The 288,358-nt window shown below is 38.6% G+C and overlaps 3 protein-coding genes and 1 long non-coding RNA gene across 12 annotated transcripts; 1 reads left to right on the top strand and 3 right to left on the bottom strand.

The window, feature by feature from the left end:
* The first annotated feature begins 60,715 nt into the window (after positions 1–60,715).
* On the top strand, positions 60,716–82,462 carry PALS2 (protein associated with LIN7 2, MAGUK p55 family member). Of its 3 annotated transcripts, XM_081345375.1 has the most exons (13): positions 60,716–61,671; positions 62,610–62,731; positions 64,401–64,454; positions 65,098–65,250; positions 65,761–65,913; positions 66,515–66,742; positions 68,124–68,255; positions 70,922–71,021; positions 71,367–71,435; positions 72,785–72,946; positions 73,844–74,046; positions 76,223–76,351; positions 78,836–82,462. In XM_081345375.1, the coding sequence occupies exons 2-13, from the start codon at positions 62,615–62,617 to the stop codon at positions 79,010–79,012; spliced, it is 1,677 nt and encodes a 558-aa protein (XP_081201501.1). In that variant the 5' UTR covers positions 60,716–61,671; positions 62,610–62,614; the 3' UTR covers positions 79,013–82,462. The 3 variants fall into 3 exon arrangements, with proteins under 3 accessions (XP_081201501.1, XP_081201500.1, XP_081201502.1); XM_081345374.1 differs by lacking the exon at positions 60,716–61,671 and having other exon boundaries at positions 62,460–62,731; XM_081345376.1 differs by lacking the exons at positions 60,716–61,671; positions 64,401–64,454 and having other exon boundaries at positions 62,460–62,731.
* Positions 82,463–88,552: 6,090 nt separating this feature from the next.
* GSDME (gasdermin E) lies at positions 88,553–119,269 on the bottom strand. Its single transcript, XM_081345674.1, has 9 exons — positions 119,030–119,269; positions 112,428–112,620; positions 110,427–110,598; positions 108,243–108,363; positions 101,090–101,275; positions 97,199–97,326; positions 96,349–96,526; positions 93,325–93,398; positions 88,553–89,131 (listed from the first exon to the last, which is right to left on the bottom strand). Exons 1-9 carry the CDS (start codon positions 119,244–119,246, stop codon positions 88,892–88,894), a joined length of 1,509 nt encoding a protein of 502 aa, XP_081201800.1. The 5' UTR covers positions 119,247–119,269; the 3' UTR covers positions 88,553–88,891.
* A 4,618-nt stretch (positions 119,270–123,887) lies between these two features.
* Positions 123,888–125,480, bottom strand: LOC308678304. Its single transcript, XR_014028637.1, has 3 exons — positions 125,410–125,480; positions 124,599–124,623; positions 123,888–124,014 (listed from the first exon to the last, which is right to left on the bottom strand). It is a non-coding gene; the product is annotated as an uncharacterized lncRNA (long non-coding RNA).
* A 28,148-nt stretch (positions 125,481–153,628) lies between these two features.
* OSBPL3 (oxysterol binding protein like 3) lies at positions 153,629–269,904 on the bottom strand. Of its 7 annotated transcripts, XM_081344857.1 has the most exons (24): positions 269,790–269,904; positions 232,542–232,667; positions 207,237–207,353; positions 207,015–207,068; positions 206,714–206,827; positions 203,305–203,478; positions 201,096–201,219; positions 198,796–198,899; positions 198,585–198,677; positions 192,366–192,522; positions 191,590–191,720; positions 186,931–187,038; positions 179,006–179,140; positions 178,304–178,397; positions 176,729–176,979; positions 175,859–175,996; positions 172,838–172,901; positions 171,883–171,961; positions 171,021–171,165; positions 170,802–170,946; positions 163,054–163,180; positions 162,586–162,708; positions 161,607–161,628; positions 153,629–155,105 (listed from the first exon to the last, which is right to left on the bottom strand). In XM_081344857.1, exons 2-24 carry the CDS (start codon positions 232,632–232,634, stop codon positions 155,103–155,105), a joined length of 2,595 nt encoding a protein of 864 aa, XP_081200983.1. In that variant the 5' UTR covers positions 232,635–232,667; positions 269,790–269,904; the 3' UTR covers positions 153,629–155,102. The 7 variants fall into 7 exon arrangements, with proteins under 7 accessions (XP_081200983.1, XP_081200980.1, XP_081200982.1 ...); XM_081344854.1 differs by having other exon boundaries at positions 153,629–161,628; XM_081344856.1 differs by lacking the exon at positions 269,790–269,904 and adding an exon at positions 268,858–268,997 and having other exon boundaries at positions 153,629–161,628.
* Between the last annotated feature and the right edge of the window lie 18,454 nt (positions 269,905–288,358).

The following is a 288,358-nucleotide window of genomic DNA, read 5'->3' as shown; positions in this document are numbered from 1 at the left end:
TATAGGGCCTTCTCAGTGGGTGCGCCTGCCCTTTGGAACCAGCTGCCAGTGGAGCTTAGGACTGCCCCCGACCTCCGTTCGTTCCGCCGGGACCTGAAGACCTGGCTCTTCGAGCTCTCTGGCCCAGGCTGAGAATTTTAATTTTAATTTTAATTTTAACTGGGGTTTTATTTGTTCAGGGATGGATATAATTTTTTTAATCTGTTTTTAACTTTTGTATTTTTTGTTTTAACCACCCTGTAAACCGCCCTGAGTCCTTCGGGAAAGGGCGGTATATAAATATAATAAAATAAATAAATAAATAAATAAATAAATAAATAAATAAATAAATAAATAAATAAATAAATAAATAAATAAATAATGAGTTTAGCAGGCAATAAAAAGGGTAGGATGCGTCGACTCACCATCGGATCATTCTCCCCTTCATCGTCACTGTTGAAAGAGGGTAGAACGGAGGTGGATCCAGTCTGAGTTCCGGTGTCCTCCCGTGTGGCGGATGTGACCTGGACAACAGGTTCCTGTGACATCCGGTTGGATTTCTCTCCCTTTAGCCACTGTGCAGGTCTCTTTCTCACTGCTGGTTCTGGTCTGTTCTGCTGTTGGGGGAAGGGGAATGGGCATTTCACTGCTCGATGTCCCTGCTGTCCGCATTGGAAACACTTACTTGCTGGGTCTACAGGTGGTTTGGGTCTTTCAGCCATCACAGTAGTTGGAGATCTTTGTGGGGGTGATTGCCATTCAGGTTGTTCTGACCTTGGCTCGGGTTCAGGTAGGAGAGGCTTCTTATAGCGGGCAAGCTGAACATCTAATTTCACTGCTGCCTGGTACCATTCATGCAGTTGGTCAGGTACAGCTTGATAGATACATGCCAGAGAAAGGTAGTCATCTAACCCTTTTCTAAAAAGATGAATTATGGATTGCTCAGGCCATCTCTCTATCCGATCAGCCAGCTTTCAAATCACCTGCACATACTCCAGGGCAGGCCTTTGCTTTATCTTATGGATTTGCTCTTCCACTCTGAGGGTGACGGATGGGTCCTCAAATCTTTCCCTTAGTCCCAGGAGGAAAAGGTAGGGGTCCTCCAATTCAGGGGCCTGCTCATTATATAAATTGTTCAACCATTCGGATGCTTCTCCGTCTAGGCTGGACGCAATCACATCAACCATAGCACTGGGTCCAGGTAGAGATGGGCCCAGCTATTCAAATGAGAGTGTACGTGGTTGAGGAAGAAAATCAGTTTCTCTGGGTTCCCATCAAAGGTTGCTCTGAAGGGTGGGCTCATTATTGGTTGCTGGGGCCCCCACTGCTGTTGTTGTGCCTCCAGTTGCTGCTGGCCCCACTCCGGTTGCAGATTTAATGGCTGCCAGGGCCCCCACTGCTGCTGGCCCCACTGGTCCTGCTGTACAGAGGTTACATGTTTGGGTCCTGCTGCTGCCACCCTTGCTGTTGTCCTCCCTCCAGCTCCTGATCTCCAGGCTTCTGAACCACCCCCAGCTGTTGCAAGGCTTCTATTAGCTGGGGCAAACTCAGAGGTTGTTGGTCTTTCACTTGTAGGGGCTTCCCAACCTCCCATTGCTGCAGAGGCCCCAGGCTGGGGTCCTCTGTCTCTATGGGTCTGCAGGGCTTGGCAGGGAACTCCTGGGTCTGGCAGACAGTCTGATCTGCAGACAGGATTTTCCACTCACCCAGATTCTCAGTGGATGAAGATGTGACATCTCTTCCCCATTCTGCTTCTGGGGCCTCTTGCCTCACAGTCTGGCCTCCATATTCTCTACTGGAGTGGTTCCAGCTTGATGATCAGATAAGCTCAGTTATCTGCTGAGGTTTGGAGATCGGCCCAAATTCATCTTCCCACAGAAAACTATTTATTAATTCCTCTTCAGAAGTTTTGCCAGCAATCAGGCTTTCACATTCCATCTTGAGGATTCTTCCCTGAATCTTTGCCAGCTGATCTCTCTTACCAGAGACAGTGGCAGGGGTTCAGGACCCCCCCTTTGAAAGAAAAAAGATTCTGGCATGATGTCATGGTTCTGATGAATGAGACAATTCAAACAAGTTGCAGGCATATTATTCATCTAAAAATCTTTGTAATGAAACGAAACATCGGCACTCATGGAGGGATGCCAGAATCTGAAATCTCCTCCCCCCAAACCCATTGCAACATACAGACAATCCCCGCCCTTATCTACACGTCATAAATGACATTATCCAATTAGTTTTACATATGAGCTCTCTCCTCCCATTCTGTACACGGGCTTTCTAATCTTCTCAAAATAATCGTTAGAAAATTCCCTCCCTTCAAGATTCAAAGTGAAGCAGTTTAAACAAAAGGCTGTGCAAAAACATGCCAATGTTTGCAGCATTGACAGAATGGCTGTGAAAGTTAGACCATAAGAAAAAGGCTGAGCGCCAAAGAAGTGAAGCCTTTGAACTATGGTGCTGGAGAAGACTCCTGCGAGTCCCTTGGACTGTAAGGTGATCAAACCGGTCAGTTCTAGAGGAGATCAACCCTGACTGCTCTTTAGAAGGCCAGATCCTGAAGTTTGAACTCAAATCCTTTCGCCACCTAATGAGAAGGAAGGACTCACTGGAGAAGAGCCTAATGCTGGGAAAGGTTGAGGGCAAAAGAAGAAGGGGACGACAGAGAATGAGGTGGCTGGATGGAGTCACTGAAGCAGTAGGCGTGAGTTTAAATGGACTCCAGAAGATGGCAGAGGACAGGAAGGGCCTGGAGGAACGTTGTCCATGGGGTCACGATGGGTCAGACACAACTTCACAACTAACAACAACAACAACAATGAAGGTGTTGATGTATCTAGTTATCCTGGAAGCAAAAGAAAGTACACATGTGACAGACCTGTCCATACAGGAACCAGTCAATAAGATTTGGGAAGGGTGAGAAACAAAAGAAACACATATCAGAGCCTGTAATGTTTATTGTCTGAATTGAAAATCAATCCATTCCTATTGCAAAGCTAGATTTTTAAAAATTGGCTTAGAGAGAGTTGTGATGGATTGGGAAACAGGCAGTTTCGATTGTAATACAGAACTGCTTTTTTTCTCTGAACACATAAGCTTTCATAATGCAGTAAATAATGCAGCTGTAGTCTGTTAGGAAACAATTTAGTTCAAAATTGTCTGATAAAGAATTAAATTGTTATATCTATATTACACTTTTCTAGCCGGAGCTAAAGGTCATATATTTATCACCCTCTTTTCCATTTCATCCACTCTGGGGAAAGGAAAGGGAAGAGAATTAGGTTTCCATTTCAAAGGCTGGCCTTGAACAGGGGGGTCTCCCTGGCCTTATTTCAATGCCTTAACTTTTTAAAGCACCTTCTTGTGACTTCTGCTGATCTTAAAAATTGCATTTTTAAAATCAAATTGGCCTAATAAAGACTTGAAAATGTTTTGTCTAGTATTGAATTCGACAAAAAAAAATCCTGATTTCATAAATTGTGCTAACTATAATGTATTTTATTCGGTTCGGGTTTAACCTGTTCTATGACTCCAATCCCATGAGATATGTCTTAGTGCATTGTATAAACTCAGTTAAATCTAGTATATTCAACAAATTACATTTAAGCAAGTCATCTTAATATCATATATGCACCCAATCAATGTCTCTAGATATAGGTTTTGAGCAGCCTTATTAGACATAGCCAGGGATATAGCTGAAGGAGAATAGAAGAAATGGGTTATTTTAAGTAGCATGAACATTAAAGTGGATTGCAATATTAGGCAGTTTTCCATGGTGTGCCAAATCTCATTGGAAAATGCTCAGTGTCTCAGAGAAGTCTGGCATTGAAAATGGTTTCCAAGGTGGAAGATTAATAAATTAATGAGTTTTTGGCTCTGATTTGGGAGTGGGACATAATTAGCAATACAATGTACTCCCAAACTATTGTCCATATTCAAATACTAAAATGCATTATGGAAAGTTTGGAAGTGGTTTCCCTTTATTTTTATCATAAGGTTATGCAGAATGTAATATTTAGTATACTAGATACATATAAACTATATTTATATGTATTATATTCTAGTACTATATTCTATAATATGGTTTGTTTCATTTTCTGCTAGGCTAAATTATGATAGTTTATTTAAAAGGAAACATTCCATAATCTATTTTCTTTCTTTCTTTCTTTCTTTCTTTCTTTCTTTCTTTCTTTCTTTCTTTCTTTCTTTCTTTCTTTCTTTCTTTCTTTCTTTCTTCTTTCTTTCGCTACCTAACTCACTCTCAAAGACTCTAGGTCAGAGGTCCCCAAACTGTGGGCTGTGGCCCACTACCAGGCAGTGGCCTATTGGCCACTGGGCCACGTGAATGGCTGGCCAGTGTGTGCATGTAAGTGCATGCTCACCACCTCGCACTTGCACTGCTGGGAGTGCCATGCAGGCGCTAGTGCTTCTACGAGCATTGTGCACATGTTCGGAGACCTGTTTGCAGAGCACGCATGCTTACAATCATGTTCATACACACATGCACACAGTCACATTTGCATCTCTGCACATGGTTGGGGACCCCTGTTCTAGGTGACTTACAAAGATAAAAAAACCAATATAAATCAATAAAAAGTAATAACCCTCATCCCCCTGGCAATAACAGTCAAATAATTAAGGCACTTGATGGTCTCCATCCTACTCTGGTTCCCTAGGCCCATTGGCAAAACCAGGTCTTCAAGGCCTTATAAAAGAATGCCATAGTGGAGGTCAATCCTATTACTGCGGGGATGATGGTCTGTAGAGGGAGCCACCACAGAGAGGGCCTTTCTTCTTGATCCCACTAGATGTAAAATATCTTTGCAAACATGGGGGAAAGGGGGCATGCAGTCTTTTGTTTTGAAAATAGCTGATTATGAGTCTAATCTACCAGTAATATTGAAGGAATACATTTCAGGCAAAAACAAGAATTTGTAGAACTCTCTTGGGTTCTCAGTGAGATGTTAGAAATAAAATAAGAGAGACATAATTTGAATATGAAAGATCTAGTTAGAACTTTGGAAGAGAACCAGCTGTAAATATAATGACTCATAAAACTTCATTTTGAGCACAAACAGCAGAAGATACAATAGATCTGTTAATAAATATCTGTATGACGCATAAGAGACTAGAGATTGGCAAGCATATTCAATCTCTATATTCAGTCCCTATACCAATTTTGAAATGTGCCTAATCCTAACCCTAGCCCTAACCTCACTATCCTCAATTCCCTAAATTATACTGCTGAAAAGAAGATAATATAGGGTAAGTAGTAGATTTGTGTATGGAAGAATGCTAAACTTCATTCAAATTGTTGCTCAAAAGCAATTTCTGGGTTCAGGAATTCTTAATAATAGTCAATCTTTAATGCATTAGACTCCTTTTGGTGAATCATCAGTTTACCTAAAAAAAGAAAAAGGATCCTGGCAAACTAAAAGCCTGCCTTGATAGAGAGAACAGAAAAATAAGGTTTTTCTTTTGTTTGTACGTACAACAAAAGTACCCGTAAGTATGTACCTGTAATCTATTTTATCAGCGAAACCTGAAAATATCATTACTGCAGGTTAGGTGCAGACACTTGAAGCATAAACAATTGCATTGAAGGAAGCCACTATCTTTTTAGCAGCTTGATTAGCTTTTTGCTTTGTTATTCTTACTTAATCTTGAATGCTGCCCTTTAAAACACACGCCTGTGTAGCATTATTTTTGTACCTGGATTTTACATAGTAACCTGGAAGAAATCCAGAAGCATGGCTGTTTACATTTGCATGCAGCTCATGTATTTGTATTTGTCCTTATTGTAATCAGTGGCCAGGATTAAAGTCATGAAAATATATAAACACATGTAAAAATATAAAAACAAATAGAAGTATATACAATGTAATAATTGGGGATGAGTATTTGATACATATTTAAATGTAGCAGCACAAAATGTAGCCACAATATTGCTTATACTAGCATGGGAATGAGAAAGTAGAAACTTTTTGCAGTAATAATCTCTGGATCCTGAGTATTGTCCAGAAGATATGAAATAAGAGAATTCTTCATATTTCTGTTGAAACTGCATTCCAAAAGTACATGGACAATGGTTTCAGTCTCCTCTGAACCACAAGTACAAATATATTCAGATAAAAGGAATTTGGAGTATCGGCCTAATAAAGAAGTAATGCTATGCTCCAGTGATGGGCTTCAAATATGTGAACAACCAGTTCTCTGTGTTGATGCCACTTCCAGAAGTCCATTCTGGGCCTGGGCAACAAAAAATTAGCTACCAGTTCTGCCAAAGTGGTGCGAACCAGCTGAATCCCACCACTGCTATGCTCCAATGAAATCCTTCCTTACCTTAAAAAAACAATAACTTGGACTTCAGTTTCTAATTACTGTATGTTATAAAAAGTCAAAGGGAAAATAAAAGAACTATCAATAATTGTAACAGCTTGTCTTTAAAGAACAAGCTGAAAGTTTCAAACATATCCCTAAATTGAATACAGTATCTGTTGTGTATTCAGTTATTATAGGCACTGAGTGAGACGGAAGGTTCAAACAGCAACAGTCTTTATTGAAGGCTAGAACATTACAGAAGCAACTAGGAGCTGCTGTGCAGTTATTTATACAGTTGGCCGGTAGGCGGCGACCAATAGGTTTAAAGCAGCAGTTTCCCACCCAAAAGCTTACTTAACTAGCTGGAGACAGCCAGTCTAGGCCGGCCCAGCAACCGTTACAAAACATACATGTGTATTTAGTCAATAGCACAAGAGTGCAACTTAAGCAAGTACTTACAGCATATAAGGCTACATTACAGTATCAACAGCTTTTTTAAAGGGAATACTAATGGACAATGGTAAAGGATATGGAAGTCTGATAGTGACAGCCCACTGAAGGCCTAGATTGTATTATATTAGCATGAGTTAATTGCAAAGAAAGGCAGTGCCAAAGAATGTTCAAACTATCGCACCATTGCACTCATTTCACATGCTAGTAAAGTTATGCTTAAAATCCTACAAGCTAGACTCCAGCAATATGTGGATCGAGAACTACCAGAAGTACAGGCAGGATTTCGAAGAGGCAGAGGAACTAGACATCAAATTGCCAACATACGCTGGATCATGGAGAAAGTTAGGGAGTTCCAGAAAAACATCTACTTCTGCTTCATTGACTATGCTAAAGCCTTTGATTGTGTGGATCACAACAAACTGTGGCAAGTTCTTAAAGAGATGGGTGTACCAGACCACTTATTTGTCTCTTGAGAAACCTATATGCAGGTCAAGAAGCAACAGTGAGAACTGGACACAGAACCACTGATTAGTTCAAAATTGGGAAAGGAGTCCGGCAAGGCTGTATACTGTCGCCCTGCCTATTTAACTTGTAAGCAGAGCACATCATGAGAAAGGCAGGGCTAGATGAATTAAAAGTTGGAATTAAGATTGCCGGGAGAAATATCAACAACCTAAGATATGCAGATGATACCACTCTAATGGCAGAAAGTGAAGAAGAACTAAGAGCCTCTTGTTGCGGGTGAAGAAGGAGACTGCAAATGTTGGGTTGAAACTTAACATTAAGAAAACGAAGATCATGGCATCCAGCCCTCTCAATTCCTGGCAAATAGATGGGGAAGAAATGAAGGTAGTGACAGATTTTATTTTCCTGGGCTCCAAGATCACTGCACATGGGGACTGTAGCCAAGAAATTAAAAGACGCTTGCTCCTGGGGAGGAAAGCCATGGGAAATCTAGACAGCACACTAAAAAGCAGAGACATCACCCTGCCAACAAAAGTTTGAATAGTGAAGGCTATGGTCTTCTGAGTTGCAATGTATGGCAGTGAAAGTTGGACCATAAGAAAGGCTGAGCACCAAAGAATTGAGGCCTTTGAACTATGGTGCTGGAGAAGACTCCTGCAAGTCCCTTGGACTGCAAGGCGATCAAACTGGTCAGTCCTAGAGGAGATCAACCCTGACTGCTCTTTAGAAGGCCAGATCCTGAAGTTGAAACTCAAATACTTTGGCCACCTAATGAGAAGGAAGGACTCACTGGAGAAGAGCCTAATGCTGGGAAAGATTGAGGGCAATAGAAGTAGGGGACGACAGAGAATGAGGTGGCTGGATGGAATCACCGTCGCAGTAGGCGTGAGCTTAAATGTACTCCAGAAGATAGTAGAGGACAGGAAGGCCTGGAGGAACATTGTCCATGGGGTCGTGATGGGTTGGCACGACTTCACAGCTAACAACAAAAGCATAAGTTAAGATTTGGATAGCTTTTCCCAACTTGAAATCTTTCCAGATGTGTAGATCTTTAATTCAGTTTTAACAATATAACAGATTTGGAAGGGTCCTTGAAACTCTTCCAGTCCTATACCATTCTGGCAAGTCATTGTCCAATCTTCTTAAAATTCTCCAGTGATGGAGCAACAACAATTTCTGATTAATTGTTATCACTGTCAGGAAATTTCTCCTTAATTCTAGGTTGGATCTCTCTTTCATATCTTTCCAATTATTTTTTGTGCTGGTTTCAGGTGTTTGGAGAATAGGTTGACTACTCCTCTCTGTGGCATCCCCTCAAATAATAGAAGACCACTATCAAGTCACGCTTAGACTTTCTCTTTATTATAGTAGACATACCTAGTTCTTGTAATAGTTCATCATATGTTTTATCCTCCAGTACCCTAATCATATTTGTTGTTCTTCTCTGCACTGTTTCTAGCATCTCAACATCTTTTTTGTATTCTAATAACTAGAATTGTAAGTAGTATTCCAAGTGTGGTCATACCAATGCAGTATAAAGTGGTTCTAACACTTTACATGATCTTGATACTATTCTTCTGTTAATGCAGCCTAAGATTGCATTGGCTTTTTTGGCAACTGCAGCATAATGCTGGTTCATACTTAAGTGTTTGTCTACTAGGACTCTAAGATCCCTCTCACAGTTACCGCTGTTAAGCCAGGTATCACCTATTCTATACCTGCGCATTTGGTTTCTCTTGCCCAAGTGTAAAATCTTACTTTTCTCACCACTTAATTGCATCAAATGGATAGGGCCCAGGGTTCAAAACTACTAAGATCCTTCCAGATCTCAAGTCTATCTTCTATAGGATTGGCTATTCATCCCAGCTTGATGTCATCTGCAAATTTGATGATTTCCCCTTTTATTCCCCTCATCCAAATTGTTTATAAAGATGTAATGATTAAAGATATAATGCAAAGATGTAAAGATATAATGCCTTAGTAAAATCACATTATAATACCTTGGTAAGACTACTGTCGGGCCTCGGGAGCCCGACACTCGAGGGGGGGTCCCTCCACCTCCCCGGCAACCCCCGCCTGCCGCCCGCTCGACCTGCCTGCCTCCCCGGCGGACTGCGAGGCTCCTGGGATCGTGCCGGTTGGGGCCGGCTCTGTAGCAGCCCGGGAGACTCCAAGGGCCGTGCCGCCGCTTCGACCGCCCTCGTCCGTCGCCGCACAACAGCTGACTGCGCCTGGCGGCGCGTCGGCGGCCCGGAAGGCTCGGGAGACCGCGCCGCCGCTTCAGCCGTTCTCCTCCCCCGCCGCACAACAGCTGACTTTGCCTGGCGGCGCGGTGGCGGCCCGGAAGGCTCGGGAGGCTGCGCCACCGCTTCAGCCGTCCTCCTTCCCCGCCGCACAACAGCTGGCTTTGCCTGGCGGCGCGTCGGCGGCCCGGAGAGCTCGGGAGGCCGCGCCGCCGCCCCGGTCGTCTTCTTCCGCACAGCTGACCGGCGGAGGTTCGGGCCCACTCACGGCGGACTGGGGGGGTTCAGGACCTACGGCGGGTTCGTTGGGAGACAAGCCCCTTCCCGCCGCGGTGCCTGGGTGGCTAGGAGCTGCGGGTGTGGATGACCACAGGGGGTTTCAGAGTTGGGCACGGCAGGGAGGTGGTGAGGGGGTGGAGCACGGTGACGGCAACGCACGGGAGGAGGCTTACCTGGTTGGGCGACGGGCAAAGGGACTTGTAGGGGTGGGGTGGGGAAGTTATAGGGAATGGGAGGGCGTGGGCGTGTTTGGGTGGAGTATGGGTGGGGGTTTCAGGTGTGTATATAATAGCGTTGGCTGCGGATAGCGGCCAACGCTGGCTTTGTTTCTTGTTGCGGCTGTTGCTCTGAAGAATAAAGTGCTTCTAGACTGCAGCAGAAGTCTCTCGTTCCTGTTTCGGCACCTGCCCTGCTTGTTGCAGGACGAGTTTTGACAACTACACTTGAAATACTGGATCCAGTTTTGGTCGCCACGATGTAAAAAAGATGTTGAGACTCTAAAGTCCAGAGAAGAGCAACAAAGATGATTAGGAGACTGGAGCCTAAAACATATAAAGAACAGTTGCTGGAATTGGGTATGTCTAGTTTAATGAAAAGAAGGACTATATTCCAATATCTCAGGGGCTGCCACAAGGATGAGGGAGTCAAGCTATTCTCCAAAGCACCTGAAAGCAGGACAAGAAACAAATGATGGAAACTAACCAAAGAGAGAAATATTATAGGGTTTCCTGCCTGAGCAGGGGGTTGGACTAGAAGATCTCCAAAGTCCCTTCCAACTCTGTCATTCTGTTATTCTGTGTTGGAAAGTGCTGGCCTAAGACAGAACCTTGGGATATCCCTTTGCATGCTTGCCTCCATCTAGATCAGACATGTCAAACTCACGACGTCACGTGGCATCACGCAACGTATCGGGACGGTTTTGCCACTGCCGGCAATGGGGTAGACATGGCTTCCACATGACACATCCGGCCCATGGGCTGGCAGTTTGATACCCCTGATCTAGATGTAGCTGCCAGCTGGCAAAACCATTTCTAAGAATTATTGGAGTTGAAGACTACACAACTGTAAGATAACAAGATTAGGGAAAACCAGTCCAATGTGTGGATGGTAACTTTCATCTGCAAATATTCCAAGGTTGATTAATTCCAGATTCAGCTCTCTAATTGTCTGGAAGTCTACAAGGTTACAAGAAATAGCTATGGAAGTGTTAATACTTGCACTGTAGACCTTCCACATCTTTGGGTGTTTTAACAGCTCTGAGCATAAATTATTTCACTGTTTAGCCAATTTTATTTATAAATGTCTGCCCTGCTTTTACCAGAAAAATAGCCAATTGACAGAAAGCACATAATGAAATATAATAATATAATGAATATAATCTCCAGAGATTGGACATGATGGATAGATAAATCTATCAAGTATTTATTAATAATAATAATAAGTTGGAAGGGACCTTGGAGGTCATCTAGTCCAACCTCCTGCTCAGGCAGAAAACCCTATACCATTTCAGGCAAATGGCTGTCCAGTCTCTTCTTAAAAACTTCCAGTGTTGGAGCATTCACCACTTCTGGAGGCGGGTTGTTCCACTGGTTATTTGTTCTAACTGTCAGGAAGTTTCTCCTTAGTTCTAGGTTGCTTCTCTCCTTGACTAGTTTCCATCTGTTGCTTTTGTTTCAGGTGCTTTTAAAAGCAGGTGAAGAGGAATTATTACATTACAAGTGTGTGATAACTTCTCTATCATAAAAAAATGTATATTGTCATACTGCGTATAATTAGCAGAGAAAATTGTCCAAAGAGCCAAATGTGGGCTGGTCAGTGAGGAATCTGTAGAAGCCACAATGACATCACACATTATAATATCATTACACAAATGACACGCATTAAGTAATTAGCATGAGCTGCAGGATGCAAATAATTGGCATGACTGTTGTATTATTATACAAATGACATGAATTAAGTAATTTCCATGAGTTGTGGAATGGAAATCATAGGCCTCATTTGGCAATGACAAGTGTGTTGTCAACTGCACCTTTATGCTCCATTGCAAAATCTATGGTTAAACATTTCTTTCTTTTTACTCTAGAACCCCTCCCTTCCCTTCTTTCCTCTTTTTCTTCATGCAGCAGTCTTTGAAAGGAGGAACAGAGGTCAGTTTTGCCAGAGTCTGGGCTGATTGCTTGCCAACAGATTTTGAAATTAAGTTGAGAACCTCGTAATTTAAGTCAAAGACTGGATTTTGCATCAGGAAAAATCTATCCCTGCATTAAGAGATTTCATTTACCGGTACTTTAAGTCTAAAGAAAAGATTTATCAATCTATTTAATATAAGTTAATTTCAGGTACAGGTAGTCCTTGACTTACGACCACAACAGAGCCCAAATTTTCATTGCTAAGCAAGGCAGTTGTTAAATGAGATTTGCCTCATTTTAGGACCATTTTTGATATAGTTTGCAAAGTGAATACACAGTTGTTAAGTGAATCATGTGGTCATTTAAGCAAATCTGGCTTCCCTCACTGACTTTGCTTGTTGGAAGCTGGTTGGGAAGGTTACAAATGGTGACCACATGATCCCAAGACAGTGCAACTGTCATAAATACATGGCAGTTGCCAAGCATCCAAATTTTAATCATGATCATAGAGATGCTACAGTGGTTGTAAGTGTGAAAACTGATCATAAGTCACTTTTTTGGTGCCATTGTAACTTTGTCATTAAATGAATGGTTCTATGTTGACAGCTATTTGCATATACTATAATGTGTGCATTCATTTTTAGAGCTTCTTTAAAGTAGTGGAGCAAAAATTTGAGTTCAAGGTTTCCCCTGTCGAGTTGCGTCCAACTCTTAGGGGTGGTACTCATCTGTTTCCTAGCTGAGGGAGCTACTGCTATCCAGAGATGCTCCATGTGGTCAGCCTGACTACATGTCAAGGCGCATGGAATGCTGTTACCTCCCTATGGAAGTGGGACCTATTTATTTGCATTTGCAGGCTTTCAAACTGCTACATGGGCAATAATAGGAGTTCATATCAACAAGTGATACGCCACTGGCATGAAGGAAACATACATGTGTACCCATAGAAGGATGGATTTGTCCTCCCAAAATATTATTTTGGAACTTATTTAATATTATTTTGATCATCCCCAATGCGGGGGAGATAATTATATACAATTAGCCAACAATAACTGATCTGAAGTCCCGTTAACCATTCTGTGGGGTTTTAGCCCCAATTAGCAATTGTAGGTTAAATTCAATATATCTGAGTTAATATTCCAATTTACAAATTGTACCTCCAGCTTCAAGGTAAGTATATACAATAGAATTTTCAGCTCTATTAATCTTATACTAAGATCACAACTTTGAGTCTGTTTGGTGTAGTTGTTTAAGGTACTAAGCTAGAAACAGGGAGACTGTGAGTTCTATTTCAGCCTTAAGCACAAAGCCACCTGGGTGACTTTGGGTAAGTCACTCTTACTAAGCCCTAAGAAGGAGGCAATGGCAAACCCCTTCTTACATCTTGCCAAGAAAACTGTAAGGACTTGTCCAGACAGTCTCCAGGAATTAGCAATGTTAATACTGAACAAAATAAATTAATCAAAGAAAAGAATAAACTCTATTGTTAGATTGCAAAACTCTACGATCTTTCTCTACTTCCATTGATTTAATTGTAGTGACAGCTTCTTGAAGAGAAACAAATAAATTGAAAGAAATAACCTAAACACATAACAACTGTAATAATCTTATGTTCTGATAAGAGACCGGGGTCATACAACTTATTTTTTAAAGAAACCCTTTAATACACAGCTTTCATGTATATAATGAATAAAATATACAATATTAAATTACTTGAATTGTTTAAGTCTAAAAGTCAGTTTATTAGACTTCTCTTATTTCCTAGTACTGTTACTTGATATCAGTATAATAAAAGATTCTCACTGGGCACCACACAATTGGTTAAATTTGCATCTAGGCCAAATATCACTCAGAAGAGATATGGAATGTCATTTGATATGTGGAACATATAAGCTATTCCTATGACACAAATAAAGCCAAAGTCCTCCTCTCAAAGAAATCTCAAAATCCTACTTTCTTCCAGCATTTGTATTATTTTCTGGTTCAAATAACTCTCAGCACATGACCAGGCAAAGCCACCTAAATTACCACTGCCTTCCTGAAGCTGATGAAATATAATCAGGGCTATCAATTGCTCTTTATGAGCTATTAGGAGGCCTGGCCTCGGGCCTGTTGCACTGAAAATTGTGCTCACAGAAATATTTAAAAGGTATTTAAAAAAAGGAAGAGATCCTTGAAATATTGTAGAGCCGAATCTTTTCGCAAATTACAATACAGGAGTTTGTCAAAACAAGTCAATTTTGTTCAAACCCATAGGAGAATTACCATATAATTTTACCCTAGTTATCAATAACTTTGAGCAATAACGTTGAGGTTCTTGATTATGTTTGATAGCTATACCTAAACTGAGAGCTTTAGCTCAAGTAAAACATGGCATAATGAAGAATTTCATGTCCCGTGGCTTGATTTTAAAATTGATTTTAAAAAAACCAAAACTATCGCCAAAATTGAACATTTTAACAACAGAATAATCAGAGAAGCCATTGAGATAGAAAAACGCCCCCACAGCATGAACAAACGAGATGATACCTCTCGCCTACCAGCCATTTGAAACCCGCCTCGATTGACAGACGGGTCCCAACCACCAAGAATGATACCAGACCCAAACTCATGATAACATCACATGACATCACCACCACACAACCATTCAAAAAGCAAATCTGAACCCACAATGATAACGACGCACAACCACAAAACAGAAACCTAACTACAGCTGCAACATCAGCCACTTTAAACCCCTCCAAACCACACAATAAGCAAACTGACACCCACTATAAAAACATGGCACCACCACAAACATGAAGCCGAACAAAAGCAGCACAACTCACCAGCTCAGGTCTAAGGCTGGCAGCTGAGACCAGCCCATCCACTCAAAACACACCCCCACCCAATCAGAACACACCCACCATTCAAAACACACTCCCACCCAATCAGAACACACCTAATCCCCCACCCAATCAGAGCACACCTCCACCCACAGAACACACCCCCTCTGGCAGTTTAAAAAAAGAGGAACAAACAGCCACTACCACATGCTTCTCCCAGAAGAAGGAAGCTGAAGCCACCAGCCTGAGGATGACGGATGGGATTCCATCGAAACTTTGCTCCTACACCTTCAATTCTACGCGGGGGAAAACCCGAATGACCAAAGATCCACATACAAACACCCGCGAAAAACCTCAGAAAACACACACACACACACACACACACACACACACACACACACATATATATATATATATATATATTGCTCAGGTGTCTCTGGATCTTGTTGTATCCATGCACAGTCTATTCAATGATTTCCATACTTCCCAGCTTTCATCAGACCCAAGTGTCAGCTCCTCCATAGGTTTCATCCAGTGTTGGTTCTTTGTTGTTTTCCATAGGTCCACTCTGCTTTCAAAGTTTTCAAATCTTCCATTAACCTAAGAAAGTTTTTCCCGGATTTTAATTTCTGATGAACTGGTTGTAGGCCATAGAGAGGGTGTTGTCTAACTAGAGATGATTTCAGTCTCTCTGTATGCTGCTTCTTCTCTGCGATATGGCAACTAGGTGTTAGATCTTATTTAGAGGGGTAGATTTAAGGCATCCGGTAATAATTTTGCCAGCTTCATTCACAGCAACATCTCCTTTCCCAGCATGTGCTGATTTATACCAGCCTGGGCAGGCCTATTCGCCTGCTGAGTAGCAAAGAGCTAGAGCTGTTGTCTTAAGGACTCTTGGTTTGGCACCCCAGGTAGAGCTCATTCATTTCCTGAAGATGATGTTTCATCCACTGACCTTCAATTTAGTGCTGGTACATTGCTGCACATGGTTGTGCTTTGGTATAGTGTCCTAATACCTGATCCTTCTAATGTAGATAGAGTATCAGCAACATATATAATTAAACTAATGATTGGTGAACAAATATGCAAGCTCATTATGATGTAGAGGGTTTTTATTGGCTTTTATGTGAAATTAGGTCTTGAAATGATCTAATGTCCATGGTTTCTCATTTCAAACCTCCCTCTTAGTTTTTCTTTTTTTCAGAAAGGTAGTTACTGTAGAAAAGCCATCTTTTCTGTGAATTCTAACTTACCTGCTAAAGGGCACAAGAAATGTGCTATTTATTTGCACAAATACGTAACTCCAAGCCTTAATCTGCAAATAAAGTAGAAAACAGATTTCACAGAGGAACAGCACTTCCATTTCTGTTGTGCTCTTAGTCTCGATAATAATTAGATATCTGACTTTCTTTTTTAAAAAAGAAAGTTTGAAATTAATTTTTTTCAAAGTTAAAATACTCTTTATTCCCAGTGTTTATACGTAGTGATGCTGGACATGGCAAATGGGGAGGTACATAGAAGTCAAGCTTGGCTCTTACCAGTTTAATTGTGACAGTGTACCAGTAGGAACTTATTTTACTAGCACAGGCTATATGAGCTCCAACGTTGTCAGCTGAGATGCTGAGGTAATGCATTCAACAAGCTCTAGCAGGTGGTTGGGGTGTTTGTAAGGTTTCACACTTGAATTGGAAATCTGTTTTGTGGCTGAGGTCATACAGCTCACTAAACTAGAAATATGGTTCAAATAAACCATTACATGGTACCAGTGCTTTTTTTGTATAAGAAAAAGGTGCCGGAACTCACACATGTCATACAACCCGCCTTGCCTATCCTACAAGGTTCCATCCAAAAAAGGTGCCGGAACTCCGTTCTGAGCGTTCTATGAGAAAAAAAGCCCTGCATGGTACAGTATACTAAGTCACTCAGTTATGCAGCTTAGCTGATTCTAAGACACTGGATTTTGTGATATATATTTACTTTCTTGGGATCCTTGAATCTGTACCGAATTATCATTTTGGGGCTGTCCTTGAGAAAGAAAAGCCTCAAGATTAAATGGGGTTCTATAGTTCAAAAATTATCATTTATCACTGCTAGCAAAACATCTTTTAAGGCAAATTAAAATTAAAAATCCCTGATGCGAATTAACATCTTTTCTAAAGTCAGTTTTGTCCTAGGAACAGAAAGATGGAGTCTCCTCTTACTTGTTCAGTAGTTTAAAGATAGATGTAAGGGGGAAAAGTAGGACTTCCTGATGCAGGAACGGCTGCAAATGGTAGACAGGATGTAAATGTGTAGAAGCCATTCTGGCCACATTTGTTCCTTGAGCTGAAGCTGGGAATCCATCAGACCTCCAAATTGTTGACAGCAGGGGAATAGAACTCCATTCAGAGCCAAAAATGTTGCTACTCTGGAATTATTTGGCCCACAAACCTAAATCAGAGTAGAGAGAGATTATTGGAGAAATTCAATTTCACTCTATTCTTCCTCACTCAGCACTTACAACTTTCAGGTGCCATGTTAACACTTTTATTGTTTGGCACAAAACTAATATATACAGCTAGACATCATCAGGATACTATTGGGAGCTGTTGTTTTATGTAGATGTTAAAAACAATTGAGTGGAGAGCATTAGGACATTCTACTGAATGGAAGTCTCTGGGCAGATATTTCATCCCTTACACTGATAGGAACCATCGTGCCCTTAGAAAGAGACCAAAGAACACTGTCCTCCTCAGAGCTGGTCCAAAAGCATGCTATGGCTGATGATAGCAAAAGCCACTGAGAAGTCAAGGATGGCCAAAAAAAGGTTGCATTTCAAGCTTCCAGTTTGCCACGCAGCTGCTATGGATGGTTGGGAGACTTGCTCTCTCTCCCCTGTCCAGTTTCGCATTGCTGGGGGGCCATGAAAAGGGCCGAAAGTTGCCCCGAAGAGGCGACCAGCAAGGTGGAGTGCTCGCTGGATCGCAGGAGAGCCGCAACTCTCCCGTTACACCTGGCGATCCCTCCAAACCAGCAGACGAAAGGACCGGCCATTATGGCTTGTCCCTAGGCTGTGAACAGCCGAAGTCACATTTTCCACCAGGCAACTCTTAAAGCAGCGCGGAAGAGGCTGGGTGAGATCTACCTCTTTTACACCCTAATTACTTTCTGTACCTCCTTAAGCTTGTAAGCATTTTCCCCCCTGCAGTGAGGGAAGGGGGACTTTTGCCTTCCCTCAAGAAACCGCGGAGACTAAATACCCAGGGGCATTTTAAACGTTGAAAAAGTAACTGAATCCCAATTGGAACTTTATTTCTCAAAGCACGTGGATTGAAAAAAAATTTATTTCCTATTTTTCACTGTCTACTTCTGTTGGAAATCTGGATTCTTTCTTATGAAAAAGATTTTTTAAAACTTTTCAATAAAATTATATTTCAAAAAATGATGTTGTACCACATCCATTTTCACTTACCATCCTTACCAGAAAAAAAAAGGAGAGTTAGAAACTAGTCTAAAGTTGTTCAAGTTGGATCATGTGATGGCCTCTTGAACAGGATTCTTTCAGAGCCAATGGAAACACCCCTTCACCAAAAGAAACAATGACTACTGCTCAGATATAACTTTCTGCCATCTTTGCAAATCCTAAGCTAGGCACAACATGCTGGGATGTAGCTGAGGAACAGAATACTGTAGGACACCATAGAAAGTACTATTCACTTCTTTGAGATTCACAGACTCAAACTCAACCCAGATGACTTCACATGATGTAGATGTCATTTGCACTGAGAATGAGCAGCTAGAATCTAAGTTGGCTCAGATCCGGATGGCTTTATTTGCCCAGTTGCTAGAAGAATTCTTTATAGTAGCCCTTCAAGTATTCTTGATTATTCTCCTTCTGTAGGATGGAATGGGACCCTTAGCTGGGTGATATTCCACAGATGTAATAAAAGCAGCAAAATAACTTACTATAACATCATTGTGTAAGTTCAAATGTGAGCATTTATCAAGGGCCAGTCAAATTTGAAATATGTTTTCCTACAATAGCACTTTAAGCATTTCTTGGCTACTGTTACACCTTCCTAAATACTTCAAAGAATGAAAAACTATACATATTTTGAAAGAGGCTGCTGCAGTGCCATTTGTTCCAAAGCCATGCTGTCCTCCTGTTTCAGCAAGAGGCCATTGTGTCACATGAGCTGACCTTGAATCCTTGAAAATCTCTCTGAATTCTCTCTGAAAGCCCATGAGATCCAATATGCACCTAGGACAAAATAACCTAATAGATTCTTCCTTACTGAAGAGGTATATATGCCTGATGGAACTCCACAGCTATCAAAATGTGATCTGTCCATAGCCAAGCCAAGATCAATGTACATAATTACTACATCACCCCACCACAGTCCTCTTGGTATCCTTTGGCTAGGCAGACCTCTGAAAGATGGCAAACCTCTGCATCATATTTCAGTGATGCAAGCCAGTTCTCCCCTCTAATCCATAATTAGATTAAGTCATGGATGAAAAAAAATTTCATTACAGACAGATTTTGCATTGAGTAGCAACTGGTTAAGAAATACAAATATACTTGAAGAAATAAATTCCAGAATGTACATAATAAAATATGCATGACATATAAAACAAATGTTTGTTCAGACTTTTGTAAAAATTGCAAATACATTATACTCTGACATTTTTGAGTCATTATAGAATATTAAGTTCTATGAACAATAGTTCTTATGATGGAGCAACGGTGGTTAATATGATGCTCCAACCCCATTTTGATGATCCACTAAATTACATCACATAAATTTTGCAGAAACTAGATTTTTGGTAGGGCAATTTTTTTGCACTGAGGAAGAGATGTAAGGCAATAAGATTTAACACACTTATTTTATGTTAAGGAACTTCCTTCTCTATCAAAAACTGAAAATCAAACTGAAATCTTCAGCTTTCTCCTTTTGGGATGACTTTCTATGATTGGTCATGCCCCATTGCCCTTGGAAGCTATAAAAATGCTCACTTCTAATAAAGCTTTTGATATCACTTGATTTACTCTGTAGGTGGTCCCAGCACAGCTCCTATTTCGCAGTATATTAGTTTAGCCAACAGGGTATACCTAAATGGCCTATTAACATGCATCTTTTCTGCATAAGATTCACCACTCCAGCCCTGCAAATAGCGTGCATTAATTATCTATTTCCATTAAGCCTAACTGTTCAGGTCCAATAAATTCAATATTTTCAGATATTGAGGGAATCCTTTAGGTATTATTCCAAGGGCTCCAATCACAATGGCATAACACCATATTTCTTTCACCATGTTCAACTTCAATCTCTAAATCCTGGTATTTTGGTGGGAGGGATTGCTTTTCCTGAATACTACCATCACCCAATATAGCAGCTTCAATGAACAGACTTTTTTCTTTTCAATAACTATTATATCAGGCATGATATGAACAAGGTGCCTGTCTGTCTGGATTTAAAGTCCCATAAAATTTTAACCCATTCATTTTCAAAACGTGATCTTAACTTTCTTAGTGGTTCTTAAGAGAACAGATAACAGAATAACAAGAGTTGGAAGGGACCTTGGAGGCCTTCTAGTCCAGGTCTTTTCAACCTTTCCAGAGATTGTACCACTTTTTGGATATGGCAATATTCAAGTACCACCAGTTGCCTAGCAGGTGGGCATGGCCTACTCAACGCCACTCACTGGACACAACTGACTCGAGACAGCTGGGTCAGAATGGAACAAGTTGCACTGGCTAACTAGATATGGGGACAACTTGGTGTCCAACAAACTCCTCACCTCCCCAAACTATTAGCAGCCAAGCACATGTGTGTGCACACACACATGCACACAAGCCACATTCCAGGTTTGGGGACCTTTATCCACAGAGGAAGGAGAGGGCCTTCTCCCAAGCCCAGGCATGAATGGCAATTTACTACCTCAGATGTGGATACAAGTCTCCAAGCTTGGAGTGTGTGTGTGTGTGTGTGTGTGTGTGTGTGTGTGTGTCTGTGTGTGTGTGTGTCTGTGTGTAGCACGTGGTGTTATTAAGGAACTCTTAAGAGGAAGGGAATTGAAGACCCCAAAAGATTTCATTCTTTCTAATCTGCTTTTCCTTTGAGCCTTTAGTTCTCATTATTTTATTATTATGTATTTAAGAAGATCAAAGGCCTCCATAGTTCAGGATACCCACTTTAAAATCAGAACCCAGAAAAATTTAATTAATCCACAATACTGCCCTATGAAGAATGAAGATAATCTTTGGGCCCTGAGAACATGCAGGTGTCCAGTCAAAATATTAGTGGCACACCTGTCAGCAACTAGAAGAGCAGAAATCCATGTACTTCCCTTCCCTGTCTCACAACTCAATCCATACATCCATTAATGTTCACTTTTTTTCTCATAAGCTCCTTTAAAAACCCACAAGGTATAGTGTAATTAGCAGGAAAAATAAATCTAGCACTCCTGAATTCTTTCCCCAAGGGGGAAAGGAAAGTTTGCAGCCTGCAGGTTGCTAGCAAAGTTGTCAAACAATGTAGTTATTGCTGCTAAAGGCAAGAATAAGTAACAAATCAATTTTGCAGCTCTCTCCTGTTACTACATCCTCTTACCTCCAGAATGTAGCCTGGGATTGCACAAGAGGCTAGGCTAAAATCTGGTTGAGTAGTTTGCAACCAGGTGTTCAGTACAGACCTTGCCAATGTGATTTTAATAGCCCAGGAAGGGATAGGAAAACCCGAGGAAAACTTTGCAATCAATAAACTATGATGGACTACACTTGTTTTGCCCTATTTTGATTCTCCTCTCCAGCAGCAGCCCATCGATTTCAGAACTGCATGGTTACAAAGATAGAAGCTTTCAACCTCCCAATCGCTGCTTAGAGAGGGATTTGCATTTCTGCCAAGGTCAGGCCATACACCCCCAATCAAAGGAAAACCCTGAACCCAGCCACCATGCCCCTGTTTCCTTCTCCTCGTCCCCTGGGCATAGACGCAATCACCGCTTGCCATAGCTGGGGCAGGACTTGCAAGTACCTCCATCCTGCAAATTGGCGCCCTCCTGGCACTCCCGCCTACCACCATGCCAGCAGCACCGACTAAAGGCTGTGCACTGCAGCCTTGCCCAGCCAAAGAAGGGGACGGCGGCTGAGACTACAGCAGATCTGCAGCTTGTCAGTGGCGCTCAAAGGCTCCCCAACTTTACTCTGGAATTTCAGGATTGGAAAGCGGAGGGGCAGCACCACGTTGCAGGTCTGGCAGCATCTGCTGGAAAACCTCCTGCTTCCCCCTCCCCTCCACAGCTACCTCCTTCGGAGCCGTCCTAATTCCAACAGGCCTGCCAGTACGGCGGTGGGCAAGAACACTGGGTGAGCCGCACTTTGCAGGATAAAGTTGGTGGATCTATGTCGGTAGGCCCATCAGCATCAGCTGCAGGCTGGCATGGATCCTGGGTGCTCAGCAGAGCCCCAGCAACACCGCGGCTCCAGCTGGCTCTCTCACAGGCCTGTGTTGTGTTGCTGCTGCTTCAGCACACTACACTTTTACACTTTTTTTTACATTTTTTTTACAGTGCTTTTCAACCCATTGTAAACGTACCACCTGCCAGGTGCCAATGTACCATCAACGTACCACCAGTTTAAAAACCCTGTTCTAGTCCAATCCCCTGTTCAAGCAGGAGATTCTATACTATCTCAGACAAATGGTTGTCCAATCTCTTCTTTAAAATCCCTAGTGATGGAGGCAAGCTGTTCCACTGGTGAATTGTTCTATCAGGAAATTTCTCCTTATTTCAAGCTTGACTTGATTAGTTTCCATCTGTTGTTCTGCCTTTGGGATTTTTGAAGAATAGGTTGTCCTCCTCTTCTTTGTGGCAGATATTGGAAGATTGCTATCATGTCCCATCTAGTCCTTTTCATTAAAAGGTAAAGGTTCCCCCACACATGCGTGCTAGTCATTTCCAACTCTAGGGGCTGGTGCTCATCTCCGTTTCAAAGCCAAAGAGCCAGCGCTTGTCCGAGGACGTCTCCGTGGTCATGTGGCCGGCATGACTAGACGCCAAAGGCGCATGGAACGCTGTTACCTTCCCACCATAGAGGTCCCTATTTTTCTACTTGCATTTTTACGTGCTTTCGAACTGCTAGGTTGGCAGGAGCTGGGACGAGTAACAGGTGCTCACTCTGCTACGCGGCACTCGGGATTTGACCTGCCAAACTGCCGACCTTCTGATAGACAAGCTCAGCGTCCTAACCCACTGAGCCAATTCCTGCAACCTTTCCTCATATGTATATTTAGCCTCCAGTCCCCTAATCATCTTTGTTGTTCTTTTCTGCACTCTTTCCAGAGTCTCAACATTTTTTTTTTAATAACATGGTGACCAAAATTGAATGCAATATTCCACGTTTCGTCTTACCAAGGCATCATAAAGTGGTGCTAATACTTCACGTGATCTTGATTCTATCTCACTGTTAATGCAGCTTAGCCTCTCACCTCATTTAAATCCAAACCTCTGACAGTTTCCAGTGAATAATTTTGGCAACTTGATCATGACACTGTTCATAGTCAGTTTGTGCAATTTTGCTGCAGCCACTGATCAAATCGTCTTATCCTTTTCACTACAAAGGCGATAATTACTATTCTTTGTTATGAGATGAATTTTTTACTTTCATGTAATTAGTCAGGAAAATTTATTCTTGAACCACTAAAATAAAGCCTCGTTTCTTTCTTTAATGCTCCTGATATTAATCAGATCCTTGTGGAGTTTTTGTAAGCTTTTCTTTCCATATCCTTCAATTATTGATTATGCACTGGCTTGTTCTTCCAATTAACAAATCAGTTTTCAATTGCAATTTTCCAATCCTTGCTCTTTCCCTTGTGATAATTAAGCAGAGTGTGGGCTGCCTCAGAGGTAGGAGAAATCCTGAGAGGCCTAGCACATGCCCAGGCCCACACTGCAGCACTTCCTTAGCTCACACATGGCCTGTTCCTGCGCCAATGGCTCCCCAGAAGTCTTGGGCCTGCTTCCCATTTCACTAAGTCTCATATCTTCCTTCCCATTCTCCATCATGGAGATCTACCTTTTTTTGTAGATCTCCTTTGGGAAGCAGCCACTCTGCCTTGCAGCCTTCCAAAATCACATTCATGAAGGAAAGTTGGCCGATCTTCACTTCTCTATAAGGTAAGGAGGCCATAAGCCACAATTCTGTAAGTAGACATCATTTTGGAGTAGCTACAATTCCCTGCCCCTGCAGTCAATCGTTAAGGGCTGCCAAAGTGCCCAACTTTGTTCCCATGACTGCGGGGGTGCTGCAGCAGTCATAACTTCCAGCAGGGGTTGTAGGTCCCTTCATTCAATGCCATTGTAATGTCAAACATTTATTTGTTTAATTAAATTCATTAGTAAATTAGTAATATTAGTAAAAGCATTAAAACAGTAAAAAAAAAAGAAAAAGAAAGTACTGCAAGCTGAATTGAAAGATGATGGAACAGTTGCTCAATGAACAATTTTTAAGTCGAAGTCTATCTGTATTATTATTGATCGGTTCAGGGAATTTTTCAGAGACAATGCAGAATATAGGCAATTTGAGATTAAATGACTACTTGTTTGCATTCAGTAACATGTACTGAGTCACATTAAGGCTTTTCTTTAGAGAAAGCTACACTAACTGTAGCAATATAATTACTGTTGTGATTATGTCAGAAGTTGCAAATATTAAAATATTGGATTGTCTCATGCCACAACATTATTAGTTTTTGAGGCAATCAGTACAAAATGGAACTTGGATAAGCCAATTCCCAAAATTAGAAAGAATAGTGATTTTTAAAAATCACACCCAGAAACTTCTGTAAAGAACATGCCATCCATGTGACATATATATTTTAGCCAAATTCTTTTAGGCACATGGTTGGGTCATCTAGAAAATGAAAATAAAAAACGTCTATAGTGGAACTATTCCATACTGACTTTGTTGACAATATACAAGGAATTTATTCTCTTACGAGTTAAAATGTGACAGGACTTATTTAATTTCTCTAAATCAGGGCCTTTCAACCAGTGGTACAGTTACCACATGTGGTACATTGGCACCTAGTAGGTGGTACGTCACCATCCTAGAAAAGTGGTAGCAGGGGAAGGGAACTGGTGGCAGCACTGCACAAGCCTGAGCGAGAGATGGCTGGAGCTGCAGGGCTGTCAGGGCTCAGCGGAAGTGCCAGGATCAGTGCCAGGCTCCAACTAGAGCTCGGCGCTGATCCTGGTGCTTCTGCTGAGCCCAGAAGAATCGCCGATCAGCTGGAATGTTGCAGCATCTCCAAGGTCTTGTGATTTACAGTCAGACGCTTGCCAACTGATTCATATTTATGACGGTCACAGTGTCCCAGGGTCATGTGAAGTGACCAAAATCTGCTGCAACCACCCAGCAGAGGGGGAGGAAATAAAAATCAAACACCCCCACCCCTGCTGCCAATCCTCAACAGAAATGCTCACAACAATGAAAAACCTGGACAGGAGGAAGAGTGCCGCCGGGCGGGCAGGCAGGTGTCTTGCTTGGCTGTGGCTTGGGGGGCACGTTTTTCAGTGCCACTGTAACTTTGAACAGTCACTAAGCTAACTGTTGTAAGTCGAGGACTACCTGTACTTCATCACTTTTTTTTTGGTCCTCAAATTTTTGACACCTTGCTAGGTGTCTGGTGGTACTCAGATGTTGCCATATCCTAAAAATGGTACAATGGGTGAAAAGGTTGAAAAGCCCTTCTCTAAATCAGGGCCTTTCAACCAGTGGTACAGTTACCACATGTGGTACATTGGCACCTAGTAGGTGGTACGTGACCATCCTAGAAAAGTGGTAGCAGGGGAAGGGAACTGGTGGCAGCACTGTGCTACTGTGCTTGTGCTACCACTTTTTTAGGATGGTCACGTACCACCTACTAGGTGCCAATGTACCACATGTGGTAACTGTACCACTGGTTGAAAGGCCCTGATTTAGAGAAGGGCTTTTCAACCTTTTCACCCATTGTACCACTTTGGTACAAGGACCATTATTAAGAGAATTCCATTTGATGGAAGTATGGAAAACATATTTGATTTCCAATTGCTTTTATATGTGTACTAACCAGGGCTTTTTTTTCTCATAGAATGCCCAGAACGGAGTTCCGGCACCTTTTTTGGATGGAACCTTGTAGGGTAGGCAAGGCAGGTTGTATGACATGTGTGAGTTCCGGCACCTTTTTCTTTTACAAAAAAAGCACTGGTACTAATCTTTTCAACTGGTATATACTTGTCTGCTTTACTGTAAACATTAAGCTCCTACCCTTTAGGATTCCCTGTTTATTTTAATAATGAGTTCAATCCTCTGAACAATAGAACTGAATAACTGAAGGGCAAAGCTTAAGGATGTTTTTCAAAAATAATAAAGAATAACTCATATATCTAATTTCTCTGTCTTCATTAATTATTAGATTTTAAAAATAACAATATGAACTCATAAATCAATTTGCATTTAAGGCAGGTTGTGTAAGTATGCTAAAATATGCACAGATTATAATTTTTGAAGGGTATTTTGTTAAATTTAAATTTTAAATTAAAAATACTAAGTGCTTTTTTCCTTAAAGGCATGCACATGCACATCTACACATTCTTGATATTAATGTATTCCTATAACTCCAAGAATAATTTGTTTTTCCTAAGGATATGTTTATTGTTAAGCACTGTGAAATAACTGAAGTAAGAAACTGTGAGTAATTATAAAGTAAACCCCAATTTAGCTTTTGGGTTGCTTTTATTGGGACAATTTTGTTAGCATCCAATTGCTCATTTATCAAAAATTTAAAAAGCATTTAATTCTTTAGATATGGAATCATTTCTGATGAGAATTTTAAAAATGCTTGACACAGGCATGGATGAATCCCACTGTTAAAATCCACTTTAATTATTTTCCTTTTTTAAAGGCCTTTTTCCTTCCCTTTAGAAGGCATTAGGGTAGCTGTGGTTTTCAAAAACATCCTTTCTAACCTATTTTGTGGCTTTTATCATTTAACTTTTATTATTTCTTTAAGAAAAAAATAAAACCTTTTCACAAATTACCTTTCATTTTTTTAACCCAAAGGTTTAAATGTGACTCTGAAGTTGTTAAAATGAACTGAAATTAAATCAAGAAACCATGCACTCACTTGGGGAAAGAACTCTTTTTTAAGATAGAGAAGTAGAAGAACATATGAATAACAGTTGACGAGAAGATAAACATTCTATGATTATCAACTGATTAAAAGGCCCTTACAGTACATATGAACTATAAATGGCATAACCATTGAAACCCTTTAAGCCAAAATATCACATTGGTTTAGAAATTATAATTGTGTAATGTCACTGAATCTTATGCAGTAAAGTTCCAGCTCGGTTTTGCCAGATGTGACCTAAATTGTTTGTCGTGATTGGCTGTGGGAATCTATGCAAGCTGCAGTTACAAAACACAGTTCAGAGAAGAGCAACTAAAATGATCAAAGGCCTGGAGACTAAAAGACATGAAAAATGGCTGCAAGCCTTGGGTTTGGCTAATCTAAAGAAAAGAAGAAATAGGGGCGACATTGTTAGATGTTTTGTGCCAGCCATGGCAGTTCCCCAAAAAGGTCATCAGATGGGAGCAAAGAGGCTTCTTTGCTTCCACTGATGAGTCAGGGGTCCCCGGCCCCTGCATCCCCATTGGCGAGATAGTTTTATGGTTAGGGAGGGGCTGAGACCCCCCATAAATACCTCTGCTCAAGGGGCTGCTCTTTGTTCTGCTTCTAGTTCTGCTCTCTTCTAGTCTACTTCTGTTCTTTTGTTCTCTCTCACATGCAGGCATGGATGCCTCCATGCCAAGTAATTCTTTCTCTCTAATCTATCGTTGAATAAAGATCATATGATTGCATCTCTGCGTGATGCCTTTTACTTGGAAGCACCTTAACGATCCATCGACCTCGTGAGACCATCTCACAGACATGATAGCAGTATTCCAGTATTTGAGGGGCTGCCACAAAGAAGAGGGGGTCGCGTTATTCTCCAAAGCACCAGAGGGCAGGACAAGAAACAATGGTTGGAAACTGACCAAAGAGAGAAGCAACCTGGAATTAAGGAGAAACTTCCTTACAGTGTGGACAATTAACCAGTGGAACAACTTGCCTCCAGAAATTGTGGGTGCTCCATCATTAGAGATTTTTAAGAAGAGGCTAGACAGTCACTTATCTGAGATGGTATAGGTTCTCCTGCTCTAGCAGGGGGGTGGACTAGAAGACCTCCAAGGTCCCTTCCAGCTCTATTCTATTCTAGTCTTCAATTTATGATCACTGAGATCAGAATTTCTGAGGCTACACAAAGTGGCTGTTAAGTAAGTGATGCTTGATGTTATGACCTTCCTTGCCACGGTTAAGTGAATACTGCAGTTGTTAAGTGAATCATGCGGTCGTTAAATGAATCTGGGTTTCCCCAATTGACTTGCCTTTTGGAAGCTGAATGAGAAGGTTGCAAATGGCAATCACAGAGCCCAGGATGCTGCAACTGTCATCAGTACATGCCAGTTGCCAAGTACCTGAACTTGGCTATGGGGAAGCTGCAAAGGTTTTAAGTGTGAGAACCAGCCCAAAGTCACTGGCTTTCAATGTCATTGTAACTTTGATCACTAAATGAATGGCTATAGGTCTAGGTCTATCTATATAGAGGTTGTTTAGCTATCTCATTGTTTACCTTATGCAACAGCAAGTATGGCATGCTTGCAATGGGCTAGACCTGAAACTGTTTTAAAACAAAGCAACATCCGATGATAGACAATGACATCAGTCCATGTAAAAAATTTGAAATACTTATTTTATTAGGTTCATATAGCTGGCCATCTCAAATATGTGATTGTGGGCAACAACCAAAGTTAAATGAATGGGCTAACTTTGAATGGTTGCTAAACAAATGGCAGTTGAGTACAACGTGTGGCAAATTAGAGAGCTGGAAGAATTATTTTGGATAATTAAATGCAACCTCCATTTTAAAGGTAAAGGTAAAGGTTCCCCCGCACATGCATGCTAGTCGTTTCTGACTCTAGGGGCCGGTGCTCATCTCCGTTTCAAAGCCGAAGAGCCAGCGCTTGTCCGAGGACGTCTCCATGGTCATGTGGCCGGCATGACTAGACGCCAAAGGCGCACGGAACGCTGTTACCTTCTCACCATAGTGGTCCCTATTTTTCTACTTGCATTTTTACATGCTTTCGAACTGCTAGGTTGGCAGAAGCTGGGACGAGTAACAGGCGCTCACTCTGCTACGCGGCACTGGGGATTCGACCCGCCAAACTGCCGACCTTCTGATCGACAAGCTCAGCATCCTAACCCACTGAGCCACCGCGTCCCTAACCTCCATTTTAGGGCCAGATTATAAATCGAAGTGTTCCAAGCAAAGGGCTCTCCTGTTTCTGCCTGAAGACATCCACTACCTGGGACTTTACTATCTTAGAGCCCACTCTGAAAATTGTCTTACTATTAGGAAATTTTAATGAAAATTACAAAAGGTCTATATTTTTAGTTATTTTCTTACTACTTAAAGTTATATTTTAGGGTGAAGGGTTTTTTTTAGACCCCTCACTAAGTGGTTTAAAATGGAGAGTAGGTAAATTAAGGTTTATGGAGTTATTTTTAATTTAATCAAACCATTATGGCATCCCAATCACATTTGCAACTCTAGATAATAAATAAGATGAGGATAACTGACAAATAAATAAACATAATAATAAATTTAGCAATGACACACGGGGAAACAACATGACTAACTATAAAACAGTATACTGTAAAACATCCATCTGGGAAGGGATCATAATCTTGCTGCTCCGGGGCCTGCTAATGCAGCTGGTTTTCAAGGTCTGAATAAAACACCACAGGGTTGGAGCCGTATGGATTTCTGTTGCTCCTGAGGGCTTGAGTGAACCATAAAGAAAGCATGTTTTGAGATCCTGCACGAAAGCATTCTTAACTGATAGGACTTCGTGTGATCTTATCAGATTTCATGTCTGATTGTCAAATCTCTGCATCATGCAAGACATGCAATTCTCAAAACAAATGCAGCATACAAATTAAATGATAACTTGTTATTGGAAAAAATAGTTAAATCATCATCATAACTATTTCATTACTAAAGACTGGAATGGTAGGGGACTAGGATAGGAGTTGCTTCCTAATAAAGTGGCAAACATAAATCAGAGCAAGAAAATTTTCACGGAAATTCTTTATCTTGCTTCTGTTGATTATATGATGTCATAAAAAGGTAAAGGTAAAGGTTCCCCTGCACATTCGTGCTAGTCGTTTCCGACTCTAGGGGCCGGTGCTCATCTCCGTTTCAAAGCCGAAGAGCCAGCGCTTGTCCAAGGACATCTCTGTGGTCATGTGGCCGGCATGACTGGATGCCAAAGGCGCACGGAACGCTGTTACCTTCCCACCGTAGTGGTCCCTATTTTTCTACTTGCATTTTTATGTGCTTTCGAACTGCTAGGTTGGCAGAAGCTGGGACGAGTAACGCGCTCACTCTGCTATGCGGCACCCGGGATTCGACCCGCCAAACTGCCGATCTTCTGATTGACAAGCTCAGCGTCCTAACCCACTGAGCCACCGCGTCCCTCTATGATGTCATAGCCGGGGTGAAATATTTGTTCTCTCCTTTTTTTCTTATCAAGAAGTTAATGGGTGGTTTAAAATACAAAATAGGTACAATACACTTTGTGGTGGCTTATATGCTTATTTGTATTATGCATTTGAGAGGGAAGAAGTAACATGAAAATCAGTACAATCAGCTGTTTGAAAGCAAGTGGTTTTGCTACCAAATGTGGGCAGCATAATCTGGAAGGTGCTTTGAGGTGGATTTTTCCCCCTTTTGCTTTGCAAAATGGAGATTAAGATTCACAAGTATGTTGTAGATCACCAATTCCTGCTATTAAAGGAAAGGAGATGCTAATCTTGATGATGACTTCATTGTCTCTGGGCCAAGATCAAAGGTATGAGACATTTAAGTCTCACAGTAAGTAATTAAAGGTGTTCAAGTAGTTCTGTAAGACCTTAATCAGCAAAAGCAGTATATTATTAACAAGTAGAGTAAATCTCTAAATAATGTCCATTAGATCACTGAAGGTTTCTGATTTTGCAGTAGTTTAAAATTGATATTAAAATATTTTAAATTATATTACTGAAATTATATCTGAGGGTAGAAGAATAGTATATATGCAAACACACAAAGTATGTGTATGCAAATACTGCTCAACGTATAACTTTAAGGAGCCTGGAATTTCCATTTTATGATGGTCATGATGGTCATAAGTCAAAGCACTCACATGACCGGCCCAATTTTATGACATTTTTGTGGCAATCATTAAGTGAACACCATGGTTTTTCAGCAAATGCCATGATTGTTAAGCAAACTCATTATCTGCAATGGGCATTTTTACCAGAAACCAGGAGTAAATGCTAGTTTCCAGCAAAAGAATCTTGTAAATTGTGATCATGTGACCTTGGAATGCTGTGGCGCAGTTGCCAAGCATCCAAAATGCAATCAAATAATAGTGGGGGGAAGGAGAGAGGGCTGTCAGAATTTTGAATCCAGATTTTAAGTACCTTTGGCGGGGGTGTCCTCTCACTGCTAAGCTGTGTAGTTTGAGGACCACATTGATAGTATTAGGAACACTTTTTCCCCCTGTAATTCTAGGCCAATATTCTTAATGCACTATTTTGCCTTTCTGTTGGGTTTTCAGTACTCTTTCAGGTTGATAGCTTACTTGCACAACAGATAATATCAAGGGAAAGATGAATTGTGGGCATTGTTTATATATATATGTGTGTGTGTGTGTGTGTGTGTGTGTGTGTGTGTGTGTATACATATACATATACATATACATACATATACATATATATATGTGTGTGTGTGTGTGTGTGTGTGTGTGTGTGTGTAAATTACTAACAAAGAATTAAAGGGAAACTGAGATGCATTTCTGACTCTTTAGTCTTCATCAGTCAGCTATACCCTTCTGAGATTCGAACCTGGGCTGATTGCATATTAGGCAGTGTTATTTGCCTCTAAGCCACAAGGTCTCTCTCGCTTTGTTAGCTTTCTGCAAGGGAAGATATGTTTCAAATGTTAACTATTTAGATTACCTTGCTAGGCCCCAAACATGGAGCAAATCTTTATTTCCTGTTTTCAGCCTATCTTGAAGGCCATCGAACAGGCTGTAGTCACACTGGACAGTTCATATATTTGTGTAAATTACTAACAAAGAATTAAAGGGAAACTGAGATGCATTTCTGACTCTTTGCATTTCTGACTCTTAGAGGCAAATAACACTGCCTAATATGCAATCAGCCCAGGTTCGAATCTCAGAAGGGTATAGCTGACTGATGAAGACTAAAGAGTCAGAAATGCATCTCAGTTTCCCTTTAATTCTTTGTTAGTAATTTACACAAATATATGAACTGTCCAGTGTGACTACAGCCTGTTCGATGGCCTTCAAGATAGGCTGAAAACAGGAAATAAAGATTTGCTCCATGTTTGGGGCCTAGCAAGGTAATCTAAATAGTTAACATTTGAAACATATCTTCCCTTGCAGAAAGCTAACAAAGCGAGAGAGACCTTGTGGCTTAGAGGCAAATAACACTGCCTAATATGCAATCAGCCCAGGTTCGAATCTCAGAAGGGTATAGCTGACTGATGAAGACTAAAGAGTCAGAAATGCATCTCAGTTTCTCTTTAATTCTTTGTTAGTAATTTACACAAATATATGAACTGTCCAGTGTGACTACAGCCTGTTCGATGGCCTTCAAGATAGGCTGAACACAGGAAATAAAGATTTGCTCCATGTTTGGGGCCTAGCAAGGTAATCTAAATAGTTAACATTTGAAACATACACACACACACACACACACACACACACATACATACATACAGTCATGGCCGAAATTGTTGGCACCCCAGAAATTTTTCCAGAAAATCAAGTATTTCTCACAGAAAAGTATTGCAGGAACACATGTTTTGCTATACACAGGTTTATTCCCTTTGTGTGTATTGGAACACAACAAAAAAGGGAGGGGAAAAAAGCAAATTGGAGATAATGTCAAACAAAACTCCAAAAATGGGCCGGACAAAATTATTGGCACCCTTAACTTAATATTTGGTTGCACACCCTTTGGAAAAAATAACTGAAATCAGTCGCTTCCTATAACCATCAATAAGCTTCTTACACCTCTCACCCGGAATTTTGGACCACTCTTTCTTTGCAAACTGCTCCAGGTCTCTCTTATAGGAAGGGCGCCTTTTCCCAACAGCAATTTTAAGATCTCTCCACAGGTGTTCAATGGGATTCAGATCTGGACTCATTGCTGGCCACTTCAGAACTCTCCAGCGCTTTCTTGCCATCCATTTCTGAGTGCTTTTTGACTTATGTTTGGGGTCATTGTCCTGCTGGAAGACCCAAGATCTCGGACGCAAACCCAGCTTTCTGACATTGGGCTCTACAGTGCGACCCAAAATCCTTTGGTAATCCTCAGATTTCATGATGCCTTGCACACATTCAAGGCACCCAGTGCCAGAGGCAGCAAAACAACCCCAAAACATCATTGAACTTCCACCATATTTCACTGTAGGTACTGTGTTCTTTTCTTTGTAGGCCTCATTTCATTTTCGGTAAACAGTAGAATGATGTGCTTTACCAAAAAGCTCTATCTCGGTCTCATCTGTCCACAAGACATTTTCCCAGAAGGATTTTGGCTTACTCAAGTACATTTTGGCAAACTGTAATCTTGCTTTTTTATGTCTCTGTGTCAGCAGTGGGGTCCTCCTGGGTCTCCTGCCATAGCGTTTCATTTCATTTAAATGTCAACGGATAGTTTGCGCTGACACTGATGCTTCCTGAGCCTGCAGGACAGCTTGCATTCCTTTGGAACTTGTTTGGGGCTGCTTATCCACCATCCAGACTATCCTGTGTTGCAACCTTTCATCAATTTTTCTCTTCTGTCCATGACCAGGGAGATTTGCTACAGTGCCATGGGTTGCAAACTTCTTGATAATGTTGCGCACTGTGGACAAAGGCAAATCTAGATCTCTGGAGATGGACTTGTAACCTTGAGATTGTTCATATTTGTCCACAATTTTGGTTCTCAAGTCCTCAGACAGTTCTCTTCTCCTCTTTCTGTTGTCCACACTTAGCGTGGCACACACAGACACACAATGCAAAGACTAAGTGAACTTCTCTCCTTTTTATCTGCTTTCAGGTGTGATTTTTATATTGCCCACACCTGTTACTTGCCCCAGGTGAGTTTAAAGGAGCATCACATGCTTGAAACAATCTTGTTTACCCACAATTTTGAAAGGGTGCCAATAATTTTGTCCGGCCCATTTTTGGAGTTTTGTTTGACATTATCTCCAATTTGCATTTTTTCCTCCCTTTTTTGTTGTGTTCCAATACACACAAAGGGAATAAACCTGTGTATAGCAAAACATGTGTTCCTGTAATACTTTTCTGTGAGAAATACTTGATTTTCTGGAAAAATTTCTGGGGTGCCAACAATTTCGGCCATGACTGTATACATATACATATACATATACATATACATATACATATACATATACATATACATATACATATACATATACATATATATATATATATATATATATATATATATATATATATACACACACATACATATATATACATATATATATATGCATATATATATATATACATATATATACGTACATATACATATACATAAGGGACGCGGTGGCTCAGTGGGCTAGGACACTGAGCTTGTCAATCAGAAGGTCGGCAGTTTGGCGGGTCAAATCCCGAGTGCCACGTAACAGAGTGAGCGCCTGTTACTCGTCCCAGCTTCTGCCAACCTAGCAGTTCGAAAGCACGTAAAAATGTAAGTAGAAAAATAGGGACCACTACGGTGGGAAGGTAACAGCGTTCTGTGCACCTTTGGCGTCTAGTCATGCCAGCCACATGACCACGGAGACGTCCTCGGACAAGCGCTGGCTCTTCGGCTTTGAAACGGAGATGAGCACCGGCCCCTAGAGTCGGAAACGACTAGCACGCATGTGCGGGGGAACCTTTACCTTTACCTTTATACATATACATATACATATACATATACATATACATATACATATACATATACATATATATATATATATATATATTCGTAGATTTTCACGGGTACAGGTATGTAGCTCGTGGCGTATTCGGGTCTTTTCCCATGTAACATTGAGAGTGTCTTGGCGATGTTTCAACGAGGTCCCACTCGTCATCTTCAGGCTGGTGTCTTTGGCTTTCCTGCTTCTCTGGGAGTTAGGTGCTGGAGGACATGTGTTGTAGGCTGTTTCTTTCCGCCCTAAACTTTTGGTTGTGTCTTTAAAATATTATGTAAATTTATCTCTTTGTGTTTACTGATGGCTTTCTTATAAAAAAGGCCATTATTTCTAATGGAGCAAAGACATTCATAAAATAGTTATACGTAGGTATGACTGCCTGAACCCAATTTTCTGCATATAATGTATAGTTACTATTAAAATGGGGAGAGGCTGGTGTCAGCAATAATAGATTTTGGGATTAGTTCTATTAGTTCCAGTTTGGTACCATCTTGCTACCATACCATCTAAAATTGGGGGAAACACTCTTGACAACAGCAGCCATCCTGTGTCTTACTGATAAATTGTATGTCCAAGAACATTTCCCCTCTGTATATACCCAATTCTGGCCTTCAAATATTTTCTTGGCTGTCTAATGTCAAAGAGAGTCTCTGTCTTAAGTGCATGGAGACTGTTTTCTTTTTTCAAGTATTTCTTAATGAACTAATCATAAGAGATATGTATTGCAGCTGCAGTCTACTATCCCCAAATATCACCATTAGCAATCAAAGACATCTTTCTAACATAGAAAACGTCACCACAAAAAGGGCTGATATCTGGGCTGGAAACATTGAAAAGGCCACTGGATGACCATAAAGAGAAAAGAGTGCTTATGATTTTTTATATGCTAACCCTATTGTAATAATAAGATATAAATGCACACTGAAGTACAATGAAGACAGAAGATTAGAAGTGACTACATCATGAGGATGAAGTCCAAACACAGTAGAGGAAATACCATCAAAGCAATTAACACCTGAGAAATTCCAGCTATTATAGACGTAGCTGGAAAAGTGGACTGGTCTCAAACAAAACTAAAAGCCCTGGATAGGAAGACCAGAAAAGTAACGACAATGAATCATGCCCTTCATCCACACAACAATGTTGATAGACTCTACTTACCAGGGAGTGTAGGTGGGGATAGAATGTTGCAAGTACACCAGACTGTGGACGAAGAAAAGTACGGCATTGGAAGAATATCTAAGGACAGTAAGGAAGACGTACTGAAGTTACTACACCATGAAACCTACCTAATACCAAATAGATTAAAGTGGCCTATAAAGAAGACCAAATGAAGAATAGAAAAGAGACAAGGCAAGGCAAAGTACAAGGCAAGCACAGAAAAAAAAAACAGGCAACACAGATAACAATAACTGGCAATGACTAAGAGCAGGAAAATTGATTAATCAGAAAGAGGGACTGATTCTGACTCTATAAACCCAAGCCTTAAGAACAAATATATTATCACCACTAGTTAATTGCAAAAGGCAGTTTGGAACAGGTGGCATCCTGTGACTTTTAATATTATTAGATATCTGCCTATTCCAGGTTCTTGGGAAAGATTCAATTGGTAGACAAAATTCCAAATCTGTTCTAAATATCTGGCTGATTCTGTGACTATATTTCCATCCCAGTCCAAATTCAGCCTAAACATCTGGCTGACTGTGCAATCAACTATAGCTAATACGTTAAATTTGTATGCCAGCCAATTTTCAGTGACTTCGGGCTTACTTAGAAGAAACAAAGGAATTACAATAAAATTTAAAAAATAAAGAAAAAAGATTTTGAATGAAGTGATGGGTTTTACTTTTGCTCATCAAAGGTCTGGATGAAAGGCTAACTAAAAGGCTGTATTATATGAAAGCCAGGGTGGTATGGTACTTAAGCTAGTGGATTAGGCCTGGAGAGACCTAGTTTCAAGTGTATCTTCAATCACGGAGATTCATTGGGTGATTACCTTACAAGGCTGCTAGTATGGGCATGAAATGAAGAGAGATTCCAACTTAAGCTTCCTTGAACTGGGAAAAAGTGAGATGTAAATCAATCAATCAATCAATCAATCAATCAAATAAATAAAACCAGAATCCTGGATAATGTTAAAGGAAATGAGGCTTAGCTCTTTTAAGGTAGCAATATAATTTATATATTGTTATATGACTTAATATGTCAAACTGATGATTGTTACAGCAGAATAACCACTTAGTCCTATAAATAACAACTCTAGGACACAATGCTAATAAGTTGTTTTAAGCAGGGTGCTGTTTTTAACCCTATCATTCTGCTCCTGAAGAGCCTTATCTTGTGTACACATGGTGGAAAAGCACCACTAGAACCATGTGCAATATACTGATTAAGTATAGATTTTAAAAAAGGGCAGCTGAGTCTTTAAACTGGGGTACTATAGAAAACATATGTGATGCCACAAAAAGTGTGTAGATTTTATTCAATATGCTAAACTACTTATCAAATTACATGAAGCAGCACCTGTTTTTATTAGGTTGCTCTTACTTTTAAGACTAATAAAAAAGGGTTTCATATTTTTGTTGGCTTTTTCCTCAGGTATATTATTATACTGGTTTTGAATTTGGTTTATGGGCATATACTGTAAGCAGGGCTATTTTTCTCATAGAACGCTCAGAACGGAGTTCCGGCACCTTTTTTGGATGGAACCTTGTAGGGTAGGCAAAGCGGGTTGTATGACATGTGTGAGTTCCGGCACCTTTTTCTTTTACAAAAAAAGCACTGACTGTAAGGGTATTGGGCCTGAATGCTTCACTGTCATGAGTGACATCTATTAACTATTAGCTGTTTAGAGATTAAAAAACAACAACCTGGAATTCTTTTTTTAAAACCTACAAAAAGGACCAGTACAATCTTTTTCATAACAAATAGCTAAATATAAGATTATCTTCTCTGTTTTAGTAGAAATCCCATTCAGAAAATGGCAATGAACAAGGGTGGGGGGAAGTGTTCAGTTCTGTGAGCAAGAGCATAGACCTCACTTAGTCAAAACATGTAAGAGCCAATCAATAAACAAGTAGTGAGAGTGTGTATAACTATATTAATTTTTTAAAAAGTGGGTTGCTATTTCCATGTTATAAAGCCTTACTCCACCTCAGTTTGGAATCAAAGCTCAAATGTGCAAATAAATCATGTCATCCTTTTTCCAGCTTAACTGTGTTTATAATACATTATCCGATTCCAAACAATTTTTTGGGAAACACTCCTGAAATTGTGGATTTCTGAAATAATCACCCAAGGCATTCTGAATGATAGGTAAACCGCTACAGGTAAATTTATGTGAATTTACTGTATGTGAGTCTGGTATGTAAAAAAAACCTTCAACCCCCCCTCCCCCAAGAGTTTTTAGTTCAGAAAGGGTGTGGGGGGGAGGGGAATTGAGCTGATTTTATTCGGATTTATTTCGAACTATTTTCAATCTGAGCCGTGCCCTGAATAATATCTACACTTAGAAGTAAAAACTCTAGTCTTCCAATAAGGGTTACTTCCTTATTTAGTTAACAATACGCCTAAGCACGCCTACCCAGAAGTAATCGTTCGTCAAATTAATCGGGTTTATTTCAGAATAAGTGCGAATAGTGTTGCATTCTTAATTTTGCATTCTGTTTGTCCAATATCGATACACATTCAAATACGGCCTTGACATCATCTGTTTTTCACCCCCGTTGCATTCCAGCCCGAAGAACGCAGGCGATTGAAAATCTCCGGCACAAAAGACAAATGAACACGTGAGTTCCCTTTTCTTCGCCTTTGAATGAATGGCGAAACTGGCGTCCTCAGGCTAGTAAGGTGGGACCGACCGCAAGCTCAGTCAGAAGACAGCGAAAGGGTTAAAGGGGGAGGGGCTTGCTTCGCGCGCTCCCGCCCGATCAACTAGACTAGAGAAGCTTTCGCGCGCTCTTTTGCCTCGGCAGAAGCAACAGTAGGACGCCTATTGCGCGCGCAAAAGAGCCCGACTGGCGGGTACCCGTTTCCAACGTGTGTGCGCTTCCCGACAGGCAGAGAGGGTGGCGGGCGCGCGCTGCCGGGAGTTTCAGGTCATTAGATGGGGCTGAGGCGGAGCGGCGTCCACTGAGGAGAAGGCGGCTGATTGTGCGAGAGCAAAAGGAGAGGCGAGGCCAATCCAGCGAGCCAACCCGCCGGTAACTGCCCAGCTTCGTAGCTCTGGAGAGAAGCTTTCGGGGGGGGGGGCAGGCGAGTGCGCCCCCCCTTTTTTTTCCTACGCGGGGTTGGGTAGGAAGAGAGGGGCAAAAGGTCCTGTTGTTCCGAGTGGCGCACCCTGTGCGAGTGCCGAGCCTCTGTGCATGGAAGAGGGCGGAGAAGAACCCGGGAGCCTCTTGTGGGACGGGGACTGGTTCCCGGCGAGGAGCCTTACCCCGTGACTCTCGCTTTAGCCTGCCTCGCGAGCGAAACTGGTGGCGGCCTCTTTGGGCGTCTTGTGGTAGGGGATTAAGGCTCATGCAGGTATTTTAGTTATGGTTCGTAATGGGGCATTTTGCCGCTTTCCCCACTCTTCCGCGCCCCTTCTCCTCCCAATTCTGAGCTGTCTTTTTTTCTTGTCCCGGATTACCTCCAATGGGAGATAATCTTTGTTTCCCGCTCGGGATTATTTCCTCGACCTCTGCGGGATTATTCTCTCTCCCCGCCTCTTTTCGCAAAATTTAGGGGCGGTGCGAGAACAGATCACCTCCCCCCCCGCTTTCCTCCAGAGATTATTGCGCGTTCTCTCTCCAAAATAGGTGTCCGTCTTTCCATTTCAGATTAAAAAAAACACATATTCTGCTTCTTATCTCCGCTCTCTTTTCCTGTTGCCTGTAGCTGCAATCTTCATTCAACTGAGTAAGAAGAAAAGGTGGCGGAGCTGACTGAAGAGCTGGGTGGGTTGTAATTGCCACGGTGGTGCTGTCACCTCGCTACATTTGGAGCTGGGAGGGCGGGAGGCAGGACAAGCGCAAGGATTGGCCGCGGGAAGGGCGATTTGCTGGGGGAGAAGATAGGTAAGTGTTGAAGTCTGCCAAATGCAGGAAAAACGTACCGTCGCGCTTCACCCACGGTAGTAACTGCTAGAAGCGAAACGAACAAGGAATCGCACGATGTCCTTCGGTATCACGATTTTTTAGGTGCATCCACGTTCACTGTTATGAAACTGACAAGCGTACCTCTTTATTTTTGGATTCAAACTCTAGAAACGTCGTAGCCCCTTTCTGCGTCAGAATAATTGAGAGAGTTTACTGAAACTCAACATGTGAATGAAAGACTGCATGAGTGTCATTTGTTGTTAATAGGGGTCAATCCTGAATAGAATGGGCTGTGCTTTAAGGCTTCCAGCCAAATGGTCATGGGTATTGCTGAAGGGGAGGGGGGTATGCTTTCAATTATTGTTGTGACAACAGAGTGTATGTAGGATAATCTTTAACTCATGATAGAGCAAGTGGTAGTAATCTGCTAGTGTCATCTGCACCTTTTTTTGCTTTCACCTATTAGAGGTAAGCACCAGAAATTTGCCTGCTGCTACTGCAGTTTGTAATCAGTTCTGCAGTACAGGATTACATCCATCAATTAAAGTTCATTTCATTTGACTTTGGGAAGAGGGGCCTTAGGCAACTATAAATAGACCTTTGGACTAGGCTCTAATCAGTAGAGGAAGACAAGTAAATTTTAGTAATACTATAATCTTGCAGGGATGACTGTCATAATGTTTCAATCTTGACTTCTGGCTTGGGTGCACATTATGAGATTTTAAAGGACAAGCTATTATTTAGCAATATCTCTGAAAATGTCTCAGTCAAAACCCGTTTTCAACCATTATAACTAGACTTGGGAATTACAGACAGGATCAAATTTTGAATTTGATACATTTGAAGTCTCGAACAAAGCATATAAATGAGAGAAACTAGAATATTCAGTACATACTGCAGCCATTTGTTCATTTTTCATCTTGTTTACAATTTATGGGCTTTTCAAAATTATCAATTTATGCGAACTCTTTACAGCAGAAAGATATTGTACCTTGAATTATAATGGAGATAACATTACACTTTATTATGTTTCTTTGCATTCATAATATAATGTTTCAGTACTTAATTGACTATCAAATTATCTGAAATTTTAGTGTTATCTGTGGATTTTCAACTAGAATTGTAGCTTCGAATATGAATGATTTTAGCAGTTACAGTACTTAATGATTGACAGAACTTTGAAGGAGTTGACTTGGTTGTGTAGATTCATTTACAGTTGTAAAAATTTTACATGCCAAAAAGTCTTATGTGTTTTGCAAAAATGAAGAGAAGTATTTTTTCCTGTATTGATAATGTGTTAGTTTTGTGTTTTCATTAATGTCCTCTTTCCTTTCACTAAGAGAAGACTATGTGGAAGAAATATCAATGTCTTGCTTGTTAGCCTAAATGTCTCTAAGAAAGTGTGTTGGAACATTTGCCAATGGACTGCAGTGTTAGAGGTGCAATTATGCAAGAGATTTAACACTATTTTAAGGTCTGAGTTTTTTGTAAATATTTTTTTTAATCTTTATGAAATAGAAAGTATCTGTTCTTAAGTACTGTGACCATGAAAGGACAAATAGAAAATGGGTCAGTTTCACTAAGAAGCTACTTATATATAGAAGGAAATAAGATTTCCCATCATGCAATTATATCTAATGTTCCAAAATCCATTGTTATATTTGGATAAGAATTAAATTATTGCACAAATGAATAGTTCCCAGCATATTATTAATATGCAGCTGTTGATTTCTACCAAGAGGATAAGCAAGGATTATAAGGGGAAGGAAAAATATTGTGTATGAATAGTTTTCTTGGGACTACTATATGGAAGTGACTTACCTGTCTTCCATATAGTCATAGCTGATTTTAAAAAAGTTAAATATCTGGGACCTAGTTAATATTTTGATGAGAGACCATCAGTAAATCCCAAGATATAGACTAGACTGTAAAGCTAAATATTTCTGCAAGGTAATGTTGTATGTTGTGCCAGAAAATTGCATGGATGCTTCCATGACATCACCAGTAATCAAACTGAACTCAAAGCACACTAATAAACACTAAACTTACAACCATTTGTTTAGCAACAATTCAAATTTACAACAGCACTGACAAAAATATTCAAGACTGGCCCTAGTACTTAGAACCATTACTGCCTCCCCATAGCCAAATCCAGGTGCTTGGCAACTGGCATGTATTTTTGATGGTTGCAGTGTACTGGTGTCATGTGATCATCATCTGCAACTTTCTCAGCCAGCTTCTGATAAACAAAGTCAATGAGGGAAGCTGGAATTGCTTAACAGCCATGTAATTCACTTGACAATGATGGTAATTTGCTTAACAACCATGGTAAATGGTTGTAAATTTGTAAATGGTTGTAAAATTGAGTGTGACTCACTTAATAAGTACCTTGCTTAGCAATGGAAATTGTGGTCCCAATTGTGTTTGTAAGTCAAGGACTACCTGTAGATACATCAATTCTAGTCCTCAGTTTCTGTGGCCTTGATTTGCCTTGTATGGGGACGTCTGAGGCAAGGGCCAGCAAAAATGGTGGTACAACTTGGTGATCAAATCTCCGCCCCTTTTAGACATCTATTGCACAGGCTAAAAGGGGCAGGGGGTTGATTGCCCTATCTCATCCACTGTTTTAGACTTTGGCTTTCCTCTCTCTATAGATACACTTGACTTCATGTCTGCTTTTAAGATGTAATTCTGTCCTATATATCAGGGCTTTTCAACCTTTTCAACCATTGTACCATTTTTAGGATATGGCAATATCCAAGTACCACCAGTTGCCTAGCAAGGTGTCAAAAACATGACACACACCCCGGAAAAAAGTGATAAAGTACAGGTAGTCCTCAACTTACAACAGTTCACTTAGTGACTGTTTGAAGTTACAGTGGCACTGGAAAAAATGACTTATGACCATTTTTCACACTTATGACCGTTTCAGCATTCCCAGGGTCATGTGATTTACATTTGGATGCTTGGCAGCTGATTCATATTTATGATGGCTGCAGTGTCTCAACATCATGTGATCCCCTTTTGCAACCTTTTGACAAGCAAAGTCAGTGGGGGAACCCAGATTCACTTAACAAGCTTATATATCAGGGGTATCAAACTCAATTTCATTGAGGGCTGCATTAGCATTGTGGTTACCGTTGGGGAGGTCCTTCCTTCCTTTTTCCTTCCTGCCCTGCCTCCTTCCTTCTCATTCCCATCTCTCTCCCTCCCTCCCTCCCTCCCTCCCTCCCTCCCTCCCTCCCTCCTTCCTTCGCTGATCCTGGCTCTTCTGCTGAGCCCTGACAGCTGATTTGCACTTCTGCAAGGGTGTCAGAGCTCAGCAGGAGCACCAGGATCAGTACCAGGCTCCAACTCATTGCCACTTCTTCGGAGCTCAGCAGAAGCACCAGGATCATCTGGAGCCCAGCACTGATCCTGGCGCTTCTCCTGAGCCCTGCAGCTCCAGCCATCTCTCGCTCAGGCTTGTGCGGTGCTGCCATTGCTTCAGCTCATTCCCCTCCCCCACTACCACTTCTCTAGGATGGTCACGTACCATCTGCAAGGTACCAATGTACCACCGGTGATACGTGTACCACCAGTTGAATAGCCCTGCTATATATGATGTCACGTATAAATAGAGGAATATGGTATTTCTTTTGAGACCCTTTCATGAATTGCTATCAGGAAGGAGCACTTCAGAAAAAGGAGTTGCTTCTCTGATCCCATTCTTAATGTCACCTGGCTCACCTACTGCCTATACATTACTAAGTGAGAATGACTGAGGAGAAAGCCAACTTCAATATGCTTTCCCCAGATTTTAGTACTAGTATTATTTTATCATCTCATGACATCTTTATTAGCAAAAGGTAGAGGCAAGTGGAACTATATTGGTGATAGGAACAAAAGCTCAGTCTCCCCAGCACTTTTCTATCTGCATTAGTCTTTACAGGAAGAAAGGGGTTTTGCATTTTGAAAATGGGGATGATGGAGTCTGGTACAAGAACAATTTTATTTATTATAACAAATAGGAGGTTGGTAATAGGAGTTTGGTATAGTGATTAAGGCACCAGGAGACTGAGCTTTAGTCCCACCTTAGGCACAAATCTATCTAGATGACTTTGGGCAAGTCACTTCTGGTCAGCCCTACAAAGGAAGCAATGGCAACCCACTGAAAAACTTTGCCAAGAAAATTTTGATGAAGGTTCTCAGTCATCCAGTTACAATTGTGTGGAAGTTAGGCAACTTCATGGCAACTGGACTTCTTCTTTTGCCAAAAAATCTGCAAGGACTAGCCCAAGCAGCCCTCAAGAGTGAAAACTGAGTTGAAGGGAATAATAACAACAAAAAGTATAAATACGTTATGCCATAGAAAGGGACATTTCAGGTAAAACTCATCTCTTTCCCAGGAATTACCGAATGCTCACATTTATATTTTAAGTTTAAAAACAAAAGAAATTGACTACAACTGAGAAGCAATGTAGTTCTTATAGAAATGAATGTAAGCAGAAGCTGGCACCTTTGTACAGGTAGTCCTTGGTTAACAATGGTAATTGGGACGATGAACTCTGTTGCTAAGCAACACAGTCATAAAGTGCAATGTCGCATGACTATTCTTACTTATAACACTTGCAGTCGTTAGGTTGAATCCCATGTGGTTATTAGGGGCAACATTAGATAATTGCCATTTATAATCTTCTGCCAGCTTCCCCATTGATTTTATTTGTTGGAAGCTAGTAGGGAAGATTATAAATAGCAACAAATAGCAAATAGTGACTGTGGAGTGCTGGAACTGTTGTAATGGTGAGCCAGTTGCTAAGCCCCAAATAGTGATCATGTGACTGTAGGGACAACTCTGACAGCCATAATTTCAAGGATAATCTCATTCAAGATTGTAGTAACTTCAAATAGTTGCTGCATGAATGATATTTAATAGAAGATTACCAGTATAGAAGAGATCTGCATATTGGCATTGTAAGTAACAAATAATGCCATGTGGTACTCTTATTAATGCTCTTCTTCTATAACCTATAGAAATATAGTATGGTGGTACCTTAGTACTCACCGTTAATTGGTTCCAGAAGGTGCAATGAGTACCAAATACATTTTTCCCATAAGGAATAATATAGTGAGTCACAAGGCAGCTGACACCGACAGGTTCTAGCTTACGCGTTGAGCACCAAACAAATGATGAGTATTGGAACAAAAATTTTGCATCAAAACATGTTGGGTATCACATTTAATGAGTTTCGAAGCAGTTGAATTTCAAGGTACAACCATTTATATTTGGTTCTCTGATTCAGGTTTACAACATTTTTTAAATATAATTATTTAGTCTGATTATTTCAGATTTGTAAATTTTGTGCAGATATACTAACATAGACAACTATATTAATAAGATCTATGGATCTTGAAGATATTGCAGTATGCTGCTAGTGTTTATAAAATAAATTGCTATGATAATTTTATAATTTGTTTAAAAATAGCCTCATTACAAATTTGCATCAATTCTAAATACATTTAACCGCAAACATTCATGATATGTTTCGATGTCAAATTGAGCATACTTAAGAGAAAATCCTTAGGTTAAGTATTGTTTGATATTTTTGTCTAATGACATCCATTTAAAGATAAAACAAAAGGATTATGATTTATAAATGAGTAATTTACATTGTGTCTTGTTCATGAATTTCCCAAATATCTAATTTTGGTTGGAAGAAATATTTGAAAGTATATGGAGAGTTATGTGGGGTCATGTGATTAATATTTGCAATCTTCTCAGCTGTTTCCAATAAGCAAAGGAAATGGAGGAAGCTGGATTCACTTAATAAACATGGGATTCAGTTAATAATTGCAACGATTCACTTAATTGTGATAAAAAAAAGGTTGTAAAACTGGGCACAACTCACTTAACTGCCTTGCTTAGCAGTGGAAATTCTTGTCACAACCGTAGACATAAGTCAAGGACTACCTCTACATATTTTCATTTGTCTGCCTATAAACCATCTATACAGGACTGACTAGGTTAGACTGCCTGCATTTAATTTAAAGCAATTGTATAGCTATCCTCGTCAAGATAAAGTAGATAACTTGCATTACTTAGTAGCTATGTTTATAAGAATATTGTCTAATAATTTTGCATGGCTGGCTTAGAAAAAATTACCGAACAATGATGTGCTCTGTAAAAAATGAAAACAATAAACAATTGCAGGGAACAATTTATCTCAGAGAAGTTTTTCTGTAAAGGATTGTAGCAAAGTTTGAGCAGCAAATTGGTTATTCAACTACTTTGCAGCTCAAAAAAATTGAGCAAAGCAAAGATTTCTTAAAGCTTGTTAAGAGAATAAAGTATATTTTATTGTTATATAGAAGATGTTGATGTAGAGGAAGAGCAGGCACAGCTATGGGAGTAGAGTTAAGTGCATGGACTCTGTGGGAATGTAGCATGGGGGAATTTCCATTGAACAATGTGTCTGTTGATTTAAGACAAACAATTGGAAATTGGGACATGGTGCTTGTGCCCAAGGCATGAATCCTTACAGAGACCCACTTTTTAGTTATGCTTGGCTGCTGTATATTTTAAATTTTGTAATGTGTATAACTCTTTTTTTTTCATTTTAAATGTTTGCTGCCCGAAGTAATTTTTGAGACAACTGACCATATAAATTGGATAAATAAGTAAATCTCTCCAAATTTGCTTGATCATAATGCATGTTTTCAGAACATAGTAATAGATGCGATCAGTGTATTATTTATCAATAATTAATCATATGGTGGAGTGGGAAATGAAATAGAAATAGAGGTTATGCTCTTCCTTCTGTTTTGCTGATTGAAATAACTTTACCAATTTTTAGGATTATGTACTTAGCAATCTGGCTGAATTTTCACACGTAGTGGTAAGAATGGGAGTATAAGTTTGTACAAATTCTCTCATTTTCTGTGTCTGCTACAGAGAGCAAACTAGCATTCATGAACTGCTTTGGTAAGTATTTGCAAAACAGACTAACAGTGATTGAAAAAGCTGCAAAGATACATAATATGGCTATTGTTCCATTTCTATTTTCATCCTCATTATTATTACCTTTGATATAACCTACATTTTTTTAACAAATTAGTTATTTCTACGAAGTAGGGAAAGAGTAAATGCATGTAGTTTCCAAAACATACAACATGATGACAAAAAAACAATAACCCTGTTGTGAAAGGCAAGTTTAGACTTTCTTATGTGTAATATAAGGATGTGTGGATCAGTAAACATTGTGGCTGTTTAATTATTCCCATTGATGGAAAATAGGTTAACCTGTTGATTCATTTTGTGTTCTTCACTTAAATAGTAGTGTATGTTTCCATTCTTCCACTTGTGGACTGTTTTTCTTTCTCGCATTTTTTGCATGCTACTGCCATCCTTCATATTGTCCCCATCTGTCTACCAACATGGAAAGGAAGTACTGTATTGCCATTCAGCTACACTCCCTATTTTAAACCACAGATAATGTCAGACCCAAGCACAAAGCAGCAAAATTCAATCAAGTCCAGTCCTTTATTTGCTTACACCTGATGGACAGAATCTTTGCAAAACTACATCTATAACCTACTGGGTACATACTGAGAGACTCTAAGGTGTGGCTACCCCGAACCTCTTTCCACTCAGGACTGCGTAGTCTCTTAATCTGGACCTCCCTGGAAAAGTTCCGTGTTGCCAAAACTCTCCCTCTCCTTCCCCCACCCCCCTGCCAACTGCTTATCCAGGTGCACATTCCATCATATCTAATTTCTCTAAGCTTGAATTGAGCAGCATCCAAATACTATTGCACAGGCATCATAACGTGGTTATACAGGAACTGGAACACAAAGAACTGGGTCCCCTGCCCCCAATCCCTTTCTTTTATCCCTTTCCATTGTATTTTATCAAAATAATATCTCAGTGACCCAACTTACTGCTTAGTTAGGGATATGATATGTCATTTAAAATGATGTATACTTAGTTGTGGTCTTGAGTTAGTTATTTAGTTAAGATCAAGGTTTTTCAGACTTAAAGAACCTGATAGGGGTTCCATGGGAGATTAAGGGCAAAAATGTACCCTCAAACGTAGCCAGTTTTCTATCATGAGAGCTCTGCTTGATGAGGAGTTCCGAAAAGGTATATAGATGCCCTGGCCTGATAAAGTTTAAAAATTCGTGGTCTAGAACCCTAAGTAAGAGTGAACAGGAAATTGGCAGATGATTAATCAAGCAAATGATTTAATCAAAAAGAAAACTTGAATAGAATTGGAAAGTAATCATTTGTTAATCTATTTTGTTTTAATAAACTATTTTGCATCCTAAACCTAAATGTTATTATGAAAAGTGAGTCTCAGAGCTTCTAGTAGAAGTGCAGGTGTGAGTAAAAGAAATCATGGTTGTAAATATTGTTGAATTTAGAGGAGAGAGAAGGGTGTGTTTTTTTTTGTTTCCTTTTTCAATTGACACAGTAGAGAGTGGTGTTAATTGACCTTCGATAATAGCTTTATTGTTACAGCCATAGGACATAGTAAGATATGGTTGAAGTGCAGCTTATATAGGTTGCACACTTAATCTGTATAATTAGACATTCAGCTGCTCCATTAAGTTCTGGAATTCTGAATGGCTAAAATCCCAATTTCAGCCCATACCTCTCCCCCAATAAATGCAGATATTTTTTTCCAGTTTAGAGAAAGTAAAGGATACAGTTCTGTGTGAGTTCAAAAAATAGTCCTGTTCACTTAAGTGAATTTGAACAGAATTAAGTGTGTAGATTGTATAAAATATATTTTTGAATTTCTAATAAGAGTTTACACATCATTGTATCTCTATACATTTGCTGTAGCTATTTCTACTAAAAGGAGGAAAACCAGAACTGCTATGATTTGTTTCAAGATTTGCAAAAGTAACTGATATAGCTAAGAGCAAGAAAATATTTGTCTTAGTATCTGTTTCTAAAAAATATTTGTCTTGGTATCTAACTCTTCATAATTATCTTAGAATCAGTTTTCATAATAGTCAGCAAAATCATTTATTTAAAAGAATTTGGATTTATAAACATAGTGAAGACATCTTATTTTTTTAAAAGTATTTCTATTTTTTTTTCATTAGTTGGTAATCTCTTGACATTTTAAGGAGTGTTATCTCCATTTTAAGCTGTGCTTTTTTGCATGTCTGAGCTTTTAAGAAAAACTTTTAAATTGGTTAGTTTTCTACATTCCTGTCTACAATAGTTGGAATGTGAGATATATCATTGTTTTCTGAACTAGTAGTTAAAAGCTTTTGGGGCCATTGATCTGAAAACTGCAGTTACATGATTTTTGAAACTCTTTTGCTATTTCAGAAGCCTTAAGCTATATAATTATGTGACATAAGTAGGAGCATTGATGAAGCTATTGATAGAAAGCAAGACCATTTCATTCTCTTAACATAAATGTAATTCCCTGTTTATATAGAATTTTTGATTAGCAGTAATAGTAAGTATAACTGGAAATTAAATAATGTACAGTTCGAATTATCCCAGATGATGAACACCTTTTTCAAAAATCTCACCCTGAATTATGCTGATTCTCAGAGATTCAATTACTATGAGTCTCAGGGCTTCTAGTAGAATTCCAGGTATGTATGTTTGAGAAATTATGCTTGTAAATACTATTGACTTGAGAACAGAGAGAAATATTTTCAATCAACACAAAAGAGGGTGCTGAAAATTATGACATATTAACTTACAGTTGAAGGGCAGCTTACATACATTCTACACCAGGGCTGTCAAACTACCCCATGGGCATTATGCGGAGGCTGTGCCCACCCCAGCTCCAGCAATGCAAAAAAAGTTGTGATAAGTCGCAATATGTCACGTGACGCAGTGAGTTTGACACCTGTGTTCTACACTAACCATATCAACACTTTAATGTATTCTTGGAGCCCAAATTAAAACAACGAACTCTGAACTAGAATGGAACGATAGCAGATATAAAATAATATAAGTTACATTGGGAAAATAACAATTTTGAATAGACAGCAAGTTTTTATTGGGTAACTAACTCTTCTTTAAAAAATGTTAATATAAGCTTGGATTTAAAATGTCTTTCAGCTTGTGAATTTGCCAAATAAGGCCTGCTTAAATATGCATTTTGAACAGCCCAAATTTAATATGCAAACCTCTTCCTAACGATGTTATGGAGAAAATATCATTTTACAACAGCTTGGTAAAGAACTTTTTATCTCCATATAGTTATGTAGGCTGGTAATTGCTGCCCTTGAGTGAATTCTAGCCCATAAAATCTTATGTCTCCACAGATAGATGTAAAATGATATGAGGTTTAGTTAGTAAAAGTTTCCTTAATTATGCTGGAAGTCTTCAGAAAACCTTGAGGATACATTTATAGGTAACTCTAAGCCATGATTTTTAAAAAATAATTTCCTGATTATTCTCTGGTGGATTGGTTTGCACATGCTGCCAGACCATGAAGAAACCAGTTACATTATGATTTACCATCACGTCAGAATTATTTGGAATATTTTCAAGATTTAAAAACTACAGGTTATATTTTCTAGAAGCTGATATGTTTATACAAAATTCTATATAATGTACTGCATAGCTTTGCAAAAGGTAGCAATATACCTCTTTCAGTCAAAAAGTCCTAGATTTGGTGCATGTTTTTCTGAAAAAATCTCTGAAAAAAGAAGTCATAAAACTCTGGAAAGTTGCTGCTATTCACTGTAAAAAAATTATAATCTGGATTGATAAAACATTTTTTGTAACTTGAATCATGAAGTCTATTTACCTCTCCATTAAAGGCATCTTCATATTGACTGCCTTGAGGCTGCAGTTTTTGAATGAAACGGGTGATCATAACATGTCCTAAAATAGTTTGAAGCCTAGAGGGAATTCTGACCTTGGGATAATTCTCAAGCTTCACATCTTGTGACAGAATAAAAACAAAATTGCCCATTTAGGGTGTACCTGGATGACTACACTTACATAATTAGAATCACAGTACAGGTGAGGTGGTCTGTGAGTAATAGTCCTACAAAAGATTACTTTTTCAGTGTCATATTTTCTAAAATAGAGTAACAATTTTTGTTATATTACAAGATTTCATCCCACTTTTCGCATCTGCTGAGTTTTCTGTAAAAGCTTATGGAGGTGAAAGATGTTATAATTGCAGTGGATTCTTAGCTATGATAACAAAGCCTTCTTTTCAAGAGGGTTATTTATATATGTGACCAAACACTAAGCATTTTTGAATCATTGTAGGATAATTATTTGGGATTGAATGTGGTGGAATTTTTAAATAAATGATTAGACAGCTATGGAATTATAACTAGATAACTTTGAAACCTTGGTGTAATCAACATTATTACTATTTTTTAATTGGAAGAGTTCAAGTGCTTATGTAGTGATACTTGTTAAACGATAATTTAAAATGACTACGGTTTTTGTACTTTTTGGTTATGAGTTGTACCTGTAGCAATGTTGCATTATTGAAGTATCTGTTCTGTTTGGATGTACCACAAAAGGTATCATTTCTGTAAAATTATAGAGCTACTAGTTTGAGGGAAAGCTTGGCAAAGTCAACTACAGGTAGTCCTTGCTTGCTGACTGTCTTTTGCAGCAACTGATCAAAGTGATAACAGTACTTAAAAAAACTTTGTGACCAATCCTCATAAGTTCAGCAGTTGCAGTGTCCTGCAATCAAAGGATCGCCATTGGTCTGCTTTGCAACTGACTTGTGACATTCAGATATTTATTTAGCATATGGCTGGTCACACACAGAATTAAATTTAATTCTGTGACATTCAGAGTTAATAGGGAAGGCAGAGGTAAAATCATAAGTCCTAATTGTGGGGGTTTTTGCTTACCAACTGTGGTGTTTCACTTAAGACCAAAGGGGAAGTAAGGTTATAAAGCCTATCACAGTCACATGATTTTCTACTTAGCAACTGAATAGTGCTTAGTGACTGAATTACTGATCCCATTTATGGTTGTTAATTGAAGACTATGCACCTGTATGCACTCTGTTATTGTCAACATATTGCATTGCATCTTCATCTAGATTGTTGATTGAAACATTTTTATACTTCCTTTGAGGGATCTATCTATAGCGCTCTCTTTTTGCCTTCTGTAAAGCATGCCCTGGATGGAATATCTGAGAGATTGACATTCTTCACAGCACTTTTATCAGGAGCGCATGTTTATTCTGTTCTCTAGGCCTGGTTCTTAACATCTGGGGAGAAATTTATTTTTGATGGGTAAGCTATCATCTGCCTTCTTCCATATTTGAAGGTTGTTACTGGGAATGACTAATTTGCCATTTGGAAAATTCTTATAGTGCTTGTTTATGTAATGCTTAACTGTGATACTGTATTGGATACAATCAGCATAAGATTTTATGCCAATAGAAAAGGAAGTCCTTCTGAAACCCTGTAATTTTCTTGCTTGTGGGTTATGAAAAATATATTCCATCTATGTCAACAATACTGCATTGATTTTTGCTGTGTTTCTAGACTCGGTTCAGGTTATTGTTAGCACTAGTAGAAAAATCAACAAAAGGAAATGTTTCAAATGATGGAGAAAGGTATATACATAATTGGTTTCTCTTTTTACTTGTGGTGAACAACAATCTTTTAATCCCAGTGAATAATGTCAGTGTCACTTAATCTTTTACACCCTTGACGAATTCAAATTTTAGTCCTTGTTTTACAGAAAGAAGCCAATCTATTTGTTGATCATTGCTGAGGTTGCAGCAGCCGATTTGCATTTTAAATCTCCTACAAATAACAAAAAGTTGCTGAAAGTTGAGTGGCCTACTTTCAGGATGCCAGAAGGGGTGGAAGATCTCACTGGCCCTGATTATGAGCTGTGGGCTCCTGTGCTACAAAATACAGGGCAAAATGTTTGATGGGCCTTTTGCAAAGCCAAATGAATGCATTGTATTCCTAGATAAACAGTACCTGCTATAAAACTGTTGTTATTATTATTTACTCCAATAATTAGTGAATCCTCCAAGCGGGTGGATTTCCACATGGCAAGGCCAAGACCAAAGATCTGGGTAGGGATTGTTGGTGTATGGAAATCCAATTATTTCTGGCTTTGCTATGTTAACATTATATCAACATAACTGGCCAGACCATTCCTCTCAGCCCAGGTTTAGAAGGAACTAAAGAATGGAAAGAAACAGTGGCTTTTATTCTTGAATATAATCCAGTGATAAATAAAATTATGGAATCTAAATTTGCTACATATTGAAAATGTCCAATTCTTTCAATTAATTTGTCATATAGTTCTAGATTTTTGACAATTCTACTAAATGGTCTTTGTGATAAATTACCAGGAAGCAAGAGATTACATTATTACATTATTTATCAATGTTTTTGCCAGATTTAACAAAATAAGCTCGCCCACCTGCACCCTGCATTTAAATGGGTATTGTTCCCATGTATATATGCATGTATGTATTTACTTATTTATTTATATCCTGTCTTTATTATTTTATCAATAACTCAAGATAACATATCCAACACTTACTTCCTTCTCTTATGTTCCCTTCAACAACAACCTTATGAGGTGAGTTGGGCTAAGAAAAAATGATTGGCCCAAAGACACCCAGTCAGATTTCATGCCTAAGACATGACTAGATGAAACTAGTATTGAATCCTACATTAACCTATTCATATCGCATTCATATCACAGTCTAAAGATGTATTTGACATTATTATTTATTAATTTGTTTATTAATCAAATTTATATGTCCACCCATCTCGTGAAAAGTGACTCTGGGCAGCATACAACAATCCAATAAAAAGTAGAAGACAATTATTATCTAAAGAAGAGCCTTGGTGGAGCAGTGGGCTAATGCCTCCTTAAGTAACACCAGCTGCCTGCAATCAGTGCAGGTTCGCATCCCACCAGGCTCAAGGTTGACTCAGCCTTCCATCCTTCCGAGGTAGGTAAAATGAGGACCCAGATTGTTGGGGGCAATAAGCTGACTTTGTAATAATGCCGCTTGGGGTGTGTGTGAAAGCCCTAACAAGCAGGCATATACATAGAATGAAGGCTACTGCTAAGCTTGTAAGCCGCCCTGAGTCTTCGGAGAAGGGCGGGATATAAATGGAATTAAAATAAATAAATAAATAAATAAATAAATAAAGCCATTATATAATAATTATTAAAAAAAGCATTAAACTTTATTAAATAAATTTATATCTATCCATCTCACGAAAAGCCATTCTGGGTGCATACAGCAATCCGATAAAAGAGGAGAAATATAAATCAGTCATTACTTAAAGCCTTATATAATAATTATTTAAAAAGAATTAAACACACAGAATTTATTAATCAAATGTATTTGGCTGCCCTTCTCATGGAAAGTGACTTTTTTCCAAAGATCCCAAACCAGGGTGATTATTTGGCTGTTGGTTTAATTTTTGGAATATGTTGTCAAGGTCAATAATCTGGCAGGATTAAAAAAAAAATAGACATATCTAGAGCAGATAATCTTACAGGTACACCTTCTTTAGTGACCACATTTGAAACTGGCAGCTTGGTTGTCAAGCAAAGCACTTAGTAAGTAAAACTGTGATTGTACAGTACTTATGAGCTTGCTTCAGATTTCCTTTGCTTTATAAACCTGCAAAGGTAATAAATGTGAGGACTGGTCACAAGTAACTTTTTCATCCCTATTGTAACTGCAAATGGTTGCTAAATGAGTCAGTTGCTAAATGAGGACTACCTGCATTAGTTGTTCACCAAGATGGAGAGAAAATACAAATATCCTGAAAATGTTTTTAAAATTATACATTTAAAAAGTTCTGCATATCAACTGCTTTTTATCAAAATTGTATGCTACAAATATCTTGGAATCTGATGATACTGATTATTACATAGAAGTACATTTGTCAAGTGTAGTGGATGTTAAATTAATAAGATTATTTATGTCCCATGAAATCTAGATAAATGTGGCTGATAACTGAAAAACACATGGGAGGCCACAGGAAATACCAGAGCAATAGGCTAGACTGGCAATAGAAAAAACATGGAAAAAAGCAGTGGTAAACAATTTCCATATTTTTGTTAAGAAAAAGGCATGGAATTTTGTTCCATTCAGAAAGAATTTGCTCAGTTCAACAGTATTTTGCTTAACTCGAAAAATTACTTTTTTAAAGAGTTCTTGTCTTTCTTTTTGAGAGAAATAGTTATCAATTGTTGTTAATATAGTATGTTCTAGTGCCTTAATGGTATCATACTGAAATTATTTTTATTTCCTAGTTGGAAATGTCTGGTATCTATATCGGAAATGTATACGCATATATGTAGATTTATAACAGGGCATTACTTAAAGAAAAAAGGAATGAGGGATGTGAACATAATGGTTTAGGATAGTACATAACTATAATGGTATGCAGGAAGGACCTTGGGAGATTGGGCAAAGAAACATTGCCAAGGAAAAGGTCAGATAACAGACAGCTTAGCCCACAATTGGATAGTGTGTGGGGCAAGAGGCTCAAAAGACACTCTCAGGAAAAAGGTTGGATTGTAAAGGAGATGGGCATGGGATGATTGTACTTTCAGATTTGAAAACTTCTGTCAGTGTAATTTTACAATAAAGTAGAATTAGCTCATCTGGTTGTCTTTCCTATCTAGTTAATCCTATGAGGATGACATCAACCTTGCAAATCAAACAAACACCCCCTCCCCCAAGCACCTATGCCATCTCTTATCTGACCATTCCCATGGTATTGTTTCTTTACCCAGTTTCCCAAGGTCCTTCCGCATACTATTACAATAAGTCTGCATTGCAAACAAAGGGGAGTGTGCCTTATTTCAACAAAGTTAGGACTATGGTCATAACATTGTTCTGTAACATAAAGTAAGTGACAAAGAATGAGTCCTCCAGAGCAAAAAGTCATAATGACTTTTGAACTGGACTCTTGGTTATACACAACAAAGGAAGTTGAAATAACCACAGGAATTCTAGCCTTCTTGACCTCTGCTATAACACTTGGCAAAAATAGAGTTTCAAACTCTTCCATAGAATTTAAAGAGACATGTGGATGTCATTTGGGTAGATCGAACCGTAGTGAAGAAACAATGGAATGGCTGAAGTTAAAACCTGGTATTTTACAAATTAGAATAAGAGAGGGGCAACTGGTAACCCCCTTCTCTAATGTTTTGAATTTCTTGTCCTAACATTCCCAAGTACCTAATGGCTAATAAGGGATTGTAAAAGATTCTTTGGATAGCTGAGGCCAGAATGAGGTTTTTATCAGGAGGGAATTGCAATATTTGTTCTGCTATTGATTATACTGCTCTACTGTTATTTGTTGAAATGCATCCTTTTAGTTGATTTTTATGGATTGCCTTCTCTTTATATGTCCTGTTGATGAATCTTTGAAAGCTAAAAAAAATGAAGTACATCATGTAAATGTCAAGTTTGCCTATGGATAATATGGACTGCCTTCTGCATAAAAAGAGCTTGATTCCAGTATAACATAAGGTTGTGAAATCTCAGTGTGAATAATAATAAGCATGACCAACTTATTTTAGTGGGAGCAAAGTGCAACTGGCATCATGGTTTCATCTCAGTGTATTTGGATTGGGGGGGGCGGGGTCAGACCAATAATAAAATCTGTTACAAGACAAAACATGAACTGATTTTAAAATCATCCCTGATTTATAGGTTCTGTACCTGCTAACTCCAGATAGAACAGGAGCAGAGCTGCTGCCTGGGTTGACTCTGCTAGATTAGATGGGCCAAAAATCTGATTGTAAGTCCTAATATAGATTCCCACTTACTGATGGTCGGTCACGTTTTATGAACTATTGTCATAATACAAATAATAGCTATAAAATACATACATAGTTCAGTCTTAAATCATTCCTCTCTTTTTATCAACTTTATTAAATTAAATATAAAATAACAGAAAAGGAAAAATTATGGGGAGGAAATAATAAAGGGGAATAAAGAAAAAGTGACAAGAAAAAGTAGGGAGTTGGCTTCTGACTTTCTTCAGTACAGACACAATATATAGTACCTCTTATTCTAAGTTAAAACATAAAAACATCATGTAAAATATACAAATTAAATGAATCAAAATAACATTAAAATATATAATTAAAAACCCTCTTACTCTAGGTTTAAACAAAAATTTAAATATAAGAATAAAAGTACACAATATTAATCGTAACAAATCTAATCATCAAGTCCTAAAATCAAATTTTCATTTTTATCTTTCTCAAGCAAGTAATCTAAAAATGGTCTCCAAATAGAAACAAAACTAGGTAGGCTTTTTTCCCTAGAATCCTTGTTCTTCCAACAGTTTTATTCATGAAGAGGTGAAGGGAATGGTTAATAGATTTACAAAGGATACAAAATGTATTAAGAAGAGTAATACTTTAAAAAAGAGAAATAAAATTCAAAATAGTTTTGATACTTTTAGAAAAATGGGCTAAAAGTAACAATGAAATTTAGTATGGGCAAATGAAAACTTTATTTAAGAAACTGAAATTAAATGCGAAGATGGGGTCCATGATATATGACTTTGTAGTGGGACATATGAAAAGGATCGTGGAATTGTAGTGGATCACAAACTAAATATGAGCAAATGAAGTATAATTTCAAAATTATGTAAATAATTCTGGTTCTACAGTGGCAGACTTGATATCAAACATTGTGTTTAGTTTAGCAAAAGGATTTAGATAAAGCTCACCACGTGCAGAAAGGAGCAAAAAGGATGATCAGGTATAAAGAAAAATTGAAGGCACTAGGAATATTTAGCCTTGAGAAGGGAGACAGTGAGAATAGTCAGTTTGGTCTAGTGGTTAAGGCACCAAACTAGAAATTGGATACTGTGAGTTCCAGTCCCATCTTAGCCATGAAAATCAGCTGGGATGTCTGGGCCAGTCCATCTCATCTCTCTCAACTCAGTTCAGGATTGAGGTGTGTTGGATATTTCCACTGCCTTGAACAAAATAATATAGGCAGGATTTAAATAGATAGATAGATAGATAGGTCCTTGGTGCTCTCCAAGCTTGGTTGTTTTCTTGCAGACATTTCATAAATTATTTTTAAATTTATTTAAATGTAAATTCATAAATAAATGCAGGCAGTCCTTGACTTCCAACCATTCATTTAATGATCATTCAAAGTTACTACAGCACTGGAAAACGTGGTTCATGACCATTTTTCACACTTACGACTGTGGCAGCAGCCCCATGGACATGTGACAACTGGCAACTGGTTTATATTTATGACAGTCGCAGAGTCCCAGGCTCATATGGTCATCTGTTGCAACCTTCTGACAAGCAAAGTCAGTGGGGAAGTCAGATTCACTTAACAACCTTAAGAAACAACCTGTCTCTAACTTAATAATTGCAGTGATTCACTTAACAATTATGGCAAGATTGTCGAGGTTCCGATAATGTTAAGTGAGTTTTGCTCCATTTTACTATCTGCCTTGCTTTAGCAACAGAAATTTTGAGCTCAATTACAGTCATAAGTCGAGGACTACTTGTAAATATCATAGTGCTCTTTAAGTAACTTGAAAGAATGATTATGCAGGTCAAGAATTATTTTCTTCTCTTGATGGAGGTCACAGAAAGCTGGTTTTAAATAATAAAAATATTATCAGCTACTGATATTATGAGAAATGTCCTTTAGTTAAACATACAGGGTGGATTTCTCATCAATGGATATGTTTAAGCAAAGGCTAGAGAAGATCAGTAGTTTAAATATTGTGGCTTGATTTTGTTTATTCTAAAAATAAGACTGTTGGCTATTCAGCTGAATTATGGAAATAAAAGTTTATTGCTTTAAGTGAACTTTGGAACAGTGAATTCTAGTTTACAGCTAATACAGTGCTATTAGAACATTGCTTATCAACTTTGGGAACTTAAAAGATGTGTGGACTTCAATTCCCAGAATTCCCCAACCAACATAAGTTGACAGAAATTCTGGGACTTGAATTCCACACATTTTAATGTTCCCAAAATTGAACACAATTTTATTGGAAATAATTGATTTCTTTCCCCAACCTTTTGTTTTCCCGAAGGGCTGAACTGCAGTTCCCAGAATTTCTTGACAGTGTAGCCATTCACATAATATGGATCATACTGTATTCAAATACATCTAGATAGAAGCAGATTATGAAAAAATGCTAGTTTGGGGATATATTTTCCACTGTGATCATCTATGTAATCGTGTTTTTAGCTTGTTCCAGCTTTTCTTTTTTTTTGCTTTTTACACTAATACATGCAGATAATATTTTGCCTGCTACAAATGAAAACTATTCTGAATATTAAACATTTTTTTTCCAAGTTTGCAGCATTTGACATGCAGGATAATAAGCTTTAGGAAACTGCTTTGTACATTATTCTGTTACCTTAGATTTGTTTACAAATATAGATATTGTACAAAGGAACGTGAGAAATATTTTGCATGCATCTTTTTGAAGTGAGTTTGCCCCAACTAAGTATTAAACAAATCTTAGAACAATTTATTAGCTTTAATCTAGATAATGAACTTGAATTTCTTGTTACTACCTACACAGCTGCTAGCTCTTTATTTTTTTTATTAATAAAAGTGCATTATGTTCCTGAAATTTTAGTATGGTTGACAACAATTTTGGCTTATCAACTAAAGAAAAAATGCTGTCAGAATTCCTGAAAGCATAATGTAGCTGTCATTAACCTCCTACACAAGCTTTTCAAAGAGAGCTTGTTTGCTAGAAGGAGATGGAGATGTATTGATTGTAAAATGTGGATATAGCAGTGTTTTTAAAAAACCTTTCATTTTATGATACGTGTTCATTTTAAGAATGGTATTGCATGGTTAAATTTTCTATTTAGTAATATTTTTCCAGAAAATATTTTTCTCCTTTTAAGCAAGGACATATTAAGAATGTAGGTGTTAGTGTTGTTTAATGAAAGCTATTGTGAGGATAATGTGTAGTGGTTCATGAGCTCTTGAAACTGTTTTTGAAGTAGTCCTTAATGGGCAATATTGAAGAATCTTTTATTTTTAACAATTCCGCTAGTTCCTATTTGATGTGCTTTGTCTTTTTAAAATGGTAATTAATTTTTCCTCTGATTGCCTCTGATCGCTACAGAAATCAAGCCTAGAGATGTCTGCTATACTCAATGACTGTGCTTTGTTTTCAGCGATGTCATCATTTTTAATCATTGTTAAAAAATTAATGCTAGCATTAGCGTACATTAATGCACATTAAATTAGTATTGAGGATCAGAAACTATCATTCTGGTCCAGTGCTTCTGGCTTGAGCTGTTTTTAGATGTGCTTTTTATATGTGAATTGCTTTACTGTACTTTTACATACATACAAAATTAAATACATTTGAAGGATAAAATTAGTGCTATAGGTAGTCCTCAACTCATGACTGCAGTTGGGACTGGAATTTCAACCATTAAATTGTGATGGTCGTAAATTGAGGAACCCACATGACCAGACCCAATTTTATGACTGTTTATATGGCAATCATTAAGAGAGTCAAGATGTTGTAAATCTAAATCACATGATTGTTAAGTGAACCACAAGGTTGTAAGTGCCAACATATTTTCCTAAAAGGATGTTTTTTGCCAGAAACCAGCAAAAAGCACTAGAAATGGCAACAAATATTGCAAATCACACTCATATGACTACAGAATCTGCAATCGATCATAAATGTCAGTTTCTAAGCCCATATGGCAGTCATGTGGCCATGGGAGGAGGATGCAGCATTTTGATATGGCTAGAATGATATGGCTGCTTTATGGGTTGTAAAGCACCTTTTTGGAGGCAATTGTCTCTCTCCAAATATTCATTAAATGACCAGTCTTAAGTTGAAAATGATCTGTAGTTACTATGTTTCCCTGAAAATAAGAGCCACCCCGAAAATAAGCCCTGTTTTTGGTGTGCGCCTAATATAAGTCCTACCCCCAAAATAAGCCCTAGTTAAGAGCCCGCTCACTCTATCCCACATATGGTTGCTCGCTGCCACAATCGGGCAAGAGAGTGTGTGTCACACCGGTGCTGCTGCCACAAGTTGAAGAGAGGCAGGTGGGGTGGAGCTACTCACGTGCCTCGCACCTGCTCATCTTGGCCTCCACAGCCAGGCCGTTCCCTGTTCGGCAACCTCTCTCCACCTGTTCAATGACCCAGCTGCCTGCCCGTCTCTTCCCTTTCACTCCCCGCTTGAGCCAGACTGCCATACTATGGATGATGGGCAGGGGAGGCTCAGTTGCCTTACCTGGTCGCCTTCTGCTGTTTCGGAGCCAGGGTGGAATGACAGAAAGAGGCTGTCCTGCCGCTGTACAATAGCTGCATCTGCCGCTGGAGGGGCTTTCTTTTGTCATGGCGCCACTTCACCCCACAGATCACCTGCCCAGTGGCAGTCATAGCCTCCTTTTCCTCCTATTCTCCCATGGCTTAGGCTGTGGCCAGATGGCGCAAGCCTCCCGTCGCCTCCCTCCACCTGCCAGACACCTGCTGAAACTGCCCGCTCCCTCGCACCATCTGCTTGCCTGTGGCCACAACTGCCTACAGGGCTTGGGAGGCAAGGGCAGTGCTGGTGGAACACAACTTCACGTAAGAAGGAGAGTGGCGTGGACTTGGGGCAGCTGAGGGACCAGGCAGCATAAGCCTCCCCTGTCACCTCCCTCCGCCTGCCAGACACCTGCCAAAGCTGCTTGACTGCTCCCTCCCACTGTCTCCTTGTCCACAGCTGCAACAGCTTACAGGGCTTCCTAGGGCAGAGGTTCAGGAGGCGAGGGCAGTGCCAGCGAAATGCGCCTTCAGGCGAGGAGGTAAGTGGTATCGACAGGCGGGGGCAGCCAAAGGATCGGGTAGAACAAGCCTCCGCCTGCCAGACAAGGGTCTTGTTTTTCGGGAAATGCTGTACTAGTCTTTCTCGCCCCTTATATTACAGTAGTACACATTTAAATCAGTACTGTTGAAATTAGAAACTGTGACTTGAGTATTGGGACTATGGTATCTTATCTTAGCATATAGATCTACACCTTAAGGTAGGTTATTTAATTTTATAATACTATTTCAATATCTTCTCTAGTTTTCAATAAATTGTGATTTATAAATGGACAGATGGGTTGTTATGCATTACCATAATTGGCACTTTTGAAGGATTATGTCCTTCCATATGCTTAAACAATTCATATCTAATGAGAATAGCTCTGTCTAATAGCAATGAATGGAAACTGTCAGGATTGACTCCTCATTTCTACAATCTTTCCCATCCTGTAAGGAAGCTACCACACTTTGATGTTTTTCTATCTCAAAAGTAAGTGAACAAATGGATGAAGAGCACTCACCCATTATTCCCACTTTTATGAATGCTCAAGTATTTATTTCATATAACAACTACAATTAGGACCAACAATTCCATTGCTAATGGGACCAACAATTCCATTGCTAAGTGATGTGGTCATTACGTATAAACATGACTGCTATGGTCATGAGAGGACTAGTTCTAAAGCTATTTTTTCAGAGGCATCATAAGTTTGTTTGCTAAACAGGACAATCATTAAGCCAAGAGTACTTGTAAATTTGTTAGCTTTCAGGTGCCAAAATGTTTCTCAAAACCAACATTAAAGTAGACAAATATTGGTGGTTGGCCTTTAAGTGACTAGTCATTTTTATTGACAATTATTTTAAAAGCAAAAGCAAATAGACAATATATTTGCTATAATAAGTCTGAAGTATTTTACCTGTATGTATTCCTTTTCAGTAGCAATGCAGCAAATTTTGGATAATCTTACTGATTTACCCTCATCATCAGGAGCTGAAGAAATAGACCTTATTTTCTTGAAAGGAATTATGGAGAATCCTATTGTAAAATCACTTGCTAAGGTATGAGATATTTATTTATGGAAGTTAATTTCCAGATGTTCAATGCCCCTTCTCATGTAGGCTAGCTCCTTGGAAATTCTTGGTACATCAAGTGAGAAGAATTGACCATGAAATAGTTTTCAAAGAGAGGGCAAACTCTAGGGCCGTGGTGGCAAACCTATGGCACGCGTGCCACAGGTGACACGCAGAGCTCTCTCTGTGGGCACGTGTGCCGTTGTCCCAGTCCTAGGCCTTCAGCAGGGTTTTGTAAAACCTTTTCGCTTTAGGCCTCCGCTGCCGTGTGCAAAAAGAAAAAGGTTCAATCAATAATTTCAACTTTTCACGGGGAAAAAAAAAGATCTCGCAAAGTTGGAATTGATTGATTGATCTTTTTAGTCCCACCCAGTCTGCTGTTATCACCGTAGCCACGCCCACCCAATTGGCCACATCCACCCAATGGGCATGCCCACCCAGCACCTGACGATACATAAGTGGGTTTTGGGTTGCGGTTTGGGCACTCGGTCTCTAAAAGGTTTGCCATCCCTGCTCTAGGGGATTCCAGAACACCCCCAAGAGTGCACTGCTATAATATAGCATAAAAATTGCTGAATTTTAACAAGATTTAATTTTAATTAATTTTTTTAATTTTAATTTTATTAAATTTATATACCGCCCTTTCCCGAAGGACTCAGGTAATTGTAATCTGTTCTGGGAGGGTCCTCAATGATTTTAGAATTAGGAAGAGATCCTACCTGGAAGATGTTTTTCCCATATCTACTGTAACCCCCACCCCACCCCAAAGTTTTGTTATTGACAGTAGCAGCTCTAACCCCTATGTGATAATGCCCCGTGTCAATAATGACTTCTTATGGCCCTTCAGAGAGTTGGGAGATTGAATTATGCGGACGAGTTGCATAAACATTGCTGGGATCTAGTGTATGAGATAATATAATCTGATATGCAAGAGGGTATGAAGGTTGGAATACATTCTGATCACATCGTTGATCAGATGTGGGGCCTCCAAACTTAATTATTTTAATTGCTGTGGTAATTCTCAAGTGACCATTAAATTTCCTTAACTTCATCTTCTATATTTCAATAAACATGCATTAATCTGATGTTTCAAAAATAGCTTGTGAAAAGATAAAAAGGATATCTGATAACTTTATATATAGAGCATAGGGAATTATAATCTGAAGTTTCAGTATTGTGTTTCTTCAGTATACAGTTAATAGATGAATGGCAATTTCTTCTCCAAAAGAGTAAATACTATTTAGGTAATCCTTGATTTATAACCATTCATTTAACAACTGTTCAAAGATATGATGGAGCCAAAAAAGGTGACTTATGAGCAGCTCTCACACTTACACCTGTCACAATGTCCCCATAGTCACATGATCAAAATTTGGGCGCTTGGCAACTGGCATGTATTTTCAACCTTTCCAGCTGGCTCTCAACAATCAAAGTCAAGGTGGAAAGCAGACTTAACAAGTTAATAATGCAGCATAAAACTGGGTGTGACTCAATGACTGCTATGCAGTGAATTTTGTTCCTAATTGTGGTTGTTAGTGAAGTACTGTCTAGTCTAACCTGATGAAAGGATGGTTTGAATTTAGGTTGCCCCCACTGTTCTAGGCATCAGATGAAAAAAGATAAATGTGGGTATTCCTTACTGTATTCTTTCTTCCAGCTGAAGACAAATTTATGGAGAAAAATTAGTTTTGCTTCTGCTAATCTGAATACAGTATGTGATTTATACTTTCTCAGTCTCATTTACCTTGCATTAAGTTTTCAGCCTTATTGAGTAATGCTTTAAGACTTAGGAACTGGTGCCTCTACATATTTTTAAAGCAAAAAATCAGGCTTCTATGGTAAAAGTAGATATCGTAAGGAAGCAGATGTAGAATAATAATGATTCTAGTTTGCTAATTTGATTATCCTAAGAACATCATCTTTCCGTATATACCCGTTTCATATTGGTACATATATTTTCATGTAACATTTTATTTTGTAAGATATTTAGTCTTTATAACATCACCATTACCTGTGGGGAGAATCTATACCAGAATCTGAAGCATAATTGTGCCTTACTATTTCCAAAAGGCTGTGTGTTAACCTTATTATATCACTTCAGTTACTAGGAGTAAAAACAAGTATTCAGAAAAGTATATTTGCACATTTTATTTAACAGAAGTGCTGTTTTTTCAAGGGTCCTGAAGCAAAGATAAAAATCCTATATTACCCTGCATGAAATAACAATTTGCAGAAAATACAATATAATTGGTCAACCTGAGCTGTTATCAAAATACCCAGTAAGTATTGTAAAATCAATGGTAAATCAAACACACTTTTTCTTGTTAGTATGGCTTGTTCTGTAATTTTCATAGGCTCATGAACGATTAGAAGATTCTAAACTTGAGGCTGTGAGTGATAACAATCTAGAGCTGGTCAATGACATTCTTGAAGACATCAGTCCATTAATAAATAAAGATGAAAATATTGCTGAATTGGTTGCTATACTAAAGGAACCACACTTTCTGGTAAATATATTTTCTAGTCTTAACAATTAAATATATTTTTGTTCAATTGCTGTAAAACATATGAAAATAGCTTTTGTTTTAAAGAAGACTTTATGGTTCAGATCTAAAAAATATTCTGTTAATGTTAGACTGAAGATATAACTTCAGATGTGTTTGATTTTGAACTATATAGTATTTTGATTGATTAATAACTTCAGTTATCATTTCTATTTAATTTACTTCAGATTAGACCATAATTTAATTTTTTGTCTGAGCTGGATCACTTCTGTTGTTTTGAGCTGAAAAAAACATGCTAAAATGAGCAATCTGTAGAAAAATTCTCTGTATGATTAATAGAATTTATCATATTTTGCAGTTGCTATTTGCAAAATTGAGTTGCCCTATTAATATTGTAGGACCATTCTGGATTGCCAAGGAATGGCCTTCAAATTATTCTGTGTAACTATTGGCCAGTTATAGCTGAAAAAAAGATGTATTAAATGTATCATCTCATCCATTCTCTATTTGCAGTCACTCTTAGAAGCTCATGATATTGTGGCATCAAAGTGTTATGAATCTCCTCCCTCTAGTCCAGAAATAAATAATGCTTCGGTGAACAATCAGATAATACCAGTAGATGCTATTCGTATACTTGGAATTCATAAAAGAGCAGGGGAGCCTCTGGTAAGTATGACTTCCCCCCTCTTAAATATGAAATATATTTGGCAGACTTGCATAATATTTCTCATTTCTTTAATTATTAAAGTTATATGATGGCAAAATGCTTCTTGAATAGAAACTAAAATATAAAAGTATAGTGGGAGAGGCATAGTTCTTTAAAAACCTGTTTTTATATATTGAGGCAGTCCAGTGCTTTTGTGGGACTGCAAGCTTTTAGTGTGTGAGTGTAAATGAAAGGAATAACAAATTTCATTGAAAACACTAATATGCTCCCAGGAGAAGAAATACTAAAGACTTGCTTTATCTATGCATGTTCTTCAACCAGTAAATAGAGTAGATTAAATAAATTTATGTTAATAAGTTAGATAAGGATTAAAATAATTGTGTTCAGTAAATTGAAAATGTGAGAAATCCATGTTTGTAAATCAATTCCTTATATGAAATACTCTTTTGCTTTTGGATTTCAGGATCATAACAGTGTATAAGTTTTAACAGCTCTTATGTGATGTCAACTAATAAGAAATCACGTTGTTAAGATTCTAGTTCTGAAATGGGGATAAATGTTTCAGAGATAAACTCTGATGCCCTTCAAATGTTCATTTAGGGTGTGACATTTAGGGTGGAGAATAATGACCTGGTGATTGCAAGAATCCTTCATGGAGGAATGATAGACCGACAAGGTCTCCTACATGTAGGTGATATCATTAAAGAGGTTAATGGTCATGAAGTTGGAAACAATCCAAAAGAATTGCAAGAACTCCTGAAGAGTATTAGTGGTAGTGTCACTCTGAAGATTCTTCCTAGCTACAGAGATAATATTGTTCCCCAACAGGTTAGTAGTACTGTCCTTGATTTGAAGCTATATAGTGAATGTTCCTAAGTCTGTGCTTAAAGTGAATTTATACTGTAGTTTAGTCAGGTACATATGGTTCTTACTTATCATCCTTTAGTCAAATTTGAATATATAAAATCGCGGAGATGTTCTGAAGCTGCACAGTGTTTTTATGAGCATTACAAAGTAGTGTAGGCATGTATTATGAAGTCTTGTATGTAACACAAAATTTTAATATTTTAATAGAGTATGGAAATTTATTAATAAGTGTGAATTATCTGTTTGTCGGGAGTTCTCAGCTCAGGGACCACCTGTATTTTTAAATATCTGGGAGTGGTTTTCTACTCTTTAAGAGAAATAGGATATCCCATCATGAATTACATTTCTCTAATAATTTGAAGATCTTTAACACCCATTGTATGATTTTTCTTCACTAAAGGAGGTGGTTTAGTTTGAGCTGTTTTGAAAATTTTCCAAGCTAAAATGCCCACCTGGGGCTTTATATTGAGAAAAATATCCTTGTAATAGCCCCTATACTCGCTACACCCAGATAAATAGTGTCTTCACTAAGTTAGAAGTTGTGGCCTAATCCAATCTCATTACATAAAAAGTAATTTTGTCTTTTCAGAACTATGGTTTTATGAATAAACCTAAAATGTTTTGATGCAATATTTGAAAACTATTACTTTGTAACTGAAATTGTGTTTTGGAGCTTTCTCTAGCACCCACACTTCCACTGCTTTTTAGTCATGCTTTGTTCGAAAGCCTTTGTTTATAAAAGACAGTGCAACACACTGCATGAAATAATAACAATTCTGAGAATTGACTTGTAAGATATGGAATAAAATAAATTAAGTTTGAACAAACTATGTAGAAAATCTTTAAAATTGTATTAAAAAATTGTTTCATTGTTTTAGTAATCATTGAGATGGTTATTTCATATAAAGGCAAGTCCCTTTTTATAACACTAATCAGTTGTAACCTTTCTGTCTATTGCTTTGGGACAAAGTTTTCTTCTGTGGTAGATGGCATAATTTTCTATGCAAGCGTGAATCCTAGAACTCTTAATTAAAATATTGGTTTCACTTCAGCTCACTTGACTGCTTTCTGAGAATATAAACATCTAAAAATAATTGGGATCACCAAAACACAAATTATAAGAACATAAATGGCCACATGATAACTGTAGTACCAGTAATTCATTTCAAGGGATTTTAACAGCTTGAACCTTTACCAGAAACTTAATTGTCTTTCAGAATTGTTCTTTGGACCCTTCATTTTGCTAAGTCAAAAAAATACTTAACTCTTAAGCATGCTTGCTAAGTATTTGTAAGTCTGTTAGAATTGTTGTTCTTAAGCTATTTTTAAAATTATGTTTCAGGTATTTGTGAAGTGTCACTTTGATTATAATCCATTCAATGATAATCTCATTCCATGCAAAGAAGCTGGTCTTAAATTTTCCAAGGGAGAAATTCTTCAGATTGTAAATCGAGAAGATTCAAACTGGTGGCAGGTTAGAGATTGTTAAATTTGATACAAATTTTCAGTGCATTAATCCAGTCTTCTGCTTAACTACATATTGCATTTATTTTTTAAAAATTCTATTTTGAATCCTATGAGGACATACTGTTAAATATAATTTCATACAAGAGAGCTAGTTTGGTGTAGTAGTTAAGAAATCAGTTCTAGTTCCAGCCTAAAAACAAAGTCGTCTGGGTGATCCTGGGCCAGTCACTTATTCTCGGCCCCCAAAAGAAAGCAATGGCAAACCTCTTCTGAAAACCTTTGCCAAGAAAATTTCAGGGACTTGGAGGAAGGAAGGGGGGAAAAAAGGAAAAAAGCAGACAAAAATTCAGAACAGTTTCAAGAAAGTGCTGTAGATCCTTAGGCTATTCCTTCTATATCATCAAATTATAATTCTGTCTTTAAAAATATGGAGAAATTATCAGGCTGGCCTTGGCGATCATGTGCAATTCTATGCTCAGAAAAACTAAATTATACAAATCAGCACACAGATGTACTGTAGTATACTTATTAAATTGTTACAGAAGTATAGCCTATAAGGATATTAGTAGCCTTTATGAAACTAAAAATGCCTCTGTGCTTTTGGGAGGGGCTTCTTTGTGCATGTGTGAATATATATACATAAAATGGAAAAAATATGGGTCTTAGGTGTGTTGGTGTGAGAGAGCAAAAGTAAATATTTACAGAAGGAAACATTCTCATTAACTTAGTTCTGTGACTAAGTTAATGTTTTTGAATTTGTTCTTGGCTGTCTTCTAGCATCTGTTATAAGAAAAGAATGGCTAGATTATTTATGTGGGCACATTCCTAAAATTTTGTCCAGTGCATTCCAACACAGCTAGCCTTGAGTTGTCGCTATGGGAGAGATTATTAGTCTTGATATTTCAGAAGGAATACAAATGGAAGAGAAAATTTGCATAGAATTCATCTAAACATTTGGAAAAAGGGGTACCATTTCTTTATTTCCGCTTACATCGTTATATATAAAAGGTAAATGTCTCCTCAGGATATATTTGGCTTTTACAAATTGAGTGGTCTATATTATTTAGGTGGTCTGCATTATGTAATCCTTATTTGTAGGCATAGATGGCCATGAGATGGGATCAAATGATAGAAGGTGTGTTGTGACGTCCATGAGGTGTATCCCTTTGATGTCATTGGTATCTAAAGACTGTGTACATGTCTTTGGAACATATAAGAAATCCTGAATTACAGTGCATATCCATTCATTCAACTGATTTAATGAACGTAATAGGCAAGAATGGGATTTTTTTTAAAAAAAATAATGCATGTTTAACATGTACTCTTTTAGGACTTCACTTAAAATATTTACTGAAAAATGAGGTTTGATTGTTGAAAGGTGGGTGAAATGTTTTTTAGAACATTCAACTGTTCTTATACTTGCACTTTATTTATTTATTTATTTATTTTATTTTATTTTATTGGATTTGTATACCGCCCTATTCCCGTAGGACTCAGGGCGGTTTACAGGGCAGTTAAAACCATGAATACAAAAAATTAAAAACAATTAAAACAATTAAATTAAATTCAAGCCCCAGGAGTAAATCTAAAACCCAGTTAAATTAACAACCCCACAGTCTGGATCAAACAGATCGAAGAGCCAAGTTTTCAGGTCCCAGCGAAATGAGCGAAGGTCGGGGGCAGTCCTAAGTTCTGTGGGTAGTTGGTTCCATAGGACAGGCGCACCCACAGAGAACGCCCTTCTGGGAATAACCCGCCAACATTCATTAACTGGCGGTACCCTGAGAAGGCCCTCCCTGTGGGGGCGCACAGGACGATGGGAAGATGATGCCGGCAGCAGGTGTTCCCTTAGATAGTCCAGACCCAAGCCATTTAGGGCTTTATAGGTCATTACCAGCACCTTGAATCTCACCCGGAGGGCAACCGGAAGCCAATGTAGCTCACGGAGAAGAGGTGTTACACGGGAGTATCGGGAAGCTCCCATCAAAACTCGCGCGGCTGAATTCTGCACCAGTTGAAGCCTTCGGGTGGTCCTCAAGGGCAGCCCCATGTAGAGGGCATTGCAGTAGTCTAACCGGGAGGTCACGAGCGCATGAGTGACTGTACGTAGAGCATCTCGGTCCAGATAGGGACGCAACTGGTGCACCAGGCGAATCTGGGCAAAACCCCCCTTGTCACGGCTCCTATATGATCTTCCAAACTGAGCCGTCTATCCAGGAGGACGCCCAAGTTGCGAGCCCTATCAACGGGGGTAATACCTCATCCTCTATTGTTAATGATGGAGAAGGCTGGTCAGCCCGAGATGCCGGTATGAACAGCCACTCAGTCTTGTCAGGATTGAGACGAAGCCTGTTTCTCCCCATCCAAACCCGGACCGCCTCCAGGCAACGGGACATCATGGTGAGGGCATCACTGGGTTGGGTCGGGGTGGAAAGAAAAAGTTGGGTATCATCAGCGTACTGGTGATACCCCACCCCGAAACCACGAATGAGCTCACCCAGCGGCTTCATGTAGATGTTGAACAGGTTCCAGATATCTCTCGTCTACTAATGTGTTACAGTGCTTTGCATCCAACTTGTTTATATGAACAAATCTGAACATTAAATAGCTTTTGGATACATTACAACTTATAATATAAAAATCAATTTTGTTACATGCTTAATTTTATTTCAGGCCAGCCATGTCAAAGAAGGAGGAAGTGCAGGACTTATTCCTAGCCAGTTCTTAGAAGAAAAGAGGAAAGCATTTGTTAGACGGGACTGGGACAATTCAAGTAAGGAACACAAAAATATAAATTTATTATGTTCTTTCTTCCAAGTTCCATGCACTGTGAATAATGGAGTGCATTAATGCTTTTAATAGCATTCATAATTACAAATTAAGAATCAAAATAATTTGCTTTCTTTCTAATTTCTGAATCTTTTCTGCCATCTGCTGGTTCTTAGACAAAATTAAATAGGGAGAATTATAACCATAAGTCTAATTTATTATAGCTATTTAAACAAATTTAGAAGTTACAAGCAGTTAGGGTGATACGGCTTTCAATGGAGTACATTAAGACTTTGTTTCAAACTAATATAACAAATCATAATTTCAGAAATATCTCATTTGTTTTTAGGTCCTTTCTGTGGGACAATAAATAGTAAAAAGAAGAAAAAAATGATGTATCTCACAACTAGAAATGCAGGTTTGTGAATTTCAGCATTACTAGAATACAGAAAAATAATTCAGCAAGAACATTTAGAAAGTTATTTATATTCATTTAGCTTAACAACTACTGCAAAAAAGATAGTAAAATTGGGGGGGGTGTTCACATGCTGACCACACAACCACTAATATGACATACAACCGTAATGGTCATATATCAAGGACTACTTATATCTTTTGCTCTAGTGGCTGTACATACAAATCCAGGTAGTGATTCCAAATGCAATTGATCTTTTCTGAGTTTTCCTATGTGTAGACAATTTGATATCCCTTGTCACTGAAAAAAAAATGTATATTTAACTATTTTGCTAATTTATTTTATAATTAAAATTATCTTTGCACTCATGGGTAATTTAGCTTGTTATATTTAGCAATTTAATACTAAAGTGAAATGGGGCACATTAATGATTTTTTTTTACTACCATATTAAAATAATTTAGGGGCCCTGTGTTCCTGGCTATATCTAACTTTCCCAGAAGTAATTGGGAACAAAGGACTTCTACACAGCACTATTTTTTAAAAAATAAAATAGCAATGCAGTAGTAGAAATCCTACTACAGGAAAGCATTTTTACTGCAGCTGTTGTATATTACATCATTCATATAATTAGCAATGTTACTCTGTTGATCCATCTATGTTCATAGTATATTCATCATTTGAAAACTACTGTATGAAATCAGAGACAGAATCTGAAGGTCCAGAGCATATGACTTTTCACCCAGTGCTTTCCCAAAATTATCAAATCATAATTTTTAATGTGTCTAACATTAATGTGCAATATGTAATTAATTTTAATTAAGCTTAAATTTTCATTAAATCAACTGTAATGGCCCAGTCCTATCAACCTTTTGGATTGGGCTTTCTACCACGACTTTCAGTGGCCACATTAGATACTGCCCCCTTTCTGAAAATACATACATAGATACATACATACATGTGTGTCTGTGTACAATATCTGCAAAGCTGGAAATAATAAAAATGGGTTTTAGCTTTAAACCTTACATGACACAGGCAAGGTTACCTGCAGCACTGTCTCTCCTTGAACTAATCTATCCTTCTGTACTAAATAGGTAAGTGCATTGCAGATCCTTTCCCTTAAATGTCACTTAATAGGGGCTTCAGAGGCGCGGATTCCTAGTGGCTGACCCAACCCTTTGGACAGCCTCCCACCTGAGATTCAAGAAATCGCAAATTGATTGGGTTGAGAAGAACTGTCCCAAAGTCACCCAATGAGCTGCATGGCTGATTGGTGGATTGTAATATGTAGAGTTGTGAAATTTATATAATGTTCACATTGGTTTTGATTTTAACATGTTTTTTTACATCTAGAATTTGATCGACATGAAATTCAGATATATGAGGAAGTAGCAAAAATGCCTCCATTTCAAAGAAAAACACTGGTCTTAATTGGAGCTCAAGGAGTTGGCCGAAGAAGTCTGAAAAACAGATTTATTGTACTGAATCCCACAAAATTTGGAACCACAGTACCGTGTAAGTTTTTATAATACTCTGTGTGTTTACTTATTTTACACAGATTCATTAAGCATATTTCTTTGATTCCTGATAATCTGACTCTCAGGTAGACATTATGAAATAAGGTAGTAAACTATAAGTTAAAATCATCCATCCACTGCGGGATGAAGGCCTCTTCTGCAGGTTTCCAGCCAGTATCTGATGGCATCAGCAAGTAGTGTGGGCCTAATTGGCAAAAGAAAGCTCAGGACCATGTTGGTTGGAAACTACAAGTTAAAATATTACGAATAAATGCATTTGAAATTGTGTAAGTAGTTTATATTTTCTAATATTGTTCTAATATTCAAATATTGTTTTACATATTTGGCAGTAAAAAATTATCAGCAAACATATGGGCAGTTGTGCCTGAAAGCATATTCACCTGGAAATAAGTACTTCTGAGCACACTTTGGTATGCATTATATAAGAAATTCTACAAATAGACATTTAAACTATCTGCATGCAAGTTTATTTAAACATTTTAATTATAGCTAGTTGGTAAAATACTTTTTTTTTTTCAAATACAGATGAGAGAGGGGCAGGAACTGCATGAACTCAAAATGAAAATAAAAATGCAAATTAAAAAAGTGCTGCAGACTAAAAGTCTGGTTTCTGGAGCTTTCATGTGACCTCTTGCAGCCCCTAATCTTTCTCTCAGGTTTATGCCTCAGGGTTGGAATGTTTCCTGAAACATAGGAATTATTTTATGAGCCATAACAGGAAACCCATTCTTGCACTGAAGGCCCTTTCTACTTGTACAGGATATCTACTGTATTCAGATCCTCTTGTCTTTTTCTAAGAAGTGCTTACATAAAAGCACACCTGTCTGTATCTTTTTGTGTATTGTTGTTTTGCTCATATGTCAATTTTATTTAGTTACATCACGGAAACCAAGGGATGATGAGAAAGATGGGCAAGCATACCGGTTTATGTCACGAAGTGAGATGGAGGCAGATATTAAAGCAGGAAGATATTTAGAACACGGGGAATATGAAGGAAATCTTTATGGTACCAAAATAGATTCTATCATTGAAGTGGTTCAGACTGGAAGAACATGTATCTTGGATGTGAATCCGCAGGTATGCTGGTGTAATATTTTGATATCCAAGTGTCAAATTGATATTGATATTTTGATATCCAAGTGTCAAATTGGAGAAAAACCTTCAAGAGTTGGATTTTCTTTAATTACATTAATTTGAGTAGTAAGCAGATTTCACAAGAGGGCTGGACTTTCCTTTTCAACAGGAAGTGGGGGGTACATCATGCCTTGATGCTGCCAGTGATGGCCAGAGAGAGCAGCAATGGTCCTTTCCCTATTTTAGCATGTTTTAAATGCTATTTTCACAAGGTTTAAGTGCCCATTATGACTCTTAATCCTCCCCAAGACAGTACAAGTGAAAAAAATAATCTAAAAAAAAATCAGTCCCGCCTACTTGAAGAAATTTGCAAGTTGTGGATTTCCCAGTTGTCTCTAGAGGGGAGCTAGAACCTTAACATATCTGAAAGAAATTCTCCCATGACTTCAATGTATATGTAGAATTTTTATTTTATTTTGAAATGCAAAGTGGCTTATAAAGTTGAGTCAAAGGCCATCTGGATTGGCATTTATAACTTAATGATAGTTCTTGATCCTATATTCCCTACCATTACTGCATTTTTCCCCACCTTCTTCTTTGGCCAATATTTGCTACTGCCTCCTATTGGTGGAGATTATAGTTGTAGAAGCAGTATGTAGATAAAAAATAAGCCTCTGGTTCTTTTAATTTTTGAGGCTGACTTCAGGTGACTACATGAAGTCTTTGTAATTTTCTTAGCAACATTGTCAGAAGGGATTCACCATTGTTTTCTACAGCTTAGGAAGGGTGACTTGCCCCAAGTCACCCAGTTGGCTTCCATGCCAGGACAAGAATATTTTTTTTTCTTAGTCTAGTGCCTTAATCACTAGACTAAACTAGTTCTCTTAATCTTTGGAAAATTAGAGATTTAAAGTCAATTCAGTGGGGAATGGGCAGAAAGCTTCTTTGCTTGGAAACTGTATACCTATAGTGGAAAATTGGCAAAGAACTCAATTATAATAATTAAAAGGTTGGAGAAGGGAAATTAGTATTAATTTAATACTGCCCTGCCTTCACTCAGTTTTGGGTGTGGTTCCCCCCAACCTGCCCTTAAATATCCTACAAAATTTGATAATGGCTCTGAACCCAAATTAGGATGTGCAGATTATTAGTTTAGTGGAAATCTGCTTTGACAATCCATTCCAGAATGAGGCTTTGTTGATGAGGGGAAGGGGTGCCTATTAATCAGTGTTGACTCCTGGTGACTGGACAGGTTCCTGCATTTTTTGACAAAATTTCAGAAATGGCTTGCCATTGTCTCCTTTACAGGGCTGAGAAAGAATGACTTGCTTTGTGCCTAAGATGGGACTAGAACTTGCCGTCTTTTGGTTTCTAGCCTGATATTTTAACCACTCAACTAAACTGACTATGTTGCTTTCTTTTTGATATAAAACTTTCTTTTTTTATCAAGGCTTTGCCTGGAATAATTCTTACCTATAGTCTTCCTCATATTGTATTTATTTGTTGCATTTTTAATTCTTCAGTATGTTGTGTGGCAAGTCACTTTTTATTTACATTTACTTATTTTGCTTTTTTAAAAATTAATACTAAAATATTTCTAATACTATTTTCACTACTGAAATGTGCACATAAATACTTGATATGTAACTAGAATATGGTAACTGTGACATCATACATAGTGTGTTGTTAGATTATAGAAGTATAATAAAGAAAATTCTCTTATCATTAGGTACTAATCATTTTGAGAAATATAAAACTGAATTGAAATTACTGAAATTAGATTTAGAAGTCACTTGTCTGTAATTTTTGAGCAGCTTACAGTTCAAGAAAACAGTACAGAGAAAATTTCTGCCAACCATATTCTGTATCTCACCACCTTTACTACTACTACTAATATCCTGGGAGAATTGCCATGTTTGTAAGACTTCCAGAACATCATCAGTGCACAGGGATCTCTTGGGGCATGTAATATAGGAGGCTGAATGCAATGACTCAGAAAGCACGCTTTCTGTGTCCTAATAGATGGCATTGTTTGATTGAAAGTACTGAAGCATGTTGCCTATAGTGAAAAATACATGTTATCCCCTGTGCTATCATGAAAATTTGCATAATGTTACTTACACTGATGCTGCCTACTATCCAAAAAATAGAGTGCATAACTTAATTCTTTTCTTTCCAGGCACTTAAAGTGTTGCGGACATCAGAGTTTATGCCCTATGTAGTTTTTATTGCTGCTCCAGAACTTGAAACCCTGCGTGCAATGCATAAAGCTGTGGTTGATGCAGGAATTACAACCAAGCTTCTAACAGTAAGGGAAATTATCTTTTTTATGACTAGTTTGTTTTATCAACATTATTAAAGCTACACCTAATATACGAGGGCAATTTGGAAATAAACCTCCGTTTAGTTATCAATAACAGACACTTGCAGATACGGAACTTTTATTATACACATTAGAAAACTACAACATTACATTACTTTTTGACATAATCGCCATTCAAGTTGAGGCACTTGTCATAACATCTTACAAGGCTTGAAATTCCTTAGTAGTAGTTGCTCGGCATCAAATCTGGGCTAAAGTGGGGGTGATCAAAAGTATCCCAACAGAACTGCTTCAAAAGTTCTTGGGTGCGTCTAGCGGTGTGCAGGCAAACATTGTCATGAACCAATACCACACCGGAAATCAGCATGCCCCAACGCTTGTTATGGATGGCTCGTCTGAGTTTTCATAACGTTTCACAGTGGTCGAACCACGCTCCACGAACTTCAGTAGCAGTACTCCTTTGGCATTTTCACATTTGGCGGGATTTTCTATGGCATCACTTCTGGTGTGATGTTAGTTCACGATAATGCTCGCCCGCACACCACTAGATGCGCCCAAGAACTTTTCAAGCAGTTCCACTGGGATGTTTTTGATCACACACCCCCCCCAATAGCCCAAATTTGGTGCCAAGCAACTACTACTAAGGAATTGCAAACCTTGTAAAACGTTATTACAAGTGCTTCAATCTGAATGGCGATTATGTCAGAAAGTAATGTAATGTTGTAGTTTTCTAATGTGTATAATAGACGTTCTGTATCTGCGAGTGTCTGTCATTGAAAACCAAATGGAGATTTATTTCCAAATTGCCCTCATAGTATGGGCCATCTTCAGATTCCTTTCCCTCTTTTGCTTGCTTGGCCATTTGTAGTTCTTGGAGTTTCACTAAACTTCTAGGCATGCTTGTTGCAGATTTTTATTTCATTGTGTTATAGCTGCTTCATCGGTTCCAGAAAACCTGGCAGATTAATAGTTTGTTGATAAGATAACCTTTATTGTATTTTTTTTTTACTGTGTGCACATTGGCACACATTAAAAATGAAATTCTGTTGTTTGCTCTCAAAAGTGTACACATACATAACACACCTATAAACATGCTATATACAACATATGTATATACCTACACCCTTACATGAGAGGCAAAGAATGTCCTTGATTTTAAAATGTATTATGGAGCAAGAAGCTCTTTTAATTCAAATAATATTCCTAATCCAGTTTCTTAACTGAAAAGTGGGACATACCTCTAGGTACTGTAAACTTGTATTGTTCTGTTGCTTACAACATGGCTCCTGCACTTAATATGACACTGTATTTATCCATTTAAAATTGCCAGAATGGTATGAATTAAAATAATAGTTTGGATTCAGATTGTGTTAGAATATGGAAATCAGTGGGATTGGTAAAAAGCTAATAAGGATAATTTCAAATATCAAATATAATTCTGAATATAATTAAATCTAAATTTAGCCTAAAAAGTGTGTGAAGCTCTACAGAGAGAATGTGGAAAATAATTTCATGAGTAAATTATTAGGCAAAATAGCCAGATAGGTCAGTGTCACAGAAGGGGGTCATTAAGTGTTTAAGACCCTACATGGCATGGGTCCGGAGTACCTTAGGGAGCACCTGCTGCCGGCATCAACTTCCCTCCGCCCTGTGCGCTCCCACAGAGGGCCTCCTCAGGGTGCCACCGATCAGAGAATGTCGATTGGTGGCCCCCAGGGGGAGGTCCTTCTCTGTGGGCGCCCCAGAGCTATGGAATCGGTTGCCGGTTGAGCTCCGGATGGCGCCCGATCTTCGCTCCTTCCATCGCGATCTGAAGACATTCTTATTTGAACAAGGCGGCCTGGCCTGATGGGGGATGGTTTGGGTTTTTTATTCTTATTTTATTATATGTATTTATTGTTTTTAGCTGGGCACAGGTTTAATTCTTTTTTTAACTTTTCTATTTTTGTATTTTTATCTATCTGCCCTGTTCACCGCCCTGAGTCCTTCGGGAGAAGGGCGGTATATAAATAAAATTATTATTATTATTATTATTATTATTATTATTATTATTATTATTATTATTATTATTATTATTATTATTATTATTATTATTTATTATTGCACCCTGGTCCTCAGCTGCTAGAGCTTTATAAATGTAATAAACTAATATTGAAATGTTTATTTCTAAAGATTTCAAAGTATGCAAATTATGTGCATGTTTAAAGTGTTGTACATAACTATAAAAATCCTAAGAGCTAGACTGCAACCTAATTAAAAACATCTGTACCTAAATAGCTGAAAACTTGCGTTTTCAGATTCCTGTATCATATTTTTAGGAATTAAATTTTACACACTTGTCTAAAAAAAAAAACTGGCCTTGCTGATCTTGAAGATTTTTTTTAATGCAGGCTCTCAATTTTAAATCTGACCCCAGTCACTTGCTTTTTATAATATTGTTTTATTTTTATTTTATCAATATTTTAATAGGATACTGATTTGAAGAAAACTGTTGATGAGAGTGCACGGATCCAGAGAGCTTATAGTCACTACTTTGATCTGACTATTGTGAATGACAACCTAGACAAAGCTTTTGAGAAGTTGCAAACTGCTACAGAGAAATTGAGGATGGAATCACAGTGGGTCCCGATTAGCTGGGTATACTGACAGTTCTTTTGAAGATGAAACAAGCATCATATTATGTTAGTTGAAACAAATACTAATAAGAAAATATTGTACAGTGGTGCCAGATACTTGGCAGGACCCAATATGTTTTTATTTTATGTATATTAAAATAACAGTATGTTAGTCAAATTTTTTATACAAAATGTTGAAGGGAAAGTGTACTTAATATGTAATTTATTTTAATTTTTCTAACTTTTTACAAATAACCTTTTTATTCATATCACATGAAGGAAATGCGTTGAAGCATTTTTATAAATGTTTTGATTTACTATTTTGCCTTTATTCATCTAAAGAATTTTCCAGTCATTCATTTATACATTTGATCTTACATTTTCACTGTGATAAGGAGACAAATACTTGAAAAGGTTTTTGTAAAACTCTGTTTTAAATCAAATGTTTCATCTGATTAGTTATTATTTAGATATAATCCTTGTCCTAATAAGCTTACATCCTTGACATAAGCAAAACTTTCAATAAAACAACCAGCACTGAGCCGTGTTAAATATTTGCTTAATGTTTATCCATCTTTTGCAGCTGTTTTGTCTTAGGCAGATGTAGACTTTTATGTAGATTCCCTTTTTACATAGATGTAAAAGCAATATCTTAAACTTTCCCAAGGAGTCCATTTTAAAAAGCTAACATTTCAACCCATTCAGTAAGTATTTTTCAAAGTATTTTCGTAACGTAAATTCATTGTGTTTGAGGTAATGGTGAAGTAGCCTTAAAGAACCTCATACTACAGAGTCTTAGTAAAGAGCTCAGCATGTAGAATGTATGTTCTTAGTTGTGGAAATCTCATGGCTTAGAGGAACAAAATCTGCTTTTTATTACGACCTCGCTCTGTACTTGTATATTGTTCTATGGCTGGCTTTTAGTTTATACCAGAGTATTTATGAGTGATTTTGTGTGTTATAAAATGTAATGTGACGGGGCTTTGAGCTGATATTTTGTGTTACATGGCTTTATTCACCAAATTGTGTGTGAAACTAAAATTACTGACAGATGCTAAAATTCAGTATTATTTATCAAAATTTATTTTTGTTTCACACTCATATTTTACAGTGTTAGTTAATAACTCTTCCTTTAGTCAGTTCATTATCTTAAGTTCATATTTACTGACTTACTGATAAATACATTTCCAATACATATTCTATTGAGGGGATGTAGATATGGATGATTACTAAGAGGGAATAATCCGATGATCATATTTGATATTATGCCTGCTATTATAAATAGAGCCATCCATTGCTAACATACAGAGGGCCTGAGCTGGTTATCATCTCCCCATTTCATTTATTTTGCATATGAGTTTGGGCACTAGGATTACAGAGCTTATTTTCAATACCAAAGTATCATACACAAGATGCCAACAATGGAAAAATATTGGAAAAGGCCAAGGCAGTATAAACTAGCATTTAATTATTTTGGCTTTTAAGATGCATAAGGAAACAGGGTTTCAATAGTTTTTAGTTTATATAGAGAAATGTTGACACCAAAAAGGTACTGTAGATTAAAAAACCTTTGTGGTATTTTTTTAAAGACTGAAGTATATTTTGTAAAAGTTATGCAAATAATTGCATATCTGTGTCTTAATTGCTATTGGTATTTAGAAGTTAGGTTCTAACAATATGAAATAGAGAAATTTATTTCTGTTGCATTAATTCTATAGATAGGCTGATGTTAAGTATTTGAAAAAAAATATGTATACCTGAGTCTGGGGAAAAAATTGCCAGTACCCCAAATAACATTTTATTCTGTAATTTCAATGTCATTACAAGGGTATGAAGTGGGTTACAATGTAAAAATGACGATACTTTTATTGAATATAACGTTGTTTGAATGGAGATTGAGTGGAAGACATTGCTGAATTCTCAAGTCAAATACTGCTACTCATTCCTTTGTTTTCTAATACTACATTAGATAGCATTCCAGTTTGTTTGTTGCTACTGCTCTTTCCTAGATGAGAATTTGGGCTGCATTTTAAATAGCCTTGATTAAAGTTCTGTTCAGATTCTACCTGAACTGTCTTAAAAAAATAAAATGTTCTCAAGCAGAATACTCAATCTACTCCCATCTTGTTTTGTTTCTAGCCATTGATTTATATTATCCACTCTGGTTGGAAAGCAGGTTTTTCAAATTGGCCTTAGTTCAAGGAAGGTTTAGCAAGTGATTAAAGGAGTTTAATTTTGGTTTTAAGGCTCAGAAGCTCACTGCTGTCAAACAGGAAGAAGAAAAACAGAACATCAGTATTTGCCTTAATGACTTTCTAAAGAAATTCTTAACAGTTGTGAACTGGTACAGAAATATTTTATATTTTCTCTGGGCATGCTGATACTCCTATATCATCTTGGGAGAACTGCTCATATCACAGAATTCACTCTTGGCATCAGTGTGGAAATTTAAATCACAGGTCCTGAATGCACACATAAGGATTGCTGCATTTGATATAAACTACAGTACACCTCTATTCTCAGTGGCAGAATATCACTGCACATGATATGGGCCATTCACTATTTTTGCTGCATGGGTGTAATCCCATCTATGAAGAAATTAAAACTTTGAATACAGAAACCCATGAATTTATCCTCCCACTGAATGGCAGCAATGGAGAAGTATGCAACAGGCAAAATGCTTCCAAGGACAGTACCATGATACTACGGTTGGTAAATGAGGTACAGAATGGATTAATTGGGAAGGTGTAAATCAGAGGCAAAGGGACGCGGTGGCTCAGTGGGTTAGGACGCTGAGCTTGTCGATCAGAAGGTCGGCAGTTTGGCGGGTCGAATCCCGAGTGCCACGTAACAGAGTGAGCGCCTGTTACTCGTCCCAGCTTCTGCCAACCTAGCAGTTCGAAAGCACGTAAAAAGGCAAGTAGAAAAATAGGGACCACTACGGTGGGAAGGTAACAGCGTTCCGTGCGCCTTTGGCGTCTAGTCATGCCGGCCACATGACCACGGAGATGTCCTCGGACAAGCGCTGGCTCTTCGGCTTTGAAACGGAGATGAGCACCGGCCCCTAGAGTCGGAAACGACTAGCATGCATGTGCGGGGGAACCTTTACCTTTACCTTTAAATCAGAGGCAAAACATTTCAAGTGTCCTAATTTCAGTTCTTGGCATCTTTGTCTGAAACTGAGTTACTGTCAATTCATTTCAACATAAAAGTGGAAAAAGTGTCTATGCTTACCATGAGTACATGAAATGGAAAGATAATATTGCTTGCTGACATTAGGGTACATAATTATCTGTACCACAGTAAATATATATTGAAATATGTTAAGTGTATAGGTATGCCTGTGTAATAATAGTAGAAAACAATGGTTTATGCAATTGCCTATGCTAGATGTTAACATGGATTAGTAAATACTGTTCATTATTCTGTTCTATAATTTTTACAAAAATTATAGAATGGAAAAAATAAATGTGCATGGCAGTTATTAAAACATTACTTATTAAGGCAGTCAATAATTGTATCTGTTGAAGCTTTTTAAAAAAATAATAATTTTCCATAAATTTATATAGTTTATACATTATGGTAACTTTTAAGATTATACCTAAGCTACAATAGATCATATTGAATTCATGGGCACTATTAAGTTCATGGAATATATAATTGTTATATATCTATTTAAACTTTTCATTTAATTTAAATTTATAATAAAATGCAGAATATTTGAATCATGCGAAGTCCGACCAAAACCAAAGCTAATTTTAGTTTTTAATATAAATGCCTATTTCTATTTAGCCAGTAACTTGATCTTCAAACAATGAAGCTGCTATTGTTTTAAACTATTTTTGGCCTTCAAAATTTGTAAATACAAATTTAACAACCAATTTAGTGTCAGAAACACAGTTGTCATAATAAAGGAAAACTGTAAAAAGAACTTCGAGCAAGAGCTGAAAAAAGAGAGATTTTAAATCAGGGCTCCAACCTCTGGGCCACGGTCCAATACCAGGTCACGCCCCATTCAGAACTGAGCTGCGGAAGTGGCAGGCGAGCGCATGTGCGTATTCAGCTCCACTTGTGCACGCAGCATGCAGGCAAGCACACATGCACAGCTCTATTTGTGCAAGTAGCAGGCACATGTGCCTACTGCTTGCACAAATGGAGCTGCTTGCTCGCCCGCTGCTCGCATGAAACCATCCTTTCTCCCCTCCCCGCCAGTCCATAAAACTGGCAAGATTAGAGACCATTGTTTTAAATAACAGTTCATGCTGGTGCCTCATAAAAAAATGTATCTTTCTATTCAACCTATTAGTGTCACAGATAAGCAGCAAGTTTAAAATAATTATGTACAAAATATTTTGAGTAAATTTTTTTGTAGTTAAGAGATTTTGAAAAAAAAAATGCTCAAAAATAATAGCAATAATTTAACTGCTACCACAAAGTCTGGTAAATCCTGTCAATAAGATCTTAAGTTTGGGATTCCTAAAAATGAGATATTGTTTTAGCATTTTGTGGAATCAGTAGCAATGGCTGTTTTTGAGAATGATGCAGAATTTTGAAGGCAAACTGTTGTTCAAATCTGCATACAATACTGATACAGTGGGTTGCTGTTAGGTATGCATTTTTGAAATAAAAATGTGTAAGATGCAGACTTTTTTGAAATATTTGTCTGAAATTCATTTAATTTCAAATCCTAAGTAATTTTTTATCTACTTAGAATCAAATATAGTCTGCATCAACTGCACATTATTATTATTTTGCTTCATTTTGTCTTGGTTCAATTGTCAGGAGTTCCCATAACAAATCTTAGAAACATTCAGAGAAAACAAAGCAATCTTTAAACTCTGTCAAAAACTGCTTTCATCGTGTCATATTGAAATATTTTTGTTTCTGATGTAAAGTGCTTTGGATTAGTTTTCCAATTAAAATTCAAAGTGACAGGAACTATGTATTGGATAATCCTTTCTCTACAGTATAGAAATGGCAACTTCCACGAGAAAAAAACCAAAACTCCAGGCAACAAACTAATGATGAGATTCAAAATGACTCTTGCATATTAATTTCATTACATGGTATAGGTCCTCAACGTGCGACCAGTTGTTTACCAACAGTTACAATACCCCTCCCCCACACAAAAAAGTAATTGGCTGGATTTGAAGTTCTGATGACTGCCCCCTGAACAGTCACATGGTACACTTTAGATAACAATTGTTCCAAAAATATGCATTCGCAGTGTCCTGCAGTCACATGACAGCAATTGACATTTTTTGCTGGAAACTGGTGTTTACTTCTGGCTTCCGGGAAAAACACCCATTATAGACAATAGCTTAACAACTACTGTAAAAGATGATAAAACTGGACGTGGACCAGTTATTGTGCTTTTAAAATCCAGCATGATTAACAATGGTAATTCCAGTTTCAATTATGATGGCAAGTTGAGGAGTACCTGTATTTTAAAAGTGTAAATTGCTCGTTTATCTTCTTTCTTTAAACATCTTTGCCTTCTATGAGCTTTCTTGGCAGAACTGAATCTCTTCAAGGCTTCTTGCTGCTAAAACAATTGTCCACTGAACAACTATGATAGCTGAGAATCATGTCCAGCCATGTTAGTTGTGCCCTTCCAGTATGAGGGTAAGAGAAATATCTGATTAAAGGTTAAGGTGCATATATGGTATACTTTTTTAAAAAAATGCATTGTGTTAGTAGAGAAAGTGTGTTTTAATTTGGAAACTTAAAATAATATATTTTGGATGCACTGACATACTGTTTCTTTCAATGCATGAATGTGTATTCTGTCAAGATTACATTTTTTGTGAATTGTTATTTGGGGGCTATTTTGTGTTTCTAAGATTAGATTATAGAAAATCATCATTAGTTACATTCCAAAATAATGAATTCTATTAGGCTTATGCAGTATAATTTTTATTGCTTCGACTTTTAAAAATTTTTCAAAGTTTTATTGATTTTCCAGTTTTACATTTAAATATTTAAAAAGCAACGTGGCGGCTGATAATCGATAATTCAATAACATACAAATATCTTTAGTAAAAGTTTCAGACTACTGCGTTAAATATTTCCTCTTTTCCCCTTAGTATTTACTGTCTTATGTTTAAACTAACACAATTCTTATTGTATCAATTAAATAAAAATACCTTTCTTACATTTATCAGTAATTTTTAGTTTATACATATCCTGGTATATATAACATTCAATCTCTATAGACTATCAATGTCCTAATTAGTTTTTCCCAATTTTTAGTTTCCCATTAATATTTAAATTTAACATTTAATATTTATAATTTCCAAGTTTTAAATAACCAGAGTTCCCTTTCTCCCAATTCATCACGAAATCTAATGTTCAGGATAACATTTTTATTAAACAGTTGATAATTTTTTCAAACATGTACTAATATTGACACACATAGGACAATAGAAGATTTAAATGGGGCTTGACTAATAGCAAATTTTAATGTCTTTCCATGCTGTAAATCAGAAGAAAATTGCCACATAGATCAGATTAGGAAATTCTGGAAAAGGATCATAAAAAAACTGGTGAAATTTCATAGGACAAATGTATGCTATTCAGTTAAACAATGTTTTTTTAAAGAAATTTCCCTAATGTTTCCCCATTTAAGTTGTATACCATTGTTGAAATGTATAAAATTGTGAAATCCTGGAAACGACTAAGAAAGTTATTTTTGTATATATGAAATAAAATTTAACATTTGAAAATTTAGTGTGATCTCTTATGAAATACATTCTCACTGCACACAGCTGGCGTCAGAAAACGAAGCTGGAAAGAGGCAATACAGTAGGCCTTCCTTGCAATACATGTCATAATTTTATATTGAATGATGTATTAAAAAAACTTTACCAATATGAAAGAATAACAAATCATATTTTTGCACTGCATATGCATAATTAAAACTGAAAAACTCATATCATTCCAAGAATACCTTATAATAGTATTTAATAAGTGCTGTGAACATAATATCCAAAAATCTGTAACTTCCATTGGTTTGAGGCCATATAGCTTTGCTAACAGAAGAGATTGGATGAAACTGAGTAAGTTTTATATACCATTGTGAATACCTGAAAAACTTTTGCTTAACATATCCCCCCACCCCCATCCAAGCAGCTAGCTTTGGGGCCTGCAGTTTTGGTACACTTCACATTAATCGAGTAAAAAAAAATGCCTAAGAAGATTAAACATATGACCCGCAAAATGGATGATGTTCCCAGCTTCTCTGCCACACCATAAAGAAAAACATTTGGAAACTTGCCAGATCCTTTGTGATCTTTCGCTCAAATCTAAATAATGGCTCCAAAGACAAGCCCAGCATTTCAGATCATGCTTTAAATTTATTCCTGTGTTGCTTAGATTTTTAACTTTGATTGCTTAAATGGCACTTCATGAAGGCCTTTGCTCTGAAAACTCTGTTGCCACATAATGATGTTATAATAAGTTGGAAGGGACCTTGGAGGTCATCTAGTCCAACCCCCTGCTCAGGCAGGAAACCCTATACCATTTCAGACAAGTGGCTGGTCAGTCTCTTCTTAAAAACTTCCAGTGTTGGAGCATTCACCACTTCTGGAGGCCGGTTGTTCCACTGGTTAATTGTTCTAACTGTCAGGAAGTTTCTCCTTAGTTCTAGGTTACTTCTCTCCTTGACTAGTTTCCATCTGTTGCTTCTTGTCCTGCCTTCAGGCGCTTTGGAGAATAGCTTGACTCCCTCTTCTTTGTGGCAGCCCCTGAGATATTGGAACGCTGCTATCATGTCACCCCTCACCCTTCTCTTCGTTAAACTACACATAACCAATTCCAGCAACCGTTCCCTATGTTTTAGCCTCCAGTCCCCCAATCATCTTTGTTGCTCTTCTCTGTACTCTTTCTAGAGTCTCGACATTTTTTATATCGTGGTGACCAAAACTGGATGCAGTATTCCAGGTGTGGCCTTACCAAGGCATTGTAAAGTGGTATTAGTACTTCACGTGATCTTGATTCTATCCCTCTGTTAATGCAGCCTAGCACTGTGTTGGCTTTTTTGGCAGCTGCAGCACACTGCTGGCTCATATTGAAGTGATTGTCCACTAGGACTCCAAGATCTCTCTCACAGTTGCTACTATTGAGCAAGGTACCACCTATACTATACCTGTGCATTTGATTTTTCCTGCCTAAATGTAGAACCTTACTTTTTTCACAATTGAATTTCATTTTGTTAGATAGTGCCCAGTGTTCGAGTCTGTCCAGATCCTCTTGTATCTTAAGCCTATCTTCTGGAGTATTGGCTATTCCTGCCAGCTTGGTGTCGTCTGCAAATTTGATGAGTTCCCCATCTATCCCCTCATCCAAATCCGTTGATGAAGATGTTGAAGAGCACTGGGCCCAGAACAGAGCCCTGGGGCACCCCACTACACACTTCCTTCCATGTAGATGCAGTTCCATTGAGGACCACACGCTGAGTACGGCGTGTCAGCCAGCTACGAATCCATCTGGTGGTGATGCTATCTAACCCACATTTTTCTATCTTATCAAGTAGTAGGTTGTGATCTACTTTATCAAATGCCTTACTGAAGTCCAAGTAAATTATATCTACAGTATTCCTCTGGTCCACTAGTTTTGTCACTTGGTCTAAGAATGCAATAAGATTTGTCTGGCACGATCTGTTTTTGACAAACCCATGTTGGCTTTTAGTGATAACTTTGTTCGCATCAAGGTGTTCGCTGATTTGTTGTTTGATTATCTTTTCCAGAATCTTCCCAGGTATTGAGGTCAGGCTGATAGGTCTGTAGTTTCCTGGATCTATTTTTTCCCCTTTTTTGAAGATGGGAACTACATCAGCTCTCTTCCAGTCCTCTGGTAGTTCCCCAGTGCTCCAGGATCTTTGAAAAATATAGTTGAGTGGTTCTGAGATCACGTCTGCCAGTTCCTTGAGAACCTTGGGGTGTAATCCATCTGGTCCTGGTGATTTGAACTCGTCTAGGCTGGACAGGTGCTCACTTACCATTTTCTTGCCTATCTTAACTTGTGTTTCTATTCTGTTTATTATGGCACTGGTTTTGGTAGGTTGTACTGTTTTTTCCCTTTGTGTAAAGACAGATGGGAAAAAACATGTTCAATTAGAATATCCTCTAGTTTATAAAGAAAAGAAGATTAATACTAAAGCACAATAACTAATACAACGAACCCCTTTACAGCTTTAATTGAGACTGAAAACTCCAGTGCTAAATGAAGCAGTTGCTAAGTGGACCTTGCTGTCTAGTATGCATCAAAAGCAATGCAACTGTGTCACAATCTAGGATTGGAGCCATTCTCTTGAAATCCCTTTCTCTCCAATCCTTCCAGTCAGATAGAAGTGGGGGGGGGGAGAAAAAATGTAATTTCTGCAGGCAATCTCTTCTTTGCCTGATCCTACCCTGCTGCCAGTGCTATCACAATGCTTGCTTTTGATATGTAGAACAGCAAATGGCTTGCTTTGTTGAAATCTCTTTCTCTCCAATCTCTATGGGGAGGGGGGGTTGCGGAAGAGGGAAAAAAGACAGTACATACTGACGTAATGGAATTCATATGGCTGAGGGATGCTGTGAAGGTAGTGAATGGCAGTAAATGAGCCATAAAATTACTTTTTTCAGCACTAACTTTGAATGGTTGTTGAATAAATCGCTGAAAAGTAAGGACATGTATTTTTTCTAAACTTTAAAGTAATACAGGAATGTTAAACATCTCACCAAGTATCCCTGCATGGCTTTTTATATTTGGATCTTTTCATTCATATAATTAATTTAGGCATTCGCCTTGCTCCAATAACACAGCCCATTGGCACATATTTCAATTGCATACACAAATCTAGTGGGTTCATCACTAAGAGGCATTAAACAGAGACCGTTGTAGTATTAAAACTATTCAAACAGCTTCATCAGTTCTTGTCTTTTTCATAGCCTAATGCATGGAGGCCATTCAATGCTATATATAGAACAACTGGGGAAAAATTGGATTTTTTCATGGTTGCAGCTTTGATGGAAGAGTCTGTCATTTCAAGGTTAATGTTTGATAAAGCAAATAGCCTCTGTGCTATCCGAAACCTTCCTGGGTCAGCAAGTGGAGCCAGTATGGCATCTGCAAGTTTCACTGTACCATCTTCTGAGGTCATATTAGGCTGCTCAGAGACAGAAAGGCATTGATTAAAAGCATTTCCACAATAGTACAATTTTTCAATAATGAAGTACATTACATTATATAATCCAATTTATTGTGAAAAGGAACAAGATAGATAGATAGATAGATAGATAGATAGATAGATAGATAGATAGATAGATAGATAGATAGATAGATAGATTAGAGATAGAGATAGAGATAGTTATGTATGTGTGCATCTGCATGTTTGAGGGCTGGATAAATCCTGATTCAGATTTGGGATTTGAAGAGGCATGATTTGAGAACAGATTCAAATGAACCTGCTTTGTGGTTCCATTTAGAGGAAATGCTCATAGGTTACCTAAATGCTCACAGGATATTCGTTTTTTGCAGCATGATATGAAATGGAATGTAGAACTACTAGAGAACAATCCTGCCAAGGTTCAGCTAGGTATCTCTAAGGGTTTCATCATAATGGCTTTTGAAATAGAGGAAAGAACAGACCATCAGTCTCCAAATTGTCTAGCAAAAAGCCTAGTATCTCAACTAGTATCTCTAGTAAAGCACTGAAGCAATGCTAAAAATGTCCGGGATCTTTAAAATGTTCACAAACAGCTAATAAAGCAAGTACTTATTTTTTGTCTTGTTTTCTGTGAGCGTCCAGGCTTGGTATGATAATGATACTGAAAAATGACCACAGATCTATCTTTGTGATAATGTTTCCTGCCTCTGATTGCCAAGTTCTCTGGGGTGCCAGGAAGATAGACACTACTAGTTGACAAGCTTGATTCCCTCCTAATAGGGCCCCTTTATCATTGTTAAAGGGACGCGGTGGCTCAGTGGGTTAGGACGCTGAGCTTGTCGATCAGAAGGTCGGCAGTTTGGCGGGTCGAATCCCGAGTGCCGCGTAACAGAATGAGCGCCTGTTACTCGTCCCAGCTTCTGCCCACCTAGCAGTTCGAAAGCACGTAAAAATGCAAGTAGAAAAATAGGGACCACTACGGTGGGAAGGTAACAGCGTTCCGTGCGCCTTTGGCATCTAGTCATGCCGGCCACATGACCACGGAGACGTCCTCGGACAAACGCTGGCTCTTCGGCTTTGAAACGGAGATGAGCACCGGCCCCTAGAGTCGGAAACGACTAGCACGCATGTGCGGGGGAACCTTTACCTTTACCTTTATCATTGTTACAGTTCACTCTGAGCTGGCAATTCTCCACGTTGACAGAGATTATCTAATACAGTGAGACCCAATGCCACAGAATAGTATGGTACACAGAAAAATACATTTATAAACCCTGTTCTAAAAACACTAAATGTTTCAGTGAGACAGGCATCATTTAATCATTACTGAGAAGTCAAAGTCTCTAACATCAATTTTAAATATCAGTTTTCATTAAAATCTGTGTTAGTCGCACAATGGGATAAATAGGATAGCACACTCCATTAACACAAGAGAGACTAAAATTGAGATCCAGTGTAGCCTTATTTTTAAAAAATGAGAAATGAATGAAAACAATGTTAGGCTTGGACCTGCAAAAGAACTCTTATAGACACAGAAATTACTATTGGCTACCGTAGTTTCCGGCGTATAAGACTACTTTTTAACCCATGAAAATCTTCTCAAAAGTCAGGGGTCGTCTTATACGCCGGGTGCTGAAAATTTAGGGACAGGGCTGGCTGGAAAACCTGGAGCGGATCTCCCATTTAGTCTGCACAGGGAAAGCGGGACCAATTGGAGAAGAAGCTGCAGTCTGTGATTTTTTACAGGCTGGGGTCTGGGCGTCTTTCCTTCTAAAGTTGAAGAGCAGCTGTAGTATATCCCAACTTGAAAGGCAGGTGGGGAAGGCAGCAGCCAGAGCGGCGGCTTAGCTCTAAGGACACATTTGACTCAGGAACTGGGCGGGCTGGCTGGAAAACCTGGAGCGGATCTCCCATTTGGTCTTTTTTTTTAAAAAAAAATCCCATTTATATCCTGCCCTTCTCCGAAGACTCAGGGTGGCTTACAATTTAAAGCACAAATCAATGTGCTTAGCAATAGCCTTCATTCTGTGTATATGCCTGTTTATTAGGGCTTTCACCCCCCCCCCCAAGCAGCATTATTACAAAGTCAGCTTATTGCCCCCAACAATCTGGGTCCTCATTTTACCTACCTTGGGAGGATGGAAAGCTGAGTCAACCTTGAGCCTGGTGGGATGCGAACCTGCACTAATTGCAGGCAGCTGGTGTTACTTAAGGCTCTGCGCAGGGAAAGCTTTAGCGTGAATTAGAAAAAGTGAAAAAGTGAATTAGGAAAATAGGGAACGGTTGCTGGAATTGGGTATGTGTAGCTTAACGAAGAGAAGGGTGAGGGGTGACATGATAGCAGTGATCCAATATCTCAGGGGCTGCCACAAAGCAGAGGGAGCCAAGCTATTCTCCAAAGCACCTGAAAGCAGGACAAGAAGCAATGGATGGAAACTAGTCAAGGAGAGAAGCAACCTAGAACTAAGGAGAAACTTCCTGACAGTTAGAACAATTAACCAGTGGAACAACCTGCCTCCAGAAGTGGTGAATGCTCCAACACTGGAAGTTTTTAAGAAGAGACTGGACAGCCATTTGTCTGAAATGGTATAGGGTTTCCTGCCTTAGCAGGGGGTTGGACTAGATGACCTCCAAGGTCCCCTCCAACTTCTTCTTCTTCTTCTTCTTCTTCTTCTTCATATTATTATTATTATTATTATTATTATTATTATTATTATTATTATTATTATTATTATTATTATTATAGTTTAATCCACTTGCACTGTTTTATGTTTACATGTTTGATGACAAACAGCCTTATGTTTATAAGTGACAGTTTTCCTACTAAGCACCTGCATGTCATAAGCATTTGAATTAAAATTACCATATTAAAATCAAATCTGATGTTTTTTTAATTTTTATTTGGTGTGCGTTGGAAGAGGGGTAGTCTTATACGGCGAGTATAGCCCAAATCCTATAATTTAACAGGAAATGTAGGGGGTCGTTTTATATGCCCAGTCGTCTTATACGCCGGAAAATACGGTAGTTAGATCGACAGAGAGACCATCATACCATTGCACCTCATATCTCAGCACACTACTGTTTTTTATCTGTAGCATCCCAGAAGTAATAAAAAAGACATTCTATCTATGTTGCATTTTGAAACATTACACACCGCTTTGAATCAGATCATTGCTCAGCTGGACCTTTGGCTTCAAGGGGGTAATTTTATCAAACTCACTTCTGCACTGCTGTGAAATAGGCAGGGTACTGAAACTTTTCTATCTTATAGTCATTTTGATGATGAATATTGATGATATATTAACAAATTTATGAAAATAAAGATTAAAATGAATTCATAATACTTCAAAAAAGCTGATAACAGCACAAGAGCATAATTATAGCAAAACCATTACCAATAACACATTAAAATGGGCAAGCAAAAGCAGAAATAAGCATTCATACTTCCAAAAGGTGATACAAAAACTTATCCATATCGAACTGCTGCTGAACATATTCCTATCAATAGTCAGCATGTAAGATGTTGTCATGCATATCTTTCTCCCATATATACATATATCCGTGTGTGTGTGTGTGTGTTTAAAATGAGCAAATTATGAAGTGTAAATTTGTGCAGGTGACAGCAACAAATGAATAAAAAATGTAGTTGTGATAAATACTTTTATTAAGCAATTGTTAATTCCCACTGTCTTATTTAATTGAATGTTCTGTATTATATAGTTCTATATTACAAGTTGTATTCTGTAGGTCTTATTAAACTTTACTTAATCTGAATCACTGATCTATAAGTAATAAAGAATTTGAATTTGAAAAAAATCTATGTCATTTGAAAAAAGTGTGTTTTTTTAGTGTAAGAAACAGACCAAATGTTGACTGTTGTTTTTCAGGTATCAGATTATTGTTTGAAGTACTGTAATTAAGACAAGATATAAAATCAGTGATTGCTTTTTATTCGGTGTTGTACTGATTTTTCTTATCTTTCCTGCTGTAGATTGCCTTAGGAACGTGCTGTTGAAGGATAATGTGTATGACATTACAATACTATTTCCATTTAGTGTTAGCTAATTTCTTAAGCTGAATGGAATATATGTTCCAAAAGGGCTAGAAGAGATATTGCCATGAATAAGTATCACTAGGAACCAGCTACTGTTGCTACTTTTAACACATTTCCAACTTAAATTGACAGGACTTACCAAGCAACACAGTGTATGGACAAGCTGGAGGTCACAGCAGGCTAGCAGCAGTACTAGGGAATAACTTGACAGTTCTGAAGAAAGGAAATAAAGATTAAAAAACAAAAACTTTTAAATATATAAAAGAAACATTCCTGCTGAGCACTGAGTCATGGATCTCTGGAAACTTTACTGAATAAACTCAAGAAAGTAGGGCAGTATGTTCTCCAAGTCCACATAGGATCTAGAATCTATCAATATAGAACAATTGTTGTTCTTAAAAGGGAATGTCTTGAGAATCGTATGTTGTCACGCAGAAAAGAATATTTCTGTAGTTTGGTGAACCACACAATTGAATCTTGTCTTTAAACTGCTATCGTTCAGACAATCTACAATTAATTCTTGCATTTAAAAGGTTTGACAAGTAAAAAGCAAGTTTTCACTAGTGAAAAACAAGTATATGATGAAGACTTCAAGAAGAAGAGGGTAACAAAGGATCAAAAACAAGACCTTCAGATATCTTTAGGGAAAAATTAGAAAAATAATTTTTCACCTCCCAGTACTGAATGATTCTGTAGGAGCACGCATTGGTTGAGCAATAAGGTAGGCAGGCAAAAAAAAAAAAAAAACAGTGGAAGAAACGTAATGCAAGATAGGATCAAGACAAAAGTGTAATCAACCATATCCAAGAGAAAAATATGAAATAAAAAATCCGTTTATTTTATTTATTTTATTTTAATTCCATTTATATCCCGCCCTTCTCCGAAGACTCAGGGCGGCTTACAAACTTAGCAGTAGCCTTCATTCTATGTATATGCCTGCTTATTAGGGCTTTCACACACACCCCAAGCGGCATTATTACAAAGTCAGCTTAATTGCCCCCAACAATCTGGGTCCTCATTTTACCTACCTCGGAAGGATGGAAGGCTGAGTCAACCTTTTGTTTAGCAACAAAAACAACCTGAGATTATAAAAAATGTAGTTTCATTTCAAAGAGCTTTATCGGTCCAATCTGACCTGTCACAAGATCAATACTTCAACATAGAGAAAGAGTTTTCCCCAAAAAAACCTCCATGACATCAAAGACCGATTAGAGCAATAATTCACAAACAGTAGTATAAAGGCTGGGCTCTAAGTAAGATCTAAAGTAAATCATTGCAACGTTAAGTCTGTGGGGTTAAGTCTTTGAAGACCTAGGTGACAAATATAATAACATAATCTTTGCAAATATATCAATGTCATTCTTGGAAAAAGTGAGGGTTTCTATAATGGTGGGATTTAAGTTCTTTGACAAGGGTGATTAGTTCTAAGACTCTAGCAAAAGATCCAAGAATATAGTCTCTACTTTATCACTGAACCAGGAGTCAGTGATCTGAACAGAGATTGAAGAAATGATAAAGATGATCTTAGTAAGACAGAAATTAAATACTAAGCATATGTAAAGCTAGGATGAGTCACAAAGATATCTAGCGAATGTAATGTAAAATGTAAAAAAAAGATGAATTTTGTTTAACAACGGCCCTTTTGTTTAGAGATACTGAGTTTCAAATGACAGTGACCTGAAAGTTGTTCACCTGAGATTATTAAAAATAATATTTAATTAATAAGTACGCATGTCTAGTCAGCATTCTTTTCCTTTGTTTAGTTCGATTTCTTTCTAAATTATTAGTTTTAAGACAAACTCTGAAACACTGAAATTTATACCACTGACATAAAATATTGAACCCTTCTTGTTTTTTTCTTAGCAGCAATAAATAAACTTGGCACACAAGGCAAATAATATATATTGAACCCTTCTTGTTGTTGTTTTCTTAGCAGCAATAAATAAACTTGGCACACCAGGCAAATAATATAAACCATGTGAATCCAAATGAGAAAGCCATCATTCAAAGTTGTTGTTGTTAGTTGCGAAGTCGTGTCCGACCCATCGCGACCCTATGGACAACGTTCCTCCAGGCCTTCCTGTCCTCTACCATCTTCTGGAGTCCATCTAGGCTCACACCTACTGCTTCAGTGACTCCATCCAGCCACCTCATTCTCTGTCGTCCCCTTCTTCTCTTGCCCTCAATCTTTCCCAGCATTAGGCTCTTCTCCAGTGAGTCCTTCCTTCTCATTAGGTGGCCAAAGTATTTGAGTTTTAGCTTCAGGATCTGGCCTTCTAAAGAGCAGTCAGGGTTGATCTCCTCTAGGACTGACCGGTTTGATCGTCTTGCAGTCCAAGAAACTCGCAGGAGTCTTCTCCAGCACCATTCAAAGTTAGTTGAGGTTAAATAATTCCTATGTAGAAGCTAGGGAAATAACCTTGAAGCAAATTTTTGGCAACCCTTTATGTAAATAATGTGAGGAGGACAGAAACATTCCTTAAGTCTGTGGAAATATCAGAAAGACACTCAGAATGGCTCCTCCCTGATTCATAAGAGGAATGGGAGAAACAGTCAGACTTAGCAAGATTTTGTTATAGCTTATCTCAATAAAGCCTTGGTGGAGCAGTGGGCTCATGCCTCCTTAAGTAACACCAGCTGCCTGCAATTAGTGCAGGTTCGCATCCCACCAGGCTCAAGGTTGACTCAGCCTTCCATCCTTCCGAGGTAGGTAAAATGAGGACCCAGATTGTTGGGGGCAATTAAGCTGACTTTGTAATAATGCCGCTTGGGGGTGTGTGTGAAAGCCCTAATAAGCAGGCATATACATAGAATGAAGGCTACTGCTAAGCTTGTAAGCCGCCCTGAGTCTTCGGAGAAGGGCGGGATATAAATGGAATTAAAATAAATAAATAAATAAATAAATAAAGTATAATTCTGGCCTTCCTGTGGAGTGTGTTTCCTAATCAGGCCCACCTTGGAGGATTGACATCTAAGAACCCTGCATTTAGTTCTGCCTTCCTTTATGCTTTATGCATCAAGGATTTCCTTTACATTCACAAACTGAATTTACAAAGTTTTTTTCCCTCTGCACACATGACACAATCAGTCTGAAACAGCAAACCCTACCTGCTCTGGACAAAAATTAATTTTAGAAGAAAACTGCTTATTTGTTTTTTTGTACCTGCCAATGCACTGAGGAGGAAATGAGCAGCTAGGAAAAGCTCCTTGTGAAACTGCTTTTTGTTCTGTAAATGTACACCCACAAGCTGCAGAAATTCTTCTAAACATGGTTTCTCTGGTGACTTTAATTCCTCCATTGCTATGATGCCTGGACTCCCCTCAGAATATATACTGTCCAGCTGCATAAACAAAATAAAAAGGGAACAGACACAGTGGGCATATTTAATCATATTCAGAATAAAGTTAATCAGACCAAGTTTGACTTCTGATTGCCTCGACACATCTATTATATTTCTTTGACAACAATATGGAAATGGTTTTTTACTGCATTTTGTAAAAAACTTGTACCTTGAAGCCTTGGAAATTATTGAGAATTTCCTATGCAAATGTTAAGCAATGTTAAGCAACTCTGCTTAACTTGTTCTGAGATCATCCAAGGTTGGGTACGTGATGCTACTTGCTGTGATCCAGAAAAAAATGATGCTCAAATCAGTCAAGACCAATAAAAATTCCACTGATTACATATTATGTGAAAACCTGACTCCTTTAAACATTAACTCTATAATGCTGGGAAGTGTGGAAAAAAGAAAAACAGGATCAATAACAGGAAGGTGGATGCCTTCAGGTATAACAATAATGGAAATACTGAAGGATCAGATTGAAGATAGATCATCATGAAGACAATCCATCTATTAATCACTAAGATAACACTGATTTATAACTATCATAATTATAAATATTTAATTAGAAACATACAGATTACAGCAATGAGAACTGTTTGCATTTCTTCATAAAGAACAAGCTTTTAAAAATAAGGAAAATTGCATGTATGATTAGGAAATAAAAATTACCACATTTTCTAGTTGCATCACTGTTTCTTCATGAAGCAAAAGGTCACAAACTATTTTGTATAAAGCTCTCTGCTTTTCTTCTGATAGATTCATAAAAGGTTGGAAATGGGTCTTTAATTGGAGGATATCTGAAAACATATTATACATGCATACATATGTAATCATTAAATAGAATTAAGTTGGAGAAGCTATTCCTAACAATTCTGAATGCAACATACATTCATTTCATTTAAAAGTGTGTGTGTGTGTGTGTTTCTGTGTGTGCATGTTGGAAGTATAAGGCATCATATGTGTTAGCATTTTTATGGAGGGATTTTTTTTTACAAAACTGACCATTTTTATCCTGACTCAAATTTTGAAAATTCATCCTATGATTTCATCAAAGAGGAAATTTGTGCATACATAGTGTTAAAGAGAAAATTAGAACTCAAATGAAATACATTTCTTTAATAGTCTGAATGTTGCCATGTGCTAGGTTCCTGCTTCATGCAAAGATGTAAAATGGCTTTGACATATCACATGAACCCAATCAATCTTGGTTTAGTCAGTAAATCATTGTTAACAAACTATAATTTATCGTATGATACAGTTCATTATTTCTTCTCCACCCTCTTGAGGCATGCCTGCAGTCCCTAGCCTTGGACTCCATCCATTTAATAATTGTAATAAAGAGTGCTGGGATTGTGGCTGTTGCATGAGGGTTATTGAGATATCATGTGACATCTTGCTTAATGGCCAATTCACTCAACAAACAAGTTTGTGATCCCAATTATAAGTTGAGTACTTGTCTGTCTTGAAGCAATAAATTAAAAAACTGTTGTCCGCAACTGTTTTTACTGGGCATTATTATTGATACTACTGTTGTGGACACTAAGCTGATGTTGAACTTAATTACAGCAGTGAGACTTTTAGTAGCGCAATATTGGAAGAAGGAAGAACTGCCGACTATAGAAGAATGGACTTTAAAAGTTTCCAATCTGGCGGAAATGGCAAAGATCTCAGCGTACTTGAAAGACTAGTCGCAACAGAGATATATTATGGAGTGGAGAAGATGGATTGATTATATCCAGAATAAAAAGTTTCATCTAGCATTTGAATAAGTATTGATGTGATATTTAAATTGCTTGTAGTTATTTTATAAGAGTTAAAGTGCGATAGATTTAATATTTTATTGTTGTTTGCATAAGGTAGACTATGATTGTTTGTATATTTATACCCTGTATTGAGCTCTGGGAAGTCGGGGAGGGGGGAGGGGGAGGGGAGGGAGGTGTTGGGGAGGGTTGGGGAGAGGGGAGGGGGCTGGGAGGGGTTTTGTCTTTTTAAAAAAATGTATTGTAAAACTTTTCAATAAAAAAACCTGCACTTTCATCAGTTGTAAACATTATTGTTTGGAATAGTCTGCAATATGTAAAATCACTAGAGTTGTCTATATCATGGAAAAGAAAAGTTATCTTAAGAAAATATATGAAGTTTAGTACTCTAGAAATAAGCATTGTGCTTTAAAATGCACTGCCAACATGTTTTCATGTCTGTAAGTTAAAGGAATCATATAAATGTATGATTTCTTATTAAATAAATATAAAATTAAACCCTGTTTTATTGGGGGGTTTTGTTTAGTACAAAATTCAGCAAATGCTTTGGAATTGTTTTATGTATTTCACTAGTCACATCATTTAAGTGCTGAAAATGGCTTCAAAATCATTATCTTGTTTTAGGATAAAGAATGTATCTTTTGCTACAGAAGGATGATATATATATATATATATATATATATATATATATATATATATATATATATATATATATATATATATATATATATATATATATATATATATATATATATATATATATATATATATATATATATATATATATATATATATATATATATATATATATATATATATATATATATATATATATATATATATTGGCTAAGAAAATGATACCAGTTTTGACTTGGTCTGAGCCTTCCAACTGAGCAAATGGGTAGTTTTCTAACACAGCAGGAATTACTACTTCTTCCTATTCATCCAAATGAACACTCTCCCCCTTTTCCCTCACTACTGTTATGGTGAAGGGAAAAAATATTTGATTCCCCTGCTGATTTTGTACGTTTGTCCACTAACAAGGAAATGATCAGTCTATAATTTTAATGGTAGGTTTATTTTAACAGTGAAAGACAGAGTAACAACAAACCCCCCCAGAAAAACGCATTTCAAAAAAGTTATACATTGATTTGCATTTTAATGAGTGAAATAAGTATTTGACCACTTCACAAAACATGATTTAGTACTTGGTGGCAAAACCCTTGTTGGCAATCACAGAGGTCAAATGTTTCTTGTACTGTAGTTGGCCACTAGATTTGCACACATCTCAGGAGGGATTTTGTCCCTCTTTGCAGATCCTCTCCAAGTCATTAAGGTTTTGAGGCTGATGTTTGGCAGTTTGAACCTTCAGTTCCCTCCACAGAGGGAACTTTGTTGCCTTGGCCATGTGTTTTGGGTCATTGTCATGCTGGAATACCCATCCATGGGCCATTTTCAATGACCTGGCTGAGGGAAAGAGGTTCTCACCCAAGATTTCACAGTACATGGCCCCGTCCATCATCCCTTTGATGCGGTGAAGTTGACCTGTCCCCTTATCAGAAAAACACCTCCAAAGCATAATGCTTCCATCTCCATGTTTGATGGTGGGAATGGGGTCATAGGCTGCATTCCTCCTTCTTCAAACATAGTGAGTTGAGTTGATGCCAAAGAGCTCAATTTTGGTCTCATCTGACCATAACACTTTCACCCAGTTCTCCTCTGAATCATTCAGATGTTCATTGGCAAACTTCAGATGGGCCTGTACATGTGTTTTCTTGAGCAGGGGGACCTTGTGGGCACTGCAGACAGCTCTTTGGTCTTGGCCATGGTGGAGTTTGGAATCTGATTGATTGCTTCTGTGGACAGGTGTCTTTTCTACAGGTAACAAGCTGAGATTAGGAGCACTTCTTTTAAGAGAGTGCTCCTAATTTCAGCTCGTTACCTATATAAAAGGCACTTGGGAGCCAGACATCTTGCTGATTGATAGGGGATCAAATAATTATTTCACACATTAAAATGCAAATCAATGGATAACTTTTTTTGAAATGCTTTTTTCTGGACTTTTTTGTTGTTATTCTGTCTCTCATTGTTAAAATAAACCTACCATTAAAATTATAGACTGATCATTTCTTTGTCAGTGGGTAAATGTACAAAATCAGCAGAGGATCAAATAATTTTTCCCTTCACTGTACATATAAAATTAGCTCTTTGGTTCTGCAGGGCAGAGAACAAGGTTCATTCATAAGTAAGATATATAGCATCAATGTATAAGTATTCCTTTAGTTCTGTATGGTCTGTATCTATAGTTAATCCCACACATAACGTGTTCTTTAAATTTAAATTTTAAAAGGGGGATAAAATATTCTTATGCCACTGATCAGCCTGGAGCAGCCCGGGGCAAGTATGGAAAGCAGTAACTGAAAGTGAAAACTATTGGTATTTTTATTATCTATTAGTTCAAGCACTTAAAGAGATATAAATGCCTAATAAGAGGATAATAAAGACAGCATGGGAAAGAGTGGAGAGGGAACTCATAATAGAGATTGCTTAAACAATACAAAATTACCATGACTTGTAAATATTGTAGCTCTTAGTGTTTACAACTAGTGATATAGTACATTTTGGAAGGAATTAACCCTAACTATTTATAATGCTACAATTACATAAATTGCCTTTACACACATGCACCCAATTCTAGAACTACGTTTCTGAGATCCTCGAAACCACTCGTTAAGCTGAAAAAAAAATTGGTTTAAGCTAGTGTAATGAATAGGAAATGTGAACAAGTTTTTAGTCCTACCTTTGCTTAGAATGCTAAGTGAAGCACCACTTGGAATAGGGTTTTCAGGTCCAGACAATTTCTCATTATCCACAACATCAAAAAGATGAGGGCAGCAAGCATCTTTGAAGGCCAAAGAATGGTAAGATGCTCCCTCCATAGTCATCCTTTCAAAACCACCTTGTTGGTCATGAAGGAGGCATAATTCTACAAAAGGAATGGTTTGGCTATCTTATTCTCAGGTAACTCAGCTCTCAGCTCCTGTTCGATCCCATAATATGAAGAAAAGCAAATAAATTATCTCCTGGTAGTCTAATTAGCATTAAACCATTTTGTTAAACGTGTGAGAGATCTTGCCCATTCATAAAACGTTTATCCAGATGAGCGTAAGAAATCAGAAATCACCTATTAAATAAGAGGAATAAGGGTGTTCCTTGTGATTACCATCAGGCTGTTTTCACTGGTAGATGTGTTCTTCTAGAGTTTACAATAAGGAAATGTCCATCATGCCTCTGGGAAATTAGTTCCATAACATTAAGCAGGCTGGATTTGCAATTTATTTTATTTTATTTTTATTTATTTATTCATTCATTCACTCACGCATACATCTAATTTCTATTGTATAGCGTCCATTTCTCAACAGTGTCTCCAGGTGACAGACAAAGCATTTATATTATAAAATTAATTTATTAATTTAAAATATTAATGTTCATAACTTTCTCACTTTAAACAATGAAACAGAAAGGTTTCTGTGCTTCCTTACACCATGTCAAGACTCTTTCAAAGCTTGAATTAAATGCACTAAAGCTAAAGAACAGAGAACAATTTGCTACTTTAGAACAGATGAGTGAAGTATTCAGTAAAGAAATGTCAAGATCAGTATGTCATTGCAAATTCATGATAGAATATAAACGTAAGTGCTCTATGAACACATGTATACATCTGCACCCTCCTCCTGAATACTGCATCACTGAAGGAGGTGCATAGGTAAGGTATCTTTAAGAGTAAGCAACACATTGCAATTGAATTTATAACTTTGATCTATGTGAAAGCATTCCCATTCCAAATCTTCCTTTCCAGAAACATTAATGCCGATTAAAAAATAAAAAGCCTAGTATGACTTATCACATTTGTGACAATGTCACAAATGTTTTAGTGCCTATGTGACATTGTCCAAGAAAAAAATCATCTCCTTTCCCTACTTCTCTCTTTAACCTATTCATATTATTGTTCCTCTGTATTAATGGGCAAAAACACATTGTGTTTTGAGTTTTTAAGTCAAAAGGCTATATGGACTCTGATTTATAGGACTATTTAGAGCATTCAAAGAACAACATACTCTGTGTGACTGATAAATAAGAGGGAACACTGATACTCCAAAGAAGCAATAAAAAGTAAGTCAAGGCACACATTTGAAAAATATATGAATGTCAAATGCAAGAAGATAATTCAGGAGAGCATGAGAGTTTTACTATAATTGTTGAGAAAATGTTTTACTGCTCAAACTGTAAAAGGAAATTTGAAATCTGAATAGTGATGATATAGCTAAGTATGCCAAGAATATTATTCTAGTATAAAAGAGATGCTGCTACAAGTATTTATCAAGATTTAGAGATAGCATTCATCCTGATATTAGATTAGGAGCTTCCATGATATCCAGTTAGAAAATCAATAACTGAGTAAGAAAAAAAAAACTTATTACACTGTGACTGTGATAACTTACAACTTACCGTATATACTTGAGTATAAGCCGACTCGAGTATAAGCCGAGACCCCTAATTTTACCCCCCAAAACTGGAAAAAGTTATTGACTCGAGTATAAGCCGAGGCTGGGAAATGCAGCAGCTGGAGGCTGGATCCCCCGAAAGACGTCTCTGCTGAGATGAGAGAACGGGGTGGCAAGCCGCCGAGAGAATGGGGCGGTGGAGTGCTCCGCCGAGAGAATGGGGCGGCTTGCTGTTCTCTCGGTGCAGCACCGCAGAGGCTGGATCTCGCGAAAGAAGTCTCCGCTGAGCGAGAGAATGAGGCGTCTCAGCGCCCATTTTCTCGGCGAAGACTTCTTTCGGGGGATGCAGCTTCTGCCGCCCCTTTCTCTCAGCTGCCCAGTGGAACAGCTTGCCACCAGAAATCAAGAGTGCTCCATCACTGGAGGTTTTTAAGAAGAGACTGGACATTCACCTGTCTGAGATGGTATCGGTCAGTGGTGGCAAAACTTTTAGAGACCGAGTGCCCAAACCGCAAGCCAAAACCCACTTGTTTATCACAAAGTGCCAAGGCAGCATCGGCATTCTGGTGCCCTCGGGGGAGGGGACAGGGAGGCGCCTCTGAGTGCCGCCTCTGGCACGAAGAAAAGGGGGAGCAAAAAATGGGCCACCGTACCGCAAGGCACAAAAACGCCAAACGCCGCGCCGCAGGGTGCAGATACAAGGCACCGCACCACGTGAGAACGGGGCTGGGCTAGTGAGTATCACGCAGGCGCTAGCCCCGCCCCCTTTGCAGCATGTGCCTGCTCGTGGCCCCGTGCGCGCATGCACGCATGTAAAATGCTTCCCCCTCCCTTTTCTTTCAGTCCACCAACCGACAAGGACCTGCTGCTGGCAGCAGTGGTGGCGCACGTGCCAACAGAGAGGGCTCTGAGTGCCACCTCTGGCAGGCGTACCATAGGTTCACCACCACTGGTATAGGTCCTCCTGCTTGAGCAAGGGGCTGGACTAGAAGACCTCCAAGGTCCCTTACAGCTCTATTCTATTCTATTCTATTCTATTCTATTCTATTCTATTCTATTCTATTCTATTCTATTCTATTCTATTCTATTCTATTCTATTCACTTTCTATATTTCTATTCTATTCTATTCTATTCTATTCTATTCTATTCTATTCTATTCTATTCTATTCTATTCCATTCACTTTCTATATTTGTATTCTATTCTATTCTATTCTATTCTATTCTATTCTATTCTATTCTATTCACTTTCTATATTTCTATTCTATTCTATTCTATTCTATTCACTTTCTATATTTCTATTCTATTCTATTCTATTCTATTCTATTCTATTCTATTCTATTCTATTCTATTCACTTTCTATATTTCTATTCTATTCTATTCTATTCCATTCACTTTCTATATTTCTATTCTTTCTATTCTATTCTATTCTATTCTATTCTATTCTATTCTATTCTATTCACTTTCTATATTTCTATTCTATTCTATTCTATTCTATTCTATTCTATTATTACCATTTTCTATTCTATTCTATTCTATTCTATTCTATTCTATTCTATTCTATTCTATTCTATTCTATTCTATTCTATTCTATTCACTTTCCATATTTCTATTCTATTCTATTCCATTCACTTTCCATATTTCTATTCTATTCTATTCTATTCTATTCTATTCTATTCTATTCTATTCTATTCTATTCTATTCTATTCTATTCTATTCTATTCTATTCTATTCTATTCTATTCTATTCTATTCTATTCTAATTCTATTCTGTTCTGTTCTGTTCTATGTTCTGTTCCAATCCATTCCATATTTTCTATTCCATTCTGTTCCACTGTCAGAGCCCATCGGAGGCAACCCAGTCAGCCCACACAGGAGTTACACTAAGGCTACGCAGCCTCTCCTCTCAACCTGAACCCCTCCTTACCTTTCCTTTTATCTGCATCCTATTTTTAACTGCCGGCTCTGCCCTGCCCTATTTTGTCCTTGAGCACTCGTGAGCTCATCAAGAACAGAAGGTAACCGTGGGGGGAAAGGCAGGGCAAGATCTGCAAGATCCCCATTTGCATTTGACTTTGCCATCCCATCTGGTTCGAGATAACACACCACACACACACACACACAGAGAGAGAGAGAGAGAGGGAGAGAGAGAGAGAGAGAGAGAGAGACACGCACACCTCAGCAAAAAAGAAAGAAAGAAAAAGAAGTAGTAGAAGAGGCAGAGAGCCCCTGTGGGTAGGAGTGAGGATGGGGAGAAACAGCAAGAAGACCGGGTGGGGTGGGGTGGGTTAATCACTAAACCTTCCAGTGTTTAACCAAAGCAGCTTTTGCATTTGTCAAGCTCTGCTAGCAGGGCACTGGACGGGCCTGGCGGAGCTGCTGAAGGTGAACGGGAGAAGGTGAGTCTTCGCCGAGAAAATCTCAGCGCCCATTTTCTCGGCGAAGACTTCTTTCGGGGGATCCAGCCTCTGTCACCCCCGAAACAAGTCTCCGCTGAGACGAGAGAACGAGGCGTTGGAGCGCTCCGCGAAGTATGGGGCGGAGAAGCTTGCCGCCCATTCTCTCAGCGGCGAAGACTTCTTTCGGGGGATCCAGCCTCTGTCGCCCCCTTCTCTCAGCTGCCCAGCTGAGAGAAGGGGGTGACAGAGGCTGGATCCCCCGAAACAAGTCTCCGCTGAGACGAGAGAACGAGGCGTTGGAGCGCTCCGCGAAGTATGGGGCGGGGAAGCTTGCCGCCCATTCTCTCAGCGGCGAAGACTTCTTTCGGGGGATCCAGCCTCTGTCGCCCCCTTCTCTCAGCTGCCCAGCTGAGAGAAGGGGGTGACAGAGGCTGCATCCCCCAAAAGAAGTCTTCGCCGAGAAAATGGGTGGCAAGCTTCCACCGCCCCATTCTCTCAGCGGAGGCTTGCAGAGGTGGCGGCGGAGCTGCGCGCGCAGTTCTCCAAACTGCCGCAGCCCGTTTGGAGAGCTGCTGCCTTCGTCCATGTTTGATGAAAGCAGCAGCTCTCCAAACTGGGGGGTGGAAGTTCTTTTTTTTTTGTTCACTGGAGTATAAGCCGAAGTGGATTTTTCAGCCCAAAAAGTGGGCTGAAAAATTCGGCTTATACTCAAGTATATACGGTATATGATTAAATAAAGAATGCAGTACAGCACTCTAATATTGAATTTTTAAACAGGTATTTTTTTAAAAAAATGGTCTTCAAAATATCTAACATGATAAAAGGAGTATCAAGGAAGTTGCAAAAGAAAAACAAACTATTTAGATAAGTTTGACCCTAATTTGAATGTGGATATAATTGTGATAAGCAATGAGAAGAATGCTGAAAAATATGTATTGGACATACCAACAAAACTAGTTGATGTTTCATTGCTTAAAATAAATGCACAATAAATTAAAAAAGAGATATGGTAAGTGGACTTTTGCTGATAAGGAAGAATGATGAGACTTTTGGATGTTGTTTTTACTTAAGAGATGAGATATGAGGTAAAGAGTATATATTGTATCCGAAAGGTTTAAAAGAGCAATGCTCATCACAGATTCTCAGCTAAGGAAGCCTGTTTGTCTGAGACATGCTTCCGTCATCATGTAGCCAGTATGAAAATATGGAATGCATTAACCTTTCTCACCAAAGCAGTACCTATTTGTCTACTTACATTTGCATGCTTTTGAACTGCTAGGTTGGCAAGAGCTGGGATAAGCAAAATAGAAGCCCGCCCCGTCATTTGGCACTCGGGTCTTAAACCCAGGTTGTTAGCTGACAAGCTAGTGTCTTAACATGCTGATCCATCGCACCACCAATGGTTGTACTGTTGTACCCTGGGAGATGTAATACATTGCAAAAATGGTGGTAATGAAAGGAAAAATTTGCTTTCTATATTTTTTCTTTTTTATTCTTATACTTTTATAGTTTGCATTAATTTTTATTCTAGTTGTATAAAAATTACTTTTAAAAAATGCTGCCTCCTAACTTCACCGAATGTCAATAGAACTCTTAGCACATTGTATGTCACCTATTTTAGGCACAATTACTTGGATGTTTACTGAAGAAATGGATGAAAATATCTAGAATCGCTACAGATGAGAACATCCTTACACTACAGAGTAGAATAGGGTGATCTTTTCATGCAGAGGAAACTACAGCAAACACTTTCAAGATATCTGCTGTATATCCCAAAAGACAAAAAGCAGCCCCATTCCTTTGGAAGTAATGGTGTCCTTGATCACACATGGAAGCTGCAGACTAGTTTAGGAAATGCAAAACAGGCTACGAGACACACACAAATTTATTCTACAAGAAAAAGAATGGCCAAGGGTCTTATGAACAAATGCTGATGGTGCAGGAATATTATTCATAAACTCCTCCTTAAACTGAAGTGCCTGTCTTACTCCGCCTAAGGTAGGCTTAGTCTTGCTGAGCAGAGACGTTGATTTATAAGGTTTCGAAGATAAGATGGCTAAATATTAAAATCCAGCAAACAGAAATTAGAAAAGAAATAGCAATATTGTAAAGGAGAGGAAAAAATAATGTGTAATCATCCTTACCTTTAAATATGGTGTAGGCATAGCTTTGAACACATTAATACATATGCTTTCACTTAATTTTTTAGCAGCATTGCCTGCTCTCAATACTATTATCTGATATCCATATTTTAAACATTTCATATGCTGAGATAAGAGTATATACTAAAAGAGGTTGCAGTGGTATGGTGGCTTAATGATGCTGGAACTGCCGGCCAGAAATGGTCTGCCCTCCAGCAGTTTGAATCCAGCTCTGTGACATGGAATAAACTCCCATTGCTTGATCCCTAGTTGCTACTCACCCAGCAGTTCAAAAGCATGCAATATTGCAAGTAGATATATGGGCACCACTTCAGTAGGAATAACCTAACTGCATTCGTGTACACAGAGAGTGGAAGCCAGCACTGGACCTAGTCAGGTGCAAGGCAATGTGACAAGAAGTGAAGCGAGATTGGCAAAGAAGTCCAGAAGAGCCAGAGATCCAAGCACTCCTAGTCAGCTGGTGTAAGCTAGTTTGCCTCTCTGCAGTTCACGAAGGATAGACGAGCAAGCGCCGAACAGAATGAACTAGCAATCTAGATTGTCAGGACATGCCTTGCGTGTGTAGATTTCTCTGACATTGTATGCTATCACTTTTTCTGCCTACAGTAAAATCTATAATTTGCAACCAAATAAAATGCTTGAATGTCTTGGTTTACCTTGTATCTTGATCTTCTCATGTATTATACTCGGTTTCTGACTGTAATACTGATTAAAAACATCTGTAAGCCTTCCCTTTAAATGAGCACCTATTATATACTGATATATGGTATGTATAAAACTGAATTCAAAATCAAATGTTGGGATAAGAGAACCTCTGGTGATAATTTAGGCCTAATAAAAGGCAAGCTCTTTTATGCTGCCCTGAGGAAAAGGAAGGTGTGACTTACTTACCAAATTGACCATTGCGCTTTATATACAATTCTATTACAGCATAAGCAATTGCAGTTGGAGCAGGGATCTCCAATACCACATTAGAGTTCTTGATCATATTCCCATTTTCACTCACTGATATCTACAGAGAGATTTAATTGCTGGTTAATTTGTGCAGATTAATTCCAAAATGCATTAATTTACACATGATAGGATGACAAGGAGTCATTTTGTAGAATTTAAAAATGACTTTTCAATTACTTTTAAGTTAAAGCCAAAAAACGAAACAGAAAATGCCCAGAGCTGATAAATTTAAGCTATCATATCTCAGTCCAAGTCCTTAATAAGATGGCCGAAAAGACAAAATGTACAGTATGGCCTGGGGGGAGGGGGCAAGGTGTGTAGAGAGAGGTACAGGACCAAGAGTTACTAAAAGAAAGATAGAAATGAATGCATAAATAAATGAGTACATATGTATCTTGGTATTGGAGTCATTGATGCTCTCTGAGCTTGGCTGTTTCATTACCCAATTAGGAACTGATAATGTTGCGTAGCTAAAACATCAGCAAGTAAACTACCAAGCTCAGAAAGCACCAAACTTTACATAAATAATTATTTTGGAAGTTTTTAAAAACTAGACAGCTCTCAAATCTATTTTCTTAAGTTTGCCTTCAAGAAATAGGTGGGTTTTTAATTCACAAAAGATAGGTCCACTACAAGGAATTGTCCTTAATACAAATGGATCTTCTATCTTCAGAGATAGAAGATTTATGGTGACTTTCAGCTGGGGTGAGCATCTCTATAATTAACTTATTGTGAGCTTTCTCTACTGCTGACAGAACTGGAGAAAATGATTCAATTATCTTTATTTATTTATTTATTTATTTATATTTATATACCGCCCTATTCCCTGAGGACTCAGGGCGGTTTACAGGGAATTAAAAATCCAAAATACAAAAATTAAGAACCAAATTAAAAAATATTAAATTGACCCTGTAGTCAGTTAAAAAGAACCCCAAATTAAAAATTTCTCCTCAGTCTGGGCCCGAGAGCTCGAAGAGCCAGGTCTTCAGGCCCCGGCGGAATGATCGGAGGTCGGGGGCAGTTCTCAGCTCCACCGGCAGCTGGTTCCAGAGGGCAGGCGCTCCCACCGCGAAGGCCCTATCCCTGGGTGTCACCCGCCGGCAATCTCTTACCGGCGGGACCCTGAGCAGACCCTCCCTGTGGGAGCACACTGGGCGAAGGGCGTTTGATGCCGGCAGCAGGTGTTCCCTCAGATATCCCGGACCCAGGCCATGTAGGGCTTTATAGGTGATAACCAGCACCTTGAATTTCACCCGGAGGGCAACCGGAAGCCAATGCAGCTCACGGAGTAGAGGTGTTACATGGGAGTATCGGGAAACCCCCATTACAACTCGCGCGGCCGCATTCTGCACCAGTTGAAGCCTCCGAGTGGTCTTCAAGGGCAGCCCCATGTAGAGAGCGTTACAGTAGTCCAAACGGGAGGTCACAAGCGCGTGAGTAACTGTGCGTAGGGCGTCTCGGTCCAGATAGGGACACAACTGGCGCACCAGGCGAACCTGAGCAAAAGCCCCCCTGGTCACGGCTCCAATATGGTCTTCGAAATTGAGCCGTGAATCCAGGAGGACGCCCAAGTTGCGAGCCCTATCGACGGGGGGTAACACCTCACCCCCCATCATTAAGGATGGAATAGCCTCATCCAGCAGTTGGTAACTTTCATTTAAGTTCAAAAACCTTAGCGGCTTCTTGAAACGATTCTGGGTTAAGTGCAGCACATTTCTGAGTATTTTCACCTTATAAAAACTATACATATTTTTATTCATTCTAACATTTAATAGCAAATAGACTTAATAGCAAACAGTCTTCAAACTACATAGAACATTCATTTTTGAACAGAAACATTAATACTTCAGTTTAAGGCAAATAAGTTTATTTGTGCCTGGGAACAAATAAATGCACTTTTTTCTTTCTTTTTTTTTAAAAAAAGGAGGGGGCTTCAAAAGCTACAGGGATGTGATCAGCAATGCAATATAAGACTGGAGTGGACAGAGATGAAATTTCAACCTTTCCAGAACGGGTATTTAAAGGGCACAAAGGCTATATACATCTTGCTGGCGGATGATATGGAAAAATGCAACAGAATGTTGTAAGAGTTCATCAATATTCTTCCTTATGCATTAGTACCTTTACAATTTTTGTACTTATTCCCACCATTCCAGCAAGTTTTTCCTCTTTTTGAATATGTTCTGATACTAAACATTTCTGAGTTGTCAATATTTTTTCTGTAAGGATACAAAGAACATCATTCTTTCTTTCAAGCATTTGTTCCAACAATGAAGTCTGTAGATTTATTGATCTAAAGGAGAAAAAAATACAATAAAATTACTATGAAAAAAGCTTATTTTTAGTAGATGGACATACTATTGTTCTCCCATAAGTAGTTGATAAACAATGCACTCTTTAGTAACAAAGAGTTAGTACACCAATCAGAAATAGAAAAAATGTGTTGGATTATTGCATTTGGATACAAGCAGCATATTCAAAAAAATATCACAGTGGTAATACTGGATTTATGACTCAACTAAAAGCTAACATCAGACTTTTCAATACTCTATGAGCCATCTTCCCAAATACTCCATATTTAAGTCTTCCCGACATATCTACATCTCTTTCAAAACAGATATGAGTATATTTTACCTATCATTGAATTTATATTCATTTTTTTTATTAAAGAGTTTTACAAAATTTTACAATATATCCCCAAATCCCTCCCACCCCAACCCCCCCACTTTCCCCCCCACTTCCCAGAGCTAAATACAGGACTATAGCTACAACAATCATATTCTAAATAAAAATTTACACAATATACAATCAACCAAATTCGTACTGCGCTTTAACTCTCTCTTAACATAACTACAAACAATAACAATATCCCACTAAATTCTACTCATAAGCTAAATGGAACTTTTTGGTCCCATATTTGTTTTCAATATAATTTATCCATCTCCTCCAAACTGAAATATATCTCTCCTGTGAATAATCCTTTAAATAAGCAGAAATCTTGGACATTTCTGCAAGATTAGAAACTTTAAACACCCATTCTTCTACCGTGGGCAGATTGTCCTTCTTCCAATATTGTCCCACCAGTAACCGTGCTGCCGTTATCATATTCAACATCAGATTAGTCTCTTTGACATCACAATTTACAACAATACCCAGTAAGAACAATTGCGGGGAAAACTTTATCTTCCTCTTAAAAATCTTTTGAATGTTCCACCAAATTTTAATCCAGAAGGCTTTTATGTTTCTACAAGTCCACCACATGTGGAAATAGGTAGCTTCTAAGCTACCACACCTCCAACACTTAGACTGCAGATTAGGATACATGTTGGACAACTTCTTGGGATCCAGATGCCATCTATAAAACATTTTGTAAAAATTTTCTCTTAAATTTTGAGCCTGGGTAAATTTAACATTTCTGACCCAAATTATCTCCCAGGTGTCCAACGAGATTGGATCCTGAATATTTTGTGCCCACTTTATCATGCAATCTTTAACCAATTCCATTTCCGAATCCAATTCAATTAAAGCATTATATATCCTCTTTATATGTGCACAATTTGAATCTCTAATTTGCTTTACTAAATTTTGATCCGTAATTGTGATACCAACCTTTTGATCTGACTTCCACCTAGCTTTCAATTGGGTATATTGAAACCAAGAGTAATTTATGTTTTCTTGTCTTAACTCCTCTGCTGATTTAAGTTGCCAATCATTCCCTTGCAATTTATATTCATTTTTGAGATCAACATGGCATACATGAGAGCACTCTAATTATCCTACAACGCAATACTATGAGGTAGCTTGGGCTGAAATTGAATGACTGGGGCAAAATAAGATTAATAGTTGAATATAATTATGGACACAAGTCTATTCAACTACCTTAGCTATAATACAAACTAAATCTGGTTATCAGTAGCATTTCCCCAGCAAATTTATACTAATTGCAGAAACCATGGTTTTACTGCTTATTTATTCAATTCCAAGTATCTGTAAAACTTTTCAAAACAATTCTTCTTTTTAAACCTCACAAAGATGCCATTTTTAAAGCTGAAGATCTCCCTTTAAAACCCTATCCAGTAAAACTATTTATAGACCCCATAAATGAATAAAATAAATATGTACCTTCCCTTCACATCTTTCATAAGCTTGTGCAAGTCAACTTCTTGCTTTTTAAGATTTCCAAAAGAGGACAGACTTTCTACAACATCGCTTCCTCCAGTTCCTAAATTAATTCTTCCTAATGAAGTTTCTATGCTTCCTCTGATACAGTCTTCAAACTTGCCTTCATACTTCACAAAGTCAGACTCTACAATAACTTGGGACAAAAAGCAACATATCAAATTACAGAACAGTAAACTGGAGCACAATCTAAATTTAAAAAATCAAACGCTATTGATAACAAAACATATTGAAACATATACTGACTTACTTAGTCACTATTTTTCACTGCTCCCTGTATTTAAAAATGTTTATCATCCAATGAATAAACCAAAGATGGAGAATCTGTGATCCTTCACATGATGCTAAAATAAATGCAGTTTCTTTGAACCAGTGGGTCAAGCTAGTAGAGTCTACTGGGAGTTTATCAATGCTGCTTGGGTATCATAAATTCCCCATTCTTGGAATGTATGAATCTGTATGCTATAAACCTTACAATAGTTTGAAAGGTCTTAGAAATGCATCCATGCACGTGGAACATTTAAAGAATAATAGCAGTCATTCTAAGTAAAGAGTTCTCTGAATTCCACCAGAAGTTCTCTATCCACTGTGAAAACAAAATAGTCATAAAATAAGTCTTGCCATGCTTTGCCTGTCTGCCTATTTGTGATTAGTCTATCTATTTATACCACCCCAGAGTCCACCCCTATTTCTGATGGACTCTGAACAATATAGTGAACAAAGCACGAAATTAAGGACAAAGGAAATAAAACAACTTGATATAAATCTTGCTGGATACCAAAGTCAACCCCGTCTAAAAGCACACTGAAATAATAACTTTCAGCCAATGGAGAATTAAAGGAGGAATGGAAGAAAGACTAGCACAGAACAGACATTCCTATTCTAAATTTCTTGGAGTGTTGCATTTGTGTTGGGGTAATATGCAGTCCTATACTCTCAAGCTAATTCTTAATTCTAAGAGATTACTATACATTTAATATTCATTTTCTTCTACAAATTAAAAGGCTCATTTAAAATAATTAAATGGAACTAAAGGTCAGTAAAACAAAGAAAACTTACAAGAGCTGTTGCCCTGACATGTTTGAAGCAGACTGAGTCGCAGAAGCTATAGTAAATCATGCATGGCTTTTCTGAATTCTATTTTAGCCATTACTGATACATCATAATAAAAAAGCTTTTGAAAATGGGTTGACCATATGGGGGATTCTGTAACAGTCCTAAGTGTGAAAAATGGTCATAAGTCACTTTTTCAATGCCCTTGTAACTTCAAATGGTCACTAAAAGAACAGTTGTAAGTCAAGGATGACCTGTATTACTGAAATAGCCAATGAGTTATAGAACAAAAATAAAAATCCAGTATTTTATACAGTCCTGCTTAATTTAACAAAAAAACATAGTTTGCAAACCATAAGGATGAGTTCTCACAGAGCCAGACAAAAAAAAATTACATTGTGATTTAGCATGGCGTGAGAACTCAATCAATAAGATGCAGTAACAGTAATCACAGCAAGAGTATAAACTCCAGTGAAGGAACAAGGTTATCAATTTAAAGTTAAAAATCTTTAACATCTTTAAAAACACCAAATAACGAAGTTCCTCAATGATCCTGAACTGTAATCCACAAATTTGGATACCACCAGATTAAAAAATCTGAAATAGCAAGTAAAAGCAATTTTCTGAAAGAAAAATTATGTCTTTAATTATATTAATTATAGCAGTTTTTTAAAAACTAAACTACTGAACGGTTTTTCAGGATATTATGCCTGAATTCAATTTAAACCTACTACATCCCCATGGAGAGAAGCATTGGGGTACCACAAGGTTCCATCTTAGGCCTAGTACTCTTCAATATATTTATAAATGACTTAGATGAGGGAATTATTGAAGGAGAACTCATCAAATTTTCAGATGACACCAAACCGGCAGGAATAGCTAGTATCCCAAATTCAGGATGCAAAAAGTTCTTGACAAACTTGAACAATGGGCCCTATTCAACTGAGTTTCCATGTGGAAAAAAGCAAAGTTTTACATTTAGGCAGGAAAAAACAAAAGTATAAATAAAGATTGGGTGAGACCTTGCTTAAAAACAGTAACTGTGAGAGGGACCTTGGAGTCCTAGTGGATGATCACTTGACTATGAGCCAGCAGTGTGCAGCAGCAGCCAAAAAAATTATACAATCCTGGGTTGTATAAACAGAGGCATAGAATCAAGATCACATGAAGTATTAATACCGCGTTATAAAACCCTAGTAAGACCACACCCCCCTTCATGGATTACTGCCTTGTCGTGGCGAAGGGGCTTGCGTAATTCAATGAAGCTATGAGCTATGCTGTGCAGGGCCACCCAAGACAGAAAGGTCATAGCAGAGAGTTCTGACAAAACGTGATCCACTGGAGAAGGAAATGGCAAACCACTCCAGTATCTTTGCCATGAAAACCCTATGGACAGTACCAAAAGGCAAAACGATATGACGCTGGAAGATGAGCCCCTCAGGTCGGAAGGCGTCCAATATGCTACTGGGGAAGAGCAGAGGGCTAGTACTAGTAGCGCCAGAAAGAATGAAGCGACTGGGCCAAAGCCGAAAGGACGCTCAGCTGTGGATATGTCTGGTGGTGAAAGGAAAGTCCGATGCTGTAAAGATTCTTTCTCCATAGGAACCTGGAATGTAAGATCCATGAATCAAGGAAAGCTGGACGTGGTCAAACAAGAGATGACAAGACTAGACATCGACATCTTAGGTATCAGCGAACTAAAATGGACAGGAATGGGTGAATTTAATTCAGATAACCATCAGGTATACTACTGCGGGCAAGAATCCCTCAGAAGAAATGGAGTAGCCTTCATAGTCAATAGAAAAGTAGGAAAAGCAATACTGGGATACAATCCTCAAAATGACAGAATGATCTCAGTTCGAATCCAAGGCAAACCATTCAATATCACAGTAGTCCAAGTCTATGCCCCAACCACCAGTGCTGAAGAGGATGAAATTGACCGGTTCTATGAAGCCCTACAGCACCTTATAGAACTAACACCCAAAAATGATGTCCTTATCATCATGGGAGATTGGAATGCTAAAGTAGGAAGCCAAAAGATAACTGGAATAACAGGCAAGTTTGGCCTTGGAGTACAAAATGAAGCAGGGCACAGGCTGATAGAATTTTGTCAAGAGAATACGATGGTCATAGCAAACACTCTTTTCCAACAACCCAAGAGACGGCTCTACACATGGACATCACCAGACGGTCAACACAGAAATCAGATTGACTATATGCTCTGCAGCCAAAGATGGAGAAGCTCTATACAGTCAGTAAAAACAAGACCAGGAGCTGACTGTGGCTCAGACCATGAGCTTCTTGTTGCAAAGTTTAGGCTTAAATTAAAGAAAGTAGGGAAAAGCGCTAGGCCAGTCAGGTATGAATTAAATCATATCCCTGTTGAATATACAGTAGAGGTGACAAATAGATTTAAAGAATTAGATCTGATAGACAGAGTGCCTGAAGAACTATGGACAGAGGTTCGCGACATTGTACAACAGGTAGCAACCAAAACCATGCCAAAGAAAAAGAAATGCAAGAAAGCAAAATGGCTGTCTGAGGAAGCTTTGCAAATAGCTGAGGAAAGGAGGGAAGCAAAAGGCAAGGGAGAAAAAGAAAGATATGCCCAATTAAATGCAGAATTCCAAAGAATAGCTAGAAGAGATAAGGATGCCTTCTTAAATGAACAATGCAAAGAAATAGAAGAAAACAATAGAATAGGGAGGACCAGAGATCTTTTCAAGAAAATTGGAGAGATGAAGGGAACGTTTCATGCAAAAATGGGCATGATAAAGGACCAAAATGGCAGGGACCTAACAGAGGCAGAAGAGATTAAGAAGAGGTGGCAAAATTACACAGAAGAACTATACAAGAATGAGCTTAACGTCCCTGATAATCACAATGAGGTGGTCACTGACCTCGAGCCAGACATCCTAGAATGTGAAGTGAAGTGGGCCTTAGAAAAGCTGAGCAACAACAAAGCTAGTGGAGGTGACAGTATTCCAGCTGAGCTATTCAAAATCTTAAAAGACGATGCAGTAAAAGTGCTACACTCAATTTGCCAACAAATTTGGAAAACTCAACAGTGGCCACAGGACTGGAAAAGATCAGTTTACATTCCAATTCCAAAGAAAGGCAGTGCCAAAGAATGTTCAAACTATCGCACCATTGCACTCATTTCTCATGCTAGTAAAGTTATGCTTAAAATTCTACAAGCTAGACTCCAGCAGTATGTGGATCGAGAACTACCAGAAGTACAGGCAGGATTTCGAAGAGGCAGAGGAACTAGAGATCAAATTGCTAACATACGCTGGATCATGGAGAAAGCTAGAGAGTTCCAGAAAAACATCTACTTCTGCTTCATTGACTATGCTAAAGCCTTTGATTGTGTGGATCATAACAAACTGTGGCAAGTCCTTAAAGAGATGGGCATACCAGACCATCTTATTTGTCTCTTGAGAAACCTATATGTGGGCCAAGAAGCAACAGTGAGAACTGGACACGGAACCACTGATTGGTTCAAAATTGGGAAAGGAATCCGGCAAGGCTGTATACTGTCGCCTTGCCTATTTAACTTATATGCAGAGCACATCATGAGAAAGGCAGGGCTAGATGAATCAAAAGTTGGAATTAAGATTGCCGGAAGAAACATCAACAACCTAAGATATGCAGATGATACCACTCTAATGGCAGAAAGTGAAGAGGAACTAAAGAGCCTCTTGTTGCGAGTGAAGAAGGAGAGTGCAAAACTTGGGTTGAAACTAAACATTAAGAAAACCAAGATCATGGCATCCGGCCCTCTCAATTCCTGGCAAATAGATGGGGAAGAAATGGAGGTAGTGACAGATTTTATTTTCCTGGGCTCCAAGATCACTGCAGATGGGGACTGTAGCCAAGAAATTAAAAGACGCTTGCTCCTGGGGAGGAAAGCCATGGCAAATCTAGACAGCACACTAAAAAGCAGAGACATCACCCTGTCAACAAAAGTGCGTATAGTCAAGGCTATGGTCTTCCCAGTTGCAATGTATGGCAGTGAAAGCTGGACCATACGAAAGGCTGAGCGCCAAAGAATTGATGCCTTTGAATTATGGTGCTGGAGAAGACTCCTGCGAGTCCCTTGGACTGCAAGGCGATCAAACCGGTCAGTCCTAGAGGAGATCAACCCTGACTGCTCTTTAGAAGGCCAGATCCTGAAGCTAAAACTCAAATACTTTGGCCACCTAATGAGAAGGAAGGACTCACTGGAGAAGAGCCTAATGCTGGGAAAGATTGAGGGCAAGAGAAGAAGGGGACGACAGAGAATGAGGTGGCTGGATGGAGTCACTGAAGCAGTAGGCGTGAGCTTAAATGGACTCCAGAAGATGGTAGAGGACAGGAAGGCCTGGAGGAACATTGTCCATAGGGTCGCGATGGGTCGGACACGACTTCGCAACTAACAACAACAAGACCACACCTGGAATATTGCAGCCAATTTTGGTCACCATATCACAAAAAAGATGTTGAGAGTTTGGAAAAAAATTCAGAGAAAAGCAACTAAGATGATTAAAGGCCTGGAGACTAAAACATACGAAGAACGGTTGCAGGACTTGGGTTTGGCTAGTCTAGAGAAAAGAAGAAATAGGGGTGACATGATAACAGTATTCCAGTATTTGAGAGGCTACTGCACAGAAGAGGGGATCACGTTATTCACCAAAGCACCAGAGGGCAGGACAAGAAACAATAGTTGGAAACTGATCAGACAGAAGCAATCTGGAATTAAGGAGAAACCTCCTGACAATGAGGACAGTTAACCTGTGGAACAGCTTGCCTACAGAAATTCTGGGCGCTCCATCACTGGAGATTTTTAAGAAGAGGCTAGACAGTCACTTGTCTGAGACGGTATAGGTCCTCCTGCTTGAGCGGGGGTTGGACTAGAAGACCTCCAAGGTCCCTTCCATGTCTATTCTATTCTATTTCCATCTGACTAAAAGCAATGACTTCCTAAATTATAGGTATTAATTTAGCAATATTCAAAAAAATGTTATCACTAATTATTGCTATTCTGAAGGGTCAAAGTGCTTTCTGAATACAAATTGAGTCATTCACTACATGAACAGACTTTAGCACTTATTCTTCTGTAGGTGAACATATTAAGTACTGCAAGTAAGTCATTTTATAGCACACACCCCATAAAAATGGTGCAACCTAAATTGGATTATTTCCACAAATCAATGAAACTGTAGAAAGTTTCACAATTTAAATTATCTAATAGATTAATCTGAACTATTTTGATTGAAAATGGTTTTCAAAAACTTCCAGAAGAACTTCCAAAAACCAACAAAAACTTCCAGAAAACCAACAAAAGAGCAAAATAACATGTAAAGTAATATTGCTGTATCCAACATTTTGAAAAAATGATAACTATTTCAACAACAGTTCAACAACAGTAATAAAGCAGGTAATTATACAAGAATGCATAGTACTTTGCACTTCCTCTTATCTCCTATAACAGTGTGTAACTGTGACTTTACCTGGCTTTATAGGTTCATGTATATCTTCAACAAGCACATCATTCAATGAAACTGATGAGAGATGGTACTTTGGATTTTGCCAGCACCAAGTTTTTTTTTTCTTTGTGACTAAGTTCAGGAACTGTAATTTATCTAAGTTATTCAGGGATGACACAGAGATTAAGTCTCCTCCACAGTCAACCTCCTTCACAAAAGTCTTGGTTGCTTTTGCAAACATCCTAAGGATAGGAGATATTCAACAAAAATCTGCAGAAACAAAATCAAAATGTGAGAAATACAAATAGTATGTGGAGCAAATATTTATATTGCTAAGTGAGGCAATTATTAACAGAGTTGCACTCAATTTTACAACCATTTTTGCACTGTTATTAAGTGAATCACTGTGGTTAAGTGAATCACCTGGTCATTAAACAAATCCAGCTTTTCCCATTGACTTTGCTTATCAGAAATCATCTGGGAATATCGCAAATGATAAATCACAGGGCCCTTGTATGCTGCAATTGTCAAAGATTCATGTTCATTACCAAGTGCCCAAATTCTGTTCGTGTGAATGCTGCAATGTTCATATGTGCAAGAACCTGTCATAGGTTACTTTTTTCAGTGCTGTTACAAGTTCAAAGTCAATAAAAATGGTTTAAGGCAAGGACTATCCATTAAACTATATGTCTAAAGAATAAGATCTCTACCCAACCATACCTTGAAATTTTGCTGCCTATTGAGAAAACAAGAAGAACACCTCATTTTAACCAAAGTAAGGCAGATATATTTAAAAATACAATATTGGAACATGAATTTTATTTTATGTAGGGAGTTGGTGACTGTCAGCAAACATGTCTATGAAGGCAATGAAAAATGTGGTCATATATTTTTTCTGCTTTAAACTCTTTGATTTGTTTTTCATTTAACAGAATAACACCATTCATTTACTCGAGACTATGACAACAGCATATTTGTGCAACAGTGGCAGAAGTAAAAAGAAAGCAACAGCTAGACATTGTGTTTGTGTAATAAATGTACAGCTGTAGTTGTAAGACAGTAAGAAGCCAAAGCAACACAACCCTTTTCTCTTTAAATTCAAACTACAATGCTTTAAAGCAGCATTTCTCCGTGCTGATAAGAGGAATTTTGGAAGTTGAAGTCCATATATCTTAAAACTGAAGTTGAAAAACACTAGTCTAAAATAGAAACTTTTGGTGCTTTTGGTTTACCTCACTTGGTACAGCTGTAAGAGTTACAAAGGATACAAAGAGAGGGAGTATTTTGTATTTCTTGATACTAATTTGGATGATCGATGTATGAGTAGCAATTTATGAGCAGCAGCAAACCCTCCCCCCCTCTTCTAATCATACTGAAGAGGAAGGTCTTCATGTGGAAGGAGCAAGCGAGACAGCGACAGTTCAAGTTCATTGGGCAATAGGTGAATCTCGCCTTGGCTCAGCAGGGCTGTCTCGGTCGCTAAGAGAGGCAGAGGAACGCGCTCTACAAGAGGAGGACAGGAGCATCAAGGGGGTGGAGGCCAAACGCCTGGGACACTAGCTAGACTTGGTACAATACAAAACATCATTAGATTTTACAGGAGGAAAATTTAGCCAGAAAGAACCACTTGGGATGGGAACCCAGTGCAGGAAAACGCGGCTTTGACCTAGAATAGCATCTGCACCTCCCTCTTTTTTTACTCACAATTTCCCAGGATCGACAAGAACTCCACTGCGCAAGACCAAGTCCTTCGCAATTGCTGCCGTCCGAGGTCTATTGTCAGGGCCTATCTCTCCAGTCTGCGATGCCTCACTCGACTATAGCCAAACCTTCTCCTGATTCGCTTTCCGAATTCGCGCTTTTTTATTCGCTCGTGACCGGCTGGGAGGAGGTGTGCTCCGAACGAGGGGCGTGACCAAATGCTGCCTCTGCCAGCGCCGTAACAAATACGAACTGACTGATTCGGCCATGATGCAAACAGGGTGATATAGGAATGAATGAGAAACAACGGTGTCTGCATTCATTTGAAAGCTGCCTAATTGGAACTTGTCTTATTTTCTTCCGTAATAATAATTTTTGTAATTATATATGCATGCCTGCTTAAGAGGCTACTTAAAATTCATTTCTGTTTAGGCAATTTGAAAAATACTAGGTCTGTATTTCCGTGTTTCCAATGATTAAAGGTAAATACATAAAAACCAAAGATGTGGGCGGAATCACGGGGGAGAATATCTCCCACAGCACCCCTTGCACTTTGGTTTATAATCCATAGTTGAACAAATACTATCAAGACCAGCCAAACTCACAAGGGGACACAAGCTTTTAACTTACCAGGATTTCATCAGACAAGGTGCTATGAAAATAGAATAAAACTAAAAATATCTAAAAATCAGTCAAAATAAAAAGCGGTTTAGATTTAGTCTGAAAGAATGTAAGGCTACCAGATGTGGGCCAAAAAATTATGCAATCAGAGGATGACAATTTTTTGCAACCCTGATGAATTAGTCACCACCAGATATAATAATAATAATAAGTTGGAAGGGACCTTGGAGGTTATCTAGTCCAACCCCCTGCTCAGGCAGGAAACCCTATACCATTTCAGACAAGTGGCTGTCCAGTCTCTTCTTAAAAACCTCCAGTGTTGGAGCATTCACCACCTCTGGAGGCAGGTTGTTCCACTGGTTAATTGTTCTGTCAGGAGGTTTCTCCTTAGTTCTAGGCAGTGGCGTAGCGTGGGTTGTCAGCACCCGGGGCAAGGCAAGTAATTTGTGCCTGGCACCCCCCCCTCCACAGTGGGCAGCAACCCGGCGGCTCGGATCGGATTCGCACAGCCAGCACTGCAGTGAGAGAGAGTGAGTGAGCCAGGCAGGGGCAGAGAGCTGCGAGTGCGAGCGCGCCCCCCCAGATGTTGCGCCCGGTGCGGCCCGCCCCCCCTGCACCCCCCACGCTACACCACTGGTTCTAGGTTGCTTCTCTCCTTGACTAGTTTCCATCCGTTGCTTCTTGTCCTGCCTTCAGGTGCTTTGGAGAATAGCTTGACTCCCTCTTCTTTGTGGCAGCCCCTGAGATATTGGAACACTGCTATCATGTCACCCCTCACCCTTCTCTTCATTAAACTACACATACCTAATTCCAGCAACCGTTCCCTATATGTTTTAGCCTCCATCCCCTAATCATCTTTGTTGCTCTTCTCTGTACCCTTTCTAGAGTCTCGACATCTTTTTTACATCGTGGTGACCAAAACTGGATGGAGTATTCCAGGTGTGGCCTTACCAAGGCATTTTAAAGTGGTATTAGTACTTCACACGATCTTGATTCTATCCCTCTGTTAATGCAACCTAGCACTGTGTTGGCTTTTTTGGCAGCTGCAGCACACTGTTGGCTCATATTTAAGTGATTGTCCACTAGAACTCTGAGATCTCTCTCACAGTTGCTACTGTTGAGCAAGGTACCCCCTATACTATACCTGTACATTTGGTTTTTCTTGCCTAAATGTAGAACCTTACTTTTTTCACCATTGAATTTCATTTTGTTAGATAGTGCCCAGTGACAGGTGCTATATTATATATAACATCAGGTGCTATATTATATATAACATCAAGAAATTAAGAAACTGGTTGATCTTCATTTTTTTTCTGTTATACACAAAAACAGCAGCCTAAATTCTGAAGCTTGGAAACTGATTGGAACAGATTTGCCTGTTGTCTTGAGTGCAATTAATCATTTTTGTCTAAATAACATTGCATTCTTTGTGTTAGCAAGCTATGATACAAATTTTAATACTGGGTCAATTCACAGATTACATGGGGGCCACCTAAAAATCAAAGCCATCTTTAAGTTAGCAATGGATGGATTAAAAGTAAAAAAAAACCTAAAAATACCATGTTTCATGATAAAGTAAAAATTGTATTTGTATCATATTCTCATAGGAATAGCTTGCAACTTTGGCTTTATAGTCTTACCTGGGACAAAAAAAACCTTAATAGGGTACAATGACTCATGCCCTTTTTTCTAATTAGACTACCTACTGCAAAACATTTTACCTGGAGCTGCTTACAAAGACTATTCAGAAACTACTTAGTCCAGAATTCAATGTCCCAAATGCTAACCAGGTCCCTTCATTAGGAGCACTTTGTACCTATGTTATTGACCTTCCCTCCAAAGGGAAACTCCCCAAATAATTAGTACTGCTGCTGTCCAGCTCCCCAGCTCCCTTTTCCTTCCAGAAGTAGGGCATTAGAAGCAGTTTCTCACTAAGTAACCTAATAGATCAGGCCAGTTGGTACCTATGTACAATCCTAAAGAGCTTTCTAGGTCAAATCAGCACTTTAAATTGCACCTGGAAAGTAACTGATAGTCAATGCAAGATCCATAGCATAGATAAAATAGATAAGATTAATTCAAAAATAAAAACAGACCAGTCTGGCTGGAATGGCTTGCCCTCTCTTCAAAATCACTTAGCGTGCTGAGAACAAATATTCTGGGGGCCATTCTAGCCAGATTGAGCAATCTGCTTTTATTTTTCAGTCCTTTTATATCTGAATTGTCATTTTATTGGTTTTTAGTTGTCGGGCCTACTGCAAATGTTTTAATTGTTTTTTCTTTATATGAGATTTGCTTGTAATGGGATAAAAATAGTATCACCCAGTTGGTTTTCATAATGGTCAAGGGCAGAGTGAGGCATTTTATGCCTCAGTATTGCAAAATGGCTTGAATAGTATGCCCTTGTGGCTAAATTCATGTTTTACTAATTACATTTTCACACTTTACTGAATGAAATAAAATCCTGGCTAAGGTGACATGGATGTATTTTATAGTTCTAAACATCAGCAAGTACTATAATCCAGTTTGTAATCAATTTAAAATACTGACTCAAATTGTGGCAGGATTAAAATATATTTATTTGTCATATAGGTATAAATATTTTAATACATTTAATAAAATTTAAAATTTCAAACATAAATATTCTCCAGTACATATATACTGGATTTCTGCTACTCAGATTCACCCTGAAAAGAAAACAAAGGCAAGTTTTTGAAATACACACTAAACCCTACAATTTTCACCATAAACTAACAGACATTCCAAGTTTAAAGCAGTCAATTAAAGTAAATGAAGCCGACATCCCACATTTCTAAACTAGCTGGTACATGGAATAAGAGTAGGCAGGATCCAACATTTTCTGAAATGTCCATTCATACATATAGGTAGTCCTTGATTTACAATAGTTCATTCAATGACCATTCAAAATTACAACAGTACTGAAAAAAAGTGACTTATAACCATTTTTCACACTTATAATGGTTGCATGGTCATATGATCAAAATTCAGACACTTGGCAAATGACTCATATTTATGACAGTTACAGTATCCCAGGATCATGTGAGCACCTTTTGCAACCTTCTGACAAAGTCAATGGGGAAGCCAGATTCACTTAACAACCTTGTTATTAACAGCTGTAACAAGAAAGATAAAATGGGGCAAAACTCACTTAAATGTTTCTCTTAACAACAGAAATTTTGGGCTCAATTGTGGTTGTAAGTCAAGGACTACCTGTACTTTTATATTTTTTAAAAAATGCCTGTTTGCTTACCTGACTGTAGTCTTCAACAATATAACTAAATTGATTGGGGGGAATAATATTCAATCAATTTCATAGTCTAAGATGTAAACTATAATTTTATCTAAAGCCTTTAACTATAAATCTACTTGAAGACCATTCTCACTAGGCACAATATAATTGTTTTGAGGTGTTCTGTAATCAAGTAAGGGCAAAGTTTGAACATTTAGTTGATTTTAGTTTACATCTTACCAACTTCTATACCACACATTTTTAGTAATAATGTCATTTTAAATGGATGTTTGCTCAAGGCACAGTGTAACATAAACCATGGATAAGAGATTTACCCATGGGTGCTGTTACTGCTGTCTTGTAGTTGTTCAGATAACATGACAAGATAAAGGCAGCTATAGGTTGCCATTCCTACCAACCACTATTGTTCGCATCTTGTAACTATTTGGGTAACACTTTCTGAGTTGCTTTTTTTTCCAAATTGGAAAAAAAAATCTCATACTGGCCTAACTGGTCAAAATTACTGCACAGTAGAAAGAGGCAGCTGATCCTCTCAAGATCTTTAAAGCCTCTGAAATTTAAATGCTAAGTTTAAATGTCATGATAGGCCAACATAGTACATTGGTTGAGACAGATTAATGGATAACAAATGAATTAAAGGAAGTCCTTTTAAATAAAAAAAATCCAGAGTGAAAAGAGTAAACAGCCTCAATCCAGTTTTTATCTCTTTTGTGCCTTTCCAACCCAATTTGTAGAATCCAAAAGATCAGATTATACTTTGTAAGGTTCTTATTTGTCATGCATTCTTTTAAATAAAAATATTTCTTAATACCTTGAATCATATTCTTCAGTTTGAGTTTCAATTGTTCTGCAGAATGGAATAAAAATTTAGTTATTTCTGACTACATCTATTAGCCATTTATCTCATGACCTGAATACAGTATGAAACTTCCCTACCACCTACTCTGGGCTACATATTTAGACTGCAACAATCTGTATGACCATAGATGGCAGCAAAGGCACAGAAAATTGTTACTGATGTACTTGTTTAGATTTATGCAGTTCAGATTTGCTAGGCACACTACTGGTATGCATCCTAGTCTTATTTAGGAAAGGGGGGGTTATTGTATAAGTCAATTTGTAGGCCTTATGATATAATGGCTTTTAATTGGATATTGGAGTTTGATTCTGTGGGCATAATATCCATAGCAAATAATAAAAGCAATATTTCTATTTAACACTCTTTCCCCACCTCTGTATTTACATAGACAAAAGTACTACATAAAGTAACAGGAGTCAACTGCTAGCAGAAACCTGGCATCAGGAACAATTGCTTCTAAAGAAAACTTCTGTAAATGCTTTTAAATTAATGAAAGACAACTCATTGTTAAAATTAGCGTAATTAGAAATAACTGAGTGAAATAGTTTATATTCATAAGCTAAAACAAATGGGTATATAAATTGCTAGAAATAGAAAAGGGATGCTAGCAAAGTCTAAATGCAATTACATAGCACAGCATTATGTGTGTGGTTGTTTTCTACAATGTGACATATTTACCATAAGTTTGAATAAAGTTTAGACAGAAGCAGGTAATTTATATTTTTTTAAAAATACATTTTAGTGTAAGTGGTAATTTGCAATTCTTCAAGCATTTTTTGTTTACTAAAATCCATTTTGATTTAAAAAAAAAGCAAATATACTACAACTGGATACGAATGCATTTTTGTTGAAATATAATCTCTCTGTGGTACACACATATCAAATGTAATTTCTTTAGGAATTTCTTTAAAGGAAACCCCAATGTTTTTAGCATAAAAGCAATTTCAAAACAAAATATACTATATAATTGTCCTTACTTCTTCTCCAGTTCATCTGTCTGGGTGCTGTGGATTTTGAAATGGAAACTTATCATTTTAGAAGAGCTATTGACTGATATGCATAAATTTTATTAAATGCATAATCCCAAAAGAAATTTTTAAGAAATTTTTAAGTTGTATTTAAATAAATAAATAAACCAAATGAAATGCAACACTGTTTCTGATCTGGTGTGTTAACAACTATAAACTAATCTACTACAAAACCATCTATAGAAAAAATACACACCTTACTAAGACAATCATTCATAAGAATGGATGTAAGAATGTAATCTCAAATGCACCCTGAAGTTTGAAATGGTAAATAAAAATTGTAGCATAAATCTTAAATAGGTATACAAAATTTTAAAATGTGAGTTTTAAAAATGTGAAAAGTTGGACTTTTGCACTCCAAACTGGAAGTTACTGACTGATGCATGCAAAAGTGCTCCCACCCACATTTTGTCACTGCTGCCACTCTAGCTACTGAACCCAAAAACAGTGGGTGCCAGCCATGAAATATTTGCCCAGCCCTGCTATAGGTACTCTGAATATATATCTGAATAACACTATATATAATTTTATAAATATATTTAGTTAATTACTTTGAGTAATTCTCTGCATTAATTGTTGAATGGAACAAAACCTACCCCTTACCTGGCATGCTTCTTTGGTTCACTTAATATTCTTTTTGCTATAAAATTAAAACTGACATCACATTTATTTATATTTGGACTTTTAAAATATATTTATCCTTTGTTTGAACTTATCACTTTAACAGAAAATGTTTCATATACTCAACATTCAGATTTAAGGCAGAGCTTTCTAACATAAGAAAATATAATTTCAAAGATGTTTATTTAAACTATGGAATTAATGAATTCAATAATGTTTAAATTAGGATAATATACTGCAGGCATGTCAAACACAAGGCCCGGGGGCCGGATGCAGCCCGCGAAGTGGTTTCATGTGGCCCGCGAAGCCATCCTGGAAACAGTGAGGGAACGGCCCCCGCTGTCTTGGCCCCAGCCCAGGCTGGCCGGGAGCTAATGTACAATTTCATGGTGGTCATCTATGCTGAAATACATTCAGTCTTTGCTCCACAAGCCCATCTGGAAACAGCGAGGGACTGGCCCATGCCGTGTCGGAACTGCCCCCTTGGTGCATGCTGGGTAGTTATCACCCTTCATGAGGAATGAAGAAATGCACCATCACTTGGAAGTGGCCAGCACATGGCCCTGCCTACTTTGGGCAGGCTAGGGGTTGGGCAGCATTGTGCTTCTCTTCAGATTCATGCCACCCGGCTCAGCCTCTCGGCACTGTGAGGAAACCACCCTGCTTCCTGCCAAAACTGGGCAGGCTAGGGGCTGAGCAGCATTGCGCAGGTAACATCGACTCTCACGCTGCTCATGGCATCCCCTCCCCTACAGCCCACCAAGCTGCATATGTGAAATAGGCGAGGGCCATGTGCTGGCCATTTCCAGGCGATGGTGCATTTCTTCATTCCTCACAAAGGATGACACTTCCCCAGCAGCGTTTCTTGCCTGTTTTTCTCCCTCCCTCATCTCAAATATTTTCCCACCACTCTGTTCTTTGGAAGGAAGGAAGGAAGGAAGGAGAGGGAGGGTCTGAGGGAAGTCCTACCTTAGTCCTGCCCTGCTGCCCTTTCACCATCCCCTTGCCCCCTGCTCCTGGCCTACTGTGGGGTGTCTCCCATCCTATTGCTAAGGAAGCTTTGGATACAAAGCCAGGTCTCCTCACATGGAGAGGGAATAGGCCTCCCTCTTGATTTTACCCTCATACCAGTCATGAGCAATCTGGCTAAGGAGAGCAAGCACAGCAGCAGCAGCCTTGAGGAGGTGGTAAATGCAGCTGGGCACCCCCTTGGGGAAGTGGGGCTGGGCTTAGTGCTGTGGGTGCTTGAGGGCTGGGCTAGGCATTTGACCTCCGCGCCACCACCCAGCCTTCCTCCCCCGCATGGCCTGAGAGGAACAGTGAGGCTCCTCTGGTAAACCATGCCTTGGCACTTCCCTGGTCCCATCTCCTTCTGCCAGAGACCCTCAGATCTGTCCCACTCCTGCCCAGGCCCCTATAGGCACCCTTGACACAAATGATGTAGAGCTGGCCATGCCCACCCAGTAAGCCATATGCACTCAAGCCACGCCCACCCAGTAGGCCACGCCCACCCAGGCCACACCCAGCCGGCCCCCCAAGGGCAACTGCAATGCTGATGCGGCCCTCAATGAAATTGAGTTTGACACCCCTGATATACTGCCTCTATTCATAGTAAGATCATTATAATATACAAACTGACAAGAAACAAGTGCCTTTAAAAAATTGAATCTTTTGTAACTATTTAAATATTAGTAACATACCTTGGCCACTGAGAAGTTCAGACTCTTCATACTGAAAGGAGAGACACAATCTAACTTTCATTTAATTATACCAAACCAAAAGTCTTCAGAAGTTCAAAAGCTATGATATTGTTAAAATGTAAAGGTTTGCCTTTGAGTAAATCTTCTGGTGAGATATCTCTGGGGTGCAAAAATCTGAAAGAGCTAAAACTTGTTAATAAAAGTGTATTGATATTTGGATTTGCATATCACACTAAGACACCATGTGTTCTTTAAATAGCACTTATGGCAGTGGTGGGATTTAGCTGGTTTGCACCACTTTGGCAGAACCGGTAGCTAATTTTTTATTGCCCAGGCCCAGAAAGGACTTCCAGAAGCAGCATCCACACAGAGAACCGGTTGTTCACATATTTGAATTCCACCACTGAGTTAGGGCTATCAAAAATCTGGAGGACTTCTAGAAAAAAACCAAAGTTTTCTGTATCTGTTGCCATCCAGTGCATATCCAGATTTCTGCATCCCACATCTGGCAATCCTAGGTTTTGAGGTTTGTAAATAATGTCAACAATTATGTGTTGAATATGGTCTGCCATTTTCCATTGTAGAATAAATCACAGAGTAGAATAGAATAGAATAGAATAGAATAGAATAGAATAGAATAGAATAGAATAGAATAGAATAGAATAGAATAGAATAGAATAGAATAGAACAGAACAAAATAGAATAGAATTTAATTTAATTTAATTTAATATTTGCATTTGTATACCGCCCTTTCCCTGAGGACTCAGGGCGGTTTACAGGGAATTAAAAATCAAAACATACAAAAGTTAAAACCAATTTAAAAAGCATTAAATTCACCCTGTACATTAAAACCCCAGTTAAAATTTACTCCTCAGCCTGGGCCCGAGAGCTCAAAGAGCCAGGTCTTCAGGCCCCGGCGGAATGATCGGAGGTCGGGAGCAGTCCTCAGCTCTACTGGCAGCTGGTTCCAGAGGGCAGGCGCTCCCACTGAGAAGGCCCTATCCCTGGGTGTCACCCGCCGGCAATCTCTCACCGGCGGAACCCTGAGCAGACCCTCCCTGTGGGAGCGCACTGGGCGAAGGGCGTTTGATGCCGGCAGCAGGTGTTCCCTCAAATAACCCGGACCCAGGCCATGTAGGGCTTTATAGGTGATAACCAGCACCTTGAATTTCACCCGGAGGGCAACCGGAAGCCAATGCAGCTCGCGGAGTAGAGGTGTTACATGGGAGTATCGGGAAACCCCCATTACAACTCGCGCGGCCGCATTCTGCACCAGTTGAAGCCTCCGAGTGGTCTTCAAGGGCAGCCCCATGTAGAGAGCGTTACAGTAGTCCAAACGGGAGGTCACAAGCGCATGAGTGACTGTGCGTAGGGCGTCTCGGTCCAGATAGGGACGCAACTGGCGCACCAGGCGAACCTGTGCAAAAGCCCCCCTGGTCACGGCTCCTATGTGATCTTCAAAATTGAGCCGTGAATCCAGGAGGACGCCCAAGTTGCGAGCCCTATCAACGGGGGGTAACACCTCACCCCCCATCATTAGAGGTGGAATAACTTGGTTAACCCGAGACGCCGATATGCACAGCCACTCAGTCTTGGCGGGATTGAGACGAAGCCTGTTTCTCCCCATCCAGACCTGAACCGCCTCCAGGCACCGGGACATCACGGAGAGGGCATCACTGGGTTGGTTCGGGGTGGAAAGAAAAAGTTGGGTATCATCAGCGTACTGGTGATACCCCACCCCAAAACCACGAATGATCTCGCCCAGCGGCTTCATGTAGATGTTGAACAGGAGGGGCGAGAGAACCGACCCCTGAGGGACTCCACAAATGAGAGACCTCGGGGCGGATCTCTGCCCTCCTGTCAACACCGACTGCGAGCGGCCCTGGAGGTAGGAGGAGAACCACCGTAGGACGGTGCCTCCCACTCCCAACCCCCTGAGACGCCGCAGCAGGATACCATGGTCGATGGTATCGAAAGCCGCTGAGAGATCTAATAGGACCAGGACAGAGGAGCAACCCCTGTCCCTAGCCCTCCAGAGATCATTCACCAGCGCGACCAATGCCGTCTCCGTGCTGTGTCCGGGCCTGAAGCCCGATTGGTACGGGTCCAGATAATCAGTTTCCTCCAGGAACAGAGGGAGCTGATGCGCCACCACACTCTCAACAACCTTCGCCAGGAAGCGAAGGTTGGAGACTGGACGATAGTTGTTTAAAACAGCCGGGTCCAAAGCAGGCTTCTTGAGGAGGGGTCTCACCACCGCCTCCTTCAAGGCGGCAGGGAAGACACCCTCCTTCAAAGAAGCAGTTATTACTGCATGGAACCAGCCTCGTGTTCCCTCCCGAGCCGCATAAGCTAGCCAGGAGGGGCACGGATCCAACAAACAGGTGGTGGAGCTCAGTCTCCCCATGATCCTGTCCACATCATCAGGGGAAACAGGGTCGAACTCAGTCCAGATAACGTGCTCAAGACCGCCTGATTCCTCCACATCAGACTCTGCCCAGTCAGAGTCCAAGCCGGTCCGGATCCGAGCGATTTTGTCCGTCAGATGATGACTAAACTCCTCGGCTCGTCCCTGCAAGGGATCCTCCCTCACCTCCTGGTTAAGGAGGGAGCGAGTCACCCTAAACAGGGCGGCCGGGCGATTATCTGCGGACGCGATAAGGGCGGCAAAGTAGTTAGACTTCGCCGTCCTTATCGCCGCAAGATAAGACCTTATGAAGATTCTTAACTGCAATCGGTCGGATTCGGATCGGCTGGATCTCCAACCGCTCTCTAGACCTCGTCTCCGACGCTTCATCTCCCGGAGCTCCACAGAGAACCATGGAGCCCAACGGGATCTGCGCCGAGTCAGAGGTCGCATGGGTACAACACAGTCGAGTGCCCTGGTGGCAGCCGTTTCCCAGGCCTCCACCAGAGCATCGACTGGGCTGTGGGTAAGGGTGATAGGTATCGGCCCAAGCGCCCTCTGGAACCGATCCGGGTCCATTAGGCGCCTGGGGCGGAACCACCTGGTCGGTTCCGCCGCCCAGCGGCGGGGGATGGCATGACGGAAAACCAGCCTCAGGAGGTGATGATCTGACCATGACAGAGGGGTGATGGACGGAGAACCCCCTCCCAGATCATCCAACCACTGTCCAGACAGGAACACCAGGTCGAGGGTATGATCCCCCTCGTGAGTAGGGCCCTCAATAACCTGGGTCAGGCCCATGGCTGTCATGGAAGCCATGAACTCCCGAGCTAACTCCGACGACCCCCCCAGTGATGGCAGGTTGAAGTCACCCAGGACTATAAGCCTGGGGAACTCCACCGCCAACCCTGAGAGGGTGTCGAGCAGCTCAGGCAGGGCTGTTGCCACACAGCTGGGCGCCAGGTATGTGAGCAACAAGCCCAACTGAACCCGAGGACCACATCTCAAGAGGAGGGATTCACTCCCGGCCATCTGGACAATGGTGGCCTCCCGGGGACACAAAGTCTCCCGAATAACCACTGCCACCCCACCACCCCTGCCCTGAGCCCGTGGCTGGTGCAGCACCCGGAAACCTGGCGGGCATAACTCGGTGAGAGGCACCCCTCCCTCCGAACCCAACCAAGTTTCCGTGATGCACGCTAGATCCGCACATTCCTCCTCGATCAGATCACAGATGAGGGGAGCTTTGTTAACTACGGATCTAGCGTTAAAATAGACCAACCTGAGCTCAGGGGCCTGGAAGGGACCTTGGAGGTCTTCTAGTCCAGCCCTCTGCTTAAACAGGAGAACTTATACCATTTCAGACAAGTGACTGTCTAGTCTCTTCTTAAAAACCTCCAGTGATGGAGCGCCCAAAATTTATGTAGGCAAGCTGTTCCACTGGTTAACTGTCCTGACTGTTAGGAAGTTTCTCCTTAATTCCAGATTGCTTCTCTCTTTGGTCAGTTTCCAACCATTGTTCCTTGTCTTGCCTTCTGATGCTTTGAAGAATAATTTATTCCCCTCTTCTTTGAGGCAGCCCCTCAAATACTGGAATACTGCTATCATGTCTCCCATTTCTTTTTTTCTTTAGATTAGCCAAACCCAAGTTAACATAGTTGAACTTAACATGTAAATTGGATGGAGTCTCCTTCAGTTTCTAGAACAACCAAAGCTAGTCCTAATTAAGTAATGTTAATTTTACAATTTTCAAAGAAATTCAAACTGCATTATCACTTAGTACAACATGGGAACCCCAATCTATTCTTCTTTGTGCAAAAAGTAAGTGACATTAAGAATTGTTTCTAAAACAAAATCAACTCACCCAGAAATTGGTAACATTCAAGTAATTTGATATTTCACCAGAAAGTCTCTCAATTTCACTTTGAAAACAAAGAATATAAATTGACATGCATACATTGAAATTGAAAAGCTACTACCATGTCAATAATCTAAAATATAGTAACATTAAATAGCATCCAATCTTTGTCTCAGTAGGCTAACATTGCCTATCATTTTTTACTAGAACATTTATATTTTTTATTCCATTCTTAGTAACAAAAAAAGAACCTTATAGGTTAGCAATGGAATTAGATGATTAAAAATAGAGTCCTAACTTTAAAATATATATTTTAAATCATTAAAAGATCTACATATACTTTATTAATTCATCACCAAGGCAAACAAAAACAATGGAGAAACAGTACAACTGCACAACTATCATGATGTGAATTACAGATACAGGTAGTCCTCAACTTAGAACCATAATTGAGCCCAAAATTTCCATTGCTAAGCAAAACTGTTGTTAACTGAGTTTTGTCCCATTTTGCAATCTTTGTTGCCAGAGTTGTTAAATGAATCACTGCAGTTGTTCAGTTTGTAACTGGTAATTAAGAAAATCTGGTTTCCCCATTGATTTTGCATATCAATTGGTCGCAAAAGATGATCACATGACCCCAGGACATTGCAATCATCATAAATACATGCCAGTTATCAAGAGTCCAAATTTTGATCACGTGACTAATTAGGTTCAACAGTGGTCATAAGTGTGAAAAACAGTCATAAATCATTTTTTCACTGCTGTTGTAACTTCAAATTGTCATGAAACAAATGGATGTAAATCGTGGTCTCCCTGTATTGCAGAAGTGTCACAAAAGGAATTGTATTGTCCATGTCACTTAATTACAAATATAGTTGAGAAATGAAAGTAGCAGTGGCAAGACAAGGATATGTAATATTAGGATTATTTTTTAATTCTTAATTCTTGAATTAAACTAGCAGATCACCTAATATTTGTACTAGAGTATTATCTAAAATAGAAATATTAACCCAAACATCCAAATTAACCAAAGCTAAAAAACATAAAGTGGTGCTTAAAAATTTGTTTTAAATTTTCAATATTTCTGCATAAATATAACCTATAACACGGTAGGTTCTACAGTATACGTGAGTCCTAAACTAGATAAAGAGAACCCAATTAAACAAATGAGTAAAAAAATATAGTTTTTCCTGCTTCCTGATTTTAGAGGAATCAGTTTACTATCTCATCTCCTGGAGTTCTTATGAAAATCAGGAGGCTCTCAGGCTTTGTGGACAGAAACAATCCATACAGGTAGGTATAATCTGATCCAAGACTGTTTGTTACCCACTGATTTTAGGAAGCAACCAAAGCCTTAGTCAAACTGCATCAGTCTCAGGAACAACTGCCAGTTTTCTCCCAATTGCCTAAACATGCATACCACATCACACGTTCGCTTCACATTCCTCTTACCAGAGAAGCTGGAGGCATATTTTCAGTCCTCCAAAACCTAATGAATTAGGGATTGCCATTACCCATCCTATGCCTCTCATCCAGAAGGAGAACAGGTATCATCAGTCTCTTATTGTTGTTGTTAATTGTGGAGTCGTGTCCGACCCCCTGGACAACGTTCCTCCAGGCCTTCCTGTCCTCTACCATCTTCTGGAGTCCATTTAGGCTCACACCTACTGCTTCAGTGACTCCATCCAGCCACCGCATTCTCTGTCGTCCCCTTCTTCTCTTGCCCTCAACCTTTCCTAGCATTAGGCTCTTCTCCAGTGAGTCCTTCCTTCTCATTAGGTGGCCAAAGTATTTGATTTTCAACTTCAGGATCTGGCCTTCTAAAGAGCACTCAGGGTTGATCTCTTCTAGGACTGACCGGTTTGATCGCAGGAGTCTTCTCCAGCACCATAGTTCAAAGGCTTCAATTCTTTGGTGCTCATTTTGGGGATTGTATCCCAGTATTGCTTTTCCTACTCTTTTATTGACTATGAAGGCTACTCCATTTCTTCTGAGGGATTCTTGCCCGCAGTAGTATACTGCTAAATCTAGTCTGCTATTCAAATGTTTGTTCCTTTCTAAAGTCCAAATGTTCACATGAAAAAAGAGATGATAATACACTGTATGACTCTTACTTCTGAGTTTGATTGCCACATGCAGAAGATAAGATGGTTGTGATCAGCAAGACAAGTTTTATAGCAGCCACCATATATGTAATGGTATGTGAGAAAGACCTTGAGAAATGGGAAAGAGATGCTGCCTAGGTAACAGCCAGGTAAGAGAGGGTACAGCTTGTAACTTCATAATAAGTGAAGAGGCTCAGATGGGACCTTCCCTAACTTCTCTGGCTATAAAGGAAATGGCAGAAGATTCGTACTTAGATTGATGTAAGCCTTCCCTTGTACCAGACAAAAAAACAGACCAGAAGAGATAATTCTATTGTGAGGCTACATTAGCAGAATCTTGCAAGTCTGAAAGTACAAATCTTCCATTGTTTCTTTTAAACTTGACAAGTTAGAGAGGATTCCTTCTAAGCCTCTTTCTCTGTCCATTATGCAGCTGTGATCTATACCCTCTCTTATCTGATCTTTCTAAAGGCAGCATCTCTTTGCCCCATTTCTCAAGGCCTTCATCACTTATACCCACTAGCCGCTTAACTGTCAGTTGGGTGTCTATTCTGTCCATTCTGATTATCAAGATTAGGCTTCTCATGGTCATTATCACTGGGAGATCAGCCTCTGCTGATTGCAGTGGTTGCCACCTGCCAACTGCTGATTACACTGTCATTGTCACCTGCCAATTTTCTTACTGCCACTATACCACTAGATAGTCAACCGATTAGTGGAACTTACAGGCTAATACCACACACCGCTAAACAGTTGAATGGTGATGCTGCTTCTGCTATCTTTCCAAGCAAGCTGTTTGGATGTACTCTACCCACTGGCTCTCAACCTACTACAAGCTACCAAGTGCACCTTCCTGCTCATTCACCCAAGGTCACAATGAAAGCTTTCCTGTCACTATCTCCTGCTGCCACTGCAAACTTCCACAGCACCCATTTATACCTCAGGGGGATCTGAAGAGACTCCAAATCTTTTTCAGCCCCTCACAATATGTATATAATCCACATTCAACACATTTCATCACCAAACTCCTGTGGCCAATCACTAGCTTTCATCTAGACTTGAAACCATTAAAATAAATATGCTAAAAAGTACTTTGGTATGTCGGAAACCTTTCAACATATTAAAACTGCCTTTCAACAAATATATTAAAATGTCATTAACAATGATAACTTACTTCTCATATTCTTCTTTCTTCAGGGCCCAGTCTGAGGGGAAAAAAACTTGCCTTTTGAAAAAGTCATTTTCCTTCCAGATGTGAGTAAAGTTTTATTTTCTCACAGCACATGTTCTTATTTCAGAATAATTATTGCTAATGCTGTCTATTGTAGTCTTCTCTTAGTCAACCCAAATCAGTGTAAGAACTCTGTTGGATTGGGCCAAAGCCATCTAGTTTTGCACTGGATTAAATGTCCAATCAGAAGCCTAACAGGTCAGAGATGAAAATCATTAATTCTCTCATTGATACATTACTGCAACTAATATTCAGAGGTATGTTAATTTCAGTCCAGATAACATTGAGTAAGTATCCCTTGCTCTTACCAGAGTTGTTTTCCCTGGCTACCCAATCCTTTTTTAAAGCCACAGAAATGAATGGCCATTACTACATATTCTGGATTCCACTGGTTAATTATACATTGTATAAAATACTTCCTTTTATTTATTTTCACATTTTCTAGTCAGTTTCATTAGATGAGTTCTGGTTCTAGTATTTTAAGCCAAGGGGGAAAATGTCCACATCCTACAGACCGTCTACGATTTTATACATTTCAATCATGTCTCCCCTTAATAGGCCTTTTCACAAATTAATAGAAATTATTTAAACATATTTGCTTAGCTTTAGAAAGAAATAACAGAAAGTTCTCCAAGGTAAAGCATGATAAATCTAAATATTTTTTTCATATCTAAAGGTTATATTTGGAAGTGACAGATGAATTTCACTCATGAATATAATGTCATTTGGACATGGCAGAAAAAAATGATAAGGCATGTTCATATCATAGTTAAGTGCAAGTAGAGAAATGGTTCAAGTTTGTAGCTGGATAGAAAATGACATGAGGGCATCACATGATCTTTGACCTAGCCAGAATATGAGTTTTTAATTAATAACAGGAACAAATAGTCTTAGCCTTGGAACTGCATTTCACCACAATACTTCTCCAAAATCACAACCTCCTCATAGATTTTGTTTGTTAAAACATACCTTTTGTCTTATACCGCAGCCTTGAGTTCTAATTTTAAAAAGAATATCAATCACATTAGTCTTTATGACAAACTACATTCTGAACATATTGACAAATTTACATATTACTATGAGGATCTATGATTACATCTCAAAGTCTGGAACAGAGAGAAGCTAAATGTTTTATTAGGGCTTCGCAGATTCAAACAGAGAAAAGGTGATTTGTGAGCTATATGATCATCTCATAGCACTTGACAACTCCTCCTTAAATCAAGCATCCTTTCTTGAGAATACAGTATTATATCACATGAGATCAGATAAAGACATAGATTTTTAAGAAATAGTGAACAATTTCTTGTTCACCACATGCACTTTAAATCACATTTCCACTTTTTAATCTGGATCTCTTTACAGCCATATCATTTATTTCCAGATGGACATCCTCAACTTAATACCTTTTTATAATAATACATCTGGCTGGAATTGGCTAATAGGGAAATGTAACTCAAACAATCTTATTCCGTTGCAAATTTTAGATTTACAACATTTACATCATACTCTTTTGTCATGTGGTAATATATATAAAGACTTTATGTCCGTGTATAGCATAAGTATCATCTCAGATTTTGGATTAAAATAAGTATTTCTGTTAAGCTACCCTTTCTACAAGGATTCCCTATGCTCAGTGGTTCAGTTCCTGGTCATCTCAGGGTTGAACTATTGTAATGTGGTCTACATTTGCAAGCTACAGCTTGTGCAGAGTGCAGCAACACAGGCAGTTTTGGAGGTCCCTAGAATAGCCCCAGTAACACCACTGTTCCTCGGGCTGCATTGGTTGCCAGTCTGCTTCTGGGTGCAAATCAAAGTGTTGGTGATAATTTTTAAAGCCCTTCATGGCATGGGTCCAGGATAATTGAGAGACCGTCTCACCCCATTAGGATTGGGAGCTGGGAGGCCCATAGGAAGGCCTTCTCTAATGTTCCTCCTTCCCTCTGGAACACTTTGTCCTTTCCAATGTGAGCTTGGCCCCAATCTTCCTACCTTTTCATAAAGGCCTAAAGATTTGGCTTGGCACCCTAGTGGTGGGAACAAGAGAGTGGAGGTAGTTGATTGAATAACAACTGATCCCACCTCTCCCCACTCTGTCCCTGCTCTCCACAGAGGTCTTTAGGTTTTAATGTTGATTTTAATTATTTATGTTTTAACTGTACATGTATAGACACATATTTTTATGACTTCAGCCACTCAAAGTTACCCTACTGTAAGATGGGACGGCAATAATTTTTATAAATGAATGAATGTTTAAATAAATAAACTTAAATTTGTACTTAGGGTTTTCTTTGACTGACTTCCTTAATTTTGTTTTGTAAGCATGTAATTCTTCCCCCCCCCTTTTTAAAGATAAATGTATAGTACATACATGGATGCTAATATTCATGATTTTTATGATAAATTAAGTAAATCTACCTTGCATGGTTAGGCTGAGTGGTTATTACACTACTGCTTTCCATTTCAAAAACTGTACATAAGAGTCTGCAACATTTAGTGCTTTGTTTAGCTCTAGGTAAACATTTCTAAGTGCCTTCCTTCCTTTTTAATTATATTCCTGGAGAAACACTGCAAGAATGGCTGAGGTTTTACAATATGAAGCTGAGGCCAAGTAAATAACCAACAGCAGGGGCTGGCAATTAGCATATCTGAATTACTTTGTAACATTTTTTCTCCTGAGATTCAATGTCAATGGTATATAGTCTATTTTGAAGTGGGGAAACATGAAGAGTATATAAAGTACACTTTGCAAAAAACAAATTAAAATCCCAATATCTACGAGAGTCCAATGTCTGAGATGCCCGTGTTACATTATCCTCATCCTACTTACTGTGTCCATGTTACCTCTTCAAAATTATATGTAATATCTGGTCTCTGAAGGTTTTTCAGTCCAACCTTATTTTGCTCAGGCAAGGTTCACTCTATGCATGCAGTGTGTGACAATTACATTTACAGAAATTCTAAAAATAATGAGCTTCCAGTTTTGACGTCACGGCAGAACGGACACAGGAACACAGGGCTCTGTCTTTCACATTTGATTTTGCCCTGCTGGGGACCCTGGAAAGGGTCGAGAGTCGCCCTGTAGAGGCAACAAGCAAGAAGGGGACCCTTGTTTATTGTGAGAGGGTGGTGGCCCTTCTGTTTAATCCAAAGAAGCCCTCCAAACTGGCTACATTCGTGTAGTCAGTCAGAAGCTGCTGATAACAGAAGACAATAAGCACCAACATACAACCTTTCAGCAACATGGATGAAACTGAGTGAGACTCTATCCTCTCTTTAAGACCTCTTCCTGAAAAAACTGCCCAAAGCACCCTCCCCAATGAGAGAGGGAAGGGGAATTTCCACCCTATTCCCTCAGGAACAGAAAAGCAGCGAAAATTATTTGGGGGAAACAGAGAAAATTACAACATTAATTCGGAATTAATATACATTTATAGCTTTGAAATTTGGGAACTAAAAGTGCTTTTGAGACTTTTTTTAAAGAGATTTGAAAAGCTTACATTATAAGTTGGGATTTAAAAAGCTGGAAAACTGCGCTAATGACATCTAGTGGCAAATTACGGCACTACAATTTGTTATGCCCAAAGGAAATTTGGCTTGAAGCCCAGATTTAGATAAGACTCTTGCTGACATTGGAAGCTTGGAAGCTTCTGAAGATTGCAGCTGAGAAAAGGGAAAATACAAAAAATTTTGGGCTGCTTATCGATGTGGCAGAGACGATGAACTATTTTGAAACTGGTTTACCTGAACTATGAATATAAATATTACCTGACTTTTAGAGCTATGTTGTGGAACTATTTTCCTGCAGGAGAAGTACACTTCATTGCTTGAGATGATGGAATATTTTGGATTTGGATTACAAATCCTTGATTGATGAACAATTTTTATTATAACGACTACCTGCAAAAAATGAATTGGATGTCCCATACTCAACTTTAAATGGTAAAAAACAATCTCTAACATCTGTTCCCAAAGTCTTCAGTTTGACATACTACCAAGAAAATATGGATGAAGATCAGAAAGAAATTCTCTCCATGTTAAAATCAATACAAGAGAGTATTGCTTTAGCTTGTGATGAGACTAGAAATAACACAAAGGAGATAAAAGAATAATTTTCTAATCTAAATTTACAAACCCAGAACATGACTACAAAGAAGGAACTAGCAACCTAGAAAATAGAAGGAAAACTAGAGGAAGCAGATCCAAAGATTAAGGACTTAAAGGAAGGAACCAACTGACAGATTCAGACAACTGAAGAACTAGAAGATGGAGCGATAATATCAGAAATGGAAAAGACATCTTACCAATCAAGAATTCAGGACATTCACGGAAAAGGAAGAACTGATTGAATGGAAGATAGAGCTGTTAGAGGAGACCTGTGGGGAATTGGAGAAGGAGGGAGACTGTTTAATGAATATAAATGGGTTTATTTTTCTAAAAAATACTTTAACTAAATGGTCTTTCTTATTCCAAACAATATATACAAAAACAGGGAAAATTACTTGATAATTCAAATGTATTGACTTGGAAAGTTAGTTGGCAAAGGAAGAAAGCTAGAGTAAAACTGAAGAAAATAGAGGTTTTGATCCATTAGATGGGATATTATATTATTAACCAGATGCTTGAATATGGTGGAGAATAGATAATTGATAGAAATAGAAGTACTATCATAACTAGAAAGATTTGTAACTAGAATATTAGATTTTGGTATAAGAAGGGAAACAAGAAAAAGTTAAGAAGTTTGAATAAGGGAAGCTTTTGGTTACCCAAATATAACTTACTTTGAAATTATAAACAATAGACCTTTTGAACACTGATGGGAAATTAAAAAAATTTTTAAAAAGCGAAAATAGGATATTGATTGAACATATGGATATTAAGTGCAAATCCAATTAAGATATGTTTTGGTTAGAAAAGTAATCTAAAACTGATATTATTGATATTATGAGAAAAAAGTAACAAAGATGTTGATATTTGATTGTATATTTATTAATAACAATAAGAATTGTATTTGCCTAGTGTGGAAAAACAGGTATTACCAGAAGAAGAAAGGAAACATTTGATGATGTAATATTGGATTGAGATTGAAGAAGTTAATATATATCACTGAATTACAAATGGACCCAGACAACATGTTGTCTGTTAAAGTATTTGACTGTAAAACTAGAAAATTAATAAAATTTTATATAAAAAAAGAAATTCTAAAAATAATCTAGTAGGAGGACCAAGCATCTTCTCTCTTTCTATTTTTTCCATAAACCCATAGAATTTTAGATAATCATTTTATTTCTAAGCTTTTTCCGCTATTTTATTCCATCTTTAAAATTTGGAGTAGAAAATTAGTAATTTCTCAAATAAACCTTCCTGAACTTTCAAGGTCAAAGTGGAATTAATGCAAATGATTAAAATAATAATTAGATAATATGAACAGTATGCATTAGAATTAATTTCAAACTTAATGTATGATCATCAAATCAAATCATACTATTGGATGAGTGAATTTCTCATTGAAACAATAGCCATTATATCAAATCCTGAAACACAGAATGAGACTGTAAGTCATTATACACTTAAATAGTCAAATGGATACCGCATTTTTTAGCTTCCTATTTTCTGTTCTGAGAGCATCAATTTCCTGTACCTAAACAAAAACACACAAAAGTCTAATTATTTTTCCTGTATAAGTAACGTAAAGGAAAGCTTAATTACTGAGATTGCAAAAGGGCTATGACAGAATATTTTAGACATCTCCTTGTGGATGGGATAGAGGCAATAATATGGTAGCTTCAGGGCTTTTTTTGTCACAGAATGCCCAGAACGGAGTTCCGGCACCTTTTTTGCATGGAACTTTGTAGGATAGGCAAGGCGGGTTGTATGACATGTGTGAGTTCCAGCACCTTTTTTTTTTTTACAAAAAAACCACTGGGTAGCTTGCAAATAAATCTTTAGAGATTTCAGCTTGCATGGAACAGCATAGGCATGCTTAGATTAAAAGTGGGCTATGTAGCATACTGGAAAAAATGTGCCAAACTGCTACTATCCTTAACAGAAAATGCTGCATGTGGCATGGACATGACTAAAGATGGTAACGTCTACAACTTCTCTATTTTATTACAAAATCATTATGTAAACATCTCAATTGATCAAAGTCAAGATTGGTATTGGAGTTTAGTATCTACAGACCCTTTTGTGACAACAATGGTATATAGACAATAGTGACTTACAATGTAAAAAGAGTAAATGATAATAAATGTGAATTAACAAATGGAATGAACAAAGAAAAATAAGTAACGTGTGTGGGGACAAATGGGAAGGACATAATACATAAAACTGCAAATAAATACATGAAGAAAGGACATGTTTGTCAAAAACAAGAGACGATCAAGAGAATCATTTCTGGAAGGTACTAGTGAGATCCTCAATGGGAAGGGACAAGCTGAACAAAAGGCCATGTATGAAGCAATGGATAAATGTGGTAGAACAGCAGCCCCAAACCTTTTGGGCACCAGAGACAGGTTCCGTGGAGAAAAAAATTTCTGCGGATCAGAGGGGGTGTGGTTTTGCATGCTGCCTGTATCCCGTAAATGGGGTTTCTCTTGTTTGTGTGGCCCAGTTTCTGGCATGCTGTGGCACAGTGCTGGTCCGTGGACTGGGAGTTGGAGACGTCTATGGTAGAAGCTAGGATGGTTTGCAAAGTTATAAATAGCAATGGCGTAAATGGTTTTGGTATAAATTAGTTTTAATTAGTTATCTTTTTCTTATCTTATGGCTTCTCTGGCTTACTATTTCTTACTATTTTTCAGTATTCTATATAATCTTGATTACTCCAAAGGAGAATTGCACATTATGTCTATTTGCATGTACATGCATTCTTTCTGGGATTTCATTTCCTTCTTTGAAATCTATTGTTAAAACTGTATGTCTATGAAAGAAATCTCTTGAATTTGAGTATTTTACTATATACTGGTGCACCTTGTCTTCTATTGTTTTTTCCCTTATCAGTATATTGCTTAATTTGTGATTGTTAGTATACTTTAAATGAAGGTAAGATTTATTCTGAATCAACCATGTATTTCTAAACATCATCAAGATTTTTTCTTTCAAATGAAAGTGCAGTAAGAGCATATGTAGAACAAAAAGATCAGATTCAATTTCTGTTGCCAACATATTGCTTTCTTGGCCATAATATTATGCAAATTGTTTGCCATTGATATGTTTTCTATTAAGTAATGAGAGTAGAGTAAAAATTACAGGCAGAATGAGCTATGAAGAGTGAAGTAAATAAACTTTAACTGCTGTTTTCAAATTCCTTGAAAGAATGTCCCTCCTACAGAATATGAAAAATGAAAATGAAAAATGCCCACATAGGCATATACTTCACAATATAAAATTTGTTTTATGAATTACTTACAGACTGACTGCTATCCAAAAAGCTGCAGATTTCATGTACAAGCCTCTTTCTCTGATCCTTGTTTTTTCTTAAAATATAAAAATGCAATTTTTTTAGACAGAACCTTAATTTATAGACAATTAATTCTTTTAAGTCTCATCATTGTTTCAAGAAAATAAATGGATGCTTACAAAATCTGCAGATAGCTTTCACTTTTCACCAGCAACTGCTCACCATTTTCTATGAAATAACATTTATGGATATTAAATCACACCTCTCACAATTAGACTTGTGCCATCACTATTTGCTGACATAGATTTGAGCCCTAGTGAATTTATCACTGTTGCATCTTTTACATAATGCTTAATATAAAAGCCACTCAGATATAATAAATGAATTCAATTTTTTAAAACAGAAATTAGAATAGAAATGGAATAAAATGGAATATGTGAGAATATTTGCAAAATTGTAATAAATCTTTACAAATTATTGCTACATGTTAATGATTGGCATGTAAAATCTATTAAGATCAAAGTAAAAAGTGATAAAGTTGAAAAGGGGAGCTCCACTATTTGTGCAATCCTTCAAATAGAATAAATATATCATGTAGATAAGTTAGTTTATTAATTTGTCATTTCTATTATTAAGAGCTTTTTCTCAAAAGACAAACAGTATGTATGGAGATTCATGCACAAATTCTACTGAATCAGCCATTTGATAATACATTTGTTGGTTTGAAAAACTGAAATTTTCAACATTATTTATACTATAAGCAAAAACATCTTCCAAACACTAAATTCTGATGCACGGAGTATTTTTGAACACAATGTTAACTGTTAATATTATAAACATAGTTTACAGTCACAATCACAAACCTAATGAACCTACTTGTATGAAACAGTGGCTATCTTCTGGCAGGATGATATGTGTCCTGTAATAAATCCCTCTAAATTCCAATGTGACAGAGCTAAATTGTGAAACTTTACCAGTTATTTACCAATTATTCACAAGTTGTATTACTTATTTTACCTAGCAAATAATATTTAAATATAGGTTAGAACTTTTCCTCACCATGTTTCTCAAGTAATGGCATTTTAAAGCAAAACCTGCAATAAGAATAAAATTAGAATGATTTATCTTTTATGACTTGTCTTCCATTGCTCAAACTTGATGAGGTGGTCAAACCAAAGCATCCCAAAGGCTTCAAAGCTACATACCCAAATAAATTTAATTATTCTTCCCAGAAACGAGGGGGGAACATTTCTAGGTATCCTAAAGTGGAATAGTAGCCTGGGTTGTAAATTGGCAACTTGACTATAGCAGGAAAAGACTAGCAAATTCCTTCCGCTACCATTTATACAGGGACCAGTGGCTCAGTGGGTTAGGACGCTGAGCTTGTCGATCAGGTCGGCAGTTTGGTGGGTCGAATCCAAGTGCTGCGTAGCAGAGTGAGCACCCGTTACTCATCCCAGCTTCTGCCAACCTAGCAGTTCAAAAGCACGTAAAAATGCAAGTAGAAAAATAGGGACCACTACGGTGGGAAGGTAACAGCGTTCCATGCACCTAACTGTTCATACATAGTGAACCATTGAGGTACTGGCAATCTCCATTATCTTGATTTGTATTGTTCCTTGTTGTCACATAGTAACGATAACAATTTATCAGTGGAACGGCTCGCTTCCGGAAGTTGTGAGTGCTCCGTCACTGAAGATTTTTAAGAAAGACTAGTCAGCCATTTGTCCGGAACAGTACAGGGTCTCCTGCTTAAACAGAGGGTTGGATTAGAAGACCCCCAAGGCCCTTTCCAACTCTTATTATTCTTTACTCTAAAATGTTTTAATGATTAGTAAGCCGCCCATCTGCTGGGAATCAAGCAATGTATAAATGGAATATTATTATTAAGAAACATTTTCTACAATATGCCTTTATTATTTTGAATGAGCTTGATTCCTGTGTTTTGTGTGGACATCCACTCAGTTTTCCTAATAACAGTTAATAGATACGCCACTTTCCAATTCACAGACGATCTCAGTCCTAGCCTAAATCCAGTTATTTCATAGGGCCCCTCCAGCCAAGGACAAGAGAGCGCTGACCCTGAAGATATAACACGCTGCCACCTGCTGGGGCCTCAAAGCACTAACAAGTCTTCCTTCCCCCCCCCCCCCCCCGCTTCTCCTATGCACCCGTCTTTCGTTATCGAGAGACAGCGAGAGAATGTGCTCTTGTGAAGTAGGCGGGAATTGGCGAACGTTATTCGCGTGCGCTCTTTCTTTAACTTGAGCCCAACCTCGCGGTCTTTCGGTGGCTGTTTCCAGGTTTTTCTAAGCTTCAGGACAGCGAAGCGAAAGGGGAGGAAGAACCCTAAGGAGAGGAAACGATCAACATCAACGGTCGGCTGGGAGAGCGGAACTCTCGAATGCGAATTCTCGAGCTATCCTCTCCCCATTGGCGGGCGGTAAATGAAGACCCGCCTTCTTCCCTCCCTTCGACGCGGTCCCGGGCTGAGATGACCCGGTGGCGGACTAGTGAGCTTTCATGGAGGCGTTTACTGTTTTTTCCGCTGCTGATGCTTCAGAAATAAGTTCTGTTTTTGTCTGAAATAAATCAACGCAGCGGATTTACAGCCAAAGGAAGAAGATGGAGTCGAGGAAATGAATACCTTTGACTGCTTTATGGGGCCGTAAATCGCTCTGAGCAGTTTTTTTGTTAGCAAACTCCAAATCTCTCCATAGAAATTACTGGTGAACATGCACAATATGTTAAAAACGGGCTTAAGTTGTGCGTTATATTTTTAGCATCAGTAACTTTCTTAATGTGTTTATTAGAACCTCGTATATTTATAATACCTGCCTTTATTTCCATCTGGTTTTTCAAGGAGGCTTATGGGAGTTACTGATTCATCACAGCAATATAGGAGTATTTTCAGTTGCAGATCTTAAACTCAATTAAGCAGACGGCCGTAGTGGAATTATAACACCCACAAAAGTAACTAAGTGTATAGTCATACCTACAAACATTAATTGTGCTATTCTTTTTGGAGGGTTAAGATTATGCAAAATATTGGAAGACTAAGAAAAGGAGAAAATGGCTAACAATAGACACCAATAACTTTCTACCATATTATCACTGCAGTCTGTTGTTGCTTTCACCACCTTCATAAGAACTACATTCCACTCTTCACATATTTTGAATACATACACACTGTTAATCTTTTCAAATAATACTAACGATACAGTGAATGTAATGATCCAAAATTAACTTTTGAAAATTGTAATATATCAAATAGAATCAGCAATAATCAATCTTAAATTCCTCCTGCACCTTCCATTTATAAAATTTGTAAAATAAAGTAATTCTGCAAACTGGGTCTCTGAATGTTTATAGAAAGCAGGTTAACCATCCATCTGAAATAGCCAACTTCTGATTAATAAATCAGAATAATATTGAAAAATCCAGTAAAAGAATTAGTGCAATATTGATATGTAATCTATAGTTCTTTTTAAATGTCCATTTTAAAAAAGAAAACGCCAACAGCTTTTTTACAATGCATCTTCAGTTTTTATTCTGTTCTATGCTGTGTGACATGCAGCACCTGAATATAGTTAATCCTTTACTTACAACCGTTTATTTAGTGACCACTTGAAGTAACAATGGCACTGAAAAAAGTAACATGACTTTCACACTTACCACATTACCCCATGGTCATATGATCAAAATTTGGATGCTTGGCAACTGCATGTATTTATGATAGTTGTATCTCAGGATCATGTGATCACCTTTTTTGATCTGACAAGCAAAGTCAATGGGAAAGCCAGATTCACTTAACAACCATGTTACTAACAACTGCAGTGATTTACTTAACAACTGTGGCAAAAAGGTTGTAAAATGGAGCAATACTCACTAAGTGTTTTACTTAGCAATAAAATTTTTGAATTCAATTATGGTCATAGGTTGAGGAGGCATAACTAAGAAAATTCCCATTGATTTTCTAGGATTAAAAATAATATACAATGCAATTAATAAAACATCTGTTTAAAAGTAAAATCTGTTTTAGAGCAATGGGTAAATTTCAGATATAAGATAACCATCATCAAGGTTCAGCTTTGAGTGACTTTGGACGATGCTTTTGGCTTAGGGATTTCAAGCTGGTTAATAAGAGGATGATATTTATATAGGAGTGCAGATCATGTATTTATTATACTGCATAAAAATGAAAATATTTCTTATTATTTGAGAGTACTGGAGAATTTTATTATTTACTGAAAACTTATTGCCTAGTGGTTCTTTCCTTTTTCTGTGTATTGTTTAAGATTTCTGTCAGTATTTTAAAATGACTTTTCTGAGGTTACAGATAAAACAGTTGATCTCTCTTCATCACTGATACATTTCATCTGAAAGCTAAAATAAACTGGATCTTTGCTGGACAAATCTAGAAGACCAATAGATATGATCAGTAAGTAGAGTTTTCTATATGTTTGCTGTCATCCAGAGGTCATTTATATTTTTACAGCCCAACTGCTTAGATAAAATAGTTCTTTCTAGTGAGTAGGGGAGATTCAGATCACGAAGAAAATGGCTAACCAATGCTAGTCAGAATTTAGTTCCTTTTCCTCCCTACTTAGAATGATTGATTGGGGATGATTCAAAATATCTATTAAGAAATTTTATTAAAGCAATATATGATGGGCTGTGACATTTTCAGAGTATAATGTGCATCTCTGGAATAAGTTTAGAACGGCACAAAGTGATTCAAATTGGTTATAAAGCCGTAAAGCAGGAAGGGAGAAGTCTTGGAAGATCCATGCAGGATACGTGAGAGTAGGGGAAAGGCTGCTGTGACTTTGGGTATAAGGAAGTTCAGAGAGGCCTGGGAAAGGACAGTGCTGATGCGTATGAATGCAGGGAGTCAAGGGAAGGAGGGCATGGTTGTATGCATGCATGTAAATTCCTGGGTCCTTCCAGTTCTGCAACTTAGACTTACATTTTTCAATTCCTTGAATTACATAGTTCATATGAACTCTTTGCTGTATCTCTATTTGTTTGATGTTATACTTGTTTTTTCTTTATTAATTTAAATGACAAAAATACAGAAGAAAGCAAACTGGATGCCAGAACAAGTGGTTAAAAAATTCAAAGAATAGAAACAAAATCCAAGAAATACGAAGATTTCACAATAGAACTTAGCAAAGAATTTCAAAGAAATATTAGAAGAAACAAGAAGCAGTATTACAACATCTGCTAACACATTGAAAATGGAAACCAAAAAAGGGAAACAAAAGAGTTTTCCCAGAAATCTTGAAACTCAGAAGATGGTTCCAACCTTAAACTGGTCTATTAAAACATCAATGGGCTGATAGCAACTGATTAAAGAAAAAAATGGAAGGACTAGTCTGATTATTTACTGAATGATGATGCATTCAGTACCTCTATACTTCTCAAAATTGTTTGATAGGATTTTAATATGTTATGTTTCAATGTAGGCTGTGAAATAATTTGATTTTGTGGATCCCTGAAAGGGTGTTTGTGGACCCCAGGATTTTAGGACTATGCTTTAAGAAACACTGCCATCAAAGATATTCCTCAATTATAAGAACCTGTAGTACTAATAGATCAAGGTGATCAATACTATTACCAAATTGGAAGTTAACCAGAATATTTATAAAAATGTGGCAAGCAGCAGAAGAACCTAACAGTTCTAGCCAATCAACAGATGAGAAGTCTGTCAACATATCAACAATATCAGATAAAGAAACAGAGTGTGTAAACCACCACGTAGTATCCTTAATTTCAAGTGCTAGCAAAATAATGTTTAACTGACATAGATGAAAGTTAGGAAGATAGCAGAGGTTCAAGCTAGTTTTAGGAAACGTTGAAAAAACAAGATAAATAAGTTATTGCTAATGCACCATAAATATTTGAAAAACCCAAAAAAGTACCAAATAGAAATCACTTTGTGTTTCATTGATTATAGAAAGGCCTTTGATTGTATCTGTCACATTAAATTGTGTCTTGTGCTTAGGACTATGAAATTCCAGAATACAAATATCTCCCAGTCCTCGTGAAAAATGAGGACCCAGATTGTTGGGGGCAATTAAGCTGACTTTGTAATAATGCCGCTTGGGGTGTGTGTGAAAGCCCTAATAAGCAGGCATATACATAGAATGAAGGCTACTGCTAAGCTTGTAAGCCGCCCTGAGTCTTCGGAGAAGGGCAGGATATAAATGGAATTAAAATAATAAATAAATAAATAAAATAAAAACCTATAAACCAGGAAGCCATAGAGTAGACAAGTCACAGCAAAGTAGATTGAATAACAGAATAACAATTTCAAAGGACCTTGGAGGTCTAGATCAAACCTCTGCTTAAGCAGGAAAACCTACACAGTTGTGGACAAATGGCTGTCCAGTGCCTTCTTAAAAACTTCCAGTGATGGAGCACCCACAGCTTCTGGAGGCAAGCTGTTCCACTGATTAAATGTTCTGACTGTCAGGAAATTTCTCCTTAGTTACAGGTTGGATCTCCTTGATATGTTTCCATCCGTTACTTCTGTTCTACTCTCAGATGCTATGGAGAATAGGTTGATCTTCTCGTCTCTGTGACAGTCTCTCAAACATTGTAATATTGCTTTCATGTAATCTCTACTTCTCTTAGTTGGGCTAGAGTCAGACATACCAATTCCTATAACCGTTCATTGTATATTTTAGCCTCCAATTCTCTAACCATCTTTGTTGCTCATTTCTGCACTCTCTCTAGAGCAGGGGTGTCAAACTGCCAGCCCGCAGGCCGATTTAATCATACCAAAGCCACGCCCACCCCATTGCTGGCAATACAAAAAGTCGCGATACGTTGCGGAATGGGACATGGCGAGTTTGACACCCATGTTCTAGAGTCTCAATACCTTTTTTGTATTGTGACTGGACACAGTAGTCCAAGTGCCATCTTACCAGTGTAGCATAAAGCAGTACTCACACTTCATGTGATTTTAATATTATCCGTCTGTTGACTGCTGGCTCATACTTAATTGTTTGTGTATTAGGACTTCTAGATCCCTGCCACAATTATTGCTGTTGAGTCAGGTGCTACCTGTGCATTTGGTTTTTCTCGCCTAAGTGTAAAATGTTATTTTTCTCACCATTGAATTGGATTTTGTAGATTAGGGCCCAGTGTTCAAATCTGTCAAGAATCACAAGATTCTTCTGGATCTTGAGCCTGTCTTCCAAAGTATTGGCTATGCCTCCCAGCTTGATGTCATCTACAAATCTGATGAGTTCTCCTATCCCCTCATCTAAACATTTATGAAAAACAGAAAATAGAAGACAATGGGGAAAAATAGCAAGATACAAGAAATATAGAGGTGGATTCCAAAATTCTTCACAGAAGCTATAATTATTCTTTAAACACTTATCTAGAATAATGATTCTCTTCTTTCTTTCTGTGACTAGGGGGGCCTTCGCTCAGGTTCGCCTGGTGCATCAGTTGCGGCCCTATCTAGACCGGGATGCCTTGCGCACAGTCACTCATGCACTCGTGACCTCCCGTTTGGACTACTGCAATGCTCTCTACATGGGGCTGCCCTTGAGGACTACTCGGAGGCTCCAGCTGGTGCAGAATGCAGCCGCGTGAGTGGTGGTGGGAGTTTCCCGATACTCCCATGTAACACCTCTACTCCGTGAGCTGCATTGGCTTCCAGTTGTCCTCCGAGTAAGATTCAAGGTGCTGGTTATGACCTATAAAGCCCTAAATGGCATGGGTCCGGGTTACTTATGGGAACATCTGCTGCTGGCATCAACTTCCCTTCGTCCAGTGCGCTCCCACAGAGAGGGCCTCTTTAGGGTGCCGTCGGTGAAAGAGTGTCGACTGGCGGCCCCCAGGGGGAGGGCATTCTCTGTGGGCGCGCCAGACCTGTGGAACCGTTTACCGGTGGAGCTCCGGACGGCTCCCGACCTTCGCTCCTTCCGACGTGACCTAAAAACATATTTATTTGAACAAACCGGCCTGGTCTGATAGGTTTAGGGGTATTTTAACATTTTGTAATTTATTAAATTGGGCTATTGTATTTAATATTTTTTTAATTTTTGTATATTGTATTTTATTGTATTGCCCTGTACACCGCCCTGAGTCCTTCGGGAGAAGGGCGGTATAAAAATTAAATTAAATAAATAAATATATATTCTTCTAATCATCAAAAGCATAGGTCATAAGTTCTTTTTTATGCAAAAGTCCATAAGGATTTTCTAGTACCAATGAAATAAAGACATCTTTTCCCTAATCAAAGAAGTCACCAGTATGTGTTAATCCTGAAATATAAGCCTATATGTTTCATGTAACCACATAAAAATGTACTAATAAAACATAAGGCACAAATTTGTATTCATAAACAACTGTGTAGATTATCTAGTCCACGCTGATATCCATCATTTATTCAAGCTGATATGTGCCAGTTTTGTTAGTATATGTTTACTTAATTACTTGCAGACTACACTTGCCCACTTTTTAAGACCATGAAGTAAACTATAACAGGGCTTTTCAACCAGTGGTACGGGTACCACCTGTGGTACATTGTCACCTGGCAGGTGGTACACGACCATCCTAGAAAATTAGGGGAGGGGAATGAGCTGAACTGGTGGCAGCACTGCACAAGCCTGAGCAAGAGATGGCTGGAGCTGCAGGGCTGTCAGGGCTCAGTGGAAGTGCCAGAATCAGCACTTCTTCGGGGCTGTTAGGGTTCAGTGGAAGCGCCAGGCTCCAGCTGGAGCTCGGCGCTGATCCTGATGCTTCTGCTGAGCCCAGAAGAAGCGCCTATCAGCTGGAATGTTGCAGCATCTCCAGGGTCTTATGATTTACATTCAGATGCTTAGCAACTGATTCATATTTATGACAGTCAGTGTCCCAGGGTCATGTGAAGTGACCAAAGCCTGCTGCAACCACCCAGCGGGGGGGGGAATTAAAAACCAAACACCCCCACCCCACCCCCACTGCCAATCCTCAACAGAAATGCTCACAACTATGAAACCTCGGACAGGAGGAAGAGCACCACCGGGCAGGCAGGCAAGTGTCTTGCTTGGCTGTGGCTTGGGGGGCTTCGAACAGTCACTAAGCGAACTGCTGTAATTCAGGGACTACTTGTACTTCATCACTTTTTTCCTTTTTTTTGGTCAAGTTTTTTACACCTTGCTAGGCGACTGGTGGTACTCGGATGTTGCCATATCCTAAAAGTGGTAGAATGGGTGAAAAGGTTGAAAAGCCCTGAACTATAAAGCAAAATTCTGCTAAGCTTGTAAGCCGCCCTGAGTCTTCGGAGAAGGGCGGGATATAAATGGAATTTAAAAAAAAATTCAAAATAATTATCCAACAGCCACAGGTGTTTCACAAAACAGTAGTAATACAAAAATCAAACATAACATTGTAGGCTTTTAGGACTGGAGAAGTGTTTCAGCAACACAGACATTCTGTTTCTAAGAAATTAGTTTATTAGTTTTATGGTGCTATCGCCTTATCAATATGCACAAGATAACTCTATTTCAGTTTTCACTTGGGACTGTGTTCCAACTTTATTATGCTTACCAGTAAGCTTACAAAGCTCTGCACATTCCTACACTATATGAAATCTGTCAATGTTCAAATCGTAACATGGTATTTCTTTCATTTGTTTTATTCCAATTTGTAGAGTGGGCAAATGTTATACAAACTTTAAAGTATTTTTTTGTTGGCAACACAATGATATGTGCGCATTGTATCAGGCCTCCAACTGTCATTTACTCTTGAAAGCGTACTTCCAAGAATGGTTTTAAACAAAATCAAATGCAACAGAATACTTGAGATGTTAAACATTTATTAATAATCAACATGGTTACAGAGATAAAATCTATTGTCAATCAAGATTTCTTTGATTGTATAAGAAAACCTGAAAGACAATTGCAACTTAAAAAAATTACATGGTGCAGCAATTAATAAGAGATTATTTTTAATTGCAAGATAATCCATCAGCAGAGTTGTTAATATCTTTCCAATATAAAATCAAAATAGCATGAGATTAATTTGAACAATTAATATTGGAATAGAATGGATCCAGCATGCATGAATATATAAGAATTAAAGAGGTACAGGCTTTTTATAATATTTCACACTAACAACAAGACTGACACATCTAAAAACAGAAATCGACATAAGTATTAATGTAATTATATATCAGAAGAACAATAGATTTATTGCTCTTTGAAAACTTTGAATGAAAATAATTTTTAAGAAACTAATATTGTGGTTTACTGAAAAATGCAAAGTTAATTTACATTCTTTCTCCTTGATTTAGTCTTAAAATGGATTAGATTTTATAACCCATATCTTCTTCACACATGCCTAGCTGCTCTTTTGAAACTTATAGATGTCAAAAAAAATTCCAAGTACAAGAATGCCATTACAATTGTTTTTTCCTGAAGGTAAGACCTATCCCAAAAATAGACCCTTGCTTGATTTTTTGGGGTGGGCCTAATATAAGCCCTACCTCAAAAATAAGGCCTAGTTTTGGGGTAAGGCACACACCTAAAATCAAGCAGGGCTGGGAGGTGGAGTTTACCATTGCAGCCAGGCCTCTCATGGATCAATACTTGCCTCACTGGCCCACTTCTGCAACCAAAGAAGTAGCTTCATTCCGCAGCTGAGAATGGAGCTCTGGCCTGCATTTTGCAGTCAAGAGGCCTTCCGGAAAGGCCTCTGACTGTGAAATGCAGGCCGGAGCACCATTCTCTGCTGCAGAATGAAGCTGCTCCTTTGGCCGCAGGTGTGGGCTGGCTGAAAAGAACTGTCGGTGCCGCCGCTCCAAGGTGAATGGAAAAGACAACCTCCTAAAGACCTGATGCCTCTTTTGGAGGCAAAAAAAAAAAGACTGGGTCTTATTTTTGGGGAAACACCATATATTACCCAGGTTGGAACACCTCATTTTGTTTACTTATACTATATTAAGTTAACTTTCTACAATATTAAATATTTAGGTAAATAAAATGTAAGGGCCTTTTACATATTCAATTTATTAAAATTCCATCAATTCCACATATGAATATTTTTATTTTGTATGCAAAACACAGATTGTTCGGAATACCCTTATGTGCAGTTTGAGAGATCCTATCAAGATTAATTCAAAATTACACTGTTGATTTAGTGAAACCAATAGAATTTAGTTATGACTAACCTGATTTCCAGATTAGAGTGAGACTTGTTCAACTGAATAAAATCAAGATACAGCCCAATGAGTTTGATGAGTGTTAGAATTATTCAATCCAAATAATTCCATTTTAAAAGAAATACAATATTCTCACTGCAGTCAAAAGGGAATTTAAAGTGAAAACCATTTTAAATAATTAATTTTAAATCATTCTATCCATAAAATAATGCAAGTGCTCAGATTCGAAAATTGTACCACCTTAGTATACTTAGAAAACATTATTGATTTTATAGTGGAGCACTACTGTTAACTTTGAAAGGAAACATCTTTGTTGCTACTTATGCATTCCAAAGCACATTTAGTTCAAAATATATTCTACTTCATTGAGGTTTATTTTCAGAAAGCAAATTCCTTAATCTGAAATAGCCTTGAAACAACTTAGCAAGATTGATAAAATTTTGGAAAAAGGAATTGCACACCTGCATGCGTAGAACAAAAAATAGTAAAATGAAACAAGTATCTGCCAATACTGTATGTTATTATGTATTATTTGCAGGACTGGTCTTGAAGTTAAGATTCAAAGTTGTGTTTTGTTACATAAGTTTGGGGGACTGCAATTGTTTGAGAAAAACTGCACCTTGTCACATCACACTTGTGCAAGCTTCAAATCATTCCTAAGGAATTGTATATTTAGTCTGCTTTTGCTCCACCTTTTTTTTAATAAATGTTTTCAGAAATGGAATTAATGCTGGCTAAACAATGAACAGGAAGATAGGTAGCATGCAGTCATCCTCTGTAATGAAAAAGCAAAGTTTAGGATAGAGAATGCATAAGAAACTGCATTTACTGTCAATGTGAATGTACAGTTGGAGGAAATGCTATTTTCCAATGACTGCAAAGGAACTCATTTTTTTCTCTGCTTGTTGCATGCAAGCACCAGGTTGTTGGTAGTGACATAAGAGTCAGGAGTGGGTACCCTCAGCAGCAAATATAGGAATGTCCCTGTGTGTTCTAGATTTCAAAAAGTATTGGCTAAAAGGACACGCATAAAAAGGAATGACATATTTAGATCTGGACATGCTATTTGGCATGATCTGAGTATAGGATCAAGCCTGCGTTACCACCATGCAGTCTTATTTTGTTTTGCAAAGTTGTGCTGTTTTGTGTATTTAATCCAGCCTCTGTTTCAACAATTATTTAATAGCATTTAGATAATGTCTGGAACAGTTATTAAAAGTGGGAATAACCACTACAAACAAATCACAACGGGCAACAGCATCAAATGTAGGAATCATTGGTACATGAGTGCGTATAAAGTACATCTAATAAATGCTACAATAGCTAAAATATTGGAAATTGATGAATTAATGGAACATTGAACTATTTCTAAATTTCAAGTGAATTACTTTTTCAAATTTGCAGTTTTGTAAATTTAAATATGTCAATTAGTTGCCTCCAAGTATAGATAATTTTATTCTCCCAAATGAGCCTGAGTGCTGCTTGCAGATTCCTGGCCTAATTAAGAAAGTCTAGAAATGCCTTTTAATATTTTCTTTTTCATGGTGATCCCAGTAATATGAAATGCTCTGCCATTAATGTCTTTGAATTTTCAATTATTGTACCAAAATGCATATTATATCTCAAATGTCCAAGATTTCTGAACTAATTTTAAAACTAATCTTTACTTTTTAAAATTTGTATTGCTAATATGGATATTATATGGAGATATATTTTCATGCATTTAATTTTAGATAAACTGTTGCATATTCAAAAACAAAGCAGCTGCTTATAATTGCAACATGGACAGGCAACCTATGTCCCTGATCCACATGTGCATGTGTGTGTGTGTGGGGGGGTGGTGGTTTAGAAGCTATGTATATTGTATTGCACCACAATGTTTTAAATATTCATCTTGCAAAACCTGAAGAACTAATAGGGTATTGTGGTGATAATATATTTTTAACCATTATTTATATTAGTTAGGTTCTTCTTGCTAATATAAATAGTATTACTTTAAAAGATCACCAATGCGAATGAACCTTATAGGTAAGTCCTTCACTTATGTCTGTTCATTTAAAGATGGTTCCAAAGTATGACAACTTTGGAAAAAACTATGACCTATATTCACACTTATGACTATCATATCTCCTCTGAGGTCAGATGATTGCTGTTTAGACCATGGGCCGGCAACCCGTGGCTCTGGAGCCGCATGTGGCTCTTTTAGCCTTCTGTGGCTCCCAGTCCTCCTCCGCCATTTGCAGAGAGAGAGGCACTTGCGCTTCCCTTCTCTCTCTCCAATCTTGTGCTCACCTGGCCAGCTGGCCTCACGCTGTTCTCTGACAAGCTGACAAGTTTATTTGGCGGGCTCCCTGCCCTTGCTGCATCTCCGCAGGAAGTAGCAGAAAGCAGCAGCTCTCTCTCTCCCTCTCTCTCACACACACACTTTTACTTACTTACTGGGGGAAGAGGACTGGCAGACCAAGGGCAGAAGAGAGCCAGCCCAATAAGAATGTGTGTCAGCTTGTCAGAGAACAGCGTGAGGTCAGCTGAGCAGAAGATTGGAGAGAGGGAGAGGGGAGAGAGAGGGAAAGGGAGAGAGAGAAAATATGAATATATGTTGTCCTTACTGGACTTTTGTAAAGAACATTTAATGAAATATTTTGATTTTTTTTTAAATTAAGAGATGAGGTATGGGGATAATTATGCTGTATTTAAAGATGGTAGATAAGCTACTAAAATTGTTTTCGCCTGTTGGGATGAAGGAGAAAGGTTTTTCCCCCCCTTTCTCCGGCATAAAAATTTGTTTTCTTTGTAGCAGTTCATTGATTTCATAAATGCAACACACCATAGTTTTTTTTTATACATAGCATAAAGGTAAAAAAGGATATAGGCAGTGTTATCTTCATTTTTGATGTCAAAAAGGCTTTGTGGCTCCCAATGTTTTCTTTTCTGTGAGAAACAGGTCCAAATGGCTCTTTGAGTGTTTAAGGTTGCTGACCCGGGTTAGGCACTTGGCAGCCAGCTTACATTTATAACAAGTTATAACAGTCATGTAATTCTGATTTAAATTTTTTGCTGATTTCTGGCAAAAATCTATTTGGGAAGCTTGATGGTTTTTAACAACCAAGTGATTCTTTAATGACTACCGCGAAAATTGTGGTAGAATTGGATCTCATCTAATACTTTCCATTGGAAGTAGAATGTGTGCAATCGGAGTTCTGTATCTCTATGATAAAGCTAAATTGTTGTCATGGGTGATTTACTGGAGAAATGCATATCAGAGGAAACCAGAATTTCTGACAATTAAGAGTTTATTGTAAATAAGCTGCTTGATTGGTTCTGCTTGGCTTCTGTAGCCAGTGGATATATTCAAATAAAATGCCCTAAAGTGCCCTTCATATTTTGTTTATCATATGACATCATTGAAAATTTGTCTTCTCATAAATTGAGTTTGGAAATCAAGAGGAAAGCATTGCTTCTGACTCTAGCTATAGCATAAATTTCCCCATTCTGTTAATAAAAAAATTAAGTAAATAGTGGAATTTGTAGCTGAATACAGAAATTATGTAAATTAAAGAAAATATGTTATAAATGTATGAATTAAGCTTGTCCAAATACAGGAGAAAGTTTTTTCAAAACTTTAAAAAACATAAATAATTCATAATTAATATATTTTAGAAGTACTAATCCCAAAGAATGCGGCAGGGAAATTTAATCATTTTTTAAAAAGCATCATGATCATATGAAATACACAACTGAAAGTCAAAATATTGTTAAAACACTTTGAGTTAATGTAAAAAGATGAATGTATGTAGGCAGGCAGAGTATGTGTAGGTGTAGGCAGAACATTCCTAGCTTAGTTTCTTGAACAGATATTTAAGAGAATCTTAATGGGTCCAAATACTTTATTGATTGGAAGGAGAAAGGGAGATGCTTGTTCTAAAAGTCTAAAATCCAGTCTAAAATGATTGTGTACTAGCAATGCCAAGGTTCCAAATTTCTAATATTACAGCAGGTGTAACACTGCACTCCTCCCATAGTTCTTGTGTCAGCCATTTTTAGAATCTAAAATACTGTAAATGTGTTGCAAATGTGGAGAAAGAGAAGTAAATCCTGTGCCATTTCATGATGAAAATGATTTGGTGAAATTGTTGTAATGCTGTATCATATAGTGACTTTGCTAAATTGTAGGACTCATGGAATTTTGAGAATAAGCTGGTTTTCAGATCCTGATCTACAGGAAGTCTTCGTCTTAGGGCTAGAATTGAGCCAAAATTTCTGTTGCTAAGCAAGACACTGGTTAAGTGGATTTTGCCTCATTTTACAACCTTTCTTGCTACAGTTGTTAAGTGAATCACTGCAGTTGTTAAGTTAGTAACTACTGCAGCATCCCCATGGTCACATAACCAAAATTCAAATGCTTAGCAACTGGCTCATACTAATGATGGTTGCAGTATCCTGGGGTCATGTGATTACCTTTTGTGACCTGACAAGCAAAGTCAATGGAAAAGCTAGATTCATTTGAAATCAGTGGATTTGTCTTCCAGATTTATAAATTGCAACTAATATTTTGCTAATGAAAGTATTCAACATTGCATGCCAACATTATTCCTTGGTTTGCAGGCTACAAAATATTGAAGCTTATATAAAAAGTCAGGATCCAGACAGCGATTTTTAACATAACATATATACTATAATAAAATTTAATAAACAAAAGATTGTCAATTTTATTCTAAAATGCTGATTTTTGTTTATTACTGATACTTATTTCTAAGTCTGCTAATGAACATATAGCAATATAAACCAAGATACTGGAAAACATGTAACCATGTAATCACCCAATGCTAGATTTAAAGGAAGGTTATATATTTTCAAATGTTTATCTAAGGCAGATGGTCATTTAAAAAAAAACAAAAAACAAAAATAAGATATTAAACAAACTGTTTAGAAGAGGTAGAAAATACCAAAATATTGTTTTAGTAAAACATTTGTTTTTTAACATGATTGCTTTGCAAATTGTTAAAATGAAGGCTTTTTATATTGTCTTAATTACTTTTTAAAGAGGAAAGTCTACAGAGTGAAACTAAAATGTTCTGTCAGTATTTAGCTCAGTATTTGGTCATTGTTATCCATGTTCTAGATTAGATAGGAGCATCATTTGAAAGATCAGTTATATATTTCATGTCCTGAGCCTCTGGAAAGTCACAGGAATATACCTAATAGTATAATGAGGCCATTAAGGAATGAGATTGAATGGTATTTTTTCTATGTTTGTGGAGTTTTAAGACTGTTTCAGAAGGGAGTGTGTGTCTATAGAAAGTACTGATGAATCAACTCAAGCAGCCATGCCTTTTTCCAGACTTATATGGCTCTTTCGATATGAAGTAAAATGGCTGTGCATCCTTGCACATTTGAAGGCAGCTTGAAGCAACTTTTCAAACAGCCACATAAGCCGAGAAGAAAAAAAGACATGATTACTCTAAAAAGATGCTTCATATGCTTTTTAAAGTATTTCTTTCAAAGGAGTTGCATCGGCTTCCAATACAGCATTATTCATATATAAAGGTAAAGGTTCCCCCGCACATGCGTACTAGTCGTTTCCAACTCTAGGGGCCGGTGCTCATCTCCGTTTCAAAGCTGAAAAGCCAGCGCTTGTCCGAGGATGTCTCCGTGGTCATGTGGCTGGTATGACTAGACGCCAAAGGCGCATGGAACGCTGTTACCTTCCCACCGTAGTGGTCCCTATTTTTCTACTTGCATTTTTACGTGCTTTCAAACTGCTAGGTTGGCAGAAGCTGGGACGAGTAACAGGCGCCCACTCTGTTACGCGGCACTTGGGATTCAACCCGCCAAACTGCCGACTATCTGATCGACAAGCTCAGTGTTCTAACCCACTGAGCCACCGTGTCCCTTATTCATATACACCCTATGATAAAAATTTGGTACACAATTTTCTTGGAATCTCTTCTATTAAAGTCTACCTAAACTTCAATTCTTCAACAGTTTTCAGTATATTTCGCCAAGTCATAAGAGAACTTCCCAAAGTTCTTTATCCTTTTTATAAGGCAACATGTTTACCAATACTTTTATTATTTCTTTGAATATTTTTTTAAATTAGATAAAATGTTAAGGTACCAAAACTGTTGAAAAATAGTCCAGTGTTTAAATTCAAACAAGAGACATAATAAATAAACAACAGCTTTGGTACCGCCCTGCTGAGGGATCAGTGTCAGCTATTTACTTGTGTTTGTGCAGCTAAATGCTGCTGACTCATAATATTTGTCACGTAACTTTATAAGGCATTAAATCTTACTTGCATCATCCCTTGAAAAAATAGTGTTAATCTCTCTTTTGTCTCCATTTAAAAATAATATTCAATCATCAATTTATATATAAAGAAAATAATTTTTGTAAATTTGAAAAAATATTAATGTTGTAATAGAAGAGAAACAGAATGAAGTAAATATATATGCACGCCAAAGTCTTAAGTATTAGTCTATAAGATCAAAATTATATGCAGCATTTTCTTCCTTATAAACTGAAAAGGATTGTTAAAGGTCCTCTTCTCTTGATTGTTTTTCACCACAACACGGGATTATCCAGCATGGAAAATCCAGGGTTTTTTCTAAGTTCCAGGTAAGTTCCATTGCTTACCCAAGAGTCATCTGCAGATTTCCTGTAAAACAGCAAAGAAAGCAATTTTGTTCTGTTGCTAACACTTGTGCTTTTTTTCTCTTGTCTACTAGACAGAGGTAATGGGAGTGTCTAAATGTTGCTGAACCTCCCTCAAAGCATCCCCAACGCTGTGGGATATTAGCAGTTGCAGTTCAGCAATATCTGGTGGGTCACATGTTTTTAATACCTGAACTACTGGAAAGGAGATACCGAAATTTCCATCATTTTTGTTGCACTTCATTCAACTTTAACCTCTTAGAACTGTCACATAATGGAAAAGACTTATTTCCAATATTCTACTCATGAATTTCTTCCATTTACTCCTTACAGGTAGTTCTTGACTTATAACAATTCATTTAGTGATGGCCTGAAGTTACAATGGCACTGAAATAAGTGACTTAAGATTGTTTTTCACATGAATGTTGCAGCATCACCATGGTCACATGATCAAAATTCAGATGCTTGGCAAATGACTCATATTTATGGTTGCAATGTCTCAGAGTCACGTGATCACCTTTTGCAACCTTCTGATAGCAAAGTCAATGGGGAAACCAGATTCACTTAACTGTGGCAAGAAAGGTCATAAAATGGGTAAAAAATCACTTAATTATGTCGCTTAGCAACAGAAATTTGGGCTCAGTTTTGGTTGTAAGTTAAGAACTATCTATGTTTCTGACATTTCTGTTTGAAAAGTTGTCATTTTATTATGAGATAAACAATATTTATTTATTTATTTATTTTATTACATTTATATACCGCCCTTTCCCGAAGGACTCAGGGCGGTTTACAGGGTAATTGTAAATTGTAATTTGTTTTATTTGATTTCTATATTCTGTTCTAACCAGAAAACATCAATAAAGAAGCCCTCACCGTGTAGCAGAATTACCTGAGAAATTTTTATTGATCTGTTAGTTAATAAAAAAATCCAACGTCACTAACCTGTCATGTTATAAATTACCTGAAAAATCTAGGATGATGTTCTATATTGCTTTCTTCCAGAACTTTCCTCCGTGCTCTCTGCAGCTCCTCAATTCTTTGTTTTTGTATTTCTGCACCTTCAATATTTCCTTCTTCTAAGAACCTGTTATAAAGCAATATTAGATGAGCAAAACAATATTGATACATGCTAGGGTTGTGTAATTCTTATTGTCTTGCTTTGGATTGTGTATACCTTGGGCACAAATGGCTATGTGTGAGAAAATTCAGTGGAATGATTCTAGAAGTGCGAAATTAAATTAAAGCAACAACAACTGCTAAGTTTTTTTGGGAGGAAGGTAATTATCAGTGCTTTTTCCACCATTTTTGTTTTTGCCCCCAAAACAACCAATAGAATGAACTCTCTTTTCTTTGATGGAGCAAAAAGTCTTGACTATAATAACATCTTCCTGCATTTTGTTTTTATAGTATTTTTTGTTAAAAAAATTACCTTTGATCTGGCCTAAATCGGGTATCAGTAGGTGGTAACTGTGGTCTACTGATAGAGTCCAATTCATTTAATTCTAATGCAAACTGTGTGAAACCATACCATTGTTCATAGTCTTTAGGCATTGGATCTGCAAATGAAAAATATAAATTCTTAGCTAAAAATTATACCTTTTCTCCATGACTATTAAAATATTGTAGCCTTATATATTTTTTGTAAAAAAAAAACATATATAACAAATGCCAAAGGTTTTATATTTGTGTTGGTACCTCAGCTTTCAAACTCTAAAACATTATGCCTGAAACTATTTGCAATAATTGTAAAATTGTCTTACTCCCAGCAACAGTTAAAACAGCAACAGAACTTTTATGTGCATTTTTATGCTTTTGATGTACTCTTTTTCATATTTAAGATTTCCTGCATTGTTGTGTAAGGCTTAATGAAGAACTATATCAGACATGTCAAACTCGTGACGTCACGTGATGTCACGCAACATATCGGAGCTTTTTCCCCATTGCCAGCAATGGGGTGGGCGTGATTTCCTGGGGTCGGCAGTTTGACACCCCTGATCTATATAAATTGAAAAAATATACACTGATATTTGTTTTAATGGCTTAATACAATTGTAGTGTGTACTTATGTACTAATTATTTCTTTTCTTTTGACACTTGTAGACATAAAACATTTGTGCAAATTGAATGTTATGTAGGTCAGCAATAATTTTGAGCATGCACAAAATGGAGTCTTGTGTGAGTATCTGGCTGCCATGTATACACATGAAAAAACTTGCAGGAATTGTCAAATACAGTCAAACAATAAGTGACAACATATAATCCAAGACCATCTGTACAGTTGAACATCTGAATCTACTAAGTATACTGTACACTGGCTGGATTCATACAAGATTGAGAAAAACACCCTATTTCCTATGGTTATGTTTTATATTTGGGTATGGCTAATATTAGTATAAGGGACGCGGTGGCTCAGTGGATTAGGACACTGAGCTTGTCGATCAGAAGGTCGGCAGTTTGGCGGGTCGAATCCCGAGTGCCGCGTAACAGAGTGAGCGCCTGTTACTCGTCCCAGCTTCTGCCCACCTAGCAGTTCGAAAGCACGTAAAAATGCAAGTAGAAAAATAGGGACCGCTACGGTGGGAAGGTAACAGCGTTCCGTGCGCCTTTGGCGTCTAGTCATGCCGGCCACATGACCAGGGAGACGTCCTCGGACAAGCGCTGGCTCTTCGGCTTTGAAACGGAGATGAGCACCGGCCCCTAGAGTCGGAAACGACTAGCACGCATGTGCGGGGGAACCTTTACCTTTTACCTTAATATTAGTATTCTTTCCCTGATAAAATTAACATTTATAAAATATATTATTCTAAGGAAATGACCCTAGCAGTCCTAACCTTGTTCCATTTAAACAGGTTTTTTTTACAGATTAGTAAAATTTTCAGTAAAACTAACAATGTGCCATATTATAAAGTACTATAGAGATTTGCTAAAATGGAATATTGGAGTAGGAACAATAACAATAGATTATGGAAGAAGAATTCAATTACTGTACCAATAGCAATAGGAACCCTTGGAGCAATACCCAAAGGGTGCCTAGAATGAAATTTTGAACTTATTAGACCTGATTATCCTGACTTTGCAAAAAAAACCAATACCCTACTTGGAACTGCCTATATACTCAGATACTACCTTAATAGCTCTTAGGTCCTTGGTTAGGATTTGAACTGTTACATTTTTACCAGCTCCAGACTGTGAATCGAATTAAAAATTAAGAACAGTGGTAGTAGTAGTAGTATCTTATTATAAACTAATACCTAATAAAGAATACCTAATCAAGAAATAACACTTAGAAAAAAGGTAGATCAAGGAAGCACTGGAAATAAAGAACCAAATAACAGCTGTAGCTGAGAAGATCAGCATATACAAAGGTCGAATTGCATATTATAGGCAGAACCTCCAATTTCAACCCAATCAGAAATGTTTCTACCAATCCATCAATGGGGAGATTGCAAAGAATCAGTTAGTACCTGATAAGAAACAAACAGTGCAGTTTTAGGCAAAGATGGGAGAACCAAAGAAATACAACAAGGACACTGGATAAAGGAGGTAGATAAGAATAAAAAAGATGCTATAATGAAATAACTTGTGATAACAATAGAAATGGTAGAGAAAAGAGCAAGAAAAATTAAGAATTGGTTAGCACCAAGTGAAGATGAACTGCATGGTTTTTGGTTGAAACATCTGACTGGTCTATACCCACTTGTTGTCAAGCAACAAGTTTAACAACATATGCAAGGTGGTGGTTAAGATAATGAAACAGTGGTTAACATCTTGTAAAACTTACCTGACAATAAAAGTTCCAGCAAAAGGGGCAGCACCAGGCAACTACAGGCCAATTACCTGCTTATCAACAACCTTCAAATTAATTACTAACTGGTGTAGTAGCTGATGCAGTCCAACAGCATCTAGTTGAAAATAAGCTCTTCACACCCCAGCAGAAAGAAAACCACCCAAATATCAGAGGAACAAAAAAAATCGACAAGATCATTTTGAAAAACTGCAAGAGAAGGAAGACCAATTTGAATGTAGTGTGGATTGACTTGTTGTTAGCTGCGAAGTCGTGTCCAACCCGTCGCGACCCTATGGACAGCGTTCCTCCAGGCCTTCCTGTCCTCTACCATCTTCTGGAGTCCATTTAAGCTCATGCCTACTGCTTCAGTGACTACATCCAGCCACCTCATTCTCTGTTGTCCCCTTCTTCTATTGCCCTCAATCTTTCCCAGCATTAGGCTCTTCTCCAGTGAGTCCTTTCTTCTCATTAGGTGGCCAAAGTATTTGAGTTTTAGCTTCAGGATCTGGCCTTCTAAAGAGCAGTCAGGGTTGATCTCCTCTAGGATTGACCGGTTTGATCGCCTTGCAGTCCAAGGGACTCGCAGGAGTCTTCTCCAGCACCAAAGTTCAAAGGCCTCAATTCTTTGGCGCTCAGCCTTTCTTATGGTCCAACTTTTATTGCAACTGGGAAGACCATAGCCTTGACTATACACACTTTTGTTGGCAGGGTGATGTCTCTGCTTTTTAGTGTGCTGTCTAGATTTGCCATGGCTTTCCTCCCCAGGAGCAAGCGCCTTTTAATTTCTTGGCTACAGTCCCCATGTGCAGTGATCTTGGAGCCCAGGAAAATAAAATCTGTTACTACCTCCATTTCTTCCCCATCTATTTGCCAGGAATTGAGAGGGCCGGATGCCATGATCTTGGTTTTCTTAATGTTAAGTTTCAACCACACTTTTGCACTCTCCTTCTTCACCCGCAACAAGAGGCTCTTTAGTTCTTCTTCACTTTCTGCCATTAGAGTGGTATCATCTGCATATCTTAGGTTGTTGATATTTCTTCCGGCAATCTTAATTCCAACTTTTGATTCATCTAGCCCTGCCTTTCTCATGATGTGCTCTGCATATAAGTTAAATAGGCAGGGCGACAGTATACAGCCTTGCCGGACTCCTTTCCCAATTTTGAACCAATCAGTGGTTCCGTGTCCAGTTCTCACTGTTGCTTCTTGGTCCAAATATAGGTTTCTCAAGAGACAAATAAGATGGTCTGGTACTCCCATCTCTTTAAGAACTTGCCACAGTTTGTTATAATCCACACAATCAAATGCTTTAGCATAGTCAATGAAGCAGAAGTAGATGTTTTTCTGGAACTCCCTAGCTTTCTCCATGATCCAGCGTATGTTGGCAATTTGATCTCTAGTTCCTCTGCCTCTTCGAAATCCTGCCTGTACTTCTGGTAGTTCTCGATCCACATACTGCTGAAGTCTAGCTTGTAGGATTTTAAGCATAACTTTACTAGCATGAGAAATGAGTGCAATGGTGCGATAGTTTGAACATTCTTTCTTTGGAATTGGAATGTAAACTGATCTTTTCCAGTCCTGTGGACACTGTTGAGTTTTCCAAATTTGCTGACAAACTGAGTGTAGCACTTTTACTGCATCATCTTTTAAGATTTTGAATAGCTCAGCTGGAATACTGTCACCTCCACTAGCTTTGTTGTTGCTCCGCTTTTCTAAGGCCCACTTCACTTCACATTCTAGGATGTCTGGCTCGAGGTCAGTGACCACCTCATTGTGATTATCAGGGACATTAAGCTCATTCTTATATAGTTCCTCTGTGTAATTTTGCCACCTCTTCTGCCTCTGTTAGGTCCCTGCCATTTTGGTCCTTTATCATGCCCATTTTTGGATTAAACGTTCCCTTCATCTCTCCAATTTTCTTGAAAAGATCTCTGGTCCTCCCTATTCTATTGTTTTCTTCTATTTCTTTGCACTGTTCATTTAAGAAGGCATTCTTATCTCTTCTAGCTATTCTCTGGAATTCTGCATTCAATTGGGTGTATCTTTCTTTTTCTCCCTTGCTTTTCGCTTCCCTCCTTTCCTCAGCTATTTGCAAAGTTTCCTCAGACAGCCATTTTGCTTTCTTGCATTTCTTTTTCTTTGGGATGGTTTTGGTTGCTACCTCTTGTACAATGTTGCGAACCTCTTCAGGCACTCAGTCTATCAGATCTAATTCCTTAAATCTATTTGTCACCTCTACTGTATATTCAACAGGGATATGATTTAATTCATACGTGAGTAGCCTAGTGCTTTTCCCTACTTTCTTCAGTTTAAGCCTAAACTTTGCAATGAGAAGCTCATGGTCTGAGCCACAGTCAGCTCCTGGTCTTTTTACTGACTTTATAGAGCTTCTCCATCTTTGGCTGCAGAGCACATAGTCAATCTGATTTCTGTGTTGACCGTCTGGTGATGTCCATGTGTAGAGCCGTCTCTTGGGTTGTTGAAAAAGAGTGTTTGCTATGACCATCGTATTCTCTTGACAGAATTCTATCAGCCTGTGCCCTGCTTCATTTTGCACTCCAAGGCCAAACTTGCCTGTTATTCCGGTTATCTTTTGGCTTCCTACTTTAGCATTCCAATCCCCCATGATGATAAGAACATCATTTTTTGGTGTTAGTTCTATAAGGTGCTGCAGAGCTTCACAGAACTGGTCAATTTCATCCTCTTCAGCACTGGTGGTTGGGGCATAGACTTGGACTACTGTGATATTGAATGGTTTGCCTTGGATTCGAACTGAGATCATTCTGTCATTTTGAGGATTGTATCCCAGTATTGCTTTTCCTACACTTTTATTGACTATGAAGGCTACTCCATTTCTTCTGAGGGATTCTTGCCCGCAGTAGTATACCTGATACACCCATTCCTGTCCATTTTAGTTCGCTGATACCTAAGATGTCGATGTTCAGTCTTGTCATCTCTTGTTTGACCACGTCCAGCTTTCCTTGATTCATGGATCTTACATTCCAGGTTCCTATGGAGAAAAAATCTTTACATCATCGGACTTTCCTTTCACCACCAGACACATCCACAGCTGAGCGTCCTTTCGGTTTTGGCCCAGTTGCTTCATTCTTTCTGGCGCTACTAGTACTAGCCCTCTGCTCTTCCCCAGTAGCATATTGGATGCCTTCCGACCTGAGGGGCTCATCTTCCAGCGTCATATTGTTTTGCCTTTTGGTACTGTCCATAGGGTTTTCATGGCAAAGATACTGGAGTGGTTTGCCATTTCCTTCTCCAGTGGATCACGTTTTGTCAGAACTCTCTGCTATGACCTTTCTGTCTTGGGTGGCCCTGCACAGCACAGCTCATACCTTCATTGAATTACGCAAGCCCCTTCGCCACGACAAGGCAGTAATCCATGAAGGGGGTGGATTGACTATAAAGAGGCATTTGATTCTCTTGCCATATGATGGATAATCAAATGCATAGAAATACCAGGAGTCAGTAAAACATCAGAAGCTTTGTGTACAGATCAATGGCCCAATGGAAGACACGGTTGCAGGTCAATGGTGAGAGACTGGGAGAGATTAATATTGAGAGGAATATTTCAAGGAGATTCACTATCACTACTACTGTTTGTCATTGCAGTGACTTCTCTGTCAACAATGCTGAACAACTCAGGCCATGGCTATCAAATAACAAAAACATCTGCAGATCTCTCACCTCCTTTACATGGATGATCTAAAGCTTTAGGGAAAAACATTTGAAATAAAATTGCTTCTCAATGCTATCCATATATACAGCCAATGGAGTTGCAATATCCATATATATTGCAATGTTTGGACTGGACACATGCTCCATGCTCACCATCAAATGGGGAAAGAAAATTGAAAGAATGAAAATAACATCAAGAGACTGGATGAAGATGATCACAAATACTTGGGCATCCTTCAAGCTGACAGCATCAAGCACATCAAAGTCAAGAAAAAGGTTACAAGTGTACAAGGGAATGAAGAAGATCATAAAGTCCAAACTCGGTGGAAGAAATACCATCAAAGCAATCAACACCTGGGCAGTTCCAGTTATTAGATACACAGCTGGAATAGTGGACTGGACTTAAGCTGAACTACTGACAATGAATCATACCCTTCATCTTTGCAGTGACATTTACAGACTCTACCTATCAAGGAAAATAGGTGGACATGGAATATTGCAAGTACATTAGACAAGGTTGAAGAAGACAAAAAGGGCATTGGAAAGCCAGTATAACAGAAAAGCTTGCTGACTATAGGAGAGACCAAACTGGCCACAAGAAAGACCAAAGGAAAAACAGAATGGAGGCATGGAAAGACAAAGCATTACATGACCAGTGCATTAAAAATAGCAGGGAAAACAGATAAAAACAAGAGCTGGCTATGGCTAAGAGCAGGAAAGATGAAGAAAGAGAGAGGGGCTAATTCTGGCTACACAAGACCAAGCCTTACGAACAAACACATACAAAGCCAAAATTGAAAAGATGGCATCAGATAGCAAATACTGTCTCTGCAAAGAAGCTGAAGAAACAGCAGGCCACCTGATTAACTGTTGCAAGATTGCCCAGGCTGACTACAAGCAATGGCATGACAAAATAGCAACCATAGTGCACTGGAAAATATCATTTGCCTGCAAGCAAGAACTGGTGGGACCATAATAGAGAAAGTAATAGAAAATGAAGAAGCTAAATTGCTTTGGGACTTTAGAATTTAGAATTCAAACAAACAGGCACCTGTCACATAATACCCTAGACTTAACAATTGTCAATAAGACAGACAGAAAGTCTGGCTAGTGGATGTGGCAGTATCTGGAGACAGCAGAACTGAAGAAAAAGAACTGGAAAAGATAACAAAATACAAAGACCTGCAAACAGAAATAGAATGACTGGCAAAAGCAAGCAAAGGTAGTACCAATAATAATAGGTGCTTTGTGTGCAATCCCAAAACAACTCGAGTACCACTTGAACACCACTGGCATTCACAAATTCACCATCAGTCAATTGCAAAAGGTGGTGTTATTCTGATTAGCTTTCACACTGCAACAATACCTGTAACATCATCAAATATCCACATCTGCCTATCCCACATTGGAAAGAACTCATTAGGTCTCTTTTGGGCACCAGGGACCAGTTCGTGGAGAAAGTTTTTTCCACAGACTGGTTTTGTGTACTGCCTGCATCCCACAAATGGGGCTTCACTTGTTTGTGTGGACTGGTTGCTGGTATGTTGCAGCCTGGTACCAGTCCATGAACTGGGGGTTGGGGACCCCTGCATTAGGTAGACAAAAATGCCAAATCCAGCCTGAACACCTGACAGTGGAACAAACTATAATAAATAACAACAATATATCAAACTTAAAAATTGAATGGCTGATCTGTCACTAACTTGCTCTCCAGATGCAGTTTGCTGAAGATGGTGTTCCGCAATAAATATTTTCATGCCATTTTCCAAAAAGCCGATGTACTACTTTTCCATTTTTGTCCAAAACATTGCCTTCAATATCATGAACACTGCGATTCCAATATTTAGTCTAGAGAAAAGTTAGCAAAATCTGTTATCATGTTAAAAGTTCAAAACAAAAAAACGAAAATAAGTCTCAATTACCTTTACAAAAGTAAGTTTGCAGTGACAGCTATCATCATTTAGATTCTTGATTATGATCTCTCCATAATGTTCTATCCATCGTTGTCCATTTAAAATATTATGAATACAAGATGTTACTTTATTCCATTCATAATGATTCTTAAAACTGGAGTAAAATGAAGAATTAGTGCATTGTGAAAGAGAAAAAGATAGCTAATAAAATATTTTTCTAAAATACTCAATAAAATATTGTGATTATCCCATTTTGATCCTTTCAGAGAGACAATCTAAACTGAGATAATGCTTGCTTGACATTTTAAACCATATGGTTCTTTGTAGCATTATGGCTTAGCATATAGTACTGTATGTGAATCCAACCATTGTTTTATAAAATGTGTTTATCACTTAGATAGCATAAATTCATTCAGTCTCAGTTTATTCAATAAATAATAAATAAGCAATGGTTAAGTGAATTATGGCTTTGCACAATATGACTACCCATTCAATATTCCTGAGAAAAATATTGACTTACTAAATACTTACTGAACTAAAAAAACAACTAAATCAAAGTACTTTAAAAATGCTGCTCTTTCACTAATTCTCCATAAAGCAATTATAATAATCCTATGTAATTAAGATTACAGTTTTTTAAATATTAAAATGGAAAAAAGTAACTTAAAATTTAAATGTCACAAAATTAGCTCACATTAACTGTCTGATTAATAGGAAACAACAGAAAAGATTATTTTATTAACATGAGAAAATCTATGTGGAAAATTCAGTCCTTATAATTTATGTTTTATTAGGCCAAAGAAAGTGAACAAATGAGGCTTGAGAACTATTGAGTTGATCCAACTATCATGCTTGCTACTGGAAACCTTACCCTGGCAAAACTACATGTGTTGTGCCAATTGGTACTATTTCAATGGATTTTCCCCAGAATTTATTTTTCCATCTGATATCTGAAATTAAACAAAAATAATCAACAACAAAATTAAACATATCCTTAATATTTGATGGAACTCTGTCTATAGTTAAGCTTTTTTTGATCAGATTATAAGCCCTAAACCAGAAATCTCCAACCTTTTGGGCACCAGGACCAGTTCCATGGAGAGGGTGCGTGGTTTTGTGTGCTGCCTGCATCCCATGGATGGGGCTTTGTTTGTGCAGACCGGTTGCTGGCATGCCGTGGCCTGGTACTGGGCCATGGACCGGGAATTGGGGACCCCTGCCCTAAACTATCATAATATATGGTAACATTCAAGTGCTGTTAAACAAACAAAACCATAATAATGTAACATCCAATTTTTATGTTTTCAGCAGAGTTGAACATAGATATAACCATTATGGAAATATGATCGAATTCATTCTGTTGACAAAGACATTTATTTGTTATATTCTAAGCTGTCTACTATTAAACTGAGTCACAGTATTTTACAGTACAAGTAAAAACCGAAAGAGCAAATCCAATTCAATGTCAATAAAATAAGCAATATCACTAATAAGTTTAAAAAATATAACAATGACAACTAGGGCAAATGTATTTACTTAGCTTCCCTAAAGTAATCTGTCTTCAAATTAACCTTGCTGAATACAGCGGGGGCCCTTGGATAGCCTCTTTGTGGAAGGTGGGGCATGACAGCCAATGTTATTTTCTCAGAAACTTCCATGCTGCTTCTGAAGTTTCCATAGTTATGGAGAAAAACTGCATTCTAGTCTCAACATAAAGTTGGGTTATCCAAATAACTTTATTATAATGCCACCCAAACATCTTCCTCCTTTGATTGTCTAGATTTGTTTTGCATTCCAAATATTGATGGTATAAATTAATGAGTTACCTTGCCAAAATATAAAGTTATCAGATTCAGCATGACATGCAGATATAGCTGGGTGATGACTGACCTAACAGGAAAGGAAGGTAAGGTTACAATTACATTTAAAACCTTACTTTCAGTTCTCATATTTTTTAAATGGCTTGCTTCATTTTTCTTTGAATAAAAGATACCCCACAAGGGGGAGCTATTAAAATAAAAACCAACTATTAATAAAGTAATTTTTAAAACAAATATTTTTAAAACAAATAATGGAAATTAAAGTTAGATGTATTTTCTTCTGAATAAAATAGGTTAAGGATTCAGTGAAATGGTAGAAAAAAGGGCCATGGAAACAAAGAAGATTACAATGAATTTTGATTTGACTTCTAGGAACTTTGAAAAAATCCTTTATATAAAATTATCTATTAGGTGAACTGTGAATTAAAAAGACCTGTATTAAATAAAATCCAAGCTATAGGAAAGTATAAGTGGGGAAAACCAAACAAATGAAAAAATACAGTGAAGATTCATACTCAGATCTTCTAAGATTTGTATAAAACCATGTTATAAAATCTTAGTGCTGAATAACTCATGGACTTTGGACAAAAGGATGTTTTTTGTTAAAAGCAAATAAATATATACATTGTTCTCAAACTTATTTTTACTGACTTTTCCAGCAATAAAATTAGGTCTTATTTTCGGGAGACGTCTTATATTTTTCATTGGTGCAGCAGTAGCACCAACAGCCCTGCCCAGCAGGAGCCCGGATGGCTGCTGGCCTACTTCTTCTGCAGCCGCTTGTGGCAGGAGGCCACGTGGCACATTGCGCCACTGCTGCCATGAGGCAGGTGAGGGAGGGGATGGAGCTGCCCCATACACCCCACACCCGCTTACTTCAGGGCCCCCCCAGCCAAGCCATTCCTTGCTCGGCGACCTTCCCTTTGACTCCCCTCCTGAGCTGGACTACCCCCCCAAAATCAGGGTAAGTCTTATTTTCAGGGAAACATGGTATATATGTGCAAATGTCAATGTGGAAGGTCAGTATCTACAATCCATTGTGCAAAAACTTTAATCAAATGCAACTTTCTGGTGATAGCTTGAACTCTTTTGTAGGACTATAGCTATTGATTATTAAAATATTAAATTTAATTAGAAATATTAGAAATATACACTTATTCCTTATAGCACTTACTATTTTTGTTAATTGTACTCTTAATAGAATTTCAATTTCACTAATTGCTATAACAATCAGAAACTTTAAATTTCAAGTTGGCAAATACTACAAAGATACAGGAAAGATAGCTCCACATAGCTGACAAGGAGTAAGGCTTCATGGATTTCAGAAAGGCATCTTTAATGCTATTCAGAGGCACAAGCACATAATACTGAAAACTACAGTAGTTTGTTCCTAGATAGACTTACAGTAAGCCATTTAAGGTAAAATTTCTCTGAAATATTTCTTTCCCACCTTCCCTACAATGAGGGAAGCTTGCCTCTTGCAGCAAGAAAAACATCAGTTTTACACTTCAAAATGGGATGCATTGTGAAACTTCATTTTCCAAATAGACTGAAATTAAATGTTTTATACAATTCTACAAAATGCCATAAAAAAGCTAAGGCTGACTTGGCAATAAGTTCAAATGGCCTTATTGTTTTCTAAAAGCAGTGCTTTTTTTGTAAAAAAAAAAAAAGGTGTTGGAACTCACACACGTCATATAACCTGCCTTGCCTACCCTACAAGATTCCATCCAAAAAAGGTGCCGGAACTCCATTCTGGGCATTCTATGACAAAAAAAAGCCCTGTCTAAAAGTATATATGAAGGCTGGATAGTGCTTTAGAGCATGAGAAGACTTAAAGGCTGCTCCTATCTTTAAAGCAGCTCTGTCTCTTCCTCATTACTACATTCACATTTCCTACATCTTACCACTTTTTCAGAATCAACTCAAAATATACGTCATTCCAGTACAAATCTTCCTAGGATAGTTCACAATAACAATAAACATCAAACATCTAGAGCTGAATTTTGTTTCTAAAAATAATTACTCAGCAGCTAACATAATCCTGTCATGTTAAAAAAATAGAGCAATTAAACCTTTCTAGATGAAAAAAAAACATACTGATACAAAGCAAGCCTGCTTGAGTACAGAATTCTACTGTACATGGTTTCAAAACCACAAAGGACACTCTCCTGTCAATGTAAGATCGCTTTACATAGTAAGACACCTGGAGGGCATATCCGATATGAAATATTTAATATATAAGCAGGTTGCTATGGGAACAGTATTTCCCGTTAGGAAAAGTATGCTTGTGTAAGGGCTACATACAGAGTGTGTCCTATTAACAACTCTGAAGGTAGTGAAAACCAGAAAAACTATTTTCCCACTATATCTGAAATAGAAAAGGGAGAAAAAAGCAAATCCCCAAATAGCTTTTCTTTTTTGTTTTGCTTCTGGCTCTGAAAAGCAGAAAACTCTTTTGAGAATATAATAAACCAGCACTAGTAACATTTTTAGTTTTTCCAACAACTTTTCTAAAAATTCTCTTTCTTTCTTGCTGTATTCATAAATCTCTTGACCCACAACAATTTCATGAACTGCAGAATCTCTACTGCAGGGGTGTCAAACTTGCAATGTCATGTGACGTATTGCGACTTTTCTCCCATTGCCGGCAATGGGGTGGGCGCTGTTTCGCCATGACACATCCGGCCTATGGGCCGGCAGTTTGACACCCCTGCTGTACTGGGTCAAAAAATGCTATGCTCCATTTTTTTAAGAAAAGCCTTATATAATTATCATTGGGTTGCCAACTGGCAAGACCTTGAAGGCCAAGGGCCAAAATTTGCTCTATCCTACTATGTAATTGCACTGTTATGATCTTTGCAAGGCTGAATTTAAGTTGTAGGAACATGAAGTAAAATAGGAAAATAAAATTGGTAGAAGATGTTCAATATAGGATATCCAAGACAGCCTTGTAACAAGATCATTAGATGTTTTTCCAAACTGGATAGTGATAAAATTGCATTACCTGTTCAAAAATTGAATTACCTGTTCAGAAAAAAAATGGAAACCCTTATCTTCACGGATACATTCATAGGTTTCTCCAAGCACAGGATTGAAAGGCTTGCTTCCAGCTCTGTAGTAGCTAGATGCATAGGCAGAGACTGCAAAAGCAGCCACATACACCTAAGAATACAATTAGTAACATTAATCATTATGGAAAGGGATACAGATTTTTTAATGCTTAGATTTTTAATGAGATTTTGATCTCACTTTGACATCAAGATCCTTACTCCTATAAGCTAATGCTTTCATATTTTCCGTCTTTTGAGGTGCATCTAAAAACTTCTTTTCCTAGCTGAAGGGGCAATAATTACAATCTTTCTAAGTACATTATATTTTGATGGCCATATCTGAAAAACTATAGGTAGTTTTTGCATGAACCAGCTTTCATGGAATTGTGTTTTGCCCAACTGTCCCCATTTTCATTGCTCAGCTATCTCAGTCTTATAAGAAAGGGAAAGGAGAATTAATAGGTCAGTAAATTCAAGTCAGTCAAGATCTATTTTGAATTTGTATTTCTATTTGAAATTGAAATTGAAGCACACGGCTAAGTTTGATTTTAATAGTCAAGTTGAATCTAGTTTATTGAAAAATTCAATAGAAATATGTATATTGGTTTTCCATCACCTTCCTGAAGATGAACAAGTATATTTGAAATAGGAATGTTATGGCACCTTGGTTGTTTGAAATGTTATTTTTCTGTGTATTGCTGTTCTGTATGCTATTGTGAGCTGCCCAAAAGTATGTTATATAAGAGGGGGGGAATAAACAAATAAGTAAAGCTGAAATATAATTTATGATATAATATAAAGTAAGTAAACGATTTTCTCATTTTCTATATACTATATTTCTTACCATCCTTTCAAAGGGATTAGATGTAAATGCTGCCTTATCCAGCAATTCACTATATTCCAGTTCCTCACAAAGCTTCTGCAAAGTATTCAAAGGTTCGTTCAGCCCAACAGGCATGGACACCTTGGAGAGATCTTTTCCTATATTATTCCGTAGAATGTTCCAGAGGCTGATGTTACTTGTATTGGGGCATGGGGCTGGAAGACGTGTCCTCCGCCTTGAACGGCATTCCACAATACCATCTGGGACACAATCTTGAAGACAGATGTCAGGTTTAAGTTTGGTAATTTAATATTTTTTGGAATACACTCTAGTTAACATTCTTTTTACATATATCGGTTCTATATTTCCCCCCCAAACTTTTCAGAATATAAGATACAGTTACATAAAGCTTTGAGAAGAATATTGTGCTGAGACATGGTGATTTGATCAAGGACAACCCAAAATTTAGTAACTGGGCTTCCTGGCTTTCAAAATCAACTACTTCATTCAGAGATAGACTCTGTTTCAGTCAGTCACTTTCATTCTTTTTCAGGTAACTTTCCAAAGAGTTCATTAAATTGGTGAGCAATACCAAAACTATGTTTTTCTAATACATATAAACATTCTCTTACTAATTCACGTAGTTATCTATATATGCAACCATCCCATTCATGAATACCTCTCCTCTCACATTATAACTATTTTTTTTAAAAAAGGACTTATTTATATAAATGGACCTTTTCTATTCCCTCCATATTGACAATCCCAATCCCTCCATCCCTATAACTATGCTTAAATCTATTTGCTAAAATTTGTTAAAATCTGCGTTTTGTATTCTATAAATCTTAAGACATTTCATTTTAATTAGATTTCAGATTCCCGGACTGGAAACACAAAGTATGGGTCATTAATAATAAAGTATATCATCACTTGCGATTCCTATAGAATGAGGATTCTCAAAACTACTAAGTAAAATTTGCTCATTTTAAGGCTTACATTTTCTGATAATTTTGGAGCATTTCCTTAGTTCTACACTTCCTTCATGAAAAAATACACCTCCAGTAGAGGTTATGAGATCTTTGCTAGAAGGAAGAAACTTGGATTGTAGATAGAAAAGTAGAGGGTAGGGGCTACTGCACATAAACTTTAGGATCAGGCCTTTCCTATGCAGTTTTTCTTGACTGTCATTTGAAAGAATAGTCTCAGTAAAATTACTTTTTTAATCTTTTGCCACAACTTTATTATTTATACACTGCAAGATGTTGGGAATGACTGGGATTGGTAAGCCTGTATAAGAAAGGAACTTTTTTCTCCCAAGTCACAAATTATACAAGATGCAACATAGGGGAAGAGTATGTAAGAGAGAAAGAACATAGAACATTATCAGTGTTGGAAGAGAATACCAGAAGGCTACGCATTAAAATGTGAGTTATTCCTTCTTTGGATATCACTGCACGTAATATCAGAACTGCAGAAAGTGATTGTTTAAAATGGAAGCCTGAACTTAATATGCATATCTCTAGGTTACTAATTTATCAGTACTTCAAAATTAAAAAAAAAATCAGAGACCAGAAGTATATAAATAAAAACTCCTACCAAGTGTTTGCCTTTCATTCTCAATGTCGTTACTTAGGTTGTCTTCGGAAATATTATCACTTATATCACTGGCATATGAATCATCATCAGACACCTGGGGAGGAAGGAAACATTCTTTTATGCTGAAAATGGAAGTGGGGAAAAATCCCTTTTCATATACTGCCACATTTGGGCAAAGGAAGTAATATATCAAATTTGAAATGGATATTGCAACAATAAAATTCCTTTCTAAGCAACTATTAGCCTGTGGGCTGGACAAGTCTAAAGTAAGCTTGAATATAATTCCCACATTATGGAAAAACTTGCTACATGGTCAGTTCCAATGGAAATAATATTCAAATTTGGGTTAATTAAATATTTCTTCCTAAGAAAAGCATAATAATATCTTCATCTAAGCCAGGGGTGTCAAACTGCCGGCCTGTGGGCCAGACGCATCACGAGGAAACCGTGCCCACCCCATGCTGGCAATGAGGAAAAAGCTCCAATACGTCATGTGACGTCACGTTTGACATGTCTGATCTAAGCACTACTTCTTGTATTCATTCTTTCAGTCTCCTAGTCTCTTAAAAATACTTTAGAAAGTTCCAGTAAGTAAATTTCGCATGCTGGAATAATGTGCATAATGTCACACTGAGATTGCAAAGAAAATAAAGGTCAGATGATTTTGAAATAAATCCAGTGTTTCTGAACTATTTTCCACACCTCATTTTCTGAAGAACTGGCAGACAGCAGGACTTCCTGTGCATCAAAAAATTCGGTGAGTGAATCTGTTATTGATAGTCTGCTTTCATTCGATATCTGGTGAACCAGACTCCTGTTTTGGTGTTCAGAACTTTCCTGCAAAAAAATCCCCCAAAGATTTAAAAATAGTCATGAGCAATATTTCATTTATTATTCAGATAGATTTAAAAGAATGTCTGACTAGAATTGATTCTGGGCCCTTTACACGCAATGAAAAACAGAAACAGAAAAGCCGTATCAAACAGCCTATGAAGTTTTACTAGGGTTCACACCAGAGTCTGCTCACAGCCTGATTTTCAACACTACTTGGAACATCATATAGGGGCACCTGGGATATGCTATCCCACAGGGCAGGCACTATAGCAGAGATTATATATTCTTTAGGTACACATGGCTATACAGGTAGCCCTTGACTTATGACCACAATTGAGCCCAATTTTTTCTCTCCTAAGCAGACAGTTGTTAAGTGAGTTCCGCCCCATTTCTTGCCACGCTTGTTAAGTGAATCACTAAAGCTGTTAAATTAGTATACCATGAATCTGGCTTTCTCATTGCTTGCCAGAAGGTTGCAAAAGGTGCTCACATGATCCCAGGACACTGCAAGGTTATAAATATGAACCAGTTGCCACACATCTGAATTTTAACCTCATGACCATGGGGATGTTGCAACTGCTGTAAGTCTGAAAAATGGTCATGTCACTTTTTTTAAATGTAGCATCTTTAAAAGTTCACTAAACAAATGGTTGTAAATCAAGAATTAAAGCCTTTTTGAGCAGGCTTTTGAATGATGCCCCCTCAAAGTACCCTAGGAAGGAAAATACAGAATCATAAGAATTTTATATATCTAACACCTTTCTTAAATACCGCAGTTTCTAGTGGCAGTTAAAACTGAATTTCAAGGTGGAAGTCAAGAATTCCCCCTTCACTAAATGATACTAGATTGTTACAGATTACAAAGTCCTTCAGCAAACATGCTGATTTTAAAACAGAGGGTCAACCTGTGGACCTGACATAGTCAGCTAAGCATGTATGTAATTGCAGAAGCTGCTTATGTTCCATTTTTTGAGTCAGGAAAGGTAGATGGGTGTTTTACTTGGTTTATAAAAACCATTCTAAGGTTTTTAAATGAACTAATACTAGCTAGGGACTTTCACCTCAAAATGGAACTAATGATTTATCAACATCCCTGTAAGCAGTGATGGATAGGAAAAAGTTAAGGCAGAGAGGTGGCAAAATCCTGATTGGATGGAGAGTCAAAAAGCCCATTTAAGCAAATCAACAGCAAAACAAAAGCAGAATTGCGAAGTACAGTACATCGTAAGAAGCTAACATATATAAAAGGACAGGGACAATAAAGCCTAAGAGAAACTGACAATATCAAATAGAAATACTGGATATAATGGCCAATTATTTTCTGTCCTTTCATCTCAGTCTTTGCATTGCCTTACAATGTCATTGCTGTAATATTTATCACTTATTTGAGAAATCAGTTAATTTATGCACACTCATGCAGGATTTGGGTTCAGCAAAAGAAACATAGTGAGGCAGGTGTTAATTTGTTTCTGATATTTTTCATCACAAAATAGTTTCTAATAATACTTAAATTGACAATAGTTATTGACATAAAGAAGCCTAAAGAGATTTTTCATTTGATCTGTGACCTCATGTGTTCAATTAAATAATGTTCAATTTTTTTGTGACGAACAGCACATCTTTATTAATTTTTACACTTTCTGAGTGGCTCAAGATCTCAGTGAAGTAAAAGAATGTCACAAAAAAACCAGAAATTGCCACCTCAATTCCTCCCAACTAATTCATTTTTGTAATGATAAATGAATTTATCTTTTTCATAAACATGCTGCTTTTATTTGACATTTTTATTTGATATGTTTCAAATTTTGAAGCATGATCTTGAAGGCTTCTGTCATCACAAAAACAAGGTATGCAGTTTGTAGATCTTGGCTTTCTGATCCCCCCCCCCCACCAAAAAAGAGCTTACATTCAAGAAACTGAGAACAGGAGAATAAAGAAAATTGGCAGATGGACCCCTTTTTGTTATTTATTTTATTTATTTTATTTAGATTTATATACCGCCCTTTCCCGAAGGACTCAGGGCGGTTTACAGGGCATTTAAAAGAGTCAATACAAACGTTAAAACAAATTAAAAAAGATTAAATAAAACCCTGAGAACAGTAAAAAACCCAATTAAAATTAAAATTAAAAAATTCTCAGCCTGGGCCAGAGAGCCCGAAGAGCCAGGTCTTCAGGTCCCGGCGGAATGAACGGAGGTTGGGGGCAGTCCTAAGCTCCGCAGGCAGCTGGTTCCACAGGGCAGGCGCACCCACTGAGAAGGCCCTACCCCTGGGTGTTACCCGCCGGCAATCTTTAACCGGCGGCACCCTGAGAAGACCCTCCCTGTGGGAGCGCACTGGACGAAGGGAGCTTGATGCTGGCAGCAGGTGTTTCCTCAAATATCCCGGACCCTCGCCATTTAGGGCTTTATAGGTCATCACCAGCACCTTGAATCTCACCTGAAGGGCAACCGGAAGCCAATGCAGCTCGCGGAGTAGAGGTGTTACATGGGAGTATCGGGAGACCCCCATCACGACTCGCGCGGCTGCATTCTGCACCAGCTGAAGCCTCCGGGTGGTCCTCAAGGGCAGCCCCATGTTAGACTCACTGTAAGCACTGTTGTCATGAAAATGTCTGTGGCTTTTATTTTGCAAACACTTATCTTTCCAGTTAAAGATTCCTTAGGAATTTGTTGGAGAAAATGTATTTTGCTGACTTTTTGATCAGAGGAAAGCATAATTAGCTAATTTAATCTGTCCTCTGAACATTGTCAATAGGATTAAGTTCAATGGTTTTTCTCCTCTACAAATGTCTTCCTCTACATACTTGTGCTTTTTCTGATAATTTAGTTGTTTAATATTCAAGATTTGATTAATATAGTATACATATTACTTGCAGTAAAGATGTGATTTGTGTGAAATGCATTAGGAACACTTTTCTCCATGACTTTGCAAAAGTAATATCTTTTTATAATTTCAATATAAGTATTGTTAGAGTCACTGTAAGCAAATTCAGTATCAATAGCAAATCCAAATGGATCAAAGTAATGTCAAAACAGAAAAGATGTTACCAAAGATGTTATCAAAGTGTAAAGTTTGGATTATGCGATTTCTAAAGCCTCACATCTTTTTCTCTGACAGAAAAAAAGAGATAAATAAGCAGTCACAAGCAACTGGAAAATCGGACTAACCCATAAAACAAAGTCAACCACATACTTATCTCCATTGCTTACTAGTCTGTGTATTTGTAACTATAAATTCTTAGATGATATCAGTAAGACTATTATATTAAGACCTACTGTATGGTTTTAGTTTTAAAACTTCTCCCATTTCACAACCACTTATGAATAATTACATTAAACTTTTTAAGCAAATAAAAATGGATAGTATGAACCTGACCTCAACAATAGCATCCAGCCAGCTGAGTGGGTAGGTACACCTCACTCCGGTTCATTGTTTTTCCCAGTATGTTGATATACTGAAAAGAATTAATCATAATTTCTAAATTTGGATTTGCATAGATAAATCACCGTATGCAAAACTATGCCCTCGGTTCTCCTTTTCAGTGATGCATTTCCTGTTCTCCTATGGGAGAACACTGCCTACTGATGTAGAAGAAGTTCGGGTAGTTACACTAGCTTTGGAAGGCGGAGCAGCTGATTGGATGGTGGCTCTGTACAACTGTAATGCACCCGAATTGAGAAATGTCAACTGCTTTATGGCCGGTCTCCGCAGATGTTTCAAAGACCGGCTAGCAGACAAGAAAGCCCAGGAGTGCATAAAGACGGTGAAGCAAGGAAGAAGACCAGTGGCTGAGTATACCGAAGAGTTCAGAGAATTGGGCAGCCACCTAAACTGGCCAGATGACATCCTGGTAAGCTGTTTCCAGGATGGCTCAATGAAAAGTTGTACAATGCCTATGTAGCTTGTGGAGCCCCAGGATGATTGTACAATTGGTGCCTGCTAGCTGAAGAAGTGGAAGTGGAGATCGATCAACGCAAGCATCTACACTGCCAGTGAGACTAAGCTCGAGATTGCTCAAGCTTCGCCTGCCCCATTTTCGTACCATTGCCTGCTTCAAATGTGGTAAAGAAGGGCATTGAGCTATGGATTGACGCAGCAAGACACCTGCCAAGAAAGGGGATTGTCTACTGGCTGGAAGACCCCTGAGAAACTCACTGCACCCCAGGGAGACTGCGATGAGATCCAAAGAGGTCGTAGAGCTACCCCATGGTTGCGACAGAGTCAAGCTCCAACTCCACGCTACGATGACCCAGAAGGGATGGAAAGCGACCTCGAAAACAACTCATTGGTGAGTGGGCCAACTGACCCCATAACAGTGCCCCTAGAACTTTCCATACTTGGCATTGGGAGGACAGTAAAATTAGCAGCCTTGCTGGATTCAGGATGCACCCAATGCATGATCAGCCCAGAACTAGTCAGGAGACTAAAAATTCCAATTACTTTTTGCCAACTGGATGGCTCAGTTGCAGGGAGGGTGCCTGCCAGTTTTGCCAACAGACCTTTACATATTGTCCTGGGGGAACCACGCAGATTCTAATGTTTATTGTGGTACCAGGAATGGAGTGGCTGTTAAGTTTTGGGACTGGCTTGGCTAAAGAAATGGAACACCATGATCAACTGGAGGGAAGAACAGCTAAAATTCCCATGGGGGGAAGCCCCGCACATCTCCCAAAGAAAATGGCGGGAAATGTGGATTACGCCACAAATTTGTCTTTGCCCTCAGTGAGTCACTTGCAAAGCTTCCCAATGGAATATCAAGATTTGGCTGAGAAAAGACTATGTCTTCTTTATCATGGAGACAACTATGAAGAAACAAAATTGGAGAAGATCTTGAGATGTGCGCCAACTGTGCCAATTACCCAAACATCGTACCACCTGTGGATTGGCTGGATTTCAAATGGACACTATGACTTTGGCGGGAGGAGGAAGATTGCTAGTTTAACTATACCTTTTAAGCAGGCTTTTCCCCAGATCTTGCCTTGACTTCCCTACTGTCACTGACTCCTAATAAAAGTTCCTTTTGAGACAATGCTATTTCAAGAGTTCTGCTTTCTTGGGTGGTTAGCTGAGGTGGGTCCTTACAATCTTTTTAACCCATCCCTTCAAATCAGGGGTTTCCATTTTGGAAGATGTATGCCTTGAGACTATTCAAAGTTAAAAAGCACCCACATTCCCTCAAACAAAAGAAATGAAATTGCTATCCTGCCCATTCTAACTGACTACCTTGTTTTCTGCAGATCCTTTAGCCCAGACATGTCAAACTCGCGTCGTCACATGACGTTGTGCGATGTATCGGAACTTTTTCCCATTGCCGGCAATGGGATGGGCGCAATTTCTCCGTGACGCTTTGGCCCGTGGGCCGGCAGTTTGACATCCCTGCCTTAGCCTAAGGAAAGAAGGAAATGTAGTCCCAGCCGCAAATGTTTCCCACTTTTAAATTACTATGCAGGGTGTATGGGAAGCCCTAGATTATTTTGGATGCAATTTATTCCCCAATGTATATTATAGCAAGTGCAAACCTGTGTGACTATCCATTAGTGTAAACAAAATGGAATGTCTACAGAAACAAAATGGTGTAATATAAATGTGGAAAACTGAAGTGTCTGTTTAGCTTATAGCAGATGAACTGATTAGCACCATAAGCACTAAAGAGCCATAAATGTCAAAAAAAAAATACTGGTCTACCATTATAGCAATAGCTTTCATGAGACAATAAGAGAAATTCCATTGCACATAATGGCAAATGCCTTGAAAATATCTCATAAAAATGCAATGTAAGTTAGAATCCATTAACATCTGATCTCTCCAATTGTTCAGTTCAAAACACAGCATACTCACAAAATATATGACTGGAACACACCTATATTATCTATTTGCCATGAATAAGTTAAATTCATTTATGTTGTTTTAAAAAGTCATATAAACTCAGTTATTATAATATTCTTATATTATTTCTTATCTTGAAATCTCACTTACTCCATTGTTACAAAGTTTATTTATTTATTTTATTTATTTATTTGTTTTATATACCGCCCTTCTCCCGAGGGACTCGGGGCGGTGTACAGAGCAACGTATGTATACAGTTAAACAATAGTAAAAACAAATGAACCCCAAGAGCTGTCAGGCCAGGCCGGCCTGTTGGAACAGGTAAGTTTTTAAGTCGCGCCGGAAGGTGCGAAGGTCGGGGGCCATCCGGATATCGGTAGGCAAGCTGTTCCAGAGGGTTGGCGCACCCACTGAGAATGCCCTCCCCCTGGGGGCCACCAGCCGGCATTCTTTGACCGGTGGCACTCTGAGGAGGCCCTCTCTGTGGGAGCGCACAGGACGGTGCGGTGTTGACGTTGGCAGTAGGTGCTCCCGTAGGTATTCCGGACCCATGCCATGTAGGGCTTTGTATGTCATCATTAGCACCTTGAATTTCACTCGGAAGGCAACCGGAAGCCAGTGCAGCTTACGGAGGAGAGGTGTGATATGGGAGTATCGGGAGGCTCCCAGAAGTCTTCGTGCAGCTGCACTCTGCACCAGCTGAAGCTTCCGAGTGGCTTTCAAGGGCAGCCCCATGTAGAGAGCGTTGCAGTAGTCAAGGCGAGAGGTCACAAGTGCATGGGTGACTGTACGCAAGGCATCCAGGTCCAGATAAGGTCGTAGTTGGCGCACCCCTCTCGAGCTGCATAAGCCAGCCAGGAAGGGCACGGGTCCAGTAAGCATGTGGAGGAGCTCAACCTCCTCATAGTCCTGTCCACTTCCTTTGGAGTCACAGGATCAAATTCCTCCCAGATGACGTCGACAAGACTGCCCATGTCCTGTTCCTCAGACTCTGCCCAGTTGGAGTCCAGGCCGGTTCGAATCCGAGCGATTTTATCCAACAGATATTGACCGAATTCCTCGGTTCGACCCTGTAAGGGTTCCTCCCTCACCTCTTGGTTCAGAAGGGAGCGAGTCACTCTGAACAGGGCAGCCGGGCGATTATCTGCGGACGCGATGAGGGTGGAAAAGTAATTGGATCTCGCCACCCTTATCGCTGCGAGATAGTTATGCATTCTATCTCGGCCTTCCCTAAGCTGATGTCTTCCCAAACCTCCCATTAGTATGGAGGACATCAGAACTGTACTCCCAATATATTTGAAGGGCACCTGCTTAAATAAGGGTCTGTTAGCCTACTGTATTATATCTAAATGTATCTGCATTAATTTCCATCCTATTTCTACGTAGTTATTAGTGGCAGAAACATATCCAGCAAGAAAAGGGAAACTAGGCAATTGATAAGATTTTGTAGTTCAAATTAAATTTTATTTTTTATATCTTATCTCACCCACCCACCCCCAAAAGCCCTTTTTAACAATCTGAGTGGATTGGTATACTATAATCTTTATCTTGATAGGTTTTCTATAGTGTTATTTTTTCCCCAGACTGGGTTAAAAGATTATGTTTACAAAGGCAAATTAGTTTCTGACAATTATTTGAAGGTTTTTTTCCTTTCTGTGCGAAAGTTTTATAGAAGAATTTGGTATATAAAAAATTAAAACATGGAATATATAAACTGTTGAGCAACACTACAAAGAATTGTGAAAGGCTTTTGCAAAAGATTTTACAGCAGAAGTGAAATAAAAGCAAGCAGTGTGTCATCAAACAACAATGAAAGCATGCTGAAAGCTGAAGTTATTCTTTGGATGGCATTCACAATTAATGCCATACTATGTGATGAGAAGATTCATGAGGACAAGATAATGACCAACTGAATGGAGAGATGCAACAAGAAGTTTTGCAAAAAGACAGGAAATCTATACCCACCTTTACAAAATCAGGGCTCGAATTTGCATTAGCAACTGAATCAAGGAGCATAGATTCGGCATGTATTCTGCATAACTGTTCTTTAAGATCTGTGTTTTGTGCTATGGCCTGGAACATTTAAGAGAAAAAATAAGGTACATTTGGGCCATCAAAGTGTGTCAGCTAATTACAAATAGTTGTCTCTCTGGCATAAAAAAGAGAGAGAAAAAAATGGAATTCTAAGAGTATTTGAGGCCAAGTATTTAAATAGTAAGACCTGTATAGCAAACAGAAAAGCAACCTTTGCAAAGCATCAGCTCAGAGAGCAAAGATGGGGTTAACTCTGGGATGAACTTGTGCTATAGAGTCTCCATCATGGTAAATTTTCAAGTATGATCTGCAGTCAACCTACTTGAGAAGGTAAGTGAAGATGGTATTAAATGGTATTAAATCTGTGGCATACTGCACTGCCAGCTTATTGGGAAATAATGATTTGGTATATATATATAATCAGCCCAGGTTCGAATCTCAGATAAAGGGTATGACTGACTGATGAGAACATAAAAAGTTCGAAATGATCATCTCAGCCTCCCAAATTCTTTATTAGCAATTTGAATAATTTACACAAATAATGAGCTGTCATAAGTTGACTATATCCTGTGGATAAGCCTTGAGTCAGGCCAAAGCAGGAAAGAAAGAGTTAATTAGCAAGGTGCATTCAAAAAGCCTTGACAAATTCTTAACACACACACACACACACACACACACACACACACACAAATATATAAATATATAAAAATAAAAAATGTAGTCAGAACCCAGAGATATTTTTTAATGATCAAATGAAGGAAAAGTTTAATCTTCTTTTAAGGTTATATCATCGTCTTCTAAATCTGGTTATAATGAAAAACACACATCTGACATTACACATTTAACATCACACGCACTTGAGAGTTATTACCGTAAGTTTCCAAGAATACACAGGCAACAGATGAAAGCAGAAATAATTTCAAATAAGATTATTTAAGATTTATGGATAGTAGTTGATTCTGCCATTTTTTAAAAGTATAAGGTAGATATCTTACATTCCTGACAGATCCTTGGCTTTTTTTACTATATTCCGGGAATGTAATTTTAAGAAGTGTGATTAATGAGTTAGGAAGTATATATGCTAATTATCTTCCAAATTCCTCTCCATTCCATTTAATGAATGCTGCCACCAACACCAACTAGGTTTGAATATCCATTTCTCTTTCCTCCAAAGACAGCAAACATTCTTCTAGCTTTGATTTATGTTAGAAAATAATCATTGCTAGATGAAAAAGATAACTTTTTCTTCTATTAGACAAAGAAGTTGAAAACCACTAGCTTATTCAAGAAAGAAAGTTCAACATGCAAGCCAAGCTTGCTTCTGTGCAATAGTAGCAGCAGCGTGGTGCCTTGCCCACTTAACTACAACATAAGCAAAAGACAGGAAAAGCATACCAATGTGGTAATAATTGACATTAATCTCTGAATGACTAATCACGGCAAGATCAAACAAGTCTCCTCAGCAAGTGGGTGTTACATGATTTTTTTCAAGCAGAATACAGTTTTTAAGACGACTATGACTAACCACTTGGGAATTTGTTAATTATCTTTGATGTCAAAAGCAACGATACTGCAATGTTATATCCATTTATCTGGGAACAAGCTTCAGTGCATTAAATAGCAAGTCACTATGAATAAGGTTTTGGAAAGTTTTAATTATTCAGAATGTCACTGTCAATACATGTATCAAGTGTAGCATGCTAAACAGGTAGATGGATAGATATAATGTTGTCTATCATTTTGTTTCTGTTCTTTGTTGATTTAAAATCTGTTTGCCAGCCAGAACTGCTACTGTATAAATTAATATAATTAATAAGTAAAAAAATGAAGAAAATACAAGGAGTTTTAAATTTAATCCTGACAGGGGATGATATATGAATAAATAAAGTACCGAAATTGATGTGGGCAATCTGAAAGTATTTTCATTGCCAATATCCAAATATATCCATTATATTTGCAGGTCACATTTTTTCCATCAGTCATAATCATATAAAGTACTGCTTACTAATAATGCTGAATAGTAGGAAACATTTTAAAAGGGTGTCTATAATTCATACTTATTACAAAAAACTCTGAACCAGAATCAGGAGCAACTTCTGAATACCAGTTTGTAACTTAGAAATTGTGTCAGGGAAAATTGTTGCCCATTACACTTCTCTGGATTGGGTGGTCTTGTGCACTATCATTCATGCCTGTGTGACCCCCTCTTCCCCCCATTTTGGATTATTGTAATATAGACCATACACGGTTCCAACTTTTAAGTTCAATTTGGAAACCTTAGCTAGTGATAAATACAGCAGCTAAAGCAGTTGTGGCTCCAGTTAATTTGTGCATGTGAAATCTTTGCTTTAAGAACTGTAAGCAGGATTATTGTTCTTTGGAGAGTACAGCAACTAAGAGATGAAGGCTGTAAAAATATTTAAGAATATTTAAATGAATGGGTAGGATACAGTGGCTATTAATATATAGATCTTAGCACCAAAGTTGTTGATGTACAGTTTAAATATTGCTTTTTATTTTCACACATACAAAAATCATCTTCTAAAATTATCAACATAACCTGATATTTCAATAATATGTGGCAGACTTTGCTTATGGATATGGAAGAATAGGGAACGATAAAAGAAATCGAGACAGATGAAAACAGAGCCACACTTCAAAATGAAAAGGGAAAATACCACTTTTCATAATACTCTTATGAAACTCTTAGAATGTACATTATACATTCTAAAATAAGCAAAATAAGATGATATATTGCATCATAGTTTTACCAACAGACTTTATTTATTTATTTATTAAATTTTTATACTGCCCTTCTCCCGAAGGACTCAGGGCGGTGTACAGGGCAATAAATATCAAAATGTAAATACAAAAGTTAAAAAAGAGATTAAAAAGAATTAAATAGTTATGCCCAATAATACAATACTAAAAATGTGTTAAAACCTATTTAAATCCAACCCCAAACCCATCAGACCAGTCCAGATTGTTCAAATAGATAAGTTTTTAAATCACGCCGGAAGGAGCGCAGGTCGGGGGCCATCCGGAGCTCAACCAGGAGGCGGTTCCACAGGTCTGGCGCGCCCACAGAGAACGCCCTCCCCCTGGGGGCCACCAATCGACATTCTTTGATCGGAGGCACCCTGAGGAGGCCCTCTCTGTGGGAGCGCACTGGACGGAGGGAAGTTGATGCCGGCAGCAGGTGCTGCCGTAGGTAATCCGGACCCATGCCATGTAGGGCTTTGTAGGTCATAACCAGCACCTTGAATCTCACCCGGAGGGCAACCAGCAGCCAATGCAGCTCGCGGAGCAGAGGTGTAACATGGGAGTATCGGGAGACCCCCAACACAACTCGTGCGGCTGCACTTTATCCCTTTAAAAGTATTTGTGCAATTATTTATATGTGCAATGCACTGCAACTTCAAGTGTTATGATTTATTCCACCACTCTATTCTGCGCCTTGCTTGCAATCTTGGAACTATATTTGGGAAAGTCTGTATTTAGGGCAATTCATCATCTCCCAGTTTCCTTCCAGTTTCAGTTTCATATATGGACCATTTGTTTTATACCAAGAGAACAACAGATAGATTTTTTCCCTTTTAAAATTGACTGCTCTTGATGATCCCAATCACTCATCAACAACAATGTAAGGAGCAAGTTGTCCAAAGCTAATTGTATTTTGCTTGGGACTCAGATAAGTGAACACAGACTGACTTCTTGAAATTTGTTTATGTTAGTGCAGGCATGTCAAACTTGCGATGTCACGTGATGACGTGTGACATATCGGGACTTTTTCCCCATTGCCGACAATGGGGTGGACATGGTTTTGCCGTGACGCATCCAGCTTGCGGGCCAGCAGTTTGACATGCCTGTGTTAGTGGATAGGTTTTATTCAAAGATTAATGAACTTAAAATTAACGATGGGATTTTATTCTACCTTATTTAGCCAGACTATCAGAATTGCTTTCAAGATGCTTCCTTAAGACTTAGGGAATAAAAATAATGGTGGTCAAGGCAAATGCCAGATTGCCCTATTGCAGGCAGAATGATACAACCAGTTCATTCTATCAATTTATATTTTATTATACAAATTCAAAAGTCGAGTATACAGTATTAAAGAGAAGAGATAAATGGGTAGATGCTCCCACAATCCTGTGTGTCTATTTTTGGAAGTCAAGGTTATAGTTTTGAGAAAGTAACTAGCACAGATCATCCTGAGCACTGGAAATATTTTTTTATCATTAACTTCACTAAATTAACTCCACTACTTGGAGATAAGACTATTATGGAGATAGGACCTATTCACACTAAGTGTACCACTTCACAAAGAATGAAATACATGCCTGTGTGTTCAGCACAAGGACACAAGCCTTCTCTAAAAGCTTCTACCACACTTAGGCAACTCTTGGCAAAATCACAATTTGCAGCTTGTTATAGAAACAAGTGAACAAGTGTATACCAAAGCTCAGTTCCTTTCTTTGAACTCCCCTTGTTTGAAGTAAACTTAATAAAGACAAAAATCAAACCAAAAAGAATTAATGTAATTGATAAGACACGTTTTTGAACACAAGTCCAATTAATGTGGGAACTTACAGATGATAAGGCATTCTTCAGTCCAATTATCTGAGCAGATGGAGATGCGACTGAATCATGGTCAAATATCTGCTTCAGCTTCTCTCTTTCTGTTGAAATCGTACTAAAAGCTGACTTTAAGGTAAAGTACACTACAAAAATAGTTAAAAAAAGTTACAGAAATGACAGTTTGTAGGGCAAAATGTAGAACTATTCGATGCATCACAATGAAGACAAAGAACACCAAAAAAGCAAACACTCCCAAATCTTCTGATTAATGTCTTAAAAATTGTGCATAAAAGAAATACTTGTCTCATTTGAAAAAAAAAGCCTCTGAAATAGCATTCAAATGAATTTAGCTGAGAAAAACTTTGCTGGCACAAGGGTTAAGTTACTGCTTTATTTATTTTATATATAAATAAACGACTAATGCCATTTTTCTTGGACTTGGAGGTCCTCAAAAATTTTTCTATTTTGTTTTAATTAAAATAGTTTACTCTTTTAGAAACCCTTTTTTTACATCACCAATGCTAAAGCTGAAATTCAGCAAAAGGTTTTAACAAATATCTGATGTGTTAAATTATTCCAAAATCTTACATTCAGAACAACAATCAATATGAGATCATTTTCTGGGGTAAAAATAATTAAGAAAAACATTTATAAAATATCTCTTGTGATCTCCATAAATAGTCCAACATTTGATATTCATAAATTGTATGCAATGTTCACCAAATTTAATTTTCAATAATCTACAAATTGTTTTCATCATCTTTCTACTGGGGACAAATCCCAATTACCTTTGTGCGCTATGTGACACAAATCCTCTTGCAATTTAGAAAATTCTGATGTCATCTCAGAACCATTTGAATACATTTTTTCATCCCCATAATCTAATGTAGATAAATTAGGATTTGAAGCATGCAGCCTTAGTGGAGTAGAAAGAACAGCTGGTACCTACAAAGAATGAACATTTATTTATTTAATTTATTTTCATTCATTCATTCATTCACTGATTGTTGCCAATTGTTAGACTGCCTGGATATGTTTGCAGTTTTCTTTGCAGTATTTCAATATTTGCCATTGCTCCTTTCTAGGGCTGAGAGATAGTGATTGGCCCAAGGTCACCCAGCTGGCTTTGTGCCTAAGGTGATGCTAGAATTCATAATTTCTTAGTTTTTAGCATGATGCCTTAACCAATTAATAAAAATGATGCATACAAACTCCCACATGAATGAAATAAAACATTAAGCTTGCTGCTGTATCTGAAATAATGCCAAAGATGGTCATTATACCTGTCTCTGTTTGGCTCTTTTGGCCCACAACAGATTATTTGGAAAAATGATAAATATTCCCTTTCTGACACCCTAAGAAATAGAATTCTTATAAGCAGGTTTCTTTATAAGGAACTAACAGTTTATTCTGACTTCTGGTTTTGCATTGTAATGACACAGCTGAGGGATTGCGGAGCTCCGCATCCCACGGCTGGTTTCGCCCTGCCTGGGGACAATAAATGTCACCCCTGAGGCAGCAAAGGAGGGGCACCCCGATGATCGCAGAACGTTCGATCTGTTTGATCTGGGGGAAGACCTCCCATCCAACAGGAGAAAGGTTAGCTGCATTCCAGTGATTAGCACAAGCTACTGGCATCTGAAGTCCAAAAGCACCAAGAACAACTGTGAACAGCGTGTTGGAGCAGGGTGAGAATATTGATCTTTTCTTCTCTATTTTGAAACTAATTTCCTGGAAAAGATCCCCAAGAAGCAAAAAATCCTCCAAAAGTGAGAAGGGAAGGGAATATAACCCCACCCTTCCATAGATGGAAATGACGATTTAATTTTTATGGGGGACAGAAATACATTGAAATGGACTAATGTAAAGCTATAATTTGGATAAAACTGAAAATTATGGAAAATGTTAAGATTCTCTACTTAAAAGAATATTGATGGAATTACAAGAAAATAATTGTTTTGTTTTAAAAGCTGGAAAATAAACAGACACCGACATCTAGTGGTGGAACAGAGTATAGAATTATAGCCATCTTGCCTCAGAAACTGGCAAGATGCCCAGAAACAGAGTACTTAAAAAAATCATTGGTTTTTAACAATAACAATCTCCAGTGCCTGGTGTACAGCATGTTGTCTTGATTTATATATTTGAGGAAAAAACCCAGCAATAATAATTAGTTAATGGTCAATAATGATTAAATTTGATAATTCCATAATTAGTATATTAATTAATAATATATTTCTTTGATCTTCCCTTCTCCCATTTGTATTCTTCTTCAACCTTAAACAAATATAATTCTTAATATTTTCAATATATAAATGATTAAATATAGTCATTTTTCATATTTATTCAGATAGTGGTAACATCTATGTATAACATTTTTAAAATCAGCTTATATTAATCTTATAACCATCATCTCATTAGTTCACCATGCATCCTATTTTTGTGATTTTTGTTTAAGCTTAATTTCCCCTTTTATTCAAACCATTCTTATTAGTCATTATTTTTCACAATGTTAAGTCATCCAAAAATATCCAAATTTTCCCATTTATGTATACCATTCCCAATTTTTTCATATTTCATGTATTATAAAAATACTGAGAAAAAGAGTACTTTTATCCCTTTGATCCTCAAGGACTCTTAGCCAAACAGAGAACAGCTGGAAATAGAAGACAACACATTGGGCCAGTGATGGGATTCAAATAAGTGAACATCTGTTTCTCTGTGTGGATGCTGCTTCCTGAAGTCCATTCTGGGCCTGGGCAACAAAAAATTAGCTACCGGTTCTGCTGAACTGCTGCAAACTGGCTGGATCCCACCACTGCACTGGGCTATCTATTGCAGAATGAGAAATACAATTATTTATGAAAACTGCTGACCTTCTTGGATTATAAATACTTACTGAGCTGTGATATTTAAGTTTAAAAATAGTCTACAGAGACAGAAATTTTTTGACTTTTTGGCTATTCGCCTAGGGGGGAAATTACTGGATGGTTTTTAAATGACTGAACATTTTGGATTGTTTATAAGGATAACAGATATATAACACTATAGTGTTTGGAATTTAAGACTAGTTGGTTTGATGAAAATGGAGGTTGCATATACAACTAAAAGTGGTAAGAAATCCAGGCAATGTTCTTTTCTAAAATCCCCAATCTGGAACATCAGAGATCTGCAGGAGAAATACTTCCAAGATAAGACAAATATTTTTCAGGCAGAAATGTACACTATGTTACAACTAATTCTAATGACAGTGGCTTCAAATAATAATTCAATTAAAAATAACTTTGATGATATAAATGAACATATTTTTGATCTAAGCTTACAATTAAAAAATTCTCAGAAAATGGTGATAAAGAATGAACAAACAAATCAGATAATAGAACAAAAACTAGAGAAAAATGATTCAAAGATAGAGGCTACTAATGAAGAATACCACAACTTAACACAAAGGAAAAATTACAAGATCTTGCTATAATATTGGAAATGGAAAAAACATTTCATTTTTCAGAATATCAAAACAAACCTGAAGACAAGAAAGAAGATTTGACAAAAAGGACAATAGAGCTATTAGGAGACCACTAGAGTCTGGGAGACAAAAAATGGAAAGAGAAATTGAGGGAGAAGAAAAGTCTTAATGAGTATGAATGGGCGAAACTCCTCAAAAGCACCTTATTCAATTTGTCTGTCCCATTCTTAGCAACACTTATAAAAATACAGGATGAATTATATGGCAAGCTGAACACACTGACTTGGAAGGCTGCTAGGAAAGAGAAGAAGGCGAGAGCCAGACTCAAGAGAGATGATCTGACTTATCAGATGGAGTACTACATGACTAAAAACTTGTTTGAATATGGTTAAAAGAATAGTTAATTTTGGATACAAATGGGTTCTATAGTAAGAGAGGTGTGATTTATTAGTAGTATAGTATTGCTTTATGATACAGGAAATGTAAAAATAATGATATGATTTAAATGAATGAAATGTTTTGGATATTCAATTGTAATCAACGGAGAAAATTATAACTAATAAGAAATGTTCTGAATACAGAAGGGAACCTAAGCTTAAATAAGAACAGGCAAGAACTAGATTTAAGAGAGCTGACTTGGCTTCCGGTTTGCCAAGTCAGCTGTCATGGACGTTTGGAGGACGGCTCTCATCTTCCACGTCCAACATTTGCATCGCTGGGGGGGTCCTAAAAGGACCGAAGAGCCGCCCCAGAGGGGTGACCAGACAGAAGGGGCTTTTGCAGAAATGCGGGGGAGCTGCACCCCCCCATTAGTGTCTGCATTCCCTTTGTACCGGCAGAAGAAAGACTGGCCATAGGAATATGGTCAAGTTACTAGGCTGCAGACAGCCGAAGTCAAACTTACCATCAGGCAACATTAAAGCAGCGTGGAAGAGACGGGGGTAAGATTCCTCTCTTATACCTTAATTTTCTTCTTTTCACCTAAATAAGCTGCTAAGTACTTTCCCCCCTGTGGTGAGGGAGGGGGAAATTCAACCCTCCCTTCAAATAAGTGGTGAGCAAGCTCAGGGGTGTTTTTTTTTTAAAAATGTTGAAGAAGGAAATGGACTAAAAGAAAAGCATTTTCAAAGTCCTTGGGGGACACCCAGTGGCTAAACCTGAAATTGCAATCTGACTTTTAAAAAAATCAAGAAAATATTTAAGAAAAACAAGATAAGAGTAACCTTGAGCACCAGATGTGAAACTTCACTATGGAAGAGTTTCAAAAACAAATCCACGCTATGTGGGAAATATCTTACCAAACTTATCAGTTCCTTTCTACAGCTGGCAATGAAATAAGAGCTTTTGGAAAAGAATTAGAAAGCATCTTGATGAAACAAACTCAAACTCAAATTGTGACTACAACTAATATTTTATTGGGACAGAACTTAACAGAAAAAATTGAACAATCAAATGGCAGAAGAATTAAATATTCAACAAATATTTGAATATTTGCAGATTATAATGGAGAACAGATGGAAAAAATTATTTAGACCACGACAGTTATATCAAGAGGTGAAAATAATGAGAAGATTTGGTGCTGTTAACAGACTCTTCAATCCTTCAAAAGTGGAGACTGGAGGGACATTTCAATATGATATAGCAACACAAGAATGCTTTGATGACCCTGAGGCAAAGAAGCGAAAAATGACATGGCAAAGGAAGAAAGCAAGAATAAGATTGAAGAAATATGAACATTTTTAAGAGGCCTGAAATAGATAATACTAAAATAGACAGGATTGTATTGGGATTACGAGAGATTGTTTTGATGAGTAGACAAAAATACTAACTAAAAAAATAAAAATAAAATAAAAATAAAATATAGATGTATGAATACTAACACTGAAATATTGAGTTCTTTAAATGATATGGGTTAAGATGTATATATGCTAAGAATGATAGAATGTAACTAATATACTTGGATGTAGAGACATGAGAATATGTTGAAATGGAAGAAATTTTGGTTAATTTTTAATATGTGGAAACTATAAATGAGAAAGAAGAATATTATATTGTCCTCCTTTCTCCTCCTTGCAATTGGTATTTTAATGACTACTATTCTAAATATTGTATGACTGATATGGATATGGAAATGAGATAAATAAGAACTGGATTACATTACTAGGTATTGGAGAAAATTGTGTAAAGGGAAAGGAGGTTATTTAGCAATATGAAAATGAGAAATCTTAAACATTTAATTTCAATATTAATGTAAAATTAAAGCTAGAAAAATATATAAGGTGTTTGATGTTTTAAAGATGGAATGTTAAAATATAAAATATACTAAAATATTGATAAATATAAAAAAACTATTTAATGACTGATGGATAGCAATGAGAAGTATGTTAATGTAGATAAGAGATAGTATATATTAAAGGAAAAAAGAGAGAAGAAGTATTGGTTACAATAATTTGGAGATTTGTAATAATATGTATTTGTCTGAAATGGAACTATTGTAACCTGGACACCACGTTGCTTTTTAAAGATACTATTGTAATATTGGAAAACTAATAAAAAAATAAAATAAAAAAAAATAAAATGCCTACTGGAAGGATAAAAGAGAGAGAGAGAGAGCTGACTTGAGATACCAGATGGAATATCATATGACCAAACATTTGTCTAAATGTGGTTAAATGAATAATTAAATCTTGGAAATGAAGGGGTTTTACGGTAGGAGAAATGTGATCTATAAGTAGTATAGTATTTCTTTTTCTTTCTTTTTTATGTTATGGGAAATGTAAAAATATAGGGATGATTCAAATGTATGAAATATTTTGGATATTTAAATGTAATCAATTTTGAGAAAACTATAACTGACAAGAAATATTTTGACTATTGAGGGGAAACTAAGCTTAAATAAGAGTTCTGAAAACAGGAGCTATAGTTATTTACATAATGATTTTTTGCAAATGCAACTTAAAATAAGATGATTAGAAATGACTTTACATACTGATGTTATTGTTAAATATTAGAACAATGTTTATATTTAAATCTGTATGTGTTGATTGTATTAAGAACTACATTTGCTTAATTCTTGGTAAAAGGAGAACCTATTGGAAGAAAAGAGGACCAAGGAAAAGTATGTCTAGTTAGTATGTTGATTATTAAAATACAGAAATTAACTACTATTCACTGTTGTTAAATATATGAACCCAGACAACACGTTATTTACTAAGCACTAAAGATTGTCATTCTAAAAAATCAATAAAATATACTAAAAAAAAGGAAGTAACTTTTTTGTTAAAAGTGAATTGTCCAAAAAGCTCAATAGGCTGATTAAAACAGAAGCTCCACTCATTCCATGCTGCCTTCACAAGCAGAATGAAATCTCTTTCTCGTGTCGGAATAGTAATTATAAATTTTACTGGGAAAAATACCTTTTTGCCAGCAAACATAATCTATCTTAGATAGCTTTCTGAAATAATGCTATCCTAAAATATTTGTGTAAAAACTATTAAAGAAATTTTGAAAATGAAGTTGAGTTATAGAAGAGGTGGTTTACCTGCAACATCCCTTTAGCATCTTTACCAAGAGCTCGAGAACGCCATCTTCTATGTGTTCTTTTTTCTTTTTTGGGGCTTTCAAAAAGGAGACCCTTTACAACAGCACATTAAACAAAGAAAAACATGTCATTTATCATCATTCTAGGAAGAAATCTAGCTTTAGCAAGCAGAATGATTCCCCCATCAGAAGGGGCAATTTTTTCAACTTACTTGCTGAATATTTATGGCAGGTGCTGAATATGTCCTATGGAGAACTTCCATGCTTTGTAAAAGCTGGCTCATCTCCAAGAGATAGTTGTGACAATGGGAGAGGTCTGTTTGGAATAAAAACAATGGCTTTCACTGCTTTGGTGGAAAGAAGAGAGAAAAAGCAAAGAAGAAAAAAGTGAAGTAAACAATCAAACTTCTTGCTGTGCTTAATTGTTGAAAAACATTACTGACAGAATGCAAAAGTTGTTACTCAGTATTTCATACCTGCTATTATTATTCTACCATTTCTAGAATTAACAATTTAATAGTTGAATTAACTATTTAAAAGAGAATATCATTTCTATAATTTTAAAATATAAATATTCTATGAACAAAGAGAGTTATTGGACAATAGCTTCTGAAATAATGCTTTCCTAAAATAAAACTATTAAAGAAATTTTGAAAAAGAATTTAATGCATCTTTGAACATAATATTTTTTTATTTCCTTGGGCATTAACAAAGACTTTTCCAATAGTTTACAGATTTAGCAGATATAATTTACTAAATATTCAATGGTGTCCTATGGTTCTCTGTTAGTTATATTCTTAACAGACAGTTCTGGTTCTTGAAACTGTAATAGTACATTAGTATAATTTACTTACTTGACATGAATGCATTATTGCTTATTCTTAGCACAATGATGCCAATTAATATTATCTTTACTATACAAGTTGTTCTCAAGTTATAACTGTAATTGAGCCTGCAATTGTGGCTGTACGTCATGACAGTCACAAAGTGGATTACCTGTCAGGTCCAAGCAACCAGATCCACAGGTGTAGAATTCAAAGTAACTATTTTATTATATCCTGCCTATAATAATCTCTCCAGCCTGCCTGCTTTCTCCCTGGGAAAATATAGATAAGGCTCATTGGAGCTTGTGGGAGGGGGGCTCAGTTCTGGATCTCTTGTGATTGTGCAAGGATTTAAGATTAATTCTCCATTTGAGACATTCCCCCCTGCTTGACTGGGCGTTTCCCAACAGGATCTGATTATTATTTTTTGCAGTGGTTAAGTAAATGTGGTAGTTGTAAAGTGACCCATTGTTCACTATGGTGTATACTGAAATTAAATGCTGATTTCTGGGGGGAAAAAGCGTTATAAATTGCAGTCATAATGTGAGCCACTTGTTGAGTACCCAAAATGTGGTCATGTGGATGTGGGACGACCAAATGTAAAAAACTTCTAAAATGGGTCATAAGTAGCATTTTCTGGACCTATTGTAAGTTCAAATGCTTGCAAAGCCATTCTGTACATTCTGAGGTGGTATAACTCTGTTCTCCATTTTTCCTTAGAAAGAAAGGGAGATGCTAAAAAAGCATTGTTATTAAATTCCAACATAAATGAACAGCATGATTTCACCAGCTTTCTCTCAATCAGAATTATCAGTAAAAGTATGTTTATTAGTATTCTATTACAATAATATAATATTTAATTTAATGTATACTATAATCTCCCTAAGTAATAAATATTGACTAAATCTGATAATTGGACAAAACTAAAAAATAGAAAAAAGATCTACACATAAAAAAAAGTTTATTTGAATTAAGCTGTAACAGCTAATCCTTCATTCAATATTTCCAAATAATTAAAGTCCCGTTCCCCATGTCCCCATTTAATATATAAAGAAGGAATATTTCCCAGTCTAAACTGCTAATCAGAAAAGAGTTCAAGTAAGCCTGCACATGTGACTGATCAAAACTTCAGGGGAAAACATAATGGTGTTATTATATGTTAGGGACAGAAAAACTTAATAAGGGATGATGCCATGCCAATAGTATAGTTTTGTTTCCTAAGAAGTAAGAACATCTTGTTTGAAAAGCGGTAAGGACACTCTTATATATTTTTCCAAGGAAATAAATTTCACATTGTATTTTACAGGTTTGATTTGCCATGAACCAATTACAGCAGCCCCAAGCTAGGCAGAATAGAACTATTCTACAAAGATAAGGAATGATATTTCATTAACATTTCTAAGAAAGTCCAATTTACACAAAAGACTCTTGTACTCTCATACAGAAAGAACACAAAGAAGTAAGTTTCTTCTGAGGGTCTCCTCATTTTGCACAATTGTGCCTCCTTTCTTTAAGCTAATTATTCAAGTTCTTCAAGCAGGTACCAGCAGTATTTATTTCAATATCACATGGAATAAATTTTTGATTTAAAGACTAGAAAGTAGACATTGTAAGATAACAGGCATATGTCATAATATGGAAGAGGTAGAATACTTAAAATCTTTTAAATCATTCTACTTTCTTTTTACCTTTTGAGCATCTTTCCATATCTTCAGATGGCTGCAAACAAGTTGGAATTCCTGGCTCATTTAAACAAGGGAATGACATAGGACTTCCTGCCTGCACTGAATTTTGCTGTGTCATGCTGCCTCTCTGTTATATGATGATAAGATTTCATTAGTTATAATAAATATGACAATAATCATTTTCCAATGATGAACAGTGCATGACTTACAATTAAGGAACACTTCAAAATTGATCATCAAGGTCTACATTTAAATTCAAAAAATTGATTAAAAAATGTTTGCCCCAAATTAAGGAGATTATATGTATATTCAATACTGTATTAATCTGCTGACTGGATGAATGAAGATTTACACCAAAAAGACAATTGCTCACAAAACATTGCCTTCAATTCTTAAAGGTAAAGGTTCCCCCGCACATGTGTGCTAGTCGTTTCCGACTCTAGGGGCCGGTGCTCATCTCTGTTTCAAAGCTGAAGAGCCAGCGCTTGTCCGAGGACGTCTCCGTGGTCATGTGGTCATGACTAGATGCCAAAGGCGCACAGAACGCTGTTACCTTCCCACCGGAGTGGTCCCTATTTTTCTACTTGCATTTTTACGTGCTTTCGAACTGCTAGGTTGGCAGAAGCTGGGACGAGTAACAGGCACTCACTCTGTTACGCGGCACTCAGAATTCGACCCGCCAAACTGCCGACCTTCTGATCGACAAGCTCAGCGTCCTAACCCACTGAGCCACCGCATCCCAATTCTTAGAAGTTATCAAAAAACAAACAAAAATCAGTAATATCTTTGCATGCTCAAAATACAAATGTTACCCAATTTGCTATACACCATATTATACCAAAGAAGCTGAGCAGTTTTCATCTATATCAGCAGGTTAGTTCAAGAGGAGACTGAAGTCTCCTGAAACAGAGAAGAGCACAATCTGGATAAGAATGCTTTAGACTGAGACCCACCATGGGATAGAATCTACTTGGTGGGAGAGGTAGAAGAATGAAATGGGAGGAAAAGAAACAGAGACATCAAGTACTAAAAGCCAGAGACTGAGCCAGTATCTTTGGCCCTTTCCCTAACTCTAAATAGAGGTAGAGTACTTTAAAATATAACAATAAACATATCTGTTAAATCAACAATATAGAGTGCACACATATGTCATCAGAGAACATTCAAGAGGGTAAGAGTTCCTATTACAAAGCATCTTAAATCTCGAGTCATGACCTTATTCCTACCCTGCCAATTATCAGTAAAAGTGAACAGGAGAACATGAAAGAGTCCAGGCTTGCTTATCTAGACATAGATAACCTTGCAAAAGAATGCTGACTAAAAACAAAAACCTATTTTGTTCCATACTTTCCTATACTAATTAAAATAGAATTAAAAATGCCAGGAGATTACATTTTGTCTTTCATCAAATCCTGAGAACTCACAAAAAGCCAATAACATTTTGATAATGGTTTCTTTCTTTTTAATATATTTTATTGACTTTTTAACATGGCATGGGTCCGGATTACCTACGGCAGCACCTGCGGCCGGCGTCAACTTCCCTCCGTCCAGTGCGCTCCCACAGAGAGGGCCTCCTCAGGGTGCCTCCGATCAGAGAATGTTGACTGGTGGCCCCCAGGGGGAGGGCGTTCTCTGTGGGTGCGCCAGACCTGTGGAACCGCTTGCCGGTTGAGCTCCGGATTGCCCCCGACCTTCGCTCCTTCCGGCGTGATCTAAAAACCTATTTATTTGAGCAAGCCGGCCTGGTCTGATGGGTTTGGGGTTGGGTTTTAATATGGTTTTAACTATTGTATATATCGGTCATAAATCATTTAATTGTTTTTAACTTTTGTACTTTGTTTTTTAATGTTTATTGCCCTGTACACCGCCCTGAGTCCTTCGGGAGAAGGGCGGTATAAAAATTTAATAAATATAAATATATAAATATATAAATATATAAATATAAACACCTTGATATTTGGTAAACAGTGTGTTGTCTGGTTTTATGTTTACAAAGTAATCACTAACAGTTAGTTTCTATATTCCAAAGTCCACATAACAGCTTTGCTTGATTTTCTCTTTGCAACCTCATTTTGATAATGGTTTCTGCACTACATGTTATATATGTTCCCCAAATCCTACCATCAATGTTTGTTGTATTCCGTATAATTATTAAACTAATAAATTAATCCTTAAATGGATGCCCTTAATCTACGATTAAAACAAAGTCTACCTTTTTATTTGCTGTTGATTCCAAAAGACCAGTTACTGAATCTGCAATAGATGTTGAAGCTGAGAAGAAATGATTGTTGATATCATATGGAAACATGGAAATTTCATTTTGACGATACATTCTATGATGACGCAGTTTTGCGACCCACTCTTCAAATACTTCCTGAGATTTTGCCTAGTAGAGAATTGAAAAAGATAGAAACAATAATTACTAAATCCCAATATATAATTCATGTTATATGGTAGTGCAGTATTAGAATGCAATATTGCAGGCTGAGTCTGCTCACTGCCAGGAGTTCGATCCTGATTGGCTCAAGGTTGACTCCATCCTTCTGAGGTCGGTAAAATGAGGACCAAGATTGTTGGGGGCAATATGCTGACTCTGTAAACCGCTTAGAGAAGACTGTAAACCTTTATGAAGAGGTACATAAGTCTGAGGGCTATTGCTATATGGTCTTACTTTCCCCAGTTAGGTCAAAATGATCAATAAAACAATAATTTATCCTTAAGTATTATATTTGTTCACAGCCTGGGCTACTTTCCATGAGGATAGGATAATGCTTGTCCTTGGGAATATAGAAAACAGAAGTTTTACTAGAGCAGATGAAATGGATTTGCTTTTTTAATGAAGTTCTTGTAATCAGTTCTGCTTTTCAACCTAAGCGACAGGAGATAGAGGACTATGGGAAGCAGAAATATACAGTATTTATAAAAGCAAACAACACCTGGAACACATAAACAACAGCACAAAAAAGCAGAAGATATTGACCAAGTATTAATCATAAAAAATCGGAAGTTGCTCAAAGGGTTGGTGTTGGTCTCTCACTAGCTTTCAGAAGAATTTTAAAAACATTTTCAAACAGCCAATCAGCTCAGCAAAGCAAAAAAAAAAAAAGAGCCATACCTCTAGCATTCTATTTCCAGTGAGATTTTTTTCACCAGAGGGTTTTTAAGCTGGAACATACAGGTGAAACTCGAAAAATCAGAATATTGTGCAAAAGTTCATTTATTTCAGTAATGCAACTTAAAAGGGGAAACTAATATATGATAGACTCATTACATGCAAAGCAAGATAGTTCAAGCCGTAATTTGTCATAATTGTGATGATTATGGCTTACAGCTCATGAAAACCCCAAATCCACAATCTCAGAAAATTAGAATATTGTGAAAAGGTGCAATATTCTACGCTCAAAGTGTCCCACTCTAATCAGCTAATTAAGCCACAACACCTGCAAAGGGTTCCTGAGCCTTTAAATGGTCTCTGTCTGGTTCAGTAGGAATCACAATCATGGGGAAGACTGCTGACCTGACAGTTGTGCAGAAAATCATCACTGACACCCTCCATAAGGAGGGAAAGCCTCAAAAGGTAATTGCAAAAGAAGTTGGATATTCCCCAAGTGCTGTATCAAAGCACATTAATAGAAAGTTATGTGGAAGGGAAAAGTGTGGAAGAAAAAGGTGCACAAGCAGCAGGGATGACCGCAGCCTGGAGAGGATTGTCAGGAAAAGGCCATTCAAAAGTGTTGGGGACTTTCACAAGGAGTGGACTGAGGCTGGAGTCAGTGCATCAAGAGCTACCACATACAGACTGATCCTGGACATGGGCTTCAAATGTCGTATTCCTCTTGTCAAGCCGCTCCTGAACAACAAACATCAGAAGTGTCTTACCTGGGCTAAAGAAAAACAGACCTGGTCTGTTGCTCAGTGGTCCAAAGTCCTCTTTTTTGATGAGAGCAACTTTTACATCTCATTTGGAAACCAAGGACCCAGAGTCTGGAGGAAGAATGGAGAGGCACACACTGCAAGATGCTTGAAGTCCAGTGTGAAGTTTCCAGAGTCTGTGCTGATTTGGGGAGCCATGTCATCTGCTGGTGCTGGTCCACTGTGCTTCATTAAGTCCAGGGTCAACGCAGCTGTCTACCAGGAGATTTTGGAGCACTTCATGCTTGCTTCCGCAGACGAGCTTTATGGGGATGCTAACTTTTCCAGCAGGACTTGGCATCTTCCCACACTGCCAAAAGCACCAAAACCTGGTTCAATGACCGTGGGATTACTGTGCTTGATTGGCCAGCAAACTCGCCTGACCTGAACCCCATAGAGAATCTATGGGGCATTGCCAAGAGAAAGATGAGAGGCATGAGACCGAACAATGCAGAAGAGCTGAAGGCTGCTATTGAAGCATCCTGGTCTTCCATAACACCTCAGCAGTGCCACAGGCTGATAGCTTCCATGCCATGCCGCATTGAGGCAGTAATTGCTGCAAAAGGGGCCCAAACCAAGTACTGAGTACATATGCATGCTTATACTTTTCAGAGGTCCAATACTGTTCTATGTACACTCCTTGTTTTATTGATTGCATGTAATATTCTAATTTTCTGAGATTGTGGATTTGGGGTTTTCATGAGCTGTACACCATAATCATCACAATTATGACAAATCACGGCTTGAACTATCTTGCTTTGCATGTAATGAATCTATCTCATATATTAGTTTCCCCTTTTAAGTTGCATTACTGAAATAAATGAACTTTTGCACGATATTCTAATTTTTTGAGTTTCACCTGTACATATGCAGAAATCTGCCAAAGATTTCAATGCAAAATTTAATTTTAAAAAATATTCCCAAATGGGGATGGTTGGAGTAAGAGTTGCTTTATCCATCTTCATCTATAGCTAACAATAAACAAATTTCAGTCTGAGAACCACAGGAAAAACAGTTAAAAGTTCAACTAATGTCCCAGTCTATAAATAAAAACAGAAGACTCACAAAATCTAGAACTGAGCATTTAAAATCCCATCAGGCTTTTTAAAACCACAGAAAAAGAGTACTATCAGTAGTGGAAGGCTAATGTATCTTATTTGTGCACATACGGTTGAAAAGCAAAGGGTTTTCTGGTTCATTCTGTCCAACGAAAGTAAAAGTAGATTCAATACAGCTCTCATTTGATGATGCAATATGCTGCACAAAATGTACATTTTCACCTAAGGCAGCTTAGTAAACAAACTACACAGTGATGTATCTATACTTCATTCCAAGTATATTAATTATACTCATTTGTTTTCTCCCAAACCTACCTTTCTCAACCATCTTCCATGGGAACAAATTATTACATATAGAGAAAAAACTGACACTCAGACAATTCATTATATTAACACATAATTTTGCATTTTTTGTTACAATGAAAGCCCTATTTGGCTGCAGTGTCTTTTGCAAAATATGAACATATATGGAGGAAAAAGGCTATTAAAGATTAAATGGTGAAACTGCATTTTAAGCAAATGGCAAAGAAATGAATTACTATATATAGGAGCTTCAAGAGGATTCTGAGCTAGCATGTACTGTAATGATATCTAAGAACCATACAATATTTTTAGTTTCAGAATATATTCCTATTGTTTAATTAGGGTTACCTTCAAATGATAAATGTGTTCCTCAGTATCCAAGTCTATACATTTAGTCGATTTCTTCACAGACATCACCGAAAGGCCAACATCTATACATCCATGCAACTTGCCTTTCTCTATCTGGCAAAAAAGCATTTCAAATTATTTAGTTTGGCTTAGGAGAAAATGGCATAAAACGTGGATTTTCAGAATTACCTCTTTCCTCCTACTGATGTCTATTGGAAACAATCACCTATTTCTTTCCCCAAACTGTGAAGCTGCCATCATATTATTTTATATGACAACGTCTGCACAGTCAGGCACTTACATCGGCTGGGTTCTTTGCATATTTCAAAATCCCTTTGTCCAGAAAGAACCATCTCTGGAATAAAAAAGCAGAGGTTTTTAATCAGACAGGACAACATACTGCAGTAAAATATTTTTTTAAAACAGTTGCAATATTCTCCCAGCCAACTTTTAGAAAGGTCAGGAAGCAAATGTTTTAAATGGCACTGGCAATAAATACCACAGGTGAAGGCCGATTACTCACCTTATGCCAACCTTTCAGAGGCCATTTTCTTTTTTTTAGCAAGTAGTCTTCCTGCTTCTGGGGTTCCTGGGTGTAATTCATGACTCCGCGGAGTCCTTCTATGATTTCCCAGCTGTCCTGTTCAGAAACAGAATCCAAAATACCCGATAAGTTTTTTTTTAAAAAAAAAATAAAAGTACTGTGTATGTTTGTTGCCTTAAGTTATTTATAAAAATAAATAAAGATAATATAAAAATAAAATAAACTTATACAATTACACCTTATCAATATATTGTAAATCAATTTCAGGGAACCTGAAACATATTATTTATTATATCAATTTTTCAAAGCCATTCATTTGGATGCAAGGTGTCCAATTTTAACTTTTTTATTTTACTTATAGTGACCTTTAAACTTAAGCCTTTTCCCGCAATTGAAATATTACTCATACATCTTTGAATCAGCAAGGAACTTTATTAGCATGACATTTTCTGTTCAAATTTTCCTAACGCCTCCCTCCCCCCTCAACAAGCCTCTGATGTGGCTTGTGTTGAGAGAGAATGACTGGCTCTAGGTCACCCAGCCGGTTTCCTGGCTTAAAGAACTGGAATTCACTGTTTTCCATTTTTTTCGCCCTTGTTTCAGTTGTAAGTTTCCAACTTTGCTTAAAAAAGGACATTTACAAAGTTTTATACATTCTTAGGCTGCTATCAGAACACTAATGTTATTTCAGCCAAGGACAACTTATGCCTGCAATCACTCATGATCTGAGTACAAATTGAGTAAAGCATCATGGAGACCCATCAGAAAAAAAGATGTTTCTGAGGCCTGATTATGCTATTCAGCATAATTGCTTAACAACAAGGACTATCTGTAAGGCAGTTAAACGCAAGACTAGAATTTTAATTGCTAAGTGATATGATGTCCCGAGGACCATTGCCTTTCTTAAGCAAAGATTGTGTGTCATTAAGTGATAACTTCCTGCCAGCTTCCCACAAGCAAAGTCAATGGGGAAGGCAGCTCACAAGCAGGCTGGTGGGCAGATAAGTGACTGCTGCCAGGCAGTGAGAATGCAGATGTGGCCACCATGGCATAAGGGTAGTCGGGGGTTCACTGCTATCAGGTGGGGGAGATTAGAAATGACTTGCCGGAGTGACCTGAGTTTGCTTGTGGGAGCCCATAGGGAAGGTCAGAAATACCAATGACCAGAGGATTCTATAACTTTTCTAAATGTAAGCTGATTGCTAAATGCCCACATTACAATAATGTGACCTGGGTGTTCTGGAACTTTGAGGATTGGTTGCAAGTACCACTTATTTAAGGGACGCGGTGGCTCAGTGGGTTAGGACGCTGAGCTTGTCGAATCCCGAGTGCCGCGTAGCAGAGTGAGCGCCTGTTACCAATCCCAGCTTCTGCCAACCTAGCAGTTCGAAAGCATGTAAAAAATGCAAGAAGAAAAATAGGGACCACTACGGTGGGAAGGTAACAGCGTTCCGTGCCCCTTTGGCGTCTAGTCATGCCGGCCACATGAACACAGAGACGTCCTCGGACAAGCGCTGGCTCTTCGGCTTTGAAACGGAGATGAGCACCGGCCCCTAGAGTTGGAAACTTTACCTTTATGTTTACCACTTATTCAGTACAATTGTAATTTCAAACAGTCACTGATTCAGTTGTTAGCCAAGGATTACTTGAAGCTATGTGCAAGCAGGAATGGGCTCTTGATGGGTTGCAAATCATATCATTGCAATAGGTAGAAGAGCAAATAAAATTTTTAAAACCTTTGATATTGTGTTAAAGAGCCAGTTTGGTGTAGTGGTTAGAGGCAACGCTTTCCAAACATAGATAATTACCCAAAATTGAGTAAAGGTGGTTTTTCTTTCTCACAACAAGCAAGGTGAGTTTTTTTCTTTCTCAACCCAGCAAGGATATTTAAATAGGGATTTTCTGATAAGCAGTTTTGGGTAATGAATGAAGGAAAAAAGTTTGGAAAGCACTTTGTCAACAATTAGGCTAGAAACTGGGAGACTATGAGGTTTGTCCTGCCTTAGGTATAAAGCCAGTTGGGTGACTTTGGGCCAGTCAATCTCTCCCTCAGTCCTAGGAAGCAGGCAATGGCAAATTACTTCTGAAATCTTGCAAAAACAGCTTCAGGGACTTGCCCAAGCAATTGCCAGGAGTCAACTCTGACTTGAAGCCACCAGACAACAACCACCACCCTGTGTTAGTCACAAGGGGAGGTTTTCATCACACAAGAGAAACAAGGAAAGGGGAAAAACATTGTTTGCCTTTTTCTCTATATATTAATTATTCTGAAAAAATGTTAAGAGGTAGTACAAGTAAGAAATCAAGTACCCAGAAAGAAATGCAGGCAGGCAAGCAACAAATCTGAAATATCACACAACTAATATATATTTACATCCTTTTCAGCATTATCAGATATTTCATGTCCATTTTCTAGTCCAAATCCTTGTTTCTTGCTTATTCATTAAGAGAAGAATATTTAGTTAACATTTCTCATAACACTGAAGGAAAACTATAGCAAATAATGCAGTCCATCAATACAATAAGTTATTAAAAAAATTAAAATGAGGTCTCTATCATCCAAATTTATGATGTGACATAATTTCATGTATAAAATTGTGGACCAAAAATAATTTCCAATTAAAATTAAACTCAGCATCAGATTTACTTTTTAAATACAGAGTTATTCTAGACATCAGGGCATACATCAAGAATTAGTAACCATTTTTCCAGACAGGAAATCAAAGTTTGTTTTTTTTTGCTATAACAGGCATGTAAAATTCTTACTAAAGTAGGAAGCCAAAAGATAACTGGAATAACAGGCAAGTTTGGCCTTGGAGTACAAAATGAAGCAGGGCACAGGCTGATAGAATTTTGTCAAGAGAATACGATGGTCATAGCAAACACTCTTTTCCAACAACCCAAGAGACTGCTTTACACACGGACATCACCAGACGGTCAACACAGAAATCAGATTGACTATATGCTCTGCAGCCAAAGATGGAGAAGCTCTATACAGTCAGTAAAAACAAGACCAGGAGCTGACTGTGGCTCAGACCATGAGCTTCTTGTTGCAAAGTTTAGGCTTAAATTAAAGAAAGTAGGGAAACTTTCTTTAACTTTACTTTTTCATTTAAATGTTTTTGTTGAGTGTGAGAGAGCTGGTACAGACATTTCTGTCAAAAGATATTCTATTGGTGGAATGGTTTTGCACTTATTTAATTACTAATTACTAGATAGCCATGTATGTCAATATTTTGTTTTTCACTGCACCACTATCTCACTAATGGTCAGTTGCCTCCCTGACTTCCATGCTTTCATTCAACCAAAAACGTTGCAAGGGAATTTCATAAACCCTGCATAAAGATACATTCTGCCCAGCAGAATTTGTTGGAGAATTTCTTTCTTCTCCTACAAAGAATATCAGTCAGTTGTTCTGGTCACATACATGATTACCGTAAGTGTTTTGAAAGATTGTAGGCGTCAGAAAGTGCATCTGGTCAGTAAATGCTCAGCTCCAGCCAGTAGCCCCAACACTATCCTGAATAGGGACTAAAATAAAGGTAAAGGTTCCCCCGCACATGTGTGCTAGTCGTTTCCGACTCTAGGGGCCGGTGCTCATCTCTATTTCAAAGCCAAAGAGCCAGAGCTTGTCCGAGGATGTCTCCGTGGTCATGTGGCCGAAATGACTAGATGCCAAAGGCGCACAGAACGCTGTTACCTTCCCACCTTAGTGGTCCCTATTTTTCTACTTGCATTTTTACATGCTTTCGAACTGCTAGGTTGGCAGAAGCTGGGATTGGTAACAGGCGCTCACTCTGCTACGCGGCACTCGGGATTCGACCCGCCAAACTGCCAACCTTCTGATTGACAAGCTCAGCGTGCTAACCCACTGAGCCACCGCGTCCCATATAGGGACTACAGGTTTGTAAAAAGGGAGTATGTCCCCAGCTCCAAAATTTATTATTTTGTATGTACACTAGGGTGAATCATAATTCCTATGAAAATTTGAATATCTCTTCATTATGGCAATCTTTACATTTATAACACAATTGCCATTGGAAAAAATTGGCCTCAAAACCATACCATTTTACTTTTGATTATATAACACAGAAATTGTTTTTTAATTGAAAATGGACCCTTACACTGCAGAATATCATTTAAAATCCATAAGGGGTTTCTGTCAATATTGAGACCCATATTAATTATTTATTTATTTATTTATTTATTTATTTATTTATTTATTTATTTATTTATTTATTTTATTTATTATTTAGATTTATCTAAATAATTTTTTATTTATTTAATTTATTTATTATTTATTTAATATTATACAGTTCTATTGGAAAATCAGACTTACAGCTCATTTGGAGAGCATGCCATTTATTCACTCTTATCAGTTTATGTTTCTCTTTGCAAAACAGGGAATTAAGGAATGAATCTTTAGAAGGAAAGCCAGAAGGACAGACCAGTTTCAGAGGCTTTTTAGAGTAAAGAGTATATTTCTCAAGAATTATTTGAAAAGGTTTAAGAACAAGGTGATTCCAAAATCAGGTTAGCAAGTTTTGCCACTTCTCACAGAAATACTTTTCTTTGCAAGTAATAATCAGAAGTAATTACTGGGATAAAAAAATAGAATGTATTCTCATAAAAAAAATTCGATATTTTTTTTCTTTTTTGTACTTAAGTCTACAAAAATCTTACACTAGTTTATGCATATTTCAATATCCGCTCCTTTCAATAAAACTCTAGAAGTATATATGCATACATGCATACATACATGCATATGTGTATGTGTTTCTAGTATTTTATTGAAAAGACCACTAACCCAAACCACCCCAGTAATGCCCTCGATGTCCCGTTGCCTGGAGGCGGTTCGGGTCTGGATGGGGAGGAACAGACTTCAGCTCAACCCTGACAAGACTGAGTGGCTGTGCATTCCGGCATCCCGGGACATTCAAAATATTCCACCTCTTTCTATGGGGGGGTGAGCTTTTACCCCCCCGTGGATAGGGCTCGCAACTTGGGAGTCCTCCTAGATTCACGGCTTACCCTGGAAGACCATATAGTAGCCGTGACTAGGGGGGCTTTCGCCCAGGTTCGCCTGCTGCGCCAGTTGCGGCCCTATCTGGACCGGGATGCCCTGTGTACGGTCACTCATGCGCTCGTGACCTCTCGCCTGGACTACTGTAATGCTCTTTACATGGGGCTCCCCTTGAAGACCACTCGGAGGCTCCAACTGGTACAGAATGCAGCCGCGAGAGTTGTCTTGGGAGTTTCCCGGTACTCCCATGTTACACCTTTGCTACGCGAGCTGCATTGGTTACCAGTTGTCTTCCGGGTGAGATTCAAGGTTTTGGTTATGGTCTTTAAGTCCTTACATGGCATGGGTCCGGAGTACCTCGGGGACCACCTGCTGCCGGCGTCAACTTCCCTCCGCCCTGTGCGTTCCCACAGAGAGGGCCTCCTCAGGGTGCCTCCGGTCAGAGAATGTCGGCTGGTGGCCCCCAGGGGGAGGGCCTTCTCTGTGGGCGCTCCGGCTCTATGGAACCAACTGCCGGTTGAGCTCCGGACGGCACCGGACCTTTGCTCCTTCCGGCGCGGTCTGAAGACCCATTTATTTGAACAAGCTGGCCTGGCCTGATGGGGGACGTTAGGGTTTTTAATGGGTTTTTATATTGTTACTGTTTTTTATCTGGGCAATTGTTTAATTCTCTTTTAATTTTTGTATTTTCTATTTATATATGCCCTGTTCACCGCCCTGAGTCCTTCGGGAGAAGGGCGGTATACAAATTTAATAAAATACAAATACAAATACTAACACTATTCTTAATTAACATATGTATATCAGATATGTATATACTTGATTTTATTAAACGTATTAAAATAATTTTCATATCCATCTATTTATCTCAAAATGGTGAAATAATGGCATATGAGTCTGAAAAATAAATGACTAGTCGCTCACTCTTTACATAGAGATGAAAATTTAGGTTTCCTTTGATTTCCTAAACATGGGAGAAAACAGGATAAAAACAGACTGCAATTTCAGCATTTGTCAATGCTGAAGTTTCACATCTCTATATAGAACGATGGAATCTTCAAATTAAACCTAAAAATACTTGATTCAAATGGGACTCAGGTAGCACATTATCAACAGTCTTCAGTAAAATGTATCATGCATATCACACAGAATCAAGAGTACCAAGTCATCACATGGGCAAGACAGGAAGATCTTAAAAAAGAGAGAGAAAAAATAACAGACAGCTTGATTTGTTCATTCCTCCCAAAATATGTTGCAAACTAAATTATTTGTTTTGTTGTAACAAAAGAGAGCTATGCCGTGGAAATAAATTCCTTTTAAGATGAATACAGATCATGGCCACTTATCAGGCACTCCATTAATACCTCCACAAGCCATATCCTTGAAGAACTGAGAAATGCTATCACTGTCTTTGAAATGGGCCCTTGGATCCTTCATACTTACATGACTGTCAAAAAAGTAATCTAGTGTTCCTGCTTCAGACCTATGAATCTGGATTGCCATACTGGCAATCATGACAACTGTCAATCAAATATAGTTATAGCAGCCATTTTTAAAGAGAGATCTTGTTATTGTTTTCATTGCTCCATTGGCTTCCCAGGAAATCTAAAGCTGAAAATTAGTCATTCACTAGTAAAATCTCTGGGAAGCATCACTTTGTTTTATCATCCTACGAGGGAAATGCATCCTGAAAGATAGGCTATACAGTTTGGGACCCTGATACTCGAGGAAGTACCTTTTCCAGTATATGCCCACCCAAAAGATTTTCAAGAGGACCTTCCCAGCATCTGAAGTACATTATGTGGAAATGAGGGAAATAACTTTGTCATAGTATCCTGGCTCTACTAATTGTTACTCTTTTGAGACTGGTTTTTACCAACATTACTTACCTTTCAGTACTGCACTAAAAACTTTACTTCCACACATCAGCCTTTAAATGCTTCTCTGTTAATGATACTGTTTACCACTATATGTTTAAACTAATTCATTATTAATTTTATTTAGCGTTATTTAGTTTGTTCTATATATTGTAACTCATCATGAAATCCTCTGAATGGTAGCTGGATTATAGATATTTTAAATAAGAAAACACTAGCAATATAACAAAACTATAAGAAAGATGGGATATAAACAAACAAATAGTACAAAATATAACAAAATCTTTTCCCCTTGGGTTTATTTGACATTTAGAAAGTATCTGGATTTTCTTCTTTATGATAATCCTATTGTACTAGCCCATTTTTGGTTCAATAATATCTTCCCAATAAATTGTATCTGAAGACTACAGGAAAATATCATTTTCAGTGGGGATTCAAATAACTGATTTTCTAATTATGAGATCATTTATACCAGGCATGTCAAAGTGCCGGCCCACGGGCCAGATGCGTCACACCAAAACCGCACCCACCCCATTGCCGGCAATGGGGAAAAAGTTGCGATATGTCACGCAACGTCACAAGTTTGACATGCCTAATTTATACTTTAGCACAGAGGTCCCCAACCTTTTGGGTATCAGGGACCGGTTCCGTGGAGACAGGTTTTTCTGCAGGCCAGCAGGTGTGTAGTTTTGTGTGCTGCCTGCATCCCACGGATGGGGCTTTGTTTGTGTGGACCAGTTGCTGGCATGCCACGGGCCGGTACCAGTCCAAGGACCAGGGATAGGGGACCCCTGCTTTAGCAGACATGATTCTTTTATTTATTCTGCTGTTTATATATGTTTCTTTTTCATCACAAGATGGTAAAAATATATTCTATAGTGGAGGCACGTAAATCAGCTACAACCAGAATGTTTCTAAGATTGAAGTTTGTCACTTGTTTTTATGCTTCTTCTGGGTTGGACATCTATAGACAAGTCTGACCAGATCAGGGTCTGATTTATCCAGACTAGGGTATCTGCAAGGAATATAAGGCAGATGGAACTGTTAATGTCAAAGCAAGGGTCTTGTTAGAATGACTTCCATTCTAAGATGTACTGTACCCCTAAGGAGGTAGAAGATATGGTGTCAGCATACCAGTAGCATCTCTCTACACAAATTGTCTATAATATAAACATAAAAAATTGCTTTGTGACTTATTAATTATTCTAATATGGTATTAAATCATTGTTTGAATCAGTAAAGCCATGTGCCCTCTCAAGAGAAATAATTCAAGCAGTGAAAATGAATCAACAATCTGAAATGTTATATTTCTAAACTATAATATATGGACAAAGACTAATACATGAAACCTATGATTATCCAAGCAGTAGTTGAATATATTAAAAAGAACACAATTATATTAAATTGGTAGGATAAAATTATTCTTTATTTGGAAGGAATTTTCTATTAAAATTAGCTAATATGTTATGTTGAAAACTGCCCCATAGAATTATTTTAACCCAGAATGAAGTTAATAACATTCCTGCTGTTACTAAAGCAATAATAGAATACTCTGCATGGTAACCTGGTCTTTTCAGCTCTCTATATACTCAAAATGTAGGCATATAAAGTGTAATAGCTAAATTGCTTTAAAAAATTAGTCCAGATGATTATTCACAGTATTTTTCTAGCAAAATGCACAGAGCAAAAGCAGTGGATTTTGGTAAAGGCAAGAGAAATGATCTTCCAAAGAAAACATTTTTCCCCAAAATAATTTCCTGTGAATTGAGATAAAATTCTAATTCAGATATGCCATAACTGATAGTTACTGCAGTTGCTAGAAAGCACGGATGCTTTTAAAACATAAATGACAAAGAGTTACTTGCATTGTGAATTCAATCCCTAAACAGACCTTCCTTCTCCTCCCTTTCCTTCTCTGTTCAGTCCTTTTTTTCTCCTCATCTTTATCCAATTTTAATTCTCCTTTTGTTTTGCAGTTCTCATCTTACCTTCCTCTTTTGTTTCTGCTAGAAAAGGTGTGTGTGTTTCCATGGCTTCTATGTGTGTTGTATGTATGAGTTACGTGTATATCGTAAATGTAAACTGGAATCAATAAAGTTATTAATTGTTATAGGCAATTATTTTGAATTAACTGTGTTTGTGTGTGTTGTATGTATATATCACCCCATATGAGTACCTGATATTCTACAGTAATAGAAAGAAGAAAACCATAAAAATAATGAAGTATTCCAGAGATTATCAAAAGCAACAGCTGATAAGTATATGGAGTACTAAACGTTCAAAAACTGTGAAGTGTGTATCAAAGTTGTATAATGACATCATTTTTATTTAACATTTGCAGGAAAAATGCTGAAGTAGAAGAAATTGAAATTAAAATAAACTGCAATGATATTATTTGATGGCTAGAAAAAAAGGAGGAATCTCTTCTTAGTGAAAGGTAAGACTTCAAAAGCTTAAGCAGTTCTTTGTTTAAGAACCCTATGCAGAACCGGCACCTCCATTCAAACATATTACTTTGATTTTATTTTTCACTCCTTATACAGTTGAAATATTGGTTTGTTGTTGTGATTTTCTCTTAAAGATCCAAAATCTGCCAGTAACTAAGAGCCTGTTGCAGAATTGAGTTTATCCTGTTTAATATACTGTTGATTTGTATATATAGATATGTCATATTTAACATGAAATCTCTCAAAGTCTTTAAGCAACTATTGGGAATCAACGGATTTAAAATATTGATCCATTGTTTCCCAGTAAAACTTCCTGCCTCTCCTTTTCAAATTTGGTTTTTACACAGCATCGATTTCTCATGTTATTCAGGAAAAAATGTACTGACTCATCAGTTAAAGGTCAAAAACGCATAACAGCTTTGAAGGCTAGAAATAATTACAGTATGCCTAAAACATGAAACATGGCATGATTTCAAAGATGTTACATGAATAATCTCCAAATAGGTCCAGAGAGATCACAAACATTCTCATTTCCAAAATATATAGATTTTAAAGGCTTTGACTTGGTCCACTCACTCACAAAGAATAAGAAACATCTTTTTTTGTACTCAGTAATCCACATTTTTTGAAGATAAGATAAAACATTACAAGCCCATCTGCCAAAGTGGAATTTTTATAGATTCAGTGTTTACTTGATGAGTAACTGTGTTCTCTTTCACCTTGTTTGCTACTACTACCTATATTAGCTTAAAAACTACTTTCCTGTTCCTTATTTCCAGGGGTGGGGAAGGATGGCGGGAGCACTATCTTGAATCTAACCAAAGTTTTAAAATGCAGTTTCCTCCATGAGTAGGAATACCTCAACTTACATATCTATTACTTCACACTCAAAGTCCAATGTTACTATAAGCAATATCACTTTCAGCAGTGCTTTTTTTCTAAAAAAAAAAAAAAAAAAGGTGCCGGAACTCTCATCTTGGCGGGCGCAGGAGGCGGGGGCGCTGCTGCGGTCACAGGCGCGAGGGGTGTTGGCGGCAGGCTTTTTTTTCTATTGTAAGTTGCCCCAAACCTCGCCATATGGATTGCATACAAATATTATATAATCTATAAATAAAGGTAGAACATATGTTAAATATACATCGAATGATAATATGGTTCCCTACAAAGTCAATTCTTGCTCAATGACAGACCAAGGAGTTAACTCGGAAAGGCAAGAGGAAAATCTAGAAGAGGTCTGCGCAACTTGTAGAAGGGAAAGGCCCACACTGATAAAAATCTTTGTGGCCTGCAAAGGAATGTTGGTGGGCTAATCAACGATTTGGTGACTAGAGGAGCGCGTGTTGGACCACGTGGTCATGGTAAGTCATAGAGGCACTAGGCAACATGACTTTCAGGGCAGTGGTAGTGATTTTATTACTTTTTTTTTAAGTATGTGCTCTGTCCAAGGTTGCTTGGTAGGCTGCATGTACAGGGCTGGTCTAGAATTTATTTTGGAGCATTCAACTATCTAGAGCAGGCATGTCACACTCATGACATCATGTGACATAGCATGATGTATCACACTTTTTTCCCATTGCCGGCAATGGGGTGGGCGCAGTTTCGTTGTGACGCATCTGGCCCGCGGGCCAACAGTTTGTACATGCCTGATCTAGAGACATCCATTTTTTGCATTGCAAAGGGCCTTTCATCTGTTGTATATATGGTTTATTTTTGTGTGCAAAAAGGATTCTAAATTAATTGACTCATGTCCTGGTGTGAAGTCTGACAGCTTGAGTTAAAGAGCCTATAAAATCTCAAATGACTCCAATTGTTTTGTTCAAGTACGCTAATGTTCTAAGGTAAATATTATTCATACTATATAATATCCAGATGAGCACCTCAGTAGCATGTTGTAGTTCTATGAGGTGTGGTGGGCTTCATAATTTGTTGACTAAAGAAAACACCATGCCATATGTATATATGCAACTGCCATTATTTTTCAAGCTACATTAATTGAACACATGGCACGCATCACAAATCAGATTCCTCTTTAATGCACTATTCCTTTGCATGACCATAGGACATTTAGAAACGCAATTACGTTCTTATGCTTCCAAAGCATTCTTCCTTATCTTCCTGGTACATTGATCACCATAAAAATACTCAAGGTCTCTTGGGATAAGAATAAGTATGGTATTTAAGGAATACAATAGAAAGCATTCACAATGCACAATGTATTTAAATTTCATTTTGTCTGAGGCAACTTCTTATAAAAGAATTGCCATTAATTTGTTTTAATAAAATAATTTAAATCAATTTTTCACTTGATTTCAAATTAAATGAATTATATTGGTTGACAATGAGATATTTTTTTTAGTACAATTGCCAAATGCAACAAACTGGTTTTAGGTATATGTGTGCGCTAATTATTTCAACACCAATACATTTTAACAACATATTCTATTTATAAATGAATGCAAATGAAAATTATACAATTTTTTCTGCAAAAATAAAACAAAACAATAGATTTAAGAGCTGTTATCATTAGCTATCCTTAAATAAAAAATAATTCCATCATCCAAAACTTTGTTATACTGTATTTAATGAACAGATGCTTTGGGATTAAAAAAAAAAAGACTGACTACATTTGATTGTGTATCACCATGGCATTAAAACAAAATTTGAATAGTGTATGAAAAATAAAGGTTCCCTAAACGACTGCTGGCTCTATCCATACATTTTCCTTAATAGCACTCTATTGCCTTCTTTTTAGCATTTTTTTCAACTTCCCAGATTAAAAAAGGCAAGGCGTCCCACACTGGGAGCTGAGAGTTACGGAGACTGTTCAAGCAGGTTGCTAGGCAACCTGTTCACACTTGGCCCTTCTTACCCTCCCACTTTTGAATTAGCCCATATGGAATGTGTTTCCTTAGATTAAAGCCATCTGAAGGCCCATCGCTGCGATGCATTCTGGTCCTCGGCAATATGGCTGCTTCCTTGGTGTGCTGCTGAGGAGAATTTGGCTCTCTGGAAAAGTTTCCTTCAGCTTTTTTTTTTTTTTTGGTGCAAAAAAAGGTGCTGGAATGCCATTCTGAGCGTTCTATGAGAAAAAAAGCCCTGACTTTCAGTGTTCTAACTTTGTAGCCTACATTTCAATTGCTGTTCTGCACGTTATGCTATTAAAATAAACTTTGTCTCTACTTTGAGCAATAGTCCTGCATTCTTAATTAGGTAACCAGGCTTGGAACTGGACCAAGAAAGTTCTTCTAACATGCCATTTAAAACTTTCTTCTTTATGTATTTGCTATTTAGCATGCTTGTTGTATTGCAAGATAACTTTTACACTAGGAAACTGATCTTGAGAAACATTTAATCTACACAGAAGTATGACAATTAATGTAGCTATTGTGTATATAAATGATGTAGACATTTTAAAAGGCACATCTGCAAGAAACTGGAAAATAATAACCAGATATCATTATATTGTGAGAAACACATGTTCTACACCAGACATGTCAAACTCACAACATCACGTGATGTCACGCAACGTATCGGAGCTTTTTTGCATTACTGGCAATGGGGTGGGCGTGGTTTCCCGATAATGCATTCGGCCCGTGGGCCAGCAGTTTGACACTCCTGTTCTACACAATGAACATAATATTTTGAGTTGCACTGTACAAATTTATATTAATAAAAACTCAAATAAAGCATTCAGAATAGTTAAACTTAATAGCATACTTGAAATTGATAAGGAATATAAGTTTTGGGATTATGAAAGATACTAATTTTTCGTAAGTCAGATAATTATTTTTATTATTGTTCTGATTAACTTTTATAACTACATTAACTATTAATATTGTAAGTTGCGCCAGAGTCATCACACGGCAAGGCGAGTGACAAACAAATTTAATAAATGAATGAATGAACGCTCCTAAAATATTTCATAACTGTTCTTACTAGAAACTATCAATATATAATTTTTGCTGGAGAAACTTAAATATTTTCAAACAGAAGTATTTTTTAAAAAAATAGTATATTTTTTCTCAAAATCAAAAGGTACCATAAACGTATAACAGAATTTATCCTACTAGGACCTTAGTTTTTTTTTAATTCAAAACCTAGAAGATGTACCTTTTGTCACATGCAGAAAAACATGCTCTGGGCTGTTTATTAGGCATTTATCAAGGAATCCATTATTGATTTTACTTCAGCAAAGGACACTAATATATTCTAATGTTAGGCAATTGCAGAAGATTAAAAAATCATTTTGTTATAAGGTAGAAATGCAAACAAATCATATCAAAACATTTATTGCAGCAAAGCTGAAATCAATGCCTCTGTTCTGAATAGAGGCATTGATTTCAGCTTTGCTGCAATAAATGTTTTGATATGATTTGTATGCATTTTATATTATTATAATTAATAATAACAAAAATATTATTGTCATTTATCAATATTTCTGAACAAATGTGTTCAGAAATAATGAGAATCAAAAGAGAAAACTGGAAATTTAGTGGTTTATTGTCTGAACAAATTTTATACCTGATATTCAGATCAATGATACAGTAAATCTATGCAGAAAAAATCTATTAATAATGCAAAATCAAATTCTCTTTATTGTTCAAATAATCCTCACAATGACTACAAGTGAGCCTGGAATTTCTGTTATAAGTAATTGCAGTAATTAAGCCAGTTACCATGTGACTTGACTCAATTTAACAACAGATGTAAAGCATGTCATCATAGTCATTATAGTGAGGGAAAAAATTATTTGATCCCCTGCTGATTTTGTACATTTGTCCACTGACAAAGAAATGATCAGTCTATAATTTCAATGTTAGGTTTATTTTAACAGTAAGAGAGAAAATAACAACAACAAAATCCAGAAAAACGCATTTCAAAAAAGTTATAAATTGATTTATATTTTAATGAGTGAAATAAGTGTTTGATCACCTATCAATCAGCAAGATTTCTGGCTCCCAGGGGTCTTTTATACAGGTAATGAACTGAGATTAGGGAGTGCTCCTAATCTCATCTTGTTACTTGTATAAAAGACACCTGTCCACTGAAGCAATCAATCAATCAGATTCCAAACTCTCCACTAAGACAAAAGAGCTGTCCAAGGATGTCGGGGACAAGATTGTAGACCTACAAAAGGCTAGAATGGACTACAAAACCATCGCCAAGCAGCTTGGTGAGAAGGTGACAACAGTTGGTGTGATTATTCGCAAATGGAAGAAACACAAAATAATTGTCAGTCTCCCTCGTTCTGGGACTCCAGGCAAGATCTCACCTTGTGGAGTTTCAATGATCTTGAGAACGGTGAGGAATCAGCCCAGAACTACACAGGAGGATCTTGTCAATGATCTCAAGGCAGCTGGGATCATAGTCACCAAGAACACAATTGGTAACACACTATGCTGTGAAGAACTGAAATCCTGCAGTTCCCGCAAGGTCCCCCTGCTCAAGAAAGCACATGTATAGGCCCGTGTGAAGTTTGCCAAGGAACATCTGAATGATTCGAGGAGAACCGGGTAAAAGTGTTGTGGTCAGAAGAGACTAAAATTGAGCTCTTTGGCATCAACTCAACTCGCCGTGTTTGGAAGAGGAGGAATGCTGCCTATGACCCCAAGAACATCATCCCCAGCGTCAAACATGGAGGTACAAACATTATGCCTTGGGTGTATTTTTCTGCTAAGAGGACAGGACAACTTCAGTTTTCCTGGATTTTTGTTGTTGTTGTTCTGTCTCTTACTGTTAAAATAAACCTACCATTAAAATTATAGACTGACCATTTCTTTGTCAGTGGGCAAACGTACAAAATCAGCAGGGGATCAATAATTTTTCCCTCACTAAGTGAATCACATGGTCATTAAGTGAATTCATTCTCTCAAATGAACTTTTTTCTGTCAAAAACCAATACAAAAAATTCCAGAAATGAACTAAAATAATTGCAAATCCTGGTCATGTGACTGTGGGATGCTGCAACCTCTCATAAACGAGAGCCGGTTGCCAAGCATCTAAAATGTGATTGTGTGATCAGAGGAGTGCATGCAGTAGTAATAACTTCCAGGATGAGTAAACTTTTTTTTTTTGGGGGGGGGGGAAGGGTCCATCTTAACTCTCAATAGTTGTAAATGTAACAGAGCCAGAATAAAGACAATGATCAAATAAAACAAAATTAAGTCCAAAGCAGAAATGCAGTTTGAGAAAACTTCTCAGATTTGATGTGCTCTAGTTCTCATGAGGAAAAAGAGAGGAAGAGAGAAAGTACATTCAGACTTACAGAATTCTGTTACTATAACCATATAATAAAAAGTAATATTAGCATTCATAACTTTGGTTTTGTAGTTTAGTTAATCTTGAAAGGCTAACAGTTGTGGACCACAGTCTACCATGCTGGTACAGCATAGACCAGAATCTTTTCATACTATACAGGTTCTCCTTTCATAATTTTTATACTCAATTATATCAACTAGAGATTCCTATAAGTCAGGAGTCTCCAACCTTTTTTGTTCTATGGAGGGGTGGCAGTGGTGGCGGGAATGGTTGCCTGCATGAAACCTAAACCCCACACATGCGCAAATGAAGCTCTGCGCCATTTGCCTGCTTCTTTAATGGTCTAGTTCACAACAGGCCACAATCCCATAGCAGGCCATGGCTTGGGGGTTGGAGACCTCTGCTGTAAGTGAACAGCAAATTTTAATTTCCTGAGAAATATTAAAATGGAAGAGAAATCATGAAGACTAAATAAATTGGTACAACTATTGACATTACAAGAAATCAGAGACAATCATCCATGGAACTGGGGAAAGACTTTGAACCACAACAGACTTTAATGGAAGAATACAGAACTTTTACAGACTTATTAGCACATATTGCTAGAGTCTATAATCAATCATTATTATTTTTCTATTATATTTCTTAATCATTTAATAAGGCCTATATCAGAGAAATATTGGAGCCTGAGAAATAAAATAAAAACGGCTAATTATAGACCAGTATTTTTGTTTAACTGAATGCTAAAACATAGCTATAATATTGGCCAGGAAGCTACAGAAAACATTGCCCTCTATAATTCACCTATCACAGATTTAAAAATATAGATAAGTATTTAACAATACACACCTAATGATTAGTATAATGATATCACAGCAGAGATATTGGAATCAGTTCATCTATTTTTATTAGATACCTTTGATATGGTACATCCCCAAAGATACTGGATTCAAGTATCTTTTGTTTATTGGACCATAGTTTGGCCCCTTTGAGCAATGGCATCTTGAATTTATTTTGTACAGATATTAAGAGGGTCTAATTTATAGGAGAATCCTTTTTTGGAAAGACTATCACATAACTTCAAGATGAGCATTATCAGAAAGACTATCTGGTCCACTTGTGATCTGAACATAAAAGTCTATAAGGAAGAACCTTCCAATAGCTTACAAACAGATTTTTTTTCTTATTCCATAAAAATATATTACATTATTGAGAGTATTTACATCTATACATGTATTTAAATATAGTCAAATATATACTACTGTCTTGTTTATTTGTTTGTGGGGGTGGGAGACACAGAGTGATGTATAAGTAGCATAGCTTTGTGTTCTGATAATCCCAAATTTCCTCTATCTCTCATTTGATGTAGGTAGAAAGTCAAAACTTTATAGCTATCTTTTTAAACAAAACTAAAAATGTGTTTTCTGGGACAGCATAAAAAGGCCACTCAGATAATAGTCCTTAATGCATTTTTAAACTTAATGTTTTTATTTATATCAAAATATTTTGACTAAATAATTCTGACCATGCACTAAATAATTTGTGTGCCCTTTGTGTCTTATAAAAACCTTAACATGAGACTTGATTTTCAAGCCCTAAGGACACTGGAAGGTGTCAGACAGTAGTCAGATGTGATGCTATTTTAAAAAAAGATACAGACATGTCAACATCATAAATTCCCTGGAAATGTCACATTGAAGTCTGAAGGTATTCTTTCCACTCAATTTTATAAACTGTTTTTAACTCTAAAATCACACTGGCCTCCCCTCACTAATGAGGACTGGATGCATGAGAAGAGTAATCATTTGACGCTATGAAAGCAACAGTCAATAATTTGAGTATCTGAAGTGTGTGGTCACACACATATGCACATGTGCACATATACACACATACCCTCCTGTGATCAGTAACTTCTGGAATTATCCACGAAATTGTTTAAGATGAGATATTTTTAACAAGATTTATACAAACTGAAAGAAAAAGAACAGAAATTGTCCACCAATGCCTATATGACTCATCTGTTCAGCATTTCCTTATATACAAAGCATGAAGCTTATCTAAAGAATTTAGTGATCCTCTTTTGGTACAGAATATAGGGCATATCAGACCTTTGGAATGACACAATTACAATCTGTGATGAAATGTGATCAAGTCAGATCCTGAATTTTCTGGTATGGGTAGTATCAGAAACTCACAGAAGCTGCATGTTATTTTAGGGCAAAATAATGAGAGTGAGCTAGTATAAGTTCAAACTACGGTACTCTTTGTTCTTAAAGCTCCATCAACATGCCAGATGACAGTGCCAGACTTGTGTCTAGAATAAAATGCAGTCACTTGCAGTGTCTATTTTTCAACCACTCAAAATAGAAAGCAGTTTTGTGGAGGAGTACAGGATTTTATATCAGCAGCATCAACGGAAGCATTTGTTACAGTTCACAAAATTGGCACAATTGTTCCCAAGTTTGCCTTTTATTTCTAGACCATAAGAGCTTTTCATGATACTATTCTTTCATCCCCAATTGATTTGCTGAAATTGTCAATATATGCTCTTCTTTCTTTTACATACATTAAGCTGGGAAAACTTGGAAGCTTTGTCATACTGTGTTTGGAGGGGGTGAAGAAAGTGATGCATACTGTTAAAGGACTATCTCTGCAATCCTGTATCCCAGGGGTCCTCAACCGTGACAACTTTAAGATTTGTGGACTTCAACTGGCTGAGGAATTCTGGGAGTTGAAGTCCACAAATCTTAAAGTTGCCTTGGTTGAGGACCCCTGCTGTATCCTATGTCTCACTAAATTCAGTGGAACCTCTGCAAAAACCTGGACATAATTATACTGACGTTCTTTATTTTCTAGATATTTTTTTCTAAATCTCAGACCATAGTCCCAGCCTGATGGGAGGGCCTAAGCTGCCCCAAAATGCTTTCTATGGAAAGCAGAATTTAAAGAAATTGATTCATCAAAATCAAGGTCTGAAGGATTTAAAAGCAGCCAGGTATGGACTCCAAAGGTTAAAATCCCATAAGCAATCCCCTTTTCAGCAATAAAAAGTCAAAAAAATTATAAAGTTCACAACCAATTCTTTGCTCTTCTTCTTTAGCACTAAATTTATTCCCCAAGACATCCATCGTATTTTCTTGAATTGTGTGGTTAGTTTTGGAAAAGTAAAAATGTAATTTGATTATTATTTCTTTTTAAATACAATGTTACAGAAACAGAATTAGGATTAGTTTTCTTAATGTGGAAGAGGAAAAAATAAAAAGGTACCATTATCTCTGATACCTGTATTTTTAACACAGGTGGTCCTTGGCTTACAATCATTCAGTGACCATTCCAAATTACAACATCACTGAAATAAATGACTTATGATTATTTTTCACCCCTACAACCATTGCAGCATCCACATGATCACATGATCAAAATTCAGATGCTTGGCAACTGATTCATATTTATGATGATTGCAGTGTCCCGGATTCATGTGACCCTCTTTTGCAATCTTCTGTCAAACAAAGTCAATGGGGAAGCCAGATTTACTTAATAACTGTTACTAACTTAATAACTACAATTGTTCACTTAACAACTGTGGCAAGAAAGGTCATAAAATGGGGCAAAACTCATTGAACTACTGGCTTCTACCAACAGAAACTTTGGGCTCAATTGTGGTCATTAAGTCAAGGACTACCTGTAATGTCATCCTAAGATCAACACTTCTCTAACTCATTTTGGTAGTTTTTCCATTTAACAAATGTGTTTATGGAATATAAAATTGGCCATCACCTGCCCTAGTCAAGCCCAAGGATTCCAATAAAGTTGTATTGAAAGCAGTGGAATTTATTGGAAGAGCTGGATCAATTTTGTGTGGGATTGCTAACAATCAATACCTTTGTCAGTTATAGCTGAAAGTGTTGATTAAAAGTCACTTGGGAGGAACTGTTGTTTCAGCAACATACAAATGCTTTCTGAGACCTTATATAAAGAGCCTTGGTGGAGCAGTGGGCTAATGCCTCCTTAAGTAACACCAGCTGCCTGCAATTAGCGCAGGTTCGCATCCCACCAGGCTCAAGGTTGACTCAGCCTTCCATCCTTCCGAGGTAGGTAAAATGAGGACCCAGGTTGTTGGGGGCAATTAAGCTGACTTTGTAATAATGCCGCTTGGGTGTGTGTGTGAAAGCCCTAATAAGCAGGCATATACATAGAATGAAGGCTACTGCTAAGCTTGTAAGCCGCCCTGAGTCTTCGGAGAAGGGCGGGATATAAATGGAATTAAAATAAAAATAAAATAAAAAAAATATAGGTTTGCTGATTTGATTTGCTTTTTTTAATAAGCTGTTTTAGCTAAGGTTGTATATTGTTATTAGCCTTATATGATACAATGCCTGAGTTCATATTGTAGAAAACCCAAATAACATGCATTTTATTTTCTTATGAAATGTGCATCTGTAGCTTATGTCTCTTAAAGACAATTGCCAACTTAGCAGCTGGTGGTTTCCATGAGATGATAATGATAAGGATTGTATTGGGGTAGTGACCTGTGCATCAGAGAAGTCTGGCAAAGCCACAGCTGCTTCCACAGTAACAACTGTGATTTACTACATAATGTTCCTTCTCAACAGAATCCTCCTCTGAATCAGCAGAGATAGATCAAGGTCAGAACCCAAAACAACATATTACTAGAAAATTCAATACATTTTAAAACAGTAAATTGAAAGTAGGCAAAGCTACTAGTGAAAAATCACAATTTCAGATAATTTCCAGATTGGTGCCCCCAAATGACCATGTAATCATTTAAATATTGTAGTACCATGACACATCTAGAGGACATCAAGCTGGAGAAACTGATGTATAACAATGTAAGAGTCATGAATTATCAAGATCAAGAATTTTCTTCTTCAGTATCCATAGAGCAAAAAGAAAAAAAAAACCTTATTTATTCAAATGATCATGGCTATAACTCAAAGTCATGATGCATGCATAAGTAAAAAAACAGCATAATCATTCTACCTTGAATACACTGACCTATCGTGATAAATGCAGCATGAAAGTGAAATAACTCTTTAGATGTAACTTTAATCCTTTCATTGTTCATAAATATTATTATAGAATCCATTCTTTGTAGCTAAGCAAATGAAAAATATGAGTATTCAGTTCATCCTAATATCAAATTGCTATGTAAATACCTTGTATTTTCAGAAGTTACTATAAATAAATAATTGATTTAGCTCGTGAGATGAAAGGCATTTTCCTACTAAATCATCTTTCATAACAAAACTTTGAAAAAATAGATCCTAGGTATTCACTTCAACATACATTTATAGAATTAAAATGAATTAGAATTAGTAGAGTAGGCGTGAGGGAAAACATGTCCATGTGTCTAGCTGTTTTGACACGTCATGCCATATAGTGGAATACTAAGGGAAAGAGTTGAAATAGTTTATGTCAAGGATGTGAGGGGTCTGCAGATATATTCTTAGCTCTCCTTATGACCCATGCAATATACTGATAGTCTATGGAAGGCAGGCTTGTTGCAAATGTTACAATTGTTCTTTCTGCAGTCTGCATCTGTCATTTGGTTACGGTACAAAACCAGTTCTAGAAGTACAAATGACACTCAATAATTCCTCTGTAAAACTATATCAACAGTTCCTAGGGCAGTCTAAATTTCCTGAGTTGATGCAGGGATAACATTCTTTGTTGTGTCTTTTTAACTATGGTTCTAATATTAAGTGTCCATTTCAAGTTCTGAGAGATTAGAGTCCCAAAACTTGAAGAATGCTAAGCTGAAGTCTACAAAAAAGACCCATGCACTGAAGTTTGGGGGTTTCAAGATGTTGCAAGATGTAGTGCAATATCACATTGATTGCATCATCTGCCAAACTATTTGCTTGGTAGGCAAACTGTTAGAGGTCAAACAGCGGATCTGTGCTGATTTTCAGGTGGGCACTAACTTCTCAGAGGTCTTCATAAGTACAGATGTCAGAGCAACTGGCCTGTAGTCATTCACCTCCGTGATAGAAGTTTTTTTTAGGAAACAGGACGATGGTAAAGTGTTTGAAGCAAGAAAGGACAGAACACATCTCCAGTAATTTATTAAAAAGGGACAGTTATTCAGCACAGGTTTTCAAACATCTGGCCTTGGTGCTTTTCCAATCTTTTGTCTATGAAATAAACTATTTTTCTAAGATCCTAGAGGTGGGGGGCCAGGAGGAGGATGGAGATAGGTGAAGGAAGATTGGCTACAGTTAATGTATCTGAATATATTTACTTATGTAAGTAAAACAATTGTATTGTTTGCTGATTATGTATTATTTTATAAATAAATAAATAAATTTCAATAGATTAAGAGGTTCAGATTTCCCCTAATGTTATCTTTGAAGGCATACATAGTTTATTATTTCCTCCTCAAAACCAAGGAAAAAATTTCCTTGGTTTTCTCATAGAAATATAAAATCTATGGGCTGGAAGGGATATTTCAGATCATCTCAACCACCCCTTCTAGCACAGAAATCTTCTCTTATAGCGTTATATTATTAACAATGCAGGGGTGAACAAAAATATAAAAATATAGAATATTTCTGCAGCAGCAGCTTATTTTTTCAGATATTTTTACTTATTCGCCAGATGGAAACAGATGCAATGAAATAAACCTTTTTCAAAATGATGCTGAGTCATTAATGACTGGAGTGAGCTATAAGCCCAGTACATTTTTTAAAAGGTATATGGATGTTCACTTTGTCATTAGAAAAGCATGGCCCTTATTTCCCTGTTTTGGTTTATATTCTGCTTTCCTACTAATAAACAGTAAGGATAAATCTGTTCAGTGATCATTAAATGGCTACTTTATACAAGAACATATGAGTAAGAGTAAACAAAACAGACCAGAGATCTAGTCCACTTTATAATTATCTTAGCAATGCTAGCCCCAAATAGAAGAAAACACTAACATAAGCTGAGACTAGGCTGAGCCCAAATACATTGTAAGCTTGGAGTCTCTACATCCCCATAAGTAACCCAACTTCAGCTTCCCTTGAAGTCCATTGAATCTTATCTGGCACCAATTTTGCTTGACCATTAGTAGTTTGGATCTTGTATATAGGTAGCATGAAATAAACTTGTAGTACTTTAAAACTCTATCCTAGCTCCTGAGTTCTTGCACCTGACAAACCTCTCCAGTAGACAGAATATGGTGCTTCCCTTTGCAAAATGTTTTGGTCATTTATGTCAAGCAGCAAAACCTATATCATCTCAGACAATTGACTGTCTAGTCCAGTGATGGCAAATCTTTTAGAGACCGAGTGCCCAAACTGCAACCCAAAAGCTACTTATGTATCGTCGGGTGCCGGGTGGGCATGGCCCATTGGGTGGGTGTGGCCAATTGGGTGGGCATGGCTGTGGTGGTAACGGCAGACCGGGTGGGACTAAAAAGTTCAATCAATCAATTCCAACTTTGCGAGATCTCTTTTTTTTCTGCGAGAAGTTGAAATTGATTGATTGATTGATTGAACCTTTTTTTTCTTTTTGCACAAGGCAGCAGAGGCCTAAAGCGAAAAGGTTTTATAAAATCCAGCTGAAGGGCTAGGACTGGGGCGACGGTGTGCGTGCCCACAGAGAGGGCTCTGCGTGCCACTTTTGGCACGTGTGCCATAGGTTCACCACCACAGTCTAGTCTCTTCTTAAAAACCTCCAGTGATGGAATTCCTATGATTTTTGGAGGCAAGCTGTTCCACTGATTAATTGACCTCACTGTCGGGAAGTTTCTCCTTAATTCCAGGTTGCTTCTCTCTGATCAGTTTCCAACCATTGTTTCTCGTCCTGCGCTCTGCTGCTTTGGTGAATAATGTGACCCATCTTCTTTGTGGCAGCCCCTCAAATATTGGAATACTGCTATCATGTCTCCCCTATTTCTTCTTTTCTTTAGACTAGGCCACAGGTCTGCAACCTGCGGCTCCGGAGCCACATGCGGCTCTTTCAGCCGTCTCCTGCGGCTCCCAGTCCTCTGCCATGTGCAGTCCAATAAAAAAAAAAAGTGGGACTAAAAAAGTTCAACCAATCAATTCAAATATGCAGGGCAGGTGCATATCTCGCCTTGGCTCCACTCTTCAGTCAAACCCTGTTCTGCGCATGCGCGCATGTATGCACATGTGCACACATTTTTTGCGGCTCAAAGTTTTTCCTTTTGTGAGGGAACCGGTTCCGAGTGGCTCTTTCACTGTTTCAGGTTGCTGACCCCTGGACTAGGCAAACCTAAGTCCTGCAGCCGTTCTTTGTATGTTTTAGACTCCAAGCCTTTGATTATCTTAGTTGCTCTTCTCTGAATTTTTTCCAAACTCTCAACATCTTTTTTGTGAAGTGGTGACCAAAATTGGATGCAGTATTCCAGGTGTCATCTTAATAGGGTTTTCTAAAGTGGTATTAATACTTCATGTGATCTTGATTCTATGCCTGTTTATACAACCCAGGATTGTATTAGCTTTTTTGGTTGCTGCTGCACACTGTTGGCTCATAGTCAAGTGATCACCACTAGGATTCTAAGGTCCCTCTCACAGTTACTGTTTTTAAGTCAGATCTTGCCCAATCTTGTACCTTTGATTTTCCATTGAACTCATCTTGTTGGATAGGGGTCATTGTTCAAGTTTGTCAAGATCTTTTTGGATCCTGAATTTGTCTTCTGGGGTGTTGGCTACTCCTGTCAGTTTGGTGTCATCTGCAAATTTGATGAGTTCCCCTTCAATTCCCTCATCTAAGTCATTTATTAAGATATTGAAGAGTACTGGGCCTAAGAGAGAACCTTGTGGTACTTCACTGCTTACTTCTTTCCATGTGGATGTAGTGCCATTGAGGACTACTTGTTGAGTACGGTTTGCCAGCCAGCTACAGATCCATTGATGATGATGTTGTCTATTCCACCTTTTTCTAGCTTACCAAGGAGTAGGCTGTGGTCTACTTTATCAAATGCCTTACTGAAATCCAAGTATATTATGTTCACAGCATTTCACTGGTCTACTAGTTTAATCACTTTATCAAAGAATGAAATAAGATTGGTTTGGCATGATTTGTTTTTAACAAACCCGTGCTGGCTACTAGTTATAACTTTTGTTTGCTTCTAGTTGTTCGCAGATCTGTTTTTTGATTATATTTTCGAGGATCTTCCCAGGTATCACATAAGGGATTATATAAAATTATCTATTTTTCATATTTAAAATATAACTATTCTTTTAATTATAAACACTTCTTCTTAGGCTGAGCCTAATTTTCCAAACAGAAGTAACTTATGAAACACATGGTTTGCCCTAGGACTACTATCACATATAATCATGTATATACATCAGCCCATTTTACTGTAAGAATTTTTTTTTTAAAAAAAGTGTGACATTATTCTTGTTTCAAGTAAACAAATTCTCCAGCAAACGCTCTGCTAAGAATGAAATATTAATACTATGATTTACAACAGTACTGTGCCAATTGCACAAGTACTTGAGTCTTAGATTTGTTATATGATACCATGCTGGTATAAAACATTGTTCAAAATTTACGATAGAGTTATTGATATTACATATTCAATACATCAGATTGGTTCTCTGAAATAATCATATGTCCAGGACTTAATATACTATATATTTAGTTCATGTTCTTCACAAATTTAGAAGGTTGTAAGCAAAGATTAATATAGCTTTTTATTTACCTGCCGACTTTCTTGTTTAGAAGAACAGCTGCTAGTACTTCTTGAAGGTGACAAGGCATTCTGAGACACCCCCAGATTCTTTTCTTCAGTCATGATTGTAGAAGAAAATTCTTCTGAATCAAATCACTTACAACAGCATCAGAAGGATGGGAAGAAACAGAAGAGAAAGAACAGAGTCATTTCTTTCCCACATACATTCCAATGGCATTCTTAGCACTCAGCGGAAATTCCTAAGAAAGGGGAAAAACCCAATGTATACATGTCACTTGATAGTAATACAAGTATCAGGCAAGAACTTTTATTCAGCATGGAGACTGAAATTACTTTTGTCTTAACATTTAACATTCACCAGGAATTTTCTCTTTTCATTCTTACTTTCAGAATTAGATATGCTAAGTTGTAATTACTTTCAGCCAACAGAATGATTATCTGTTTCGGCCTCCAATTATGGTTCCATTTGTTAACTCTTCCGATTCAGCCAGCCTTATATTGGTTGCCAAACAGTTTTAGTGACAATATGGTAATCATCCATCCATCTCATGCGCTCATGACCTCTCGGTTAGACTACTGCAACGCTCTCTACATGGGGCTGCCCTTGAGGACCACTCGGAGGCTTCAGCTGGTGCAGAATGCAGCCGCGCGAGTTGTGACGGGAGTCTCCCGATACTCCCGTGTAACGCCTCTTCTCCGCGAGCTGCATTGGCTTCCAGTTGCCCTCCGGGTGAGATTCAAGGTGCTGGTGATGACCTATAAAGCCCTACATGGCATGGGTCTGGATTATCTTAGGGAGCACCTGCTGCCAGCATCAACTTCCCATCGTCCTGTGCGCTCCCATAGAGAGGCCCTCCTTAGGGTGCCGCCGGTTAGGGAGTGCCGGCAGGTGACCCCCAGAGGGAGGGCATTCTCTGTGGGTGCACCTGCCCTTTGGAATGATTTACCTGTGGAACTCCGGACTGCCCCCGATCTGCGTTCATTTCGCCGGGACCTGAAAACCTGGCTTTTCGATTTATCAGGCCTGGACTGAAGGGGTTTTAGCTTTTTAAATATTGTTTTAATTGTTGGGCTTAATTAATTAAATTTATTTTAATTTTATATTATCTTTTATATTGTATTTTATGCTGCCCTGTAAACTGCCCTGAGTCCTTCGGGAATAGGGCGGTATAGAAATCTAATTAAATAAAAATAATTAAATAAATAAATCTCTGACGTTTTTGCAACTTGCATCTTCATTTGGCTTTTGTTTCTTAATATATGGATGTATTTTTCTTTGTAATAGTTGAAAGAAAACCTTACAGAAGGAATCAGCACAATAATTTAATAACCTGCATAGTTTCTTCAGGTCTTTTTTTTGATATATACTGTATACTAATCCTTTTCTATCTTTGGGTCATGCAGTCTTATTCCATATTGCTTATAGTTATTAGCACTTTGTTCTCATGCAATGTTTTCATCAAAATGCTAATTAACCTTTTATGGATGTACATTTGCTGAATCTTAAACCTATGGAACAACATGAAAGCATTAAAGTGCCATAATGAATGGCGAAAAATTCATTCAGATAAACTTCATACAGATGTGTGTGCATAAACACGCACGTGCGCAAACACAAGCACAAACATATACACAAACAGAAAGAGAGAGTCATAAAGTATTGGATCTGTTGCCTAATAAGATTGAATGTCTGTTTACACTTACTATTGAGTCTGCTAGGAACAGTAGTCAAAAATTGCAACCTATATCTGAAACAGAAACTTAGCTAGCAGACCTCTTTTCTCTGAGAATTATGTGAACTATAGTACTGTAACCATGGAAACAGATTCTAGTTACTATATGAAGGCAGTATTAAAACAAAGCAATACCTTTCACAACTCAAAGAGGAAAGAAGGTGTTTGGGACTGTACTAGAGCAAAGGGAATCTCAGTTACAGTGGGAATTTCCAAATAGATGTTTTGAAACACTTTGGATTCTGGACCTATTAAGTCTTAGTCTTTGAGGGAACAGAATAAAAGCTATTATTTGATTATTGTATTTGCTGTGGTTTATTGGATACCACAACAAAGCCAGTTTCAAGCTCCATATTATTACAATATTATAAAGTGTTATTTTAGAATTTTCTCTTAAATTATAACATTCCAGGAAGCTCCTGCTGTAGTTCAGCTGCAGTTATCCACGAAAAGGAGTTCCTGTCTTACCTCATTTTCCATTTATATAAAATAGCGATTCAAATTCTCATACGTCTCTATAACTCTTTTCAATTGGTCATGGACTTACACCTGATTTATTAAAGTTGGTTTTCTTTAAATGGTGGAACTATTTATTATTTGCACAATAGCACTGGAAAATATTTTCTGCTGGGCAGCTGTACTTTTAAACATATATTTCCTTTGATTCTCCCAACAATTCTTATTTATCTTCCATAATCAATGATAATATACTTATGGCAAGTAGGAAATCCTGTCACATCTACTAATAAGTCACTTGAATGAAAGCATGCATATACATACAGAGAAAACTCAATAATGTTATAACTTTCCTGGTAGGCTTGCAATACAGCAGAAAATAAAGAACATCTAAATGACATACAATATTTGTAGTTCAGGACCCAGTAAAACTAATCTGTATGTATAATGTACCATTGAGTTCATTATCATTGCTCAAGATCCTATATCTCCAAGTGCACAAACGATTCTTCTAAAAGTCTAAGTATAGGTAATCCTCAACTTACAGTCAATCAATTAGTAAGCATGTGAAGTTAGAGTGGCACTGAAAAAAGTGATTTATGACCAATTTTCACACTTATGCCTGTTGTAGCATCCCAACGATCAAAATTTGGACAATTGGCAACTGGCCTGTATTTATGACGGTTGCTGTGTCCTGGAATCATGTGCTCACCTTTTGTGACCTTCTGACAAGCAAAGTCAATGGGGAAGTCAGATTCACTTAAGAACTATGTTACAATTTCAAAGATTCACTTAACATCTGTGGCAAAAAAGGTCGTAAAATGGGACTGAACTCACTTAACAACTGTCTTGCTTAGCAACAGAAATTCTGGGCTCAATTGTGGTTACAAGTTGAGGACTACTATCTAGATAAGAATTAATCCAAGTACAAATGACAAATTTATTCTCAATTAATTAATCAGCTTCTGTCATTCGCCAAGTCTTATTTTTATGAGCTAATTCTGCTTTTCTAGTTATTCTAAACTCAATTAATAAGAATTTGCATAGCTGCTCCTGAATATTTAATAATAAAAGCAACAACAAAAACTGCCTGTGTTTATGAATTGTTCCTGAAACAGGTAAAAATTCTTTAAATCTACTGATAGATTTTGCACAACCAATATAGAACATTTTTGTTTTGTAAAGAAGTATTAAATGCTGCTGGGATTTATTCTGTACGCACAGACAATAACAAGAACCCAAGATTAGATCAGTAGTAATTCATAGAAATTGCCCTCCAAATAAACGTTCAACTATGATAGGAGATATGTTTTATAGTTTAGTTTATTATTAACTTGGCCTAGGACAATGATGGCAAACCTTTTAGAGACCAAGTGCCCAAACTTCAACCCAAAACCCACTTATGTATCATTGGGTGCTGGGTGGGCGTGGCCCATTGGGTGGGCGTGACTGTGGTGGTAATGGCAGACTGGGTGGGACTAAAAAGTTCAATCAGTGAATTCCAACTTTGTGAGATTTTTTTTTCCCTGCAAGAAGTTGAAATTGATTGATTGAACCTTTTTTTCCCCACACGGCGGTGGAGGCCTAAAGCAAAAAGGGTTTGTAAAACCCAGTTGAAGGCCTAGGACTGGGGTGATGACGCGTGTGCCCACAGAGAGGGTTCTGTGTGCCACCTGTGGCACACATGCCATAGGTTCGCCACCACGGGCCTAGGCTATTCAGTTTCCCAGTTGACACTATGGTTGGGTCTGTCTGTGTTGTCAGATTAAGGAGTCTCCATCACGTCTTCTGACTGCTAATCTTCTGTCTGTCTGTTCTACATAAGGGCTGTTATAGTTCTTACACTGAATATTATAGATCCGTATTTAGACCAAACTAAATATAAAAAGAGAAGAAAAAAGAGTGCCAGTTTGGTGTAATAGTTAAAGTATCAGGCTAGAAACTGGGAGACCGGGAGTTCTAATCCTACATTTGGCATTAAGCCAGATGGGTAACTTTCAGCCAGTCCCTTTCTCTAAGAAGGCAGCAGTGGCAAACCATTTCCAAAAAACCTTGCCAAGAAAACTGCAGGGACATGGCCAGGCAAGATCCAAAAATCAAACAAGATTGAACCAAAGGGAGAAAAAATAAAAACACTAGATAATTGCTGGAAATTTGACATTTAGGCAAATCAGACATAATTGACATATTAGGTAAGCCATACTTGCACACCCTTTAAAAGAGACAATAAAAAAGATAAGAAATGGAAAAAAACCAGAAGACATCCTTTCCAGCAACCAACAAGATTAACAGGAATTAACATTAGACAAACCATAGAGCAGAAAACAAAATCTTACTCAAGGAATTAACATGGAGAAATGCACAAGGAGAAAACTACCCACACTTAAAGACAAGGCTACTGTATATAACAGGGAGCAAATCCCACACTCACCAGCATGAATGATATTACCTAGTCAGGTAATGAAATGTCTGCAAGCTAACAAGCAAATCAGAGAGTACCAAAGAGTCCACAGTTTAATCCTGTGCTATATATATTCTCTTTTACTGGAGTGAGTGAAAGTGTAATTTATCAATAATTTCAAGGAGATACTACAGTATTCTGGAATCGCTTTGCCGTCACCGTAACAGAACCTGATTTCTACTATCTGTTACACTATTTTTATAAAGCAATGATGTGCTTTTACTCCCAACTGATTCCACATTCATCCTCTTGGAATTAAATATTAGAAAAAGTGGGCAGTAAAGTTGCCATGGAGCATTTATACATTTTTGCTGTTGCTTAGCACTTTCTATGGTTCTTTATAAATTATGGCTCATCTCTAACCTAGTAGTTATCCATTTTATTTTTAGAATATGCAAAACAGTGCCTATAAATACTACCTACTTTGTCATTCAAGCAATTCTTCCCTAAACACTACCAAAAAGAAAAAGAAAACAAGCTCATTTTCTATTATTGTCTGGCAAGTATTTTAAGTCCTTAGCACAATTTTTTTTCACTATTCTGAAACAACAGATTTCTCATGTGATCCACATGACAATCATAAATCTATTTTGTTGAAAGATTTTGACTTAAGATCCAATCGGGAAAATTCAGTGGCTTTTCCTCTCATTTAAAGCAAGAGAAATTGACCTGAATAAAGTACCCAAGGATAAGCTGTTTTTCAAATCATACAAATCCTCAAGATTTCACATTGGCCCTAATCCAGGGTCAATTCAGCATTCTGTTTTCACATAGCAAATTAGTGAGAGGCAGCATTGTAACACTATGATTGGAAGAAGGAAGCCTGGTTCTTACATCATTCAAGATTACTTATGCTAATTTTAAAATCCCACATTTTTAGTTTCTTGGACAAATCTTTGGTATTAATTTGCATCTAGGATCATTTTTGAAGACTTCTGAAGGTTGTTTAGAGACTATGGCTAGTTCTAAGTAGCTCTAGCTTACTAATAAGAACTGAAAAGTATAAAATATTCTATCTGTGTTACAAGAGCTGCCCTGCATCATAGTTGGCTCCTTGGTACAATTCTAAGTGCTCATCTTTATTTTTCAAAATGTTTATAACTCTGTACTGGGCTATATTCTCCTTTATATATATCTGCCATAAAAGAGAGACAACAATCAAGAAGAGGATTTTCTCAACAGTGGAATCTGAAGTTTGGAATGCCACCCTAATAATTAAATATAAATTTAATGTATATAAAAATAAATTATGAAAGAGTTTAAAGTTCTGAAAGTAAGGCATATTGCCAGTTTATCAACCATGATTGATGAGAATATTTATCAAAAATGCTGTGATAAGACCCTCCCCCAGAAATTTACCACTTTCTAAACTCCTAAAAACTGTATATTTTTCAAAGTATAATTAAATTGAATTGAATACCTCAATCATTGCATATTCATTACTAAAGCTTGAATGCTCTCTTTACTGAGAGCAAAAGAGATCAGATCTCCCAAGATCAGGTATTCACACCAGCTGTTTGTCAGAATAATAAATCTGTTTGCTGTACTTGGGTTATCTGTATACATCATACACTTTTAATCAAGCATGTTTCCTCAAAACATATCAATAGCTGCCCCTCATCTCTTGCATTAAAAATTTCCTTTGAAAAACATTTTGTATCCTTTATTACTCATGAATAAAGCAGCCAGCTCTTTCTTTATTCAGTAGTTACAGTTAGTTGTATTGCTGCAGCCTTTGAATATTTTATAGCCTTTCTCATTAGTCTGAAAGGGATGAAAACTCAGGTAGCATTACTTCTCAAAAATAATTAGATTTGGGAAATCCCTACAGGGATAAGATGATAGACTGATTTATTTACAAATCAATTAATCTTGTTATTCTGGGCAAGTTGCATACACGGCCAAGAGAAACAATGCAACGATTCTGAGCAGAGCCATGAAATAGAAAATATAGGAAAGGTAAGCTATTTGAGGGTGAGGTAAATAAGAACAAGAGTCGGATAAGGGATTAAGTACTACTTCCGTTGAGGAAGCTGCTTTACATAAAAAAAAACACCACAAAGGCAATATTGAAAACAAACCAGCAATTTTTGGAACGATGCTCCTGCTCCCTCCAACAGCTGTGCACAGGCTTGCAAAGACAGGAGACAGGGCAATAAATTCTCAATATCAATGAACAAGCAAGAAGGTTATATACGTGTGTGTGTGTGTGTGTGTGTGTGTTTGTGGAGGAAATAGAGGGTTTTTGGAAGAATAAAATCTCTACATTTATACCACGAAAACAGGGAAAAAAATGTTAGTTACTCCCACTATCCAGAAATGCCCCCAATTTCCAATTACCCATACTTCCCTATTTATTTCTTAACTACAAAGCTATGTTTGACAGGTTTGGAAAGAGACAACGCCTTGAACCGTGATTCAGTATTGATGTAGGAACTTGATTATTATTATGGATCTGATGTAACATTTAATTTAAAGCTGTTAGGATAAGCTCTGGCATCCATGAAAGGGATGTTTTTATATATGTAGATTTAAGTCTTGTTTGTATCTTACCTAATTGAGATATGGATGACATGACTGCAGCTCTTCCCTTTCAGTTTCAGTTTTTTTCCTTCTATAATACTAGAGATTAAGATTAATATTGTAGATGGATCAGTGGTTCTCAAGCTGCGGTCCCTGGACCCTGGGGGGGGGAGGAGCAATGCATCACAGGGCGTTTGCGAAAGCAACTTCCAGTGCTCCTTTATCATCTCCCCCCCACATGGAAAAGGATTCCTAGTTAATTCGTGGATTGCAAGACAAAGGAAATTACCCAGAGATGTGGTGGTTTATTTTACAAAGAGAGTGATTAGAAATGAAGTTATTCAAGCCTCCTACAACATTGAATTTGTAATTGCTGAGCAAAAAGTCTTGATTTTAAAAGAGATCCCTCCAAGAATTTTAAGAAAAAGGAAGGAATTTGCTTTTTTGACACAAGAATTGAGATGACGTGATATCAAGTTTAGATGGGAGATACCAGTGGGCATGGTGGTGACCTATGAAGGGACGAGGCATCGACTTACTACGGTGATTCAAGCACGTGATTTTTACAGTAATGTTTTAAAAGCAGCCCCCATACCACTTTTGGAATCTACAAAGAAGAAAGGTGAGAGAGAGTCTCAACGATATAGAGAGAATCTACAAGGTGCTGAAGGAATAATACAGACAGATGAGAAAGTTACAGGAGTGGATCAAATTTCAGTATCACTGGAGGAGGCCAGAAATTGGAAGAGGCGTGCTGCTTCTAGACGAATGAGCCAAGCCTGAAGATTGTTGCATAACTGAAGGATAATAATGTAATAAGGATTATGGAAATTGAAATTGTTAGAAGGGTTAAATATTTGGGGATATATTTTTCACCCTTATAATATAAACTTAATTGGGAAGAATTGTAGTAGTGCTTACTGAAATTTTGTAGGTTATGATTTGCTATTTGGTTGGTATGTATGTTTATTGTGTGATAAGAAGGTGGATAATGTGTTTAAGGTATATACTTTGTGATATGTTCTGGTGCAAGTTTGGGAAAAATTATAGATGAAAGCTAACTTGTAATATTTTTATGGGCAATAATGAACACGTAATAGAAAACATAAGAATGAGGTGACTATATAAAAAAAAATTTAAGTTTGGAAAGTAATGTATGGTACTTGAAGCTGTATAATATATTAGGAGAAGGAAAGATTGCATAAACTTGGTTTTAGTATGGAAATTTAAAGCCCAGCTGGAAAGAAGAATAGTTTTTAATGATTGATGTAAAATTGTTTTGCCTGTAATTGTTTTTATTGGGTATTTTTATTGACACTATTGTGGCGGATATCAAGTGGATGTTGAATTTAACTATGGCAGTAAGATTTCTAGTAAAGAGGTAGAACTACTGATTATAGCAGAATGGACTGTAAAGTTTTTAATATTGAGGATATGGTAAAGACTTTAGTGCACCTGAAAGACTATTTGCAACACAGAGATACTACGGAGTAAATATGGGACTAAAAAGTATTATTCAGCATTTGAATAATTATTGATGTGATATTTATACGTTTGGAGATTATCTATATGAGTTAAAGTGCGATAGTTTTAATAGTCTAGGATTGTTTGCATAAGGTAGATTATGATTGTTTGTATTTTTATATCCTGTATTCAGCTCTGGGAAGTCGGGGGGGGGAGGGGAAAGGGAGGGAGGGGCTGGGGAGGGCTGGGGAGTGGGAAGGGGGTGGGAGAGGAGGGGGTTGGGAGGGGTTTTGTTTTGATAAAATGTATTGTAAAACTTTTCAATAAAAAAAAGAAAAGGATTCCTAGCAATATAGTGAAGTTTTTATATTCAAATTTCAGTAATTAGTCAAGTAACAAAACGCAACATTACTTATCCTTACAACAGACTTAAAAGATATATTTTCAGGATTTTACAGACAAAAGCGTTCTGAGCTACTCCTCAAAGAAAAGATTGCAAAATGATTTTGACAGATAGCCTCTTCACTCTCAAATACAAGAATTCTATTGTGCAACTACTTTTCCTGTAGAAATCAGTCCTTTTAAAGCAACTTACACAAACAGTCACAGAATTATCTTCTGTATGTAATTCATCAGCAGAATATGACTTAAACAGAGGAAAAGGTTAATGGAGCATAAGCATGAGATGTAAATGAAGATCATGTTTAATTTTACTCTTGTTATATCAATAACAAATGTGATGACTTCACTGTGAGTAACTGTCTTGGATGTAAAGCTAGTCTCCAAAATTTTATTGTTATGTCAGGTTTGATTCACTAATCTCTGGGCAAGAAATAAGACCCAGTTTGGCCTTGTGGCTAAGACATCAGACTAGAAACCAGGAGATGGGATTTCTAGTCCCACCTTAGCCATAAAAGCCAGCTGCATGACCTTGGGTCAATCATTCTCTCCCAGTCCAAGAAATAATTTTGATGAATTGCCCACACAAAGTGCAACCACCTAGTGATTCCCCAATAATCATTTAAAGAACAAAGGACACACACACACATACACACTCTCAAATCCTCTAGAGAAAAATAAAAAACAGCTTCGTTCACTGCGGCTCTTGTCTTCCTTAAGCATGACTTTGGCCATAAAAAGCTGGGTAACTTTCAGCTTTTCTCTTCTTACCTTCCCCTGACCACATGCAATGTGTCAGCCCTTTAAAGTAATCAAAACCATGAACCAAAAGTTTAGAATGCTAATACTGTATTTAAAGTTACAGAATCTTGCAAGTCTGAATGCACTTTCTCCTTTCTCCTTAGCTTAAATGCTTTTTCAAATTATATTCCTGCTTTGGGCTTTGATTCCCTTATCTAACTATTGCCTTGGCTATGGATCTACCTCCTGTTCCTCAAAGTTATTCTTATAGCTCATTATATCCAGGTATCAAAATATTGGGTGATGAATTTGGTCTGCCCTCTCTCAAGCCTTATTCCAGTGAGAATCAACTGGTTTTTATCATATAATGCTGAATGCTACCGTATTTTCCGTCGTATAAGACGACTTTTTAACCCATGAAAATCACCTCAAAAGTTGGGGGGGTCGTCTTATACGCCCAGTCGTCTTATACACCGGAAAATACGGTATGTATAACTACTGGATAATATGTTATTATATATTTCTATTTTATCAGTCAGTTTCCCGATTCTTTTCCCTAACCTATTGCAAAGGATTGATTTGATCCATGTGGGCTTAATAAAATGTTGGGGTTATTTTTCTTTCTTTCTTCTGAAAACTCTTGGGGATGGCACATTCACATATACCCAGAAGGAAATAAGTTGCTGGCAAGTGTTTGAAGTATGAAATGGAACATATATTCAATTGAGTGGGGGCTGCAAGGGAAACTGGGATCAGTTTCTATGCAGCATGACTTCAAAAACATTTTAATTATTTGACCTAGACCTACTGATTTTAAAATTTGAAAGATATCTGAGTGCCTTTCCCTTCTCTTGCCCAACATTTTGCTGATGTAAGAACAGCAAAAGTCACCACACACATCAATAGCAAGCAATGAACTAACTTATGGAACAAAATGATGTGGAATATCCAAAGGAAGTGCAATCAAAATTACTTAACCCCAAATTCATCTTATAGCAAAGGTGATTCATTGCACCCTTGAGAGAATGTGGCAATGTGTACCACTGTCTGGAACAAATGTGTGTGCTCTGACTTTGAGTACTAGAAAACTCAAATTCAACATACTGGAAATAAGCATACACTTCCAAAAGGAATGACAGCTGAAAATTGCACCAAGAAGCAATGGAGAATCATCTTGTTTTGATTCTGCTCTTCTTACTACTCCCCCCCCATCTCCCTTTCATTTTAACTCTTTTTTTTTAAGGACGATAGAAATTCCATCACGGCAGTGAGCTGTATTTCCTTCAGTCTGAAATTAGAACTACCATTTTAAAACTGAATGTGAAGGTTTTCAATGGAATTATATCTTCAGATATCTTCAAATAATCAGACCATCCTTTTCTTGAGCATGTTATCCCCTCACCTGTTATCATGTGTAGCAGATGGCAGATGGCAATGTTTTTTGGGAAATGGGGCATTATGTTCGTCAAGCAGGAGCAGGCAATTTGGTTCTGCATTGCAACTTTCCTAGCTCCCTGTCAATTTATCTGGAATTTTTTTGGACTTGAAAGGAAATCAAGTCATAGATGATATTGCATCTAATGAGCATACATCTGTGGATAAAAGCGTCCTCTGTAGATACAGTTGTGGGGTTGTAGGCATTCCTCTTCACACACTTTTTAATCCCACAGTGGGATAAAACTGTTCTACAAAATGGCTTATGTTGTACAATTGTTTTCAAGCAGACAAAAAACAAGAGGTTGCAGTTACATTATGAATACTTCCTACAAACCTCTGTATGAAATTGTTTATCCACCAGAAATGTTATATAAATCAAATTATATCTGGCTCCAGACTGGCAGCATACACATTTTCAACCATCTGTTTGAAGTGCAGCAAACATGAAGGGAAGAAAATGTGCAGCTTTATTATCTAATCCAGTTTGCCCTAAGTATAATAAACAGCACTCTGCTTTATCAATCTATTTATATGTCAGATGAGTGATGTGGAAAAATAAAACCTGAATCCAACTTCATGTCTTCTTAACAATGAGGAATTGTTTCGATTGTTATGCTCTCTCTTCTGAAGATATCTTATTGAAAATGAAATAGATATATGTAGTCTATGGAAAAGATTATACATCCTTCATTATCTTTAGGATTGATATGCAATGACATTGTGTCTTACAGGAAAGAATACATTGATGACAAAACCTAGAATCTTTAATTTCAGTTGGCACTCTAAATACTTAAAGAATTCAAATCTTTAATTTCAGTTGGCACTCTAAAGAATTTTTATTTAAGGAATCCATATTCATCTGGTATGCTCCAATCCAATTAATCTGCATCAAGCCTTCTATTCTGTGATTTTTATGAGCTTTGGGTATCACCACCGTGGGAACAGAGGGATTTTTTTTTTGGTATAGTACACATTCTACAACAGAACTTGTAGCAGCTTGGAAAGTTTGTTCATTCCTTCCAAGTGGAGCTTTCCTCTGAAACTTTTGTTGTTGTGTTGTTGTTGTTAGCTGCGAAGTCGTGCCCGACCCATCGCGACCCTATAGACAACGTTCCTCCAGGCCTTCCTGTCCTCTACCATCTTCTGGAGTCCATTTAAGCTCACGCCTACTGCTTCAGTGACTCCATCCAGCCACCTCATTCTCTGTCGTCCCCTTCTTCTCTTGCCCTCAGTCTTTCCCAGCATTAGGCTCTTCTCCAGTGAGTCCTTCCTTCTCATTAGGTGGCCAAAGTATTTGCGTTTCAACTTCAGGATCTGGCCTTCTAAAGAGCAGTCAGGGTTGATCTCCTCTAGGACTGACCGGTTTGATCGCCTTGCAGTCCAAGGGACTCGCAGGAGTCTTCTCCAGCACCATAGTTCAAAGGCCTCAATTCTTTGGCGTTCAGCCTTTTTTATGGTCCAGCTTTCACTGCCATACATTGCAACTGGGAAGAATAGCCTTGACTATACGCACTTTTGTTGACAGGGTGATGTCTCTGCTTTTTTAGTGTGCTGTCTAGATGTCACGAATCGTCCTTGACGACAAACCACAGACACATCCAAGGTACAAGTGATGTTGTTTATTCTTCTTCCAAGCAGTGAGATTAAACAGGAATAAAGTCAGCATTGGCAGCATCCTGCTCCAATGCTCCTTTATGGCTTGAACACACCCCAGCCCCACCCCGCCAGCACACATCAGCATCCGCCCACAACCCAATAAAGACCCCGCCCATCTCCTCCCCACGTGCCAGCTCCACTCCGTGCACCACGCCAGCGGCCGTCAGGTACGTACGCCAGGTAACACCCAGCCTAAACCCCGTAACCCCACCCCGTGAACCCCGACCATCCTCTCCCTGTTCCCACCACCCGCACCGTACGGACCCTTCCCCGCGGACATGCCTCCAGCCCCCGTCGCCCCTTGCCACACTCAACACGTCCCCACCACCAGTCCAGCTCAACAGCCATGGGTCCTCTGGTGCGCCGTCCCAGAGTGGCCACGGCCAGCCAGCCGCCAAAGAGGCCCAAGGTCTGAAGGCCCGGCTGTAGAGGGTGACTGTGCAGGCGCGACCATCAGCTGCCTGCACTGGTCCCGACCGTTCGGCCACCCCACAGCTGCTCCGCACCGGGAGGAGGGAGGGCCAAGCCCCCTGTGCAGCCATGGTGACTGCTTGCGCCAACCTGGCAGGGAAACGACACCGGGCAGGCATGGCCGTCAGCTGGTCGGCGGCTGACTGCACCGGTCCCGGCCGGTCGACCGCCCCATAGTCGTTCTGCGCCGGGCAGAGGAAGGGCTGAGCCCCCTGCGTAGCTGCAGCGGCCGCCCGCGCTGGCCCGGTGGGGAAAGGAAGCTGCGCAGGCACGGCCGTCAGCTGTTTGGCAGCCGCCTGCACCGGTCCCAGTCGGTCGGCCGCGTGGGTGGTTGGTTGGGCTGTCTGCGCTGCCGCGGGGCCGTATGACAACAGCAGAGGCTGGAAGCAGGCGGCAGGTAACACTGGGCTGGCGTTGGGGCCCGTCCCCGGAGAGTGGCGAGCCAGCGGGGCTTGACACTAGATTTGTCATGGCTTTCCTCCCCAGGAGCAAGCATCTTTTAATTTCTTGGCTAAGGACATCATTTTTTGGTGATAGTTCTATAAGGTGCTATAGGGCTTCATAGAACCGGTCAATTTCATCCTCTTCAGCACTGGTGGTTGGGGCATAGACCTGGACTACTGTGATATTGAATGGTTTGCCTTGGATTCGAACTGAGATCATTCTGTCATTTTGAGGATTGTATCCCAGTATTGCTTTTCCTACTCTTTTATTGACTATGAAGGCTACTCCATTTCTTCTGAGGGATTCTTGCCCGCAGTAGTATACCTGATGGTCATCTGAATTAAATTCACCCATTCCTGTCCATTTTAGTTCACTGATACCTAAGATGTCGATGTTCAGTCTTGTCATCTCTTGTTTGACCACGTCCAGCTTTCCTTGATTCATGGATCTTACATTCCAGGTTCCTATGGAGAAAAAAATCTTTACAGCATCGGACTTTCCTTTCACCACCAGACACATCCACAGCTGAGTGTCCTTTCAGCTTTGGCCCAGTCGCTTCATTCTTTCTGGTGCTACTAGTACTAGCCCTCTGCTCTTCCCCAGTAGCATATTGGACGCCTTCTGACCTGAGGGGCTCATCTTCCAGCGTCACATCATTTTGCCTTTTGGTACTGTCCATAGGGTTTTCAAGGCAAAGATACTGGAGTGGGTTGCCATTTCCTTCTCCAGTGGATCACGTTTTGTCAGAACTCTCTGCTATGACCTTTCTGTCTTGGGTGGCCCTGCATGGCATAGCTCATAGCTTCATTGAATTACCCAAGCCCCTTTGCCACGACAAGGCAGTAATCCATGAAGGGGATTAGTGAAACTTTACAAAGGGTCAATTAAAAATATAGTCATATGGATAATAAAAATATGCTGTATTTGTTTTTATTTCTGCTTATATGTAATGTATTCTTAACTAGGACTGCTTAACTAGGACTGTGAAAAGTTTTATAGGGTACTTTGCAAAGGAAGCTGTTCTCTTTTCATTTAGAGTGAAGTGACTCAGCTTCTTCACCTCACTCTCCTTCAAAACTCCGCTCAGCCTCTTCCTGTACCATTTCAGCTAAAAGAGGAGCTTTTGTGACATTTGTTGTGAGAGATGGTATAGAGAAATTTTCTCTCACATTAGCTGAAGTATTTTTACACTGGGCAGCTTTAGTGTATGCTAAGTATATGTCTTCATTGAGTTTCAAAGGCAGCCATCTCGAGTCTCGTTTGGACTGCTCGCCGAAAGAAATCTCACAGCAACTTCAAGCTGCCCAGTCTGAAGCCCCTTCAGCATTTTGAAGATATTTCAGGCTAAGCTTGTACACTGAAAAATCCCAAAGCCACAGAGCCTAGAAACACTTCAGTTAAAATTAAGGGGGATAGCGAGAAGTTTCTCAACAGGCCTAGTGGTGAAGATGCCTGCCTCCCACTCGGAAAGTTCAGAGTTCAATCCTAGGTGGGAGCAGATGTTTCTCTCCTAGAACGCAAAGGGAAAAAAATCTGCTGTGATATCTGTGTAGGCATCAGGAGGGCATCCAACCAATTAATCTCAGCTCTATCCAGTCACTCTGACTCTACCTGAATAGGGGCTACAAGATCACAAAACAGTTGAGGAGTTTCTCTTAAGCACTGGACGAAAATTATTTAGATACTGCTTGCTTCATAGCCTCTTTGCTTCAGAAAAAGCAATTATGGACACTGCTTTGCTGAAATGAGTCCATCTTACCTTGCCGGACTTATGCAAATCAATTTTTAACCAGATTTAGAGGAAGATTTTTTGTTTTTAAGGTAAATTTAGATAGTGATGTTGAAGGGCAACGTATTAAAGGTAGAAATAAATGAAAAATACAATTAACAAATAATCATAGTCTGTTTTCTTTCTTCCAGACTCACATATGGAGTGCTTAATATCAAACCTGAAGATTTCTGGGGAACACAGAAGTCATTATATATTAACAATTAGCTGATTATAATAAAGCTATTTTTTGTGTTTTATTCTAAAAGGTAGCATAGTTACTCATCTTTTTATATATTTATGAAATGAAAATAAACTTTCAGAAGCAATATACCTAATTAAGTAATCAATGGTGCAATATTGGCATAGTAAAGATTTAACAGTTATTTAACAGATACACAAAGGGAAAAGATGGAAAGGTTTATTTCATTGCTCCTCATGATTCCTAACTATATGTTTAACTATACCTATTGATCCAAATAAGCCCTATTATGCAATAGATAGGATATAGAAATTTGTCCATGTAGGTTGCCTATAATCTTTGTTTTGGTGAGAATTGAATTGGGGCTAACCTCCCAGCCATTCTACCTTACTAACAGTTATGTTGTACCTGTACTGTTATGTACACAGAAATTTCTCCTGGTGAATGAAGCAGTGTAGCCATTCTACCTTAAGAAGGATTTTTCAAATACCTGCGTGACTGTATTAAGCAATTACAACCAGTCCATGTTACAGCATGTACACTGAATTTTCTTTTGATTCCCTGAATTTTTCATAATGGATCTTAATCAAATACACATATGAAAAAGCACATTTAATTTCTGTATTCCACTTTTCCTAATATAAACATTTTTATTTGCATTTTTTCTGATGCAATTTTGTTGCAATTTTTGAATGAAATGTTGCTCTACAAAATTTAGAGAAGTAATTATAAGGAAGAAGGAAGGAATCCAGGAAATGTGTTTTAGGTTACTTCGCTTAAAATTGTAGATACACACACACACACACACACACACACACACACACACACACACGCATTATCAGGGCTGACTGCTTTCCCTCTACCCCATCTTATCTTTCTTCTTCTTCTTCTAATACCCCTTTCATTTTGCCTGCAAATTGAATCAACAAGCAGAGAAAAAGAGAAAGTTAATAGTTTTGTGTCTTGACTTGTGTCTTGAAAAAAGCAAGGAAGCTGAGAAAGATACATGCAAATATTCAAAAATAAAATATCCAAGTCACCATTTTAAATTAGCAAGGCAGGCTGCCTCCTGGAAAGCAACATCACTTGAATGCAAATACACCAATCTGATTCTTCAGATGACCCATTAAAATTAACAAAACCAAATTTCCCCCTAACTTGCAGGGTGTCATGCTCTTCATCTCATTCAAATGTTTCCCTAAGGTTGGACAGCATTCCTTGAAGTTAATGCCTGGTATTATTATTTTTTAGAAAAATGGTAATCTGAAGATGAGAAGCAAAATGTCTTCAAGGGAAAAAAAACAAAGTCCAGTTATCTTTTGAAAAAGCACCTTTGGGACAACATTTTGTAATGTTTCTTTACAACCACTGATTTGAGTTGATTTGATTTGATTATATTTGTATACCGCCCTTCTCCCGAAGGACTCAGGGCGGTGAACAGGGCACATATAAAAAATACAGGATACAAAAATTAAAAAGAATTAAATAGTAGCCCAGCTAAAACAATCAATAACAATATAAAAATCCCCATTAAAACCCCAACATATCCCCCATCAGGCCAGGCCGGCTTGTTTAAATAGATGGGTCTTCAGACCGCGTCGGAATGAGCGAAGATCAGGTGCCATCCGGAGCTCGACCGGCAGCTGATTCCATAAAGCCGGAGCGCCCACAGAGAAGGCCCTCCCCCTGGGGGCCACCAGCCGACATTCTCTGACCGGAGGCACCCTGAGGAGGCCCTCTCTGTGGGAACGCACAGGGCGGAGGGAAGTTGACGCCGGCAGCAGGTGGTCCCCGAGGTACTCCGGACCCATGCCATGTAGGGCCTTAAAAACCATTACCAGAACCTTGAATCTCACCCGGAAGACAACTGGTAACCAATGCAGCTCGCAGAGCAAAGGTGTAACATGGGAGTACCGGGAGACTCCCAAGACAACTCTCGCGGCTGCATTCTGTACCAGCTGGAGCCTCCGAGTGGTCTTCAAGGGAAGCTGCAAGTCTTTAGGGCACAGTGCAGACAAAATGCATTTATCACTTATCCTGTTGCCTCCATTGTTAAAGGACTTTTATGAAAGGCTCTAATTAACTGATGCCTCTTCAGCCTATTCCAGAAAAAAAATCCTACTGTGCATTCTTAATTCTATTAAAAGCATTAATAGATTATTAATATTTCACAAGAGTTTTAAAATAGCTTATCTCCACATCAGTTGTGATATATGAACATATATAATGCCTAACATTTGAAATCCCTACTTGTAAGTATGGGCATGCAAACAACTTGCCCAACTCAGCTTATTGCTTCCTTCAAGCACCTTCCTTCATTTCACACTATCACACTTGCCAGCTTTCATAACACGTTGCTAATGATCATAAGTGAATAAATAGGAATGACTATCTTCAGCCCAGCAGTCAAAATGAGCCCAAGTAGGAGCAAGATGACCGAATGGAAGCTAACTTTTATATAAAATGTAATTCTGAACTCCGAAGCAAAATCTATGTTAGATAGGAAAAGAAGATTAAGGGGATTTTAAACGGAGAACATTTCCTTTGAATTTTCAAGAGTTGTAATTACATCTCATGTTTTTTTTAAATACAGCAGTTATATAAGATCATAATTTTTGTGTGTCACTGAAGGCTGTACATTATTTGCTTCAGGTATAGCAGTGCTGTATTCTGCCGTTTCCAATTTTCAGGGTAAGGGATATAGATTTTTTTTAAAGATTATCTTTTTACAGAAAGTGAAGGCAATCCCATAGATAGCTCTTCAGGTCTGTAGAAGTTAGCTTAACCCAGGCCACTTTTATAGAAGGACCTGTCTGAAAGCATCTCCTCTATGTCCTCTGGCACTTGCAGTGTTGCATTACTGTACCGAATTATTTCTGGTTCAACTGTGGCATCTGAACCAGCGTAAAATTAAAATTTTGTTTGTTGAAAGGGTTGCAGCTCCATTTCCCCATAGAAGGAAATTCCTGTCTCAGCTTTCTTCCTTTAAGACCTCTAAAGAAAGCCAGCTTGGTGCAGAGGTTAAAGTGCTAGCCCAGAAATCGGAAGACTGTGAGTTCTAGTCCTACTTTAGCATGAAAGTCGGATGGGTGACTTTGGGCCAGTCACTCTCTCTCAGTCCAACCCACCTCACAGGTTTATTGTTGTTGGGAAAAAGAGGAGGGAGAGGAGGAAAGAGGATGTTCACCACCTTGCGTTACTTATAAGGCAATAAAGGCAGGATAATAATGAAATAAAAAAGGAAAAAACAGATTTATTGTTTTGTTGATCCTTCACAACAGCTCAGACAAAAAAAAGATTTTTGTCCATTTCTTCATGCTTCTTCAACAGTGGAATAGCTGCATAAACTATTCCTCTTTTCTCGGTGTCTTTTTCTTTTCTTTTGTATCAAGTAAGGAAGAAATCTGGATTACCAAAAAAAAATGTCATTTGGATAAGGAGCACCTATATCTAAGAAATGGATACGGCTTTTCTTATGTTGATTTATAAACTTTCTAAATTACTGTTGTTGCTTTTGAGTCATTTGTAACTCCTGGAGACTGCCTGAACTAGTCAATGCTATTTTCTAGGCAAGATTTTTGAAAGTGATGTGCTATTGGCTTCTTTTTCTTCCCAGAGAGAGACTAGTCCAAAGCTGCCTAAGGGAGGAATAATCTCCCAACTTCTAACATAGTGCCTTTAATCTCTACATCAAATTTACCACAGAATCTTCTGTTGCAGTCTTAAAGAAAAAGGATGTCTGATTATTTAAAAAGTTTTGCATCATGTTCCTTCAGAAAAGTGAAACATAAGATTCCATACATGAAAATAATATTGTCTGCTTGTGCAGATTAATAAGAGCAATCACTTATCACAAAAGGTCACATTCTATAGTGACAGACTCCTCTCAGATATACTGGGACTGAAACTCTCAAAATTCCTAATAAACAAGGTTATTCAAATGGAGAGAAATTCTAGCAAACAGCCCCAAAACAACTGGAGGGGCCAAACTGGAGAAGCTGGGGAAAAGTGCAATGAGGAGATGCTAATGGATTTTAACCATGCCTCGAGAGATAATTTTCATCAGTCCTATTTCTAAGTAAAATAAAAAACATGGGTCACAAACCCATGGAAAAGTATGCTAATTTATGTCCAGCTGTGATGTCACAAACCACAGCAAAGCCACAGTTAATATGTACTATTAAGCATTTCTATAAAACAATCCAGCTACTATGTAGAATCACAGAGGCTATCGATATTACAGGTAAATACTTCAAACTGTAACATGAGATTAGGAGACTTGTGTTGAAAGAAACTAAGATAAAAAAAACTTTTAAAAAAATACTGCTAGTCTTTTTATTTTTTATGCTGTTATATTTATCTTTTTAGTGTTTTCTTCCTGAAAAGAACTCCAGAATGCTGACTTTAAAAACAATAGGATATATATGGTGTGTATGTATTTATTTTAAATGAAACTTGCTTGGAATTGTTTTTATTTTGCCTTCATTTCCAATTGATAGGAATAAAAAAATGTCTAGCACTTCAGACAATGAACTTAAATGCAAACAGAATTACAACTATGAGTGTTGAAGCAGACTAGTTTACCCCCTGCCACATGTATGTAAAATAGTTGCATTGTTAGAGGGGGTTTTTTGCTCAAAGCCCAACTAAGCCACAATATGAAACAAGTATTCCTAGAACCAAAACAGCTTACACGTGTCACCTAAGATATGATAGATGGATTTTTGCTGTAAAATCAGTCACTGACAGTTACAAGCTTTGGAAATTAACATAAACTATGTTATTATAAGCCAGCAGTCCCCAACTTTTTGGGCACCAGGGACTGGTTCCTTGGAGCAAGGTTTTTCTGTGGACCAGAGGGGGCCTGATTTTCTGTGCTGCCTGCATCCCACAGATGGGGCTTCATTTGTTTGGGTGGACTGTTTTCTGCCGGTCCATGGACCAGGGTTTGGAGACCCTTTGTTATAAGCTGCCCCAGATCAACAAAGAATATTTTAATCTCTTTTCCTGAATATTAGTGCATCTTGTTTCCAGAACAGTAATAACAGTAACAATCATTATCATCACTAGGGCTACCAGATCTGGACTGCAAAAATCCAGATAGCTATTATATATCCAGAGAGATGCATAATACGCTGTGCACAATAGAACACAATACAGTTATTCTAATAGTTCTCTAAATTTTATCAGCCTATATATAATAGCTATTACTCCAAATAGCAAAAGTGGTGAAGTTAAAATAAACATTTCTAAAATAATTCATACTTTTGAAAATACTTGTACTGGCCATTAAGATATTTGGAATTGTCCTAAATGATTATCTATCTATCTATCTATCTATCTATCTATCTATCTATCTATCTATCTATCTATCATCTATCATTCATTCATTCATTCAGTATTTCTATCTAGTAGATAGCTATCATCTATCTTTTTAATTTCTATTGCTGCTCAGTTTTATATGACTCTGGATGCCTATTTTGAGAAGAACAAAACAATGGTTTAAGCAGATAGGCAGAGTCATCATCAAATGTAGTTTAATGCAGTTTAGATTTAGAGTTCACTGGAAATCAGAATAATATGGCAGTGAAACATAACATGAGAGCATACATTTTGTTCTAACAGGATGTATGAAAGGGAATATGTAAGGTTTGCACAGTTACAGAATTTTATGACTAAATGTCAATCTTCCAAACAATTATTACAACACATTTTGTCTGGAAAAAAGCAATAGAAAACAAACTTTATCTAGCTGTACCTCCAAGCACAGGCTGAAATCTTATGGACACATTTATTTAAGTCAAGAATGGGCAACAAGTCATTCTCCAGATACTTCTTGACTGGGACTCCCATTACTATTCACTACTGATGGGTGGGTTAGGATTAAGAGGAGTGATGTTCAGCAGTATCTTAAGAAACAGCTATTGCCTAAACCTATTGAATATAAACACAGAAATGACTGCACTGTACATATCCTAATACCAGTATCTTGTAACCAGAGCATGGGTAGGCAATCTGCAGCACCTAAATCCCTTTTATATGATCCTCTTTAATCACACCATTGCAGATAATTGAGGTTGTGGGATCCTTCTATTTTACTTATTGAAAACACAGTAAACATTTGCGCAGGTTCTTCATAATGACCATCAATGGCATCTTCCATGTCTATGCTCTTTTTTCCAACATGATGAACAGGAATGCTGTTTTGGAACATGACAGGTGCAGAAGCATATGAAAAACCGTTCCATGGACATAAATAACACCACACATCTCGTGTTAGATAACTGTGTTGCTTTCTAGTAACATCCAATAAATGATCAAAATAAGCCCTAATCCAATATGTAAATATACTCTTCCAGAAATATCTTTGTAAATCAGTGAAGTTTAATGGAGACAAATGCAAATACAAATACAAACATACTAGGCAGTGCTTTTTTTGAAAAAGAAAAAGGTGCCGGAATTCACACGTCATACAACCCGCCTTGCCTACCCTACAAGGTTCCATCCAAAAAAGGTGCCGGAACTCTCTTCTGAGCGTTCTATGACAAAAAAAGCCCTCATACTAGGTATCTAGATGAAATCACTAAATTGTTCAGGCTTAGATTATCAGGCTCCAGTAACTCTTACACAAGCCTAATTATTTGCAACATGGTGTTCCAACAACAATCTATATAAGTAACTCATACTCTCATACCTCCAAGGAAGCTATTAGCTCAACTTCTTTGTTGATATCAGTTAACATACTTTATCAAGGATTTGTGAAGGCTGGATTACATATACCATGTTTCATTAGCCAAATATCCATATGCTGACCACAAAATTATTTTTCTCAAAACACAAATATTAAGCTCCTGTCAGAAATGAAAAGCATACTTTCCCAGAAAGAGAAGAAACAATATTAATCCCCTTTACTTCCACACCTTGAAAGTTGTCAAACAAGTTCTACTCTGGTAGTTTCATAGAAACTATATGTTCTATATATTTTAGGATGTTCTAAATAAAGTGAAAGGAAATATAGATGATCTGCTCGTCATGTCCCTATTCACCTGCAACATCAAAACAAAGTTCAAAAACAAATAAAACAAACAAACATGGGAGAATGCATTTGCTTGGAAGGGAAATCTTGAATACAAAACTTAGTCCTGTGGTACCATGGTACTTCATGTGCTGTCAGTCCTTTAAGCTATGCAAGATTAGGAAATGAGAGTCACTAAGAATCCTGGAATGTATTGCTATATGGTTATGATACTGTAAGAGAATCTTGAAAGTCCATCTCTCTTTCAATATGTATCTAGCCCAGACATGTCAAACACAAGGCCCGGGGGCCGGATCCGGCCCATGAAGTGGTTTCATGCGGCCCGCGAAGCCATCCTGGAAACAGTGAGGGAACGGCCCCCCACTGCCTTGGCCCTGGCCCAGAGACCCTCCTTCTGCCAGAGACCCTCAGATCTGTCCCATTCCTGCCCGGGCCCCCATAGGCACCCTTGATGCGAACGATGTAGAGCTGGCCACGCCCACCCAGTAGGCCATACACACTCTAGCCACGCCCACCCAGTAGGCCACGCCCACCCTGGCCATACCCACCTGGCCCCCTGAGGGCAACCGCAATGCTGATGCGGCCCTCAATGAAATTGAGTTTGACACCCCTGATCTAGCCAATCACAATAAACCAATCCAAGTTTCTTTTTCATGCTTCCTAGTTTCACAAGACTCAAGTATCCTTGCTGTAATGGCTTGGTATTCTCTTCCTCCTTCCCTGAGTAAATCCAACATTTCTTCATTCCTGCTTTACAATAATTCTCCAGCCCATCTAGCTATTTTTATAATCATTTAATTTTAAAAGTAGGAACTTGGCAAAGAGTTGGCCTCAAGATATTAGAGAGTTGAACACAGGCATTCTTAAAAGATGGAAATAAAGAGCTGCTGGAGCCCCTCATTTGTTTGGACATAGGCATACAAAATAAGTTATATAAACAGTAGAGACTTCCTTAGATTAGATGGTGCCAGGAAACACTCTGGGTAGTTTCTCTTCTGGTAAATTAGCACCTACTCATCTTATGAATTAATAAGCCTGCCCCATAGCATTTTGTAATGCACTCTCCAGCATAAGAAGATCACCTTCTTACAGCAGTAGAGTGTTTTCTCCAAGTGATGGTCCAATGTGGATTCACTGTTTCATCTTTTTAAGAAATGTACTGGTTAACATAGTTTGTAAGCCGCCCTGAGTCTTCAGAGAAGGGCGAGATATAAATGGAATTAAAATAAAAAAAAAAATAAAAATACACTCTCCTCTCCTGTATTTTCTGTCTCCTGTCTCTTGGAATTTCTAAATATCAAAAAAGTTCATAGGGATATAATGTGCTGATTTAGCTAGCACATTATGTTTGAACAGCTAACACAAATTGCCACTCAGTTATTTGCTCTTCTGGATCTTTAATTCTTTTGTACTTAGCATCAGAGATCAGCCTGACATTTCCCAAGATTGGTATAAATTTACTAGAATGCAAACAGTTCAAAGGAGAAAGATCAATAAATGTGGTGGTATTAATTCCATTCCAGGCTACCTAAGAGTAGTTCAGACTGAGTCAGTCACTATTTGTCTCGACCCTGCCAGATGCTAGGAAGAGCAGAAGCAACCCTATTTACTTCTTTGAGGCAGTCTAGGTTGCATTTAACCTTTCTGTAATATGCAGATTACAGCCCAAAATGGAGCAAGGTTAGGTTTTCATATAACCAACTGTGGTACATTTTTGGCAGGACTGAGCCTTGGGTTCACTATTCTTATTCACCCTGTCCGTCTGGGGTCTTTTGTTATACATCTAGGCAATTGTCCCAAAGTGCTCACAGAATCTATCTGTTCTGTTCAACCTCTACATTAAGGCCCAGTATGCTGAAGATACCAAGACCTTTGGGGCCTTTTATCCAACCTAAAAGAAGGAAATGATGACAATTGTTGACTATCTTTGAATATCAGCTGGATGAGAGAACAAACTGAAATTACATCAGGAAAGACCAATGTGCTGTTAGGAATCAAGAAATGAATTTGGGAATCATATTTCAGTCTGGAAATAAATTTCATTATTTGTGAAAGAGTAAATTCACAATCTGGAACACTCCCTAATACTCCAATATCATTAAAAATGTCTTGACACAATAATGTTTGTGTACCTGTTACAACCATTTTCACTGGACTTTTCTCACAAAATATCTAGACATTGCAGCTGATACAAAATGGTAAACTTCTAAACAACGCAAGATGTAGAGATCAGATAATCTATAGATAATCATCAGAATTGATTACCAATTACTTATCAGGCACAAATTAAGATGTTGGCAGTAATTCTATCTAATTCTCTCTTCCAAATGAAAAAGCTGTAGAGAGGTCTTTCTGAAGATGCTAAATGTCACAATTTTTCTGGCCTCTCCTGTGTTAGTCAGGTAGTAGAACTCATTCCCTTACGACAGGGGTGTCAAACTGCTAGCCCACGGGCCAGACATGTCATGCAGAAGCCGCGCCCACCCCACTGCCAGCAATGGCAAAGCATCCCGATATGTTGCACATCACATGACATCGTGAGTTTGACATGCCTGCCTTACAAGAAGCACTTGCTCCAATTTTTCAGTGTACAGACACTTCTCTTTCTGTACGTTTAACTGTTAATTGATGATAACATTATTTTAAACTTTTACTATTTTGTCCCTTTTGTTTCTTTAAAAAGTGTTAAACTACCTTGAATAGATAGGAAGAAAATAAATCAAATACAAAAATTAAACACTGACAATCACCTCTCCTTTTCTTTAGACGGATACATCAAAATAAAAACAGGGTGACTGACTTCATTGCTAAGGAAGATTTTAAACTTAGATGTGATTTTCACCTCTGTATTACATTTTGGTTTTAGTCACAGTGAATAAACAACTAAAAAATTCTGGTTTTGCAATATTAGAACTTTAATAAAGGAACCGTGTAATTAGTTACATACTTTTAAATGATCCTTATTGCTCATATTCATATTTCTAAAAGCTGATTAGAACACTGAATTTTCTTATTTTTCCCCAAAACAAAATGAAATCAAAGTGCATATTTTGTAGCTGAAAAAGTACAGAAGTGAGAAAACTATCTCCGACGAGAAAAAATTCATGATATTATAAAATAGCTTCCCAGAATTGCGGGAAATGATTTCTTAAGCCTAACTGGAATTTAGGTGGACTTTATTACCCAGACAAGAAAATTATTAAAGGGATTTTTTTACCAATCAGTAATTTAACAAGTTTCATGAAACAAAAAATTGCATCAATGCCAAGACAATGTTTGACAGGATATCATATTTCATTATAGTAACACCTAATATACAATACAATATAATATCTGTTCAATTAATCCTGAAACAAAGGAAGGAAGGAAACTATAAATATATCTTAATATATATATAAACAGAGAGACATTTATATTCATTTGCATTTCTACCACACTGTCTTCAACATGAATTATCAAAAGCTATCACTTTTCAACTCTTAGAATTATTGTACCTATATGTAATTTGAATTATGAATATTTAATTATAATTTTATAGTTAGTAAAACTAATTCATCTTTATAAACTATGCTTGAAAGATCATTTTTTTCTTATTAAATCATGATTAAGCCATAGTTACATGACAAGTTGTAGAGAATGTCACTTTATATTTTATAAAGTTATGATAAAGATTATACCCAAAACAAGACTTGAATAAAGAGTTGCCCAAAACTCAATATTTAATATTCTGAAAACTTATTTTAAGCCCAACACTAAAAATGAGGTTGAAATTAGCACTACTGTATTTCATGATATCAGGGAATTACAAGACAGAAGTTTAAAAAACTGGCTATGCATTTCATATAATGTTCTAGCAATTTTTTTAAAAAAAGGCCCGAACAGTTCTAAAAACTCTTGCTCTGAATTCATTTTTATTCAGTGTATCATTCAGAAGAGCCCTTTCCTTGGAATATTAACTCAAGCCTGAAAAGTAGGAGCCATTATTAATTCCAATTAGAAAGGTGAGTTAAGGCAAACAATAAATAATCTATTTTGCAAAATCAATATTAGTAACAGTAGATCCAGATATTTTTCCAGCATCCTAATAACTGGATCCTAATTTTAATGAATATCCACTTTGAAATTTTTCTACTTATAATTTATATTATGTTTTGATGTCTGTTGCTGTTTGGGGAGAAATAATTCTGCAGGTCTGTGAATACTGAGCAAAGTATTAAGCAAAATGCCATTTTTTTCTTAGAAACTGTTGATTAAAATAAGATGCCTTATAGATGGTGAGGCAGAACCAACATAGCTAAAATCTAACAGCACATGCTGGACAAGCTCTTTCCTTTCCTTAACAGAGCAGCAACTCTGAAAAAGAAGTGATGAAAGATGGAGAAACAAGGATGAAAGTTCCAACAACAGATTTTTCTAGATTTTAGTTCCCTGCAACTAAAACACTGCAACCTCTTTGGGATCATACAGTTTTATTAGACATGCTACAGATTAAGGTAATAAGCATGCAGCACCATCTTTATTTTCAGTACTTTGTTCTAAACCACACATTTAGTTATTTGTTTTCCCTACACCACAGGTCTGCAACCCGCGGCTCCAGAGCCGCATGCGGCTCTTTCAGCCGTCTCCTGCGGCTCCCAGTCCTCTGCCATGTGCAGTCCAAAAAAAAAGTGGAACTAAAAAAGTTCAACCAATCAATTCAAATATGCAGGGTAGGTGCATATCTCGCCTTGGCTCCACTCTTCAGTCAAACCCTGTTCTGTGCATGCGCGCATGTACGCACATGCGCACACATTTTTTGCGGCTCCCAGTTTTTCCTTTTGTGAGGGAACCGGTTCCAAGTGGCTCTTTCACTGTTTCAGGTTGCTGACCCCTGCCCTACACCATTCCATATGATCAAGAAAAGTATTCATCCACTATTAACAGAGTGGCCTCAAGTTAATAGTACACTACTGAAGTTTTGTATTTTCCATAAAAGAGCTTATGCTACTTTTCAATGTCAAGTGGACCAGAAACTCACTTTGTTCCACCTGCCTATGAAAGAGTGTTGGCTTAACTTCAACACATACAGAAGTGTTCCTGCAAATCTGGGCTGCAATCCACAATCCATTTACTCCAGATCAGCCTAATTAAAATCACAGGAACTACACTTGGGTCAAGTAGTACAAATGATTTTTAGGTATGTGTCATTTCAAGATAAAGTGTATTTATGACATGTAACATTTCTGCTCTAATTGAGCTTCTATCCATTTGTTGGTTTACAGTTGTTTTTAAAAAGATACAGCCAGAAATTAAGAACATCATAAATTATATACTGGCTAATAATGACTTTTAAAGATATAACCAGAAGTGAAGCAGGACACCATAAATTATATACTGAGTGTTACTTGCCTACATCAAGTGGTTTAACTAAATCACTGCCATGATTAAAAAAAATTCCAAGCCAGAAATTTGCTTGGAAACTAGATGGAAATAAAGAAATAAACACACAACCATCTTAACAGAGCAACAACTTAAGTGTCAATTCTGTACATTATAAAAAGGCTGCTTTCAGTCACATGAGATCCACTTATTTGTAACGCATTCCCATATAGGTAAACACATGGAGTGCATCATGGAAAAGTGTCTGGTACAGCCAAGGACTGCAACCAAAGGGCACCTGAAAAACTACACTTATTTGCAAATTAAGCATTGAAAAAATAAAGTTGGAAGATAAAACAATTCCAGCCAATTTTTTTCAACTATACAAAAAGATCTATACATCTTTCTCTTCTTCAGTGTCTTTCTAACATGATAAAATAATGTAATGACAAACACTAAATTGGTCAGGCTATTGTTTTGATTTGGATTATGAGATGTCATTTTAAGTCAGTTCATCAATAAAGTTCACTATTGTTATATATAAAAAAGTAGTTTCACGTTCACTTTTAAACTTTGGTTTAGTGAATTCTTCATAAATTGCAACAAATTATGTTATAATCAAGTATATCATACCCTGGCATACACTAATTATATTCTATGTCTATTCTCCCTTTTACTGAATTCAATTCACAAATCTGATTAAATTAAATAGAACTACTTTTACGACACAACATTCATAAGAGGCCAAGGGTAGCATGTTGCTGCATAAATCACTGGCTGCTTACACATCCAATTTAGGGTGTTCATTATGCTAAGGGCCCCAACACACAGAAGAAGTGAGATTTTGGGGGTTATTGGCACTTTCCTAAGAGCAGCCCTCACCCTTTGAAACACCTGGACTTCAGAGACACATACAACCTCTTTGTCTTCACGAGAGCTTGGAAAGTATGTTTATTTCGCAGAAATATGAGTGTTGAATGTACAATAGCTGTCTTGGATTAGTTTAGGTCCTACTAATCAACTTGGTTGTTACTCTGAACATTATCTCAAATTTAGAGAGGTAAATAGTGTGAAAACAAATATACTGATATAAGTTGACAAACTGAAAATGATGCAAGTTATATACTTTTATCAGATGTTGTAATGCAAGTAGTAAGCCCAGTTTCAATGATGTCATAATGCATAAGTTGTCATTTTGGTGTCACTGAGATTTGTTATGGATGTTGTTGTAATGACTGACCTCCATGAGGAACGATGGATTACAAATACTAGAAGTAACATTGCCTCAATCCCCCATACTATTGGAATTTGAAGACAGGATGACTATATTCCAGTATTTGAGGGGCTGCCACCAAGAAGGGGTCACATTATTCACCAAACCATCAGAGGGCAGGGCAAGCAACAATGGTCAGAAACTAATCAAAAAGAGAAGCAACCTGAAATTAAGGAGAAACTTCCTGACAGTGAGGACAATTAACCAGTGGAACAGTTTGCCTCCAAAAATCATGGGTGCTCCATCACTGGAGATTTTAAAGAAGAGACTAGACCAGGGGTAGGCAACCTCAGCTCTTTTATGACTCATGGACTTCAACTCCCATAATTCCTGAGCCAGCCATGCTGAGGGAAAAGTGAGAGGTTTCCAAGCTGAGCCATGCTGGCTCAGGAATTATGGGAGTTGAAGTCCATGAGTCATAAAAGAGCCGAGGTTGCCTACCCCTGGACTAGACAGTCACTTTTCTGAGGTGGCATAGGTCCTCCTGGTTGAGCAGGAGGCTGGACTAGAAGACTTCCAAGGGCCCTTCCAGCTCTATTATATTCTTTATGCAACAAAAGGTCATCCAGTATGGTGGCTATTCATAAGGTCATCTTACACATCACAGTTTTGCAGAGCTATTGCACTGCAACTTAATTCCAGCCAGCACATTTCTGCAGAGCATAAGATCAAGGGAGGCTCTGTTACATGTTATGAAATTTGCTTTTAAATTGACAGAAAAAGCCATCACTATGTATGATCCTCCACAGCTTGGGATGTTAAGTTATTGAAAAAAAGTACATGATTGGAATACTATAACAATGTCATCTAAGACTAAGTCATGCAAACAAATTTAGGAATAAATATAACTGATGCATAAATTTTATGTTTTGACATGAGGCTCAGAGTTTATTGAGATAATTTTTTTTAAACAGACAAATCCTGTTTTACAAATAGTACTATAATTTGCAAATGTTTTGTCAGTCTCTTAAGCAGAACATGTAAAGAAACTTTTTTAAAAAAAAATCAGTTTTATTTCAGACATCATCTATATTTCCTGTGCTTTGCAAGCAGTTAATGTTTGGGTTTACCACAGTTGCAACTGTTTTTCTTGCCCTTCCTTAGATTATTTTATTCTCAGAGCAATGTTTTCATTGAGCAATTTTTCTCCCTTACAACATAAGCAATAATGCTACCTAAGCAATAATGCTATGAAAGCAGCAGCTAATCATTAAAGTTCAGACACAAAAGTATAACAAGTACAAACTAGACATAGTTCAGCTCAAACAATATAATTCTGTTGTGCATGTATCCAACAATACCACCCATACTAATAGGAAGAGCAGACACTACATTCTTCAGGCAGCTGGTTCTGATAGTCAAGAAATGGAAGAAAATTCTGTTATACTTTTATGTCAGGAAGGAGAGGAAATGTTTGTAATATGTTTTAATACTAAAGCAAATTCTGTGCTTTTCAATACAAGAGTCTTGGTGGGCCAGTTCCTACTGTTCATTCATGTCTTAGGCTAGTTTTGCAAAATAAGTCTATTTCTGAGGACTGTAAAGACTATTAGAAGAGGTGGGCATTCATTAGCTTGCTACAGTCTGCAATCTAAACACATCTGAAAGACAGCAGGTTGAGGAACAATGGGTTTTAGAGGAAATTACAGGATACCCACATATCTTTTTGAAAGAGTACAGCTGTATGGGCGAGGACCACAAAATAATAAGCCTAAAAATGCCGGCCACATGAACTGCACTAAGTTTAGATTCCCCCCCCCCTACAACTTAAGGTGTAAATATATTGGGTTGGGGTTGTCACACAGAATTTTGATAAAAATAAATGAGCCTTAAGAGCTATTGAGCAATATACAAGGAGAAATTAAGTTTAAGTTGGATAATATGGTAATTAAATTACTTGAAGCACAACTAGAAATAGACTCAAGATCACCACAGGTTTTATACTTCATTTATTCATTTCTTTGGCAGTAAACACCCAATTTATAAGCTTTCCGGAAACAAAGAGCAATTAGAATCCTTGTTTTGTAAATCAGCAGCTAATCAATGGAAGTCAAAAGGTAAGTATTTCCTTCTACAATTTTCATATTCAAGAAAAGCACATATTTTGCAATAATCTGAAACACGTGCTAATGATCCAGAAACAAGTACACTTTGTTGCCTGGTATTTGTCATTTGATCCAAGTGTACATGAAAACTGGAAACTGCTGCACACTGAATTCATTATTGTTCTACTTCCCTATAAGAATTAGGAGAAACTTTTCAAAAGTTTGGCACATTTGATTTCCCCATAGTTCTACCTGAAAATGCTGGGCTTTTTAACATTCAAAGCAAAGGTTTTAGTGTTTCTTGTTTCTTTTTTTATTTCTATTGTGGTAAGTGTTTTGTTGTATTTAATACTACTGCTATTTCTGAACTGGTGTTGTACAAAGCAGGCACCCAATACTAGTCAGCTTGAAATATTTCAAGCAGGGATGCCAGAATTTAAGTGACTAGGAAATTATTCTATACTGCTTTGTGAACAACATCCAAATACCTAGATTTAATTACCCCTTAATCCTCCTTTATAATATAGTATCCCACAAGGAGAAGGAAATAATGCATCAAATCCCCAAAGTATCTAATCCACCAGCACTTTCTGCAAGCAGGAAAAATACAATTATTCTCAAATCCTCTGAAGTTAGAGTCAATAGCCAGCTGGTTTCCCATTGTCATTACCATGGCACACAGCCAGAAACCAAAATCAGAAGTGGTTCCCTGCTGAATTCTTCCAAGGAAATTCACCTTTCCACAAGAATCCCCCCTGCCAACATATCCGGCAATATAAAATTAATTCTCAGAAACACAGGATTAATAAAGCAATTAATCTAATATCAGCTGCATTTCAATAGAGAGAAATATTTATGTTATAAATATTTAAAATGACTGAAAATATTCAAAATGACTGAAAATCTATATGAAATAGTAGATGAAACAAGATAATGTCAGAAACTGTTCTCCTTAATAATCTTACCGTATATACTTGAGTATAAGCCGAATTTTTCAGCCCACTTTTTGGGCTGAAAAATTCCACTTCAGCTTATACTCCAGTCAACAAAAAAACTTACCGAGGACTTGTGCGCAGCCGAGGCTTTGGTGCTTCCGGGATCGCGCGCACCTCTCCCAAGCCACCGCCGTCCGAGACCTGCCGAAGTTTGGGGAGGTTTGCGCGCGCACCTCCCCAAACCTCCCCAAACGGCAGGTCTCCGTTCCTCCGCACCCTGCCTGCCTGCTTCTTTCCGCAGCGGAAAGAAGCAGGCAGGCAGGGCGCGAAGGAACGGAGACCTGCCGACGTTTGGAGAGGTTTGGGCGCCTCCCCAAACGTCGGCAGGTCTCCGTTCCTCCTGCCGACGTTTGGGGAGGTTTGGGCGCCTCCCCAAACCTCCCCAGGTCTCCATTCCTCCTGCCGACGTTTGGGGAGGTTTGGGCACCTCCCCAAACCTCCCCAGGTCTCCGTTCCTCCGCGCAGACCTGCCGACGTTTGGGGAGGTTTGGGCGCCTCCCCAAACCTTGGCAGGTCTCCGTTCCTCCTGCCGACGTTTGGGGAGGTTTGGGCACCTCCCCAAACCTCCCCAGGTCTCCGTTCCTCCGCGCAGACCTGCCGACGTTTGGGGAGGTTTGGGCGCCTCCCCAAACCTCCCCAAACGTCGCGCAGACCTGCCGACGTTTGGGGAGGCGCCCAAACCTCCCCAAACGTCGGCAGGTCTGCGCGGAGGAACGGAGACCTGGGGAGGTTTGGGGAGGCGCCCAAACCTCCCCAAACGTCGGCAGGAGGAACGGAGACCTGCCGACGTTTGGGGAGGTTTGGGGAGGCGCCCAAACCTCCCCAAACGTCGGCAGGTCTCCGTTCCTCCGCGCCCTGCCTGCCTGCTTCTTTCCGCAGCGGAAAGAAGCAGGCAGGCAGGGCGCGGAGGTCCGGAGACCTGCCGACGTTTGGGGAGGTTTGGGGAGGTGCGCGCGCACCTCCCCAAACCTCCCCAAACTTCGGCAGGTCTCCGGACGGCGGCGGCTTGGGAGAGGTGTGCGCGATCCTGGAAGCACCAAAGCCTCGGCCGCGCGCAAGTCCTTGGTAAGCTCCGGGCGGTCACTTGCTTCGCGTCTCCTGAGGGAAGGGGGGGCGACTGGAGTGGGCGTGTTTCCTCGCCTGCTGGGCGCCGCGATTTGCCCGGGGAACGCGCGGGCCCCGAATGGCAGCGTGGAGCGAGGAAGCGGACAGCCAGGGCTTCCCCGAGAGCCGCGGCCACACAGGGTATTCCTGTGTATTCAGGCTTGCAAAATGGCGGATCGAGCCTCTGCTGGCGGCAGAGGCTTGCAGAGCGCGGATCCAGCCTCCGCCGGCGGCGGAGGCTTGCAGAACGGCGGATCGGCTTATACTCGAGTCAACAACTTTTCGCCCACTAGGCGGGCGCTGGACTGTGTCCTGGGTATGGGGGGTGGGGTTTTGACTCCGCCCTCGGCCAGCAGGGGCGCCGATTGGCGCTCCTCAGGGGGACACCCTCCACTTTTCTGATGTCCGGGCTGTGATTGGTCCAGACTCCAGCCTGCACCTATCACAGTAGGATATCATCTTCCGACTTCCTTCCCGCCCGAGCATAGTGTGCGCAGCAGCGGAGAGAAGAAGACGTCGCGACTCCCATTTTCCACTACATATCTGTGTGAGATGAGCTTTTCAAGCATGATTGCTATAAAAACTAAATACAGAGAGAGACTGAGAGCTGTTGACGAAGAGCTACGTGTGTGTCTTTCTTCGATTCCAGCCAGAATATCAGCTTTGTGTTCAGCCAAACAGGCCCAGGTTGCGCACTGAATAAAGTATTTTATAATTTTTCATATTTCTGTTTACTTACTATTTCATAATAAAGTAATTATAAAATACTTTCTTTGTGTTTATTTGATTCCTATTCAAGAGAATTACTTTATATATAGTCAATATAGGCACAGAGTTAATTTTTTTAACATTTTCTAATGGTGGAGTGCCTCGTGATTTTTTTCATGAAACAAGTGTGCCTTTGCCCAAAAAAGGTTGAAAAACACTGCCCTAGAGACTAAAATGGCCAATGTGAAATTTGAGCGGGCCCTGAACAAGGAGTATATATCAGAGGTGGTGACCCTTTGAGAGCTGTATGCAACGAAATTTCATTTTGATGTATACCAATTGGTGTACATTCAAAGTGACAATAAAGTTATCATTATTAATAAACTGAAGAAAGTTTAGACTGAATCAGAATGGCAATTTTAAACTATGCTTGAAACTATCTTACTCTGAATTTGTGGAATAATGTAAGAGGAATACAAATTTCTCAGTGCAAGGTCCAGCATGAAAAATACCACCTGTCTTATAATTCTCCTGACCCAGCCCCACTATTTGTGTTAGAGCCAATTTAAATAAATATTGCCTCTATGAACATACAGATTCCCAGATCAGTTGGTTGGATGCTTTAAAACTCTCATCAGAAGTGCTCTGACTTAGGCCTCCTGAAATTCCAAAAAATTTCCAGGTCTTCTAATATCAAAAACTATTTCCCATAATCTTCCTAATTGTAAAAGTCTTTTTAAACAAAAAGTTCTTTTCCATTTTGGTTATATATATATTTTTGTAATATAACAATTTGATGTAAACTGGCCTAAGAAAATGGGGAACATAAAAATAAGTAAGTTTCTATCTTTTGATGGATCAGTTGTAAAACAGGAAACAATATTGATGTCATAGCACAAGTTTTTTGTAGTGCACTGTGAACCATTTCATAGATTCTTGTTGATACATATACAGTTCACAAGCGGCTTTGTCAGTGTGTCATTCATGCCCCATATATAATTTTGTCTAGCCTTTTTATAGCCAAGAAATGAGAAATCACCGAGATAAACATAAATGCCTATTAATTACATATTTTGGGAATGGCTTTATGAGATATTATATGGGCTTTGTTACCAAGAAATAAGCATTTTTTTCTGGAAAAAAGTAATTTATTTCATTTAATACTCACTGTAAAGACTTTTAAAATTACTGCTTGAAGGATGGATGTCTCTATGGCTAGATCAGTCCTGAACAGTTGTCTTATCTATCCTGCTATCCTGGTTGACAATCAGTTTCTTCATGGCTATTAGGGTGAAGGGAATGATTTTCAACAGAGATTCTTAACCACTATTAACTCACTTACGCAGTTTTCTCCTACAGCAGCTTAATGTTTTCCAGAGCTATTACAGCTTCCATTAGCCCCTGCCCAGAAGTTTCATAATCTGCAATATGACTTCCCTAAGCATGTAACAAACCATGTTGGAAAATCAGAAGAAAAGCACCAGTTTATTGGCTCTAACCTCACCATTTAGACCAGCAATATTCCTAGAAGGAAAAAACTAAAAGCCTTCAAAACCTGATTAAATAATATTTGTGGATGTAATCAGCTTTTTGCATTTAGAGGTACTCTGTTATTAATCTAAAGGAATCCACTTTAATTTCTGGTCTTGTTTATATCTATATAGGTAGAACTATCAATGCATGAGCAAAACTATAAAACTATGTTTGTGAAACAAACTGAACAGAAAGAAGCAAGAAAAAGAAAGTGAACAGGAAACATGTAAAGTTGTACAAAATTGTCTGTTTTTTTTCCTACCCCCTATATCATTTTTAAAAAATCTACCCGAAATAACAAGCTTTTCTAAAATTTATCCTTACCTGAGATCTGGCAGCAACTTGAAACATATGTTAGACAAGTATAAGCTTTCTCAAAGCTGTTTTATCTTTAGTGCGGAGAGAGTAACACCCAAGAGGCTTTTCACCTCCTCTGAGTAAGCTGCCAAAGCTAAAAAGCAAAGAACAGGGCGGACGGGAGCGACAAACGGAAATATATTCATTTTAAGCAGCGCTACCTGTGGAAATAGGGTGGAGCCTCAGAGCTTGTCCCATTTCGGTTCCAAGGGGGTCTTCAGAAGGGCCAGAGAATCGTTTCCATTGATTGACAGTTGCTTTGACCAAATGAAATCGTTAAAGCGAATAGCGTTTGCATGCGCTTTCCCGGGCGGCGGGGTGTTTCCATGATGTCAATAAGCAGCGTTTCTAGGGCAGGTGACAAGGGGCGATATGATCCGGGCGGGCAGATACCCACTGAGAACGAATCAAATAACCTCTCAACCTGCCGGCGAGGTAAGTCTTCTGTGTGCAAGGATGGGTCACCCTAACAGTGCTGCCTTTTCCAAAGTTAAGAAGAAAAAGACGCTTAACCTAAACCGTAGATGGATTTAAATTTAAGAGACCCAGATAATTTATAGAAAAGGTTGCGCATTGTGCAAACTCGAAATTTTAGTTCAACGAACTAATCCCTCCACTTCTTCCTAATCATATGATCAATTATGAATTAATCACCATTAATTTCTTGAGTTTTACATCACAAACACATGCAAACGTATTCTTTTAAAGTAAAACAACGGTCAGGTTTTAAGAAACACAATCTTCCAGAATACCTCATGCTTGCCCGGGGTCCTTTCCGAAAGGCATCCAAGGTATTTACTTACAAGAAAGGAATACCAGCACCGCTAAGCAGCAATAGTCTCCAGCAAGAGACGATGTTTTAAAAATGAACGGGTTTTAGTGGAGGAATATTTGCATCGGAGAAAAACTTAAAAAGGATCGTAACCAAGCTGAGAAAAAAAGCCTTCCTTCGCTTCCATACCCCATCAAGGAAATTATAGTGACGATTCAAGCATAGCTAATTGGACCAAAATAGCACTTGCTACCTTAAAACCACTACGCAGATAAACAGAGGGAAAGAAGAAAAATGCAGGAAAGGTTTCAGGAGGTGTACCTTATTTTTTTAATTAAGAAGCAGGAAACAGCCCCAGACATGCTCAGATCGCTTCGGGCTCATTTCAAAGTTCTGAATACTTGCCTCGGTCTTCCCTTCTCTTTCTATGGATTCTCAATGCAGTATAACAAAAGGAAGGCTCCGCCAGCGCCGCCCAGATTCTGCTAAGGCTGAGGTTGCTATTGGCTGTTCTCAAAGAGGTGGGGTTTCGCCTTCCTTTCTTCAAGTAATCGCATCAATTATTTGGCCCGCTGTTCGTCTTCTCTCGGCTAGTGAAACGGGATCTGAGTAGTCAGAATTCCTGTGGCAGTTCTTTACTCCTCCGCGGAACTACAGGGTATAATGCACGGTTCCTGGCCATTACTCTACAGAAATTGTTTTGATTTTGATTACCTAAGTTTCTTTCCAACCCATAGAAAACTGAACACTTATGGAAATTTTAGAGTTTGTACATATAACTACAGGTGAAACTCGAAAAATTAGAATATCGTGCAAAAGTTCATTTATTTCAGTAATGCAACTTAAAAGGGGAAACTAATATATGAGATAGACTCATTACATGCAAAGCAAGATAGTTCAAGCCGTGATTTGTCATAATTGTGATGACTTGGCACCTGCCGATACTGCCAAAAGCACCAAAACCTGGTTCAATGACCGTGGGATTACTGTGCTTGATTGGCCAGCAACCTCACCTGACCTGAACCCCGTAATCTATGGGGCATTGCCAAGAGAAAGATGAGAGACATGAGACCGAACAATGCAGAAGAGCTGAAGGCCGCTATTGAAGCATCCTGGTCTTCCATAACACCTCAGCAGTGCCACAGGCTGATAGCTTCCATGCCACGTCACATTGAGGCAGTAATTGCTGCAAAAGGGGCCCAAACCAAGTACTGAGTACATATGCATGCTTATACTTTTCAGAGGTCTGATATTGTGCTATGTACATGCCTTGTTTTATTGATTGCATGTAATATTCTAATTTTCTGAGATTGTGGATTTGGGGTTTTCATGAACTGTACGCCATAATCATCACAATTATGACAAATCAAGGCTTGAACTATCTTGCTTTGCATGTAATGAGTCTATCTCATATATTAGTTTCCCCTTTTAAGTTGCATTACTGAAATAAATGAACTTTTGCATGATATTCTAATTTTTCGAGTTTCACCTGTATTTCATATTCCTGCCTCCTATTTCGCACAACCAGATAGGTTGGCCGAGCGACAGAGACCTAAAATCATCTGGTTAGCTTTCACGCCAACACATTTCATGAAGAGATGTCCTCAGGGAGTTTTAGACATGCCCGAGGTGTATATAAAGAGATGGGAGTGTGTGTGGATTTTTTTTAATCCTTTCACAGACTGCTGCTCTAATGCCTCTGTTCTCAGTAACTGTCCTCTTCACCTCAGACAGGTAGATAATGAAACATAATAGGTTTTGTACTTCTGGAGGCTTCTCCTGGATACTGATAGAACCTGGAGGAAAATATTTCTTTAAACATCACTTGTGAAGACATATTAAGACAAATTACTAATGGATTAGGGAGAAGATGAAGCAACATCATGAGAACCTAGCAGAAACAAGGTATTGCCATGATGCATTTGTGCAATAGCTGGAAGAAATGGGCTAAGGATGAAAATACCACTGTCTAAATATTGAGAGTATCAGTTTGGTGTAGCAGTTAAAGCAGGGGTGTCAAACTCAATTTCATTGAGGGCCGCATCAGCATTGCAGTTGCCCTCAGGGGGCCGGGTGGGTATGGCCTGGGTGGGCGTGGCCTACTGGGTGGGCGTGGCTAGAGTGTGTATGGCCTACTGGGTGGGCATGGCCAGCTCTACATCATTGGCATCAAGGGTAACTATGGGGGCCTGGGCAGGAGTGGGAGAGATCTGAGGGTCTCTGGCAGAAGGAGGGTCTCTGGGCCGGGGCCAAGGCAGTGGGGGCCATTCCTTCACTGTTTCCAGGATGGCTTCACGAGCCACATGAAACCACTTCGCGGGCCGGATCTGGCCCCCGGGCCTTGTGTTTGACATGTCTGAGTTAAAGGATCAGATTAGAATCTGGGAGAAGTATTTCAAGTCCTACCTTAGGTACAAAATCAGCAGGATGGCCTTGGACTGTCAGCGCTAGCAAACAGGCAAATTCAATCACAATGCTAAACCACTTCCAAAAGAATCTTACCAAGAAAACTGCAGTGATTAGTCCAGACAGTTTTCAGGAGTTAACATATATTTAAGGGGACCAAAACAAAAACAAAATAAATATTAATGTGAATCTATATCTCTGTATCTCCCTAACTCTCTTTCTTTCAAAACTCTTAGTTCTCTTTCTTGATGGATGCAACAAAAAAGCTGTTGGTCTCTTGCTCGTTTAGGATAAACCTAAAAATTGGTTTCAAAAGTTGCTGTAAAAGGTTCAGTATTTAGTCTTCTGTGTTAAAATGACATCTTATTTGTTGCCCAAGCTGCTCAATATCATATCACATTCATAGTTCATATTTGGAAAATAAAGCAAAATATAGCTTCAATTTAGTTGTAAAACTTGTTGCCTTCAGAACTAGTTAACGCCTTTAAAGATGCTGCATAGGATGACCTTAGCTTATATTGAAAAATAGGTAGAAAAACTAAGAAGGGTCAGATCTAGCTAGTAGATCAGTGGTAACTTTTAAGATATGTGGACTTCAAGATGTGTTTTGCAATGCAGGTCTTAACAGTCCTTTATATTCATCTGCTGTTAAGGTTGATGGTAATAGAAGCCCAAATCATACATGGAAGCTGATCTGAGCTACAAACCCAGGTGTGAAGACATTTTTTTTAAAAAAAATGTTTTTCAACTGTAAATCCCTTGATTCAACAAGCACAGAAACTGTTCATTGGAAATTAGAAATTGGTGGGACTTGGAAGGCCTTCCTTTGTTTTTGTAATGAACTGCACTTTAAATTCAAGATGAAATACATTCCATCTCTGATGGAGATAAGGATGAAGTTGGTCAAAAGTTCCTTTTTTGAAAGTTCTACTTTTCTAACTAATTCAAACTTTCATGATAAAAGGACAGCCAATTTTATTTGAGGGGAAAAAAGAACTGAATGGTGGAAAAGTGGATTGGAGATTGTTTATACCCTTCAGTTAGCCCAAATAGTATATTAAAGCAGAACAAGTTTTGGATCAGGGTACTTCAAATTCACTAACTTAAAAAAAGTGTAAAAATATCTTGGACCCATGACTCCTGTAGAATTTTAAATTTCAAGGATTTTCAGACTACTTTTATTCACAAAGTTGTGGTGGCTGCAAAAAAAAAACCTAATCACATGTTTGTGACTTCTGACACTACCTGTGTCAGAAGCAAACAAGCAAAGTCAGTGAGGAATAGGCAAAAAGTCAGAAGTCATTCCCACTCCCCAATGCATTTTTGCTTGCCCTAGTCATTCTGTCCATCTGCTTACATAATTATCTACTTATCTACATGGAGGGAAGTATGCAGTGGGGTAACCCAAGGCTCTGTCTTAGGCCCAGTAGTCTTCAGCATCTTCATCAATGATTTAGATGAGAAGATAGAAGGGGAAATCATCAAATTTGTAGATGACACCAAACTGGCAGGAATAGCCAATACTCCAGAAGATAGGCTCAAGATATAGAAGACCCCTATCTAACAAAATGGAATTCATTGTAGAGAAAAGTAAGGTTTTACATTTAGGCAAGAAAAACCAAATGTACAAGTATAGAATAGGTGGTACCTGGCTCATAGTAATAACTGAGAAGGATTATGGAGTCCTAGTGGACAGTCACTTAAATATGAGTCAGCAGTATGCTGCAACTCCCAAAAAGCCAACAAAGTTTTAGGCTCCATTAATAGAGGGATAGAATCAAGATCACGTGAAGCATTAATACCACTTTATAATGCCCTAATAAGACCACACTTGGAATATTGCATCCAGTTTTGGTTGCCATGATATAAAAATATGTTAAGATTGAGCAATAAAGATGATTAGGGGACTAGAGTCTAAAAGATATGAAGAACAGTTGCAGGAAATGGATATGTCTAATTTAATGAAAAGGACTAGGGGTGACATGATAGTGTTCAGGGGTTGCCATAAAGAAGAGGGGGTCAACCTATTCTCCAGACCGCATGAAGGCAGGACAAGAAGCAGTGGGCGGAGGTGCGGTTTGGAGACCTGCTGGTGCCAGTTTAGAAAGCTGCTGCGGCCCGTTTACAGAGCTACTGAAGGCGTTAGCTCTGTAAACGGGCCACGGCAGCTTTCCAAACCGGCACCAGCAGGTCTCCAAATGGGTACCGCCACTGCCCGTTCCGAGAGGTGCGCGCGCAGCTCTCCAAACCTTTGGAGTGGTGCGTGCGCACCTCCTCCCATTCAGAGTGGTGCATGCGCACCTCCTCCTGTTCCGAGAGGTGCGCACGCACCTCTCCCCTTTTGGAGTGGTGCACGCGCACTTCTGCCCGTTCGGAGAGGTGCGCGCGCACCGGGTGCGCGCGCATGCGGCTCCAGAGCCGCGTGTCGGGCCTGGCACGCCCGACATTCGGATGGGCCGCGGAACGTCCCGCCAGACCGCCGACGCCCGCGGAGCGGCCTGCCGGGCCCCGAAACTCACCGCCGCCGCCCAAGGAGCGCCCCGCCGAGCCCCGAGACCAACTGCCGGCGGCCGCGGAGTCCTGAAGGTCCGGGAAGGTGCTCGGCCGCGGTTACTCCCCAGCGCCCGGCCGCCCAGCGACCGAGAAAGCAACGAAACGGTCTACCTGCTTCCAGAGACTCCCGCCAGCCTCCTCCTCTTGCCGACAAGCTGCGGCGCTACGAAAACGGCCGCCAGCGTCCACGCCGTCCTGGTAATCCAGGAAGAGCGGCAGCCGGAGTAACAGCGCAGCGGCGGCCCGCCCGTCAGCTGGGGAGGCCGCGGATCAGTCTGGCGGCTCCCGGAAGCGGTCAGCGAGCCGGGGGGGAGCGCGGCTGCCGTATTCGGCCGGGGAGCGTTCTACCGGCTATTAGAGATGGGCGCCAGAGTGACTCAGGGGGTGGTGGAGACCCCCAGCGGGACGGGGAGGGGCTCAGGGCGAGACTCGCGGTGGATTGGAGAGCTGGGGGGGAGGATGGGAGCGTGCGGAGCTCCGGGGGAAGAGAGGGTGGTTTCGGCTGGGGGGTGGCTTACCGGCTGCAATGGTGGTGGGGCGGGTGCCAAAGGGCAGGAACGACGGGAGGCGGGAGTTAAGTAGGGTGTGGGCGTGGTGAAACATTTAGGGGTGTGGTGGAGGGTGTCGGCTTGGCTGGCTATTTAACAGCGTTGATGAAACCGAAGAATCAACGCTGACTTCGTCTGTCTTCGAGCAACTGTTTATGAGGCTAATAAACGTGGCTTAGGAGAACCAGCTCCCGTTCCGGATTCATTCTTTTGGTGACTCGTCGGACGGGGCCCGAAAGTAAGTCAGCGTTGATTCAGTGGAAGACTGCGTTTAATTGTCCCCTTGGTAGTTTCCAGTTCCGAGTGATGCCGTTTGGCCTACAGGGAGCTCCAGCTGTATTCATGCAATTGATCAATCAGGTCCTGCATGAGTTCCTGTATCGGGGTGTTTTGGTGTACTTAGACGACATCCTGATTTACTCGGACACATTGGAGGAGCATGTACTCCTTGTGCGCCGGGTGTTGACAAGACTGCTAGAAGCGCAGCTCTATGTTAAACTGTCCAAGTGTGAGTTCCACAAGACCCAGCTGGACTACCTTGGGTATCGTATATCGGCGGCAGGAGTGGAGGTGGACCCTAGAAAGGTACATGCCATTCAACAGTGGCAGGCTCCACGGACTCGTCGACAGTTGCAAAGCTTCCTTGGCTTTGCCAACTTCTACAGACAGTTCATCCCACGCTTTGCGGCCATCGCCCTACCGTTAACAGATCTTCTGCGCACACGACAATTAGAGACACGTCCGCGTCCGGGGCTTAAATTGGAGTGGTCCACAGCGTGTCAGCGGGCGTTCGAGGAACTGAAGTCCCTCTTCGCGAAAGAGCCCGTCTTGCGACACCCCGACCCTGAACTGGCTTATGTCGTACAGGCGGATGCGAGCGATGTTGCTCTTGGGGCTGTCCTCCTTCAGCGGAGCAGCGCCGGGGTCCTGCAGCCGTGTGCTTATGCCTCCAAGAAACTGACTCCCACTGAACGGGCCTGGGCGGTGTGGGAGAAGGAGGCCTTTGCGGTCCGTTGGGCTTTGGAGACCTGGCGGCACCTTCTGGAAGGGGCCTCCCGTCCATTTGAACTGTGGACGGACCATAAAAACCTGGAGGCCCTACAAACCCCTCGCCGCCTGTCGCCTAAGCATGTCCGGTGGGCCTTATACTTCCGTCGCTTCCGGTTTGTGCTGAAGTATGTGCCGGGGGGTCGGAACTTTCTGGCGGATGCTTTATCCCGCATGCCACAGTTTGACAGCAAGAGGGAGGAGGTGGTGCAGGCACTCATCCCGACACTGGCGAAGGAGGAAGTTGGGTCAGAGAGTGCTGGACAGGTGTCGGAGGAGAATTTGAACCAGGCCATCCAAAGGGCCTTGCAGGAGGACGCCTGGTTACGGAGTAATCTGGGACTATTAACTATGCGGGATGGCCTAGCGTGGCATGGTACACGATTGTATGTACCTGAAACTGTACGGCCACGCGTTTTGCATGGGTGTCACGACACCAAACAGGCGGGACATTTCGGGTTTGTGAAAACCTTACATCTGGCACGTCGTCAATTCTGGTGGCCCCGCATGAAAGGTGACATCGAGCAGTATGTACGGCGTTGCCATGTCTGTGCCACTACAAAACCCCAAGTTGGGAAGCCTTTGGGGCTGTTGCAGCAGGTAGCTGACCCGACTCGGCCATGGCAAGACATCACCATGGACTTCATTGTGGACCTCCCAGAGAGTAAGGGTCACACTGTTATTTGGACAGTGGTCGACCTGTTTTCCAAACAGGCACAGTTTGTTCCGTGTAAGGGGTTACCATCAGCTCGTCGACTGGCTTGGCTGTTTCTCACGCAAGTATACCGACTGCATGGAGTGCCGCGGCGTGTGATCTCAGACAGAGGGGTGCAGTTCACGGCTCAGTTTTGGAGAGAGTTCCTGCGTCATATCGGCTCGTCGCAGGGACTGAGTACGGCCTATCACCCCAGCACCAACGGGGCCGCAGAACGAGCCAACGCTGCCGTTGAACGCTATCTACAGAGCTACGTTTCCTTTCGGCAGACGGACTGGGTAGACCTGTTAGCGCTTGCTGAAGTGGCGTACAACAATGCGGTTCATAGTAGTACTGGCTTCTCTCCATATCGGGTGGTCACCGGTCACGAATTCGTTCCCTTCGCTGAATGCCTCCAGGAGGAGGGGTCTCCGTGCTCACCGCATGAATGGATGCGTCAAATCACGGCCGCCTGGGGGGCGGCAAAGGAAGCATTGGAACGGTCTGCCGTGGCGACCAAAGCACAGGCGGACAAGAAACGAAAACCCTTTGTTACACCGCGGGTGGGGGATCTGGTTTACTTGTCCACCAAGTACTTACGGTTACAGGTCCCATGCCGTAAGCTAGGACCCAAATACATCGGGCCGTTCCGGGTGGTGCAAGTGGTAAACCCGGTAACGGTGCGACTGCGGTTGCCTAAGTTCTTAGGTAAGGTCCACCCGGTGTTCCATAGTAGCCTGCTGAAGCCTACTCCAGCGGCTACTGCAGCGGCAGGGGAGGGGGGTCCCGGACCGGTTCACGCTGACCAGTATGAGGTGCAGGAGGTGTTGGACTCCAGGGTGCGGAGGGGCGCCATACAGTATCTCCTTCGGTGGAAGGGGTACCCGGTGGAGGAGGCAACGTGGGTGTCGCGGGAAGACGTCCATGCCCCACGTTTGGTCCGGGCATTCCACCGTGCCCACCCTAGCAGGCCGGGGGGTAGGGGACACGGAGGTGTATGCAGAGTAAATGATTCTGTGACCTTGTTCTCTACATCTGCAGGAGAACCCTTGGTAGGGGGGGCGGCATGTCGGGCCTGGCACGCCCGACATTTGGACGGGCCGCGGAACGTCCCGCCAGACCGCCGACGCCCACGGAGCGGCCTGCCGGGCCCCGAAACTCACCGCCGCCGCCCAAGGAGCGCCCCGCCGAGCCCCGAGACCAACTGCCGGCGGCCGCGGAGTCCTGAAGGGCCGGGAAGGTGCTCGGCCGCGGTTACTCCCCAGCGCCCGGCCGCCCAGCGCCCGAGGAAGCAACGAAACGGTCTACCTGCTTCCAGAGACTCCCGCCAGCCTCCTCCTCTTGCCGACAAGCTGCGGCGCTACGAAAACGGCCGCCAGCGTCCACGCCGTCCTGGTAATCCAGGAAGAGCGGCAGCCGGAGTAACAGCGCAGCGGCGGCCCGCCCGTCAGCTGGGGAGGCCGCGGATCAGTCTGGCGGCTCCCGGAAGCGGTCAGCGAGCCGGGGGGGAGCGCGGCTGCCGTATTCGGCCGGGGAGCGTTCTACCGGCTATTAGAGATGGGCGCCAGAGTGACTCAGGGGGTGGTGGAGACCCCCAGCGGGACGGGGAGGGGCTCAGGGCGAGACTCGCGGTGGATTGGAGAGCTGGGGGGGAGGATGGGAGCGTGCGGAGCTCCGGGGGAAGAGAAGGTGGTTTCGGCTGGGGGGTGGCTTACCGGCTGCAATGGTGGTGGGGCGGGTGCCAAAGGGCAGGAACGATGGGAGGCGGGAGTTAAGTAGGGTGTGGGCGTGGTGAAACGTTTAGGGGTGTGGTGGAGGGTGTCGGCTTGGCTGGCTATTTAACAGCGTTGATGAAACCGAAGAATCAACGCTGACTTCGTCTGTCTTCGAGCAACTGTTTATGAGGCTAATAAACGTGGCTTAGGAGAACCAGCTCCCGTTCCGGATTCATTCTTTTGGTGACTCGTCGGACGGGGCCTGAAACCGCGGGTTGCCGACCTATGGCTTAGCCTGTTTGTTATGTGTTTTGCACACACAATACACATGATAAAGTGGGTGGAATTTTGATAATACCATCCTGGTGACTTTTTAAAACAACATTCTTCAGACTATAGCAATATAATACAAAATATGAAAAATCAAATATCTCATATGGATTAGATATTATTAAAATTTAAAAAAAACATTTTTTTTACTTTTTGGGGAAAATGGACACTGTATGATATATTTTTAATCTAAGAATTGAATGTATTTCTTATATCCTTGCAAGAAGTCAGAAGACATTCTTTGCATATAAAGCAAAAGAAAGGAAAATAAAAATATATCTTTCTGCACTTCTATTTTTATCTTTCTTTTTCCTCTTCACCTTTTCTTCTGATTGTTAGTTTATGTTAGTTTTTAAGTGTACATTTTGTAAAATTTAATAAAATTAATGTGAAACAGGACACCCCTGAATTTCAGCCTCAAGCCAAGGTTGAACTTGATTTAAATAACCCTCTCCAAGTCTATGATTATGTAACAACTTAAAAGATCCAATGTTATATTCTCTTTCAACTTTTTAAACTCTTTAATAGTTTGATTTTGGTTATATTAAGGCCTCCTTTCCCATATATTCCTTTCTAACATTCTAGTGGACATCAGAGTCTGTGGTTCAAATTCCTTTGATGAAGTGGGATGAACAGTTATTACAACTTTTTCAACTGAAGTTCCCTTTTGCAAAATTATTTGTGATTAATTAGAGAAAATTTCCCTGATTTCTAAAAAATAATTCCATTCTCCTTGACTTTTTATGAAATATATATTTGCTAATTGTTTTTATGTTACAGTATATGCTTATGTTTTGTAAGATACGTAAAGAGGCTTCTGTATCTTTTACATAAAAATATATCTTTGGCACTACCCTATAGACTCCATGCTCGCAATAAGTGTACATAAAATTATTTCTGTTTTGCCTCTATTTCCTTTTGTTTAAACTATACATCAATAATTATAAGTTATAAATGGAATATTTGATGTCCAAACTAGATTGTTTAATCTAGAAGCTGTTTTCAGTAATATCTGTTAATCTGCAATATTTTAGGGTATAGCTGTAAAGAATGGGATGGAAAAATATATGTGGAAAATATATTCCCTGAAAAAAAGTGTTCAGAACATGAGCTGAGTGGAAACCTAAGCATAGTCTTTATTCCAATGTGCTGAAGATGAGTGGGATGGTTGATGAACAACAGGGACACATGAACAATCAAGTGGGCTGGCTTAATTATTGCTAATTTCACGGCATTTTCACAGTCTTTTTATAGCCTCGCTTGGGGAGATGGAATTTCACTGCAGCAAATGGACTCTGACCTAAGCCACAAAACAATGCTAAAAAAAACCCTCATCTTAAATAAGAGCAATTTATTTAGTCACCTATGTGTGAGTTGATTGACTGTAAATTTGTTAAATAAATAAATACAGTACAGCATTTTAACCTTGCAGAATTAAAAATGTTCAACTAGTAATACAAATTAGTTAAGCTTCAGTACAGAGTTTCATTAAAATAGAAATAGGTATCTTACTCTAAGCTCAGGAAAATCAGGTTTGGGGGTTTTCTTCAGCTCCCCCAAATTGGACCACAAACTCTTATGGGAGATTATGGAGTTACTGCAAGGGGTCTATGCCTTACATCTATGTCTCCCTCAATTCAAATAGAAGAAGCATTCTTAACAGGGCTCTCAAGATGTTCTCACCAGCTGGGCAAATGATGCCTGATGTAACCTGATTCTATGCTGTATAGAACTTAATAGATCATCACCAGTTTTCTGAATTGGGCCTGGAAACTCACCCAATAAAAGTTCATCTCCTGTAGTATCTTGTGTAAGTATATCAATAGGAGACTTTTAGAAAATCCAGATGAAGATAGTTGTAGTTTAGTGATATAAATCAAATGGACAGTAGTCTGCAAAGTCTATAACCAATTTCAAGTGGCTCCTTTTTAGGAGGAAAAGGAAGATTGGAAGATTTGGAGAAATATAGTGATAAAACAGTTGCTTAGCTATTCTGCTTCTGACCATTTTGGTTTTGTGTTGGTTGTTTTGCTTGATGTTTTCCTTCTTTCTTTCTTTCTTTCTTTCTTTCTTTCTTTCTTTCTTTCTTTCTTTCTTTCTTTCTTTCTTTTTCTTTCTTTCTTTCTTTCCTTTCTCTTTTACGCATTCTTTTTCACTTTCTCCCTTCCTTCCTTTCTTTCTTCCTTCCTTCTGGAAAAATGATCATTTAAATGGTGAGATTTTACCAACCAGGCTTAGATGTTATAGAAATTATAACACCAAAGAGATTCAAAATGGGTTTTGATATGATAGATACAGGTGAAACTCAAAAAATTAGAATATCGTGCAAAAGTTCATTTATTTCAGTAATGCAACTTAAAAGGGGAAACTAATATATGAGATAGACTCATTACATGCAAAGAAAGATAATTCAAGCCGTGATTTGTCATAATTGTGATGATTATGGCTTACAGCTCATGAAAACCCCAAATCCACAATCTCAGTAAATTAGAATATTGTGAAAAGGTGCAATATTCTAGGCTCAAAGTGTCCCACTCTAATTAGCTAATTAAGCCATAACACCTGCAAAGGGTTCCTGAGCCTTCAAATGGTCTCTCAGTCTGCTTCAGTAGGAATGACAATCATGGGGAAGACTGCTGACCTGACAGTTGTGCAGAAAACTATCGTTGACACCCTCCATAAGGAGGGAAAGCCTCAAAAGGTAATTGCAAAAGAAGTTGGATGTTCCCAAAGTGCTGTATCAAAGCACATTAATAGAAAGTTATGTGGAAGGGAAAAGTGTAGAAGAAAAAGGTGCACAAGCAGCAGGGATGACTGCAGCCTGGAGAGGATTGTTAGGAAAAGGCCATTCAAAAGTGTTGGGGACTTTCACAAGGAGTGGACTGAGGCTGGAGTCAGTGCATCAACAGCCACCACATACAGACTGATCCTGGACATGGGCTTCAAATGTCGTATTCCTCTTGTCAAGCCGCTCCTGAACAACAAATGTCAGAAGCGTCTTACCTGGACTAAAGAAAAACAGACCTGGTCTGTTGCTCAGTGGTCCAAAGTCCTCTTTTCTGATGAGAGCAACTTTTGCATCTCATTTGGAAACCAAGGACCCAGAGTCTGGAGGAAGAATGGAGAGGCACACACTGCAAGATGCTTGAAGTCCAGTGTGAAGTTTCCATAGTCTGTGTTGATTTGGGGAGCCATGTCATCTGTTGGTGTTGGTCCACTGTGCTTCATTAAGTCCAGGGTCAATGCAGCCATCTACCAGGAGATTTTGGAGCACTTCATGCTTCCTTCCACAGATGAGGTTTATGGGGATGCTGACTTCATTTTCCAGCAGGACCTGGCACCTGCCCACACTGCCAAAAGCACCAAAACCTGGTTCAATGACCGTGGGATTACTGTGCTTGATTGGCCAGCAAACTCGCCTGACCTGAACCCCATAATCTATGGGGCATTGCCAAGAGAAAGATGAGAGACATGAGACCGAGCAATGCAGAAGAGCTGAAGGCCGCTATTGAAGCATCCTGGTCTTCCATAACACCTCAGCAGTGCCACAGGCTGATAGTTTCCATGCCACGCCACATTGAGGCAGTAATTGCTGTAAAAGGGGCCCAAACCAAGTACTGAGTATATATGCATGCTTATACTTTTCAGAGGTCCGATATTGTTCTATGTACACTCCTTGTTTTATTGATTGCATGTAATATTCTAATTTTCTGAGATTGTGGATTTGGGGTTTTCATGAACTGTACACCATAATCATTACAATTATGACAAATCACGGCTTGAACTATCTTGCTTTGCATGTAATGAGTCTATCTCATATATTAGTTTCCCTTTTTAAGTTGCATTACTGAAATAAATGAACTTTTGCACGATATCCTAATTTTTTGAGTTTCACCTGTATATTATTAAGGGAGGAAAAAACCTAAAAGTAGATTGAAAAAATGTACTCAACCTTAGAGATGCTGAGGAAAATTCTTTAATGTGGATACGGTTTCTGGGGAGGGACTTAGGTGCATACCTTTCCAGGAAAAACAGCTGTCAGTAGACAATATCCAGTTAGATCAGATATGTCAAACACAAGGCCCGGGGGCCAGATCCGGCCCGCGAAGTGGTTTCATGCGGCCCACGAAGCCATCCTGGAAACAGTGAGGGAACGGCCCCCACTGCCTTGGCCCTGGCCCAGAGACCCTCCTTCTGCCAGAGACCCTCAGATCTGTCCCACTCCTGCCCAGGCCCCCATAGGCACCCTCGATGCGAACGATGTAGAGCTGGTCACGCCCACCCAGTAGGCCATATGCACTCTAGCCATGCCCACCCAGTAGGCCACGCCCACCCTGGCCATAGCCACCTGGCCCCCTGAGGGCAACCGCAATGCTGATGCGGCCCTCAGTGAAATTGAGTTTGATACCCCTGAGTTAGATGAAGAAATAGTCTGGTTTTATACACTTTGTATGAATTCAGTTTAGATTTTTTTAATGATTACTGTGTGAATTTCACAAGTCAGACAAGAATTACCAGGCTCCATGGACACCCAGGCCTTAGAACAGAGTCAGATCTTCAGAGATTTACAGAATATTTGAAAGGTGAAAACCATATGTACCTTGGGGAGGGGATACTCCAGAGGGTGGCACTATTACAGAGAAGGTATACTTCCTTGATTCTTATAGTTGACACTCTTTTAACTAAAGAGACCCTGAGCACAGCTCCTTTGTTTGATCATACCTGAAAGGCAGAAATTATTAAAGACAAGGACTCCTTCAAATAATCAGGCCCTGTGCTATGAAGGGCTTTATATGGTGACAACCAAATTGCAATTGAAAGCCAACTGGTAACAGTGCAGCTCCTAAGCAGAGGTTACATGAAGGGCATTTGCATTTGCAATGACTGTAGCTTCCATATGGTTTTTAATGACAGACCCTGTAAAGTGCATTATAGGTGATCAGTGCATGAGTGTCCATCTAAATCGGTCTCTTTGTTGGTCAGTCAAAGAATGGAATTAGTGAACTAGACGAACCTGTAGGCAAAAGTCCTCTTGACCACAACTTCCTATTATGCTCCAGCAGTATCTGCAAATCTAGTAGGACCCCCAATTTGCACACAACTCTTGAATGGGAAGTGCAACCCCATCCAGGGCCAAAAAGTAAAACCTTCCCAAGCCTAGTGATCACAGTCACAGTCTCTTTCAATATAGTCAGAATTAAGCCTGACACTGTTCCTTCTATCCAGACTCATACAGTCTTCAGACACTGGGACAGGACATTTAAAGTTTAACCTTTGCAGTCTGGGATTGAGACATACAATTAAGTATCACCAGCATATTGATGATTCCAAATGAATAGATGATTTCTTCCAACTCCTTTCATTGTTTGCAGTAGTGGAATACTAAAACTAGTATGGGAGAGTTTTTAGGAGGATCAAATTGTAGAATATTTACAATTATGTATGCATATATTTGAAACATTTGTTGGCAACCAAATATCGTATCTTACACTGCAACATGACATTGCAAGTTACAAAAAACTAAAAAAATCAAGAACATAAAACTTGAAAGTAGACCTATACCTGGTCTTACACTAAATCCTTTATTTCCTTTTCAGAAATATTTACCCATAGTCAGAAAAACAAAAGCAGATATGTCTTCTCTGTGCCAACTCCATCTTGATACGCCATTAGGAATAAAATTATAAGTGATTTGTGCCAGAATCCAAGAGTTTCAATTGATATTCTGAACAAAAGAAAAGGGGCTGAAGGACCTTCCAACACATTTCTGCCACTAATACAGTATGTGAGCAAGAAAAAAAAAGAAGCTAGCAAAGAGTGAAAGCTAATCCACACTGAAACCTGTTCCTCTTCAAATTAAATAATAATTAACAAAGGATTAGGCTGTCCACTAACCAGAAAAAAGGAGCCGAAATTATACTTCTGGAAGTGTTATCAGTCCTCTCTGATGTCTCATTGAAAGATATTATTGGATAATATCTCAAGAAAAATCTCATATTTGTGCACATGATTTACTTGCAAATGACACTCACAGGACAGTCTGTCCTGCTAATTATGATGCTACTTATTGTCAAGAATGGAGGCAGCTTCTTTATCTACTTCGTCTTTCTCTTTCCCCCTCTCAAGAAAATGACACAATAGAGCAATAATGCAGCAACTAGAAAGAAGTTACTTACGAACAAGAAATATTGGCTGCTTTGAAAAAAAAAACTTGTAATTGTAATTAAAGCTGCTTATAAATCAGCAGGGTAATTAATCTGGCTGTTAAAATAAATAAATTCATTGAAAGTTAATTTTCCCCCCTGTGTGATCATTTCTGTCCAAATTTTCCTTCCCACTTCATACTGCGTTGTACGGTAGTTCCCTAAAACAACAATAACCAGTTGTAATTGGAAGATGTTAACTAACAAAAAAATAATAGAGATAGAACAGTAGGCAAAGCAAAATTAATAAGGAGAAATTGTTTAAGATTCTAGAGGCTATACATAGACAGAAGTAGATAGTAGAAACATTACAACTTGGGCTACAATAAGTCATTAATTTAAAACTAGCAAGGAGATAAAGGACAAAGAGGAAGAATAAAGTATCTATTTTCAGCGTGCAAGGAAGATAATAGGGAATTGTTCCAGCACTGGAACCAATGTTCCATAGTAATAGTCAATGTATTATTGCTAGTTCAGAATAGATTTATTGAACATACGGCGGTAAAGAGCTTGCACACACACACACCCCGCAGTGGAATACAGTGATCTAGCAGTGAAGAAGAAGACAAGATTTTTTAAAAAGGCATTATAAGCTTTTATTGTTTTTGGTTTTTTGTATTCCCCAGAGCTCCCTTATACCACATATTGAAATCCAATATTTTAGAGGCAAAAATCAATGGGACAGCTTTTGACTATTTTTAGATTTGACCCTGTGCCACTATTTCATGAAATGGGAGAGAGGAATCCAACTTCACCCTGTCCCTCCGATCTTCAGAAAACATCATCCCTGCGAGTTGTGATGAGGCTCTACCCATTTTGCATTACTAATCTACTATTCCAGGTCTTTGCAAATAGAAGAAATTTATTTATTTATTTATTTAGTTGCATTTATATACCGCCCTATTCCCTGAGGACTCAGGGCGGTTTACAGGGAATTAAAAATCCACCATACAAAAGTTAAAAAACCAATTAAAAAATATTAAATTACCCTGTATACATTAAAACCCGAATTAAAAATTTCTCCTCAGCCTGGGCCTGAGAGCTCAAAGAGCCAGGTCTTCAGGCCCCGGCGGAATGATCGGAGGTCGGGGGCAGTCCTCAGCTCCACCGGCAGCTGGTTCCAGAGGGCAGGCGCTCCCACAGAGAAGGCCCTATCCCTGGGTGTCACCCGCCGGCAATCTCTCACCGGCGGCACCCTGAGCAGACCCTCCCTGTGGGAGCGCACTGGGCGAAGGGCGTTTGATGCCGGCAGCAGGTGTTCCCTCAAATAGCCCGGACCCAGGCCATGTAGGGCTTTATAGGTAATAACCAGCACCTTGAATTTCACCCGGAGGGCAACCGGAAGCCAATGCAGCTCGCGGAGTAGAGGTGTTACATGGGAGTATCGGGAAACCCCCATTACAACTCGCGCGGCCGCATTCTGCACCAGTTGAAGCCTCCGAGTGGTCTTCAAGGGCAGCCCCATGTAGAGAGCGTTACAGTAGTCCAAACGGGAGGTCACAAGCGCATGAGTAACTGTGCGTAGGGCGTCTCGGTCCAGATAGGGACGCAACTGGCGCACCAGGCGAACCTGTGCAAAAGCCCCCCTGGTCACGGCTCCTATGTGGTCTTCAAAATTGAGCCGTGAATCCAGGAGGACGCCCAGGTTGCGAGCCCTATCAACGGGGGGTAACACCTCACCCCCCATCGTTAGAGGTGGAATAACTTGGTTAACCCGAGATGCCGATATGCACAGCCACTCAGTCTTGGCGGGATTGAGACGAAGCCTGTTTCTCCCCATCCAGACCTGAACCGCCTCCAGGCACCGGGACATCACGGAGAGGGCATCGCTGGGTTGGTTCGGGGTGGAAAGAAAAAGTTGGGTATCATCAGCGTACTGGTGATACCCCACCCCGAAACCACGAATGATCTCGCCCAGCGGCTTCATATAGATGTTGAACAGGAGAGGTGAGAGGACCGACCCCTGAGGAACTCCACAAATGAGAGACCTCGGGGTGGATCTCTGCCCTCCTGTCAACACCGACTGCGAGCGGCCCTGGAGGTAGGAGGAGAACCACCGTAAAACGGTGCCTCCCACTCCCAACCCCGAGACGCCGCAGCAGGATACCATGGTCGATGGTATCGAAAGCCGCTGAGAGATCTAATAGGACCAGGACAGAGGAGCAACCCCTGTCCCTAGCCCTCCAGAGATCATTCACCAGCGCGACCAATGCCGTCTCCGTGCTGTATCCGGGCCTGAAGCCCGATTGGTACGGGTCCAGATAATCAGTTTCCTCCAGGAACAGAGGGAGCTGATGCGCCACCACACTCTCAACAACCTTCGCCAGAAAGCGAAGGTTGGAGACTGGACGATAGTTGTTTAAAACAGCCGGGTCCAAAGCAGGCTTCTTGAGAAGGGGCCTCACCACCGCCTCCTTCAAGGCGGCAGGGAAGACACCCTCCTTCAAAGAAGCAGTTATTACTGCATGGAACCAGCCTCGTGTTCCCTCCCGAGCCGCATAAGCTAGCCAGGAGGGGCACGGATCCAACAGACAGGTGGTGGTGCTCAGTCTCCCCATGATCCTGTCCACATCATCAGGGGAAACAGGGTCGAACTCGGTCCAGATAACGTGCTCAAGACCGCCTGATTCCTCCACGTCAGACTCTGCCCAGTCAGAGTCCAAGCCGGTCCGGATCAGAGCGATTTTGTCCGCCAGATGATGATTAAACTCCTCGGCTCGTCCCTGCAAGGGATCCTCTCTCACCTCCTCGTTAAGGAGGGAGCGAGTCACCCTAAACAGGGCGGCCGGGCGATTATCTGCGGACGCGATAAGGGAGGCAAAGTAGTTAGACTTTGCCGTCCTTATCGCCGCAAGATAAGACCTTATAAAGGTTCTTAACTGCAATCGGTCGGATTTGGATCGGCTGGATCTCCAACCGCTCTCTAGACCTCGTCTCCGACGCTTCATCTCCCGGAGCTCCACAGAGAACCATGGGGCCCAACGGGATCTGCGCCGAGTCAGAGGTCGCGTGGGTACAACGCAGTCGAGTGCCCTGGTGGCAGCCGTTTCCCAGGCCTCCACCAGAGCATCGACTGGGCTGTGGGTAAGGGTGATAGGTATAGGCCCAAGCGCCCTCTGGAACCGGTCCGGGTCCATTAGAAGCCTGGGGCGGAACCACCTGGTCGGTTCCGCCGCCCAGCGGCGGGGGATGGCATGACGGAAAACCAGCCTCAGGAGGTGGTGATCTGACCATGACAGAGGGGTGATGGATGGAGAACCCCCTCCCAGATCACTTCCCATGATGATCTCTGGCTGCTGAAACTTTACCTAGTATAGTTTAAGAGCTGCATACTAGTAGCTACTCAGCATATTCACCAGTTAATTAATTCAGCTTTCCCAACTGGTGCTCTTAT

This window comes from Vipera berus (genome assembly GCF_964194415.1).
Source record: "Vipera berus genome assembly, chromosome: Z".
Lineage (NCBI taxonomy): Eukaryota > Metazoa > Chordata > Lepidosauria > Squamata > Viperidae > Vipera > Vipera berus.
Note: the sequence above shows the minus strand (reverse complement) of the source record. Positions and strands in the feature narration are given on the sequence as shown.

Excerpts from the sequence above, each read along its gene's own strand:
- PALS2 (XM_081345374.1), top strand. The coding sequence starts at position 62,594 with ATGTATTCCTTTTCAGTAGCAATGCAGCAAATTTTGGATAATCTTACT. Across the intron at positions 71,022-71,366 it reads ACGGGACTGGGACAATTCAA|GTCCTTTCTGTGGGACAATA; the intron begins GTAAGGAACACA and ends ATTTGTTTTTAG. Across the intron at positions 76,352-78,835 it reads TTACAACCAAGCTTCTAACA|GATACTGATTTGAAGAAAAC; the intron begins GTAAGGGAAATT and ends ATATTTTAATAG.
- GSDME (XM_081345674.1), bottom strand. The coding sequence starts at position 119,246 with ATGTTTGCAAAAGCAACCAAGACTTTTGTGAAGGAGGTTGACTGTGGA. Across the intron at positions 101,276-108,242 it reads AAAGCGCAATGGTCAATTTG|AATTATGCCTCCTTCATGAC; the intron begins GTAAGTAAGTCA and ends TTCCTTTTGTAG. Across the intron at positions 89,132-93,324 it reads TCCATACACTGTGTTGCTTG|CCTAATATGACCTCAGAAGA; the intron begins GTAAGTCCTGTC and ends GTCTCTGAGCAG.
- OSBPL3 (XM_081344854.1), bottom strand. The coding sequence starts at position 232,634 with ATGACTGAAGAAAAGAATCTGGGGGTGTCTCAGAATGCCTTGTCACCT. Across the intron at positions 203,479-206,713 it reads AACACATTTATCATTTGAAG|GCAAAATCTCAGGAAGTATT; the intron begins GTAACCCTAATT and ends ATTCTCTACTAG. Across the intron at positions 170,947-171,020 it reads GCAAACTTACTTTTGTAAAG|ACTAAATATTGGAATCGCAG; the intron begins GTAATTGAGACT and ends ACTTTTCTCTAG.